The 259,098-nt window shown below is 42.6% G+C and overlaps 2 protein-coding genes and 1 pseudogene across 3 annotated transcripts; 1 reads left to right on the forward strand and 2 right to left on the reverse strand.

Moving 5' to 3' along the window:
• Positions 1-974: 974 nt before the first annotated feature.
• TMDD1 (transmembrane and death domain 1) lies at positions 975-1,970 on the forward strand. The gene has a single exon (XM_037030975.1). The coding sequence runs from the start codon at positions 975-977 to the stop codon at positions 1,968-1,970; it is 996 nt and encodes a 331-aa protein (XP_036886870.1).
• A 714-nt stretch (positions 1,971-2,684) lies between these two features.
• SCN8A (sodium voltage-gated channel alpha subunit 8) lies at positions 2,685-222,297 on the reverse strand. 2 transcript variants are annotated; one of them, XM_037031019.1, is made up of 27 exons: positions 222,183-222,297; positions 141,384-141,713; positions 107,741-107,859; positions 105,805-105,894; positions 105,045-105,173; positions 103,165-103,256; positions 93,507-93,728; positions 92,349-92,412; positions 91,853-91,994; positions 90,118-90,324; positions 88,906-89,199; positions 73,970-74,332; positions 61,471-61,603; positions 50,895-51,133; positions 43,288-43,461; positions 40,920-41,276; positions 36,356-36,826; positions 35,756-35,873; positions 35,101-35,255; positions 32,063-32,236; positions 26,564-26,686; positions 20,339-20,623; positions 18,266-18,319; positions 17,662-17,799; positions 16,632-16,736; positions 13,455-13,725; positions 2,685-9,194 (listed from the first exon to the last, which is right to left on the reverse strand). In XM_037031019.1, exons 2-27 carry the CDS (start codon positions 141,657-141,659, stop codon positions 8,047-8,049), a joined length of 5,943 nt encoding a protein of 1,980 aa, XP_036886914.1. In that variant the 5' UTR covers positions 141,660-141,713; positions 222,183-222,297; the 3' UTR covers positions 2,685-8,046. The 2 variants fall into 2 exon arrangements, with proteins under 2 accessions (XP_036886914.1, XP_036886913.1); XM_037031018.1 differs by lacking the exons at positions 26,564-26,686; positions 103,165-103,256; positions 105,045-105,173; ... (2 more) ...; positions 141,384-141,713; positions 222,183-222,297 and adding an exon at positions 96,654-97,152.
• LOC118976466 (60S ribosomal protein L31-like) lies at positions 187,551-187,961 on the reverse strand (annotated as a pseudogene).
• Positions 222,298-259,098: the final 36,801 nt, after the last annotated feature.

The raw sequence follows: 259,098 nt of genomic DNA on the forward strand, positions 1-259,098 counted from the left end.
AATATGGGGACGATAGATGGACCCTCCAGCTGTGGCTGGTGTGGCTCAGTGGATTCAGTGCAGGCCTGTGAACCAAGGGGTCGCTGGTTTGATTCCCAGGCAGGGCACATCACATGCCTGGGGTGCAGGCCAGGTTCCCAATAGAGGGTGTGCGATAGGTAGCCACACACTGATGTTTCTCTCAAAAACTAACTAACTAACTAACTAACTAACTAAGATGGACCAATATGGACCCTCCAGTCTAATGAGGGAGAGTCTAATGAGGGAGACAGTAAAAAGGCTATGGGAGAAGGCTATGGGAGCAGATTGGATAGAGTCAGTCAGGGAGAGCTTTCCAGAAGAGATCTGACCGCGGAGGAGTGACTGAGCCAGAGCGAAGAGTGCAGGCTGAGAACGGCAAGAGGGCCAGCACCAAGCGGAAAGGAACCAAGGATGGTGCGTGGAGCCCCAGCGTGTGGAGGCAGGTGGGGACTGGAGGAGTTTACCTTAGCCAGACAAGGGAGGACAGGAAATGACGGCCTGTATATATTTGGTATTTAGCTGGTAAGAAGAGAATTGAGATGTTGAGTAGCTATCAGAGATAACGGACAGCCAGGGCTCTAGGGCGGAGGATGAGAGGCAGTGAATGGTTGGGAGGGATGCTGGAGACCTGCTGAATCGGAGGCGTTTGTGGGACAGCCCGGCCACCAGCCAGCCCCTCCCAGACTTGGGAAACTCCCAATTCCTGGGTTTTGTGACACCCCTCCTCTTAACTTCTGGGTGTTGGGAGATGATCCTCCAATCAGCCGCGTGCGTTAGAGAGCCCTTTCCACCTTCCGGGGTGCTAGGGTCCCTAGGGGCCTCCTCGCCCCCGTAGCTGAACGTGGGAAGCCCCTTCCGCCCCCCCATCCGTGGGCGCCAGGGCCCCTCTCCCGCCCGCGGGCATTCCGAACAGCCCCTCCCCCCACAATCCGGGGTCAGGTCGCGGCCCAGCCATGGCGGGGCGGGCTCCAGCTGGGCCCCTTGTCCTGGCCCTGGAGCTCTGGGGCTGGGTGTTGGTTCTGGCGGGGGCCATGGACGCCATGGGTCCTCACACGGCTGTCCGTCTAGCCGAGCTGCTGACCCCGGAGGAGTGCAGCCATTTCCAGTCGCTCCTGAAGGCGCCGGAGCCGGACGTCGAGGCCGAGCTGGCCAGACTTTCTGAGGATCGGTTGGCCCGGGCCGAACCGCCAGGGACCAGGTCGGGGTCTCCAGGCCGGCGGCGACGGGAGGCGACGGGCCCGGTGGCTGACCCCGAGGAGGTATCCGACGGCTGCCGTGAGGGGCTGGCGGCTTGGCTGGCAGCCGAGGCCCTGACGCTGCCCTGGGACCGTGTGGCCCGGGCCCTGCGGCGCTGCGGCCGCCCCGACGTGGCCCGGGAGCTGGGCAAGAACCTCCACCAGCAGGCGACGCTGCAGCTGCGCAAGTTTGGGCAGGGCTACCTGCCGCCGGGTGCGGCCCCGGGCCCCGCCCCGGCCCCAGCCCTCGGCCCCGCCCAGGCCCCAGCCCCCGGCCCCGGCCCCGGCCCCGCCCCGCGCTCCCGCCGCGCCTCGGTCTCGGAGCCCAACTGGGAAGAACTGGAGCTGGTCGTGGAGCGACTGCCGCAGGCACCATACGAGCGCAGCCCTCTGGGCTGGGCCGGGCCGCTGGCGCTGGGCCTCTTCACCGGCTTCGTGGGGACACTGGGCGCCGGGGCGCTGTTCATCTTGCTGACACTGTGGATCACGGGTGGCGATGGCGACGGGGTGCGGCCCGGCAGCCCCGGCCCGCACGCCCCTGCCCAGCTCAAGCCGGATGAGGCGCACGGCTGGTGGGAGGCGAAGCGGCTCGTGACTGAAGAGCAGCTACTGTCGCCGGGGACCTGGCCGGAGCTACAGATGGGTCGGATCCTCCCTCACCCCGGTGCCCCGGGCTGTAAAGCAGGGCACAATCCTGGTGGAGTGCGCCTTTGACGTATGATAAAAGTCACAAAACTCGCCAAGCATGGAGCAGTCGGTTTGTTAGTTCGTTGGAAACGACGGGCACGGTCAAGAGTGCTGTTGTTAACAGAACAGAGAAGGAGGGCTCCCGTGCCTGTCTGCGGGCGGGGGTAGCAGGCAGGCCCTCCCCCCAGTTCTCGTCAGCGTTAGTTTCTTATTTCGAAATTATTCTTCCACCAGGAGCTACCATTTGTTGAGCACTAACTGTGTGCCAGGGCCTACGCTAAGCACTTATATACATATTTGACCTAATTTTTAAAAGCCAAGGCATAGTTCAGTTTTTGAACCTAGAGCTGCCTGACCTGCAAATATTAGCTCCAGAAGAAATAATCTGCCAGCAGTAAGGGAGCTTGGGAAACGTAAAGGGGACCAGAACAAATTGCCGGCTTCTGTTCACTCAGACCCTGCCGGAGAATGTAGGGGGTGACACAGCTAGAGATGAGCCCACTTCCAGAGGCTGCTGCCCCCAAGCTTTCCTCCCCACTCTGGCAAGGCCTCCCAAAGTTGTGCCTAGAGCCCCAAACCTTTCCCACCCACTGCTCAGACTGTGTCCCTTGTCACAGGGGAAGGCAAGAGGACAGCTGTGGGGTCCTGCTGGGTGGGAGTACTCGACTTCCCACCCACCCTTGGCTAAGGGACGCTGGTGTGAGAGCAATGACAAAATGACAAGCCAGTCCAAGAGGAGAGTTGAAAACAAGATTGACGTAACCTTTTATTGCAAATTCTAAAGTAAAAAGATGTACAGTACAAAGTAAAATTGAAATTTCAGACTATAAACTTCCAATCCACTTATACATTCTCATTTCTCAAGCATTTCCGCCATTTCCGCATAAACGGAACAGGGAACAAGTCGAGGGGGTGAGGGAAGGAGATACAGCAAGGGAAAAAATTGAGTGTCTACAATAATCATAAACCCCAGAAGCAAGTGAAAGGAAAGATATTTTTTCGACCTGCTGTCCTGGTGATGAGAAGCGGGGGTGGTTGGAGCAGTGCAGTTTAAAATGGCTCTCAGAATAGCAGCATTTATGGTACCATTTCATCTTCCTTAAGTCCAAATAATACTTTGCCCTTCCCTAGTGCCTTTGCCTCTGTATCTCAAAACACTTTACAAAACATTTAGTTAAAGCCTCACAACACCCCTGTGAGGTAGGTCAGTATTATTACCCCCATTTTACAGATGGGGAACTGAGGCACAGAGAGGTTAAGTGACTTGCCCAAGGCCACACAGCGAGCCAGCGGTCGAGCTGGGGATGGAACACAGGAGTTCTGTCCCTTTTCTGGAACCACTGGACCCCGCTCCCCTTTACCTATATACATTCTTCACACACATACAGCACATGTGCACACCTGCCCACCCGCCCCACTTGGCCTCTATGTACAGCAAACAGCAGTGGGGGACAGGGGCAGGGGGTACCTCAGGAGCGTTTTAACAGAGGAAATCTTGGTAATCCTAGAAAGGGAATCCAAGAAAGCATAGAGCTGAGTCACCACACAGACTCTGTGCAAACCCTAGGGCCCCTCCCAATCCAGACTTCCTCTTCTCTCCTAATTTTCCCCCTGACCGGCTAGTTGCAGCCAATTCTTTGCAGGGTGGGGGTACCTGAAAATGAACGAAGCTTTTTGCAAAACTTTGGGCAACATCTGAGGAAAGAAAGGGGCATCATAACAAAAGATGCCCTGGACTCAAGTCACAAAGTCATAACCCATGGCGATCTCACCTCCACAGTAGGCCTGGAGGCTGGGGGCCGGGGGAGGATGGGAACTGACCTACCAGCCATCTCTCTCCAGAGTGGAGCTACTGGAGTGGACTAGAGTGGGCACTTCAGAATCCTCCTGAGAGTGTTTCCAGACCGGGAGACATGGCCTAGAGAGGGATGTCCCCAAAGCAGGGCAGGGAGAAGGAAGGGGAGAGGTGCCCCTCACCCTGCACAGTTGTGAATGAGACCAGCCCTAGTCTGCTGGTTTATCTGTGGGGTGATGGAGGGCAAGGCCCAGCATTAGCTAGTGAAGTGGAGGCTGTTGGGCATCGTGCCCGAAGCTTTGGGGCATTGGGACAGGGTTTTTTTTTTTTCACTGTGGTGGAAAAGGAGGAAGTAAGGCCAGCTCAGCTGGGTTGGCTGATGTCATCTCCAGGAGCTTTGCCAGGTGACCTGGTGAGGAAGGGGTTTCATGGGCCTTTAAGCACCGGCCCAGTAGGGGGAGGAATGCCACATGCAATGGGTGGGTGGGGATAGGGGGTGGGGGTCAGGACCTTGCTTTTCTCTCCAAGCTCTGCTTCTCAGCCAGAATTTGGCCAGAGACCCTACGCTCTCTCTCCCATTCCCCTTTCACCACAGGTACTAAGGTCCCAATTCCCAGACCCCTCCCAGGACTCAAGAATTGGGACAGATAAGCAACAAACACACACCAAGACAGGCTTCCCTTGTATAGTAAAAAGGGTCATTTTTATTTTGTTTCCTTTTTGGCTTATAGTTGTGATGTGCACTTTGTCATGTCTCATTCAGAGCAGTGTTGGCCTCCATGCATTCACTAGTACACTAATCTTCACTATTGGTCTGTTACAAGTTTACATTGGTTGCGGCGAAAAATAAAAGAACTCTGGGCACTGTTGTTCCAGGAGCTTTGACTGGGAGTTTCTCTTCATCTCTCCCAGGTCAGCGTCTCGTGCCCAAAGAGGCTCATTTGGAGAGGGGCGGGAGTGGGTCGTGCTGACTCGGAGTCTTCCCTGCTCTTGCCCGCTGCTCTACATTGCGGAGCTCCTCATCCTAAGCAACAAGGAGGTTAAGGAAAGAGGGAAAGTGTTTCCCACACAAACCAGCAACGTGTCAGCTGCTGCTCAGTGGCTTTGGCTCTGCATTTTAAATTAACAGCATCACATGTGACTTTTTGCTTTTTGTCCTTTTTTTTAAAGGTGGATTGTGGAATATAAATACTGCACCAAGGACCTGGCTACAAAAAATAAATATATTTATATTCTATTTATAGATCTATATATATATATATGTGCAGTGACACTGTGGCTGCTGCTGCTGTTTGATTGGCTTCGTTAATATTTGGCAAAGCGCTGCCACTTACCCACTCAGGGAGGACGCAGAGCAACGCGTCGCTGATTCTCTCAGTCCAATGCCTGTTAACTGCGGCGTAAACTGCTGGTGATGGTGTAGTTTACTACCAAAGAAGCGCGGAGCGGGGCGGGTAAGAGTGAGCGAGAGGTGGTGGGCAGGAAAAAGAAGGTGGGAAATGTTAAAAGAAATAGAAGTGAAACTTCAAATACAGCAGAAGGAGGCTTCTTCCCTGGGAAGCTGGCGGGTGGGTGTCAGATACCCAGGCCCACGTGTGTGCGACTGAGGGGGTGGCCGGCTGGGCAGGGATCAGGGTCTGGGGGAGGAGAGGGGCAGATCTCAGAAACACCTCATCAGTAGCAGCTGGATGCCACTGAGAGCACTCGGGCTGCCGGGTAGGACCTCCTAGCTCTGTTGCCGTCTTGAGACCTAAGAACGATTATGAAGTTTAGCCAAATCTTGCATAGAAGTGGTTAGAATTTATTGCACATTGGAACAAAAATATATATATTTGTTGTCGTTTTGGAAAAGACCGTTAGCAATACAAAATTTTTTGTCTGTCTGTCTGGTTTGGGGATGTACATTGGCTGACAGCATCTAAGTTCTAAGAAGAAAGAAAAGTATAAAAAATAAAAATAAACATGACAATGGCAGAAGCCAGAAGCCATTTCCTATTTAATAAGTTAATTTGTATTTACAAAAAGGCATGCCAATAAAATAAAATGATATATTACAGTATTTATAATTCTCTTAAAAAGAATACCACACGTGTCAGCTTCTGTTTTGTGCTGTTTACGATGTAGCCTGTTACTCTACATTCGTCCTAGCAGTTAGCAGCGTCACTGAGAGAGATGCCTTCCCACCCGGGATCGCGTGTAGTACAAAAGTCCTACGGGTGATGCCACAGAAGCAGGCTTATGATGGCTGGACAGCGTCTATTGGTCCAACAAGACAGAGCTCCGCTTACTGACTTGCTGTGGTTTGTTCTACACAAAACTAGTCAGGTGGAAGGTGAAAATGCATCCAAAGTGCTTCTACTGCAAGGCAGATTGGTGTGTCTGATTATGGGCTGGTTTTCCCCCCTCTATTGTATGGTTCAAGAAGAATTTATTTTGATTTGGTTTGCAAGCTAAAATCTCTCCTTGGTCTTTGTATAGACTTCCTGACACATTCAACTACAGCATCTTGGCTTTGAAATCTAGTCATCAGATGAGAAACCCCTGGACTAAAAACTGCCTTCCCTGAAGCAGGAGATGGAATGGAAGATAGGACGCTCCCCCCAGAGCCACCCTTCAATGACAATGGGCAGGTCGCTAAGCAGACAGCAAAACCGGCTGAAAGGAAACACGCTGGGGGAAGCTGGAACATCTAAGAATTAATAGTAAATCACTTTCTCATGAGAACCAACCAGTGCAATAAAGAAACCAAGTGGGCTTGGTTCAGAGGCGGCTCCATCTCTACCTCAGGTCCCACCAGTGACAGCTTATTCTAATGATAAATGAAAGAAAGCATAGCCCCAGCCCCAGTGCCACTGCCCTCACCCACCTCTGTGGGTCAGGGAAGCCCTGCCTGGTGGAAATGTGATGGAGGCAAGAGGGACCATGCAGCGTGTGAGCTTGTGACAGCCCCTCTGTAGGAGAGAGGCCCGTTCACAGCATCTGAACCCCTCTATGTGTGGACCTGAGCCCAGAGAAAGCCACAATGCAAAAGGACGTGGTACTAAATGAAATGAGCACCCCTTAACCCCCAGCAAAAGGTGCTTTCAAGTTCCCTAAATCACCCCTGGAGATAACATGCTACTTTGAATAGCATTTTACCTCTACCCCAAAATTAGTGTCAGTTCTCCAGTATGAAGGCTAAACAATCATCATCCATATTGCAAAATACAAATGAGCTTTTTTTTGATTTTTGTTTTTAGCCCTAGGATTTGGTTTTACAGTGACATTAATACAAGCCATTTGAGATCAAAGTTTCCCCACGTACGGAACACAGAGCAGCATTAAACAGTTCGTCTTTTGAAATGTGCAACAATGGCTGTATGTGAGAGATGTCTGTTAAACATAGACACGCGACGGATCCATCTGCTTGTCAGACGGGGTCGTGTTTGTTGGTTGTGGTCAATTGGTTGGCCGTGTCTCCTACCAGAGGTGTATGACAGGCTTCTATGGATTCATAAAGAGTTGCAGCGGGTGTGGGACTCTTACCGTTTTTTCTCCAAATACAGTGGACAGTGCAGGGCTGGGTCCTGGCCCAAGGCTGACCCAGGGCAGGGGAGAGGGTCAGCAGTGTCCTGTGGTGTATGGTTCTCATGCATGACTTCTGATCACGGCATGCCATCATGCAAATCATTTCTATGCATTGAACAAACACAATGTTTGGAATCGGCCTGAGCAAGTCCTCCTCAGCCTGAAGAAACCTGATTGTTTTCCCCCACCCATCTCCAAACCATGTGAAGCCCATGTGGAGAAGATGCGGTTTATGTCAAAGAAACTGACAATTAAATGACATGGGCTAAATGTGAGTATGTGTGTGTTTTCTTTTTGCTGCTTAGCTTAACTAATGTACGAATGCAAATATAGTTTGCATGAACAAACAAACTTTTAAAGTGATGCTTTCTGCTTCTGAGAATCAACGAAATGAAAAAAAATCCATGTGGCTGCAACGGAAATATGCTGGTTCCGGCAGCCGCCCCTCTGTGTTTGTATCCTGTTTAGTTTTGTCCTAAGTTGCACTGACTGATGTGGAACATGCAGTAACCACCTGCCCAAGCATTAGAAAATCTGAGTCCAGGGAGCAGGGTCCTTTGCCCTGGGCAGGTCACTGCTCAAGATGCAACCGTGGGACGTGGTGAGCAGACTACGTTTGGTATAGATCTTCAGGGGGAAGTGTCTCCACAGCTGTTCTGCATTGATAATATTCAGGAAGTGTGTAAACAATCTTTCACTTGCAAGTTTTAAATCTGTACAATATTTAATTTTTGCTTTCTTCTAACACTTGGATTCTCTGACCTCTTTTTGTCTTTTGGCTCTTTCCCTTCTTCCTTCCTCTGCCCGCTGCTGCTTCTCCTTCTCGGGTTTAGTCACACTGTCATAGGATGGGAGGGAGGCTGTCGACGGAGTGCTCTCCTTTTTCTCCCGGTGCGTGCCTCCATTCTCCAGCTTATTGGAAGCTGTCTTTTTGCAAATGAAGCCCCGCCTTGCTAAATGTCCCCGGTAGGCACGCTGCAGGACCACTGCCGACACCTCTTCCTGCTTGCGCCGCAGCGTGGTTGTGATCGGCTCGTAAGACACTTTGGAAGGGTTAGACGCCACGAACCGCTCCTCCATCTGCTGCCGGAGGATGTCCAGCTCCCCACTGTCTCCCAGGACCCGCTTGGTGAAGGCAAAAAGGATGTCCAAGCAGTGGATACGATCCCCGCTGACCATGGGCAGATCCATGGCAATGAGCTCTATGGTGTTAGGCTTGGGCACTCGGAGAGGATGCTCCAACGCATCTGCAAAGTCTGCCAGCTTACAGTACTCGATGAACTGGGTGGCATCAGGGTCAAACTTCTCCCAGATCTCATAGAAGGTCTCAAAGTCGTCCTCACTCAGAGGGTCTGCACTTTCCTCTGTGGCTACACTGAAGTTCTCCAAGATGATGGCAATGTACATGTTCACAACAATTAGGAAGGAGATGATGATGTAGCTTACAAAGAAGAAGATGCCCACTGAGGGGTTCCCACAGTCCCCCTTGAAGTTGCTCCCTGGGTGTTCTTTTTCCAGGCTGCAGTCAGGGGGGCGGTTTAGGATGGGCAACAGCAAGCCATCCCACCCAGCCGAGGTCGTGATCTGAAAGAGGCAGATCATACTGTTGCCAAAGGTCTCAAAGTTGAACATGTCGTCAATGCCAGCCTCGTGCTTCACATATGCAAAGTTGGACATCCCAAAGATGGAGAAGATGAACATGACCAGGAAGAGCAGAAGGCCGATGTTGAACAGAGCAGGCAAGGACATCATTAAGGCAAAGAGCAGGGTACGAATCCCTTTGGCACCTTTGATCAGACGCAAGATGCGCCCAATACGGGCCAATCGGATGACTCGGAATAGGGTTGGGGAGACAAAGTATTTCTCAATTATATCAGCCAGGAACATTCCTAAGAAGAGGAGTAGAAGAAGATATGTTACTGATATTGGAGACATCCTTTCTCTTTACTTATGTCAACTAGCATTATGGAATCCTTAAGTTCAAAGGACTATAGAATGAGTCCCTCACTATTCAATCTGAACTCTGATGTTAAAAAAAATCATGTTTTAAACATATAAAAAGAAGAGAAAACAATAAAACAGACACTTATGTCCGTGACGCCCAGATTTAAGAGCTGACAGCATTTACCAAATTTGCTTTCTTTTCATCTCCAGAAGCAGGGTACGCTGTGGTGTCTCTATGGTTTTGTTATGTGTGAGCCCATGAATAACATACAGGTAGCATCTTCCCATGCTAAAGGAATGAAAGTATACCCATCTTTTGAGATTATTTTTTTAGATCTCTAACTTGCTTTTGAGACTTAACATTGTGCAATTGGTCTCTGGTGTTAAAATAATTTTAGATTATTCATGATAATGGTTGAATTTCATGAACAGGTAGGTCCTCATTTGTCTGTTTTCCCACTCAAGGATAATCCATTTTTCTCACATTTGTGCATGCAGGGCTTCCTGAGGTGCTATGGGTTCCTTTCCAAAACACTATCAAATCTCCACACCCACAGACAACGAATGAAAGGGCCTCACTCCACCCTATGTGCTCACTGCCCTTTGGCTGTGATGTTTTAGTCATTCTGATAATACTATCGATTTTCAAAGTATCTTCTTCCTGGATCTGAACAGACATTAAAAAAAATTTTGGGGCCCTGGCTAGTGTAGCTCAGCGGATTGAGCGTGGGCCTGCAAACCAGAGGATCGAGGTTCGATTCCCAGTCAGGACACATGCCTGGGTTGCAGGCCAGTTCCCAGCAGGGGATGCACGAGAGGCAACCACACATTGATATTTCTCTCCCTCCTTCCCTTCCGCTCTAAAGATAAATTACAAAAATTTTTTTTTTGCCCTGACCCGAGTGGCTCAGTGATTGGGTGTCATCTCCTAAAGCAAAAGGTCACCACCGGTTTGATTCCTGGTGAGGGCATGTGCCTGGGTTGTGTGTTCATCCCTGGTGGGGGTGCGTATGAGAGGTGACTAATCGATGTTTCTTTCTCACATTGATGTTTTTCTCCCTCTGTTCCTCCTTCCCTTCCCCCTCTCTAAAAAAACCAATGAATAAAATCTTTAAAAAATTTTTTATTGATTTTTTTAGAGAGAGGAAGAGGGAGGGGGAGAGGGAGGAGAGAAGAGAGAGAGAGAGGGAAGTATTGATTTGCTGTTCCATGAGGGCACTCACTGGTAGACTGGGGATCAAACTGGCAACCCTGGCTTATGGAGATGATGCTCTAACCAGCTGAGCTTCCTGGCCGGGGCCATAAAGCCTTTTTGGTTTCTCACTGCTCCATGTCACTACCCCACCAAATGAATCCACAACACTGAAGAGACCGATCATGAATGTCTTTTAACCCAGAGATTCTAACTTTTAAAATCTCTATCAGCCAATAAAAATGTCAAGGCACTAGCAGGAAATAAAGGTAGATGGTGAAACTGTACAACTCAGGGGGCTCTTTTTCTGTTCACATTCAGCCAGGGGGCCACCTCTACCAGACCACTCGCCTGTAAAGGACAGAGCAATAATGGGACCCCAACGAGGGGCTGCAGCAGGGAGAGGGGATAAAAAGGTTGGGGAATGACAGCCGCAGGGAAGGCAATGACACGGCCTCTCCCTTCAGGGCCCTGTCCTGCTGGTGAGGCAACATGAGTTTCAACTGACATGAGGGATTTACTGTAAACAAGAAGAAAATCTTTCAATCATAGGGATTCATAAATATTGGGGTAATGAACTGCAGAAGGCCACGGAATCCCATTATTTGAAGGTTTTAAGCTAGGGAAGAGTGCTCAAAGGGAGGCACAAGATGCAGCAAGTTCAAAGGAGACCAGACAGCCTCCTGGGGCTTTGTCTGGAGCTAGAATTCCACTGGGTGTTTGAGCGTTCAGGGAAATCTCTCCCACAGCCAGGACCCAAGATCACTTCTCGGCTCTTCTTTTCAGTTGTCCATTAAGCCCTAACCAGTGACCATAAGAAGTCAGGTGATACATTTCAATATGTAATACTTGCATTCCATGTGTGATGGGCAAGAAAGGCTTCAGAGAGCAGACGCCCAAGTGAGGTTTCGTAGGATGAGTGTGCGTGGGTCCCCAGAGAAAAGGAGGGAGAATGGGGCAGACCGCAGCCCAGGCTGTAGGAATATAATTTAAGGGGTCCCTCTGGAGGTTCCAGGGCTAGTTTTACCCCAGATTCCCCTAATTTAATAAGATAATTTCTGTTCTTTTGTTTCTGAACACATTAATGATATTTAATAAAAGTTCTAACCATTGCCCTGGCCAGTGTGGCTCAGTTAGTTGGAGCACTGTCCTGTACACCGAGGGGTTGTGGGTTCGATCCCTCGTCTGGTGTGTATGGGAGGCAAACAATCAATGTTTCTCTCACATTGAAGTTTCTTTCTCTCTCCTCCCCCGCCCCCTTCAGCTCTCTGAAGCAATAAAAAAGTATATCCTCGGGTGAGGGTTAATAAAAACTGCAGTCATTAAAATCTTCGTTTGCGAGTACACTCCGAGGATAGGGCCGTGGTTTGGTCTGCAGGGTTCACACTCCACTCGGTGGTCGGTGGGCAGACCAAGGTCAGGCACGGTGGGTAAGGGCAGTACTGCCCGACGCGTGCTTTGTGGGAGGTCAGGAGTGTGGATCTGAGAACTGGGGCTGGGCTGGGCCCCCACTTGCTCACTCATTAGTCCCATTTCTTGGGAACTGCTCTGTGCTTACTGAGGCTTACAGGGTTATTGGGCGGGATACCTAATATAAATTAAAACATGTAAGGCGCTTAGAATGGTGACCAGCACATGGTGTATTCCATTAAAATGTAAGATACTATTACTATAATTTGAAAAGGGGTGCTGTGATCAAAAAAAGGAGGGATGGTATATTAAACAATTCTTTTTAAAAATTATTTATTTATTTTTAGAGAGGGGAAGGGAGGGAGAAAAAGAGGGAGAGAAACATCAGTGTGTGGTTGCCTTTAGCACACCCCCTACTGAGGATCTGGCCCGCAACTCAGGCATGTACCCTGACTGGAAATCAAATCGGTGACCCTCTGGTTTGTAGGTGGGTGCTCAATCCACTCAGCCACACCAGCCAGGGCTGTATGAAACAATTCTTTACTGCAGGACTCCCAAGAGCCTTCTCTAGGCTACTGTGCTCTGTGACCCTCCCAAGGAAGTCTAAGGTACAGGGTTGCCCAGAGTAATTCCATCATGGGATTCTTTCCTTGGGGAGAGATAGGTGGGATCAGTGTTCCATGTGTCGACACACCTTTGGACATGCTGCTCCTGAGGACGGAACTAGAAAGCAGCACAGGCCAAGGGGAACGCCAGCTGCATTCTGCTGCCCACAGCCACCACCTCGCTAACCCGGCCTGGCCACCAGAGCTCTGGAGCTGGTGACCAGGGGTCTCGCGCACTCTCTCTCTGCAGCCTGAGTCATTGCACCTGCCGAGGCAGCGCTTCACCATTCAGGATGCCTTTTGAGAAGGCACAGAAACCTCCTGGGAGGGCAATCGGTACGACAGCATTTCTTCTGCCTGCCAGGACATCACCCCTTTCATGCCTTTAGGTTGAAGCAAAATGCCATACAGCTGCTGCTAAAAAGCCAACTTGAGTTCTGCTTTTGCCACGTCTGAACTGAGTGACCTTAACGTCTTTACAGTGAAGTGAACAAAAGCCAGCTTCCAGGGCTGTCATGAGGATCAAACGAGATAATGCGAGTGAGGAATCTCTCAGACTGTACCGGGCGCACGGAAAAATCCCAGGGAAATGAGCACTGCCGCCGTCATCACCACTAGCAATTTCCCCAGGCCGTTTCCTTAATATTCAGCTTAACAATCTCTTACCTTTCCTTTTTCCCATTTTACACTGCTATTGTGACCATACTTTTAAAAACAGTTTTTTTTAATCCTCACCAGAGGACTTTTTTTTTTCACTGCCTTTTCTAATCATTCCCTGCCCTGCTCCCTGCAACCAGAATTTATAGTCCAAGACTATTACCAACACTCAACAGAGAGGCACTGACCACGCAATGGGCCGGGCAGGCCCATGAGATGGCACAGGCTCAGGCTACGAGAGCGATCAGCCTGCACTTCAGACTCGTGACACTCCTCTCCCAGGAATCTCGTCCTCAAGGCCATGCAGGGCCCGTCCTCCCTTCCCCACCTGCCCCACTCACCCACAATGGAGAGGATGACTACCACGAAGTCGAAGATGTTCCAGCCAATGGTGAAGTAGTAGTGCCTCAAGGCAAACATTTTGAGCACACACTCACAAGTGAAGAAGATGACGAAGACCAGGTTAATCCAGTAGAGGATGTTCTCCATCTGCTTGCTCTGAGTATCTGTCTCCACCATCATTGTCACCATGTTAAGGCAGATGAGCATCATGATAACAATGTCAAAGGCTTGTTGAGTGACAAAATCAAAGACGATACCTTGGATTTTGTTCTGAGAGGGGGTAGAGGAGGACAAAAGATATAACAGCATTTATGAAAGCCTTTCCAAGTAGACTGGACGTTGCCATCTGTTGACTAGAGCGCTCTGCTTTCTTTTCTCTAACACCAGCCAGCTTGATCCTGCCGCTCTGTCAGGACACCAGGGGAATGGACAGACCCTGGCGTCAATATCACCACACCGAGCCCTGGCTGGTATAGCTCAGTGGATTGGCTCGGGCTGTGAACCAAAGGGTCACTGGTTTGATTCCCAGTCAGGGCATATCCCTGGGTTGCAGGCCAGGTCCCCAGTAGGGCGCACAGGAGAGGCAACCACGCATTGATGTTTCTCTCCCACTCTTTCTCCTTCCCTTCCCCTTTCTCTTAAAAATAAATAAATAAATAAATAAAAAACCTAAAACAACAACAACAAAAACATCACCACACCGAGAGTTTTCTAAAATCGCCACTCTTCTCTTCTGCGTCTGTGCCGCCACCACCTCTAGATGTCTCCCCACCTGTCCAGCTGCTGCTTTTGAGTCTCATTTGCCAGCCATTTCTTCTGTTACTTAGTCTCTTCTTTCTCTATGCTTTCTCCCTACGAGAACACACACATTCCTACTGCTTACGTAATATACTTTCTCATGGTCCTTCTTCTCAGCCCTTATCTTCCCTCTGAATTCCTGTCTTGCTTACTTGACATCTTTCCTTGATGACTCATGCATCTCAAACTTAACAAGTCCAAAGCAGAACTAAGTCCTTTCCCTGCCCCTCACCCAACTTGTTCCTCCCTCATCTCAATTATTCATCCAGTCTCTTCAGCCGGAAACTGGGGGGTCATCCTTGTTTCCTTCCTCTCCCTCATCTTCCTGTCTTCCGTCTAATCCACTGCAGGTCTTACTGATTCTTTTTCCAAAAATATAAACTGAATCCATCCACTTCATCCCACTTCAGTTGGTCCTACTGTAGCCTTAGCCACTGCCTTAGCCAGAGTCCCTACCCTGCTTCCTCCCTTGCCCTCTTCCAGTGCAATCGCCAAACAGCAGCAGGTGTGATCATTTAAAAACATAAATGAATCACATCATTCTTCTACTTACAACCCTTCAGTATTTCTCACTGGGCTTGCAACACAACTCATATTAACCTGGGTTACAAAATGCTTCTCACAGGCTGATCCTGCTCATCACGTGTGCCTTCCTCTGGCTCACCCCACTGGCCACACGAACGCTTCCTGCTTTTAGGGCCTCATTTGCTTTTCTAGGATCTCCTTCTCCAAATTTCAGATGCTTCTCATCCACTCAAGTAGACCCTCCTTAGTGAGGCTTTCTCTGACTGCTTTTTGGACATAGATTCCCCCACCCTAAGCCTCCACTGTCCCCTGTCACGGCCCTCCAGTTAACTTTTTCTCACAACACTGCACATTTTATAACGGCCACTTGCTCACTTGTTTATCTCTATCCCCACTGTATATTATAAGCTCCATGATAGCAGCGTCCAAATTTTGTTCACCACTTTATGTTTAGTGCCCGATACACAGTAGGAGATCTGTAACTACAGTAAGTCCTCACTTAATGTCAATGGGTTCTGTGACTTTAAGTGAGGTGATGTATAACAAAACCAATTTCACCATCGGCTAATTGATATAAACAAGAGTTAAGCTTCTACGCGGCACATCACCAATGTTCTAGAAACCAGTGTTGAACAAAAGAATGTCATTGGAGAACCTCCTATATTTGCTGAATCAGCACTGATCACTATTACTGTTTACTACCACACCAAGTTTTTATATTTTAGTGTTGAAGAAAATATACTCAGGTTCCCTCGTGCAAAGTACTGAACAGAACTTTAGAAATGGAAATCCTCCTCCATTCCTTTTGGTCCCATTTCTACCCTAGAATGGAAATGAACAACAAGGAAAGAAAAAATCATTCATTTCCTTGGATCTCCCCAATTTTTTAAAAAGTACCTAAGGCACTTGAGCTGGTGCTTATTTTCAGAATTACTTTAACGTGGTGGTTTTCAAACACCAAGTTCTGCAAAGCCCTAGGGCTTCCCTTGCCTTGGAATTTGGTGAGGTGAGTATGCCAGGTGTTGGGGTGAGTAGGGAAAGTCACCCCCACACCTGATTCAAACCCCAACTCTTGATTCAAACAAAGTAGCTCCACTTTTAGTTTTACAAAATAGATTGCCAGGAAAGCTTTTATTTTAAGAGTTGTGCTCTTCTGTTCTGTTTTTTTTAAAAGTTACTTTAAATGCAAGTTACAGAAGAAGAAACTGGGTGCCTGGTCTGTGGGCTGTGCCCCACCCAGCTGGCTACAGGGCTTCAGGAGCATCTCCTTCTCTGAAGCAAGGAGACCACCTCTGACAGAAGGGTGGGGCAGAATCCCAGTCCCCACTTCTGGTTCACAAAAGGCTCTGCTCAAGGAGGCAATCAGGACTTCAGATGCCCCTAGTTTCACTGTCTTCTGCTCCCACAAATAGCCAGAAGCATGATTTTAGCTTCTAGGCACATCCGTGCAAAGACTGACCTGTTGGGTAGAGAGCTGAAAAAACAGTGACCAAACCTATCTCATGCTGGCAGGAAAGAGATCAGCTTTCATTTTCACTTTTCCCTGTGAGTGTTTAGCTACCTCTTAAAACACCTCTCTGCCAGGGCCACGGCTGGTGTGGTTAAGATGCCAATTCTCTGCTGCTGCCCAAGAAAGGCTCAAAGGCAAGGTCAAACACAAATGTATAAGCCATCCCCTACCTTAATCCCTGTTCTGCTGCTGTTCTCAGATCTTCTGGACGGGGCGGCTAGCCGAGGATTAGAGGGCACAGGCAGCCCGTGACTTACCCAGTTCCTTCCTTTGCAGTAACCCTATCAGTATCTTTGTCCATAAGGGGTCTCTCTCTGCCCTTGGACTGCACAAATGCACTCACCACGGGGCGGGGAATGGGTTTCTGCGGTTTCTTGGAGCCCAGCTTTTTCATGGCATTGTAGTACTTCTTCTGTTCTTCAGTCATGAAGATGTCCTGACCTCCAAAGTGCAGGGGGAAAAGAAGAACGAGCAGTTACAACGGGCTCTCAGGCACCACAGGTCTGGAGCCCTGGGCGGGACTCAGCCCCTCTCTTTTCCCAAGGTCACGTCAGTTAGCAGTGGCTCCAGGACAAGGCAGACCTGGGACCACCACTGCAAGTCAAAGAGACACCTGTCTTTGTTTTCAGCTCAGGTTTTCTGAGATCTGCTAGGAGGGAAGGAGATGGACCACCCAACAGCCACAGACTCTTGGGGAAGGGTTAGACCAGGCGCGAGAGCTTTGAAGACAGTCACATATCACTGGCTCCTAAACTTTTTTTGGCTTGCTTTCTTGACAAAATTCTAGGAAAAAATCCACTTTAAAATAAAAGGATTTTCAACTCTTGGTTAATGGTCCATTTATTTCTGACATTAAAAATTTTAGAAATTCTGGTGCAAGAAAACAATTTGGGGAGTTCCCTGGAGTTTGTTGGGACAGACTCAATTTATAAGATGAATAGTAAGAGTAACCTTTTGAATTTGCTTTGGAAAATTGTTAACTATCTGGGACAAGTATGGAAGTGAACTTTTTCAGGATGGTCTCTCACAGACAGTTACAAGTCTAGACAAGTCCTACGGCCACTACAGCTACTCATTTGCTTTCCTTTCACCTCTGTCACTAGACCCTCTCCTACCCGACCTCCCTCTGGTAGGAGGCCAAAACCAGTAAAACCAATAAGACTGCGAGGAAACGTGGTAAACCACATACCGTGAAATCCAGCCCTCAACAGAAAGAGTCGGCTGGGGCTAATGCACAGTGGGGCAGGTGCCACAGTGGGGTGATCATGTGGGTTTTAGAGGAAGAAAGGCGTGGCCTCTCTACAGAGGCACAGAGAGCCATGCCCCTCGGGGGGTTGACCTCTGACCACTGGCAATGAGGGGAGGAGACCTATCTTTTTCTTTTGTTGATTGAAGTTATCAATGATGACACCAATGAACAGGTTCAGGGTGAAGAAGGAGCCGAAGATGATGAAGATGACAAAGTAGATGTACATGTAGATGTTGTCCTCATACTTAGGCTGCTCCTCAGGCTGTCAAAGGGCAGGAGAAAAAGGAAGAGAGTCAGCTCCTAGCCTGGGGGTCAGGTGGGCATTTCTGACCTTGCCCAGGCTGTCAGCTGGGGGCAGGGAGCCTTAGATTCTCTCTACCTGCCTCCTTCACACTGGAGGGCCCTGTGCTCAGAAGACATTATTCCTGCCATGACTTAGGTGGAGAATATGCAAATCATGAAGTGAGGAGGAGGGGAGGCTGCTAGGAGCCACTCTTATTTCAAAGCAGCATGGAAAAGTAGTCAGCGCCCCTGGGCTAGGCTCAGTGCAGCAGCCTGATCACCTGCAGTCAGTGTGAGAGTGATGACGTGCTGAGAGAGGAAGTGCCCTACGGTCAACAGACAAGTGCAAATGTTCTAAGCCTCCCTCTTTTTCCTGATGAGATCCACCACGCTGCTTGCTTTCTAGCCATCTAAGAAGGTTGTGATTTCATCAGGCATAGCCTTACCTTTCGGGAATCTACAGCTGCATACATGATGTCCATCCAGCCTTTGAAGGTTGCCTGGCAAACAGAGTCAGTAATTAGACGGTGCCTGTTAGGGTAGGTGGGAGTCTAAGGAAGGGTCCAAGAAGCCAGGCTTGGGTCCAGTGAGAACACAAGACAGGGAGTTTGGGTGCAGCCTCACACGGACAGACAATTTTCTGTTTACTAGTACAGGTCCCAAGGGAGCTTTATCTGAGTCCCTGGAAACAACACCAGAGAAACATGTTGGCAGTGGTGAATGGACCAACACTTTCACCAAAGGTCATTAAAACGGGCCTGAGAAGGTTGCCTAAAACTGGGGCGGGCACACTGTATTTATGAACGAGTACCAGGAATCCCCTGAGCATACTTAGAACTTAGAGGAACCACTTTTTAAAGAGGTGTTGGGCCCTGGCTAGTGTATAGCTCAGTGGATTGAGCGTGGGCCGTGAACCAAAGCATTACTGGTTTGATGCCCAGTCAGGGCACATGCCTGGGTTGTGGGCCAGGTCCCCAGTGGGGGGCATGTAAAAGGCAACCACACACTGATATTTCTCTCCCCTTCTTTCTCCTTCCCTTCCCCTCTCTCTAAAAATAAACAAATAAAATCTTAAACAAAAAGGTGTTGGCACTGGGGTCTGGAAAATTCATAGCTGCATTTAAAAAAAAGACAACAAACAAACAAACAAAAAAAGGCCAGAACTTTTCCCTTACTAATACGTGTTTAGCCTATGATGGAGGGAATACTGGCTTTAGCCTAGGCAGCTCCTTCCCAATTTTACTCCTTGATCTGGTATACCTAACCTGATTTTGAAACACATATAGGTGATCAATTAAAATTTTCCATGTTTTATTTACATCCTGTTTGTTTTATTTGCTCAACTAGATTCTAGTTGAGCCCGAGCAGTTCTTTATTCATCTGATGGCTCTCGTTGTGCCACACACAGCACCTTGCATACAGTGCGGGGAGGTCTGACTACCCTGTCTGACGGGCTGGCTGATGTGCACTGGTCTCCTGGAGATGCTCCAGTTCAAATTCAACTTGCGGGTTCAATTTCTTGAACTGGGATAGAACAACAAAGTCCTTGGCAGTGAAATGAACCACTGCCCATTCTATTAGCTTTGCCTGCTACTACCAGCTAACAGTAAGTGCTTAATATGTGAGGCCGAGTTGAGCGCTTCACCTGCATTATCGCATCTAATTCGCCCAACAATGATATGATATAGACACATTTGTAATAGTAATAAAAACACATAGTCGCAAATGCCATTAATTAAGCACTGCTATATGCCAGCACCGTGCGAAGAAATTTTAGTAAATTTCTTCACGAATCCTCTTTAGAATTGTGCAAGATATTGTTACCCACATTTAATGGATGAAGAAACAGACTCAGACAGGCTGAGAAATTTGTCTAAGCTTACATATCCAATAAATATGTGTGGCTCAAACCTACATCTGTCTCATTCCAACATCTGATGCCTAGGAACCTTCACTGCACGACAGAGTCTTGTAAAACAGTCCCAAAAATTGGCAAGAGAGGAAGAGAAAACCAGGCACGACAGAAGGTCACTTGATGAAAGCAACCGTTTCTCACTGTGACACACAGAGACTTCTCTCTGGGGCCGGCCTGGGCGGCAGCACCACGCACTGCCATGTGTATCCCTTTAACTCCAGTGCAGCTGTTTTATAGAACTGTTCTGCTCCATCAAAACTGCCATCACTTTGTGTGGTCTATGCACTTATCTCCATTTTTTCCTTTTTTCTTTAACTACATACTCCGTCCTGGAGAGAGAAAGCGACTGCTCTGCAACTTCATTATGCTGCAGGAATCTCGATTTGTTGCTCAGCTTCAGAGCAGTGAGAAGTTCCCTTTGAGGTCGTGGAGGAGTCAGAGTGCTCAGGGAAGGCGTCTCCCTGGAACTAGTTTGGGAGGTGACACGGTTCCGTATGACCTATCAGGAATCACCTTGATTCTGGAAGCAGGGCCGAGAAGGAACCAGGTAAGATTTCTGCTACCCACCTGAACTTCATGGGACAGAAGAAATAACCACACTCACCACTTGAAGCAACGCCAAATATCCTGCCCCAACGTTATCGAAGTTGATTTTCACGTTCTTCCATCTGATTTCCGTATTGTTCCCCTCCATGAGCTTTTCACAATCAGTTTTGTTGTTGACAATGTCAATTTCAAATCGCTCTTCAGCCGTCTCGTTAAAGCAGTAGTGGTACTTCCCCGCAAACAGGTTAACTCCCATGATGCTGAAAATCAGCCAGAAGATGAGACACACCAGCAGCACATTCATGATGGAGGGGATGGCGCCCACCAAGGCATTCACCACCACCTGCATTGGAAGGGGAGGTTGCTGAGTGTTGGGAGGAAGTGTGGGCTAGCACGCTGTTTTGATTTCCAAAAGGGGAATGACATTGTGTGGCTTGTTCTGACTACAGAAACATTATGTTCCTTTTGAAATTAGGGTAACTGGAGAGATCCAGAAGTAGGACCAAAATTTTCTAAATCTATCAAATATATTTTGAGGAATTCTAATAAATTACACATTTATTTAACATAAATCTCTTGCCCAAGTTGACTTAGGTCTTCTCGCCTAGGCATCACCCTGGACCAAAAACAATTATTTCAGTCCAATCTCCCTCTTTACCAACTCATAAAATGCGCCCCATGGGGAAACCTGAGGGACCTCAGGCTCACCCGTTGCCTTTCAACAGACATTCCCCCTCTGTAAAACAAGGTACCATTGTTCAAAACCGCAGAGAATCACCCTTTGCAGTTAGCAGTGAATCAGTCAACAGTACTTAAAGTTCTCTTAAGACTATGCAAGGCCAGTGATCTCATTTCAGGCAATAGCTGAGCATGCATATTTTGCAAGCTCAAGAAAGAAAAAGCTATATTCCCTCTACCAAATGGTATAAAATAAAATCTGAACAGATGTGTTTGTCATACATGATTTATTATTCTTCTTCAGCCTTTTTTTTCTTACTTTGTAGGCTTCTAATCTAAGAGGCACCCCTTGCTCGACCAATCCTGATGTCTCCATTCAATCCAAAGCTTGATCGACTCTTCACATAGGAATGACGAGTTTGGGGAAAAGTTCTGGGGTAGATCACTGCTCTTAAAATCCAAAATTGGCATATTGTTAAAAATCACTGACTACAGCCCTGGCTGGTGTAGCTCAGTGGACTGAGCATGGGCCTGTGAACCACACGATCGCGGTTTGATTCCCAATCAGGGCACATGCCTGGGTTGCAGGCCAGTTCCCAGCAGGGGACTCACGAGAGGCAACCATACATTGATATTCCTCTCCTTCTCTTCTTCCCTTCCTCTCTAAAGATAAATAAATAAAATCTTTAAAAAAATCACTGACTACAGTAATCTGAGGAGTGAAAAAAAGAGCAAAAGGAAAAAAAGGAATCAAAGTTTCTGGGTTGTTTTAACTTTGATTTTGCTTCACACTACAGGTGAGAGTAGCTAGACAGCACTTCCCCTGTGGCAGCAGTTTTCAGCAGAGTTCAAAGTGCTTATAAAAATAGCATTTCAGGTGGTGAGACAAAGGCAAGGCTGGTGTTCATTCCTGCCCTGATTCTTACTTGCTGTTGTCTTAAGTGGGACTGCCAAGGGCCAAAAAGGCGGCCCTCAAATGGGAAGAATGCTTCTTCCTTTTTCTGGTATTCTAGGATTACTGGAGTTAAAACAACGGGATAAATGAAGTCTTCCAATATTTTGTTAGAAGGAGGTGACAAGCATCATCATGTCCCTGCATTTTTTTAGTGTAGCGAAGACAGGACAGGCTGCCAACTAGCACATGGCCCAAAGGGCCAAAGGACGACGCTGAAGAAGGAACACCAGGGGGCAGCTCTGGGCCTGGATTCCCGCCTGCCGGGGTCAGGTTTTCCTTGCGCTGTTTTTGTCTCAGATTGCACTGTCACTCATCGCCACACTGGACTCAGAAGAGCCGTCTGTTCTGTCCTATAAAAAGCAGGCAATAACATTCTGCTAAGGAGTCGCTCTTCCTTAGATTAAAATAGTAGTTTTGTGTTTCTCCAATTCATTTATTTATGAAGGCCTTTAGACTGAGAGGCAGTTATTTCTTAATTCTTAGACCAAGAAATCTCTTCTAGATCTAATACCTCTGCCATTAGTATAAAATTAGTGTATTTCAACTGCTCATTACTTTGAGTAAAGAAAGCCAGAATATCTGAAATCTGAAAAATCTTCAATGCCATTTTGGAGAATGATGCTCACTTTTATTTACTTGTTACCAAATTTGTCAGGTGATCAGATGTGAGTTTTACCTCCTCATTCTACAGTGGCTCGCCCTTTAGTGGGAGCACCAGAAAGCAATGAAATGTGCTAAATAGGCAAGAGAGGGTGACCCACAAAAAGAATAATCATTTCTCAAACGGTAAGAGCAGATTATGTAAAGATTCAAAAGCGCAGGTCTATGCGACAGCATTTCACAGCACAGCTTGCAGGGAGAGCGTGACCTTCTACTGGACCCTCTCAAGGATGCCAGGCAGAAGAAGGCCCCAAAAGATTTGAAATCTGTACGTGTCGTTTGTAAAATCTCAGTTCAGAATGTACCTCCTCTAGGAAGTCTTCTGTCTTAACCCAGGCTGGCCTGCCCTACACAGGGTCTCTGTGTGGCAGCTCTGTGTGGGGCAGTATTTACACCAGGAAAGAGCAGTTAGGTCAGTGACTGAGTGATCTCTTCACACTCTTAGCCTCATAGACTGATCAAAGGACTCAATGGATATACAGAAGTATTTACTGAGCCTGGGTATTTACGTATAACACAAACCTTATAAAGGCCGATGCACTCAGAGGACAAAAACACACTTTCATTTATTAGTCGTAAGCAAAGAAAAACTTCTCACCTTGGTTTTACGGATAAAACAGTAAACAGAGTTGATGAAATTTACTAACCATTCTTCCCTGTCATAAATAGCTGCTGATATTTAAGTGGCAGCACGTCAGACAGGAATGGTCGGCCTCTGCTCCGTGGACAACTGTGTGGACGCGAGCAGCAAACGAGGAGCAGAAACCCTGCTTTGCTTTTCTGAACTCTCACACTGCCGCTGTGTTACAAACGCTAACTCAAGTGTCCACGGACAGTCGTTTAATAAATCGAATCACCTCTTCTGCTCTCTAATTAAATTCTCATGTTATTCTATATTACCTTTAATTATGATGAAATTCATTATCTTAAAAAACTAAATATAGAACTATTACTCAAAGCTAGGTTCTAGCAATCTATAAAAAGTTGCTGTTTGCAATGAAGGTTTATACTTAGCAATTGATATAAATTTCATTGAATTGATGAGAAAATGCTGATGAATACTAAATCTTACAGAATTTTGTCTTCTCTATAATGCCTAGAATATTATTGCTCATTAAATACTGTAAAATCAAATAGCTTTTAATATCTGGCAGAGGGAACATGGCTTTAACGGACAACTAGGTACTGACAACAAAAATGCATGCATGGTTCATAGCATCACTATTACAGATCCTCAAAAGTTTAATAGCACGGCAACGTGTGAAATGAAGAGTACTATGGAGGAGAGAAAAGCAAAGAACCTCATTAAGCATTCCTTTGCCAATAGCATGAGTGTTTCAAGTTTCTGGTCTTTGGTTTGAGGAAGAAGAAAGGAAGAGACTGGAGTCAGTGTCCCAGGACAGGCTAGGGGCATGTGTCCCCTCCCAAGTGAAGCCCTGAGCCTGTCATCGGAGCAGCACAGTGACAGTTGAGCCTGTCTGCATCGACAGTATTCAGTTCTTGGAGATTTCTTATTTAACATTCCCTAAGGATAATTTCTCAAGCGATGGCATACAAAAGAACCCAAACCAAGGAAGTAAAAAACATACCCCCATAGAAACGTGATGTTCAAACAGAACGAGAAACACAGGCAAATTCAATCTTTTTTTCTCAGGGTTACTCCTCCACAGTACGGGAGTGGGTCCTGAGCCCTCTCCACCTGCCCAACCAGAAGCAGTGAACGCTCTGGGTTGGAGTCAATCACATCAGGTGGCGCTTCTACATCAGAGCTTCCCTTGCTGACCATTTATTTATTGTTTGAAATCCTGGCTTTGGGTTCACACTTGTTCCTGCCCACATTATCTTATTTGAGAAAAACTTGATATAGAAGTTTTACTTTCCAATGTTTTTCAAATGAAAATTTCTTCTGTTTTGATCACCCATTTTGGACCTCTGGCCTCTTAAACTACTTGAAAATTGACAAGGAAAAGTTCTGGGGTGGTGGAAACTGAGTCCAGGAAGAGTGAGGAAGGAGGAACTAAGAGGAGGAGGCGTGGCCACCAAAAGGGCTCCTGGGTCCAGATTATTGAAATAACTGCCTCATGGGCAAGCTGGCACCAGCGGGTCAGGGAGGCTGGTTTCTGACCCGGGGCAGAAGTGGCAGTAATGACACTCAGACCGAGAAAGTTAGTAGCAAGTACCACTTGATCGTATTTTCTTAGGCTCCTTCAGGTCTCACTTTAGGAGATCCAGGGTCCTATCTGGGGAATGTGGAGGGTCACGGGCACCCAGCTTGGGTACAATGCTGCAAATATTGTCTTCTACAGGCTTTTTTAAATGCTCAGTTCTTCATCACCAAAACGAATTACCAACCTTGTAACAAAACTAGTACTATGTATTAAAAAAATGTAACAAACCCCTCCTGATAGAAGTGGGAAGGTGGGGTGGGGGGGATGGCGCAAGGGCCACCAAAAAGCTGGAGTCTCTGCGGAGCTCTGCTCCCTGCCGTTCGCCTGAGCATGACAATGACCTCCCTGCACATTGGGAAATCTCGCTGAACTATGGGAGAGAGACTAGACTCCCACGTCTTGCTTTGCTTTTTAAATTAAATAAATTTATGCTGCTGTGGAACTGACCTTCCTGCAGACGGCTTTGGGTGGGTCGCAGAAAGCCTGCATTGAGTGAATCAAACTGTGACTGTGCTACAGATGAAACACAAATTTGTTGCAGAAAAGTATTTGTGTGAATCAACTAAAACAGTAAGATAAAATTCCAAAGTCCCAGTGAAATTTCATCTTTCTATACAACGGTGGGTCTCACCATAGACTATGACCAGGGGTCACAGATGAGGAATGAATGAAGCCCTGGGGTCTAGCTTCTCCAATTAGTCTTGCCCATGTGGACTACTGCAGTGGTGCAATTTTTATTCCTACATTATGATATTTGCACAGTTAAAAACATATCCTCTGGTTTGCTCTCCTGCATGTATTCAACATCTGAATTGAAATGAGTTTTCTTAGTCTCGTTAAGTGTAACTGACCTCTCTGATTGCCACAGGACAACTATTACCACCAAAAGCCAGCTGCCCACTTGATTTTAGGAAATTGACTTTTTAGTGTGTGTGTGCACATGCGTACACACCCACACCATTTTAATTTTTTTTTAAATCAAGAGAGATGGCAAAAGGCACCAAAAGAGGGAGCCTCATTTCTAGTTGGTAGGGTGACAACACCTTGTACCTTTTGTATTTGGGTGGAGTGTCACCAGAGCAGGAATAGCAGGTGTCAAGAAATTTCAAGAAAACTAGCTAATATACATCTAGTATCATACCTGGTTGTTACTTCAGCAATGTTAGGACAGGGGACCATACAGCATGGGCAGAGCGGTAGGGGGTGAGGAGGAAAGCTTTACTATCAGACAGTGGCTGCCAGTCCTTACGGGACTGGGCTGAGAACAACAAGGTGCAATAAGAGGAATCGGAATAAAAAGAAAAGCATGTCTTTTCCCAGGGCCACGCCAAATTCAGCTCCATCCCAACCCCAGGCCTGCTGTCATGTCTTCAAGCCCCTTCTTGGCTGCTTTCTCAGTGACTCCAAGGTCACAGTCCCCACCTGGCTGATGGCCCTACACAGGACTCTCCCTGCCTGCGGCCTCTGCTTTTCAGTGGGTTTCTGGGTTATAATTCCCCTTCTTTGCACCTGGTGATTCTCCCTATTAAGTTAACAGCCCAGAAAGCTGCCCCAAGTGCTACAGGTAAGCCAGGCCAAATGAGAATAGCCAATGTTAACATGTTCTGCGATGGCATGTTGCTGGGGGGGCCGATATTCATGTGATGAGGCAGCTTAAGGCAACTCCCCTCGCACGGGGCGGGTGTGGGGAGAGTGGAGGATCAAACGGCAGCTGTGTCACAGAGTTTGGGCTTGAATGATCTCTCCACCATGTGATCAGTTCTAGCATGCTTAAACAGTTTCCACTGGCATGCAGAAGGATCAGTGGCTCTTAGTATCTTACCCTCATCCCTTCAAATCGTGATAAGGCTCTTAAGGGTCTCAAAGCTCTTAGGGTCCTAAGGGACTTTATGGCACCTAGTTCCGAGTAGCCCAGGGCATTAGCTATAAGGCTGACTAAAGAGACCTACACGGAAACAAAAGAGAAAAACAAACAAACAAAAAAGAAACAAAAAAAAAAAAGAAAAGAAAACAGAGGTTCCAGAGTGTTAGAACAAAGCCCCTAGCCCTGATCGTACAGGATGGGCCCCCCAGGTACAGGAAGTGGGTAACACCAGCTGCCTACTTCAACTTGGACTCAAACGACCTGGAAGGAAAGGAGGTTGAGAGAGGCAGAAGAAAAAACACAACGGGAAGAGAAAATTGCGAGGGGGCGGTAGACATACACACAAGTTGGAAAAGGGAAAAGGTTGAAGGGAGCAGGAGAGAATGAGGAAGTTCCATTGGAAGAAGAGGAGCCTGAACAGATGACAAAAACCTTACCCTCGACCTTTACAGTCTCTGCAGGTCCCAGAAGTTCCCATTAAATTAAGCCAGACAAATTTAATGGTACCTATGGAAAAGAATACAGATAAATACACATACTCCACCAAGCTGCCCCCTCCTCAGCTCATTCACCAGGGATTTCCAACAGGGACAAGCTCTCTTACTCCTGGGCGACAAGAAGCCATTTGTTTGAGAATGTGATGAGTCACTACATCAACAAAGGACACATTCAGTAAGTACCACAGCTGACTTCACAGTTCCCACACAGAAAAGAACCAAAATGAAGAAACGAGACAAATTTTGACTCTATGAGGACTCATTTAAATAATTCTTCTATTTCTCTCTTTTAACTATAATAATCCTTCCATCTTTTAGCTATGCCTACGATTCTGTGATGGCTGTGAGAACTTGGGTGGGTCTGGACAACTGCTTCCATGCCTTTCCTTATAATCCTCAGAACATCCCCAAATAACCTGTCTTCAGGCCTGTCCTTTCCAGGCCAATCTTCTTTTTTCTCTTTATTAAAATAACAGCTGGAAAGTTTCTTGGAAGAATTAAAAAATTTTTATTTTATAGGTGAGGAAACTAAGACCCATATATAAGCCCATATACCTAACACACAAGAATCCGCCCAGTATCGCATTGGTAGGCCTGAAGCTAGGATTAGACCCACACTTCGGATTCCCAGGCCAGAGCTCTTTCTTCTACCGACAGAGGGCCTTCCCCCCACTGGCAGGTTAGATTCCAGTATCCCAAAAGAGGATTGTAGGTATCGGGACAAGCCAGACTGGACTATATTGGAACACTCAGGAGAAGTATGCAGGCCTCTAGGCCTAGAGTCAGGGTCAAATGCTTTCCTGCTCTTCCAGAGCCCTCAGAGCAGTTACCATGAAGATCCCTTAACATTGGGCACTGACCACCTACACCTGCAGCTGTGCCTGACTGGAGACTTGAAAATACCTTTAGCTGATCAAACCCTAGAATGGTCGGGGCCTGGGCTTCTCTCCTTGATCCCGGCACAGGTTAAGATGTTCCCACCAAGTTCCCTCTACTAGGAGGTGGTGGTTGCAGATCTGCTCAGCATGACTTGATATTTTAAAACAAATTTAGAGAAAAAAAATAACTCACAACTTAAGTTTCGTTTGTTGTTTTTCATCTCTATCTTTAATTCTGTATCTCTGAACTGCACAAAAAAGTGTTTTTACATGAAGATATTTCTAATTGAGCAGCAGGACTGGTAGCAGGTAGAAGCAGAAAGTCAGTGACCTCGGAGGGTCAGAAATGAGGAGGCTTAAAAGGTTTCAATCTAAAAGGAGGTGTGAACCTGTATCTACGCATGTACCCACAATCCATCAACACAGGTATCTTTTCTGGAATCCTAGGCAGTGTTCAAAACAGACATGGAATTAAATGCTGCCCTATTAGGTTACTCAGACTCTTTAAAGGGTACATGGTTCAGAGCTGAATTTCTGCCTAAAACTAGGGCCTCAAAAGCCTTATCCAGAATACAGTAGCAGAAGCCAATCATTTTGCTTCCATCTATCATTGCCGCTAAGGCAAGGAGGTATCTTTTGCCCACTATTGCTAAATATAGCCAACTCTTAAACACAAATAAGCTAAAATTGCCAGATTCTTTGTAAGATATTAATAGGTACCTCTGAAGGTAAGTTATCCCATCCCAGGAAAGTCCCTGAGTTCTAAATACCCCTTATTAGCTCTGTCCTATGAGACTGTGCCAGAGAGACTGCAAAAAACTTAGCTTTCTATGACTGTTGGCCCCTTCAAAGCAGGAAGACCCACAGCTCTTTTTTGGGGTGGGAGTGGGGGGTGAACATGATTTATCTAATGACAAATAGGCCTGAAGTGGGGACAAGGCACAAATGCTGGTCCAAGGTTGGCTCTAAACATTGTTGAGTGATAATCTGCACTTGACTGGTCAATCTGGCCATGAGCGCCCCGGACAAGGTCAATGAGGATCTTCTTTGGGTTACTCCTTAGTAGTTGAGGAGTTTCCTACAGCCCTCTGAGCCTCTACGCTAAACTCTCATTGGAGACAATCAGAACATTGCTTAAAGTATACTTTGAGGAAAGATTCAAACCTGGAAAAAAAAAGGAGTTGAGAAGTGAAAATTCAGGGTATCTATGGCTGAAGGCATGGAAAAAAATGGGAAGACAGTGGGTGACTTTTTCACAACGACGTGATCATTTCAAATAGAGATTATTTCAGCAGTCTGAATTCAGGATGAGGTGAGTGGTCTCTGAAAGTTCCCATCCCTGGAAATGGTATGCCGGCTGATGATGGGACAAATTCCCTGGAGAAAAGATAACAAAATTCTTTTATAGAACAAGACTTCCAGTGCAGCCAAGAACCTGAGCAAAATAAAATGTTGTCTATCTGGTGGGAACCTGCATGGCTTATAAATAAAGAGAATTAACCTTGTAAATTACCTGGGTTGTTCCATGATTCTAAGAAGTGCTCATAACACTTTAAAGGGCAATAAGGAAAAACAAAACTTCATTAGGGAAACAAACGTGGTGATGAATGAGATTCCGATAGTGCCCACCGGTGGGTGAAATGGAAGTCTCTCAGAAGTGGTGCTAAATTAGGACCTAAAAATTTACACTGCTTGATCATCTAAAATGCCAAGGGCACTAGACAGTGTACCCAAAGGGCGGTGAAAACTCTCCTTTTAGATCCGGGGGCCTAGCTGTCAGTCTACGCCTTACTCTCCAGCCACAGTTCAAAAGTGGTTCAGACTGGGCCTGCCCCTACTTCGTACTCTCGCCTTCTGCTATGGTTGCTTGTGTCAGTGTCTCATCGCTTCAGGCCTCCAGAAGTGCCCATGTCTTCTCCTCTCTGCATCCCCCACAACTCGTGGCAGCAGGTTTGCATGTTGTGGGTGCTCAATAAACATTTGATGTGTGAAGAGTAAATGCCCTGTTCTGAGAGAAGTCAGCAGAAGGGAGGGTCCCGGAAGGGTCTTCCAGAATGCTACATTACCACGAGCCTAAATCAGGCCACAGAGGCCCTGCAAGGTAGTGTAAGCTCCCAGCTCCCCTGGGATTCCCTATGGCTCCTGGGACAATTGTATGCGGAGAATGCTATTTGTTTACTAATAACTGGTACAGAGGTGTCCTCAGGAGCCAGGGTCAGGCCCCACAACAATGTAAGAATGCTGCAACTCCCCAAAGCTGGAGGGATTTATGGGTTATTGTAAGTTGGCTACATACCTGTCTCATGCTTTTTACTTCCCTGCCACCTAGTATAAAAAGTGGTAAAAATGCTTGCTAAATGAATGGTGATGTGCAGAATTGTCCATGCTTTTAGCAGCTTATTTGGGTACCAGAGGGATGTGAGACACCTGATCGATATCCTCAAACTTTGGGGTTTTGCAGCCCAGAAAGATGATGAAGAGAGTGGTGGTTCGGGTTAGGGTGAGCAGTGGAGGCAGCCAAGGTCATGGTGGGGAGATCTGTTCCAAATCACACCTTCCCCAGGGTTGTTGGGTGTGTGGTGGTGGATGTATCTATCTCAGTTCTTGGAATGTCAGGAAGGTGAAGGACTTTCAGGACTCCCATAGCTGCGCCACCTGACTCTTAGCAGTCCCGAGCAATTAGAGTGAAATGAAGACTCTATGGCCCTTCCCCGTGCTTTAGAAAGAGAGCTGGCCCAGTTACTCTAGTTCTCTTGGCCTTATCCCCAGCTCATTCCTTAATTCTTAGAACTCAAATTTTCATCTGTGGGAGGCAGAGGCCCTTCTATCACAACGGGCTAGCAGCAGTTGCCGCAGAGAGCGCTGAAACTTCCTGCTAGGAGGGTCTCAGGCTGGCACCACCCATTTTGTTCACTTTAAAGCAAAGGGTGATCTCCTCACCTAGTTAGTTATCTCCCCAAAGCTGGCTTTCTGAAATGGGGAATGCAAATGGGAGCACAGTGACAGCCCTTGGAAGGAGTGCAGACATGGAGGGTAGACACAATGTAGAGAAAGGAATGCATTTGGAGCAGAGCTCACTGCTGCTGCAGGGAGCGGGGCTCCTCTTATCCGAGGAAGAGGTCTCCGTGCTGCTCTGGTCTAGAACCTGGAAGCATTCTACAGGCAGCCTGCCATCTAGTCAACAAAACCTAGATTCCAAAAGTACCAACGCAGCCTCCGGACGTTCTAGTTTCTTAGCACTTCTCAGCTGTCAGCAGGAACTGAATTCTCCACAGACCCTTGTCCTGCAAGTCCCATTCACCCTTTCTCCCAAATGCTGATTTGGCTGGGGGGAAAAGAGCTTTGGTTATACACAGAATAAGAGACAATCATCATGGTTAGGACAGTGAACAGGGAACAAGTGCTGGTGGGGCGAGAAACAGCCACAGACGATGCAGCTGCCATCCTGAAAAATAACATGGGGTGGCCTTGGAGATGGTCCTGGAACCTGGAGGGAAAAAGAACTTTCTTAACATTTGATTGCCACTGTGGACATGGCCACGTGTGGGAAGAAGGGGCTTTATTTCAGTGTGAGCTCCCCCCTCCCTGAGAGACAGGTTCGGATTAGACTGGTATGAAGACCTGGGTTGGATGGAAGCATCCATGGGAACAGTCAGCAGGAGAGTCGACCTAGGTGTCCCCTCAACCTGCATCCCAGCAGCACCCATCCCATTCTCTCGCCCCCTCCTGGCAGCAGAAAGAGGACATCCTGCTGTCTAGGGACAAGGGCCTTCCTGTTCCCAGGCTAAAAACAAGGGTCTTTGATGCCAGTGATTTCACTTCCCATCCCTAATCTCTGAAATTTACAAGCTGATCCACCAGGACGAAGAGCTGGTTGGTCAGTCCCTGGAGCAAAAGCAGGGACGTCAGAGTTTTCTTCCCAAAGATCTGTTTGCTCTGAGGGCAACTTTACACAAACCTGCGTCTATCTACATTTTGTCTTACGCCCTGGGCCCCAGGCAACTCCAGCCGTTAGAGGAAGAAAAAACCCTGTTTTTGTTTTCCTGCTAGGAAGGGTGGGAAGCAGAAAGCAGGACACGTACAGCCACAATGAGGAAGTCCAGCCAGCACCAGGCATTGGTGAAAAACTTGACGAAGCCATAGGCTGTCCACTTGAGCAACATCTCCAGGATGAAGATGTAGGTGAAGACTTTGTCAGCGTACTCCAGGATGGTACGAATGGTCTTCCTCTGCTCAATGTAGATGTCCTCAAAGGCCTGAAAGAGAGGCAGCAGCTACTTAGAGTGTCCAAAGGTAAACGAGCAACACTGGAAGTACTGCCCTCCCGGTGGCTCCTCCCACCTGGGGCAGGCCTATCATCAGCTTCCTGTCTCTCCCACTTTACTCCCCAGCTGTCTGTGGCTTAAAAAAAAGAAAAACCCTCACAGTTTTATTGAGATCTACCATACAATTCAGCTATTTAAAGTGTATAATTCAATAGCTTTTAGCATACTCATAGTTGTGCATTCATCACCACAATCAATTTTACAATATTTCCCTTGCTCCAATAAGAAAGCCCACACCCACTAGCTATGGCCCTCTAGTCGGCTCCTGGTCCTAGGCAACCAGTCCTTTCTACTTCTACAGATTTGCCTGTTCTGCACATTTGACAGAAATGAAATCACATAATTTGTGGACCTCTGTGACTGGCTTCTTTAACTTAGTATAATGTGTGCAAAGATCCATACTGCAGCATGCATCAGTATTTCATTTCCTTTTATTGATGAATAGCATTCCAGTATATAGCTATACACATTCTGTTTATCTTTCATCAGCTGATGGACGCCTGTGCTGTTTCTCATTTTTGGCTATTGTGAAAAATGCTGCTCTGAACATCTGTGTACAGTTTTTTATGTGGACATGTTTCATTTTCCCAGGATATAAACCTAGAAGTGGAATTGCTAGGTCATATGGTGACTCTATGTTTAATATTTTGAAGAACTGCCAAACTATTCCAAAGTGGTCATGCCATTTTTTTTAATATTCCCATCAGCATTGTGTGAAGGTTCCAGTTTCTTCACATCCCTGCCAATACTCTGTGTTTATATGACAGAATCTTTTCTCCTGTCAGCCCCTGACATCACAGACACAGGTGGAGGGTCACAGGGCAGGGAGACACTCAAGTGAAAAAATCTTAGTACTACTTTTGGTCTCTGGAGTTCCTGAATGAGGTAATTCCTTGACACGAAAGCGCGAGCATTTCCACATGTGGACTGGTGGACTGTCTGCACGTGGGGCTAAGAGGAGAGGATGCCTACAGTGTGGGGAAAAAATCCCGTTGTGCAATGGGCGGTGCTGGCTCTGAATAGCTCCTGAAGGACAGAACTGGGCTGCCTGCGGACTCATCTTCCGGAGAGGAGGTGCATGAACATCAGCTGCTCCAGTTCATTCACTGGCAGCGGTCACAGAGGACACAGGTTCACAGGCCTCAGGGTCTTGGTGCAAATAAATCCCCACTGAAAACAGCAACAGCTTCCATGTTGTTTCCCCTTGGCTCCATTTGTAGAAATCCATTGTATAACCCAGCATATGTGAGATACCTAAGACCAATTTTCATGTTGCTGGAGGCTCAAATCCCCTCTCTCTGAGGCCTTATCACAACCACATCTAGTCTTTTCTTGGACATTTTAGCTGTGGCTTCATTTTCCTATTCCTAAGTCTCATGCTTACTATTTCAGAGGGTCTCAAGTACTGAGCCAAGTATCCCATTTTATGGAATTAAGATAAATAAAAAATGTCAAAGGTGAGTAGTAAACAAAGTTTAAAACATTTATTTCATTACTGCTTTTTCTGTGGGGATGAGAAAGAGAAGAATCAAAGGATGGGGAATGTTCCCTGTTCTTTTTGGCTCCTGTTTACTAGATTTGAAGAAGGATGACAATAATAACACAACGCCTTTCTCCAACCACGGGCCCTAGTCTGATCCTGCCTTTCCCCGGGCAGGGCCCAGGCTGTCTGCTGTCCTGCTGCCCCACAGTGCCCCAGGACACGCTGAGTGAGCGCCTGCTGATGCAGGAAATGACTCGGACAGGCAGGGCGGTGGCGTCCCTTCACTCAGACCAAGGACACCAAGCCATCTTTTCTGGCCTCCTGCTTTTGTGCTGGCACTTTCTGACACAAACCTGGTCCTCGGCACCCTTGGGCTCTCCTTTACCGCATATTACTGCCTGCTTCACCTTCTCTTAGTCTCCTGCCTCACACACCAGCGAACTTCTCAAGTCAGTGGCAGGATCTTTAACACTGAATTTGGGGTTTCTCTTGTTATCTCTTTTGCTTCCAGATTAAGCTTTGATTCCACACCTACATGAATGTGCCCACACTCTTTAAAAACATTTAAAAATTCTGCATTCACCTTTCCCTTAATTAAAAGAAGAGAACTATGTGGCATCTCTAGTCCCTGATGCCCTCAAATCTCCTCAACTAGGAAAGGAGCTCCCTCATCCCAGACCCTGTCCAGGTCTCCTCAGCCCAATCCAGCTAAAAGTGAAAGCAAGTGCCAAGGTAATGAGTTCCAGCAAGGGAGGCACCTGTGTGTTCAGCGCCCTGTAAGCGGCACTGATTAGTGAGCACTTACAACCACAAGATCGTAAGTGACCCGTGTACCAGGGATCTAACTCTCTAACTATCTGTTGATGCCACAGGTTCTCCAAATCCAGTAGGGTGTGAGGAGGCAGAGGCGGAGGAACACAACCTCCTCTTTACCTTGGGCAACTGAAAAGTAAAGAGCAAGAGATTTGGGGTCTTAGGTGGGATAGTGAAGCTCCTTTCAGGAAGTTACTTAGATTGGTGCAAACCAAGCAGTGAAGACACTTGGTAATTTGTATTCTCATTCTGATGAAAAGGAGGTCTTAGGGTTGAGAGTAACGTGCTGAGTCTAAAGATCGGCATGTGGATAAGTGTGGATTCTGATCTCAACGGCTCAAAAACCAGCCCAAAGCACGTCAGTAGACCATTATCTTTGGGTCCACAGCCATTCTATGTTCTCAGAGAAATTGGTCTTAGGCCCCATGCAGTCTTTCCCATTAGTTCCTATAAACCCTTCCCCAGCCAATCCCTCATCATATTCTCCCCTGGACCTCACCAGGGCACCACTGCTGAGCAGAATCATGAAGATGATGAAGGTCTCAAACCAATTGTGCTCCACAATGAGGAAGCAGGTTTTCCGCAGGATCCACCAAGACTTGCCCAGCCCTTCTTCAATGTTGACCTGGCAGCACTTGAATCGCTGGACACAACCTGGCACCAGCGGGAGAGGCAGGTCAGACCGTGGGTGCATGTCCCACCCAGCCCTGCCCTCTCCTCCATCTCCCAGGCCCCACCAGGTGCTGTCCCAGCACACAGTCTGGAGCACAGCGGGTGAACCAGAACGTCTGATTCAGACATTGAGAGGGTTGCAGGGCCAAGGCTATGCTGCAAGGCTACCAGGGCCACCTGGAGTTGGGAGGATGTGCTATGAAGAAGCAGTGAGGGAGGAGAAAAGGGTAGTCAGAAGCCAGACAGATCCGTGACACGAAAGGCCTTTCTAATGGAAGTTTCTGGACTGATGCCAAGAGAAAGTGGACAAAGAGAAGTTAGAGAACAGTCTGAACAGGGAAAAGAGCATCAACTGCCCTCAAAATGATGAGGTGGGGTGCAAAGGTCTTGAAGACAGCCCTGAGTCCTGTCCTCTCGTCCAACCTCTGTCCCTAGGTAACACAGTCTGTAAGCAGCACAGGTGGCCCTCGCCCTCCCCTCACCTTCTGTGAAGCAAGCGTCTGGATCCAAGTATTCCTCAGGCTGTTCCACAGGGACTTCTTCTACTTCTGGTTTGATATCGATGGTGCTTCCTTCAGAAGAGCTAGTATCATCTAGTTTCTAGATATGCAAGGAAAAGAGAGGTCAAGAGACTGTGCATAGCATGTCCATTCTACACTGACTACTCCACCTCTGGTATGGATGGTGTACTAGCTGTAATTCTTCTCTACAATTCTTACTGGAAAACTCATACGGGCAAACAATTACCACAGGGCTTCAGTGGGATGTAACACTGAGGCCCACTCACAGATGGCAGGGACCCTAAACGAATGTGCCTATAGGCTGGTCTCAGGGATACAGCTCAGACAGATTGATGGCACAAAGTTCCTGAGGGTTTACTCTGACCTAGATGATCTAGAAGCCACGGAGATAGATCTAGGAGCATCTAGGTCGTCTAGGAAAGGCCTAGAATAACTACAGGGGATGAGTTGGCTATTCCAGAATCTCTCTGCTAAGCCCATAGCTGAACCAATCTCTGAAGCTGACAGAGTCCTTTTTGTTCTCGCACTGGATTGAGGTTGGTTTCTAGGCTGGGACCTTACATCTTTGCTGCCTTCAGGATCCGATTCGCTGCTAACGTCCTCTGTGTTGACATTCTCAAAATCGGACTCTCCTACAGCAATGGGCACCCGCACAGTCAAGTTGGGGTTGTTGATAAAGGACATGTGGTCCTCATCAATGATGTACTTCTCCACACTGCTGCCAATGCCACTGGTGGTGCCATTGCCATTCTTCTGGAAGTCACCATTCCGGTGGATGTCTGCACCAGTGTGGTTGGCAATGCAGTTGGCCTTCTTTTCGTATAGCTCATCCAGTGGTTTCACCTCATCAGCCTCACGCTGCTTGAAGTGGGCCTGCATGAAGGCACGCACTTTCACTTTGGTCCAAGCCACACCCTTCTTGATACGTATCACTGAGATCTGCAGGTTGTTCATTTCCCCATCGTCATCCGTGGCTGCCAGATTGTCTGCACTGAAGGAGCTCAGGAGCAAGGCCAGAAACAGGTTCAGCACCTTAACAGTAGTGTTAGAAAGGAGGAGAGTGAACGTAGAACGGTATTAGGTAAGTTACCCATTAAACTAGGAAACCGGAAGCCTACAGACTTAAGTGACAAACTCAAGAATTTCTATTGTGTTTCGTTTGGCCCACATACTGTTTTAAATGCTCATGTTACTAGGGGAGCATTTTGTTTGATTTTTGGTTGTAATATAAGGCAGTTAGCACCTCTTTCCTTGGTTCTTTTATAGCTTTACATATACATATATTCCAAAATGTGTTACCACATTTGTAATCAGAAAAAGCAAAGGCTGTATCCATTTTGGAAAAAAATCCCCCCAAATAAAACCAAAAAGGTGGTTACAGATTATTGGGGAACATTAAGGAATGCATAGATGCCATGAGCTCACGAGCAGTTAGATGGCTTAGAGTGCCCATGTTAGAAAAACACTAGGCTTGAAGAACCATACTTTCATACAACAAGAATGTAGAACTGAAATATACAAGGTCTGTCCCGAAAGTCTAGCTATCATTAATATAGTGAGACCAGTTTGCACAATATCAATGTAACCTGACAGTCAAGGAGAGTGAATTGGATGTGCATGTGTGAACAATAACAATTTCACTGTACTAGTCAGTGGGGGCAGTAGACGCCATTGAGGGAATGTGTGCACTGTGTGGCTGTTGCATTCAAAATGACTGAGAGAGTGGAGCAACAAATCTGCATCACATTGAGTATTAAGCTTGAGCATTCCTCTGTGGAAACTACTGGCATGACTCAGAAGGCTTTCAGGGATGATGCAATGACTAGTGCAAATAAGTGTGGCACAAACACTTCAAAGGTGGTCGAGAATCTATTGAAAGTGACTTACATTCTGGAAAGCTTGCAACAAGCAGAACACCTGAGAATGTTGAACATGTAGAGACTACAATCAACAAAGATCAGCAACGGACAGTACAAGAAATAGCAGCTGACCTGGATTCCAAAAACTACTGTGTCTGAGATGTTGATGCAGGATCCTGGCATAAAACGTGTCATGGCAAAATTCATTCCACAGCTTCTGTGCCAGAGCAGAAGGAACATCTTGCTGCAGTTGCTAATGACTTAATGCAAATTGTTACCAATGAACCAGATTTCCTCAAGAAGGTCATAATCGAAGATGAATCGTGGGTCTACAGCTATGATCTGGAAATGAAGGCCCAGTCATCCCAATGGAAATTGCCCGGTTCTCCACACCCGAAGAAGTCATGGCCAAGTTGCAGCAAGATCAAGACCATGCTAATTAACTGTGGGTTTTTTGATTGGGAAGGTGTTGTCCATCATGAGTATGTCCCTCCAGGCCAATTAATAAGGAGTACTACACCTCAATGTTCTTCACCAGTTGAGAGATGTAATATGACAAAAACAGCTGCAGCTATGAGCAACTGGTGATTGGCAGCTTCATCATGACAAGTGCCCACTCACGTGTCATGTCTTGTGCAGAGATTTTTGGTGAAACATCCAATCACCCAGGTGACTCAGTTCCCCTATAGCCCAGATTTGGTGCCCTGTGGCTTCTGGCTTTTCCGAAAACTAAAATCACCTTTGGAAGGGAAGAGATATCTGACTGTCGATGAGATTCAGGAAAATATGATGGGGCAGCTGATAGTGATTCCAACAAAGGGTTTTGCAGAGTGTTTTGAACAGTGGAAGAGACATTGTGAGAACCGTGTGAGGAACCAAGGTGCCTACTTTGAGGGTGATTGAGGTGTCATTGTTCTATGTATGATGTTTCTTGTACCTTCAATAAACATCTTTTCCATAGTGTATAACTGGATACTTTCTGGACGGACCTTGTATTTTATGCCATCTTGTTTTAAATTTTAATTTTGTTTTCCGAACATTTATCAAAATAAAACAGACTTTAGTTACTTTCATGTTTTGTCATACATTTAAGTGTTAAGCCATCAGATACAAGCTTTCTTTCATATTTTCTGTTTCCTATTTTATCACATTGGGCATTAAAATTAATTTACTTTTATTAAGACTTTTTGAAAAGTGGGAGAGGTGTTCAGTTTTTGATTTAAACTTGGCCCTTACTATGTTAAACTTCTGAAAAAGAGTAAGGCATTTATATTAAGTGGAGATAATAGTATGCACAGAGTGGGAGAGATGGAAACAATAAACTCTGTTTTTTTGATTACATGGGCCATTTGAAGAATTCAAAAAGAGTATGTTGGTAAAATGGGGTAAACTGTAGAGAGTTCTGAAGGCCAGGCTGAGGGATTTGAATTTTAACTGGATCACTATTGGTTCCTGAGTAAAGGAGTCATGGATGATTATGGAGATTTGAGAAAGCCATTCCTTAGGAAGTAGGAGTTTGGAGACTGTTATTTGTATGAATTGATAAGGGTCTGGATTAGGCTACAGTAATCTCAGACCTTAGAATATACAATAATCTCCCGGGGTGGGATGCTTGTTAAAAATACATAGTTCCTTAGCCTCACCTGAGAGATTCTGATTCAGTAGATCTGGTGTAGGACCTGGGACTTGGCCTTTTTAAATGAGTGAAACTTGAGTGATTGTGATGCTGGTGGTCTTCTAGAAATACTGGATGGGTTATAGAAATGGAAAGGAAGGGGCAGATCTTAGAAATACTATGAAGATGTATATACAGAAAAACTATGAAGAGAGATGTATGAAAAACACCAAACATTTACTGGGAGTGGAGAGAGAGTCAGAAGCAATTTACAGTTACAGATTCCTAGAGACTAGATGAGCAGAAGGGCTAAGCAAAGGGGAATCTGGAAAGGTGTCATCAGAAGCAGAATAATGGGTGCCTTTGTCATGTGCTCAGGGATCTGTAAACAGTCACAGTGAGCTGTCTCCGAGACCATTGAGAATGGAAGACTAGAGAGAGGGCGGTGAGTCAGGGCTGGTAAATGTTGATCCTACTGCCTACTGATAGGCAATAGCTATATTCATGGAAGGAGTAGAAAGACTAGAGGGCTTAGGACTGAGGGCAAGGTGGCTGGGAATGGAGAAAAAGAGAAATTAAAATAAAAAAAGATTATAGAGTCTATTTTTATAGGTCAAGTGAAAGAAGAGGGTGGCCATAGTTGTTTCCAAAGCTGGTGAGTAGGAACCCTCTACTGTATGCTTCTCTACAGCAAATCAGGGAAGAGAACTAGTATGAATGAGTTTACAAGGGATCATCTGAGTGTGCCTTTCCCCAGTCCTCCTTGCTACACTTGTAAGTGGGATTTGGCCTGATCGGAAAGATGGGAACCTCCCTGCAGTTTAGTGTGCATGTTAATCATCTGGGACCTTGTTAAAAATGCAGATTCCGATTCAGTAGTTCTGGGTGGGGAGGCCTAAGCAATCTCATTGCTGTGGTCCTCAGATCACGCTCTGAGAAACAAGGTGTTAAAATGTTTGTGGATGTTCTTCGATATACAAAGGCAGAAAATAGTAGGTGGACAGACTGAAGTAAAGCAAGAGATTTATCATTTATACAAATTAAATAAAACCCTAAGATAGTTTAGGTCAGTGGTTCTCAACGAAGGGCAATTTTCTCCCCCTAGGGGACAATTAGCAATGTCTGGACACATTTTTGGCTGTCACAGTTGGGGCGGGGAGGGGGGAGGGGAGGTCGGTCACTACTGGCAGGGAAGGATAGAAGCCAGGGATGCTGCTAAATACCCTACAATACACAGGACAGTCCCACAACAAAAAAGTATCTAGCCCAGACTGTCAGTAGTGTCAAGGTTGAGAGATTCTGGTTTAGCAGAAGGAAACTTTTGTTGCAGAAAAAGCCTAGGGTTTGAAATCTAGAATCTAATACAAACCCTGACATTTATCAGTAGTGTGGCTTTAAGAAAAGTCACTTTGCTGAGTTTGTTTCCATAACTACGAAAAACTGTTGGCAGGCTGTGGGGCATATGACTCAGTAGGCCTCTGTGAGCAGCAGTCTCCTTTCTTTCATCTGTACCTTAAGGTTCTTGGGCCAAGAAAGAATAAAAACCAGCACAGACATGGAAGATAACAGAAGGACTAAGCGAACTGGGCCTCTGGGCCAAGGGTCAAAGGCCCAGTTCAGAGAACAAAAAGATCTCCAAGTTAGTACTAACCACCAAGTTGCCAATGACCATGACCATCATGAAGACAATGAGGCACATGGCTTGGCCGGCCACCTCCATGCAGTCCCACATGGTCTCGATCCACTCCCCGCACAATACTCGAAAGACAATGAGGAAGGAATGAAAAAAGTCATTCATGTGCCAGCGAGGGAGGTCACAGTCCTGGTTGATCTTGCAGACACACTCTTTGTAGCTCTTCCCAAAGAGCTGCATCCCCACCACAGCAAAGATGAAGACAATAATGGCCAGCACCAGGGTCAGGTTGCCCAGGGCACCCACTGAATTTCCAATAATCTTAATCAGCATGTTCAGGGTGGGCCAAGACTTGGCCAATTTGAAGACTCGGAGCTAAGAGAAAACAAACAAACACCAAATGACACTCCATTTATTTTCTTACTACGTGGATAAAATAAAAACATATAAAATTAATAAGATCAGGTTAAATATATTGAGCATGCTTGGGAAATCCTCAGGACTTTCTAACAGTCTTAGACTAAAATGGGAGAAACTGAGGCACAAACAAGGGAAACATTAATTTCACAGCAAGTGACAGATTTAGAACTAAGAACCATGCACACTGCCTCTAGTCCCCCGTATTAGTTCCTGGGTCAATCAACTTTTTCAAAGAGCCATATAAGAACATATCCTTTTCCTATTAATTTTTCCTCAACTTCTCAAAAGACATATCAAGGAAAATGTGATTTGTAGCAAACTGAAAGATCAATGTGGTAAGGACAGTGACAGTAAATCATCTGTCTCCTTAAAAAAGCATCTAAAACTTCTAAAGCAATGGACAACGTGGAACTTGGTGATATGCTTGGAATAACTTGGAAGGAAAACACAGTTCCCCAGAGAGGGCAGTTCTACATATGTCAAACATCTTCTTGAAAGGGGACTATATAGAGTAGGGAAAAATTAGGTTCATACTAGTTCATATGGAAAATAATACAATAATTAATAAATAATAAATAATTCAAGAATAAACCATGTTTTGTGTACTCCAACTGTAAATCCACTTTTGCCCCACCCTGCATTGATATTAATTCAGAGGACAGAACTTATAGTATCTGTCAATCACGATATTTCTATATTCTATAATCATTCATATGAATAGATCACAAGGTCTTGGCTAAGGCCCGAGAATGCAGAAATCCTGTGAATGGAATGATGATGATGAGATTATCATCGGATGTCCTAAATTAACAGATAATAGGTAACAGAAATTCTGGTAGAAGCAACAGCATTGATTTGAACATTTTTTTTCTTACTGAAAACATTAGTCTCATCTAAGAGTTCAAGATTTACCAGCTGTTGCTCTGCATGTGTATCTATCTGGGTCACTCATATTTTTCCCCTTTCTGACTGGCTTTTAATTTACTAAGGAAATTAGCACTAAGGTTTCTATCTCTTAATCTTTCCTCTCACTTTCTAGATAATAAGAACTATTCCCAAAAAGTCTACTATGAAAAAAGTCTGCTGTGGGCTGGATCGTAACCAAAAACTAGTACACAGAGGTTCCAGAAACCTGGCAGATGTTAAATTCATGACTTGGACTGAATGATCTCTTTTACAAATATTTTCACTCTGTTCCAATCCTCTTAGATATGCCGAATATCCTGATGAAAAAGCCTTAAATTCTTGCAGTTGCAAGCACTTAGGTATTCTCCCAACAGGAAGAGAAAAACCGAAGCCAGCTCTGATGCTCTGTCCGGGGTGGGTGTCCCCTTGGCTGCCCAAGGGGTGTAAGCAGCACACCACCTGTGCTTATGCCCATGGGAAGCTATTTGGAAGATACTGTTCACTATTTCTTCAGAATCATTTTAGTAATTTACACATTAACTTCTCCAAATACATTAATTTAAAAAATCCTTCTTAGCTAATGGTATGAAAACAGGGCCAATGTTCAACAATGAATTTCAACATAATATTTTAAAAGATTATTTTTACTTTCATTTTCTGCAAGGATTCAGCAAAAGAGAAGAAATGAGGAGAGTCATTTTTGAACAAGGAGGAATTTCTGCCATTTCAGGGAGATGTTTGAATAAAGAAATAGGTTCACTAGCAAATTCAAATCAGACCCCAGAATAGTCCCTTCAATTTTTAGATTAACCATTATTTTAGGAGGAACTTCCTAAAACTGATGTCTGTGATTGTCATTAAAAACTAACTTATATATCAGGTGTGTAGCAGGAAAGCTTTTAAGACCTCAGTAGCTAAGTCACTGAATAGCCACCTGGCATTGAATATAATATAGCTAAGGACTTTTAAAAATGTAATTTGCATAATTAACTTATGCAGAACTCTTTCTAGTAGTTGCAAGACAGGAAATATGAGAAGAAATTGGAGAAATATGGAATACCAATCGGAAAGATCGCAGCACCGAAAGCCCCTCCACATCTGCTAGACTCAGTTCCATTAAACTGAGGGAGACAATAAATCCGTCAAAAATGTTCCAACCTTCTTGAAAATAATAGTAGGGATCCATGGCTATGAGCTTCAGGAACATTTCTGCTGTGAAAATTCCAGTGAAAACCTAAAGAGGGGAATGCAGGGGTTAAGAAAAAGAAATAACAGAAGGAGAGTTCCTTTATCATCACCTCTGATACGACATGTCCGAGAAGGCACAAGGGCCAGCCCCCGTGAACTCCCACGTCTGAGGACACCGATCCCTGGGTGTCCCATGACCACAAGGCACACGAGGCAGGAGAGTCTTATTCTCCTCTTGAATGAAGTGCTTGGCCCCAGTGTTCCCATCTTTATTGCCACAACCACCAAACTCACACTTTTAAGAGTGTAGTTGAAAAGTTATTCTAAGCAATGGGAATTCTCAAGGGTCAGCAGTCATTTGAATATGTATGCTTGGGATGTTTGCCTAAAAAAGAAATCACTTGTTGTGCTATAGTTTTATTAGAAAGATACAGCATTATTTCTGATATGATATTATGTGTCTTGTCAAACTTAAAGCATATGCTGCAGGGTTTCTTATTTTAAATCGTAAGGCAATAGAACATTGCTAAGTGTGCAAAACACAGAAAAAAACATCTATAGTCTTACCACCTTGCATACGACTATCACTTATATATATTCCCCTTCTGCTTTTTTCCAATTGCACAGATATTTTGACAAAGTTGTAAAGTCATAGAATACCCAGTATTCATCGTGACTTTATTCACACTGCTACATGGTCTTCCTGTCTCACTTTTACTACCTGTATAAAAATAGTGAAAAGTACTTAGATTACAGATGCTGTTTGGAAATATACTGAATTGCTGTATAGAAATAACAAAACAGAAAGACTTGAAGGATAAAGACCCAAATGGATAAGCAAGCATATACTATTCTGTGGTTCCCTATTTTTCTAAATTGAAGATGCAGTATTCTAAAACCAAAAGAATATTCCCTGAAGAGATCCAATTAAGCAAAATCAAAGTTCACGGGGCAAGCTAAGTATAACAGATAAAACATCCCACTAAGTGAGGTCAGAGGAAGTGGGGGCAGCTAATCAATTCATGACATACATTTTAACCCTTTGTGTAAACCCATCAAAGGCTCATCTACAGGGAAATGTTAGCCTGCTTAGTGCACACTAAGTAGAGGCTAAATCTGTGGTCCCATTGGTTCCTGGTGGGCACACGAGAAGTGCTCAGTCATGAGCACTGGCTGACTGACTACTGAAAGGCCATACTGTGGGAGCCCTGGCTCCTAAGTAAAAGCCAACAATGGCACAGTTATGGGGTGCTGCCTTCCAATGGGATGAATGTCCCCCAGATGCCTGGTAGGACTGCCTTTGACAGAGGTCAGCAACCACGTTGTTTCAACACATAGTGTGCTCCAATTATTTGGGGTTTGGGTGAAAATAAATCTGTAACTATTGGTTGCATGATGAAATGACTTAAAAAAAACAGAGAAGAGTAGATTCATGGTTATCTCTATGATGCCACTCATTTGCACTGAGATATGCTTCCTGAAGAAGAAAAAAGGAATTTTAACCAGTGTAGCAACAACTGTACATAAATGTCATTCTTGTGAATGTCAGCAAATATTCATCTAGGAATTTACGTTCTAATGCAGCAGTTCTCAAAGCAAGTTGAGGATCCCCAGGGTCCCTAAGACCCTGTCAGAGAGCCAGGGCCCTCCTTTTCCCAACTCCGTATCCGTGCGAGGCCAGGTTTTCTCCCTGCACTGCAGCCCAAACAATCTATCACACGGGTTGGACACATAAGCAGATAAGAGAATTGAACTCTCTTCTATTAAACCAGACATAAAAGAGATTTGCAAAGATGTCAAACAATGCTGTTTTTCTTTGTAGGAAATACAGTTTTGCCCCATGTTATTTATGTAATTATGTGATGAATACATTATTGTGTACATTATTGTGATTTTTAAAGACATACTTAAGATTTTTTGTGGTTTTAAATTCAAATATGATATATATCAAAAGATACAACTCTCATAAACAAAAGCTTTTTAGCTCTTTTTAGGACTGTAAAGGGGTCCTAACACCAACGAAAGATTGAGAACTGCTATTCTAATAGAATGTTCTGAATTCGGGGTTGGCATATTTTTCTAGTTTGGACAAGCCCTAGGGCACAGGTCTCAGAACCTGTATCTCCGGGTCACCCAGTAGGGCCTACAATGCCCTCAGATTGGGGCATTGCATTTGAGGGTCACTCTGGGGTTGGGGGAGAGTCGGGAGAAGCGGCATGCTCCCTCTGCCATACCTGCACCTGTGAACAAACTTCAGGCTCACCTGGGAGTGAGTAGGGTTTGCACGCTCTTATCTATTCTCAGAAGGGGGCTAATTAGCTCCTGTTCTGTAGTGGACTTCCCTCAAAGTTAATGACATTCAATTTGATGAAAGCCTCATATGTACCACAATGGAGACATGAAAAAAACAACACATGAACAGGAAAATAATAAATAGCTTCTTAAGAACTCAATCACCAGGAAGCAGAGTGACCAATCCATCTCGGTTTGCCTGAGACTTTCCTAAACTGAAAGTCCTGCCTGCATCCTGGGTGTCCAGTCAGGAAGATCAACTTGCCCAGTTTGCCTAAGATGCCCCACTCTTGAAATGGAAGTTCCACAACCCAGGAGCTCCCTCAGAGCTGTCTGTGCAAACTGGAATGGTTGGTTACCCAACGTGGAGGAGACACAACACCTGAAACATGATGCAATGAGGATTTAAAAAGAGGTATGCCCAAGGAGCCACAAGGACATGGATGAAAGAAAAATTAAAATACAAAAGGAATCCCTTTTGGTTGAAAATTTGGTTAAGCTATGGTTAAGCTGTAGTTACAAAATGATAACATTTATATGTAGTTGGTAAAGTAGAAAAATAGCTTTCTATTTTTCCTTTTTTTGCTTAGAATCTCAGAGATCAAACTTACATGGCACATTAAGCCTTTGCCCTTCCTTCCATATCTCCAACCCCTCAAATGATTCAGCCCCAAATCCCCCCCCTCCCCGTGGGTGTCCACGCAGAGGGAAGCCTAGTGCCAGTTGCAGGAGCCCAAGCAGGAATGCGTGCAGGGGAGCAGCCTGGCGTGGGTTGCCATGGCCCATGCAGACCAAAGGGGGTGTCCACTTCGGGGGATAGTCCAGGACAAGCTGTCGGAGTCTGACTGGGATGCAGCGGGCATCTGTGCAGGATAGCCACCCAGCACAGGGTGTCAGAGTCTAGGCAGGATGAAGGGCTTCCACTCAGGGGAAGCCTGGGGTGGGGTGAAGAGGGGGGAGGCCCGCTGTGAAGCATTCAAGTCCAAGTGGGGTAAGGCAAGGAAGCGTGTGTGGGGTGGCCTGGCCTGGCCTGAGGCGTCGGGGCCTGTGAGGGATAAGGAGGGGTCCACGCAGAGGACACTGGTGTGGAAGCTGGAGAGCCTGGCACAGGGAGTCAGAGACCGGACAGTGTGGGAGGGCACCCCTGCTGTTAGAGTAAACGGTGGCTTTTCATCCTATCAGTTAATATATTAAAGACAGTGGCAACCAGGTTTCTGTTTGTTGGGCACAGAGTACAAACACAGAAAGGAGCAAACTAGAACGAGTCCCGTAGTGCTGGCCTGGAATTGGAAGTGACAGCACGAACTCCAGGTTTTCGGTTGGTACAGGTGGTCTGATACCGGCAGCTAGCCCTGTAGGGGGAGGACCTACGCCTGCCTATTGCCTCTCCAGATCCTCACTTCTAAATATCACTTTCCCTAAAGCAGGGATCCTTACAAAAGGCTGATTCCAGGCCTGAGGCAGGAAAAACCGAAAGTTAGCCTGGAGTATCTTGTGATAACAGAAAAAAGGAAGGCACTGAGGACATGATGAAAGGACGCAGAAGCCAGCCTGAAGGGCTCCCACTGGCCACACCCAGAATGGTTTATTAAACACCCAGGTAAATGATGGTAATGGGGTATAAACCACTGGATAAAACTGAAAACCGTGAGTTCATGCTGATATTAGTAAATAAAGGAACGAATCAAGAGTTTAATGAAGAATAGGTAATTCAGATAGTTTTAAAGTACCTTCCTCACAATACTTATTAATTATAAATGGCAAAAGAGTAACTTTATAGGGGAGAAGCCTGGCAGACACCTCCTTAGTCAAGTAATCGACAGCACCAGTAATGTGACGCATGGAAACTGTGTGCCACCCGGTAGGTACAGGGAGGAGACAGCCTCACTCGTGTGGTCTTCCTGCCAAACGCGTGGCTTGAGTCCCATCACAAGGAAGCAGCAGACAAACCCAAATGGAGGGAATTCTAAAAAATAACTGTGTAGTCTTCAAAAGTGTCAAGGTCATGAAAGTCAAAGGAAGACTGAGGAAGTCTCCCAGGCTGAAGAAGATGAAAGAGTCAGGAACTAAATGGAATATGTAACTCAAACCGAATTCTTTTGTTATAAGACATTACTGGTATTATTGGCAAAACTTGAGGGTCCCAAGAATCAGATGGCTGTAATGTGTCCGTGGTAACTTCCTGACTGTGGCAGTTACATTGAGGTTATGTAGGAGGATGCACTTGTTTATAAAAAACACACTAAATTAAACTATTCGGAGTGACAAGGCTGTGTCAGCAACTTACTCTCAGAGAAAGTATACTATACTCAAAACTTCTTGGTACAATTGTTTAAAAAACCACCTTATAAACCCACTGTTGTGTTCAACTGGTTGCAAAAAAGGCAAGACAATCACAACTAAACAATACAAAAGCTGTGTAAGTCACAGAGCCTCCCCGGGCTCTGACTTCTTTTATAAAACCTGTGGGTTGGACCAAATGATCTTTAGGAAGACTTCTCATCTTTCCTCAGAAACACCTACTGTACATCTACAAACACAACTTAGTCACCATCCTGAGTGTGGAAAAGCCCCCCATTCCAACTGTAAGACAAGGCCGCACTCATGAGCTAATCCATCTCATCTTTTTCCATCCGCTGTTTCCTAGGTTTCCTTCCGGCTCTACCCGGCTCTACCCGAATCCCCAAGCCTTCGGACACCCTCCCGCGGAGTTACACTAGCACCGGAGTTACACTAGCACCGCTCCAAGACTCACAGAGGACTTTCCACTCTTCCGAAAACTTTCGCACAGCTTCTCATTCTATCCTCCCAACTACTGAAGGATGACACGGTGCTAGTCTCAGTTTATAGATCTAAGACATTTCTGAGCAGAAATGAATGGCTTATTTAAGGTTAAACTACATCAAACAAGAACCCAAACCCAAATCTTCTGACTACTAATTCTGTGTTCTTTCTGCTCAACTTAATACTCGATTGGCAGAAAAGTGTATTTTCTAACTCCCACAGGCACAGTTCATTTCTTGCTCTTCACCCGCACGTGCAATCCAACAGCCAGGCCAGAGTAACCTGAACCATGTGCTGCTCTCCACGCCTGTTGCTAACTGTACATTTACTTTCCCCTTGAACCTCCCCCTCCCCCAGCCATGCTTTCTTATTTTAGAACTTGGTTCGGCTTGGCTGGCCTCATGGAATCCCTGAATATTAGCTGCCAACCTTCCCTACTCTCCACTTTCTTCATTAATGGTTCTCAGTAAAGTCTTTTGAATGCTCACAACTCTAATTTAGGTGTGACCCTAAATCTCTGTAGATTTTTAATAAAGGAAAATATAATGTTATTTGCTGGCCTGGCCTCAGGGCAATTACACTGGTGGTAGGTAAAAGGGCCTTTCAAAATCCCTTGGAAATTGAGAACCGATTTCATTAAAAAAAAAGTAAAAGTATAGACTTTGAGAAAAAAAATGCTATAGGGAAAACACCACCACCACTACCAACAACAAAATTGATCAAGTCATATTTCTTATTACTTAACCCGTGGCTAAACTAAAATAAAGCTTATATCTATGTGATATTGTTCATTGGCTCAAAATAATGCTGCTTGATGGCTAAGGCCCTGGGCCAGCCAGTCACACAGCAAGCCCACCTTCAGGCACCTTTCAGAGCCAGTGAGAGTTCCTGGACAGCTACTTCAGCACTATGGACATTTCCTGCGCATGAGAGCTCACATCACCACATCACCGCAGTGAGCCAACCGAGACATGGAGACTGGAAAGACCGGAGAATCCTCCTGGATGTGTACCAGGGAACACAGCAGGCACAAGGACTAGCCAGACAAAGGATCCCTTTTGCCCCATTTGTTTCCAGAATCAGAACTCAAAATGATATTATAACACTTAATAGTGTTTTATAGGGCAGAAGCTTGTGGGGTGTGTGTGTGTGTGTGTGTGTGTGTGTGAGAGAGAGAGAGAGAGAGAAAGAGAGAGAGAGGTGTGAAGAGAGGGAAGGAGAGGGAGGGAGGGAAAGGGGGAGGGAGAGGCAGGTGAGGGAGGCAGGTGAGGAAGGCAGGAGAGGAGGGAGGGAGGGGGAAAAAAACAAACACCAGGAAGAGATTATGCTCCGGTCCAATGAGAACAACTAGATTTGACGTGTCCCTGGTGGGACTCCTCAGGAACACCGAGGCTCAGGTGACCAAGAGGATTCTTTCCAGCTGATTCTTTACTATCTATCAGAATTCAACCAACTCCTGATTTTTAAACTAAAGAAGTAAAACAGGCCCTGGCTGGTGTAGCTCAGTGGATTGAGCCACGGGCCTGCGAACCACATGATCGCAGTTCGATTCGCAGTCAGGGCACATGCCTGGGTTGCAGGCCAGTTCCGAACAGGGGACTCACGAGAGGCAACCATACATTGATGTTTCTCTCCTTCTCTCCTTCCTTTCCTCTCTAAAGATAAATCAATAAAATCTTTAAAAAAAAAAGAAGTAAAACAGATAATCCCCAAATTACAACTACTTGATCTCAGGATATATCGAGTAATTTATCTTTTAAAAAGTGCCTACTTATCTTCTAATTAATATCATAAATGAAATATAGGACTTAAGCTAATATTGCAATAAATTTGGCACAGATCAACTACTGGTGGAAAGTGGATGACAGCCCAGAAGTTGGACTGGAGGGGAAACTAACCTAGAATTGAAAACTTCCCCTAGATAGTGCCCATATGGATACTTAGTATGACAGCACAGGGCAATTTATAGTTACATTGAATGCACTTAAAGAGCTCCCCTACTTTGTGGTGGCTGTCTCCGAAGGTGAAGGGGGAAGTGATTTGCTGGACCAATGCAGGAATTGATGTGAGAAACAGAATGAAAAAAAAAAAACAAAACCAGAAGTCCTTGGCTCAGGCTGTGAAACCAGCCCACTATACCATGGCTCCCATTCTGTCACCATGGTTGGTCTCCTGCCAACAGCTCCTAAATGACGTCTTCTAAGTTCTGCAGAAAGAGGAAACAGCCAGGGATCACAACAGTGAGCAGAAGCGGCTGAGCCCACAGCATATGTGGAAGCATTTGTCTCCCAATTAACTAGTACGTTCTCTTCACCTTGACTCCTGCTCTCAGTAGCAGGAAAACATGTCCTACAGGCAAAACATGTTCCGGTCACAAAATCAGGAAACGGCGCTCTGTCTTACCAGATTTCCTACAGACAAGACATGCTCAAACTGTGGTGTCATAGGATGGTGCTCCATGGCCATAAACAGTGTATTCAGGACAATGCAGATGGTGATGGCCAAGTCCACAAAAGGGTCCATAACAATCAAGTTCACAATCTCTTTCACTTTTATCCAGTAGGGGTGGCACTCCCAGATGAGGAAAGTATTGGCAAATTTATACCAGCACGGAGGGCACTTTCTCTGGGACTCTTCCAGCTCTGTAGGGAAGAAAGAACAAAGGTGGTCCCTCATCACAGTAAGAAAACAAAGGAGATGGTACAACACTTCTTTGGGGCATTATCACTGCTATTAACGCAAGAACAAAGACGGCTTAAGTGTGGACTTTCCTTACTGTTTCCGTGGGTATTCCTTCTCTCAAAGGGAGACAGGAGGCGTGAACAGTAATGAGCTCGTGATAAACAGAATTCAATCCATTCATTTTGGGAGCATGGCATAGTAATTGGGAGCTTAGCCTCTGGAGTCTCATTCCCTGTTCATCTGTCTTCAACCCTCACAAACTGTGTGATCTTGGGCAAGGTGCTCACTCCTCTATGCCTCAAAGACCTTATCTGAAATGGCACTTACTTTAAGGTTATATACAACTAAACCAGTCCTTAATCCTCATCCATTCACTAAGGATTAAATGATTTGATGTTTCTAAAGCAGAGCTCACAGGTCCTGGCACAAGGTAAACCCTCAATAAATAGTATTATATTATACATTCTATCATTCAATTATTATCAAAGAAGCAGTCAAAGGCATAGACTTTGAAGCAAGACATACCTTGGTGCAAATACCACCTGAGACTTGCTAACTGTGGGAACTTGAACAAGCAATTTCAATTTCTGAAGAGAATTAAATGAGCTAAAATAAAGCGCCTCAGAACACCCTGGCATATACTAAGTGCTGCAGAAATATCCACTATTGTTATTATCTTTACAGCAGAATCAGACTCGTCAACCAAGCCACCATGCAGTATACATCCTTTATGTTTCCCAAGAAGTCAAGGAGTTTCCAATTCACAATCCAGTTAGAAATGTAAGTCACATTTCTTTTCCCTTTTCTTTCTCACTGCTCCTCTTCCTTTCTCCTTCTCTTAGCCTTTCCTACTTTCAACCTTTTCATCTTTCTTTATCTTCTTTCCCTCTCCTTCCCTCATTATCTTTCTTCTTTCTTTTTTCTTCCTCTCCTTTTGTCTTATCCCCTCTTTCTGTTTCTTTTAGAAGCAGTACCTGATTTTTTAAAAACTATTTTATTTATTTATTTATTTTTAGAGAGAGGGGAAGGGAAGGAGAAAGAGTGGGAGAGAAACATCAATGTATGGTTGCCTCTCATGTGTCCCCTACTGGGGACCTGGCCTGCAACCCAGGCATGTGCCCTGACTGGGAATCGAACCAGCAACACTTTGCTTCATAGGCTTGTGCTCAATCCAGTGAGCTACACCAGCCAGGGCTGGTTTTTTTTTCTAACAAGATTTTATGTAAGCATTAACATGTAAGATAGATGAACTAGGAATTGATCTAGTTGAGACAAGAGGAGCTTGGTGCCAATCTAACCGACTTCTGCCTTTCCTGAGGTACTTCCCCAGAATCCTGGGACTCTGATAAACACAGACCAAAAATCACTGGACTAGATAATCTCTAAGGTCGTTTACCAAGCAAATATTAAAAAAGGCGATTAGAGCCCTGGCTGGTGTAGCACAGTGGATTGAGCGTGGGCCTGTGAACCAAAGGATTGTGGTTCGATTCCCAGTCAGGGCACATGCCTGAGTTGCAGGCCAGGTCCCCCAGTGGGGGACACATGAGAGGCAACCACACATTGATGTTTCTCTCCCTCTCTCCTTCCCTTCCCCTCTAAAAATAAATAAATACAATTAAAAAAAGAAAAGGGTGATTAGACACTAAAGGCAGAGGGCCACTCAGCTGGCAGCTACATCCACCTAGGCACGAGGCCCTAGGTAACAAAGCTCTCCACCAACTGGATATGAAATACAATAGCTAGGATCATAAAAGTCCAAGGACCTTGACTTAGGAGAATGTTAAGAGGTGTAACTTTGCAAACCTGTTAGCATCATAATCCTTATGGACAAGGTATTGGGTTCTGAGGGGATGGCTGTAACTGCATACCCCCTCTGCCCAATTCTTACAAAAACAAATTGTTCACAGAATAGAAGAAAGTTTCCCAACATTTCATCAAGAGCAAGATGGAAGCCTTCAATTAGTCTACTTCCCCCTTTCCCAACAGCTGGACGGTGCCCATGGTGATGGTTTTATTTTAGATGGGTGCTTTGGTTAGATTTCTGATTGGCTCCCTGGTTGCTAAGAAAATGGTTGCCTTGGTTTTTCAGATCTGAGGGCCACAGTAAGCGCCACGTGGGAGTCTGCGTGGGAAAGGAAGTCTGTGAAGAAAATTTGCTTTGGCTTCTTCCTTATAGAACTCCCTCCGTTCCCAAGGTAAATTTAGTTTCCCCCCCAAAAAAGAAAATGAAAAGGTTCTCTTATTTCCATAAATTCTTGTAGTACATATTTGGAAATCTGGTTCTGTTCCTTTTTTTATCTCCTTCCTTCTTCAAATGTCTGCTGCTCACCATCACGGTATGCACGTGGAGGCCGAAGCAGCTACTTACTGTTCACATTTCTGACAGCTGACACAGTTGTGATGTTTTATAATGAACTAGGATCTATGTCTTGGCCAGACAGCAAGGAGGGGCTTCTTTACTCTCTGGGGCACCAGGAAGATTCTTAGCGGGATACTAGATATCTCTCAACCACCTTTACTGAGAAGGGTAGATACTCAGGGCTTTTTTCATTCTACCAAATGTAAGGCAATGTAGAGTGTTAAATGCTAGAAAAGGTCAATTAAAAGTAAGGAAGTGTATAAAGTAACTCAACTCAGCAAACGTACTGGCCCCACGGGTCTGGAATGGGTTAACACAGAGAGGGTGAGAGGGCCAAAGGGTTACAGGGTTTCCCATACTTGAGCTGGACATTTTCAGAGAGGATGCTGTAGGTCTCAGCTTCTGGGGTACAGGGCATTGTTTTCAGAGAGGGCCTCACAATGTCACCGAGATGGTGGTGTGAGCAGACCACGAGGTTTTTGAAGGCAGGGGCTTCTCTCAATTCAATTCAATTCAACAACTTTTTAAGCACCTACCATTTGCCAGACACTGGGAAAACATTGAAAAACAAGTCTCCATCCTCATAGGGTCTATAGCTGCACTGGAAAGGCAGATAGATAACAGAAAAGTAACTGTACTGATACCTGATGCTTGTCAGTTGAATAAGAGAGTAAGTAATTTGTGGCAGCAACAGCTACAGCCGATTACCTCTATAGGGGAACTTTTAAAACTATTTAACCCAAGAATAAGTAATGCGAAGTACCATCACTACTCTCTCACTGCTACTTCACCAACTCTCCCCTTCTCCCAGGGCTTCACTGCTTCGAGGCCGAGTGAAATTACATTACTCTCTGCCTACACCCCACTTCCAGTCCTCTGAAACATCCCCAAAGCCGATGGCTCCACTGACTGAATTCTGCTGAGTTTTTTGAATGCTGGTGAGCATGTTTGCAACAGGATAGGGTGAGGCAGAGCAGGCAGGATTTTCCATTATTTATAGGATGCTGGAATTCTCCACTGTGGTAGGTACAAGCCTGCTTCTTTGGTTTTAAATAATAGTAATTTTAGTCTTTGGATGAAAATGTCAGAGTTTCTTAACTGAAGGTCTTGGAAGCAGTGACAATTATTCATTCAGTGCTGGCTTTTCATGCTGTAGCGATCATTAAATCTACAGGGAACAGTGGTTAAATAGGAATAAATCTTTCTTAATGTCCTTTAATTCCCTCTCACATTATTCAGCCCCAGCCATTCATCGTTCTTTGCTTACAGCAGTTGTCCCATCAGTTTAAACAAAGGGAGTCAAATACTAGGGGAGGGGACAGGAGGAATGTCTGAGCAGGAACAGGCAGGAAAGGATCAGGTGATGTGAACTTCAGGTCTTAGAAAAAGGAAAGAACTGGAATGACTTCCTTCTCAGGAACACAATGACAGTTGTCTCTTGCTCTCTCTCTCCCCTGAGCTACACTTGCATCTATTTTTTTTTTACTTATGTGCTGGTGTGTGGAGGGTGGAGAATGAGTACAGCAGGACAGAAGGAGAAAGAGGACAGGGAGAAGAGGAAAGAAAGGGACCACAGAAAAATAGTAATTCTCCAATGACTGAGGGTTAACTCAGTAGAATGATGAAAGTATGAGGCCTCCAGAGGAAACCCCACGGCACCAATACTCCCCACCATTCCACACACAGAAAAATTCAGTTCAACAGACATTTTCAGAGCATCGACTCTTGCCAGACCCTGTATAGGTCATTGAGGTAATCAAAAAATAATTGTTGCATTGCACTGATAGTTCCCTTGTTCTTATGTCTTTGCCAATAATAAAATATGGCTTCAGAGGATGTTAGTTTTCTTTTCTTTTTAAAGATTTTATTTATTTACTTACTGGACTTCCAGCCAAGATGGAGGTGTAGGTAGATGCACGTTGCCTCCTTGCACAACCAAGAGAAGGACAACAACAAATTTAAAAACAAAAAATAACCAGAACTGCCAGAAAATCAAACTGTATGGAAGTCTGACAACCAAGGAGTTAAAGAAGAAACATTCATCCAGACTTGTATGAGAGGTGGAGACGTGCAGCTGGGGTGAAGAGGACTTGCAGCAACGTGGTGGCTGGCAGATGAGGAAAGGCAGCAGCTGGTGGAGTGGGCAGTCCCACATTTGCATGATAAACCGGGAAGAACAACTGAGGAGCGAGACAAACCATGCAACCCAGGGTTCCAGCGTGGGGAGAGAAAGCCTCAAAACCTCTGACTGAAAACACCTGTGGGTGTTGAGGCAGTGGGAGAAATTCCCAGCCTCACAGGAGTCCATTGGAAAGACCCACAGGGTCCAAGAACATATACAAAACTACCCTCCCACCCCGGGATTCTGCACCAGAAGGGCCCAAGTTGCTTTGGGTAGTGGGGAAAGTGACTGAAAGCCTAGCAAGAGGCATTGTTCCCTCTTGGGCCCCTCCCCCACATACAGCACTACAACCTAAGTTGCCCCGCCCCGGCAAATACCTAAGGCTCCACCTCTTACTACATAAAAGATGTGTCAAGACAAAAAAAAAAAAAATGGCCTAAATGAAAGAACAAATCAAAGCTCCAGAAAAAATACAAGTAAACAATGAAGAGATAGTCAACCTATCAGATGCAGAGTTCAAAACACTGGTAATCAGGACGCTCAGAGAAACGGTTGAGTATGGTCGAAAAATAGAAGAATTGAAGGTTATGAAAAGTGAAATAAAGGAAAATGAAATAAATGAATGAAAATAAATAAATAAATAAATGAAAAGGAAAATAAATGTAAACGTCTAATCACTAGTAGGGAACCAACAGTGACAGAAAGGAAACAAGGACACAAGTCAATGATTTGGAGCAAAAGGAAGAAATAAACATTCAACCAGAACAGAATGAAGAAACAAGAATTCAGAAAAACAAGGAGAGGCTTAGGAACCTCTGGCAAACTTCAAATGTTCGAACATCTGAATCACAGGGGTGCCAGAAGGAGTAGAGGAAGGGCAAGAAATTGAAAACTTATTTGAAAAAATAATGAAGGAGAACTTCCCCAATCTGGCAAACGAAACAGATTTCCATGAAGTCCAGGAAGCTCAGTGAGTCCCAAAGAAGTTGGACCCAAGGAAGAACACACCAAGGCACATCATAATTATATTACCTAGGATCAAAGATAAGGAAAGAATCTTAAAAGCAGCAAGAGAAAAGATGACAGTTATCTACAAACGAGTCCTCATAAGACTATCAGCTGATTTTTCAAAAGAAAACTTGCAGGCAAGAAGGGGTTGGAAAGAAGTATTCAATGTTATGAAAAGCAAGGGCCAACATGTGAGATTACTCTATCCAGCAAAGCTATCATTTAGAATGGAAGGGCAGATAAAGTGCTTCCCCCATAAGGTCAAGTTAAAGGAGCTCATCATCACCCAGCCCTTGTTATATGAAATGTTAAAGGGACTTATCTGAGAAATAGAAGATGATAAAAAATATGAACAATAAAATGACAACAAATGCACAACTATCAACAACTGAACCTAAAAAAACAAACAAACAAAAACGAACTAAGCAGACACTAGAACAGGAACAGAATCACAGAAATGGAGACCACATGGAGGATTATCAGTGGGGAGGGAGGAGAATGGGGGGGGAAAGGAACAGGAAATAAGAAGCATAAATAGTAGGATCAAAACAGACAGGAGGTTAAGAACAGTAAGGGAAATGGAGAAGCCAAAGAACTTGTATGTATGACCCATGGACATGAACTAAGGTGGGGGAATAGGGCAGAAGGAAATAAAGGGGAGAAAAAATGGGACAATTGTAATAGCATAATCAATAAAATACATTAAAACAAAATTTTATTTATTTATTTTTAGAGAGGGGGAAGGGAGGGAGAAAGAGAGGGAGGAAACATCAATGTGTGGTTGGTTGTCTTTCATGCACTCCCTACTGGGGACCCGACCTGCAACCCAGGCATGTGCCCTGACTGGGAATCAAACTGGCAACCTTTCAATTCACAGGCCAGCACTCCATCCACTGGGCCACACCAGCCAAGGCACAGAGAGTGTTAGTTTTCTCTCTGAAGTGCCATAGACACTCAGAGAAATCTTGGTCTCCAACTGAAGAATAAAATTAGTCAAGATTCAATATAAGATGCAGACCTTAAATATGTTCTATCAGGCAAGGACCTTGATGGGATTGAAAGAAAACAGGATTAGTTCCGCCAAGATGGAGGCATAGGTGGAAACACTGTGCCTTCTCCCACAGCCAAGTTTGAATACAACAAAGGTTTGGAGAACAAAGACACACCCAAAGAACAGAAAATTGAATTATACGGAAGTTCAACAACTACGAACCGTTCAATGGGGACGGAAAGAGGGACAGAGCCAGCAGCGGAGCAAGGTCGGGCAGGACAGATCCCCCGACCTAGGTGAGCAGGCAGCCCGGAACCAGTCGGGGTGTGGGGCAGACTGACCACGGTCGCACATTTGCGCACAGTGAGACGGACTGTGCAGGCCGCAGGGGGCGAACCCAGTGGTGGAGGGCTGACAGCGGTGGCACACTCTCGTGCAGTGGAACGAAACACGTGGGCCCAGTGACGGTGGTGGCTGCGGTGCCGGTGGGGGTCGCAGCGGCAGGCGGCAGACGGGACGCCATAGTTCCTCGTTGACCCCGCCCCCACATACAACGTCACCACCCAGTGACTTAGTTGCCCTGCTCTGGTGAACACCTTAGGGCTCCGATCCTGATACGTAACAGGCACGAACAGCCCAAAAGATGGTGCAAGAACTCAAAGTCCCAGAGCCGATAACTCTCAGCGACCGAGAAATTGCCGGCCTCTCAGAAGCACAATTCAAGACACTGTTTATCAGGATGCTCACAGAACTGGTTGATTATAGTTACAAATTAGAGGAACATATGAAGGCTAAACTAATTGAAATGAAGGGAGATGTCCAGGAAACCAATAGCGATGGAAAGGAAACTGGGACTCAAATCAATGGAATGGACCAGAAGGAAGAACAAAACATCCAACCAGAAAGGAATGAAGAAATGAGAATTCAAAAAAATGAGGAGAGGCTTAGGAACCTCCAGGACATCATTAAACGTTCCAACATCCAGATTATAGGGGTACCAGACGGGGGAAAGAAACAGCCACGAGTGGAACACTTATTTGAACAAATAATAAAGGAGAACTTCCCCAGTCTGGCAAAGGAAATAGACTTCCAGGAAATCCAGGCAGCTCAGAGAGTCCCAAAGAAGTTGGACCCAAGAAGGAACACACCAAGGCACATCATAATTACATTAGCCAAGACCAAAATGAAGGAGAGAATCCTAGAAGCAGCAAGAGATAAGGGGACAGTCACCTACAAAGAACTTCCCATCAGACTGTCAGCTGATTTCTCAAAAGTGACCTTACAGGCAAGAAGGGGCTGGAAAGAAGTATTCCAAGTCATGAAATCCAAAGACCTACAGCCAAGATTGCTTTATCCAGCAAAACTTTCATTTAGAATGGAAGGGCAGATAAAGTGCTTCTCAGATAAGGTCAAGTTGAAAGAGTTCATCATCACCAAGCCCTTATTATATGAAATGCTAAAGGGACTTATATAAGAAAAAGAAGATGAAAAATATGAACAGTGAAAGGACAGCAAACTCACAGTTATTAACAACCAACCTAAAACAAAAGCAAACCAAGAGGACAGCTAGATCAGGAGTGGAACCATAGAAATGAAGAACACATGGAGGGTTAGAATCAGGGGGGTGGGAGGAGGAGAACGGGGGCAAGGCACAGAAAATAGCATAGATGGTAGGTAGAAAATAGATAGGGGGGAGGGTGAGAATAGTGGGGGAAATATAGAATCCAAAGAACTTGAGACACATGGTTATAAACTAAGGGGGGGAGAATGGTGGGGGAGGGAGTGTTCGGGTGGAGGGGAATGAAGGGGGGGAATAGAACAACTGTAATGGTATAATCAATAAAATATATTTAAAAAAAAGAAAAGAAAACAGGATTAACTGAAGTTGTTCAGGTGACTGAGAGCAAGTAGTTCCGTACTCCTGTAGTCCTTTCACTGACAACATCCTCCAGGTTAGTCGAGGTAAACTATAATTCCCTGCCTGTGTGCACAGAGGTAAACCCTCCAGGGGAGCTCCTTTCTAGGGATTCTCCCTTCACCACAGACACCCCTGCCCAGCACACACACACAGTGGTGTTGGGCTTAAATGATTCAATGACTCAAAAAATAACTTGTCCCGAGGACACTGGGATAATTTTGAGTCTCCCTATGTCAGGGACTCTAGTTATTGCTGGATCAGCCTGGGTGTCTAAACTCTGAAAAACAGTAATTTGAGGCTTCAAGAGTAGTATGGAACAGAATGGATAAAGAAGTGTGGTACATATATACAATGGAATATTACTCAGTCATAAAAAAGAACAAAATCTTGCTATTTGCAAGAACATGGATAGATCTTAAGGGTATTATGCCAAGTGAAATAAGTCAGAAAGAGAAAGGCAAATACTATATATTTTCACTTACATGTGGAATCTGAAAAACAAAAGAAATGAACAAATAAAACAGAAACTACAGATACAGAGAACAAACTGACAGTTGCCAAATGGGACTGGAGTTGGAAGACTGAGAAAAAAAGGGATTAAGACATACAAACTGCCAGTTATAAAAGCAGTCACGGGGATGTAAAATACAGCATAGGGAATATAATCAATAATACTGTAATAACTATGTATGGTCTAATGGGTACCAGACTTATTGGAGTGATCACTTAGTAAGGTAGGTAAATGTCTAATCGCTATGTAGTCCACCTGAAACTAATGTAATATTGTATGTCAACTGTAATTGAAAAAAAATAGTCTAGATCTATAATGGGGCAAGTCAGCTAAACCAACATGATGAAATGAAGAAGATTCATGCAGAATCAATCAGAAACTTGAGAGAGAAAACTTCACCACTGCATCTGGCTCCAGAGAAAGCAAGAGGAGCCTGGCATGCAGACCACAACTGGACAGAAAGCTATCACTTGCTGGGGACTAGGGGGAAATGGGAAACACTCAGATGTTCCTCAGCAAGCCCAGCGTCGTCATGGAGCCACCTGACCCTGAGTTCAGGCACGGACAACAGCTTTACCGCAGCCGAGCTGCGATGCAACAGTGCCTGCTCTTCGGGCGGCACAGAGTGCCGGAGGGAGAGGGGTTTCGGCTTACCCAGTCAACAGCAAATATATTGATGAGTACGCGAGGGTGTTCGAAGAGAGGCAGAACTAGGTGCAATCAAAATGCACAGTACAGCCCTGGCTGGTGTAGCTCAGTGGACTGAGCGCGGGCCTGCGAACCACAGTATCGCGGTTCGATTCCCAGTCAGGGCACATGCCTGCGTTGCAGGCCAGTTCCCAGCAGGGGACTCATGAGAAGCAACCATACATTGATATTTCTCTCCTTCTCTCCTCTCCTTCCCTTCCCCTCTAAAGATAAATAAATAAATTTTTTAAAAAAATGCACAGTACATTTGTCCTTACGGGAAAACCAAAAATATTGTTAGTAGCTAAAAAGGAAAAGAAGAAGATATGGTTTGGGGTAGAGGGTGTGAGGGGGACTCCATCATCCTATATCCTCACAGTTCTTCACTCCACACTCCTTTATGCCGCACGTCATCCCACGGGCTCCTCATGATGACGGTTACAAAAGCTTCTTCAGCTCCTCTGGCTCACACTCATGTCATCCCTTCATATGTATTTCCTACCTGTGTACAATGCTGGCAGCAGCTTTGAATTTGGATTCTCTATGTGCAGATTTGGGATGCTCGTTTCTATAATCAGTACACTATTCCTAAAGCTTAGACACAATTTTTACAAAACTCAGACCAAGGGACAGGGATTACATTTATCACGCACATGACATATTTGTATTTCAGCAGTTCAGACTGACCACAGGACACATACCTTCTACTAATGTATTTGTAACAACACTCAGGATACTGTTTATCCTGTCCTTCCGCCCATAGGAGGCCAGCTGGTCCATGGAAACTAAGAGAGATCCAGGACCTTTCTTCTTAATTTCCACTTCAGTTGTACCCTGGGGGGAAAAAAAGCAAATGGGGTGAGTAAAGTCTTATGAACATTAAGGCTGAGCCTTACCAGATTGACAGCCCAAGCTGTGAGCAAGGATATATGCTCTTCCTTCAACTTTTTACCTTGATCCTACAAGCCTATTAACCTCAAGAAGTAGCATGCAACAAGTTGGCCATGGGCCATCCTTACAGTTGTACAGATGACAAGACAAAGTCACTCCGGTTTGTACAAATCTACAGTGCACCCACGAGTCTGGCTGGGACCCAAATACCTCATCTGCTTAATTCCAAACATAAGATTAGAAAGACCAGCTCCCGGGGGCAATGCCATCACAGGGAACCCCTGAATTTTCCCGTCCTAGTCTCAGAGCTACAGCATTGGACTAGAATTGGACCGCATGATAAAATAAGTCAAATCCACCTCTGTCTGGAAATTCATTAAGGGCCAAGTCCCCGGTCGCACTGAGTGTTAATAAACACTGTTTGCTCCACTTGCAGGAACACTGTCACTCCGCCAAGCTGCTGCCTCCAGATGCCACACCTGGGCCTCACTGAGTGTGAGCAAGTTCTACCCCAAATTTCCTCCAAGCCACTGTAAAGAGTCTGGTAAGTTTTAGCTGTCCTAATTAAATATACTGCATCATATACATTTATCTTATCTTTTAAATTTTTATTTTGTGAGTTAAGCTGCCACATTCAAATTTCCAACCAGAGAAAAACAGCAGAAAATACCAGGAACTTGCAGTGGGCAATACTAGTATGTTAGATTACAGCATAATATCCCTTGCTTAATATCCCTTGCTTGTGTTTTCTGTGCCAACCTGATTATTCTACAGCAGATCAGGTTTAATGCGATGGCTCAAAACCTAGCTTTCTAGTAACCATGCTGTCCACTTTAACTTGTTATCCGTGGAAAGTTGCCTGACCCTTCCATGGTGAAGGTAACAGGCACAGACTGTCGCCATCACTCCTGTTTGTATGAAGCTAGAGTGGTACCCATCTGATCCATACCAGAATGATCCTACCAATTTTAAAAAGAAAATAAATATCTCTGGAGAGCTACATCAGAAAGCCTTTCTGTTCTTATATATGTTTAGGTTTTAAAAACCGTAGAATGAAAGTTCCTGGAAGATTATAATTTATCTCATCACAATGTTTCATCAAACTTTCAATGATCCAGCCACTCATTTGTCTCACCTGCGGGTTGGTTTGTTTGGCAGAGCTACAGAAGAGATGGAAAGGACAAAGCACCTCTTCCTTGGTAATTCCTGACTGCACTGCTATCCAAACACCTGAATATGCAAGAATGACTTATTAACCATGACCTCAGGCCACAGAAGGTATATTTCTTTGAGAAACCACTTTTGGTTATAATTCCCAGCCTGATATTCATGACATTTAATAAATCAGATAAATGGACACATTTAAAAAATTACAATCATCTAAAAATGGACACAGAAAGGCCCCATTCAATGGACACTCATATTTTTATGTGTAAAATGAAAGTAAACAGTAACAGGGATATGTGGAGATAATTTCTATAAAATTAAAATCTGTTCCATAATAAGATGTGTTATAGAATATATTTTAAGATTCAAAACAGAAATAAATGAAAGAAGATACCAAAAAAATGAAAATTTCAAAGCCCGTATTTAGGAACTTTTAGAAGGTAAGAAGAGAAATTCATTATGTTATCTTTTCATACAGGCAAGACATTTACCATAGATCCAAATAACTGGTTCTATCAAAAAGATATCCAAAACAGATGACTGTATATCTGTAAATTAAACAACAGACTTCTAAAAACCCATGGGTCAAAGATGAAATCACAAAGGAAATTGGAAAATGCACCCTGGCTGGTGTAGCTCAGTGGATTGAGCTCGGGCCTGCGAACCACATGGTCATGGTTCGATTCCCAGTCAGGGCACATGCCTGGGTTGCAGGCCAGTTCCCAGCAGGGAACTCATGAGAGGCAACCATACATTGATGCTTCTCTCCTTCTCTCCTTCCCTTCCTCTCCAAAGATAAATAAATAAAATCTTAAAAAAAAATTAGAAAATGCTTCTGACAATAATGAAAACACAATACATTAAGATTTATGGGATGCAGCTAAAGGAATGGTTAGTAAAAATTTTACAACTTAAAATGCTTATATTAGAAAATAAAGAAGATATAATCAATATAATGAATGCTCTAAGCTTCAACCTTAAGAAAAAAAGATCAAATTAAATTCTAGGTAAGCAGATGAAAAGAATAAAAATAGAAGTAGAGATTAATGAATTAGTAAATGGACAAGCAATATACAATCAAACCAGTCAAATGTTGTTTTAAAAAAAGTTAATAACCCCTGGCTGGCGTAGCTCAGTGAATTGAGCGCGGGCCTGCGAACCAGATGATGGCGGTTTGATTCCCAGTCAGGGCACATGTCTGGGTTGCATGCCAGTTCCCAGCAGGGGACGCACGAGAGGCAACCATACATTGATAGTTCTCTCCCTCTCTCCTTCCCTTTTTCTCTAAGATAAATAAATAAAATCTTTTTAAAAAAGTTAATAAAATCGATAATTCCCCTAGTAAGATTAATCAAGGAGAAACAAGAAAATACAAATTATAATTTTTCAGGAATAAAAAAGGGAACATTACTATAAGTCTTACAGACATTTTTAGGAGAAGAAGAATATATTGTGAACAACTTTATGTCATTTCATCTTGGATGAAAGGGACAAACTTATTGGAATATGACTTATCAAAACTGATAGAAAAAGAAACAAAATTAAAACAGGTCATATTCAAGAAATCATCCTTAAAAAGCCTTACTTCAAAGAGAACTCTAGGCCCAGATGGCTTCACAAGTGAATGCTATCAAACATTTGCAGAAGAGATAAAACCAATTTTACACAAATTCTTTCAGAAAACAGAGGATAAGGGAATACTTCTCAATTTGTTTTATAAAGCTAATCCTGATACTAAGCCTAACAAAGACATTACAAGAAAATAAAATTAGAGGCCAATATCCGTCATGAACAGACGTGAAATTTTTATCAAATATGAGCAAATAGAATCCAACAGTATATACAAAGATAACAAAGTATGACCAACAGTGTTTATACCAGGAAAGTAAGGATAGTTTAATATCATAAAAGAAGTCAATATTGTTCATCACACTAAGAGATCAAAGGAGAAAAACCACATGATTATATCACTGATGAAGAAAAAGAACGTTTAACAAAATTTGACACTTCTACATAATAAAGTTTCTCAAAATGCTGCAGCTTTGATCTGATAAAGAGTATCTATGAAATCGATAGCCAACATTAGACTTCTTGATGAAACACTAAATCTTCCATTAATACTGGAAATAAGAAAGGATGTCTGCTTTCACCACTTCTATTCAATTTTGTATCTGAAGTCCTAGCTAGTGCAAAAAAGCAAGAAAAAATTTTAAAAGTCATAAAGAATGAGGTTGCTGCTATTCACAGAAAATATTATTGTGCACGTAGAAAGCCCTATGGAATTTATATTTTTTAAAACCCCAAGTCTAAGAGAAGCAATGTTAATTTATCAAGGTCATGAGATACAAGTTCAACATATAAAAATCCATTTTATTTCTATATTCTAGGAACAAATACTTGAAAATAAAAATTATATTTTCACAATAGTATCAAAAGTATACCTGAAAGTAATACAAAATAATATTGAATATAATGGTAATTGAAAAATAAAAATTATTAAAAAATTTTAAATGCCAAGGAATAAATCTATGATGGGCAAAACCCCCACTACAAACTATGCAACTTTGCTGAGAGAAACTTGAGAAGATTTAAATAAGTGAAGAAATATACCATATTCATAGATTGGAAGGCTCAATATAATTGATGCTCCATCTTCCCCAGCTGACCTATAAATTCAGTGCAATTGGTATCAAAATTCTAGGCTTTTTTGAAGAAACTAACAAGATGATTCTAAAATATATGAGGATATGCAAAAGATCCAGAATAGAAAAATCTTTTTTAAAAGGTCTAGAATAGCAAAATAGTTTCTTAAAAGATTATTTAATAATATTTCAAAATATTTTTTATTTGGAGGGCTCACACTATCTCATTTCAAGACTTAAAAAGTTATAATAGTTAGCCCTGGCTGGTGTAGCTCAGTGGATTGAGTGCGGGCCTATGAACCAAAGGATGATGGTTCGATTCCCAGTCAGGGCACATGCCTGGGTTGCAGGCCAGTTCCCAGCAGGGGACCCACAAGAGGCAACCATACATTGATATTTCTCTCCTTCTCTCCTTCCCTTCCCCTCTAAAGATAAATAAAAACTTTTAAAAAAGTTATAATAGTTAAAACAAATATAGTATTGGTATAGATAGGCATAGACAAATAGATCAAAGGAGTAGAATAGAATCCAGAAACAGACCTACATATGTACAACATCAATTGGTTTTGACCAAAGTGTCATGTCAATTCAATGGAAAAAGAAGTCTTTTTAACAAATGGTGCTAAAAAACTGGATATCCACCCAGGTCCACTCCTATGTAGTTTTATACACAAAAGTTAATTTGAGTTGCATCAGGCACCTGACTGTAAAACCCAGAATTATAAAGCTTATAGAAGGAAAATATCTTCATAATCTCACAGACCAGCAAAGATTTCTCAGACAGATGCAAAGAAATAATAAAAGGGGGGAAAAACTGACATATTAGACTTAATCAAAATTAAAAATTTATGTATCTGATAAAGGGCTTATATCCACAGCATATAAAAACTAACAGATAAATAATAAAAAGAACAACTCAATTAAAATGGCAAAAGATTTGAATAAACAATGAACCAAAGAAGATACCAGAAGTCGATAAGCACATGAAAAAGAGCTAATCATTAATCATCGTGGAAATGCAATTAAAATTAAAAGCACAACAAGATCACGTTTTACACCCACTAAAATGCTGAAATCAAAGACACCACCAAACATTGGCTTGGATACAGAACAACTGGAACCCTAACACATTGTTATCGGGAGTATTAAAAAATGGTGGGACTCTTCTGGAGGGCTGTTTGGCAGTTTCTTATAAAGTTAAACATACATTTACCATATGGCCCAGAAATTCCACTGTGAGGTGGAATTTATCTCATATAAGTGAGAACATTTATCTTCAAAGAATTGTACAAGAATGCTCTTGACAAGTTTATTCGTGCTACTGAAAACTGGGAACAACCTGAATATCTATCAACAGGAAAATAAATTTAAAATTGGGATATATTTATACACAGTGAAATACCAGTCACCAATAACAAGTGAACTACTGATACATAAAACAACATGAATATATCTCCAAAACGTCTTGTTGAGTAAAAGAAGCCAAATAAAAAATACATATTACATGAGTCCACAAGAATGAAAGAAAACTAATCTAAGGAGACACAAGTCAGAAGTGGTTACCTGGAAGTGGGAGGAGACTGACTAGAAAGGAGTATTAGGGTACTTTTGGGGAGAATCTTGTGGTAAAGAGGGCTTAAGGGACAATCCTCAACTGGTTGGAGAGTTCCTTCTCTACCTTGGTTTTACCAACCTTGGTAACTCTCGGGTTACCCAATGTACTACTGCAATACTGATTACAGAGAATTCCACTGAAAAGGAACAGGTAATGCAGAGGGTGTAAATGTGTATAAGATGTACCGGTATTTTGGAAATAAACAAAGATCAACTAAACAAGAAAAGTAAAGGCTATTTATCCTGAGTCTGACATAGTGAGGGAGTCAGTCAACTCCACGCGTGTTTTAGCAGACTCAAAAGGCGGCAAGGGAGTGGGTAGTAAAGCTTTACAGTGGGAGACAGAGAGGCTTCTGTTTCCCCGACGAGAGGCAGTTGCCACCGGGCAGCTGTAGGCAGGTTCACTAGAAGCTGGGTATCCTGTGTGCTTTGTCAGGAGTGTATGTTGGCTTTCTTTGGTTGGTTCCAATTCAGTCGGAAGCAGGGACAAAAATCAGGGAAGTTGTCAGTTATTAACCAGGTCATGGCCATTTTGAGCTGATTGTTACAGAAGTTATTGTTTAGCTTGCTGGATTGTCACAAGATAGAAATTTGGCTTCCTCTAAGTTTGACCCAAAGCAGATTGGCTTTCTCTTGTTTATTATAGATCGGGGGGTTGGTTTCTTGAGCAGGTTGTGGGTGAAAGTTCTATTTTTATGCTGTGATCAGGTCATTGTCCATTTGTATATGCAATCTCTCAGGATTCATCAATCAGATTGATTAATGAAGAGGTAGAGGGCAAACACATTCACAATCGCTAATTGCTTATGAGGACAAAAACTAAAAGGGCTTAAAAGAACATTACATGAAAGTGCTAAGCAAGGGGGAGTGGTGGTTAAGGGAACATCCAGAGAAAAATATATCTACACTAAGAAAATCTAATCTGTTAAAATCAGGGTACACAGGATACCAAGGTGGGTGGTTATGTCCTGGAACTCCTTCTTAGATGGGTGAGGTTTTGAAAGTTAGGACTGAAAGTCCAGGTACTTGACTATTGTTTCTTTCTTTTTATTCTTTCTTTCAGTTTGAAAAAATTTGAGATAAAATGCACATAACATAAAATTCACCATTTTAACCACTTTGAGGTATACAATTCAGTGGCTTTTAGTGTATTTACAATGTTGTACAACCATCACTATAATCTAATTCTAGAATAGTTCCATCATACCAAAGAGAAATATGGTACCTGTTAGCAGTCAATCCCAAACCCTCTCTACCAGCCAGCCCCTCGCAACCAGTAATCTGCTTGCTGTCTCTGTGGATTTGCCTCTTCTAAACATGTCATATAAATTACATCATATTATATGTGGCCTTTCATTCCTGGCTTCTTTCATTTAGCATAATGTTTTTCAAGATTCACTCATGTTGTAGCACCTATCACTCTTTCTATGGCTAAGTCATATCCCATTGTAAAAATGTATCACATTTTGTTCATTCATCAGTCAGTGGGCACTTGGGTTGTTTCCACTTTTTGGCTATTATGAATAATAATTTTATAAATATTTGCCAACAAGTTTTTGTGTAAACACCTGTTTTCAATTTTCCTGGGTATATCTCTAAGAGTAGAATCGCTGGGTCATATGGTAACTCTATGTTTAATTTTTTTGGAGTAATTGCCAAACTGTTTTCCAAAGTGGCTGTAGCATTTTACATTCCCAAAAGTGAAGCTGGCTATGTTTCTTGCGACAGACTATAGCCAACTGACAGGAAGAAAACCTGCAGCAGACACTAGCCTGTATAAAGCAGCTTTGCAGCCACCTTCCACGGAGAAGCTGCTCAGGATCCTGCTACTGGCTCAGCTGCCTGGTTCTTTCACCTGGATGGGGCCCAAAAGGACCAGAGGAAAGATCACACACACTTTCCCATCCTCCCTTCCCTACCTTTTCAGGTTTTGTTTTTGGTAAATGGAGGTATCTACATATTTTTCTTCATTTTGTTTCATTTGCTGGGGAAGGAGGAGGAGAATGAATAACTTTTTAAAGGTCAGGGGATGCTGCCTTTTAAAAATTCAGCTTCTAAGGAAGCTTGGTACAAAACTATCAACAGAGGAAGAAATTGACAACTTTAATCCTGTTCTTTGAAAGTTAAACCTAGTGTATACTTGTTCCATTTCTCTTAACCCAAATGCAAGATTTATTAGAACATTTAGCCACTGATTTCCAACCTCCTAAATTGTAGCTGTCTTCAAAAGAGACATTCTGCAACCACTGCAGATGGCAGGTTCTACCCATGTTTCTACAGATCTGCCAAGAAAGCTAAAGCTCAACTTGCCATTGACTGTAAGTTGCTTTCACAAGGAAATGCGTAATGGGAATCTATCATCCAGTCCAGTCACCTTTCTTGAAGTTAAAATTTAGAGCACTTTGGAAGTGACCTTGGGATTTAGCCATTTATCTATGTTCAAGTTTTTTCCAATTTTTTGTACTGTTTTTCTTTAAAATAACTGTACAATATTTTCTCCTTTTTAAAGGGTCCTTAGAATCTCAGAAGCCCCACCCTCTCCAAGTCAAGCAATCCAGCTGAAATCCCACTGTCTGCTTCTCAGGGCTAAAAAGTCCAAAAAATTATAGGAAAAGGAATAGAAACTAAATACCAAAAATGTGAATACCTAGAATGGGCCCAATAACATGTTTCACATTTTATATATGTTATTACATTTAATTTTCATAATGGCCCTATAACAAAGGTCCTTTTATCTTTTTATTACAGATATGGAAATGGGCTTAGAAAGGTTAATTTCCTAGGATCACGTGTGTAAGTAAAGTAAAGCCCTGGCCAGTGTGCCTTAGTTGGTTGCAGCATCGTCCCATGGACCGAAAGGTCATGGGTTCCAACCCCACCAGGGCACATGCCTGGGTTGCAGGTTCGGTCCCCAGTCAGGGTATAAGCAAGAGGCAACCAATCAATGTTTCTCCCCCCCTCTCCCTCCCTGCCCCTTTAAGCATGTCCTCAGGTGAGGATAAGAAAAAAAAAAAAGTAAAGAACTCGGGCTTTAGAATCAGTATAGCATAATGGTTAATGGTTAATACTCTGCAGTTAGATCACCTGGATTCAAATCCTAACTCTACTGCTTACTGGAAAACCAACTATTGTCTAAGCCTTGTTTCCTCCACAGTAAAATGCAGACAACTGTAATATCTGTGCCACAGGGCTGGGGCTGTGAGCACTAAATGAGATAATGCTTGTACATCTGTAAGCTAATATGTCATACTTTCTGAGTTATGTGTGATCTTTGGGTTGTCAGTAGCATTTGCCTCTTAATGAATGAAGAGCTATGATTCTCACCTACTTTTCCAGCTAAGAGATGAAGACATGGGAAGTCTCCTCATCCTATGTTAAACCAAAAAGCAAAAGTAGAAATTCCCAAACTATCTCCTCAAAAAAATCACTACTTAATCACAAATGAATAGCTAATGAAGATGTGACACTATTTTTGATGAGACTCTGACGAAGTGAAGTCCAGATGTCTTTCATTATACTTCTTAATTTCTTAAAACACAGATGTGGCACTGCTTAATCATTAAGACTATGTGAGACCAGCTTGTAAACCAGCGGTGGCCACTGCACCAGCCCACAAAGCATGCGTGTGTAACTGGGAGTGCTCACCCAGTTCAGGCAAAGACAAGTCAGTCTGCAGCTGCAGACACACCCAGTGTTTCCACAGAAAGGATGGTGATACCCCAGCCCAAAGGGGCATCAGTGCCTCAACTGGCCTGGACTGTGTATAACATTATAGCATATCATGTCCTTCTAAGATAAATGACTGTTTTTCCCACATACAAAAAGGAGTTAATATTTAATCAGGAACTTTTCTTTGGCAAGTTTTCTTGGTTCAAGTTTCATCTCAAGTCACTAGGTCTCAGAGATGAGTCTCTGAGTCTCATCTGTTAATAGGATAAAACACCTACTGAATAGGGTGGCTATAAGAATTAAATGAGATCACGCACATAAAGTACTTAGTGAAGTGTATTAAGAACTCAATGTATGGTAGCTGTAATTATTATGTCCACCGTGGAAAACTAGAAAGAACAGAGAAGTGTAAGAAAAGAGTCAGCAAAAGTCCCCTCCCAAAGGCAACTACAGTTAACTTTAGTCGGTTATCTTTTTCCTACATGCAGTTTGTCTTCTTGGAGATGTGGTATACCATATAAACTACATGCATTCTGTTTTTGTTTTCTCAACTTGGCTTATTAATATAAATTAGATATTTCCTCACACTACTAACAACTAGGAAGTTGTCTATGTCTTCTAACAAAATAGTTTTTCCTAATTATGAAGTCCTTGGGAATGATATAGTACTGCCTACCCCATCTTCCTGTGCTTTGGGATCTGACCTCCTGGCCTTGGGAATCCTGAAATCTGTCACCATCAACACTTGGGACCACTGCAGAGAATTTCCTATATGCTTACAGGGTGTTGAGTGCGTAGGTTCAAAAAAACCAAAAATGCTCTGCAGTTTACAAGGCGGTGCAGAAAGCCTCACATTCCACAACCCCACAACCATCTGTTCAACTGCCTCTCAATTTTTCTCCCACACAGTACAATAGAGGCTGCTAAAAAACCAAAAACAAACCCCCAAACCTGCTCATCTGATGTAAGCTGCTGCTCAAGCTCCTTCCTGAATACCTTTTCTAATACCTTCTCTTCAAAGGAAAAACAAGATGCATTACTGAGCTTAAATATTTTTAAAAACTGACAGGATATTAACATTCAGTTTGGCTCTCAGCAGTTGAACTGCCCCAACTGTACTGAACATTCTGACCCACCCTCATTCTTCGTGATACCATTTTCCATTTCTTTCAGGGAATATAATGATCTAATTGTGAAGCTCAAAACTGACCTCTAGACATAGAATTAGTGAAAATCAAATACAAATTAAATTTAAAGATAATCATCTATAACATTTATTTTGACCAATTATCTGGTTTGGGGGGCACTGTGAAACCAGTTTGTTATTACTGTCCCTATTACTGTTGATCTTCCATAAACAGGTCTCCAGAAGAGCAAGGGCCATGTGACTATACAGAGAGAACACTAACAAGAACTGAAAAACAGAAGACTAAGGTTTCTGAAAGATCTAAGATTCTGGCTCCATCAGCGATGAGCTGACCTCGAGGAGCACCAATTCTCTGAGCCTGCTTCCCCATCTAAAAAAGAAGAATAATAATCTATACCCATTTTGTCAGCCTTATGGGATTTTTATTCAGAAAAAATTAAATTATACATGTAAAAGCAATTTGCAGCTTGTAAAGAGCTATACAAACGTAAGGGAGAAAGTATTTTGCTTTTAAATAAAAAGGCAGGGGCCCTAGCTGGTGTGGCTCACTGGACTGAATGCCGGCCTTTGAATCCAAGTGTGGCCAGTTCAATTCCCAGTCAGAGCACATGCCTAGGTTGCAAGCCAGGTCCCTAGCAGGGGGCGTGTAACAGGCAACCACACATTGATGTTTCTCTCCCTTACTTTCTATCTCCCTTCCCTTCTCTCTCAAAATAAATAAATAAAATCTTAAAAAAAAAAGAAAAGGCAGGGAAAGATGACCTCAAATACATCCTAATTGCCTTTTGAATTTATATATATATATAGTCAACAACTGCCCTAAAATGCTAAAAACAGGTGATTCTGAATAATTCCACCCTCGACTGTCCAGTTTTCCTCCACACATGCATCATGCTAATTAAAGGACTGGCTGTCTTCGTGCTGTTAGGGGAACCCGAAGCATTAGAACACAGCAGACTGACATGCTATCTCAAGGAACTTACACCAGCTAAAGAGGAACTGAGGAAAGTTAAGGAATTAGAGGTAGGAAGGATTAGGATCATTGAGATTATAAGAATTTAAAACCAGGAAAAAGGTATGAACAGCTTAGAATTTAAAGAAATGTTAGGAGATGGTTTTCCCAAAGAGGGAGGCCATTCTCCAAACCCCTAGACATTTTTCTGCAGCTACTACATCCAACTCCTTTAGAGCCTGACATTTGATTACATTTAAAATTCATCTTTTTCTCCCCTTTTCCTTCCTCCCCCATACACCACGTGTTCCCACCCCAACCTCCTATTCTCCCTCCTTTGATTTATTTCCATTTCGATCCCTTTGATGTCTAGGTCCAGTTTTGCAGGGTTTTCCTTAACCTCTCCTGGCCTGGCTCTCCCTGGTGTCCGCCACCCACCCTCAGCATCATGCACGCACATTCCTCTTTGGAAGAATCACACCTCATTCTTGCAGAGAAGCCTTGGAAAATTATTCAAAACTGTATTGCTTTCTAAAATAGAAAGATAAGAGCTTTAAATTCCAAGCTGTTTCCCCAGGAGAGAGGACATGGCCGGGAGAAGCAATGGGAGTTCCAAACCCGCTCAGACTTGGTCACTGGTGGTGGTGACAGGATGCTTCTCATTCCAGGTGGGCAGGATCCGCTGGCCAGAGGCATTCAGTCAATGCAGGTGGGGGAGGGGAGGCGGGAAACAGGCAGACAGAAATTCCAAAGTGGAAAGAGGAAGAGGTAAAATAAAAGGAGGGACCTAAAATACTGTAGGAAGGGGAATCATCAAAATCAAAGAAAGATGGGGAAAATGGAGCAAGGAATAAAGTAAAAGGGAAAAAGAAGAGTAAAGGGGGAGGGGCAAAGACTGAAGACAGAAATGAAAACAAACCTGGAGGGAAAAACAGAACCAGTCGGGGTAAGAAAGAAGATTGGGGCCGGTGGGGAGCCGGGGAAGCAGAGCACAGGAGAAAACACGTGGAATTAGAGGAACAGGGAGAGGAAGGGAGCAGGGAGACTGCCATGCCTAGCCTTGGTCTATATGTTTACTTCCTTACACTGTCACTGGTAGCTGCCTTATCTATTTTCACCTCTGGCAAGAGACGCCCGCCGATGTGGGTGCCGGGACCGCCGATGAGCGACACCACGCCGTTGCAGTCCACTGTGCTGTTGCGCTTCACACTGCGCCGCAGGCTGGGGAAGATGCGCGAGGAGCGGCTGCCCTGGCTGTAGCCGCTGTAGCCGCTGTAGCTGCTGCGGCGCTCGCGGGCCCGGATCGGGATGAACAGCGAGTCGCGGCGGCCCTCGCTCTCCTCCACTGTGCTGTGCTCGTCGTCTGCAAACTCGTTCTCCGAGCCCGGGTCCCGGAACCGCCCGGGCCCCCTGAAGCTGAAGATGCTGCTCTTGCTGTTGTGGCGGGATAGGAATGGGGAGCCTGGAATGCTGAGTAGTGACTGTAGAAAAAGAGAGAGAGAGATTGGCAGGTTATGAGACGGGAAGCTGACCCCTTGGAGCCTGAGCAAAGGCTGCAAACTTCCCTAGCCTGGTCCCATCCTTGCATTTGTTGTCAGAGCACAAGTGTTTCCAGAAAGCACTAGGGGTGCTGAATTGCTACTACTGTTCAACACCCATTATTACTCTCTTCTCTTTGTCCCATACCCGTGAGATATGCCTGTTTTTGAGCAGTTAACCACTCAAAAATTTTACTCATTGTTCACTCAAGCACCGAAACGATGCTTTGGTCTCATGCTCTATACAGCCAAAACCCTGGGAAACACATCTGTGTGCCTATTTTTCACACTATGGGCTCACATGCGGTGTGCCTTTAATGTACTCTATGCCACACTTGGCAAAAAGGAATTTAAAAGTGGATATCAGTTGCCATTCGTTCAACATAACATTTTTCACCAAAAGTTTAAATGTTTGTAAATTATATAATTCTCAGCACTGACATATTTAAATAAATCTCTTCTTTACTACTTAGAAATTTTTCCTTTCTTTCTCCTTCAACTTATACTGCCAGTACACATTCCCTAGAGAATTTTATGCTAACATATATCTTATACATCAGTGTATTTTATTGATTACCTCTGAATAGTTTTCTGCAAAAAAACAAACTGTGCTTTGAAAAATTTAAATCTTCCTGTGAGTGTCTAAGAAGTTTAAAAATATTCTGAATTGAGTTTTTATTATTCTTATTAACACAATTGACCAAGATATGCAAATACAGCCCTGGCTGGTATGGCTCAGTGGATTGAGCGCCAGCCTGCGAACCAAAGGGTCGCCAGTTCAATTCCCAGTCAGGGCACACACCTGGGTTTCAGGCCAGGTCCCCAGTGTGTGGGGCATGTGAGAGGCAACCACACATTGATGTTTCTCTCCCTCTCTTTCTTCCTCCCCTCCCCTCTGTCTAAAAACAAATAAATAACAGCTTAATAAAATAAAGTAAAATGTGAAATTAGAAAAAAAGAAATGACCTTTTTCATATTTATAAATATATTAATTTGTATCCCAGCGATAACCATCTAGCTCCTGAACTTAAAGCATCCCAATATCCTTGACTATAACTTCATTTCACACTTAACAGAAGAGTGTAAGAGTCAAGTCAGAATGTCTTACAATGGATTTACATTACCTGTATTTAAGGAAACTTTGTAGACATTAATATTCCCAATTGTCCAATGAACCCCAAAGATTTTTATTCCTTAGGGTAATGCACTATATAAGCAATGGGATGACAGAGAGGTACGTGCCTTCCTTCGGTAAAGTGGGAGAAGCTGACCGTGAAGAGAAAAGTAGAAAAGAACTGGTGTGATTTTGGGCCCCAGTGCTAATCTTGGGCATAGGAATAAATGAGTTAAACATCTAGGAATCAGGTTTCTTAAAGCTAACTGTGCTTGGGAAGCCTTCAAGTGTCCCAAGGAATTGCACCCCACTTTGAGGACTACTGCTTTAAGAGAAAGAAACTTGACAAACAACTGACTTTGGACAATCCTCCTTGGTTTCCTGAGATATTTGGTTTTGCCCAATTATGACTCTGAAGAAATGCTCAAAATAATTTTTAATTACATGAAATTTTTGCCTTAGACTTTAGACCTTCTCCTTCTTGTGAATGACTCCACTTTGAAAGTTCTCTGTGGGCTGGGACTCCACCAATACAGTGCATATAAGTGTTAAACAAACCTTTTAAAATAAACTTTTGATCTATGTGTCTGCTCTTATGCCATTCCAGACTGTTTCAATTACTGAAGCCTTGGTAATATCGTTTGATGTCAGGTATGGTGATCCACCCACTTTGTTCTTCTTTCTTAAAATTGCTGTGGCTATTTGGGGTTGTTTATGGTTCCACATAAATTTTTGAAATGTTTGTTCTATCTCTGTGAAATAAGTCATTGGTATTTTAAAAGGGATTGTGTTGAATCTATAAATTGCTTTGGGTAGTATGAACATTCTGATGATGTTAATTATTCCAATCCATGAACACGGTATATGTTTCCATCTATTTGCGTCTTCCTTAATTTTTTTCTTCAGTGTTGTGTAGTTTTCTGAATACAGCCATATGCAAAAAAATGAAAACGACCACCAACTTAAACCATACTCAAAAATAAACTCAAGATGGATTAAAGACTTAAATATAAGTTGTGATACCATAATAGTACTAGAAGAGCACATAGGCAGGAAAATCTCAGATATTCCACACAGCACTATTTTCATTGATATGTCCCCGAGAGCAAGGGACATAAAGGAAAGAATAAACAAGTGGGACCTCATCAAATTAAAAAGCCTCTGCATGGCTAAAAAAAACATCAGCAGCCCTGGCTGGTGTAGCTCAGTGGATTGAGCGCGGGCCTGCGAACCACATGGTAATGGTTCAATTCCCAGTCAGGGCACATGCCTGGGTTGCAGGCCAGTTCCCAGCAGGGAACTCATGAGAGGCAACCATACATTGATATTTCTCTCCTTCTCTCCTTCCCTTCCCCTCTAAAGATAAATAAATAAATCAAAAACAAAACAAAACAAAACATCAGCAAAATGAAAAGAGATCCAACTGTATGGGAAAACATATTTGCCAATGATATCTCAGACAAGGGTTTGATCTCCAAAATATTTAAAGAACTCACACCACCGCACGCTAGGAAAACAATTTAATTAACAAATGGGCAAAGGACCTGAACAGATACTTCTCCAAGAAAGACATATAGAGGACCCAGAGACATATGAAAGGGTGCTCAGCATCACTAGCCATCAGAGAGATGCAAATGAAAACCACAATGAGATACCACTTCACAACCGTCAGAATGGCCACTGCAAACAAATCAACAAACAACAGTACCAGAGAAGTTGTGGAGAAAAGGGAACTCTAGTGCACTGTTGGTGGGATTGCAGACCGGGGCAGCCACTGTGGAAAACAGTATGGAACTTCCTCAAAATACTAAAAATGGAATTGCCTTTTGATCCAGCAATTCCATTGCTAGGATTATACCCTAAGAATCCTGAAACACTAATTCAAAAGAACCTATGCACCCCAATGTTCATAGCAGCACAATTTACTATAGCCAAGTGCTAGAAGCAACCTAGTTGCCTGTCCATCAGTAAATGAGTGGATCAAAAAACTGTGGTACATTTACACAACGAAATTCTATGCAGCAGAAAGGAAGAAGGAGCTCCTACCCTTCACCACAGCATGGATGGAACTAGAGAGCATCATGCTATTGGAAGCATATACTGTGTTTATAGATTAGAAGAATTATCATCATCAAAATGGTCATACTACCCAAAGCAATTTATGGAGTCAATGCAATCTCTATTAAAATACCAATGACTTATTTCACAGAGATAGAACAAACATTTCAAAAATTTATGTGGAGCCATAAATGCACCCCAAATAGCTGCAGCAATTTTAAGAAAGAAGAACAAAGTGGGTGGATCACCATACCTGACATCAAACTATATTACCAAGGCTACAGTAATTGAAACAGTCTGGTAAGTGAAGTAAGTCAGGGGGTGAAAGACAAATACCATATGATCTCACCTATTAAGTGGAACCTATTCAACAAAACAAACAAGCAAGCAAAATACAACCAGAGACACTGAAATTAAGTAAAATCTGACAGTAACCAGAGGGGAGGGGAGAGGGAAATAACAGGGCAAAAGAAGGAAAAGGGTTGTCAAGGAACATGTATAAAGGACCCATGGGCAAAGCTAAAGAGGGAAGTGGCGGCAGGAAAATGGAGACAAATGTACTTGAAAAACAATGAAAAAAATTAAAAATATATAAAATAATACTCTTGATTGTTAGGGTGGGTGGGGATAGGAGGAAGCTCCGCCTGGACTTTGCCAAGACAGACATCCTCACAGTAACCTGAGTCTGAGGAAGAGACCACCAATGCTGTATTGCTGCTTTGTTCAGAGGGCACCAATTCCCAGCTCCCACGGAGAGCCAACAAAAATAAAATCCCACAACATTCCCTGCTTGGGTGCAACTTCCCCGGCCTCACTCTGCAGACCAGGGAACCTCGCCAGGGTGCACAAACCCCAACAAAGCTCTTTATTGCCTACTTTATGGCTGATTGGCATTTCTTTCTCGGTGGAGCCTAAGAAAACCTTTCACTGATGATAATCCTGGAGAGGCTGTAGGGCTCCTCTGTAATATTGCCACCCATTATCTTTTTGTTATCTGTTAACTCCATTTCTAGTTCTAGACTCAAAAATGCTCCCAGTTCTGATCTCCTTCTATAATGAAGGCCCTGTGGCTCGATGGGTACATTTTCTTTGGTTATTTCTAGTTCCATCATACTCTATTCTCATTTGTATTTCCCTTGTTACGCAGTCTTCTCCTGCCACAGCTCAAAGCAACTCACAAATCCCTGAGATGATAAATGAATTTGATCACTGGGGGCCACATCAAGAAAACTATAGATTATTTGATAACAAATGTCACTGTTAAATACACACCACATGCAACATTTCTGACAACTTTGCTAATCACTCTGATTTGCTCCTTTGCCCCAACCCTGAACCAGAGAAAAGAAGTTGCATTGGTCAGATTCTAGAATGTATGTTCACAAGGTCTCATTCATGAGTGGACAGTGTCACTGTGTGTTAAAAAGGACACACGCACGGGCCTGTTCTTACACTTCCTTCCTCTGTGTTGTTGGATTAGTAAAGGGATCAAGGCCTCCTCCAACTTACTGCTTGCTATTCCTCTTCTCCCATTTATTTTATTTTTTAAAAATTATTGTTATTATTATTAATTTTTTTTATTTTAGAGAGAAGGGAAGGGAGGGAGAAGGAGAGGGAAGGAAACATTGATGTGAGAGAGAAACGTCAATTGGCATACACGCCACAACTGGGGACAGAACCTGCAACCCAGGCACATGCTCTGACATGGAATTGAACCACTGACCTTTCACTCTGTGGACCAATGCCAACCAAGTGAGCCATGCCAGCTGGGACCCTCTTCTTACATTTATATTTGGACACCCTCACTGACTCACTCCTCTGAACCAGTTCTCCTAGTCTGATTCACAGAAGAGTGCTGAGTGAAGGACCTGCTACTGATATGCAACGAGACAAACAGAAAGGTGGGGAGAAGCATTTAGAAACTCTTACAAGTAGATGGCCACAATATCCAAGAATGTGATCGTTTTTCTAGAAATTCATTGTTATTTTATTTTACAATAGTATCTATCAGTTCATGAAAACCTGGGGAAAATAGAAACTGGTCCTTTACCACTAATAGTTTGAGAAACACTTTTCTAAACAATGTGGCTGGCCAGAAGGTAAGTGTCTTAAAATGTACCTGTGATTTTATTTTGATCAGGTAAGGTAAAGAGACAACAGATACAGTGACAACTGCCTTTGAAAGAAGAGTTTATCACTGATAGTTCCTAAGAGAAGAGGTCATGCAGGGCCTCGTGGGGAGGTTCCAGGACTGGTCCAGAGGCAGAAAGGGCAGTGGGGTGGGGAAGTGTGGCACAGAGTCTTGGCTGTGGTTTACTCCAGAAGGAACATGTGAGGCAGAGCTGGCACTTTTGAGCAAGTTTAGGATTGGATAGTTTAAGTAATTTCAGGTGGACCATCCAAGGGGTCCCAGCTGTCCAGTAGCTGGCCCTGGAGCGATTTAAGACAGGGGAAATAAAGACTTTGTGTGGGAGAGTTAGATAAAAGGAAGAGGTTGGAGAATAAGGCCTTTGAATTGGTTCATTTACATATGAAAGGCACACTTCCGAGCAAGCAGCCCACTAACTCCAGGAATTGAGTTCACCTTGGGAGGGGCAGTCCCTTCCCTGCAGTAAGGCTCCTAAAACGCCAAAGCACCCTAAAATACAGAGAACACAAACACGACTGAGAGAGTAAGACCCCAAGATTGGATTTAGGGGAGATAGGAAGTATCCTTGAGTTTCTACCCAGATGTTTAATTCAGTTTAACATAGAACACTGAGAGGTTCAAAGCATAAACTTACATGTTAATAATTGTGCTGTGGGCACATTTGGTGTATTTGCCTTGGCGGCCTCACTGGGGAGAAATATGACCAGGAAAAGATGGGACACAGACGCTCCTGGGCTCCTTAACCAAATCCCATGATCACCTTTAACGTCATCACTCCATGTCCTAAGAAAGGCAGTCAAGATAACTTCGAGCTTTGACCCACACTTACACTCACCACTTCTGTTCCCCAGTGTCCAGCAGCTTCTTCCTCTACAAACCTTCTTCATCTCCCCACACCACTGAGCCTCTCTTTCAGATTACTATGCTCTACTTTTTACTATAGTTCTTTAAATACATGCTTTATCTCTTCTTTTTAGCCAACATTGTGCACACATTTTTTCCTTAAGAGCACACTGTCTGATTCATCTTTATTTTTCCTAGAGTTCTTTGTGCATTGTAGGTACAGCATTTAATTTAATTAACATGTATTTAGACTTCTGGCCAAGATGGAGGCATAGGTGGAAACACTGTGCCTCCTCGTACAACCAAGTTTAAAGACAACAAAGTTTTAGTATCAAAAATGCAACCAAAACACAGAAAATTGAACTGTACGGAAGTCGGACAACAACGAACCATTCAGCCAGACCAGTAAGAGGGGCGGAGTCAGCGGGTTGCACAGGAAAAAGCAGCCAGACCGACCCCGGCGCACAGGCGGCAGTTGGCAGATCCCAGGTGCAGGGTGGCAACGGACAGACCTAGTGAGAGCGCAAGGCGGCTGGCTGACCGTGGTCACAGATTCATGCACAGATAAACCAGGCAAAGGAGTAAGCAGTGAGACAGACCGAGCAAACTAGGGCCCCAGCGATGGGAATTAAAGTATAAAAGTACCACTTGGGAAAACTTTCAGGGTCAAGGTGCCGGGAGAAGCTCACAGAGAATTTGTTGGAGAGATCCACTGGGTCCTGGAGGATGCACAAGCCCACACACCCGGGAACCAGCACCAGAGGGGCCCAATTTGCTTGTAGGAAGCAGCAGAGGGAACCGAAATCCGAGAGAGAGAGCATGGAACCCTCTCTGCTTGAGCGTGGAACCCTCAAGCACCATTGCCCCTCTCTGACCCCACCCCCTACACAGCGTCACAACCCAGCTACTGTGTCGCCCACCCTGGTGAACACTTAAGGCTCCACCCCTCATACATAATAGGCGCGACCTGACCAAAACATTATGGCTCAAGAAGAACAGCTCAAAGCCCCAGAGCCAATACTTCTAAGTGACCAAGAGACAGCCAAACTATCAGATGCACAGTTCAAAATACTGGTGATCAGGATGCTCACAGAACTGGTTGATTTTAGTCACAAATTAGAGGAACAAATGAAGGCTAAACTAATTGAAATGAAGGGAAATGCACAGGAAACCAATAGTGACGTAAAAAAAACCAGGACTCAAATCAAGGGAGTGAACCAGAAGGAAGAAAAAAATGACCAAACAGAAAAGTATGAAGAAACAAGAATTCAAAAAAATGAGGAGAGGCTTAGGAACTTCAGGACATCGTTAAACGTTCCAACATCTGAATTATAGGGGTACCAGAAGGGGAAGAGGAACAGCCACGAGTGGAAAATTTATTTGAACAAATAATAAAGGAGAACTTCCCCAGTCTGGCAAAGGAAATAGACTTCTAAGAAGTCCAGGAAGCTCAGAGAGTCCCAAAGAAGTTGGACCCAAGAAGGAACACACCAAGGAACATCATAATTACATTAGCCAAGATTAAAATGAAGGAGAGAATCCTAGAAGCAGCAAGAGATAAGGGGACAGTCACCTACAAAGAATTTCCCATCAGACTGTCAGCTGATTTCTCAAAAGTGACCTTACAGGCAAGAAGGGGCTGGAAAGAAGTATTCCAAGTCATGAAATCCAAAGACCTACAGCCAAGATTGCTTTATCCAGCAAAGCTTTCATTTAGAATGGAAGGGCAGATAAAGTGCTCCTCAGATAAGGTCAAGTTCAAGGAGTTCATCATCACCAAACCCTTATTATAGGAAATGTTAAAGGGACTTATCTAAGAAAAAGAAGATAAAAATATGAACAGGGAAAGGACAGCAAACTCACAGTTATTAACAACCACACCTAAAACACAAGCAAACTAAGAGGACAGCTAGATCAGGTACAGAACCATAGAAATGGAGATCACATGGAGGGTTAGCAACAGGGGAGTGGGAGGAGGAGAAGGGGGGAGAAGGTACAGAGAATAAGTACCATAGATGGTAGGTAGAAAATAGACAGGGGGGAGGGGGCAAGAATAGTATGGGAAATACAGAATCTAAGGAACTTATGACACATGGACATAAACTAAAGGGGGGGAATGGTGGGAGAGGGGTGTGCAGGGTGGAGGGGAGTAAAGGGGGAGAATGGGACCACTGTAATGGCATAATCAATAAAATATATTTAAAAAACAAAAAAAAACACAAAAAACATGTATTTAGATTATATACTGTAAATTAGCCACCCACTTCAGTACTGTTCCATACCTACATTTCATCACTACTTCACTTCTGATAACAACTTTCCCTGGTCTGAATGCTGGATGCTAACATGCTCTGATATATTAGGTCTCCATATTAGGAAAGAAGTATGATTTATTTGACAAATGATCATTAAATACCTATTGTGTGCTAAGTGATATGGATACAGTGATGAACAAGGCATACAATTGGGTCCCTAACCTCTTGAAACTTGTAGCCTCATAGGAAATACTACATACTATATGAGAGCTAATACACCAGACTACAAGGGGGGAGCCCCCCAAATAGAATTATCTTCAGAGGGCAGGGCCCCTTGTAGTACAGGCTTCTCCCACTAAGTGAGTGTTCTAGGAACCCATGTGTATCAGTGTACCAGCTGGTGGTGTTATGAGAGGCTGTGTTTCACTTCAGTGAATTATTTTTGAAGACTCTTTCAACACATTTGCCCATTTTGTGATGGGTGATTTATGAGTGCATCTGCCCACACTGTGCTGAGTATTCAGCAGTTTTTGACCAAAAAACGGTACAACCCTCCGTGCCTCACTCTCCCTATTCACCAGATCTTGCTCTGAGCAATGTTTTTTGTTTCCCTGATTTAAAAAAATCCTCAAAAGAAAATGTTTTGCTGATGTGGAAGAGGTGAAACAAGAAATGGCAGAAGCACTTAAATGCATCAAAATCAATGAATTCAGAAATGATTTTGAGCAGTGGAAAGTCTCAACAGATGTACTGCATCAAACGACGAACACTTTGAAGTTGACTTAAGTATAAATATGTGAGCATAAGTATGCAATTTTTAATAAATACTGGTTTTGGGGGGTCCCCCTCATATTCTTAACTGATAGGAAAGTGATAAGGAAGATGATCAAGTCAGTAATTTGGAACCACTTAGAAATCAGGATCCTGAGACAGCCCACACTGAAAGGAAATGCTTTATCTATCATTCTTAAATTCCTTATTCCATTATTGGCAACAGAGTTGACTGTGAAACATGCAGAAGGAAAAATGACGACTTGCTCTGCTGCTCCTTGTACCCTGCACACAGTATCTAGTCCGTTCCCCAGGGCGATGTGTCCTTAGGTGACCACCCCAGCCCCCACCCCACCCTCAGCTTCCCTGGACTGGAGGGGTCAGGTGACTCAGAACCCATGGCTTTACCACCCTGGCATCCACATGGTTTGTGAGATAGGTAGGCCTTACTCTCTGTTTCCAAAATCTTTCCTGTCAACCAACCAGGAGCTTCTGGTCCTTTTCAGGCCGTCACATAACAGCTAACTAAAAATACCACCTTAGGTCCAGGTGTTTGTTTGACAGATGGCTCTGAGGTGCTCTTACCAGCCTCACATTTCACAGAAAATGTAACTCAGGATCTCAGGGCATCTGCATGAGCTGTCTGTTGGCGTGAGGCTTAATAATGACTGAGATATTTAAACTGTGATAAATTGGAAATTTAAATGTTCTATTTCCATGCCATATTTCACTTTTTCTTTCCACTATAGCAGTGGTTCTTAAACTGTAGTCTGGGAACTCCCAGGGATCCCTGTGACCCTTTTAGGGGAGGGGCTCACAAAGTCAAAACTGTTTCATAATAATACTAATATATTTGCCTTTATCACTCTCATTTTCTCACAAGCATACAGTGGGCACTATGAGCCTTACAGTTTTTGCAACATTTAATACTCTTTTCTTGGTGAGATTGGTGGTGATAATAATATACATGATTTTTGAATATTGCATGTCAGTGCTCGGGAGACCTGTACCACTTAGTGAGCCAGCAGTTCCAATGTAGCCAATGCACGATGCTACAGATGACTAATGAGTTAGCGATCTGTGGCGAAAAACACCACCAGAGACTTTAATGTAACAGAGTAGCAAGTTACTGACACAGTTTCAGATTCTGCATTGTAACTAACCCTCAAACTGCCACTGCCCAGTTCAGGAACAGCAGCAAAGAATATTCACAATTATCTTAAAAGGTTATTAAAATATTCCTCCTTTCCTAACTACACCTGTAGAAAACCAGATTTTCTTCAAATACTTCAACAACAAAAAGTATCTCAACAGAGTGAATATAGAAGCATGCATGATATTTCAGCTTAAACCAGAGATTAAAGAGATTCGCAAAACTGCAAGTGGTACTACTTTTTCCCACTATTTTTGTTCTAAAAAAGTTAATTTTTACAAAAATATGTGTAATTTATATTAAACATATAATCAGTTTATCATATTTGTAAATAAATCAGTAGTTTTAAATTTCTTAATTTAACTTCTAATATGATGACAGCACATTTTAAAAAGCTTTCTAGGGTTCTCAATAATTTTTAAAAATACAAAGGGGTCCTAATACCAAAAAGGAGAGAAATGCAGCAATAAAGGAATTAAAATACTTTGCAAAGGTGGCCTCAACCTAATATTTATAAAGAGTCCTAAGCCCTAAAAACAACAGTAATTTTATAAGGAAATGGGCAGGAGACAGGCTGGGCAGATGTCTCGGGGGATGTCAGAACATCTGGCAGTAAAGGACACTGACATACACTTGAACTGTGCTGTGGGACAACTGAAGCCACATTCATTGATGAGCCCCCAGGAGGGATGACCACGCACATGTGGAGGTGAGTGGGGAGGGGATGGCTACAGGCTGTAGTGATCAGGGGCACAGGCTTGGCAGTCAGAAGAACCTGGTTCAAATCCTGACTCACATTTACCAGCAACATAATGTTAGACAAGTTAATTAATCTCTCCAGGCCTCAGTTTCCTCAGTCGTCTTCTAGATAAAATCAGAGACACTGCAGGAGAGTCCTGGAACAAAGACTATTACTGTGGGTAGGATTTCTAACCAAGTCCTGGCAGTCAGCCTCTAGAAACCTATTGACCCAATTTGTTTCAAATGGGGAAATAAGAGGAAGCGAATATTTTCATGCAAAGCAGGACATCTCAGAAGCCCAGATTTATGTTCCGAGCCATGGAGCCATCAGTGCAACTCTGGGCTAAAGTGTTTAGATGATCAGAGACCGTTCAGTGGCAATGTGTTAACTGTGCTAAAGTATTCATTAGCCAGGTCAGTAATGGTCCCAAAGACAAGGGCGGATTACAGCAAGGCTGCAGCCACACTTTTCCCCAAAAGAGGCTGAATGAGGAGGAAGGTGAGGTGAGGACAGGTGGGACAGGTGGGACAGGTGGCTCTGGGCCGTGAAGAAGTCCCAGACCGGTCCAGTCAGTTTTATAAAAGTTCTTATCTGTCTGTCCAACAAAAATCTGAATGCCAGCAATGTGCAAAGAAGCGGACCTTGACTTTAGGATTTTTGAGGATAGGAACAAAGGAAAAAACAATATCCCAGACAGTAAAGAGGTATGTATAAAATATGACAAAAAGATGAAACAATTTCCAGTTGGGTGTGGAATGGGGAGATCAGGGAAGGTTTCTTGAGAGAAGAATGTGAAGAGTAAGTATGATGTAGACATTCAGCAATGGAAAAACAGGACATTTTTGTTTCTGGAGCAAAACAGGGGATAGAAAACATCATATATGAGAAGCCTCTAAGAGGGCATTCAGTTTAATAGGGTGCTCAAGGAGACACAGTGACCAGACACTGAAAAGGCCGGCTGCGTCCGGGGCGGGGGGGGGGGGGGGGGGGAGGGGAAGTGCTATAAATTCCATGCTAAAGGGTTGGGACTTCACTAGCAAATAGAGTAAATCTGATTAGGGGAATTCTCCCTCCCATTTTTCTTAAAAACTATCCTAAACTGTCAACATTTTCTTTAAAATCCCTACTCAACCTCTCATTTCCTTCAATAAGATTTCAAATTTCCTACATTATTAAAAACTAGAGATGGTCAGGTATCACCTTCTTCAACTTCCTACTCTCTATCATAACCACGACCACCCTTCCCTATTTTTCTCCATGTTTTGGGGAACAAGATGCCCCTTTCCTGTCAGAGGCTACATCTTCCAAGACTGCGCTCTATTTTCTATTCTACCCCATATTCTACCTCCATCTCACCTTCTTCTGGGTTACCCCCCTACCCCCAGATTATAAAAATGCTTATTTTCATCCATATTTTTTAAATAAGCTTGAGTGAGAAGTCTACACTCATTGTTCCCACTTTCCAACCAATACGGCATCCATCCTTACCGGGTACAGAAACATGTCTTTAAAGGTCTCAATGACGTAGACTTTCAAAACCAACAAATATTTCCAATTCTGATCTCACAAAGCACCGCTGTTAAATTCCAGTCTAGGAATCACTCCCCAGCCTTCTCCGGCCCTTGTGTTCTCTCCTCGAATGACCACTCCTTTACTTTCCTTCATGAGTTCCATCTCCGATGCCTGCGAACACCAGTGGCTGTGTCCTTGGCCCACTGTTCTTTCGCTGGACACAATAACTTTGAGCCCTGGCTGGTGTAGCTCAGTGGATTGAGCAAGGGCCTGCGAACCACACGATTGCGGTTCGATTCCCAGTCAGGGCACATGCCTGGGTTGCAGGCCAGTTCCCGGTTCCTGGCAGGGGACGCATGACAGGCAACCATACATCGATCTCTCTCTCTCTCTCTCTCTCTCTCTCTCCCCTTCCTTTCCCCTCTAAGATAAATAAATAAAATCTTTAATAAATAAATAAATAAATAAATAACTTTGAGAAATCTCATCAAGTTTCATGATCTCAACAATCACCTCTCAGTTCAGGACCTCTTCTATGAGTATCACTTCTCTATACCTGTGTCAAAAAGACCTCTCTACTTGGTTATTCAACAAATAATCCAACTTGGTATATCTAAACTGGAATACGCTTTTCTTCAAGTGCTCTTTCTTCAGTCTAACTGCTCCCTCCCCAACACACACATACACGCACACACACATTATTCGACTAATTGCAATTTATCCTCTTTCTTCCCCAGAAAATCTTGGCTGAACCTATAGGTTGGCATAAATCTGTGCTCTCCAAAACAACCCAGTACATCTCAACTATGAAGTAATGCTGTCGATGCTATTATATAAGTAGTTTTTAAATGTATCTGGCCATCCCACTACACTATAAGCGTTCTAGGACAGTGACAGCATTTTAATCATCTTTTAATCTTTAGGACCTAGCAACCCTCCACCCATGGTAGGCACTCCATAACTACTTGGTGATGAATGATGACAGGAAGCAATCTGCTGATAGTTTATAAATAAACACAGAGGAGAGGGAGAGGGACCAGAGGAAATGCACTAACGTGGTAACAGCAGAAGAACAAAACAATACAAAAATCTGAACAAAGGCAGGATTAATAAGAACAGAAAAAAGGGGATGGACACAAGAGATTTTGCTATGATAAAATGAACAGGACTAGCAAAAGAAAGAACTGGGAAGCAAGAGGTATAAAACAGAGAAACGTGAATCATCCCTGGGAAATGGGAGAATACAATGGATACAGCGCCATAACCAATAACTGTGATCTAGTCTATACCTTACAAATTTGTCAGTGTTTCTTTAAAATGGGGAATTAAATGGCCTAAGAATTAGATTTTGGTGGTGTTCTTTAAAATACAAAAATATCTCTTATGTGATGATATTTATAGCAATAGAATTCTCAACAATTATCCATAAGTCCTCCCACTCTTTTTCTCTTAGTTTCTCCATTTATCAAAGTTGGGTAAATTTATCAGCATGACACTATATATCTAGAATAATTACTAGAACTTGCCACGCTCAAATAAGGAGATCTGAAGAGTTTTATCTATTTTTTAAAAATCTACAGTTGTTTGTGCTAAGTTCTGATGTTCAGATGCTAAGAGGAGAAAAGTTCTTGCTGATGTTTTAGAACATAGGCTTGCTGGTGAGACGGACTTTACTGTGGAAGCAAGTCTGCCACAGGTCATCACATCTACCTAGGGATGGCTTTAGAGTGGAGGATGGTCCTGATATTCGGGGCATACTTAGTTCTTTCTAGAGAAGAATGATATGGAACGTGGAAAGGCAGGTCTGAGGATGCAGGGATGGGTCTGGAAAATGGAAAGCTGAAGGGGAATAAGAGAATTGAGTGAGATTAGGCAAACCAGAATTTCTCAGGCTACTTAACCCAGGGCAAGGAGTTTACCTGATTCATGATGGAAAATTTCCTCCCTATTCTGTTGTCTGGCAGCCGAAAGCCTTTCCTCCTCATACCATCTTCCGACTCGGACTTAAACACCTTCTCAGGATCCCCTTTCTCCTCTCCTTCAGAGAGTTCCTTCTGCTTCCTCTTCTTTCTCCTGTTACGTCTTTCCTTAGCACTCTTGGAGCTGAGTTTAGAAATTTCAGATGAGCTGCGGGGGGAACCTCCCCCTTCTTCGCCCTCTTCCTCTATGGCATCTTCCGAGACAGTTCCTGCTGAGGTGGCCATCGCAGCAGCCTAGGAGAGGGGCCACAGAGCAACAGACCAGGTCAGAAGCAATTGCCCCAAGTCACTCAAAGTCAAGCAATTAGTGCTGATCAGTTCCTTCCCCTCAGATAGAGAAAGGGGGGAATAAAGGAGGAAGGAGAACCAGCCAGTCAGGAGACTGTGGCCAGGGCCTGGCCATCTCCATTTTCGAGCAGAATCTGCACTGTGGCATACAGCACGAAGTGATCAGAGCAGAACCCAGTGGTGAGAACTTTGGGGTTTATTCTCTTGAGTACCTCAGATAAGAACCTGGCTGCCTTCTCTGAACCGCACTAACTTTTCTGGACAACTCTGAAAATGAATGCTAAGAACTACTTAGGACAACAACAATTAAAATAAAAATTTTAAAAAAGAACTACTTAGGACATATATTACAGGAAATGAAACTATATTATACATGTGGGCCTGACAATGTGAAAATACATGTATATTTTAGATAAGGGTTAGAAAGTAAAGTATTAGGGTGGTAGAGTATAAATTTGTTTTTCAAACTTTAGTATTTTACCTATAACTTATGTTTAATTACAATCGGTACTTTTTAAGACCGCAGAGAACCTCTGAATGAGACCCGAATGTTTTCCTCAACAAAAAGGTTACGCTTACATGAAGCTGTATAAACCGCTCTGCCACTGTTTCTTCTCCCCAGACATCATGGCAGTTGAACACAGAACAGTTGAGAAATTCAATCAAAGAACATACTAACAGACAATTTGGCCATTAAGACAAATGGAATAATTGAACCAACCATACGCAGCTGCTAATTAGGTAGTTTGATCAGATCAGTAACTTCTAGTTTGCCTAGAAGAGAGCAACTGGAGTGGCAATTAGACGGGCGCTTGCTCACAGCGATCCGGCAGGCAGGACTGCTGCCAAGACCTAATCACCTACCTGTGCCTCTTCCTGTTGCTTCTTAAGTTGCTCCAACATTGCTTTGAATTCAGCCTCTTTTTGCTCTGCCTCTTCCAGTGTTGCCTGATTCTGCTCTTCATAAGCCATGGCCACCACAGCCAAGATCAAGTTCACCAGATAGAAGGAGCCCACAAAGATGACTAAGACAAAGAAGATCATGTACGTTTTCCCAGCTGCTCGTAAGGTCTGCAGAGATAAAACCATTACTGAGTCACCTGAATCAAATATGCCAGGCTGCAAATGACCTGTGGGCCAGTGTCCCCCCATAGGGGCTCTACTGCATTTTGAATGGGAAGTCTCTCATCCCATGGCACTCCTTCACATTGCAGAGCACTTCACACGCCCAAAGGCCGAGGGCTTCCCATATCCTTGACTCACAGGAAATGTCAGTAGTATTTCCCATTCGCTGTGGCAAAATAAGTCCTTTTCCATTTCCAAACACTCCTAATATATTCCTTTCATAGAAAAATGCTTGACTCTTTTAAAGGAAAAAATTCTCTGGGCTAAGAATTCTATTAGACTTTGTCAGTTGGTTCTAAAACAAGTATAAGAAAAGAATATAAGATTTTAGCTCATTTATCTACTGGTCCTTAACAATAATGAACAGATAAATTCCATTTCTGGGATCAGGTCCAAGTCATAGGAAGTCCCCAACTTGAGTGACAACCTTCCTTCTTCTTTTGTACTAGTATGTGCTGTTGAAGAGGGATATGACATAAAGGATAGTGGGAAAAAAGAAAAGGGCAGAGTATCCTAGAACTGTTCTTTCACTAGCAGTGAGCAAACAGATACCAAAAACCAGCTGGGCTTTAGGTTATGTGTATGTGACCCACTACCACTTAGTTTTCACCTTTAGCCTTTTCAACTACAAGTATTTAATGAAATTTTACATAAATTAGTCATAAATATTTCATAAGAAAGATTCAAACCTCAGGGAACTCTAGGCTGTCCAACAGAAAACAAGAACTCCTTAGGGGATCTCATTAGAAGCTTCCTTTAAAGAGGTTTCTTCATGCCTGAGGGGACATGTTTCTCATTCTCAAACTAAATGGCATCATCTAATGCCAAAGTGGAATAGAAAACAATGAATTAGGATAAAATTTCTAAGCTGGAAGACCCTCTGCAATCACCTACACCAACTTCTCCATCACAAGAAGCAAAGTTAAATGACTTGCCCAGAGTCACCGATGTAGCCCAATGGAATGGTATTGACCATTTAAAAAAATCGGTTACAACCTGTTTGAACAAGTCCAAACGTGTTACAAATCTCAAAAATGTTGATCTATTTAGACTCAAGGTCCTTGTGAATAGAAATCTAATTTTTATAATGTCTAGCATAATGCCTTTCACACTATGTTTAATTAATAGTTCTTAAAAAGATGCCCTAAGCCCCCAAACCCAAAAGTAGAAACACTGCAGATGGTTTGGTGAAACAATGGAGACCAGGTAGAGACAGCAGGTTCCCAGGCCAGGCAAGAGGCTGTGGACCTCTACAGCGACCTCTACAGCTACACATGACTGAGCATTAGAGAAACAGGAGCGAGAGACGAAAGAATCCACTTAATGTTGTAACCAGAGAACTGCCACCCTAAGGCCTGTATAACGTCTTCACAAAAAGTCTCATACACAGAAAAGTGCCCGACCACACATTTCCTCACGCAAATTCTATCACCAAAGAAAAAGAGGTAGCACTTGAAAAAGAGGTACTACTTACCAACTGATATAAGTTTTCCCAATAGTCCTGGGTCATAAGGCGAAATAATGCCAAGAAGGCCCAGCTGAAAGTGTCAAAGCTTGTGTAACCATAGTTGGGGTTCCTTCCTGCTTTCATACACTGGTATCCCTCTGGGCATTGCCTGAGGAAAGAAAGAGAAGCTCAGGGCTTTTCAACCCAATCCTACTGCATCAGCTGTAAGTCATCTCTATGACCTTAGAGATAATAAACAATCATCTATGGAGCCAGGCCAACAAATGAGAATGGAGAAGAAGAAGAAGAAGAAGGAAGAGGAGGAGGAGGAGGAAGAGAAGGAGAAGAGGAAAAAGAGGAAAGAAACAAAGTAGCCAAGTCAATTTTTAAAGAAAATACTTTAGGCCCAATATGTTAGATCCAACTAGTCTACTACAGTAGCACAAAGAAAAGTGAAAATATTGCCATCTTTATCTGAAACATTATTTTAAGGGAGAAGAATAAAATTAGGGGAGCTACTTACCCAGCATCAGAACTGTTCCCACAGAGTAGAGGTTCTAGCATGCCAGGAACTGTGTAAAAATTTGCTAGAAAAGTTTGAAGAGGCAGGAAATGAATAAGGCAGATTTAAGCGAATGAGAGAGTAAGGTTACATGGTTCCTAACTAGTCCCAGCAGAAACAGTTATTGATTTTAGTTCATATAAATCTTTTCTGACCGCCATGAATCCTGAACAAAAATTCTTTCCCATCATTTTGCTATACATATTTAAAAATTAAAAGTGCTACCGCAAAGTCCTTAATGCAATGTCCTTTTCACAGACATTTTCTACTGGTACTTCAGATCTGTAACGCCAGATTCTGGTACTTGAATCAAAGGGGCCTAAGAGAGTTTTCCGATTCTTTACCCCTTTATACAACTTTATCCTTCTACGTTATAACTTCTCTTAAACACAGGCAAACTAACTATCCTCACTGATAACTAGTTACCGTGTCCTATATTAAATCGGAAGGCATGTTTCCCTTAACTCTGTGTCCCTGAAACCCGCTTTGCAATATTTTCTTATGGCTACTTACCTGCCTTTATTTCCTCAAGAGTGACTAACAGTGATATTAACTCTTTCCCATTACTTTATAGAAGTACTACTACACCAACTGTTCCTTAGTGCAAGACCCAAGTGATTTGGTTCCTGAAATGAAATTATTAAAACTCCTTAACTGTAACAGGATAAAACAGTGCCTTAGAGATTACCTGACTCCCTAGACCAGACTGATCACTGAGGTCTCGTACAACAGAATTAGGAAAACTTGCGAGGTATATTCTGGACCAAATGTTTAAATATCTCCAGTAACCCAGCTAGGGGAAAAAAGGCTTTCTATCAAGCTACTAAGCCTGATTTTCAAAGCAAAAGTTTAGGGGTACATGTGACAAAGCTGTAACATTTCATTTTGGGTTTTAAAGCAAGAGAAGAGGGTGGGAAAGGGCTTCCCCTTTTCGAGGTATTTGAGAGCTTCTGAACACAGTCCTGCGTGGGAGAAAGGCAGTGACTCCCCGAGGCCACTCTCAGCAGCACTGGCACCCCTCTCTGGCCCAACTACTTTGTAAAGCCCAGTGACAGCTTCTGACCATGTATACTAGAGACAGATTTCTCTTTCTCCTCTTGCAGAGAAGGGGCCACCTACTTTTATTGTTGATATATTCTTCCCAATCAAAGCCTCTGGTGCCATTTTCAAGATAGCTCTCATTGAAGTTTATGGGCCAGACAACACACTTGTTTCGCAGGTTCCCCATGAACAGCTGCAGCCCGATCAAGGCGAAAACACTCAGGCAGAACACTGTCAGGATCATCACATCCGACAGCTTCTTCACGGACTGAATTAGGGCACCCACAATGGTCTTCAGGCCTGAGGAGATAGAACCCCCAGAATCAGAGTCACCCCACAGCCCTCCCCACCTCCCCCAGGCCCCTTTTAGCTACTGGTTTCTACTCCTCCCCATAGCAACACCCTTAAAACAAGGCCCCTTTATCTTTCACAGCATGGGAATAACAATGGGTCAGCAACATTATCAATTTTCCCAGAAGTATCCATTTTTAAGCCACCACTTTTTAAAAAGAAGAAAAAAGTTCCTTCTCCAACTTGTGGCTTTTCTTCCTGGACGTGCTTTCCTGTCTCTGACTGCTCCTCAGCCCCTGTGGGAGTCGAGCTTCTGCTTGCCTCTGCCCTTCATATTACGTGCTAGTCCCTCTGCCTGGAAGCTCCCTTCATGCCCCTTTTCCTCCAGGTCTAATTCTTATTTATCCTCTGGTCTCAGCTTAAATATCAACTCCCCCAGAAAGCCTTTCCTGACTCTACAACTCTTTTTCCTCTCCCATTATTATTACTATTTTAACAGCACCTCACACTTTCTTCCGTGGCATTTATCGTGGTTATTACTACGTGAGTCTTGCTCACAGCTGTACCTACAGTTCCTAGCCCACAGCAGGTACTCAGTAAATATTAGCGGAATAAACAAACGGAAAATGCAGGAACTGAGGAGGCTTCCAGGTTAGGAAAAGAACTACTGGAAGTTTAAAAGCCAAAAATAAGTGAGAAGGTACAATAATATTTTCCCAAGAGCTCTGGAAATGCCAATGTGTTGAAAGGGTTAATTATCATCAGTTGAGTATTTATGTTTTGTCCTTCCATTTAAAAATACACCTTTCTGCATCATGTATATTCTCTACAACTGACCTTCAGCTGTCCTAGATTAAAAACAAAATAAAAATACATAACCTCTTGGATTTGAGGTTTAAATGCAAGCCACTGGTTCAAATTAGAACCTGCAGGCAGGTTTCCTAGCTGTACTGGTCAGTGACAGGAGACACAGAAGAACATGGCTGTGGGTTCGTGATGTCTGGGTCAACACTGAGTCTACCTGGCTGTCCGGGGCGTTCCCAGACACCAAGGACCCAGAGGACATGGCCAGCACAGCGCTGAGCACTCCCAGGGGCCAATGCACCGGAACGGGCAGGAGGCGGACACGTAGCCTTGACACAGGAGCCTCGAGAGGGATCTCATGTCCCATCTACTTCTGAAGGCAAGAATATTGGGTGGAAATACAAGGGAAATCTCTATCCTGGCTTTGAAGTGTGAGGCTGGGTATATAATTACTAATTTTAACCAAATCATACCACTTACTTATATGACCTGAGCAATACATTTAACCTCCAGGAGTATCAGACTTTTCATTATTAAAATGGAGATAATTATTGTTGAATATCATAGAACTGATTTGAGGATTAAGCATGATTCATATAAGCACTTAACACAGCCCTTGGTACATAATACATGACTCAAACGTTAACCAGTTTTGTCTGAACCTTGGTTTATTCATCTATAAAAGTGTTTATACTACCAACCTCAATGGGTTGTTCTGAGGTTTAAATTAAGATAATAAGTGCACAATATCAATTATATTACCTGGTACTTAACACTTGTCAGCTCTCCCTGCTCAAAGAGATGTGATTGGACTAATGACAATGATGATCTAATGGGTGATATGAACACGACTCTGCTTTTACCAGCAACTACCTAGAATTTTCAAAGCTGAGTCAAATGGAATTTTCTATCTGAGTCCAACAGTAGTGACGGGCCCGGCACAAAGCAGGCACTTAATATATTTTCATCAAAACAGTAAATGAATGAGAAACTTCCTTTTCTCCCCCACAGACATCCTGAAAGGGGTCTAAGAGGAGTTAAGCCAAGAGTTAGACTGGGAGATGCACCATGCGCCAGGCCCTGTGCTTCTCACAGAGCGGGCCGTCCACATTACCACCAGAGAGGTTAGAAGGAGCTTGCCTGGGCTCCAGGGTACAGGGTATTTCTAACCAGATTCCTTTCTCCTCACAGGGCTGTGCAAAAGAGAACAGCAGCCAGGGGACCAGAAAGCAGGAATTCGGGCCCTGGCTCAGCCACAATTTGTGACCCATCATGTTTCAGAAGAAATTTAAAGTCGCCTTTCAGTCTCGTTTTCTCATGCACAGAGTGCGGTTAAACACAGGGATACATGGCAGTGGGCAGTGCAGGAGAAGCTGAAGAGTCTTTTCCAGAAGCTTTTAAAATAGGACAGATGCTTGTCTGAGATTAAGTAGTCAAAATTCCTAATAATCTTCTATCCCTACGGCCCTGGGAAATTGTGTCACACAACAGCACTAGGTTAGAAGGTCGGGGCGGTACAAAACAGAAGGCAGCCACGAGGAAGTAAAACTCGTCCCAGTGTTACAGAACTTATTTCCACACGCTTCTGAGGAACAGAAAGGTCCTTCATTACATTTGGCTGGGTTGGGGCAGGTTTATACAAAGTCAATAATTCAATTCTAGGCTCCTAAAATTATATGGTTTTCACAGTCAAAGGCTGATTTACAAGGAGTAACTGAACAGGTCAGTAAAGAGTGGTGGTAAGGTTTCTTTTCCCAGACTTCGTTATGAAGTGTTTATACAGCTGTTCCTCCGGAATGGTTCAGACAACCTCTCATCCGAACACCAGATGATCTTTTCTTTTTCTATTTTAAATAAATTGAGAAATAAGTTGTAAGCTGCCATTATACAGGTAACAAGTGTATAGTAATGCAAAATAGTCAAACCAAGCTGTTGTCATATAAATAGGTAAATTGGAAAAAACGTACACTTTTAGCTTAAGTCCACTCTGCTTTTCCCAGGTTGGGAGCACCCCCACCCCCACCGACAGTTCCGTCCCAGCCATGTCGTAGGAAATCGCTGGCTCAAACTAGCCCGTTACATAAGGGTGGACACCCAGCAGCCTTGTTGTAGGAAGTGAACGTCTCTTACTAGCTTACAGATGACAGAGCAGATGTCTGACTTAAATTCAGATCCTTTCCTCCAGGACAAGAGACAGTCCAGTAGTCTTTTCATATGGTAGGAATGGTAATATATAAATTTGGGAGCTAAGTGGTAGCCATATTCTGTCATTATAGCAGGGTACGTCTGAGAAGTAAAGGCAGTTAGTATGCTAAGAGATGGAATAAGGAAATAGACACATGGGGAGAAGAGAAAGGAAGACAAAGCACTTCCTGGGATCTGGGGCTTTCTGGATCTACATTCTGGTTTCACTGGCTTCTAAGAGCCCAAAACATTGCAGCCATTAGATTTCTTGATGTTCTCCTGTATCCTACAACCAGAGATGCTCAACTAACATACCGACCATACACAGAACTGTCCCTTCCCTGGGGATGGACCTGAACAGTTGCAGTCTGCTGGCTTAACAGCTCTTCTTCGCAAACCAGACGTCACTACTAAAGAAATCTGTAAACGTGAGTCCAAAAAGGTTAAAAAAAATTAAAATGTGTATTTGGAGATCTAAGACTTAGATCAACTCCTTGAGAGAGATCTTTCAGATTTCAAGAAGTTTAAAGTTGAAACTTAGGGCTGGAAATTATATTCAGCTACTTATACTTCAGAGGGGCTCAGAGTAACAAATCTTAATTAAGCATGAATAAGCACTAAATAACATTAACTATGGCCATCTATCAAGTTTACTCTCCAAGATTCTCATCCAGATCGTTAGGAGAAAACTAGAGGAAAATACAGGAAGAAAAAAGGTGATGTGGCTTAATGTTTGCAGGTCCAGGCTAACACTTGATTACTCAGCAAAAGTAAATATAAATGACCACTGGACTATACACAGCCCTCAGCTAAGACACGTCTTCCTTCCACTGGGGTTGACGGCTGTAAACAACCATGTGTGTAGCCATCAATGCCAGTTTATGGAGTCTACACCATCAATCCATTTCTTAAACTCAAGTCTTGTCAGCAGCTGCTGCCGCGTACCAGTAAATGCAACCAAGTAAAAGTGCTCCCTGCTACCACCAGCACCGGTCAGCCAATGAGGGCAAGAAGCTGCCGGTAGAATTCCCAACAGGATAACGTTCAGGAATGGAGAATGGCACCGCTCTGTCGGTGAAGACCAGCTGTCTTGCTTCTTCCACTGGCTCATAACATCACATACCAGACAGAACAAGCAAGAGACTGAAAACAGATTATCCCAAACAGAGCAGAATGCTCCTTCAAATGACTCCTACACAACAGAGTAGGCAACAGAAGCCACGGGGGGGGGGGGGGGTTGGACAGCAAGAACTCTTGAAAAAGGCTAACATTCACTAGCATGGGGATGTCTGAGCAGAGCCGTGAATACAATTACTATAGATTAAGGAAAGACAACTGGACCGAGGATACAGAAAGGTCAACTACCTGAGAGGAAGTCAGATATTTAATGAATTTTGAGAAGCAGGTGAAGGCCTACAATCTCTCGAGCAAATGAATAAAGTCTGATTATGTGCTACATCCAGGGAAATCAGCCCCGCACACTGGGATCAAAATCTTCCAACATGGTGGTGATGCCAGATTATATATAGATAAAGTAAATTTCTATTTCCTAGTATGTGGCTCAGGTTGAGGAATCTAACTGGTCTGAAGGAACATGAGCTAAAACTCCCACAAAATTAACATTGGAACAGGCCTCAAGAGCAGTGGCAAGCCACACTCACCCCAGAGGTAAGAAAAGTTCCCCAATTCCCAGAGTCTAGTTTGGTCCAGACAAACACTAGGAGTAAAGCCACACGGGTCAACTTTCCTGCTGCAGATTAAATCCCCACAAGGACAGTTCTGTCTTTTTAAAAAAAGACTTTACTTATTTATTTTTAGAGAGAGGGGAAGAGAAGGAGAAAGAGAGGGAGAGAAACATCAGTCAGTTGCCTCTCACATGCCCCGAAATGGGGACCTGGCCTGCAATCCAGGCATGTGCCTGGACCAGGAATTGAACCAGTGACCTTTTGGTTTGCAGGACAATGCCCAACCCACTGAGCCATATCAGTCAGAGCCACAGGATAGTTCTTGAAGATTCTTCAGAGCAACAGTAATTTGGGAGAGGCTTGGAGGCCATAGACTTACTTACTCAAGACTAGATTCAAGTTACAAAGTCTGACAAAAACTGAACCAGCTCTCAAAGGTAGGTCAAGCGGCATCCTGTGAATCTTAGGTTTTTCCACTTAGGACCACTATGTTAAACTTTGGTTAAATTTTAGTTATCTTTTCTGAGAAAGCAATGTGGACAAAGGAGAAATACAAAACCAAGTAGATTAATACGTAGAATATTTTTAAAGAAATAATGAACCTGAATATAGTTTTAAAACACTCTATCCCCCTTCACTAGAAACTGTTGTATTCATACTGCACACATTTAAAGAAAATGCTTTCTTAAGTGCAAATACTGGGGTGGGAAGGAAAAGGCCTGTCGTTCTCCTTGCTTCCTACCTGATCCCACGGGTAAAGAGAGAAAGTAACAGAAATGAAAGCAGAGAAATAAAACAACCCAAGGGAAAAATAATCAGGAAATCTCAACTCTAAAGAGAACAAAATGGTATTGAATCAATGCTGACAAACAGAAAAGACAGTGCTTTGGGGGAACCATTTAAATGATGGAAATGAAAAGGAATTGGTAAGTAAAGTCCTCCTGGCTGGTTTTATTCACACCATTAGGTGATACTACCTAAGAAAAACCCGAGACACCTGCTTTCAGACCAACACCCTACCCACAGCTGGGCCTGGCAGTCTGGTGGCACGCAGTCAAAGCATGCAGAAGATGAAGTTTCTAACCAAGTCACTTCATTTTTGTACCCAGGTTCTAGATAAATACAGAGTGAAAACTAACTTTTAAGACATACAAATTTCTATACAAAATACTTCAATGTCAAGTTGAATCTGGCAAATTACAAATTACAGACCAAAGAAAATTTAGAAGGTACAAAGAGCCAATTCACTCCTAAGCTGTTCCTTCAAGGTCCCCACACAAGGTGAATGCAACAGATCCATGGCTCTCAGAGCCAAAACACATTTCTAGTAAGATATGCTCCAGTCTTTGGTTCAAAGTGTTGATTTAGCCCTGCCTGGTGTGGCTTAGTAGACTGAGTGCCAGCCTGCTAACCACAAGGTCACTGGTTCGACTCCCAGTCAGGGCACATGCCTGGGTTGTGGGCCAGGTCCCCAGTTGGGGGCAGATGAGAGACAACCAATGTATCTCTTGCACATCAATGTTTCTCTCCGTCACTTTCTCTCTCCCTTCCCTTCTCTAAGAATAAATAAAATATTTTTTAAAGAAAATTTTAAAAGGATTTAAATTTCCTTCTGAAGTTTTAGCATAGAGTTTATGTGCACTGTTCTCCAAGTCAAGTCCTCTGAAGCCAAATGGGAACCATGAATGACACATATCCAGGTCTTGAGTTAGCAAGTAAAATGGGTGGGAAGGTGGATTTGACCTTTTCTAAGCTAAAAGGCAGCTCTAAATTACAGCTTCTCTAATACAAAAGGCTGGAGCTCACTGATGCACTGTACTCTCCATTCCTCTGGGAGTCCTAGCAGCCCTGAAACATTCAGAGTATCTACCGAAGATGCTAAGAGGGAGGACAGCATCAGCCTAGGTAAGCTAGGTGAGTGCTTCTAAGAAAGAGAAAACACTCATAAAGGAAGCTGAGGCCCAGGAGAGCTTTGTGAGATCTTATAGGCCCTATGTCTGTTCTGTTGTTGATCTCACTTCTGTTTGTGGCAGCTTTGGCAAGAACCCATATTCAAACTGAGAAGAGGAGACGGTAAAGAGAGCAACAATTTCACTGAAGTCATCCATGACAAAAGTTGGTATGGAAAACAACGGTTTTTACAAAGAGGGAACTGTATCTCAGCTCTGCAGCAGTGGAGCTGAAATGGCTTAGATTTCCGATCAAGAGATGGGCCAGGTCCACTGACTGATGCACTGGTGCCCCCGCCTTGGATGGAGACCTGGGTAACAGGCAGGTGGGAACAGGACCTCAGCCCTCTGTGGGGAAAGCACAATTGGCACGTTCAGATTTTATATGGGATGACAGAAGTCTCTCATGAGGGGGACATCACTTACCAAACAAGAGAGTACTCTGATTTCTCTTACTAACTCTAAGTAGAATGGGGGACAAAAGGAATTCAGAATTAAAAGTCATACTTTAATTCAAGTATTGGTTATGCCACTCACTGACAATGAACTGGTACTGGCTTTATTATTGCCTATAAGTTACTTTCCATCCCAGTTAATCCCCCAAAGCCAGCTCATCTGGGGTGCTTCTTGAAACAGGGATCCAAAATCTATTTCAAACTGTGCAGCTGATGTCTAAATCTTGATACAAACCCTTTCTTTGGGTTTAGGCTTCTTCTTCATAATAATAACTGCAACGACTACAATCACGTGTGGAGTGCGATGGGCCAGGACCTGTGTGTGTGAAGCACCGGAGTACTAAGGATGAACACAGTGACATCAGTCAAGAGCTATCTTGCAGTAGTGCTGTCGTCAGAAGTGAACCATATAGCACAGAGACAGAAGCTAAAAGCTAGACCATAGATAGCAGCTGCTGCCCTAGTTAGTGAATAGAACACAGCTTTCCAATTTAATTCTAGAAGAGAAGTTTTGAGATCACAAGAACATAAAGAGACAGATGCCTTGTGGAGTACACTGGGGGAAGTGAGTGGAAAACACAGCATCATATTTAAAAGGAGGCCAGAGGAGGAAAGAGACGAAAAGAAAAATAAAAGTAAAGACTCGGTGCTCCAGATGCCTTAAAAAACAAGACAAGGCCCCCGCCTAAGGAGTAGACGAGCTGTGTGAGGCTGTCTGGAGGGTGAGCTGGACTTTCTGTCAAATGGGCTTAAAATGACTAGGAACTAAACTTTGCTAAGTCAGAGTTGTAGTTTTTTGCCAAGAAGGACATACTCCAACTGATACCCAAACTCTGGTTGAAAAAGAGCAAGCTGCCATTGCCTAAAATAAAGGAATTCATTTTTAGGAGGGCTCATTACTAGACAAATTCACGGTCCAAATCTATAAATGGAGAAATTGGGGTTTACCTTCCTTGGGGTTCTTGTTAAGCCACATTCTAAGTCTGTCCTCTCTAGGAGTCAACGTTTGTGTTTCCTTCTGACACCTCCTATTTAGATAATGTTAAAAAGGGGGAAAGAGAAATGCTTCTGAGTCAGCCACAAGCGGAAGAACCATGTGCTACCAGGAATGAGATGCCTCTGTTCTTCATGTCCATGTTTTTAAAACGTGCAGTGGGAAGTCTGGTCTGTTCCGTGAAAACCCCCAAACACAACCAAAGTCCAGTCAGCAACAACACAGTCTCAGCTTCTGCCATTTTACTGCCAGTGTGTCCTAGGCCAAGACTAACGAAAATATCTTTCTGACTAGACATCAAGACTGGTCTTAATTAAAAAGACAGTTCAGTATTACCAGGTAGCAAACTGGTCTTTAAAAAGATAGTATCACTATCACTATAGTGATACTGATAGTTCAGTATCACTAGGTAGTAAGGATTTAAACTAAATTAAGGGATCTTAACCTGGGATCCACAGGTGGGCTTCAGGGGGGGTCTGTGAACTTTGATCCGATTCTCAAAAGGATCCAAAACCTTCAAAAGGTTAAGAACTACCTGGGCTAGGTCAACCAGGACCAAAAAAGAAAAAGGAAAACATTTTAAAGAGATTGTAAATCAACTACCTTTCAATCACCCACTGATTCCTTTTTTTCCCTTCTCAAATTTCGGTACGTTGTGTTTGCCCATACCTCAGACAAATTTCATCTTACCTTTGATTTTTTTAAAACAGCACCCGCATAAGCTTTCACTGGGATTATGTTTGAGAATGGTCTCTGAATATATGTATAGTAGATGTCTACTGGTTGTTATTAGTGAAACAGACAACAAAAGAATAATTACCGATAAACAGTAATTTTTCAGGTTCAGTTACCGAACTCAAAAGCTCTTAAATTTGTCTGTAATAATGAGTAGTTAACTGGGTAGGTTTCTGATGTGATTAAATAATTAACACAGTAACAATAAAAGTACAGTTCTTCAAGTAACATTCCATCAGTAAACCATGCAATAGGAAGCCTAGAAATCACAAGCAATGGAATGATGGCCAATGTTAATATTACTGTAATTCCATGAGGCCAGAAAGCAAATGACTTATATTCAAAGAGACACACAGCTTAGCTCTGTGACAATTTTTTCAGATACTGTAACATCCAAGTGATTCTTAAGCACGTGCTTTTTCAAAAGCGTGGATGGAATGGGGGCTGCATGCCTGGCAAGCACCGCCGGAGAAAGTGCCTGAGGACCAAAGGGCCCTCCCAGAGAATGGCTCCCAGTAAAAACATGCACAATGCAAGGCCACGTCATCTGTGCTGACACGGCTTGAGGATGTGGTGGACGAAATGAAAGGAAGGGGGAGAGAAGATGAGGCAGTCAGTCATGTGTTTAAATTTTCTCACCTGGAATTACAGAGATAGTTTTCAAAGCTCGGAGAACCCTGAATGTTCTCAGCGCTGAGACATTGCCCAGGTCCACAAACTCTGTCACATATCTGTAGTAAGGGAGGTCACACACAGACACAAATGACAAACACAGACACAAACACAAACACAAACACCAAAGGAAAAAAACAAAACCACAACAAAACAAAAAGTACAATACGTCACGTCAAGGCCCTAACCCAACACCTAACACCAAACCCGGGCCATCTTACCTGGGATTACCGAAATAGTTTTCAAAGCCCTCAGTACCCTGAAAGTGCGCAGAGCTGAAACATTGCCTAGGTTTACAAACTCTGTTATATACCTGCAGAATCAAACCAAAGTTAACTTGTAATGGTACCGTTGGGCGAGGGTTTGAGAATGGGGGGGAAGAAAGGGTCTTATACACAATTTATGATTTCATTTTTTCCTTGAAAAAAGAAAAGTTTCAAAATATAAACATTTAAGAAACACATTGTTAAAACCTAGGCAAGAAGAATTTAAAAGCATATTTGAAAGAACCGATACAACCAGGAGATTCCTGGGGCTTACTCTCAATCAGCATTGTGATGTGCAGGTTGAAGCAGAATGACTGCTCTTGGGCCATTCACTTTTTTTAATAAAAAGAAAGGCTGGGAAGTTTCGAGGCTTATGTCCCCAAGTTTTGTGAACAATTTCTTAGGAAAAAAAGACAAGTTTTTGTAGCAGGAGTCCCATAAAAACAAATATCCATTAAAATAACTCCTTAGCTGACAAAGGCAAGTGTTTAAATGCCTGTACACATGACTTAGCCAAAAGCTGTATGCATATCTTTGCAGTCACGCCTACGGATGAAGCTTTAGCCTGTGACACACAAAAGTGGGGCTCAGGAAAATCCAAATCATCAGAGCAAATATGACGCTAAATGCCCATTTTATCACCAGCTCTGTGCCAAGCAAGGACACTTAAATTTCAAATGAACACCAATATGTTCATTTTCTTAATGCTGGAAAGCTAGAAATTGCCTTAATATAACAGAAAGTCAAAGTTCCAGTTTCAAATATTCAATGCACATCATTCACTCACATTTTGTAGTTCAAATATGTCATTCTCTCTGATGCTCAGACCCATACGCACACTCAACTTCTTACACGCCTGCATGCAGACACCCAAACCCTTATACAGTCTATACAATACCCTTACCCCTACTGAACCTCCAAGTGCTCTCCCAGCTTGGAAATAAACATAAAAAAGTCTGCTACAACTTGTCTGTCATTAGCTTAGTTTCCCAGAGATCCACTTTCATCGTTACAACAACAGAAATTACCAAGAACAACTAGTATACCAATGAGGAGTTACACTGCTCTCTAGCAATAGTTTGAAGTACTGGTCAGTAATTCTTTAGAAGTAATCAGTTTGGAGACCTTCACTCATGTTTTGGTTCTAAAATGTGCTCTGAAGTCTGCAACAGCTGGCCAGACTCATAAAATTACAAGGAAATGGATTTTCAGTTTAAGGTATACGCCTATGAAATCTCCAGTCTTCACCAAGGCCCCCTAGTGATAAATGTGCAAACCTTGGTCAATGTTATGAGGAGGCAGGAAATATGAGAGCATGCCACTGAGAAATCACCTCCTACTTCCTCCCCAGCTGTAAAGCCTCTGCTTACCTCCTCCCACAGAACCCCACCGTCACCACCTGAACAAAAGGCCCTCACAAGCAAGAACCACAGTCATAAACCCATACAGCCTTACATGGTTACCCACCAGTCCCTCATGCAACTGGCTCACACTCACACTTTCACTGTCACACTAACACCTAGGAGTAAAACTGCCCATATCTGCACCCAGAACACCAACAAAAGTGAGCAGAGAACTTACGCCATCATGATGACGCTGAAATCTAACCAGTTCCATGGATCCCGTAAAAAGGTAAAGCCATCTATGCAGAAACCTCTTGCAATGATTTTCACTAGTGACTCAAACGTATAAATCCCTGTGAACGTGTACCTGGGAAAGAAATGGAGAGCTTAAGGTAACTTCTGAACAGACGAAAACTTTACGTGAATCTTCTAGGATAACACCCCCTGAAGTGTGGCTTCCACCAACAGAAAGGAGACAGAAGGGAAACGGAAAGGGCATGGCCGATGCAGGCAAGTGGAAGTAAGCAGGAGAAAGGGATGCTGCGGAAAGGACAGGCCGAGAACTCCGGAATACTGTTCTGGGTCCTGACAGGTGCTACAGAGAAGTGCCTCTGCACCGCCTTCTTCGAACCGGGGGAGGCAGCCCCAGAGTTGTTCTTAACTGTAGACAAGTCAAAATGAAGGGAACAGTAAGATGGAGAAGAAGGCAGTACTGTCAGGAACTGAGGGCCGAAGGCAGTGATGTGGCAACAAGTAAAAAGCACCGGCTAGCACAGGAAGAGGCGGGGGTGAGGGCAGGAACTTCCGGCGCCTACTCTCCCTTCAGAGTTGGAACTGGCAGTCCCCACACCCCATGTGCACGGACCTCCGCCCCACTCTGTGAAATAAAGAGTAGGCAGAACCGATCATTTCCCTTGACGGATAAACTGTGACAAAGTAAGGTTCAGTGACTAAAAGTGAACCAAACAAGCAGGCAAATAAGCAAACGAGTTACTTACTCCACATTCTTCGACCACTCAGGAGGGTTACTAAAGGTCATGAATACACAGTTGGTCAAAATAGTGCACATGATGATCATGCTAAACACTGTAGAGAAGAGTCAAGGGAGAATACACAAACTTACTTTTTCCCTCAGAAAACAAACATTTCACATTGGGTGCCGTGAGATCGAACTCCACAACCTGAAGGAGGCAAAGCACAGAAGAGGAGGCAAAGAAGAGGCGATGATGGAAACTGGTCGCCGCAGAGTTCCACCATGCGCATCCACACCCCACGGAGAGGTGTGGGTGAGGACAGCAGAAAGTCTCGCTTTCAGAAAGGCTGTCCTCATTCCCTTCCTTCGGGAAAAAACCTTTGCCCCTCTTGCAACTTCCACCTCAAGTGTGGAATAAGCCCCTGAATAAGTTACATTTTAATCAGTATTACTCAGTGCTCATTTATTAAGTTAATTATTTTACAGAACTAATTATTTGAAAAGCTACATGTAATTAATGGTTCACCCCTCCCCTGCCAGTCCTCCAAAGTGCTGAACTGCTCTTGGGGAGCAAGGAAGTAGCCAATGTGTGCTAAATTTACCCACTTTGGAAAACCTGCTGTGGCGTATTGGGTCAGGCTTTCAAAGATGTCCACACCACCATATTCCCGAGAGTTAGGTAATGGGGCAAATTCACGTGATCATTCTGACCATGCCCAGCAATGTTTATGGAGAGTAAACCGCTTTGTTGGCATTGCAGTTTCATCCGTGACCTTTCTTGACTCATTCTGCTCTTGTCTACTGAGAAAAATTAAACTGCTTTAGGTCAGTATGAGTTACTCAGACACAAACTGTCACTTTAACAAGCACAGAAGACATATCTCATTTATTGCTAACTCACTGTCTTTTGCTAATGGCATTCGCTATCTTCATTCTATGAGTGGAGTTTTAAAAAGAAAAAGTACTTCATATAGCTGGATTTTTCCTCAGGGAATAACATGCTCTGGTTAGAAGAGAAGAAACACTCCCTCTCCTGATCCAGTAAAAAGGGAAGACGTCCATTGTGAATTATTTATTTCCTGGTAAACCTTCAGATTTCATAACTTTGTTGCTTATAAGCCAAATTTCACAAATAGGTTGCTCAATTTTTAGAGTGAATAGAATGTGGTGAAAGCTTGGCAAACCAATTTACCAAGTTGCAATTGCTTGTTTCCTCATCCTACTTGGAGAGTACAATACACATCGAGGCATGGGACTAAGTATGTCAAATTAAATACCAACCACGAGAGTTTAAAGTCACCATGCAAAGATGCTACATCCATCACATAATTTTTCATCTATCATATGTTCTCCTATATTAAGAAGATGTGAAACTCAGGCCACGCGAGTGAATTGGGAGTTTTCTGTTTAATGGGAATAAAAATACCAGAAAAGGTTTATAGCCATCATGCAGTCTAAATCTAAACTTCTATACCAGGGAGGCCATTTGCCCCGAGAAACTACCTCAGATGCATTCTAAGCTCACTGTTCGAGAAATCAAAACTATTCAAGGAAGGTCTCTAATTCATTCAACAGCTTGTAATTGATGAAGCAGCTTTCAAAATATTCTGATATTGGACTTTAATACATTAAAAACCTGAATAATCTGCCTCAGGGTGAAATTACCAAAGTCCGAGCACTTTAAAAATAAGATTTTAGTAAAAGGTCACCACTTAATTTGTTCCTCTACATGATACTAACAAAATTTCAAACCCCCACAATATCATCCTAAGAAAAAAGAATTTGCTGATGCCCACAACTCAGGATTTGGTAGATGTTCACTCCTAAACCTCTGACCGGTGGGACAGTCAACTACACTATTGGTAAAATATTTAATATGCAACTCAGTTGTCACAATTTAGAAATATACATCAGTGATCATGCAATTGCCACACTCACTCCACATTTGCAGAAAAGGATATGAATGTATCAAAATTTTAATAGCAATTCTTCTTATCAGGTTAAAAGGACTTAAAATGTACAAGGCAGGCGTGGCACTAAATCTGAAGAGAGTTTTCCCTCTGTTTAATACTACAAAGGTCTGTGGAAAAAGAAAAAGAGAAATTATTAAAGCACTGGCATTAATCACACAAAACAACACTTTTCTAAGAAAAAAATAACTCAAATGTACTTATAAATTTTTACTTTCCACTTGGTTTCTAAGGCAAGAAACCTTGGGGCAATATACCTTTCTTTCCCTAACCTCCACCCACCCCAAGCCCTGTCCTAAATTACATCACAAATTGACGGCACTATTTTAGCAGTTTTACAGAATAAACTCAGTTCTCTAGAGTTCAAAGCAGTTGAACTCTACCTGAGCTATCTATGCTATCTTTGCTCTGGACAAGATACCTAAGTTCTTTAATTTAGGATTCCTTTACTCAACAAATGTTTACTGAGTGCCTACTATGTGACAGGCAATGCCCTAGGTGCTTGAGAAATATCAGTGAACAAGGCTAGCCTGGTTGGGAAGCTTTTATATTCCAAAGGGGAAGTCAGACAATAAATAAAAACATAACAAAATAGTAAATGACATCGAATGTGACATGTTCAATGGAAAAAGGAGGAAGGTCAAGGAAGGGAGATCAAGAACGCCGGGATAAGGAGGTGGGTGAGTGGGGAAGGGACAGGGTTTTTTTTTTAAAGATTTTATTTATTTATCTTTAGAGGGGAAGGGAAGGACAGAGGGAGAGAAATATCAATGTATGGTTGCCTCTTATGCGACCCCTGCTGGGAACTGGCCTGCAACCCAGGCATGTGCCCTGACTGGGAATCGAACTATGATCCTTTGGTACGCAAGCCCGTGCTCCATCCACTGAACTACACCAGCCAGGGCAGAAGTGACAGTTTTAAAGGAGGTGGTCAGGGTAAGCCTACTGAGAAGAGAGACTGGAGCAAAGACTTAAAGGAAGTGAGAAGAGTTCTTCATCTACCAACATTTACCTACCAAGTCTGCTCTGCCTGGCTTTTAAACAGCTTCCATCGTCAGCCTTGCCAAAACCACTCAACCATATTTCCCAGTACAAATCTTCCTGTCCTGCCAAACTGGTTCATGTTCCAGTAATTCATGACTTTGGCCTTTGCACACATACTCATCCTACCCAGAGTACCCTTTCTTGTCTCATGAATTCAATTCGATTAAAATGTTCTTCAGCATTGATTTTGTGTGAGGTATTGTGCTAGGCTCCAGGGTTACAAAATTGAGCAAAACTGTATTTTTAGGAAAGACATATGTGTAAACTAGTAGTTATGATGCAGGGTAAATAACAAAAATATGAATAATGTATGATAAGCAGCAGAAGAGACTTTTCCCCCTTGGGTGGGGAATAAAAGGGAGAAGACTGAGCTGAAGGATGTCCACAAAGGAAGGCAGATAATATTTGGGAGGGGTTTAAAAGGACAGGTAGAGATGAAGAAATATTAATTTGTCAGATGAAGGGGGAAGGAATGGCAAGGAAAGAGGACAGCAGAGTGGACAAAGGCAGGCAGCATACAACTGTGGGTGTTTTCAGGGAACTGACAGGTAAACCCGTGTTGACGGAAGACAAAATAGAGGAGGGAAGCACAGACTGGGAAGCTGAAGAGAGATGCAGGAACCCACTACACCGTGAGCTCCTAAGGAGACAGGCCGGGACACAGCCCTAGCATCTCACTGTGTGGGTGAAACAGCAAATGGTCAAATGCTAGCCATTTTAAATAGTTTAAAAAAATTTTAAGTATACATGAACATATTTTTAAAAAGAAACATAAAACTAAAAGTTCCATCTCATTACCTAAAGATAATCTTTGTTGCTTGTATATCTTTTCAGAAATTTTCTTTGTAAATATAAATGCACAGATATAGCTTTAAAGAGATTTCCTCTCTCTTTCAAATGGAATTGTACTGTAAATATCATTCTAAAACTTATATTAAAAAATGAACCTCCAGGACTTCCTGCCAAGAAGGAGGCATAGGTAGACACACTGTGCCTCCTCGAACAACCAAAAGAAGGACAACAACAAATTTAAAAACAAAAAACGACCAGAACTGACAGAAAATCAAACTGTATGAAAGTCTGACAACCAAGGAGTTAAAGAAGAAACATTCATCTAGACCAGTAGGAGGGGCAGAGTCGGGCGGCCGGGTGGAGAGGACTCGCAGCAAGGTGGCGGTTGGCCAACCGGGCAGTCCCACATTCACAAGCAGATAAACTTGGGGGAACAACTGAGGAGTGTGACAGACCATGCAACCCAGGTTCCAACCCTAGGGAAATAAAGCCTCAAAGCCTCTGACTGAAAACTCCTGTGGGGGTTGAGGTGGCAGCAGCAGCAGAAACTCCCAATCTCGCAGGAGAGTTTGTTGGAGAGACCCACAGTGTCCTAGAATGCACACAAACCCACCCACCCAGGAATCAGCACTAGAAGGGCCCAGTTTGCTTGTGGGTAGTGAAGGGACGGAAATCTAGCAGAGAGAGGAGCAAGCACCATTGTTCCCTCTCAGACCCCACCCCACATACAGCATCACAACCCAGCAACGGGGTTGTCCTGCCCTAGTGAGCACCTAAGGCTCTACCCCTACTAGTAACAGGTGTGTTGAGACACACAAACAATGGCCCAAATGAAAGAACAGATCAAATCTCTAGGAAAAATACTACTAAGCAACAAAGAGATAGCCAACCTATCAGATGCACAGTTCAAAACACTGGTGATCAGAATGCTCCAGGAACTCACTGGGTACTTCAACAGCATAAAAAAGACCAGGCACAATGAAGGTTGCATTGTGCGAAATAAAGAAAAATCTACAGGGAACCAAAAGGGACAAGAAGGGAACCAGTACTCAAATCAATGGTTTGGAGCAGAAGGAAGAAACATTCAATCAGAACAGAATGAAGAAACAAGAATTCAAAAAAATGAGGAGAGGCTTAGGAACCTCCAGGACATCTTTAAACGTTCCAACATCCGAATTATAGGCGCACTAGAAGAAGACGATGACCAAGAAACTGAAAACTTACTTAAAAAAATAACAAAGGACTTCCCCCAAGATGGAGGCATAGGTGGAAACACTGTGCCTTCTCCCACAACCAAGTTTGAATACAACAAAGGTTTGGAGAACAAAGACACAGCCAAAGAACAGAAAATTGAATTATACGGAAGTCCGACAACAACTAACCGTTCAACGGGGATGGTAAGAGGGACGGAGTCAGCAGCGGAGCAGGGTCGGGCAGGACAGATCCCCTAACCCAGACATGCAGGCAGACACACCTACACCTAGGGTGCGGGGCAGACTGACCGAGGTCACACATTCGCGCACTGTGAGACGGACCACGCAGGCCCCAGGGGGCGAGGGCTGACGGCGGTGGCACACTTGCGTGCAGTGGGACGAATTGCGTGGGCCCCAGTGACGGTGGCAGCTGCCGTCCCTGTGGGGGCCGTGGCGGGATGCAGCAGAAGGGACGCAATTGTTCCTCTCTGACCCCGCCCCCACATAAAACGTCACAACCCAGCGACTGAGTTGTCCTGCTCTGGTGAACACCTAGGGCTCCGATCCTGATATGTAACAGGCATGAACATCCCAAAAGATGGCGCAAGAAGAACTCAAAGTCCCAGAGCCAATAACTCTAAGTGACCAACAGATTGCCAGCCTCTCAGAAGCACAGTTCAAGACACTGTTTATCAGGATGCTCACAGAACTGGTTGATTATAGTCACAAATTAGAGGAACATATGAAGGCTAAACTAATTGAAATGAAGGGAGATGTCCAGGAAACCAATAGCGATGGAAAGGAAACTGGGACTCAAATCAATGGAATGGACCAGAAGGAAGAACAAAACATCCAACCAGAAAGGAATGAAGAAATGAGAATTCAAAAAAATGAGGAGAGGCTTAGGAACCTCCAGGACATCTTTAAACGTTCCAACATCCGGATTATAGGGGTACCAGAAGGGGGAAAGAAACAGCCACGAGTGGAAAACTTATTTGAACAAATAATAAAGGAGAACTTCCCCAGTCTGGCAAAGGAAATAGACTTCCAGGAAATCCAGGAAGCTCAGAGAGTCCCAAAGAAGTTGGACCCAAGAAGGAACACACCAAGGCACATCATAATTACATTAGCCAAGACTAAAATGAAGGAGAGAATCCTAGAAGCAGCAAGGGATAAGGGGACAGTCACCTACAAAGGAGTACCCATCAGACTGTCAGCGGATTTCTCAAAAGAGACCTTACAGGCAAGAAGGGGCTGGAAAGAAGTATTCCAAGTCATGAAATCCAAAGACCTACAGCCAAGATTGCTTTATCCAGCAAAACTTTCATTTAGAATGGAAGGACAGATAAAGTGCTTCTCAGATAAGGTCAAGTTCAAGGAGTTCATCATCACCAAGCCCTTATTATATGAAATGCTAAAGGGACTTATATAAGAAAAAGAAGATGAAAAATATGAACAGTGAAAGGACAGCAAACACACAGTTATTAACAACCACACCTAAAACAAAAGCAAACCAAGAGGACAGCTAGATCAGGAGTGGAACCATAGAAATGAAGATCACATGGAGGGTTAGCAACAGGGGAGAGGGAGGAGGAAAAGGGCGGAGAAGGTACAGAAAATAGCATAGACAGTAGGTAGAAAATAGATAGGGGGGAGGGCAAGAATAGTGGGCGAAATAGAGAATCTAAAGAACTTGAGACACATGGTTATAAACTAAGGGGGGGAGAATGGTGGGGGAGGGAGTGTTCGGGTGGAGGGGAATGAAGGGGGGAATAGAACAGCTGTAATGGTATAATCAATAAAATATATTTTTTAAAAAAGGAGAAGTTTCCCAATCTGGCAAAGAAAATAGACTTCCAGGAAGTCTAGGAAGCTCAGAGAGTCCCAAAGAAGCTGGACCCAAGGAGGAACACACCAAGGCATATCATATTTACATTAGCCAAAATTAAAGATAAGGAGAGAATCTTAAAAGCAGCAATGGAAAAGGAGCCACTTACCTACAAGGGGTTCCCATAAGACTATCAGCTGATTTCTCAGAAGAAATTTTACAGGCAAGAAGGGACTAGAAAGAAGTATTTAAAGTCATGAAAGGCAAGGACCTACATCCAAGATTATTCTATCCAGCAAAACTATCATTTAGAATGGAAGGGAAGATAAAGTGCTTCCCTGATAAGGTCAAGTTAAAGGAGTTCATCACCACCCAGCCCTTATTCTATGAAATGTTAAAGGGACTTATCTAAGAAAAAGAAGATAAAAAATACAAACAGTAAAATGACAACAAACTCACACCTATTAACAACCAAACCTAAAAAAAAAAAAAAACCAACTAGTGAACAACTAGAACAGGAACAGAATCACAGAAATGGAGATCACATGGAGAGTTATCAGTGGGCGAGGGGGGAAAAGGTATAGAGAATAAGTAGCATAAATAGTAGGTAGAAAATTGACAGGGGGAAGTTAAGAATGGTAAGGGAAAGGGAGAAGCCAAAAAACTTACATGTAATACCCATGGACATGAACTCTAGAGGGGGAATATGGGTCAAAGGGGTATGCAGGGTGGTGGGGAATAAAGGGGGCAAAATGGGACAACTGTAATGGCATAATCAATAAAAGACATTTTGTAAAAAGGTACTTATCAGTTTGGAGATTCCAAGGGTTTTAGGAGTTGTTTCCAGAAAGTGGGGGTGGGTTGGTGGTGAGGAGGGGAAAAGGTGGGAATGATGGGGGGCAGAGACCAAATATGTATTTCTTATTATGTCACAGCCATGTTTAAAGAGTTCTAATAGGAGTACTAAGGGGAGCTCATGGTGGAAACACCTAAGCAGCCTGAGTGTGTCAGCACCACTTGGAGCAAAGTAGGTATTCGCAAGATGAAGTAACACTGAGTAAAATGTACCAAGCATATGGAAAGGCATGTGCAAAGACTCAGAGGAAACAGAGAGAAAGCTGGATGCTGGTCCTAGAATTTAAAGCAGCTCAGCTTGGCTATAGCAGAATACGGAGGGAGCAGAAACAGATAATCTAAAAAAGGTGATAAGATCCAGATGATAGAAAGCCCAGAACACCTCTCAGGGATCTGCTCTTCATTCCATGAGCAACTGAATGACTTTTTAATGATTTTGCTTTAGATATTCTCTTTATAAAGACTGTCTTTTTATTAAATGTGAAAAATATTTAATAAATATTTATTAAATATTAAATTACATTTTATTAAATATTCAAAAACATCCACAAATCTTTATAGATATAGATAAAGCAAATATCTCTAAATATTAACAATTGTAAACACATGTTACTGAGCTTCTAAGTATACTAATGTTTATTATACTATTGTTTAGGTAACTTTTATGTATGATTTTTTTGTAATAAAAAAATTTAGGGGAAAAAAGAAATAATCCAATCTAAAAATGGGCAAAGGATTTGAATAAACATTTCTACAAAACAGATAATACAAAAAGCAAATAAACATATGAGAAGATGTTCAATATCATTAGTCATTTAGGAAATGCAAATAAAATCACAATGAAATAATACTTCATATCCACTAGGATGGTTATATTTCAAAAAGTGGACAATAACAAGTAATGTCAAGGATATGAAGCACTTACAACCATACACACTACTGATAGGAAAGTGAACTGGTGCAATCACTTTGGAAAAATAGTTTGGCAGTTCCTCAAAAGTTAAACATAGACTCTGGCTGGTGTGGCTCATTGGATTGAATGCCAGCTTGCAAACCAAAGGGTCACAGGTTGGATTCCCAGTCAGGGCACATGCCTGGGTTGCAGGCCAGGTCCCTGGTAGGTGATATGCTAGAGGCAACCACATATTGATGTTTCTGTCCCTCTCCTCCTTCCCTTCCCCTCTCTATAAATAAATAAATAAATAAATATTTTTTAAAGTTAAACATAGAGTTACATATAACTCAGCAGTTCTACTCCTAGCTATATACTGGGGAGAACTGAAAGCAGGTGTCATGAAAGCATTGTTCAGAATACCCCCAAAATGAAAATAACCCAAGTGTCTACCAACTGATAAATGGATAAACCAAATGCAGTATATCCATATAGTGGAATATCATTCAGTCTTAAAAAGGAATGAAATTCTGATGTATGCTACAATATACGCTAAATGAAATAAGCCAGACACCAAAGGACATATATTTTGTGATTCCATTTACCTGAGGTATGTAGAATACAAAAATTCATAGAAACAAAGTAAAAAACAGTTTTCCAGGGGCTAGAGGCAGGGTGAATGGAGTTAATGTTTAAAGGTACGGAGTTTCTTTTTGGGATAATGAAAAAGTTTTGGAAATGAATAGTAGTGATAATTGTACAACATTGTGAACATATTTAATACCAGTGAATTGTGCACCTAAAACGGTTACAATGGTAAGTTTTATGTTATGTGTACTTGTCCAATAGTTGGCCTAAGAAATAATGCCTTAGCAACTGTGCTCTTTTCAGTACTACTCTCCAACACTTCCCCTCTTCCCCACAGAGGAAAGCATTATTTTGAACTTGGACTGAGGTATACCACTTAAAATTTATTTTTTATTTTTTATTTTAAATTTTAATTAATTTATTTAAAGATTTTATTTATTTTTTAGAGAGGGAAAGGGAGGAAGAATGAGAGGGAGAGAAAATTGGTCAGTTGCCTTTCTCACACCCCCTACTGGGGACCCAGCCAACAACCCAGGCATACGGCCTGACCAGGAATTGAACAAGCAACCCTTCAGTTTTCAGACCAGCACTCAACCTACTCACTGAGCCATACCAGCTGGGGTATTTTATTTCCTGGCTGGGAATGTATTATTTCCATTACCCTTATAACCTCCTGAGGTCCCATTTTTCATATGATATATTTTCCAGTATTCTGAGCTCTCCCTTTTCTGAACTCATTATATGCAGAGTTTGTGTCTTTCATCACTCTTCCAGCTTTTATTTATTTTTTCACCTTCCCTCTGCTCCTGAAACTACATGTTAACTTCTCACAGGGTAGAAGCCTACCCCATATTTCATCCCACAGTCCCAACACAACACCCAACTCATGAGCTCCCAATAAACAGTTGCTGGCAGATTTTTAAAAAATTCCTTTCCTCTCATCTTCCATTCTCTCCTTTCTTAATCTGGCGGAGTCATGCCATTCTCTCCCTACCAGAAAAGCAGAGCTGGTATTCAGCCATACACATTCTGGAAACACTCAATGCACCATCCCTAGTTTACTGGTTCTGGTGGGATCTGCTGCTGGGAAAGCCTAATTCTAAAAGCAAAAGGAAAGAGTAGACCTGAGGTCAGGCTACAACAGGTCAAGGGTCAAGCTATGACTTCCATATTCTGGCTTCCCAAAGAAACATGGAACCCAGGACTCTCCCGAAACTCTCTCTCTCTGAAGTACTTGTACTTCTCTGTGTTTCTATAGTAACTCCTTCTATGAAAGGGCCGAGTCTTTTAAATAGCCTCCTCATCCAACCTCATTCTTGTGAAGTATGGGATTATTATCCTCTATACATTTACAAAAGCTCAGGAGAGGGACGCCACCTATCAAAGGTCATGCCGCAAAGAGCAGTGTATCACGCCGATTTTAGAGCCTCCTGACAGCTTCTACTGGGCCAGATTGAGAGGCTATTTACTGGCAATATGATGGAGAATAAAACTGGTGTGGAGGACAAATTCTCTGGTGAAAGAGAAATTTGAGCCCCGGGGATCCACTATAGAAAGCCCAACAATGAAAGAAGCACTGGCCTGTGTCCCTGGACCTAAGAACCACCGAACCTTTGCAAAATCATCAGCCTACCTTACAAGAAAACAGGCAACAAGATTTAAAAAAGTCATCTACTCCGCACCTTCTATTTCTCTTCTTTTTTAGTTTGGTCATGACAGAAAGATAGGTCTAGAAGTACAAATGAGGGTATTTCCTATCATAGAATCAGTGCCGGCATAGAGCAGGTGCTCAATAAGTGCTGCCTGGTTAATGAACAAATACATGCTTGTATGTCTAAGATGAAGAAGAAAGGGAAGACATTAGGAAATTAAAATTGTTGGGCCTTGCCTAAAGAAAAAAAAAACTAGGAGATACCAAGGATTCTGACTAGTACAGTAATAAGTTGGCAAGAAAAGGAACAATGACTTTTAGGGAAGCTAAGAATCTTTGGTGAATTACAAAAACTGTGCTTTTGAGTTCTGGACTTCGGGTCAAGATGGAGGTACAGGTAAACGTGCTTCACGCACCTCCACGGGGAACCACAGAAAAAATTACAACTAGACCTCAAAACAAATAACCCCCAGAACTGGCAGAAAATCAAGCTATATGGAAATCTGACAACCAAGGATTTAAAGAAGCCACATTCACCCAGACAGGTAAGGGCAGAGACGTGAGGAGAGGCCTGGAGGCCCAGTGGCAGAATGGGCAGTCCCACATTCATGTGTGGTAATTAAAAATTGGGAGGGATACCTTGGGAGCGAGCGATCCCAGTCCAGGTCTGACCACACAGCCCAGGGTTCCAGTGCCTGAAGATTTATCCCCATAGCTTCTGGCTGTAAAAACCAGTGGGGGTTGGGGTGGGGGAAGAAACTGCCAGATTTTCAGGAGACTCCTCTTAAAGGGCCCGAAAGGACTTAAAACATATGCAGACCCACCGGCATATGCAGACCCATATGCAGACCTGGTGCTCTGGGATTCAGCACCAGGGCAACAGCTGGAAGGGCACCGGTTGCATGGGGCAAGTGCCAGGCAAACCTCCAGAAGCCAGGCAGCAGCACTGTCCCCTCTCCAAGCCTTCCCCAGTGAAGTGGGTTACCCCAACCTGGTGATTAGCTAAGGGTCCCCCTTACACAATTTACATGAAATGTTAAAGAGACTTACTTAAGCAAAGAAGATCAAAACTATGAATCTTAAAATGGCAACAAATTAAAAACTATCAACAACCGAATCTAAAAAACAAACTAAGCAAACAACCAGAACAGGAACAGAAACATAGTTATGGAGATCATTTGGAGGAAATGGGGGGAAAGGTGTAGGGATTAAGAAGTATAAATTGGTAGGTACATAATAGACAGGGGGATATTAAGAACAGCATAGGAAATGGAAAAGCCAAAGAACTTATATGCATGACCCATGGACATAAACTAAGCGGGGGGGGGGGGGATTGCTGGAAGGAATGGGTACTAGGTGGAGGGGATGAAGAGGGGAAAAAAGTAGGACAACTGTAATAGCATAATTAATAAAATATATTTCTAAAAACTATGGTTTTGCTAGTATAAAGGCTTTATTAAGGACATTTTATGTGTAAAGCAGAAACTTCTTAATTAAGTTAGGTACTAAATACTGCATATGGAATATAAATAATTCACCATCACTCCTTTCTAAATCTTTACATCCAGTATCTTCATCAAGTATAAAAATAGAAGATTTCTTTTCTATTCACAGAAATAAACATCTAGTCCACACTAACCTTCCTAACCCTCTATACTTTAAGTGGCAAGTTGCATCACAATAAAACACACATTACTGTAAAATAATTCAATTTACATATACTTACTTATGTGCAGTTTTTTTCATAACCGAATCTTTTGCATAGAGCAAAATGGTGTTTGGACTGACACAAACACTCAAAGCCTAAGAATCTCCCTTTTAATGCCAAAGCTTGCTGTGATTGTGTGAGAGATAGACTGGTCTGTGTCAGGATCAGTGAACTTCTTTTGTAAAGGGCCAGATAGTAAATATTATAAGGCCCTGTAGGCCATATACTCAACAGTTTTCATTGCAACAACTCAACCTTGCTACTATAATGCAAAGGTAACCACAGACATGTAAACAAATAGGAGTGGCTGTGTTCCAATAAAATGTTTTTATGGACAAGAAAATTTAAATTTCATATACCTTTCACACATCAGAAAATATTATACTTTTGATTTTTTCCCAACCATTTAAAAATTCAAAAACCTTCTTAGTTCATGGGCCACACAAAACAAATGGCAAAGCTGATCTGGCCCATGGGTCAGCGTTGGCGGGTCCCTGGTTTACACTAATGTCAGTTCCTGACCTATGTCACACTAACTGCATTAAGAATGATCTGAGTAGCTTTTTAAAAAAATGCAGACTCACAAGTCCCACCCCAGAGATTCTGATTAAATAAGGTCCAGAGGAATCTGCTCACTAGGATTTAGGAACCACCAGCTCAACTCTCCCATCACATTGACCTAAACTCTTGGGCTCTCCTCCACCTGTTCCACCTAATTGTGTGGCCTGTGAGCCCCTGCATCTCTCTGGATCTCATTTTCCTCATTGATGAAACGAGACAGAGGGCTGCCTGATGGGCATGCCAAGGTCCTTTCCAGCTCTGACATCTATGATTCTACAATTCAGAAAATACACAGAAGCATTCAAGATTAAGTGCAGCAAAGCAGTAAACCATACTTCCAAGGAGAAGCCCTAATATTATATACTTTTTCATGTTACATCTTGGTAGAACTCTCCTAAACTGGTTATTTTGCTTGTTCAAGTGAATCTCTGTCAATTCCAGGGTCAACAGTGCTTGATACAATCATGACAACTGTACTTATGTGGGCGGGGGGTGGCACAGAGCAGTCCCATGGCAGAGCTACACCACAGGCTGCTTCTTCCCGCCCTACTTCCCCTGTTCTTATCTCAGCAGAACAGTGAATATAAGAGAGGGAATGAATAGGGATGATTGGTGATGGGCTGACTTTTAAAAAATAATACATACAAGAATTCTTAAGCCACACACATAACTGATTAATCTCAATTATCATTAAACTGCTGGTGAGAATCCAGAAAAGGAGATCCGTCCCTTTCAACACTGCTACAACTCCAGACCCTTTCAAGCCCAGGAGCGGGGAAGGACAGCAAGCTTTGGATTCTTACAGAATGCTTCTTAAGCAATAATCACGTGGTACCCATAAAGTCCAATAACATTTTACCTAATCTGTCTTAAATTAGATCTTTGTGAAGTAAATAAGTTAAAAGGGAAACTGAAATTGGATTGTGGCTTACTGCCCAAGGGGAAATATCAGTTTATGACAACAGACACTGAATGTGTTCGAGCACAGGGCCCATTAAGAGCAATGGAATGGCTCTTAATGAGTTACAGCATGGAATATTAATAAATGCGTCATGCCTGCATGAAGTGAACCTTCTGGAGAGCACAGGCTTTTCATTTCTAATTAGCAGTGTGGGCCTTGAAGCACACAATGGAGGAGCAGTGCCATTGTTGACTCAGGCTCAGACGCCTTCTCTTTGGGGTCCACGTGAGGGGAGGGGCATTGTACAAGTTACAAGCACATTCACATACACACCAGACAAATCCCAGCTTACTGCAAATGCAACACAATGAACAAATGCAGCTACCACAGTATCGCAGCATCTCCCACACTTACCCAGGATTGGATTAATTTTTTAAAACCATACAAAAGTATCAATTAAAATAATAAAGGGTACATAAATATGAAAAGATGTTACAGAGAAGAGTATTCAGTGCAGGGGTGGAATATATCACAGAGCAGAAAGCTTCTTAGAGAAATGTTTATTCTCCAGTCCCTGCTTTGCTGTGAGATACATGGTCCAGAGAGTGGCTCTCCACTCAAACAAGTTCGCCCTCTCCTGAGAGGTCATCATCTCAATCAGGGCACAGTTACCTGCAGGTATCTAATGCCACTATGGCTATAATGAAGACCTAGGGGCTCAGAGCTTTTGGTAATCTCAGACGCAGCTGGGAACTGATACCATCTGAGTTTATCTGGCTATAAATGTTATTGACACTGACTTATAACTGTCTCCCAGAGTTTGGAACCTAGATCTTTTTTTTAAAATATATTTTATTGATTATACCATTACACTTGTTCTATTGCCCCCCCTCATTCCCCTCCACCCGAACACTCTTTCCCCCACCATTCTCCCCCCTTAGTTTATAACCACGTGTCTCAAGTTCTTTAGATTCTATATTTCCCCCACTATTCTTGCCCTCCCCCCTGTCTATTTTCTACCTACTGTCTATGCTATTTTCTGTACCTTCTCCCCCCCTTCTCCTCCTCCCACTCCCCTGTTGCTAACCTTCAATGTGATCTTCATTTCTATGGTTCCACTCCTGATCTAGCTGTCCTCTTAGTTTGCTTTTGTTTTAGGTGTGGTTGTTAATAACTGTGAGTTTGCTGTCCTTTCCCTGTTCATATTTTTTATCCTGTTTTTCTTAGATAAGTCCCTTTAGCATTTCATATAATAAGGGCTTGGTGATGATGAACTCCTTGAACTTGACCTTATCTGAGAAGCACTTTATCTGTCCTTCCAGTCTAAATGAAAGTTTTGCTAGATAAAGCAATCTTGGCTGTAGGTCTTTGGATTTCATGACTTGGAATACTTCTTTCCAGCCCCTTCTTGCCTGTAAGGTCTCTTTGGAGAAATCAGTTGACAGTCTGATGGGTACTCCTTTGTAGGTGACTGTCCCCTTATCTCTTGCTGCTTCTAGGATTCTCTCCTTCATTTTCATCTTGGCTAATGTAATTATGATGTGCCTTGGTGTGTTCCTTCTAGGGTTCAACTTCTTTGGGACTCTCTGAGCTTCCTGGACTTCTTAGAAGTCTATTTCCTTTGACAGATTGGGGAAGTTCTCCTCTATTATTTGTTCAAATAAGTCTTCCACTTGCTCTTATGCTTCCCCTTCTGATACCCCTATAATTTGGATGTCGGAGTGTTTCAAGATGTCCTGGAGGTTCCTAACCCTCTCCTCATTTTTTTTTTGAATTCTTGTTTCTTCATATTTTTCTGTTTGGTCATTTTTTCCTTCCTTCTGGTCCACTCCCTTGATTTGAGTCCCAGTTTCCTTTCCATCACTATTGGCTTCTTGTGCATTTCTCTTTATTTCACTTAGTTTAGCCTTCATTTGTTCCTCTAATTTGTGAGTAAAATCGACTAGTTCTGTGAGCATCCTGATCACCAGTGTTTTGAACTGTGCATCTGATAGGTTGACTATTTCTTGGTTGCTTAGAGTTATCGGCTCGGAGGATTTGAGTTCTTCTTGAGCCATGTTTTGGTCTGTTCGCACCTGTTATGTATGAGGAGCGGAGCCCTAGGTGTTCACCAGAGCAGGGCAACTCAATTGCTGGGTTGTGATGCTGTATGTGGGGGCGGGGTTAAAGAGGGGCAATGGCGGTCCCCTCTGCTGCTTCCCACTGCTGGGGCCTGTGTGGTCTGTCTCACTGCTCGCTCCTTCGCTGGTTTATCTGCGCACGAATGTGTGAGCGAGGTCGGCCTGCCACCTTGTGCCCTCACTGGGTCCGTCTATTACTACCCCACACCTGGGATCTGCACACCGCTGCCTGCGCGCCTGGGTCGGGAAATCTTCCTGCCCGACCCCGCTTTGCTGCTGTCTCTGCCCCTCTTACTGGTGTGGCTGAACAGTTCATTGTTGTTGGACTTCCATACAGTTCAATTTTCTGTGTTTTTGCTGCATTTTTGTTACTGAAACTTTGTTGACTTTAAACTTGGTTGTGGGAGAAGGCACAGTGTTTCCACCTATGCCTCCATCTTGGCGGAAGTCTCCCTTGATCTTCTTAAAGAAGACTCTTTAACATTTCATGTAATACTGGCTTGGTGGTGATGAACTCCTTTAGCTTTTTCTTGTTTGAGAAGCACGTTATCTCTCCTTTGATCCTAAATGATAGCTTTGCTAGACAGAGTAATCTAGGTTGTAGATCTTTGCTTTTTATCACTTCAAAAACTTCTTGCCAGCACCTTCTTGCCTGCAAAGTTTCTTTTGAGAAATCAGCTGACAGTCTTTTGGGAATTCCCTTATAGGTAACTAACTGTTTGTCTCTTGCTGCTTTTAAGAGTCTCTTTTTGTCTTTAACCTTTGGCATTTTAATTATGATATGTCTTGATGTGGGCCTCTTTGGGTCTATCTTTTTGGGACTCTCTGCGCTTCCTGCTTTTGTATGTCTATTTCCTTTACTATGTTAGGGAAGTTTTCTATCATTATTTTTCCAAATAGGTTTCAAATTTCTTGTTCTCTCGCTTCTCCTTCCAGCACACACAGAATGCAAATGTTGGTACACCTGAAGTTTTATCCCAGAGGCTCCTTGCATTATTCTCATTTTGGGGGGTTCTTTTTTCTTCTTGCTGTTCTGATTGGTTGTTTTTTGCTTCCTCTTGTTCCAAATCGCTGATTTGATTTTCAACTTCATCCACTCTACTGTTGATTCCCTGTAAATTGTTCTTTATTTCAATTAGTGTATCCTTAATTTCTGATTGAATCTTCTTTATGCCACTGAGGTTCTCATTAAGTTCACTGAACATCCTTATAACCAGTGTTTTGAATTATGAATCCAGTAGATTGCTTGTCTCCATTTTGTTTAGTTCTTTCTCTGGAGTTTTGTTCTTTTTTTTCATTTGGGCCATATTTCTTTGTCTCCTTATTTCGCCAGCCTCCCTGTGTTTATTTCTACATATTAGGCTGAACTGCTACATCTTCCAGGCTTGGCAGGGTGACCTAATATAGTAAGTATCCTGCAGGGTCCAGTGGCACAGTTTCCCCTATTGGCCAAGTGAGTACTCAAGGTGTGCCCACTGTGTGGGCTGTGTACACCCTCCAGTTGTAGTTGAGCCTTGATTCTGTCCAGGGTCACACAGCATAAACCAGAAAGCAATCTGCAGATTGCTGCTACTGGTGCTGGGCTTGGAAGAGCCCAGGAAAGGCCAAACTGTGAACCAAGGCCAGCTGCTGCTAGTGCCATCCTGGGGCATCTTAGTGAGAGGCATGGGGCTTGCTGGAGCCAGATGGTGCTTGCTTAAGAGAGTTTAGGAAAAACTGAAACATAGGCCAAGACAAGCAGTGGTATGGAACAACCACTTGAAACAGTTCTGGTGTGCCCCAAAATTGGGTGGGGTGGGGCCTCAGGAAATCATCAGGGTGTGGCAAACAGTGTAAGCCAGGTTAGTGGAGTCTCACATATAGCACCTGCCTGCCAGCTCTGTGGGAGAGGATCTCCTCTCTGTGGGAGAGGTTGATGGAGGCTCAGAAAAGGAACAATGACCTCTGCCAGCACATCTGGGAGAAAGCTGCCCCCCACCTCTCACCCTGGTGCTAGATGATTCAGTTCCTCCCTGTATGTCTCTGGTGTCTTTCAATCTGCTGCCCCCCAACACTGAAACTCAGAGGGAGTGAGTCTGAGTAAGTCTGTGCACAGGATCTTTAAGAGGACCTGCCTGGGATTCCAGCAGTTTCTGTTTTCCACAGCCTCAATCCCCACTGGTTTTTACCACCATAAGTTATGGAGACTTGTTTTCCTAGCATTAGAACCCTTTGCTGGTGTAGCTAGACCACTCATTCTTCAGCTGTGAGATCCCTTCTGATTTTTATCTGCCACACATNGTGTCTTTCAATCTGCTGCCCCCCAACACTGAAACTCAGAGGGAGTGAGTCTGAGTAAGTCAGTGCACAGGATCTTTAAGAGGACCTGCCTGGGATTCCAGCAGTTTCTGTTTTCCACAGCCTCAATCCCCACTGGTTTTTACCACCATAAATTATGGAGACTTGTTTTCCTAGCATTAGAACCCTTTGCTGGTGTAGCTAGACCACTCATTCTTCAGCTGTGAGATCCCTTCTGATTTTTATCTGCCACACATGGGTTTGGGACCAAATCGTTCTGTGTCTCCACCCCTCCTACCAGTCTTGATGTGGTTTCTTCTTTAATTCCATAGTTGTGGGACTTCCACTCAGCTCAACTTCTGACAGTTCTGAATGATAGTTGATCTATAGTTTATTTGTATTTTAATGTGGTTGTGCAAGGAGGTGAGCCATGTTTACCTATGATGCCATCTGGGCCAGAAGTCCTGGTACCTTTCATAATGCTAATCTGCTTAGTGTGTCCCTGAAGCAAAATCAAAATGGCAGTCTCAGTGTGTCCCAGGAAAGAGTCCAACAAAGGCACAACTGGTCTGAACTTCCAGAGTGCCTGTGTTCCCAGCTATCCTCGGAATTACTGAGCTGGAGAAGGACCGATGGACACAGGCAATGTTTTCCCGTAGGCTTGTACTTCTATTTGAACTATAGGAAAATTTAGAGTACTCATCTTCCAGATCTCTATTCCACTACACTGAAGTTTGAGCAAGAGAGATCTCTAAATCCTATATTTATGTTTCATTTCTTTTAGTCCTTGATAATTGTACCTATGAGTCTATTTGGAGAAATAATAGCATTGAACACATATTAAGCATTTACTCAGTGGCAGATACCCTATCAGATATGTTATACAATAACCATCTCACAACCACTATTCTATGAATTAAGTACTATTTTACAGATGATGAAATTGAGGCAGGAAGGCTAAATAACTTGCCTAAAACTACAAATTTATTAAATGGTGTAACTTAGAACTGAACTGAGGCAACGTAATTCCAAAGCCTGAACTTTTAATTCATACCATATTGCAGTTTTAAAAAGCATTTATCAAATCTAAATCCTCACTTTACAGACAAGAAACCAATCAGAGAGTGCTATGCCCAAGCTAAGGACACAGCTGGTGAGCAGGAGTAGAAGAGTTACCAGGGTCTCTGTGACCTGGGGTCTAGCCCTGGGCTCTTCTCACCACACCAGGTGATCTGATCCTACCCACAGATCAATCTAGGAATCTCTTTTACTTAATCCCTTTAACTCAGGGAAAAACTAAAGTCCCTGCATATGCCTCAGAGATCACATAACCCTTTTCTGGTGTTTTCCCCTGATGTAAGCTCAGTGAAGAAAACGCTAGCGCCACACCTGTCTGTGGTGTTACAGTTTTCCAAGTGCTCCTGCACACACTTTCTCATTTGGTTTGACCTTGTAACCCCATGCCCTCCAACCCACATTTGAAGCACCTGACGCCCTTCCTGCCCACCTCCTGCTCACAGGAAGCCATACTTGGCAGAGCAGCAGCCCTGTGCACCTGCCTCAGTGCTGAGCCAGCATGATGCTACTCCCAAGGCAGGGCAGCTCTGAACCTCCTACACAGCCACTCTTCCTCACTGTCCTTCAATATGAGTTTGCCTTTGAACTTCCCCTTTATCCTCCTAGGGTGCAAAGACTGCAGCTGCTCTAGGGAAGAGCAAAATACAGAAATTATGTAAAGCATATTAACTACTTCATTCACTGTATTCCCATTCTAGAATCTAATGTCACTCTCCTCTCTTTTACAAAACAGCAGAGCAGGGTGGTTCAGAGGCCACAAGACCTGGACTCAAGACCCAACTCCCTTACTTATTAGCTATCATGACCTCAGGCAACTTATGTTGCTATGGTTCAGATATCTCAATGATAATACAGCAATAATGACCAGTAGATAGTACCTACTTTACCAGGCGGTTATGATAATTAAATAAACATTCACAAAAAGTCCTTAATACAGTGCCTGGCAAAGAATAAGCACTCAATAACTGATTATGATGACACTGCTGTTGTTATCACAAACTACTTCTGATCTTTGGCTCCAAATATAGGGTGCCCATTAGGAGACTCTAAGGCTAACATTCACATTGGCTAGTATGCACACACTTGATATAAGCCAGTAGAACACGTGTGCATAAGCTAGACCAAGAGTCCAGAGTCGATGGAAGGCACCTGTGGAGCTGCACTGGCTCAAAATGGGCCCTAGAGGTTTCTTAGACCTGAGAACTCTGAGGTGAGAGAACATAAAATCTGCTTACTATGCACATATTGGGATCCAACCTGCCTCTCTAGTCTCATCTCCTGTCTTACCAAACTACAACCCAGCTCCAGCCACAACTGGACTCACTATTTAAACAAGTCAATTTTTTTAAATTCTTACCGAAGGACATGCTTACTGATTTTAGAGGAAGGGAAAGAGAGGGAGAGATAGATGGAGAGAAACATCAATGTGAGAGAGAGAAATACCAATCGGTTGCCTTCTCATTCACGCCACCCCCCACCGGTCTAGGGACTGAACCCACAACCTAGGCACGTGCCCTGATCAGGAATCATACCCACGACCTTTCAGTGCATGGGACAACGCTCCACCCAACTGAGCCACACAGGCCAGGGCTAAACAACTCAACTTCTCATGTTTCTGTGCCTTTGCATGTACTGTTCTTTATACCTGAACTACTCTTTGTTCTCTTCTCCAACAAGTGAATATTTTTCTACCAGATTTTAAGACGTGAAGATCCAGCTCAAATATCACCTCCACTCTGAAAACAGCCCCATCAACTCTCTCAGACAGAATTACCCTCTTACTGTGTGCGTCCCCACAAAACTTTGTACTTACTTCTTCTGAAGTAGTACTGTCATTCTTTGTTCACATATCACTATCTCTTACTGGACCCTGGAGATAGTGATTTTATTTATTTATCTTTAGAGGGAAAGGGAAGGAGAGAGGGAGAGAAGTATCAATGTGTGGTTACCTCTTGTGAGTCCCCTACTGGGAACTGGCCCGCAACCCAGGCATGTGCCCTGAGTGGGAATCGAACCACGATCGTGTGGTTTGCAGGCCTGCGCTCAATCCACTGAGCTACGCCAGCCAGGGCTGGTATATCTTCTAACTATTGTGACTTTCTCAGCTTAACAAGCAGAGTACGTAATATGGTGTCCATCTGGCCCAAGGTAAATAGTTCATACATGTTTGTAGAATGTATAAATAACTCTCTTAGACATGAGGACATGAGATAGCTAAAATCAACCAACAACTCTATGCAACTTTCTGCTAGATGTATAATTAAAACTATATCATCACCTTCTTTATCCTCTAGCTCATTTGATAACTTGATAACTCTTTCCATAATAAAAACTCATTAATTTTAGGTCAAAAATCTAATTTTTTCTGTCTCAAATAACATACTGAAGATATGGTATCTCTTCAGTATGTTCTCTTCAGTACTCTGAATGAAGTAAATGAACTAAAAAAACAAAAACAAAAACAACCTCAACAAGCTAACTCATGTTGAGGCATTGTAAAACAACAGAAAATTATCTAAAAATGGCAGTAGAAAACAAAAAAAGTTATTCCGCAACAGACTCTAATGGAGACGATGTGGCAGAAAGGTCGTGAGTGTTGCACTTACACATCCTTGGAACTGAAACCTGCCTCTACCACACACTCGTTGAGGGAATTTGAATTAAGTAAATGAAACTTTCTGCGCCACAATTTTTTCCTACTTGTAAAAATGTGCAACATTCTACTGAGAGCTCTCTAATATTGGTGATCCTCAAGGACTGCAGAAAATTGGGGTGTCAATAATGATATCTAAATGTGGGTGGTATCATCAACTAAAATAGCAGACGAAAGAAGATAAGTAGGTTTGAGGAAAGAAAATGAGTTCCGTTTTGAACACGCTGAGTTACCTGCAGGAAATCCAGATAGAGATGCCAGACAAGGTGTTGAATAATTAAGGAGTATTCTAGGCTGACGATACAGACTCTAGAGTACTGAGAGAATGAATGAGATCCCCCAGGGAGAGAGCGTGTGCCAAATGAGAGGAACACAGACCAAGGAATGAAGCTGGGGGAACAGTAACATTTAAGGGAAAGGGGGAGAAATGAAGGAAAAGAGATGAACAGTCCAAAATATAGGGAGGACTAGGCCAAGGAAACAAAAAGCTACAAGAATCACAAATGCAGCACAGAGGTTCAGTGAGGTAAGAACTGAAAGTAAATGTCTGTTGGGTTTGAAAATCTGAAATCATACAGGGTCTAATCTTGAGAATGTTAGCAAAGAGGTAAGGATGCAGTCAGGCTGCAAGGATGGAGGCTTAGGTGGGAGATGTGTAGGTGGTGATGGTGAGTAAAGGCTGCTCTTTAATTAAAAGTTTCAGTGGCATGAAGAGAGATTATATTAGTTGAGGATCTAAGGTCAAATGGGGTTCATTAGGATGGGAGCAGTTTTGAGTATGTTTACAAGCTGAGGGGAAGAGCCAATATGAGAGGGAAAGATTAAAAATATAGACAAGAGAGGGCACAACTGAGAGAGTGGAGTTCTAGAGAAGAAAGGAAGGCATTAATGGGGTCAAAAGCACAGGGAGAGGGATTGACCTTGAACAGCAGATGGGACACCTCATCCTCTGAAACTGAAGGAATCTTTTATTCAAACTTGATTCAACAGACCAAACTTTGTGACCTCAACAAAATGTCTGGAATAGAAGTGCCTCTTCAGAGCTTGTATCAAATTCTACTGCAATTTAGAATCAGAGTTAGCAGAATTGCCATATAAAGGGGCAATCCTAATCTTAAATAGTGACAAACAGGGTTATATGTAAAGAATTTACAGCTCATGTGAATTTGGAAGCAATTAGTAAGAGAACATCCCTCTGTATTACAACAATACAATTTTAATTCTTCTTTACTAAAAAAGGAATTTAAAATATAGTTAATTTCAGATATGATCAGAACACTGCTCTTGGCAATATTTTTTCTGATATATCTTCTCAAACAATGGAAACAAAAAAATAAACAAATGGGACTACATCAAACTGAAAAGTTTTTGTGCAGCAAAGGGAGCCATCAACAAAATGAAAAGACAACCTACTGAATGGAAGGTGATATTTGCCAATGATACATCTGATCAGGCTTAATATTCAAAATTTATAAAGAACTCAGACAACTCAACACCAAAAAGCCAAACTATTCAATTAAAAAGTGGGCAGAGGCCCTGGCTGGGTGGCTCAGTTAGTTGGAGCATCATCCCATACCAAAAGGTTGCAGGCTCGGTCCCTGGTCAGGGCACATAAGGGAGATGACTGATTGATGTTTCTCTCTCATATTGATGTTTTTTCCCTCTTTCTCTCTCTCACTTTAAAATGAATAAGCATATCCTTGGATAAGGAATTTTTAAAAAGTGGGCAGAGGACCTGAATAGGCACTTCTTCAAAGAGGACATACGGATGGCCAATAGACATGTGAAAAAATGCTCAATGTCACTAATCATCAGAGAAATGCAAATTAAAACTTCAACAAGATATCACCTAACACCTGTCAGAATGGCTATCATCAATAAATCAACAAACAACGAGTGTTGGCAAAAATGTGGAAAAAAGAGAACCCTCATGCATTTTGGTGGGAATGCTGATTGGTGCAGCCACTGTGGAAAACAGTAAGGAAGTTCCTCAAAAAATGAACAAAGATACTGCCTTATGACCCAGAGATTCCACTTCTGGATGTATATCTGAAGAAACCCAAAACATTAATTTGAAAGAATATATCTACCCCTATCTCTATTGCAGCATCATTTATAATAACCAAGATATCAAAGCAACCCAAGTGTCCATCAATAGGTGGGTGAATAAAAAATCTGTGGTACATACATACAATGGAATATTAATTGACCACAAAAAAAGGGAATGAAATCTTACCATTTTGCAACAGTAGGAAATAACCTAGAGGGTATTATGCTAAGTGAAACTGGTCAGTCATAGAAAGACAACAACCATATGATTTCACTTATGTATGGAATCTAAAGAACAAAATAAACAAACAAAACAGAAATAGACTCATAGATACAGAGAACAGATTAATGGTTGCCAGAGGGGAGGAAGGTTGCAGGGTTGGGCAAAAAGGTCGAGGGATTAAGAAGTACAAACTGGGCCTTGCACAGTATGGCTCAGTTGGCTGAAGCATCTGTTGGCGAGTTTGATACCTGGTCCAGGCACATACAATCCCCAGTCCAGGTGCATACAGGGGGCAACCAATCAATGTTTCACATCGATGTTTCTCTCTCTCCCTTCCTCTCTCTAAAAGCAATGAAAAATGTCCCCAGGTGAGGATATAAAAAAAATACAAATTGGTACTTACAAAATAGTCACAGGGACATAAAGTACAGCAAGGGAATATAGTCAATAATATTGTAATAACTGTGTATGGTGCTAGGTGGATATTGGAAATACCAGGGGGACCACTTTGTAAAGTATATGATTGTCTAACCACTCTGCTGTACATCTGAAACTAATATAAAATAATACCAAATGTAAACTGTAATCAAAAAATAAAATTTAAATTAAAAAATGTCAGAAGATGATCATTATCATTGTAATCTTGAAACAACCTTCAACATTTAAATGTTATTATTAAATAATCCATTCAACAGGTCAGCTTTTAGAGTAAGATTTCATAACCCACAACCTGGAGAAACCATCAGAGACTAATTCCTAAAATTACCAGTTGGTGAAATGTTATGGCTGAGGTGATCAGTTAGTAACACACATCCTAGAATTCAAGTAAAAGTTGCCTCTTATACACTGTGGCTCACAAGTTTGGAATCACAACTTAGTACCTGCACAAAGACAAGAAGACCTAAGTTCTTTTCTGGAGAAAATTCAAGGCTTCTCCGCAGGTACCCGTATAGCTCACACTGATGGTAAAATGTACTGCACTCCTGCCTATCTAAATGGGCAGAAATCCAAATGGGCAAACTCTTAACAGTGACAATGTTGGCTTTTAAACACCTCAGAATATCTGCATCATAGGTCCTTTCAAAGCTTATAATTTAGTACTAGCTAGAAGCCTGATTAAGATACCAATATCTGGGTAGTCATAGAGCCTTTGGTCATATATCCTTACTCTGGATTCTCCCCAAGTTTAGTCTCTGTACTCAGAGCACCACACACCAAAGTAATTGAGCCATATTATCTTCATTAATGCACTTAGCATTCTTTGTAATGATTTTATTTCTTCTTTATTATCTACCCCCCCCCAAATTGTATAGAACTTGTCTGTTTTATTCTGAAGGACATGGAACAGAGGATTACAGAAAATGCTCAACAGCAGTCTATCAAACAAATGACTGAATGCTCAACTCTCCTGTATCCTCCACAGTAACAAAATCCTCGATGCTAATGCATGGCGTCCACTTCCACCGTTACGGTGCAACCCTTGTTCCTTCACAGCTGGTCTCTCTGTTCCACTTCTCTTTCCCGCTGGTCCACCCTCATATCCCGGCCACATTAACTACTCTAAAACACAGCTTTGATCACATGTCCTTACTCCCATTTGAAAATCTTCAGTAGTTCTCTATTGCTTATCAAGTAAACACCAAAGGTCTTAGTCTAACATTGTAAGTCCTCTGTGATTTGGCTCCATCTCTCCCTTCCCAGCCTCATCTCCCACTGCGCCTTAGTCATGTCCCACATTCCAATCAGATCACACTACTCAGCTTGTTCTTAGTTGTCCTATGTCCTTGTCTCTGAGCCTTTGTTCATGTTGTTCTTTCTGCTAGAATGTTCCAGTCTATCCCTCTTCTCTAAAGTCCAAGGAGTAATTCAAATACCACTCTTACTTAGGAGTAAGTAAGGCCCATTCTGGGCCCCCCGTTGGAAGTGGTATTGCATTATACACTAACTCGTTATAAGCTACTCAAGGGTAAAGAAAGGACTTTATTAATCTTCCTCCCCACTCCAAGAGAACCCAATGTCCTCAATGCCTCACACATAGGAAATACTCAAGAAGTATTTGTTGAGTAAATGGATCACAGTTTATTATGAGGCAACCCAAACTGGTGTATATTCCATGTCAGCTTCCCTCATTTCCTTTATAGTCAGTTAATTCAGCTCAGCTCACACAGCCAAGAAAAAAACCAAAATACTTAACACAGACAGACAGGACAGGACAACTTCAGATGTTTGGGGAGTGACGTCCTTTGTATAATATATCTGTGACACCAATAAGTCAAGAAGAGATTCAAGCACTAGAGGCTGTTAACTAACGACCTTTTATGAAGTCTCTTCTAGTTCTAAGGTTCTACAAGAGGAGTGATAAGACTGATAACACTTAATAATAGTCAGCTAGCCCTCTGAAAATATCTCTAAAACATTAGGAGAGCTAGTTCTTGATCTATTATACTTCTTCAGAACTTAAAGGAAACTAATTCTTTGGGAAAAGAAAAGATATATTGGTAATTAGTCCTTTTCCTTCCAGAGTTCAATCCATTTTTGTAGATGGAATCACTTTTCACTATAATGCCACTTTTTCTATTCAAAGAGTTTACAAAAGCAGAGTGTTTTCATAGGCATTATCTCTTAAGATTAATTCATTTGCTCAACAAATATTGATTGAGCACTTACTATAGGGCAGGCACTGCTCCAGCAGGTGAGTATATAAGAGGATGAATAATAAGCAAATAAATATATTATGTACCTACGGAGAAAAATGAGGCAGGACTGGGACAACAGGCTGTTCTTTGTTTATATAGAGTCATCAAGAAATGGTCTTCACCACAATCCAGTAAGATACGTGGGATATCAGCTGTAAGCATGACCTTAATTTTCCAGACTGGGGAAACTGGAACTCTGAATAGTTAAGTGACAAGTTCAAGATCACCTAGAATTAGATGTGGATGGGGTCAGAAACAAGATTTCCCAACTCTTGGACTATTTTGCCAAGGCTATAAAACAGGAATCTGACTTAGGAATGTTTAATTAAATTCCTTTCCCTCTAGACAACGACACTTGGAGAATGGAAAAGAACCCCAAACATGCACCTCAGTAATCCATCACCCTGAAAATGAGCTAACTTCCACTGGTTCACAAGTACTTGTGTGAATTTGGTGAATAAAATAATGAAAACACCATTTTATTTTCTTATATTGTTGGAAAATTTTTTAACAAAAATAAAACAGAATTTTAGAATATGAAATTTTTATTTAAAACAAAGCAGCATCTAAGTTTATCATGCAAAAGTAGGCAACACAACTCTGCACTAACAATACTTCAGATCACACCTGGTGAACATAAGCTCTCCTTTGATGGTCAGTCTCTGCTCTGCGTATCTGGTAAAAGTGTGTGAAAACAGATTCTGCAAGGATTTTCTGCTGGATCTCATGGGACTCTCTCTTTCTCACTTAGTTCTCCATTTGAGGAGGCTCTTAACACTAATATTAGTAGGGGAAGGAGAGAAATGGAAGCAATGCTGGGAACAGGAGGCCACAATCAACACTAAGTTAACCCACAGTTAAAGCTAAAATCCACTTCTTATCAGAGATAAGAACTTATCAGATAAGTTCTTAATGTATTATAGAAACTCCAAAGGAGAAGAAATTAGCTCTGGTATAGGAGAAACAATTTGGGCTACAAGGAAAAAAAAGGCCTCAGTCCTGGACCTAGAGGAATGGATGGTGTCCAAGGGTGGAGTTCAAGGACAGAGAACTTTCCAAGAGGAGCTGGAGAGCGCACAGCAGGGGACACCTACGGAAACTACTTAGTGGCTTGTCACTGCTAAAACATTGTATGTGGTAGGCATATGTGTGAAATACAATTAGAAAGATATAGATATAAGTCCAACTATATCTTGCATATATTATAGATGAGAAAGTTGAAGACCAGAGAATGTGAGTGATTTGGCTAAGGGCAAACAAGAAGCAAAGGTAGAAGGTTTTAATTTTCCTTGCTAAGTGCCCTTTTCACCAAACCATCCTGATGGTAGGCTGGGGATTGAGGCAGGTGGGGGGTAACCTTCCTTTAAAAAGTAAGAATATGTGAAGAGGTAAGTAAATTGCCTCCTGATTACAAGTCTAGCAGAAGAGTTGTAGCAGCATCGAGTCCAAGTCTCTGGACTGAGCCCAAGTCTCTGGAATAACTTATCTTCAGGAGCTCCTTCACTTCAGAGCATACAATACTGGAACTAAATCTAACACCATCCTTTCCTTCAGAAGCACTGTACTTCTTAGGACCCACCCTAAGAAGTGTTCATAAACCCAGGGATTATCAGGGATGTGAATAAAAAAGCAGGGATTTTTTTTTGTCTCTATATTTGCCTGCCTAGCTTCAGAAGAACAGAGCCAAGTGAAGCTGAGGATCAATTAATTAAAAAATTAGAAAAGTAGGGAACCAGAAATATGTTGTAATGGACTAGGAGTTAGGAGGTACAAGTTCTAGTGCTGGCTCTTGGACTACGGTACTTCACACCACGTTAAATATATATAATGTGGAGGCTAAACGAGGAAATCTCTAAGGCAACCATATTCTAATTTTCTATGATTTTAGGAAGCCTTCAATTTGCAGGAAAAGGTGGACATAAAAAGTTGAGGGCAAATTGAACTCTGGGAAACCATATATAATTTTTAATGCAACAGGAATGGGCTCTATTTAAAGGCTTAGTCAGTTCTGTAACTTGAATTTTTATCTGTGGGAGCTTCTGATAAGAGGGTGTACCGATGAAACAAAAAGAAGACACACATCAACGATCAGTTTGAAGAAATAGGATGAGGGGAAGGAGCCTTCTTTCCACTTAATCCACAGACTTTTTTGCTGCTGTAGACAGTTATTAAGAATATATGTGGCCATTTAAAATTCAACAAGTTGCTATTAGACATTGGAGAGTACTTTCTGTAGTGAAGATAGAGACACACTTCCAACAATTGAGGAAAAGTCCTTGATTTGATTTTCTTAAAAAGTGTGGGAAGGGAAGAAATGCATTGAGAATTCACATTGANGTAACTTGAATTTTTATCTGTGGGAGCTTCTGATAAGAGGGTGTACCGATGAAACAAAAAGAAGACACACATCAACGATCAGTTTGAAGAAATAGGATGAGGGGAAGGAGCCTTCTTTCCACTTAATCCACAGACTTTTTTGCTGCTGTAGACAGTTATTAAGAATATATGTGGCCATTTAAAATTCAACAAGTTGCTATTAGACATTGGAGAGTACTTTCTGTAGTGAAGATAGAGACACACTTCCAACAATTGAGGAAAAGTCCTTGATTTGATTTTCTTAAAAAGTGTGGGAAGGGAAGAAATGCATTGAGAATTCACATTGATAAAAACTTAAGATTCTATTATATATTATGAAAGAAGAGAAAACAAATAACAAAATTAAGACTTCAACAGATTTAAGAAAACAGTAAAAAGAAAACCAAAAAAAAGGGTACACAGGACAGTCCAATTTCCTTAAAATACCCACTTGTTTTTGCTTGTACACTTAGAGAAACTCTGGAAGATACTATGACAGCGGTTACCTGTGCAGGGAGACAGGAAGTGGGCAGATGAGGTGAGGTGTAAAAAGGAGACTTTTTACTGAACATCTTTTCATGAAGTATCTTTTTTACTGAATTTTTAACTATGTAAATATATTACCTATTTTTAAAATTAAATAAATAAAAAATTGTCATGGCCCTCCAATTCAATTATTTGCAGGTAACAGCTGAAAAACAAGAAAGTCTAAAAGGGGAGACAACGGAACAAAGTACCGAGAGGCAAAGACAATGGTGCGGCACTGGGAGGGCTGAGGAAACCCACAGAGAGATGAGCCAGGCCTTTCCAGTGAAATGCAACATGCACTGTTGCGGACCTTGAGAGTTTATTGCAATAACTCAAACCAGCATCAGCTGGTACAAGAATATCTTGAAAATGTGATGCACAAATTTTACCAGGCTCTGTGTGCCTGGATGAAATACACAATGTGATGAAACCAGAACCTGACTAGTAGGAAACTAGTTTTCTTTCACCCTCTAAAATAAAGAGGGAAGGAAATGAGAAACAAGTTTCTATGAGAGTAACAAAAATTATTAATCAATTAGAAAATGAGACCTATGAGAAAAAGATAAAGAAATCTACTTGCATCATTTAGCAAAGAAATCCTATTTTGCAAATTTATTTAAGGCAGCCCTTGAAAAACAAGAGAAGGGAATGTCCTCTTAAAGCCGTTTCTACCCTTAGAATATTATGATTGGTGGTTTAATTCCCAATGTGCTTCCTTGAAGGGGAGACCTTGCTAATTCGGCCTCATGAAAGGCCTAGTTAGTAAAAAGTAATGCCAGTGGAGATTTGCAAGTAAACTTGAACAACTTATTTTTAATCAACTGAAAAATCCCTTACTGAACAGTTTAATTAATAATTCTGAAGTGCTACTAATGCTCTTTCTTGTCATGGATGTTAGTTTGTTTGCTTTATAATAATCACTGTTATGTATTTATGACCTTTTTGTGTGGCGGTATAGTACGGTGGTATTTTTCATAATTTTTAAAAAGAATTATAAAAAACCCAACACAACAATTAAAGCTATTCTTTCCACGAATGGTAAAGCCAAAGGCTACAAAAAGTCAGACTGTATGTCATGAAAAGCCAGTCCCCTATGAAACAGCCATCAGTACCTGACCTACCTAAGGGATGATATACCAAGCAGGACCAGAAACCCATCCTCTGTGGGTCTTCACTCCCTAACCAGGGCCACTGAAATCTGAAACATCAGGGATTGTCTCCAGGGCAGGAACCATGGAAAATGAATGGAAAGGAACCCTGGGCTCTGACAACAAATAGCTCTATATATTTTTCATATATTAAGTCAGGTTTAAGAAAGAAAACTTAATTTGTATTTGAGTTAGAAAAGTAAACAATTCAAAATACTAAAGGGGTTTTAGCTACTTGAAAGGCAAGGGTGCAAAGGGCTTTACCCGTCTGCTTATTGCTATAAGAGTATTATACTTTCTGACGAAGTTACACCAACTGGCCAAATTTACCTAAATAGGCACAATCTGAACCCTGCAACTTGTCATTTCTTTATAGTTCTAATAAGACCAATGGATGCAAGGTAGGAAAGAGGGAAATATATTTCAAAATTTTACAGTGAATAAAATATTTTTCTAAAAACAGTCAAAGTTTCTATGTTCCCTTATTCATTCAACCATAAAGTTAAAGTTTGCCTCCTTCCTCACTCATCTAAGGCCCAGGTAAAAAAGACTTAAAAAAAGGTAAGGGTAAATGGGAAATCAATAACAGTTTATGAAAACTACTTAGCCTCAGAACTTGGTATCTGAAAAAAATCCTTAAAAATTCTATCCAACTTCTCAGTTTCTAGATGAGAAAATTTAGGCCTATAAAGGTAAAGTGACTTGCAAAAGGACATGAACTAGTTTTGGGAAGTTTTTCCCTTCATTTTTACTTTCTTTTCCCATACATTATTTGTTGTAGCTTAAAAAATACATAACTAGCCATGCAGAAGCTTTTTATTTTGATGAGATCCCATTTGTTTATTCTTTCCTTTATGTCCCTTGCTTTAGGGGACATACCAGTGAAAATATTGCTGTGTGGAATATCTCAGGACTGTATGGTGTTGTGATTTATATTGAAGTCTTTGATCCATCTTTAGTTTATTTTTGTGAACAGTGTTAAAGTGCTGGTCGAGTTTCTTTTTTTGGCAGGGGGCATGTAGCTGTCCAGATCTCCTAATACCATTTATTGAGGAGGCTATTTTTATTCCATTTTATGTCCCCTTTGTTGAATATTAATTGACCATAGACACTTGGGTTTATTTCGGGGTTCTCTATTCTGTTCCATTTATCCATGTGTCTGTTCTTATGCCAGTACCAGGCTGTTTTGATTACTGTGGCCTTATAATAGAATTTCATGTCAGGTATGGTGATTCCTCCTACTTTGTTCTTCTTTCTCAAAATTGCTGCAGCTATTTGGGGTCATTTATGGTTCCACATAAAGTTTTGAAATGTTTGTTCTATCTCTGTGAAATAAGTCATTGGTATTTTAATAGGGATTGCATTGAATCTATAAATTGCTTTGGGTAGTATGGACATTTTGATGATGTTAATTCTTCCAATCCATGAACACGGTATATGCTTCCATTTATTTGTGTCTTCCTTAATTTCTTTCTTGAATGTTGTGTAGTTTTCTGAGAATAGCTACAGGCTAAATAATGAAAACTCAACCACCGACTTACACCATACACAAAAATAAACTCAACATGGATACAAGACTTACATATAAGTCATGATACTATAATAGTCCTAGGGGAGAACATAGGCAGGAAAATCTCAGATATTCCACACAGCAATATTCTCAGCAGTATGTCCCTGAGAGCAAGGGACATAAAGGAAAGAATAAACAAATGGGACTTCATCAAATTAAAAAGCTTCTGCATGGCTAAAAAAACATCAGCAAAATGAAAAGAGATCTAATTGTATGGGAAAACATATTTGCCAATGATATCTCAGACGAGGGTTTGATCTCCAAAATATTTAAAGAACTCACACCACCCCACTCCAGGAAGACAAACAATCTAATTAACAAATGGGCAAAGGACCTGAACAAATACTTCTCCAAGGAAGACATACATAAGACCCAGAGACATATGAAAGGGTGCTCAGCATCACTAGCCATCAGAGAGATGCAAATGAAAACCACAGTGAGATACCACTTCACAACCGTCAGAATGGCCACTGCAAACAAATCAACAAACAACAGTACCAGAGAAGTTGTGGAGAAAAGGGAACCCTAGTGCACTGTTGGTGGGATTGCAGACCGGAGCAGCCACTGTAGAAAACAGTATGAGATTTCCTCAAAAAACTAAAAATGGAACTGCCTTTTGATCTAGCAATTCCAGTGCTTAGATTATACCCTAAGAATCCTGAAACACTAATTCAAAAGAACCTATGCATCCCTATGTTCATAGCAGCACAATTTACAATAGCCAAGTGTTGGAAGCTAAGTGCCCATCAGTTAATGAGCAAATAAAAAAACTGTGGTACATTTACACCATGGAATAGTACACAGCAGAAAGGAAGAAGGAGTTCCTACCCTACACCACAACATGGATGGAACTGGAGAGTGTTATGCTAAGTGAAATAAGCCAGGCGGTAAAAGACAAATATGATCTCACATGTAAGTGGAACCTACTCAGCAAAAGAAACAAGCAAGCAAAATATAACCAGAGACACTGAAATAAAGAACTAACAATAATTGGGGTGGGAATAAAGGGAGAAAGGAGGGAAAGGGTCCTTAAAGAACATGTATAAAGGACCCATCATGGACAAAGCTAAGGGGGGAAGGATAGAGGGGGTAGGTGAGGGAGGATGGTAGGTTGGGGTGGGTGGGGCAGGGGAAAGTGGTGGCAGAAAAATGGAGATGACTGTATTTAAACAATAATAAAAGGAAAAAAAAGAAATACATACACTAAAAAAGAAAAATACAGGGTCAGGCACGAATAACGCCCCTTTTTATTACAAAATCTTTTACTATAAAATCATAAGCATGTAATTCTGTAACATAACAATATCACACTCAAGCACACCATATGACATTTTAGGTGAAATGTTCAAATTAAAACTATAAATGATTACACCTACATTATTACCCTACCAACCACACTCACACAGGCTTTACTTCTGCCGGACCCTGTATAAATAATAAATATGGTGAATTATGGTAGAGTCAAAATTTCTTATTTCCAGCCTACTGTTTTTTATATTATATCATGTTTTGTTCCTTAAACTTTCTAAATTTCCCAGTGAAAGATATAAGGTACTGATTCCACTTTTTCCTATTGTGTAGCTGTTCTGCACTGTGACAGAAGTACATGGATAAAGACCCGTTTTGTACAGACAATGTCTTCACTGCTTGTGCCATCCTGAACTGAAAATGCCTCCACAACCCTGGATGGTGCAGCTCAGTGGATTGAGTGCCAACCTGTGAACCAAAAGGTCGTTGGTTTGATTCCTAGGCAGGGAACATGCCTGGGTTGCAGGCTGATTGATGTTTCTCTCATACATCAATGTTTGTCTCCCTCTGTTTCTCCCTCCCTTCTCCTCTCTCTAAAAATAAATGAATAAAATCTTTAAAAATTTTTTTAAATGCCTCCACAACTATAACTAAATCAAGACATCCACTGGCCTTGTCTTACTTCTGTCCAATTATTAAGCCAAAGAAACTGAAATTTCTTCTAAAATGTAAATAAAGGCAACTTAGTTAAGGGCAGTTTATAAGGCAGTTTGTTAAGCTTTATATTTACAAATATGTAATTACACAAAGCCTTCCCACCCCTTATTTGGAAATACCCATCAATTTAATTCTTTAAATGACATCTGCTAAATGAGGCATCCCTTAGGATGGTGTCCAGTGTCAGCCCTCACTGTTCAACAGCTAATTATTTGGCTGGTGGGTTATCCAGGGGACTTCACTTCTCCACTTGTTGCCTTGTTTCGTAATCATGAGAAAAAACCCAAGGTTTGGTCAAATATTTGTTAGGGAAGTTTGAAACTCAGTCAAATGAAGTTGGTATTTCTTTTACTTATGCTCCTTACTAGGCGGAATAACAAGACAGACTCTAATGCCAGCATCAGTGCTGGCTCACCCCAGATAACTGGAACAAGGCCAGAGACCCAGAGTCTCCTCACTGGCCCCGTTTGGCTTCCTCTATTCTCTTCCTGTGCCCAATAGTTATGCTCTAATGTCAAAAACAGGGCTGGACAGGAGCACAAATCCATCACCTCCACTGCATCAACAACAGGCTCTGTTAATGTCACAATACCAATACCATCTTTATATTTAAAGGTAGAATTTTGAATGAGTAAGATTTTACAGGACTATACCAACTTTTACTATGTCATCTCTCTTGGACCCTATTAAATAGTTCCATTTCATTTACGCCCTCTTTTTTTGATCTGGCCAGGAGCCAAAATCATAAGTCTCATTAATAGAGAGTTCAGAAGTACCACAACCCACGAATGACCCTTGGCAGCAATTAAACTGAAAAATAATTCCCATGAGTCAGAACTGAAACAAAAGGTTAACTACTCATCCAAACTTCAGCAAAGAGACAGTTCTTTCTCCCTCATCTCCCCTAAGTCTGTTAGGAAAGGGGCATCTGAAGCTGCTCCACCTCCTCCTGCAACTCACTTTCTGCGTCAAATAGTATGGGTCAAAGTCCTCCAGGGGAACCGCAACCAGGCCTTGTGGGATGTCCCCATAGATGAAAGGCAAACTCTTCCCTGCCTCCAGGTCACTGTTTGGCTTGGGCTTGCTGTCCTCATCGTCTTCCCGATGACTGCCATCGGCCTTTGGTGGTTTCTTAAGCTTGCTCTCGGCAATGCGCCTCTCGATGTTTGCCAGAGACTCAGGGGTGAAAGGCTTGAAACTATCGGGGCCTGGTGGTGCGAGCAGCCGCGCTGCCATCTTCTCATCCTGCAGCAGCTTCGTTAGTAATGCTGCGTGCAGGACAGGTCAGCTCTGAAAGGAAAAACAACACAGACAGCATTAATCAATCACTGCTCAAAAAAGAGGCCAGAATAAACCATCTCACTCAACCTTTATTCACAGCCTTTGCAACACATAGTTTCTTCCATGACACAGTTATTTTTCTCAACAGGAATATCTGTGGCATGAATGGAATAGGTCATGTTCATTACCACCCCTCAGGGGAATGAGCCGCCAGAAGATCAAAAGACAAGAGTCTCCTGAATGCTAGTATTTATTATTTACTTAGATGCAACTCACTGTTAGGAACCACATACAGCTACAAAGATAATTCTATACTCTCAACAAACTTCTATTCTAAACTGATAAGGCATATTTATCATTACCCAGTGGAGCATGTTAGCTTTGGGCTCCTTATATGCTCAAGTCACCTACCTCTCCTATAGCTCCACTCCCCAAAGAAATACTCTAACTTCCAAGGACAACACAAGGGTACACTGTCAGTCTTTTCAAATTTCTGCTTCTGAAAGCACTAAACCTTTCCAAACTTCAGAGGCACAAAATATAGATAAAATAGCTTACATCTGCTTTGGCTCTTCCATATCAAGATTTTTTTTTTCAATTCACCAAGTTGTGTAAAATCCATCCAGTATAAAAGCCCAGAAGTACCTTCTTTTATGACCAAGCTCCTGCCAGGGAGAAACGCAAAACACTTTCCTCTGTGGAGAGGGCAGACACTGCTCTACGTACCTCCCACTCAGCAGCAAGTTTGAAAAGCAAAGTGGGGGAAGAATTTTTGAGGACTTCCTCTGTGCAGCAGCCCTGCAGCCCTGCAGCCCTGCAGCCCTGCAGAGGGGACAGCGGAAAGGCCTGCATGCAACCTGAGAGGGGCTCAAACCAGGAAGGGCTAGAAGTGAAATGAGCCACAGACCACAATTCCCTTCTAAAAAGAAAAAATGAAGTAGTGCCATAACAGCAAATGATTTCTAAGCACAGTATTTGAAAGCCCATTTTCTTATGTTTAAACAGAGTCCTGGGTAATTTAAATCCATGCCTTGGGACAAAGGACCCCCTAATGTCAAAAGCAACAGCGTTCGGTTACTGTCACAAAAGAACCCTGGTGCATGAGTCTAACCATGAAAGCTTTAGGTGTCACTGGCAGTTCACCTGGTGCTCCTGGTGCTGCTCTTTCCTCTAGTTTGGTGAGTTCCACAAAGGCAATCTGGAAAATTTATTTTAAAAGGCTAGCAATTGTTCTTTCCCTCCTACTTAGCCCTCAGGGTCCACTTCAAGGCAAGTATCCATAAAACCCAGCTCCTCAAGAGAACAGTAGTAGTGTCAACTCTAAATAATTTGGGAGTGAAATACCCAAGGGCTCCTTTTATAAATACACCCGCAGAGATCCCAGATTTCTCTAGTGCTGGCGACTGTTAAGTGTTGCAAAGGCAGTAAGTAGGTCCACATGCAGGCCGCTCTGCTTACTCACAGCACAGGACTAATGAGGCCAGAGCCACAAGTGTGCCCCCACACAAACTTGTTGGCTTCATGCTGTGCCAAAAAAAACACTATCCTATATGCAGTATGGTCAAAAAAATCATTTTCACATATGAAGCATGAAATTTTAGAGCTGCAATGGATTTACAGATCCAGTCCATTTCAGTTTTCAGATTAGGAAGCCTGGGGTCCTAAGAGATTGGACAAAGTCACAGAGCCAGGATCAAAAGCACAACCAAAGAGCTCTGACCCCTCAACATGCACTCCTCTTACTGGGACAACTATCAGTTCTCCTACCCTACTCTAACTCCCAGTACTCCCCACCGAATCATCTGCGTCACTGAAAAAAAATCACATGAAAGGACAGTGGCTTTACTGATCTAAGGCTTTACTCAGAATGTTTTACCCAACCAGAGTGTCTTCTTCCTCATTCCTTTCCTTCTATCTATCCCTGAGTTACCCCCCACGAATCCCCATTCCTCCACAGAGCCTTCCCACTGGCTCCAGCCTTTACTAACTTTTCCCCTTGTGAAGTCCTACAGATTTATCCTGATCTTAGCTAACATTTGTCATGTACTTACTATGTTTCAGGCTTTGTTCCAAGCACCTTGCTTGTATTAGCTCATTTAATCTCCTCAACAAGTTATGAGCTAGATATTATTAAATTATCCCCATTTAATAGATGAGGAAATAGAGGCACAGAGAGCTAACGTAGCCAAAAGTTACAAATTAGAAAATGACATAGGATTCAAAACATCCTCTTCATATTTCTTTTGACTCTTGATTATTGTTGAATTGCACCATATAAATTCCCAGACGTCATGGATTGTGGCTTAAACTTCTGTATCCCTTCCACAGAGAAAAGGACTATGCTTGGAACCAAAAGTCCAAATCCCTAAGACTCCATAGTTCCCATAGCCACACTCATTCTCAACTGAGACTCCCTCAGTTCCTACTTAGAGGACAAAGAATACTGCAAGAGGAAGTCACTGAAGATGCTGACAAACTCCTGTGACCTGATTATACACACCTGAGTTCTTCACAGGTAAAGCTGTCCAAGGCTAAGTCCTCTGCCTGTGCTTCAAGATCCCATTTCTTCCCTTTGCCAAGACCACAATTACACCTGCTCTCCTTGACATTCTCAGTCTTTCCTTTTCCTCTCCTATTTCGGTATCCTTCTCCCTTTACATCCTCATTCCCTGCTCCCACTCTGTCTTGGTTTGGCTTACGTGATCCTGATTCTGTTCTGTTATCCCGGTTCCGTCCACAACCACAGTCTTCTCTTCCTCACCACCTCTTTCCTTTCCAAGGGCTGACCTCCTGCAATCCCTCTATTACACTCTCTTTCAGGGATCTCATCTACTCAAAATAATCTGTACGTGGGTGACTCTCAGATTTGTATCTGAAGAGCCCTGGCTGCTCTTCCCAGCCACACAATTGCTGTCACCACTTCAGAATTAAGCACCAAAAGCCACACATGTTTTTACTTATCAAGCTGATTCCTCCCCCTGGCTTTCTTAATTCTGTTATTGGGACCATCGTTTTCCTAGCCATGTAAGCATGTAAACTCAGTCATCTTTGCCCCGTCATCCCTTTGCTGTCCTTGCCCAGTCACCAGCCTTACTAATTCTTCCCTCCGAGTTTCCATTTAAAATAGCGTCATCCAATAAGTCAATTAGAGAAAGACAAAGACCATACAAGTTCACTTATATGTGGACTCTAAAGAACAAAATAAATGAACAAACAAAACCGAAACAGACTCACAGATACAGAGAACAGACTGATGGCTGCCAGAGGGGAGGGGGTTGGGGGCTGGATGAAAAAGGTGAAGGGATTAAGAAATACAACTGGCAGTTACAAAGCAGTCACGGAGATGTAAAGCACAGGAAATGCAGTCCGTAATATTGCAGTAACTGTGTGTGGTGCCAGGTGGGCCCTGGAAACATCAGGGAGATCTCTCTGGAAAGTATATGATTGCCTAACCACTATGCTGTACACCTGAAACTAACATAACACGACACTGAATGTCAACTGTAATTTAAAACAATTTTAAAAGACATTAGTCAAAAGAAAAAAAAACAGGCATTACCCTAATTCAGGTCACATACGATAGTCACCCACCTGCAGACCAGTCCTCAGTCCACCAGGCACCTCTCCAAAGATCTGTTTCCCTAACGCTCTGCTTCCATCATGTCAAGACTGCTTCCCTCCCTCAAGCCTACTAGAGTTGGATCACTGAATTCCAACGTTTTCCACTTCGCTGCTACTCAAGGCCTTTTACTTAAACATTCTTTTCTTATTGCCTCCCTGCAAGAACAGATACTCTAGTTACAGTAACTGTTTTGGTTTTGGTGTTCGAGATTGCTGTTTGTTTAAGGTAGAACATAAGTGAGCGGGTCTCCAGTGCACAGACTGGGTATTTTGTACACATGTATACACACCTGGGTAACCACTACTCAACTCCAACTCCACTTACTGCCAGCACTCCAGAGGCTCTCTTGAGCTCCCCTGTCAACTACCAACCCTCCTACTCTCTCAGCAAAGGTTAGCAGTTTGCCTGCTCTTGAACTTCATATAAGTAGACTATAAGTATACTCTTCAGGGTCTGGCTTCTTTCACTCAACATTATTTCTGTGAGACTGATCTTTGTTGTGTGTATAGCATGGACCACATTTTTTAATTGCTGTATAGTATTCCATGTATGAATACAGCACAATTCATCCATCCTACCTGATGAGACATTTAGGATGTTTATCATTGAAGGCTGTGATGAATAAAGCTGCTAAGAACCTTTTGTACATGTCTTTTGGTGGCCATGTGTGTTCATTTCTCTTCAGCAGATGGGCGGGAGCAGAATGCTAGGGTCAGAAGAGGGCACGTGTTTAGTGTCAGTGACACTCAGCAGTGCAAAGGGTTCCACTTGCCCTGCATCCTCACCAACACTGGGAAATGCTAGTCTTCCTGCATCCCCAGCTCCTGGCAGCCAACAGTTTGTGTTCTGTTTCTACTGATTTATCTGTTCCGGATCGTCACATAAAAGGAATCATACTTTATGTAACATTTTGTGTCTGGCTTCTTTCACTTAGTATGTGAGGTCTGTCCAGGAAGTATCCAGCCATGTACTATGAAACACAGAGACACTAATTGAAGAAGATACAAGAAACATTGTGCACAGAATAATGACGCCTCAGTCCCCTTCAAAGTAGGTACCTTGGGACCTCACACAGTTCTCCCAATTGCCATTAGCTGTCCCATTGTATTTTCCTGAATCTTATCAACAGTCAGAAATCTCTTCCCTCTCAAAGGTGATTTTAGTTTTGGGAAAAGCCAGAAGTCACAGGGTGCCAAATCTGGACTATAGAGGGGTGAGTCGCCTGGGTGATTTGATGTTTTGCCAAAAACTCTGCATGAGACAGGATGCATGAGTGGGAGTGCTGTCATGATGAATCTGCTAATCACCAGTTGCCCATAGCTGCGGCCTTCTGAATTATCCGGATAGTTTCCATGGAAGAATGTTCAAGCTTACTATAAAATTTGCTCTACTTGCTCAGTCATTTTGAACGTGATGGACAAACAGTACACTTGCTCACTCAACAGCATCTACTGCCCACTGACCAGTACAGTGAAGTCGTCATTGTTCACATGCATGTGCATTCCAGTCCACTCTTTTTGGCTGCCAGGTTACATCAAGGTCATGCAAAACGTTCTCATTATTAACAATGGCTGGACTTTTTCCACTCAGATTTTGTAATATTTTTGAAGTTCATCTACATTGCAGGATATATCTGTACTTCACTCCTTCCTATGGAAGAATAAGGTTTTCTTATAATATGTGTATATCACAATTTGTTTATTCATTCATCTATTGATGGACATTGCAAGTATTTCACTATTTGGCTATTGTCAACTGTGTGTGAACATATACTTATTTCAGTCCTTGTTTTCCATTCTTTTGAATATACACCTAGGAGTAGAATTGCAGAGTCATATGGTAACTGTATGTTTAACTATGTGAAGAACTGCCAGACTATTTTCCACAGTAGCTGAACCATTTTCCCATTCTCACCAATTTCTTTACACCCTAGCCAACACCTGTTATTTCCTTTTGTTTTTTAAATTACAGCCATCTTAGTGGATGTGAAGTGTGAACTAGTATTTCATTGTGGTTTTGATTTGCATTCTTCTAATGACAATAATGCTAAGGAATTTTTCAAGTATTTGTTGGCTAACTATAGTTTTAATTTGCTTTTCTCTGACAATACTGAGCACCTCTCATATCTTTATTGGACATTTAGATATTTCTCCTTGTGAAATGCCAGTTTAAGTCTTTGCCCACTTTTTTATTTGGCCATCTGCATTTTCTTCTTGATTTGTGGGACTTCTTTGTATATTCTTCATACAGTCATCTGTTAAATATATTTCAAATATTTTCTCCTTTCTACTTTCTTAATGGTGTCTTTTGATAAACCATAGTTCTTAGTTGTATTTAACCCAATCTATCAACCTTCATTTTCTCTTCTTCTTCTTTTTTTTTTTGTTCTAGAAATCTTTGCCTATTCTAAGGTCATGCAGCTATTAGACTATGTTTTCTTCCAGAGCTTTATTGTGTTACTTTTTTTATTTAGGTTTCAAGTCATTTGGAATTGATCTTTATATATCCTGTGAGATAGAGGTCAAGGTTAATTCTTTTTCTATGGGGATATCCAATTGACTCAGCCTCACTTAATAAAAAGTCTAGTCACTGTTATTTTCATTGACTCCTAAATATACTTTCATTTTCTTGTTTTAAATCTCCTGAAGTCTTTCTTTCTTACCTAAATTCTATTCATCCATTAAAACCAGCTTAAATTCCTCTTCCTTCTAAGGAAATGGTCTTTCAAAAAGTAAAAATAAATTTTTCAGAACTTAAAGACAATCTAGTCCAACTATCATTAGTGTACAGTTAAGTAAACTTATCAGTAAATTAAGTAAGAGAGGCTATGTTGCCTCACTACTAATTAGTGGCAGATGCAGAGATAGGGCACACAGTTCTTGGCCTCCAATATAATGCTCTTTTCACTATACCACAGTCTCTTAGGTAATTGATCTCGTCCATCATTCCACTACTGTCTCAGCTTTCTTCTTACTGATGTGCAGAGATGAGACAGCCAGCCTAAGTAATGAGATAACAGTAAAAGACACTTTTAGTCCTGAAAGTTCCAAAAGAGACTGTACTAGACTCAAAGCTGGGGACAAAAGATGATCAAAGCTCTCTCTCTTTGGTCATTCAGGAGGGTTAAGCCCTTCAAATGCCATCTGTGGCCTGGACATACACAAATAAAAATGAATCTAAATTAAGGGGAAACAGAGGAAGAGGGAAAGAAAACCGGCCCTGAAGTAAGGTTACAACAGAGATGAAGAAAGAAAGACATCTAGGTAGAACTGTTAAAGGAAATGCTTTAGACAAGGGTACATGAGAAGGAATGTGAGGAAGGGGATCAAATAGCAAGGAGTATTAAAACTTGTCTCAGACTTTAATATGAACAAAATTAAAAAACTTAATTTCTGACATCAAAAGTTACTACAAAGATATAGTAACCAAAGCAGTGTGGTCAGACAGAAAGACAGATATATAGAGCAGTGGAATAGATTAGAGAGCCCAGAAACACACCCTCACTCAGAGATACAGTCAAATGATTTTCGACAAGGGTGCCAAGACCATTCAATGCGGGGAAGGGCAATCTTTCCCACATTTGGTGCTGGGAAAACTGGTTATCTACATGCAAAAGAATGAAGTTGGAGATCCAAGATGGCAGAGAAGCGGAAGCTACACTAACCTCTTCCCAAGACCAATCTGGAATTACAATTAAATTGTAGAGAAATCATCCTGAATAACCAACTGAACAATAGCTGGAGAGAAGCCTTATAACCAGGGACAGAAGGAACCACTTCACCACAATGTGTCTGGTAGAAAGAGCGGAAGAGACACAAGAGGACTGGCTGGGCTTCCATAGGTGGCAGTTGAAGTGCTGGAGGAATATTTCAGCAGCCAGGGGGGTTCCCCCTGAGAAGTGTGGGGTCTAAACCACAACCTGGGCTTCCTTACCTACAGCACCAGATCTGGAAAGGAACCCAGATAACACCCAGATGTGAAAAGCAGGGGGGTTTCTGTCTGCTAAGGAGAAACAGCTAGAGACATAGAGAGCCTCTTAAACGGCCAATGCACAAAATTTCGCTGGGCTGTGGCAAAGAGGGAGCAGAGTGGACTAGAGACACTTCAGGAGAGGCTAGAGGTGGCTTTGGGGAGAGAACTGAGGTAACAGCCACCAGGATCCTGGTGCTGACTCCTCCCCCATACTGCAAAAGCGATCTGGCTCAGGCTGAGCACTCCTCTCCAAGTGGCATCAGCCCGAGGGGAAGCAACAGCCCTGCGCACAGGAGTTACTCTGCTTCACCCTGTGGTGGTTAAGTCTGACTGCTGATTACAGAGTAGATTAACAACTGAAGGAGACAGCCACAGACTATGAATGCCTGGTGGTCTCAAATAGGCTGCCTAAGGCCAAGCTGGGACACCATATGACATCTCCAGGGGCGGATCCAGAAACAGAAGACAGTGGTAAACACTAGATTCTATTAAAATGAATCCTACCACTGTCTTCTCCATGATTTACCTCATTTCCTCTGTTGCATAGCTTTTTAACATTCATTTCTTGTACTTCAAGTTTGTGCCTATTAGGTCACTAGTTGTTCCACTATGGTTTATTTTGAATCTCATGTTTTATCTCCTCCCTTCTCTTACTCAATTTTACCTTCTTTTTCCTCTTTTTTATTTTCATTTTAAACTTTACTTTCTCTCTTGCTATGATTTGTTTCCATTCCACACTCTATTTCTCCCTCCTCCAGACTCTCAAAAACATTTTTCTTGTCATTAGTCATCTCACACTCTTTTTTCTACTATTAAAATTCCCTTATTGTCTCTCCACCTTTATCAGTCTTTGCTCATTGGTTATTGTTGCAGTTCTTCAATTTTATTTCTTTAAAATACACTATTTTTATATTTGAAATCTCAAGCTTTACTCTTCCCCTTTCCCACTCCATTTTTCTTTCATCTTGTCCTTTCTTTATTTTCTTTTAAATTTTAATTTTCCCCAGTCTTAGCCTGGCCTTCATTCCTTACTCTTAGTATTCCTTCTCCCTCTCTCCTCTCAAAATCACTTCTCTTTCCAACAGACATCTCTTAAGCGTTTCTCTCTTTCTTTTTCCCTCTTATTCCCATCCCACCTGCATTAATCTTTGCTCATTTGTTGTTGATAGTGTGGTGGTGAATCTTTTTCTCCAATGTGGTTTCTACTTTTTTCTCTCTCTTACTACATATTTTTTAAATTTCTATTTAAACTTAATACTAGATGCTTCCTTCACTTACCCATTTCCACTTCCTTCCCTCCCCTTTTTATTTATGATATAAATTTTACTTTCTTCACTTTGTCTCTATTCTCTACTCTTATTTTTGTTCCCCCCTCTACCCTCTCAAAATCATTTTCCTTTCAGTACTCATTTTATATTCACTTTTCCTTTCTTATAGCAGTCTTAATCTCTTTACACTTTATTAATATTGGCTCACTGGCTGTCGATATTGTGACTGTCGGGAGGGGTTATTTTTGCAGGCATGGGTTTGTTTCCAGGGCATTCCAGTAGCACCTATACAACAGCACACAAGATGTGGTGGGCGGAATGACCCTCAGCCAGCCAGAGGGAAGGACCCACCAAAGAATGATCCAACAACAACCAAAACCCAGTTACAACCAGAGAGCCCACATAAACAGCATAAAGGGCATCCCAAGAGCATCAACTTCAGGAGAACAAAAAGACTGCACCACTGAGTCCCACAGGTGTCCTACCACAGAAGGTCACACCACGAAGACAGGGAGTCAAAGCAGATCAATCTAAGAAGCAGAAAACAAACAAGAATAGTCACCTAAAATGGGGAGATGGAGAATCTAGACTTCTGGCCAAGAAGAAGGCATAGGGTAGGTTCACTTTGTCTCCTCGCACAAGCAAAAGAAGGACAACAATAAATTTAACAACAAAAAAGTGACCAGAACTGCCAGAAAATCAGACTGTATGGAAGTCCAACAGCCAAGTAGTTAAAGAAGAAACATTCATTCAGACTGGTAGGAGGGGTGGAGATGGGCAGCTGGGGCAGAGAGGGCCTGTGGGCAAGGCGGCAGCTGTAGGACCGGGTGAGTGAGGTGACAGCTGGTGGACCAGAATGGGCAAAGTGCAGGTGGTGGACTAAGTAGTCCCACATTTGTGTGTGAATAACCAGAAAAAACCACTGGGGGGCAAGTCAGACCACACAAAGCAGGGTTCCAGGGAAGGGAAATAAAGCCTCAAACCTCCTGGCAATAAAAATCTGGGGAGAGGGGGTGGCAGCAGCTGGATGAACTCCCAGCCTCACAGGAGAGTTCATTGGAGGGACCCAACAGATCCTACCCACACACCCAGGAATCAGCATCAGAAGGGCCCAATTTGCTTATGGGTAAAGGGGGAAATGACTGAAAGCTGGCCAAGAGCCAAGCAAGTGGCCTTGTTCCATTTCAGACCCCTCCCTAACATACAGCACCATAATACAGCAATATGGGTTGCCCTACCATGTGGAATAACTAAGGCTCCGCCCCTTAGAATGTAACAGGTGCTCGGAGACAAAAAATATGGCCCAAGTAAAAGAATAGATCAAAGCTCCAAAAACAGAACTAAGTGATGAAGAGACAGCCAACCTATCAAATGCAGAGTTCAACACACTGGTAATCAGGATGCTCACACTAATGGTTGAGTATGGTTACAAAATACAGGAAAAAAGTGAAGGCTATGCAAAGTGCAATAAAGAAATATAGACAGGCGGACTTCCGCCAAGATGGAGGCATAGGTGGAAACACTGTGCCTTCTCCCACAACCAAGTTTGACTACAACAAAGGTTTGGAGAACTAGGACACACCCAAAGACCAGAAAACGGAATTATACGGAAGTCCGACAACTACGAACTGTTCAACGGGGACGGTAAGAGAGGCGGAGCCAGCAGCAGAGCAGGGTCCAGCAGGACAGATTCCCCGACCTAGGCGCGCAGGCAGCCCGGAACCAGTCAGGGTGTGGGGCAGACTGACCGTGGTCGCACATTCGCACACAGTGAGACAGACCACACAGGCCCCAGGGGGCGAACCCAGTGGTGGAGGGCTGACGGCAGTGGCACACTCGCGTGCAGTGGAACGAAACGCGTGGGCCTGGTGACAGTGGTGGCTGCGGCGGCGCCGGGGCCGTGGCGGCAGGCGGCAGACGAGAAGCCATTGTCCCTCTTTGACCCCGCCCCCACATACAACATCACAACCCAGCAACTTAGTTGCCCTGTTCTAGTGAACACTTTAGGGCTCTGATCCTGCTACGGAACAGGCACGAACAGCCCAAAAGATGGTGCAAGAAGAACTCAAAGTCCCAGAGCCAATAACTCTCAGCGACCGAGAAATTGCCAGCCTCACAGAAGCACAATTCAAGACACTATTTATCAGGATGCTCACAGAACTGGTAGATTATAGTCACAAATTAGAGGAACAAAGTCACAAATTAGAGGAACATATGGAGGCTAAACTAATTGAAATGAAGGGAGATGCACAGGAAACCAGTAGTGATGGAAAGGAAACGGGGACACAAATCAATGGAATGGACCAGAAGTAAGAACGAAACATCCAACCAGAAAGGAATGAAGAAATGAGAATTCAAAACAATGAGGAGAGGCTTAGGAACCTCCAAGACATCTTGAAACGTTCCAACATCCAGATTATAGGGGTACCAGAAGGGGGAAAGAAACAGCCACGAGTGGAACACTTATTTGAACAAATAATAAAGGAGAACTTCCCCAGTCTGGCAAAGGAAATAGACTTCCAGGAAATCCAGGAAGCTCAGAGAGTGCCAAAGAAGTTGGACCCAAGAAGGAACACACCAAGGCACATCATAATTACATTAGCCAAGACTAAAATGAAGGAGAGAATCCTAGAAGCAGCAAGGGATAAGGGGACAGTCACCTACAAAGGAGTACCCATCAGACTGTCAGCGGATTTCTCAAAAGAGACCTTACAGGCAAGAAGGGGCTGGAAAGAAGTATTCCAAGTCATGAAATCCAAAGACCTACAGCCAAGATTGCTTTATCCAGCAAAACTTTCATTTAGAATGGAAGGACAGATAAAGTGCTTCTCAGATAAGGTCAAGTTCAAGGAGTTCATCATCACCAAGCCCTTAGTATATGAAATGCTAAAGGGACTTATATAAGAAAAAGAAGACGAAAAATATGAACAGTGAAAGGACAGCAAACTCACAGTTATTAACAACCACACCTAAAACAAAAGCAAACCAAGAAGACAGCTAGATCAGGAGTGGAACCATAGAAATGAAGAACACATGGAGGGTTAGCAACAGGGGGGTGGGAGGGGGAGAAGGGGGGAGAAGGCACAGAAAATAGAATAGATGGTAGGTAGAAAATAGACAGGGGGGAGGGCGAGAATAGTGGGGGAAATATAGAATCTAAAGAACTTGAGACATGTGGTTATAAATTATAAACTAAGGGGGGGAGAATGGTGGGGGAGGGGGTGTTCGGGTGGAGGGGAATGAAGGGGGGGAATAGAACAACTGTAATGGTATAATCAATAAAATATATTTAAAAAAAAGAAAAAGAAAAATAGACAGGCAACCAACAGTGAAGAGAAGTAACCTGGAACTCAAATCAACAATTTGGAGAAGGAAGAAAAAAATGTTCGAACAGAACAGAATGAAGAAACAAGATTTCAGAAAAATGAAAGAGAGGCTTAGGAACCTGTGGGACAACCTGAAATGTTCCAACATCTGAATCACAGGGATGCCAGAAGAAGAAGAGAAAGAGCAAGAAATTGAAAAATTATTTGAAAACATAATGAAGGAGAACTTCCCCAATCTGGCAAAGGAAATAGATTTCCAGGAAGTCCAGAAAGCTCAGAGAGTCCCAGAGAAGTTGGACCCAAGAAGGAACACACCAAGTCACATCATAATTACATTACCCAAGATTAAAGATAAGGAGAGAATCTTAAAAGCAGTAAGAGAAAAGGAGAGTTACCTACAAAGGAGTGCCCATAAGGTTATCAGCTGATTTCTCAAAAGAAACCTTGCAGGCAAGAAGGAGCTGGGAAGAAGTATTCAAAGTCATGAAAGACAAGGACCTACATTCAAGATTGCTCTATTCAGCAAAGCTATCATTTAGAATGGAAGAGCAGATAAAGTGCTTCCCAGATAAGGTCAAGTTAAAGGAGTTCATCATCACTAAGCCCTCATTAGGAGATGTTAAAGGGACTTTTTTTTAGATAAGTTTTTTTATCTAAAAAAAGCAAGAAGGTCAAAAATATGGACAGTAAAATGACAACAAACTTACAACTATCAACAGCAGAACCTAGAAAAATAAAAACAAAAACAAACTAAGCAAGCCACTAGAACAGGAACAGAATCACAGAAATGGAGGTCACATGGAGGGTTATCAGCAGGGAGGTGGAGGGGGGGAAATGGCAGAAAAGATTCAGGGAATAAGAAGATAAATGGCAGATTATCTTCTTAACACAGGGATGGTTAGACAGGGGTAGTTAAGAATAGTATAGGAAATAGAAAACTCAAAGAACTTATACATACATGAACTAAGATGCAAGGGAATGCAAGTGAGTGGTGGTGTGCAGGTCAGAAGGGAATAAAGGGCAGGGAAATGGGAAACTGTAATAGCATAATCAATAACAGATATTTTTAAATAATAAAATAATAAAATAAAATGGAGAGGCAAAGAAATAATCCCCAATTGGAATGAAAGGAGAAATTCCCAGAAAGAGTCCTAAATGAAATAGAGGCAAGTAAACATTAGACAATGAGTTCAAAATAATAGTTATAAGGATGCTCAAGGAGCTCAATGATAACTACAAAGAACATCAGGAAAGCTACAAAAAAACTATGAACTACATCAGCATGACAAAGGACACAGAAACTATCGATAAGAGACAGAGGAATTGAATAATACAGTAGATGAAAGGAAGAACACATTACCTGAAATGAAGAATACAGTAGAAGAAATTAAAAACAGGCTAAATGAAGCAGAGGATGAAATCAGCAAGCTGGAGGACAAGACAGAAAAAAATCCCCAGACAGAGAAACAACACAAAAAAAGATTTAAAAAGAATGAAGAGGCTTTAAGAGAGCTGCAGGACATGACATGTAATAATATCTGTATCACAGGGATACCAGAAAGAGAAGAGGAGGAGCAAGGGATGAAAATCCTGTTTGAAACAGTAATGATGAAAATTTCCCTAACTTGATGAAAGAAAAAGTCACACAAGTCCAGGAAGCAAAGAGGGTCCCAATCAAGATGAACCCAAAGAAGCCTACTTCAAGACACATCATAATTAAAACACCAAATTTAAAGACAAAGAGAGAATTTTAAAGGCAGCAAGGGGGATACAATAAGTAACATACAACAGAGCTCCAATAAGGCTATCAACCTATTACTCAACAACAACACTACAAGCCAGAAGGGAATGGCCAGAAATATTCCAAGTAATGAAAAGCAAAGACCTGCAAACAGCTACTCTACCCAGCAAGGCTCTCATTTAAAATTGAAGGCTAAATAAGGAGTTTCCCAGAAAAAAAAAATGGCAGAGAGAATACATTTCCACCAAACCAGCATTACAAGAGATGCTAAAGGGACTGCTTTAAGAAGATGAAGAGGGAGAGAGAGAAACACAGATACAAAGGGAATAAATGCCAATGAATATGTATCTGTCAATAACAACAATAAATGTAAATGGATTAAATGTTCCAATCAAAAGACATAGGGTAGCTGAATGGATAAGAAAACATGACCAACATATATGCTGTCTACAAGATACCCACTTCAGAAGAAAAGATCTAAACAGAGTGCAAATAAAGGGATGGAAAAAATATTCCAAGCAAATGGACAAGAAAAAAAAAAGCTGGGGTAGCAATACTTATATCAGACAAAACAGATTTTAAAACAAGGGCCATAAAAAGAGGCAAAGAAAAACACTACATAAAACTTAAGGGAATAATCCATCAAGAAGATATAACCCTTGTAAACATTTATGCACTCAACACAAGGAGCACCCAAATATATAAGAAAAATCTTGGAGGATTTCAAGAAAGATAATGACAGCAACACACTCAGAGTAGGGAATTTTAACACCCTGTTGTCAACAACGGACAGATCTCATAAGCAATGAATCAACAAGGATGTTGTGGGTTGTGGCACTGAACAACACTCTAAATCAAATGGACTTAATTGACATATACAGAACCTTTCACCCCAAAGAAGGAAAATACACATTCTTTTCTAATTCACGTGGCACATTTTCAAAGACAGACCACATGGTAGGACATAAAACAAGCCCTGACAAATTCAAGAGTATTGAAATCATACCAAGCATCTCCATGGACCACAATGGCTTAAAACCAGATACCAACCTCAAAGGAAAAATCTCAAAACATTGAAATTCAAAGAGTCTGAATAACATGCTATTAAATAATAAATGAGTTAACAATGAGATCAAGGAAGAAATCAAAAAGTTTTGGGAAACAAATGAAAATGAACACATTACAGCCCAAAATCTATGAGACACAGCAAAGGAGTCCTCAGAGGGAAGTTTATAGCAATACAGGCCTACCTAAAAAAGACAGAAAAATCTCAAATAGCCCTGGCTGGTGTGGCTCAGTAGACTGAGTGCTATCCTGCAAACCAAAGGGTTGCCAGTTCAATTCCCAAACAGGGCACATGCTTGGGTTGCAGGCCAGGTTCCCGTACAGGGCGCACCAGAGGCAACCACATACTGATGCTTTTCTCCCTCTCTTCCTTCCTCTCTTCCCCTCCATCTAAAAATAAATAAAATATTTAAAAAGAAAAATCTCAAATAAACAACCTAACCCCACATGTACAAGAACTAAAGGAACAACAACAAACAAAGCTGAAAGCAAGTAGAAGAAATTGAAAAATCAAGATCAGAGCAAAATTAAATGACATAGAGATTAAAAGAACAATTCAAAGAATTAATAAATCCAGGAACTGGTTCTTTGGAGAGATAAACAAAACCGACAAGCCTTTATCCAGACTCATCAAGAAAAAGAGAGAGAGAACTGAAATAAATAAAATAAAAAATGAAAGAGGCCCTGGCTGGTATAGCTCAGTGGATTGAGCATGGGCCTGTGAAGCAAAGAGTTGCCAGTTTGATTATTGGTCGGGGTGCATGCCTGGGTTGCAGGCTGGGTCCCTGGTGGGGGACCCATGAGAGGCAACCACATGTTGATGTTTCTCTCCCACTCTTTCTCCTTCCCTTCCCCTCTCTCTAAAAATAAATAAATAAAATATTTTTTATAAAAGAAATGAAAGAGGAAAAATTACAACTGATACCACAGAAATACAAAGGATTGTAAGAAATTAATAAGAGCAATTATATGCCAAGAAATTTGACAATCTGAGTGAAATGGACAAATTTCTAGAAACATATAATCTTCCAAAACTCAAGCAAGAAGCACAGAGCCTAAATAGACTGATAAAAACTAGTGAAGTTGAAGCAGTAATGAAAAAACTCCTAGCACACAAAAGTTCTGGAGGACACCTTCACAGGCGAATTTTACCAAACATTTTGGGTAAAGCTAACTCCTATCTTTCTCAAACTATTCCAAAAAGTTCAAGAAGAAGGGGGACTTCCAAACTCTTTTTATGAGGCCAGTATTATCCTAATTCCAAAACCAGGTAAAGACACAACAAACAAAGAAACTAACAGGCCAGTATCTCTTATAAACATACGTGCTAAAATCCTCAACAAAATATTGGCAAACCATATCCAGCAATACACTGAAAAAAATCATACACTATCTTGGCTGGTGTAGCTCAGTGCATTGAGTGTGGCCTTCAAACCAAAGGGTCGCTGGTTTGATTCCCAGGCAGGGCATATGCATGATCGAGTGGAATTAAGCACAGAGATGCAAGGATGGTATAATATTTGCAAAACGATAAACATAATACACTATACAAACAAAATGAACATCAAAAATCACACGATCTTATATTAAATGGTAAAAATGTATTTGATAAAGTACAACACCCATTTATGATTAAAACACCCAGCAAAGTGGGAATAGAGGGAGCATTCTTCAACATAATAAAGGACATATATGAAAAACCTGCAGGCAACATCATATTCAACAGGTGAAAACAATAATGTTTCCCTTTAAGATTAGGAATGAGACAAGGGTCTGCTCTATCACCTTTATTAAACATAGTATAAGAAGTTCTAGCCATAGCGATCAGACAAGAAAAAGAAATAAAACGCATCCAAATTGGAAAGGAGGAAGTAAAACTGTCATTATTTGCAGATGACATGATAGTATACATAGAAAATGCTACAGGCCCCACCAAAAAACTACTCAACCTAGTAAATAAATTCGGCAAAATAGTGGGATACAAAGTCAATATTCAAAAATGGAAGGCATTTTTGTACAGCAACAACAAAATATCAGAAACAGGAAGTGGGGGGGGAATGCCATTTACTACACAAACAAGAAAAATAAAGTACCTAGGAATAAACTTGACCAAAGAAGTAAAAGACCTGTACTCAGAAAATATATAGAACACTGAAGAAAGAAATTAAGGAAGATACAAATAAATGGAAGCATATATGATGTTCATGGATTGGAAGAATTGACATCATTAAAATGTCCGTTTACCCAAAGCAATCTATAGATTCAACGTAATCCCTATTAAAAATACCAATGACATTTTTCATAGATTTAGAACAAATATTTCAAAAATTTATATGGAACCATAAATGATCCCAAATAGCTTCAGCAATTTTGTGAAAGAAAAAAGTAGGTGCTGCAGAAAGGAAGAAGGAGCTCCTACCTTTTGCAACATCATGGACGGAACTGGAGAGCATTATGCTGAGCGAAATAAGCCAGGTGGTGAAAGACAAATACCATATGATCTCACCTTTAACAGGAATCTAAACAACAAAACAAACAAGCAAGCAAAATATGACCAATGACACTGAAATACAGAACAGGCTGACAGGGACCAGAGGGGAGAGGGGAGATAATCATAGGGGAAAAGGGGAGGGACTCACATGAATAAGTATATAGGACACATGGACAATAATTAAGGTGGGGTGGAAATGGGAGGGAGGTGGGGAGCACTGGGGGGGGGCAGGGCAGGGAATATAAAACAGAAAACTGTACTTGAATAAGAATTTTTAAAAAAAGAACAAAATAGGAGGAATCACAATACCCATATATCAAACTATATTGCAAATCCACTATAATCAAATACAGATTGGTTCTGGCATGAGAACAGACACATAGATCAATGGAACACAATAGAGAGCCCTGAAACAAACCCATGTCTTTATGGTCAACTAATATTTGACAAAGGGGGCAGGAGCATAAAATGGAGTAAATATAGCCTCTTCAACAAATGGTGCTGGGAGAACTGCAATGGTACATGCAAAAAAATGCAATAAGACCACCAACTTAAACCATACACCAGAATAAACTCAAAATGTATAAAAAACTTAAACATAAGCCATGACACCATAAAAGTTCTAGAGGAAAACATAGGCAGTTAAATTTCAGATATCCCACACAGCAATATTTTTGCTGATATATCCTCTAGTACAAAGGACATAAAGAAAGAATAAATAAATGGAACTACATCAAATTAAAAGGCTTCTACAGAGCTAAAGAAAACATCATTAAGATGAAAAGGGAACCGATCGTATGGGAAAACATATTTGCCAATGATATCTAGGACAATGATAACTTTATATATTTTATATTTATATATTTTGATCTACAAAATATATAAAGAACTCATACAACTCAAGACCAGGAAGACAGACAACCCAATTAAAAAGTGGGCAAAGGACCTGAATAGACACTTCTCTAAGAAGGACACATGAAAAAACGCTCAACATCACTTGTTATCAGAGAGCTGCAAATGAAAACCACAATGAGATACCACTTCACACTTGACAGAATGGCCATTGCAAACAATTCAACAAACAATAAGTGCTGGCAAGGATATGGAAAAAAGGGAATCCTAGTGCATGCACTGGTGGTAGGAATCCAGACTAGTGCAGCCACTATGGAAAACAGTATGAAATTTTCTCAAAAAACTAGAAATGGAACTGCCTTTTGATCCAGCCATTCCACTTATGGGATTATACCCTAAGAATCTTTAATCACCAATTCAAAAGAACATATGCACTCCAGTGTTCATAGCAGCACAATTTATAATTGCCAAGTGCTGGAAACTCCGTGAATACCCATCAGTTAATGAGTGGATCAAAAAACTGTGGTACATTTACACAATGGAACATCATGCAGCAGAAAGAAAGAAGGAACTCCCACCTTTTGCAACAGCATGGATGGAACTGGAGAGTCTTATACCAAGTGAAATAAGCCAGGCAGTGAAAGACAAATACCATATGATCTCACCTATAAAATGAACCTAATGAACAAAACAAACAAATGAGAAAAACAGAACCAGAGTAATGGAAACAGGGAACAGACTGACAGCAACCAGAGGGGAAAGGGGAAAGGGGAGAGGGATAAGGAAGGAAGGAAGAAAGAAAGGGGAAGGGTCTAGTCAAGGAACAGGTATAAATGACAAATAGACATGGTGGGGATTGACTGTGGGTGTGAGGGGAGGGTGGGGAAGGGGTGAGCAAAAGAGGAAAATTGGGACAATTGTAATGGAATTTAAAAAAAAGAATTAAGTTGAATTCTTACCTCTACCATACAAAAATTAACTCAAAATGGGTAAAATATCTTAATGTAAAAGCTAAAACTATATAACTCTTAGAAGAAAACATAGGGGAAAAAGTGCAAGACATTGAATTTGGCAATGATTTATTGTATTTGGTACCAAAAGCACAGCAACAAAGAAAAAAATAAATATATTCGACTTCATCAAAATTAAAAACCTTTGTGCATCAAGGGACACTATCAAGAGAGTGAAAAGGCAACCCACAGAATGGGAGAAATATTTGCAAATCATGTATCACCCAACAATATAAAAAACAACCTAATTAAAAATTAATAAAGAACATGACTAGACTATAGTCACTAGACTATCTTTTTTCTCAAAAAAAATATACAAATGGGGAATAACCAAATAAAAAATGCTCAACATCATTAACTATTAGGGAAATGCAAATCAAATCCACAATGAGATACTACTTAACACTTATTAGGATGGCTATTATAAAGCAAACAAACAAACAAAGAACACCAGAGTGAGTGTAGGCCAAGATGGAGGCTAGGTAAAAACCCTCCACTTCCTTGCACAACAAAAAGGAGGACAACAACCAATCTAAAATCAATAAACAACCAGAAGTCTCAGGAAATCAAACTGCATGGCACTACAACAACTAAAAAATTAAAGAAACGGCCAACCAGGACAATCAGACCAGTAAGAACCCAAGGCGAGGTGGTGGAGCAGGGATGGGGCAGGCTGAGAGAAACCACAGTGAGGCAGGGGGTGTGGACTAAGGTGGTGGGGAGTGCTGTGTTGAAAGAAACTCCCAGCCTCACACAGAGTCCCATTGTCAAGTGACCTAGAAACCAGCAGGTGAGCTGCACTGTTCCCTCTCTGGCCCCTTCCCCACAGGCAGCACAGCAAGGAGGGTTGCCCTGCCCTAGTGAATACTTAAGTCCCCACCCCCTTACAACAAAACAGGGCACAAAGACAAAGAAATATGGCCCAAATGAAAGAACAGAGCAAAACTTCAGAAAGAGAGAAGCAACGAGGAGATAGCCAACCTATCTGTTGGAGAATTTAAAGCCCTGGTAATCAAAATGCTCACAGAACTGATTGAGTTTGGTCAAAAAATAAAAGAACAAATGAAAGACACCCAAAATGAAATAAAGCAAAATATTCAGGGAACCAATAGTGACAGGAAGGAAACCAGGACTCAAAGAAACAATTTGGAACAAAAGGAAGAAATAAACATCCAACCAGAACAGAATGAAGAGACGAGAATTCAAAAAAGTGAACAGAGTCTTACAAACCTATGGGAAAACCTGAAACGTTACAATATCTGAATTATAGGGATGCCAGAAGAACAAAAACAACAGCAAGAAATTGAAAACTTATTTGAACAAATAATGAAGGAAAACTTCCCCAATCTGGCAGAGGAAATAGACTTCCAGGAAGTCTAGGAAGCTCAGAGAGTCCCAAAGAAGTTGACCCAAGGAAGCACACACCAAGGTACATCATAATCACATTATCCAAGATTAAAGATAGAGAATCTTAGAAGCAGTAAGAAGAAAGGGGAGAGTTACCTACAAAGGAGTCCCATAAGACTGTCAGCTGATTTCTCAAAAGAAACCTTGCAGGCAAGAAGGAGCTGGAAAGAAGTATTCAAAGTCATGAAAGGCAAGGACCTACATCCAAGATTACTCTGTCCAGCAAAGCTATCATTTAGAATAGAAGGGCAGATAAAGTGCTTCCCCAATAAGGTCAAGTTAAAGGAGTTCATCATCACCCAGCCGTTATTCCATGAAATGTTAAAGGGACTTATGTTAAAGGGACTAAGAAAAAGATTAAAAAATATGAACAGTGAAATGACAACAAGCTCACAACTATCAACAAATGAACCTGAAAGAAAAGAAAAATAATGAAAACAAAAACTAAGCAAAAATAGAACAGGAACAGAATCAGAGAAAGGGAAGTCACATGGAGAGATTTCAGTGAGGATGGGGAAGGGAGAGGGAAATAAGAGGGAAAGGTACAGAGAAGAAGAAGCACAATTAGTAGTCATAAAATAGATGGGGAAAGATAAAAATGGTGTAGGAAACAGAGAACTAGAAGAACTTATATGTATTACCCATGGACATGAACTAAGTGGGGGGAATGCTGGAGGGTTGAGGGGTGCAGAGCAGAGGGATACAGGGGAAAAATTGGGAAAACTGTAATAGCATAATCAATAAAATATACTTTAAAATTAAAATTAAAAAATAAAACACACTGAGCACTTAAAAAAAACACAAAAATAACACGGTTGGCAAGAATGTGCCAAAACTGGAACCTCTGTGCTGCTGTGGAAAACAGTGTGATGGTTCCCCAACAATTAGAGAATCACCCTAAGATTAAGCAATTCCACTTCTAGGTATACACCCCCCAAAATTTAAAGCAGAGACTCCACCAGATATTTGTATCCCCATGCTCATGGCAACATTATTCACAATAGCCAAAATGTGAAAACCACCCAATGTCCGTGGACATATAAATGGATAAAGAAGATGTGCTATATACATACAATGGAATATTATTCGGCCTTGAAAAGGAGGGAAATTCTGACACATGCTACACGGATGAACTTTGAAGACATTACACTAAGTGATTAAACTAGGTACAAAAGTTCAAATATTGTATGATTCCATTTACATGAAGTACCTATAGTCAAAAAGTAGAATTGTGGTTACCAAAGGTCAGGCGCAGGGAGTGATGTTTAATGGTCAGTTTAGGGTGATGAAAAACTTCTGGTGATGCACAGTGGTGATGGCTGCACAATGTGAATGTACTATTGATACTACTGCATTGTACACTTAAAATGGTTAAAATGATCATTTTAATATTATGTATATATTCCCACAGCTTTCTTAAAAAGAGAGGAAAAAAACATGCCACAGACTGTACTGATAATATAACTCCCTGCCTTCGGGGACCTTTAAAGTCTTCTGGGGGTGGCAGACAAGTAAGCAGACAAAGCACAGTATGGTAAATCCAATAAAGCAAAATAGGTTTTACAGACACATGCAAGCAAGACACCTAATCTAGTTTGTAAAGATCACGAAAGGCTTCTTAGAGAAAGTGACATCTTAGCTAAAGCCTGAAGGACAACTGGTGGAGCAGGGATGGCAGGAAGAAGAAAGGGCATATGCAAGAGACCACACACAAGGGAGATCAAACTGCTTGGGGACTGCAAACAGTTCAGCGTGAGTGGGCTTGCGGCGATTAACTAACAGGGAAGCAGGTGCCACGCCAAGGAGGCAAAGTCATTACCCTGGGAAGGAGTTTTGATTTCTATTCTGAAGGCAATAAGACTTAATCAAAGTTTTATTTCAGGAAGATCATTTTGAATAGAATGAGAGCAGGGGGTGATAATGACGTAGGAGAAGAGCTCCATCCGAGTGAGGAAGTGCTTCAGTTGAGAGATAATGAAGGCCTGAACCAAACAGCAGCAGTAGGGATGATGTACCAAAGAGTCTGGTCAACTTTTGAACATACTAAGACTGAGTTGCTTTGGTATATGCAAATGGAGACACAACTTGGGCAATGGGTATGCAGTTCTGATGTTCAAGGAAAAGACTTTAAAAACTGAGAGAAGAAGCTTGGTATATAGAACTATAGCTAGACTCGGAGGACTGCCAGCCAGCTCTCTGCATGTTGATACATAGCTCATTTGGAATCAGCCACAGGAGCGGCTCTGCACTGGGAGGAAGGTGGGCGGCTCTTACTGCAGAAGAAGGGAGAAATGCAGCCAGATGGATAAGTTTACACTGTCCCCACTCCCTGGGCCTCTCCTTCCTCCAGTGACAACTACATGCCAGGCTGCCAATTTTCTACTTTGTCATTTACAGATTTCATTTTGGAAAATCATATAACAAACAGTTCTAGAAATTGAAATTAAAACAATTTTATCAAAACTTAATTTTAGTCTTTTGAAACATAAAAATTGCCATCCTATATCTCTCTTCATAACATCAAAATCTAGCTCTCCCTCCTACAAATTCTTAAGGCCCAGCCTAACCCTGGTAAATGTCATTCTTCCTCTCATTGGCTTTCTACTTCATGAGGCCACTTTGAAGTTTTTTCTTCCTAAGATTCGCACCCACCAGATTTCCCCAAAACTGAGCTATTTGCTTATGATTTCCAACACCTGATCTCTTTCTAATCCTTCTGAGATAGATACTCTTGGTTGATTTACATTTGTCTTCCCTCAGAAACACTCTGAAGGGTCTGTTCATAGAATATTTTGAAAGATGCCTAATATGGATATAAACATAAGATTAACATTAATAACTCCGATGAATAACTATCAGAAGGTACTTGTGAAGCACACTTTTGAGTACTTGAATATTTTTATCTAAAAATTCTTTTATTTTTATTTTTTCAGATTTTATTTATTTTTAGAGAAAGGGGAAGGAGGGAGGGAAGAAAGAGAGCGAAACATTGATGTGCAAGAGACACATTGATTGGTTGCTTCTCGCACACCCCTCAGCTGGGGACCTGGCCCACAACCCAGGTATGTGCCCTGACTGGGAACTGAACCAGCAACCATTTGGTTGACAAGCCAGCATTTGATTCACTGAGCCACATCAGCCAGGGCTAAAAATGCTTTTAAATGAAGTCAAAACCAATGGTTATTGTTATTTTAAATAGATCCAAAAGTGTCCCTGAGCAAGTCCCATCAGCCCCAAACAAAGATAGGTTTCCACCTGGTCTATATTATAGCCATACAACTATCAAGCCTACTCGTCTGCTTCTGAACATATCACCCAATCAAGACGCTGTCAGACTGCCATCTCCCCGGCCCTGCAGACACTGTAAGTCAACATTTTCCTCTATTTTATCACCTAGCCCCCATCACCAGTTTTCTTTGTTCGAACTTAACTGGCTTTCCATGTTTCTTTTATTTCTTCCACAAGGCACAGGAGACTTTCCCCATTATATCCTATATATTAAATTCTTTGTAGACACCAGCTGTCACCCCATATCCATTATCAGTTTTTTTTTAAAAAAAGATTTATTTATTTATTAGAGAGGGGAAGAAAGGAAGAAAGAGAGGGAGCGAAACATCAATGTGTGATTGCCTCTCATGCACCCCCTACAGGGGACCTGGCCTGCAAACCAGGCATGTGCCCTGACTGGGAATCGAACCGGCAACCCTTTGTTTCACAGGCTACTACGCAATCCACTGAGCCACACCAGCCAGGGCCCATTGTCTTTTTCTTTATTAGTCTCATTCCAGTTATGTTATAATTTTTCTTGCTTTATAATTAAAAAGGGTTTCATTTTTGTCATATGTAGTTTTCTACTTCGCTTTACCTCAATTTGAACATTCACATTAGATTTTATCCTTAATTTCCTGTAGGAATTATAATATTCACAGTAATGTTGAGACTCTCTTCTCCATCTATTTGGTTCCCTCTCCTCCTATCCCCATGCTATGGTCTACAGAAAGAGCAGATATTGCCTTATTTTCTACTAGGTTGTTTCCATGTTTCCCAGAGAACTAAATAGATCCTCATATATAGGAAGGAGGACTAAAATATTTAGAAAGCTGTATTTTATCTAAAGCCCCTAAGACTGCCTCCTAGGTACCACTCTAGAAGCCTGGATGAGAAACTCTCACTTTGTACTTTCTCCCACATGCATTTAGTGGACATGGTGGGAACACTAAAAATCCCTCCGTGTGAAGGACTGTGGTTGGGGTGGAGGAAGGAAGTAGCTGTACAAAGTGAAAAAAAAAAAAACAAAAACAAAGTTTAATTACTAACTATAACAGAGAAAAAATCAACACATCTTATATTTCATGTTGTTCTGTTCCTTCACAATTGAATATAGTTAATTAGCTTACGTTCACTGCTTCTGAACAAAAATCCAATGTTTTTGGTTTTAAGCTCTGCCACTCTACTATATNTGGTTGGGGTGGAGGAAGGAAGTAGCTGTACAAAGTAAAAAAAAAAACAAAAACAAAGTTTAATTACTAACTATAACAGAGAAAAAATCAACACATCTTATATTTCATGTTGTTCTGTTCCTTCACAATTGAATATAGTTAATTAGCTTACGTTCACTGCTTCTGAACAAAAATCCAATGTTTTTGGTTTTAAGCTCTGCCACTCTACTATATAATGACTATGAGGCCTATTTAAATGGCAAATGCAGGAGTTAATACAATGTCTTAACATACAGAATGGGCACAGTAAATATTAGCTCTTAACACCACTTGTATCATCAGTTTAATTTTTTCTATTCCACTCAATCTTCATAAAATAACCAAAAATCCCAAATAATTCCTACAAATTATTGTATAAATCCTGCTGAACAAAAAATGAGATTATTATAGAAATAAATTTTTACTGGGCAGTTTATGATACTAAACACTATAAATGTTCATTTTTTAATTGATAAAAAAGTCAAAGTGAGGTATAACAGGTAGTTAAGGGGTATCAATATATCATATGTACAAAAGCAAGTTGGGGAAAGTTACATATAATCTCTGTTACATTACAGATTAGATACAGCCAGAACATGCTTGCCAACTAGAACTGAGAAATGTATCAATATATCATATGTACAAAGGCAAGTTGGGGAAAGTTACATATAATCTCTGTTACATTACAGACTAGATACAGCTAGAACATACTTGCCAACTTGAACTGAGAAATGAAGATGATTTCACTCTTACTAGAGAAAGAGAAGGTGGAAATGCTTCCTGGACTTATAACCTATTTCACAATTGAGGATGAAAGTAACATCACAGGGTCATATTACTTTGGACTGCATTTACTTTTTTATAGCATACAGAAATTGGAAGTTAAGTTACAACATTTCATAGTTGGCCTTATCTTTGTCATCTTCAAAAATATAGCATTTGACTATAATGAGGATTATAAAATTTCTGCTCTCCATGATTGATAAGACCCTAGTCCATATGCTTCTATAAAGCCTGAAAATTTCCAACCAGAACAATAGTTTTGGACAGCTGACATCACCTTGGCATAGAGTTTTTTAAAAATCAAGACATCAGATCAAGCCCTGGCTGGAATGGCTCAGTGGATTGAGTGCCAGCCTGTGAACCAAAGGGTCTCTGGTTCTATTCCCAGGTAGGGCACATGCTTGGGTTGCGGGCCTGGTCCCTGATGGGGGGTGCTCAAGAGGAAGCCACACATTGATGTTTAAAGGGAAAAAAAGACATCAGATCAAGATCTCTACTGTACGCCCCAGAGAAATAATTCTAGGCCAAGATTGAGAGACTGATATTATAGTTCAGGTATTGTCACTAACCAGCAGTAGGGCCCTTAATAAGTCAATTCACCTACCCGAGCCTTGGTCTTATTTCTAAAAGAAGGGCCCTTATTTCTGTAAGTGACATGATTTATAGAGCCAGCTCTACAATTTATCAGTTAGTTGACCTAGCAAATTATCTATGGCACCTCCATTTCCTCGTTTGAGGGCTAAACAAGATTATATAGAAACAGACCTCAATAAATAATGATAATCATAATACTACCAATGCAATAGTTAATATAGAACATTTACTACATGCAAAATACAGTTCTAAGAGCTTTAATGTAATTATTTTGATCCTGCTAACAACCCAGTGAGGTAGTTATTGTTATTATTCCATATTATTGATGAGAAAACTGAAGCACAGAGAGGTTAAGCAAATTGCCCAAGATCACAGAGTGGGATTCAAGCTGTTTGCATCCAGAGTCTGTGTTCTGAACCTTTTCACTATACTACTGTTACCAGTACTCTGTCCCCTTCTCTACACACCTCTTCCAAGATTCCTTCTAGCTCTGATTCCATTGAAAATAAACTAATTAGCTGCTCTGAACTCTGACAGGCTAAGCAAAGTTTGCTTCTCTAAGAGAATTACCAAGGCTCTGAACATACAGAGACTTAAAAGAGAAAGAATTGTGTCCTGACTCAATACCTATCATCTAATAATTATGTGTTCAATAAAGGTATGAGCACAGAGGCTAAAAAGAGGTCCAGTACTATCTAGCTGATCCTTACCACAGCCATAACCAAGAATTCATTTGGTCAAAGTACTTCTTGAATGTCTACTATGTGCCAGGCACTAGAAAGCTCAGAATTTAGAAAACTGTTAAAAGAACACATTCTCCTAAGTCATTGTCTATCAGTCATATTATAAAGTAGATTCCTGCATTGGGTGGGAGAAAGCTAGATTAAAAATTTAAAGCTTTTTGTATTCAATTAGTGAAAGTTCAAATAAAATCTCAGATGAAATGTCAATACATAACACAGGTAAAACATCTCTGCCTGAAGTCTACCTTACTCCTCTCACATCACCCTTGAAGACATTTCTGCAAAGTGTCAGGACAGCTATAAACCTATTACACAAAATCATGGTTATATCTCCTTCAACTCCAGAATTCAATGAAAAAATTTTAAGTATATCTTATTATGTTATTATGGTTGTCCTAATTTTTCCTTGTTTGACCCCTCCCCTCTAGCAATCCCCACTTTGCCCCCACCGCTCAGTTCATATCCATGGGGCGTGCATGTAAGTTCTTTAACTTCTCTATTTCTTATACTGTTCTTAACATCCCCCTGTCTATTTTGCACTTACCAGTTATGCATTTTAATTCCTATACCTTTTCCCCCATTCTCCTTTCACCTCCCAACTGATAATCCTCCAAATGATCTCCATATCTATGATTCTGTTCCTGTTCTCGGTTTTGCCTCGTTTGTTTTATTAGATCCAGTTATTGATAGTTGTGAGTTTGTTGCCATTTTAATGTTCATAGTTTTGATCTTTTTCTTAAGTCCCTCTAACATTCCATGTAATAAGGGCTTAATGATGATAAACTGCTTTAGCTTTACCTTATCTGGGAAGTACTTCATCTAGCCTTCCATTCTAAATGATAACTTTGCTGGATAGAGTGATGTAGGTTGTAGATGTTTGCTTTTTCATCACTTTGAGTATTCCTTGCCAGTCCCTTCTTGCCTGCAAACTTTCTTTTGAGAAATCAGCTGACAGTCTTATGGGAACTCCTATGTAGGTAACTCTCTGCCTTTTTCTTGCTTCTTTTAAGACTTTCTCTTCATCTTTATCGTTTGGCGTTTTAATTATGATATGTCTTTGTATGGTCCTTTGTGCCCATCTTGTTTGGGACTCTCTGTGTTTCCTGGACTTGTATGTCTATTTCCTTCACCAAATTAGGGAACTTTTCTTTCATTATTTTTTCAAGTAAGTCTTCAATTTCTTGCTCTTTCTCTTCTCCTTGCAGCACCCCTATCATTCAAATGTTGGTAAGTTTGAGGTTGTCCTAGAGGCTCCTTAGCCTATTCTAGTTTTTTTTTTTAGTTCTTTTTTCTTCTTGCTGTTCTGATTGTTTTTTTTTAAGTTCTTATATTCCAAATCACTGATTTGACTCTCAGCTTCATCAACTCCACTGTTGATTCCCTGTAAATTTTCCTTTATTTCACTTAGTGTAACCTTCATTTCTGCCTAGGTCTTTTTATATGGTGAAGTACCCAATGAGTTCTTTTAGCATCCTAAATACCTGTGCTTGAACTCTGCATCTGATAGATTGCTTACCTCCATTTTGTTTAGTTCTTTTTCTGGAGTTTTGTTCTGCTCTTTCATTTGGGTCATGTTTCTTTGTCTCCTCATTTGGGCTGCCTCCCTCTGTTTGTTTCAATGTATTAGGTAAAGCTTCTTTGACTCCCATTTTAGTAGCATGGCCTATTGTAGAAAAGCACGCCAGGAAGCTGGATGGCGTAGACCCTTAGGTACACCAGGGTGGAGCAGCCTGTGTAAATCAGGCTGATGGAGTTTCAGGTAAGGTGGTATCTCCACTACGTGGCTCTGTGCAGGGGAGGGCTCAGAAAGGAACTATGGCCATTGCCTGGACTCTGACATTTCATCCAGGAGGAAGGTGTCCCTGGCACTTGCCCTGATGCCAGACACTTCAATTTCTCCTGTGTGCCCCTGGTGCTCCTCCAGCTGCTGCCTCAGTGCTGGAACCCAGAGGGACTGAGTCTGAGTATATCTTAAGTCCATTTTGGGCCCTTTAAGAGGAGATGCTGAGAATTCCACTTTTCTTCCTCCACCCCAACCTCTACTGGTTTTTAAAGCCAGAAGTTTGGGGGACTTAATCTTCCTTGAGCTGGAACCCTGGCTGGGTGATCTGGGGTGAGACTGGGATCCCTCACTTCTGAGGTGTCCCTCCTGATTTTTATCTACCACATGTAGGTGTAGGACCACCCACTTCATGTCTCTGCATCTCTGCCCCTCCTACCCGTCTGGGTGACTGTGACTCCTTTATTTCCTTGGTTGTCAGACTTCCATGCAGCTCGATTTTCTGGTGATTCTGGGTGACAGCTGTTTTATATTTTAGTTGTAATTTTTGCTATGGTTGTGCAAGGAGGTGAGCTGTGTTTACTGACACCTCCATTTTGACCAGAAGTCCCCTGTATTGCTCACACTTCTATGGAGGTGTATGGGAGAGAGGAAGATAGGCCACCCAAGCAGCTGCTGTGGTATTCAGACTATACGAGCAGGGAAATACACACAATTGAAAGGCCTGAGGTACAGCTTCACCCACGGGGGATAATAAAACCATCTTCCTCAGAGAATTACCATGGAGCAGACGGCAGAACATCGGTCAGCGCTCTCTAAGTGCTGTACAAACATAAATGCAATAACACACAGCAGCCTGGCTCTAAACTGCTAGGAAGCCATAGTGTGTTCAGCCATGATCAAAAACAGGGTAGGTCTCACATTAACGAAATGAAGAAAATCATATGATCATCTCAATAGAAGAAAAAAAAGCATTTGACAAAATTCAACATCTATTTATGATAAAAACACTTATTAAGTTGGATACATAGGAAACATACCCCAACATAATAAAGGCCAAACCAGGGTAGATATTTCCTGAACAAGATTTTAAACTTACTCAAAATCACACCCCTCACACAGGGACCAGAGGGGAGAGGGAGGGGAATTTCAGGGGAAAAGGGGAAGGATTCACAGGAACAAGTATAAAGGATGCATGGACAAAAACTAACAGAGGTGGAAATGGGAGGGAGGTAAGGAGCACTGTGGGGGTGGGCTGGGATGGGAGTAAAAGACAAAAAACTGTACTTGAACAATAAAGAAATAAATAAGTAAGTAAGTAAGTAAATAAANTCACACAGGGACCAGAGGGGAGAGGGAGGGGAATTTCAGGGGAAAAGGGGAAGGATTCACAGGAACAAGTATAAAGGATGCATGGACAAAAACTAACAGAGGTGGAAATCGGAGGGAGGTAAGGAGCACTGTGGGGGTGGGCTGGGATGGGAGTAAAAGACAAAAAACTGTACTTGAACAATAAAGAAATAAGTAAGTAAGTAAGTAAGTAAATAAATAAATAAATAGGAAAAAAATCACACCCCTGACTGGTATGGCTCAGTGGGTTGAGCATTGTCCCACAGACCAAATGATTGCTGGTTTCATTCCCAGTCAGGGCACATGCCTGGGTTGCAGGACAGGTCCCTGGTTGGGGGCATGTGAGAGGCAACTGATCAATGTTTCTCTCCATCTCTTTCTCCCTCCCTTCTATTTTCCCTAAAAATAAGTAAATAAAGTCATTTTAAAAAACTGCATTTCTCACTCTTTTGGAATTCAAGTGTGTTTTGTTCTGCTGTTTTTATTGCTGTCCTGTTTCGTTCTTATGGTACCTTAAGACAAAGGAGGTAGCTTACAAAAGCAGGTAGTTACATCTGAGTTACATTACACCAGCAAGTGGCAGAATGTAGGCTGGAATTCAGTGCTTCTGTTTTCTACTACAGTGCTTTTCTATGATAACACACTGCCTCTAAGCACTGTGGACATAGGTAGACAACGTGTTTTCAGAAGCATCCATAAATGCTGTCAGCAATGCCTGTATGAGACATCATCTCCAAACATAAAGCACAGCAATGTGTATCCCAATACTGTTAATAATGCTTACACAACTACTTTCCAACTGAATCTCACCACCACCCCATGACAGGGTCACAGAGGTTAAGTGACTTGCTCAGGGTCACAGATGGTAAGCAGCAGAGTCAGGAGTTAACTTCAGGGTGTGACTCTTCACCCATTGTGCTTTTCTACAGTATTATAACAGGGGGATCTGGCCAAATCACTGGGTAAGCAGAGAGGAGAAACTTCAAACCAGCGTGAGGGTGCCCCACCCTGTAGAAGGGAGCGGTCAGAGAAAATTTCAGGGAGGTAGATTGAAGCAGCAGCCCTGTGAAAAACCCTGCCTTCCCAGAGAAGGGTACTACCCCTGAGAGGGGTCGGGAAGTACCAGAGGCAGCCTGGCATTCAAACTGGAGCTGGTGCTTGATAGACTTCCACATCCCCATGGGGAAATAAAGAACAAACGCAGCTAGTGACACTGCTTGCCCTGACCCTACACAGACTATGGGAGCTGAAAAGGTTACCACACACATGTAACAAGGTGATGTCCGGCCCTGGGAAGAGATACGGTGCCCCTGTGCAGCTAAAAAACCCTCTTACCCACTTCTGGATCATGGAAGCCAGAGGAGGGGCACAGACAGTGCGGGCTAATGCTCCTGGTGAATGTTGGCCCTGAATTGGCCAGGAAGTTAGAGTCTCCCACAGTGTGTAGGATTTTGAGGGAAGGATTTTAAATGGAGGGCATACAAAAGTGCTTCCCCTTGCTTCCACAGCCAGGCCCCACTCACAATTCTTGCACAGCCCTGATTGAGCAGGCTTGTACAGGATACACATCTCACCAGTGGTGGGCCTGCAGGACACGGCCCCATGCCACACTGCAAGGTCCTGGACTGCTCCCATTCTCTTGCCCTGAGAACAGCACACAGATGCATGGGTTATGGAAGTTCGCTGGCTGCAAAGGCATGAGCAGCCTTGGTTGGACACTGGAGTCCAGCGACTTGAGCCCCTAGCACAACTGGCTGCAGGGATCTGGCAGTGCCCCCTGGCCCCAGGAGAGGGAGACAGCTGCGGTGACACTAGCCTCACAAGTGTGTGCTCCAGAGAGAAAGAGAGGGCCTGGAGTTGGGGAGATGGAGACACATCCTTGTAGCAGCCTTGGACTCCAAAAGGGCAGATAAGAATCTGTGAGGGGGAGTACAGGGGGCGTGGTCTCTGGGAATGGATTTGGATTTCAGTCTTTTTAGGAACAAGGGGATTTCTATGTTTTGAAGAAGAGAATGGCTTGGAGCAAGAGGGTCTCCACATTTCCAAACTGGGCACCCTGCTAATATAAACCTTTTCCCTTCCCCTCCAATCTCTGTTTTATGGTTGTGTATAGCGGCAGGCAGCCAAATCCCATTTTGCCCTTAACAGAATGATGTTCCTCATTCAGATAAAGAATATTATAATGGGACAAACACAGTGGTAGCAAGATGAGAAATATATTTCTAATCTCATTTGTACTGTATTAACAAAACTTAATCTTACATTTTTCCTTGTAATATCAAAGTTCTCTCTCTCATCCACTCAGAGAAGGGACTAGCAAAAGATACCAATTAAAGGAGAAAAGTGTTTATGATTGTTAGGGTGCCTTAACTATTGTTAGAACATCTCAGTGATAACAAATGAATCTGACTAGTCCTCAAAGCTGGCAAAACCCGTGCAACCTCGGGGGCAGTACAGTCTAAACTGGCAGATGAAACTGGAAACCGCTATGAAATTTATGTTTGATGGTCATGGCTCCCTTCTGCTCAAAAACCTTTAGACTCTCCACTGCTTTTTGATTAAATTTTCAGATCTGTAGATGAACACCCAGGGCCCTTTTCGGCCTACTAATAGACATTCTCAGTTTGTATTTTATGCTCCATAAAACCATTCCTGATGGACTTCTGGCCAAGATGGTGGCGGAGGTGAAAACACTGTGCCTCCTTGCACAACCAAGTTTAAAAACAACAAAGTTTTAGTAACAAAAACACAACCAAAACAGAGAAAATTGAACTATATGTAAGTCCGACAACAATGAACCATTCAACCAGACCGGTAAGAGGGGCGGAGTCATCGGCAGAGCAGGATCAGGCAGGAAAGACCCCCCGAACCAACCTAGGCCCACAGGCAGCTGTGGGCGGATCCCAGGTGTGGGGTGGCAACGGGCAGACCCAGTGAGGGTGCAAGACAGTAGGCTGACTGCGGTCACACATTTGCACACAGATAAACCACTGAAGCAGCGAGCAGTAAGGCAGACCACACAGGCCCCAGCAGCAAGAAGCAGCAGAGGGGACTGCCATTGCCCCTCTATGACCCCATCCCCACATACAGCATCACAACCCAGCAACTGGGTCGCCCCGCCCTGGTGAACACCTAGGGCTCCACTCCTCATACAGAACAGGTGCAAACAGACCAAAACATGGCTCAAGAAGAACTCACAGGCCGGGAGCCGATAACTCTAAGCAACCAAGAAATAGCCAACCTATCAGATGCACAGTTCAAAATACTGGTGATCGGGATGCTCACAGAACTGGTTGATTTTAGTCACAAATTAGAGGAACAAATGAAGGCTAAACTAACTGAAACGAAGGGAAATGCACAGGAAACCAATAGCGATGGAAAGGAAACTGGGACTCAAATCAAGGGAGTGAACCAGAAGGAAGAAAAAAATGACCAAACAGAAAAATATGAAGAAACAAGAATTCAAAAAACCGAGGAGAGGCTTAGGAACCTTCAGGACATCTTTAAATGTTCCAACATCTGAATTATAGGGGTACCAGAAGGGGAAGAGGAACAGCCATGAGTGGAAAACTTATTTGAAGAAATAATAAAGGAGAACTTCCCAATCTGGCAAAGGCAATGGACTTCCAGGAAATCCAGGAAGCTCAGAGAGTCCCAAAAATGTTGGACCCAAGAAGAAACACACCAAGGCACATCATAATTACATTAGCCAAGATTAAAATGAAGGGGAGAATCTTAGAAGCAGCAAGAGATAAGGGGACAGTCACCTACAAAGAACTTCCCATCAGACTGTCAGCCGATTTCTCAAAAGAGACCTTACAGGCAAGAAGGGGCTGGAAAGAAGTATTCCAAGTCATGAAATCCAAAGACCTACAGCCAAGATTGCTCTATCCAGCAAAGCTTTCATTTAGAATGGAAGGACAGATAAAGTGCTTCTCAGATAAGGTCAAGTTCAAGGAGTTCATCATCACCAAGCCCTTATTATAGGAAATGTTAAAGGGACTTATCTAAGAAAAAGAAGAGAAAAATATGAACAGGGAAAGGACAGCAAACTCAGTTATTAACAACCACACCTAAAACAAAGGCAAACTAAGAGGACAGCTAGATCAGGAGTGGAACCATAGAAATGGAGATCACATGGAGGGTTAGCAACAGGGGAGTGGGCAGAGGAGAAGGGGGAAGAAGGTACAGAGAATAAGTAGCATAGACAGTAGGTAGAAAATAGATGGGGGGGGCAAGAATAGTATGGGAAATATAGAATCTAAGGAACTTATGACACATGGACATGAACTAAAGGGGGGAATGGTGGGGGAGGGGTGTGCAGGGTGGAGAGGGAATGAGGGGGGGAATGGGACAACTGTAATGGCATAATCGATAAAATATATTTTTTAAAAAAACCATTCCTCACTCCTACTGTACTTTTCCATTCCTACACCTCTGGTTGTGCCATTCCTTTTGCCTCTTACTTCTCCTTGTTCGGGACAGCTATTCACATTCCCCCTAGTCAAAAACAAGCTCTCCCTCCCCTCAGTATTTTATATTACTCCTGAAACACTGCTTTAAATTATAGTTTTGTGTTGCTGTGTTTCATTTTCCCTACCTGATTTTAAGCACCTCAAGGGCAGAGGTCACCCGTATTACTCATTGCATCCTCTGAATGCCTTGCCCTGTTCACAGAGTGGGACACTGTATGCCACTGGACAATCATTTGTGGCATAAATAAAGAATAGTATTCAATTATGTCTTAAGTAAAACAACAAAAACAGCCATACTGGAAAACAAACTGACTCTAAATACCTGTTTGAGATCTTCAATATCCAAGGGAACCAGGGCTCAAGTCAACTACAGAACCAAGTTTCCATCTGTCACCTTTCCACACACCCACAATCTAAAATCTCTGTGATAAAATTAGTTAGGATTTTGGAATATGACATTTGTTATCAATAAAATGGAGCATCACCCTTGGAGTAAAGTTGCCATGCCTTCATTCAGACCATTAAGGGAAAGACAGTGATAATTTTAACAGTCAGGCCCAACAGGCTAGGCTGCCTTTCTCCTGATATGGGAGAATAGGTTGAAATAGTCTATAAAAACTGTATTATTAAAGAATGAATACTTGGGATAGCAGTTCCCTTGGGTGTACATAATGATTTCTATATTTTTCTATATGCATGTTATGGTTAAATAAGAAGATTTTATAAATTGAATACTGATAAAATAACTTATCTAAGAATTCATACCAATTAAAGCAAGATTTTAAAACACTTAAAATCAAATACAATGAAGGAGGAACCAATTTAAACTTTAAAAAATCATTATTTATCTCAATCCTAGGTTTACTTTCTTCATTTCCCTACTTCCTCATTTATTATCTCTAACAAAGCACTAGCATTTAAAACTCTGGCTTTCATTTCTCACTAGAAGTTTCAAAGAAAATTCTGGAATTCGTATTACTCTACCTAATTAGCTCTCTTATACCTATGAGCAGAAAACCTAGTTTAAAGTTTCCCAACAAATGGCTGTTTCCAGAAGGTCCCCTTCAGGAGTGACCTTTTCATTCATTCATTCATTCATTCAGAAATTATCTACCAGTGCTTTCTATGTACCAGACATTGTGCTAGAGCCTGGAGATTGATTCAGTTATGAACCAAATATTTGCATCTCATTCTTGCGGAGCTTGAACTCCAGCAGAAATAGGTAGATTATCAGTCAATTACAATGCGGTGACAGAAGAGCATTAAGGGTAAGCTATTAGAGACCCACGTAACCCAGACGAGGGGCATGGATATGAGAGCGGAGTGGAGGTAGGGTTTCCTATACAGTAATACATACGCTGAGAAGAAAATAAAGCTTCTTCTATAAACATGTGAAGTGTGTGAAGTCCTAGGGACCAGCCAGAAAATAATAATAAAATATTTTTAAATTAAGTTTACTTCTCTTCAGTTTGATGCAACCTGTCTCCAACCTCGTAAGAGTTTCTTCTAACCAGAAGAGGTTAGCTTGTTAGCCATCCTGTCAGTCTTTGAAAATTAGTATTTGTCTTAACCTGAATTTACATAATACTAAATAAAATGCTTTGGTTTTAAAAACCCTAGCAGTTTTCCCCCCTCTACACCTAATTATTTAAAAACAGATTCCGCCCCCCACCCCCACCAAGAAGAGAACAAGAAACCACTCATCAAGTTAAAGTGTTTGAAAATTACAGGCAGTACTCTCAGGTCCAGATTAGAGAAAAAACTCTGAGTGGCTGTCAGCATTACTTTACTGTGTTATTTTGCTATCCTGTGACTTCTTTAAAAAAATAACATTTATTACTATTTTTCCTGGTTATAAAAATAATATATCTTTTATGGAAGAAAACTTGGTAAAATATAAACACTAAAAACCATCTGTGAACCTAATACCCACAGAACTACTATTAAATCATTCCATGTTCTCTCACTTGCCTAAAATTTTACAAAACTGAAGGTCGTATTCTATATACATTACTACAGATGCTGTGTTCTTCCCTAAATGCCTATGACAAATTATAAAAGAGAAAGTCCCTTATGAAAAGAGACACCAGGGAGCTCCCTTGCCCCTTCCACCCTGGGAGGACACAGCAAAAGTGCCTTCTATGAACCAGGGAGAGGGACCTCACCAGACACTCAATCCATGTGCACCTTGACCTTAGACTTCCCAGCCCCAGGACTAAGATATAAATGACTATTGTTTATAAGCCACTCAGGCTATGGCATTCCTGTGATAGCAACTGAAACAGACTAAGATGAACATTTGGAATCCTTTTTATTACAGTCAATTTATTTTATGAAATATTTCAGGTAAAAAGAAAACAACCATACAGATAGTAAAAAGAACTTAACAGATATAACTGAAGCCCTCTGTCTATTCTTTTCCATATAATTCCTCTCTACCCTCCTCAAAGGCAACCACTATCCTGAATTAGGCTTCTTCAAATTCTTGCATGTTTGTATACGATAATCACACAAACCGTGTATCCACATACAATACAAAGGATTGTTCTGCATGTCCTGAAACTTTCTATAAATGCGAACTATTGATCATATCCTGAAACTTTCATTTTCCACCCCATACTATAGTTCATATTTATTCCCTTTGACACATTTTCCTCTAACTCATCCATTTTCATGGCTTCACAGCAGTAGTTCATTGTTTGACTATATTATAGTTTATCCACTCTCCTGATGAGGCACCTTGGTTGTCAACAAAACCAAGGACAGAAACATTCCTGTCCGGGTCCCATGTGCTCATGAGAGTTTTTCTAGGGCAATTACATACCCAGGAGTTCAATTACTGGGTTCTAGAGTATTACATAAGCATTTCCTATTTCTATACATTTTAAATAATAAAACTGAATAGTTCTTAAGAGGAATTATACAGGGATATCTTTACCCAAGTATCCCTTCTCTAGTTTGGGCCAGAGTACTGTAATTAAATAAAATCAAATAATTAAGTAAATGTGGAAGACTGAGACAATGACCAGCAACCAAGATCTGCACAGACAACCTACACACACTGGTACAGAAAGGACTAAACACTAATTACACCTGTGTTCAGTTTAATGTGCTATAAAGGAAATGCTGAGGCATCTTTAAATTAAGTCTTGCACAGCAGGAGAGCCTTCTTCAGACTACATTCACTAGGAGAGATAGAGCATAAAGAGAAAGCTCTGGGGTAATAAAGAATAGTGGGATCCCTGGCCAGTGTGGCTCAGTTGGTTGGATGTTGTTCCACAAAACAAAACATTGCCGGTTCGATTCCCAATCAGGGCACATGCCTGGGTTGCAGGTTCAGTCCCCATTCGGAGCAGGTTCAGTCCCCATTCGGAGCAGGTACAGGGAGACAACCAATCTCTCTCCCTCCCCTCCCATCTCTCTAAAAATAAACAAATAAAATCTTTAAAAGAATTAGCGGCAAGAATTTTGCAACACATATTGGTAAAAGCAAGCCTCCTTAGCCAAACAGTTGATGAAGATTCTTTTTTTTTTTTTTAACAATAGGGTCTTTTTTAAAATTTTTATTTATTTATTTATCTTTAGATGGGAAGGAGAGAGGGAGAGAGACATCAATGTATGGTTGCTTTTTGTGGGTCCCCTGCTGGGAGTTGGCCTGCGGGGGAACTGGCCTGGAACCCAGGCGTGTGCCCTGACTGGGAATTGAACCGCGATCCTCGGGTTCACAGACCTATGCTCAATCCACTGAGCTACACCAGCCAGGGCGGTTGATGAAGATTCTTATTGAAAATTTGAACTTTTAGCAAATAGAGACTAAGAAATTAATTTTTTAATGGCCATTCTAGTGTAAAACCATGTGGGAGGTAGGTAAGAAAATAAGAGGACCTTGAAAATGACAGAAGGGAATATAGATAGAGAAGATTTCCGTTGGCCTCTACCTTCCAAGTATTCCTAACTGTTATGCGTGTATATGCATGTGCATGGGTGTGTACACACACCAGTGTAGGGTAGATATGTCACTATTTAAAAAAGACCCTGGGGGTTCTGATCCACCACTTCCCTCAGCAATCTCCCTTCTCTCTGCACCCCTTTCTACAGCTCTGGAAAAAAAATGCTACAGGTTCTCTATATACATGAAAGAAGCCACACATAACATAGAGCTCTGTAAACTACCTCTACATATATTAGCATATTTGATTCTCAAAATAACCTGGAGAAGGCAGGTGATGCTATTATTCTCATTTTACAGATAAGAAATATAAAGCTCAGAGAGGTAAAGCAATTTGCCCAAGGTCTCAGTGAGGAGTGGGGAGGGGAGGGGAGGGGAGCTGTGAAAACTCTTGAGGAAACAGAATAATGAATATAGGTCATGCAAGGCAGACCTCCTACAGGGAGGCTAAGAGCACTCTGCAATGCGCTTTGGACAAAAAACAGCTTGTTCAAAAGAACTGGGGAGGCGGCAGACATAGTAGCTCTGAGCTTCAAATGTACCCACAATGATTTCCTTTAAAAAGAGAAAGACCTAAAACAAATACTATATTATTCTATACACTTAAAATATTTCATATTAAAGAATTCTTGGGCAAAGTTTAAAGATGCCACCACATTGAGGTTAGAATGCCAAAGTGTAGACAGTACCTGAGGCCTAGGTGGAAAAGATTTTACTTTTCAGGGATCAGAAGAGGTGAAAGGTAGAATCCTGTCTAGGACAGAGGTTAGACAAGAGCATATCAACCAGGCAAGGGAGAACAGTCATGCAAATGCTAGATTTGCAGGGAACTAAGGAAGCCCCAGAGAAACAAGCAGTCATTTACACTGGGTCAAGCTGATCTCAGTAACCTGAGGCCATGCGCCTAGGACTAACTTATTCAGTAAATTGTTCTGAAATAATTCCCCCAACTTAGCAGGGAAAAGATTGTTTTTGCTTTTAAAAACAGCTAAATGTACCCAAGTACAATGCAGTAAGTACTGTGGGAAAGAGGCATCACAGGTTTGAAAAAGAACAAGAACTAGGAATGCTAGAATTTATCTTTGGAGGGGAAATTCCTCTCTATTGTATAAGTGGAGGCTATGGTAGGTTACTTAATTGAGCAAGTGGTAATAAAACCTGGTTAACCAGGGAGCCATGGGTTTGGGACAAAATCTCTGTGGGAAAAACATGTTTTAAAAATTCTTCTATTCTTATCTGTCTTGTTGGCTTTACTTCTTTCCCTGATTTTTCCATATCAACACTGTGGGGTGGGGTCGGGGAATGTATCTTGCTGAAGGTGCATAGCTGGGCCAAGAATAGAACTCCAGCATCCTGTCTCTCAGCTCATTTCTGGACCATGCTACCTCGGGAAGGAACATTTGAAAATAGTAATTCTCTCCCACCTTGCAAACAAGCTGTGCACAAGCACATGATCAATGAATGAAGTTGGCTAAGTGACTCAGCACTGGGCTGGCCCTCCTTCGAGTCAGTCTTAGAATCCTGAGTGGCTGAAGAACAATCTCTTTAAAAAAGACTTTAAAACCAAGGTCTTTACTGCCCAAGACCATTGAAAGATTTCAGCGGTATTTTTTGTTTGAACAAGGATCAGGATGTCACCTCTAGCATCTTAGACATGAATCAGCTTAAATAATTATATCATCCATAATTTTCATGGATGTCACTTTCTTGGTAACTATGAACCAGGTAAAGGAGACAGAGTCAAGAGCAGTCAATGACCTGGAATTAACTAACACTTTATCTGTATCTCTTGCTCTTTAACACAAAAAAAGACCCCAATGTAAGGCCTTCTCTTCTTTCTCTGAAGGATAACAACTAGAGACACAGCTTGGGTGAGGAGGGGGTGCATATTGGTAATCTGCTCCAACCTGACCCTGTCAATAGCCCTTGGTTTTGACCACCTGCTCCCAGCAGGGAAAAAACTAGCCTCTGAGCAATGACCCCTGTGACAGATGGCACAGCACAGACAGAAAAGGGCCAGCCAAAAATAATCCTTCCCACCGAGGGAGGGAGCCTGGGTGTTTAAAGGCAGGAGTCAAAGGAACAAAGTAATGAAATTCACCAAGTGTATCTAAAACTTGCCCTCAGGATATCAATAGTCTTTTGAATGACAAATGAATCAAAACCCTTGATGAAGGGAAAAAGGGATCCTAGGCACAGCAAGCTGCCATTAGCAAGGTTTTGGAACAAATTATCTTAGAGAAAAGTGTGACTGACAATGAGATTTAAAAGAACCTGCACACTTAGGGCAATCTTGGAATCAACACAAATTTCCAAAGAGATTGACTAGTCTTAAAATAAAATAAACCATTCAGGGAACATTGATTATAAAATGTCAGTCCTGGAATGGACTTTAATTGGCAGGGGAAAACAAGATCCATTAGCCCCTGCTTTGGTTTGATAATAGTACTAGGCAGGAGACATAAAAGAAGCAAAAGTGAAGCTGGCACAAAAGAAAAGTGAAGAAAGAAAATGCCATTTATATACCAATGCCCAGCACTCCGCAAGGAGCCTTTTCAGACAGCCACATGATTCTATAAAGGCAGCATTACTTTTTTGGCCATTTTTAAATGAAAAACACCACAGCAGCATTATTCACAGTAGCCCAAAAGCGAAAGCAATCCAAGTGTCCCTCCACAGATGAATTGACAAATATAACGTGGCATATACATACAATGGAACATTGTTCAGCCTTAAAAAAGAAATTCTAACACATGCTGCAATATGGACAAAGCTTGAAAACATTATGCTAAGTGAAATAGGCCTATCACAAAGGGACAAATACTGTATGGCTCATTGTGCACACGACACACAGAGGGGTCAAATTCTTAGAAATGCAGAGTGAATGGCGGTTACCGGGGCTGGGGGAAGGGGAGAATGGGGAGCGTTCAGTGGGTAAGGAGTTTCGGTTTGGGAGGATAAAAGGTTCTGGAGATGGATGGTGGTTATATTCATACCACAATGTGAATTAATAAATTTTATGTTATTGTATATTTTATAACAACTTTTAAATGAAAAAATAAACAAAGTACAATGAGGTTAAGAAACTTGGCCATGTCAAACTCACAAATGGAGGCCATATGATTCAAGCCAAGATTAAAGCTTGCAGTTTCCTTGGGTACTCGCTCTTCCTCCACCACAGAACTGCGCAGGCTGTGGGAAAGTAAGACACAGAGAGCGGTCCAGCAGAGAACCTCGATGCTCTTTGTACCCACAGCTGACCTGGCTGTTATGAGTAAGTTACACATGTCCTCTTTCCCCTCACACTAGTCATTCCAGCTCGTCTAACCTTCTCATTTTCATCTCTTAGTCCTTTCCCCAAAACATGCCCTGTTTAGGGAACAGCCTGTATATTCCAAGTTCACCAATATCACTCAGCTTTGAAAACCTTCCACTCCCAGAAAGCCTCCCTAAATTGGAAAATAACAGAATACTACCACTCCGATTATGTAAGTCCTTTAACTGATTCTCACTTGCAAAATATATATACAGATATGCTGCAGAATTCACTTAAAAAAAAGAAAGTTTAAATTACCAGACTTCTGAGACACCGTAATCTCACCTAGCCCAGAGGCTCTACACAGGGCATTCCTGCCCCTCTGCAAACCCTTGCCAGAGTTCCCAGGCAGTTTCAAGCACCACAACTTGGGGGAAGGGGGGACTACTGGCATCTAGTGGTAGACCAGGGACGCTGCCAAACATCCGACAGTGTACAGCACAACCCCACCGACACGTACCTGGTCCAAAACATCAACAGTGACAAGGCTGAGATTCTCCAATAGACCAACCACACAAGAGGACACTTGCAATTCTTTTTAAAATTACCAAAGAACAACAGCCTCTGCTACAATACACATGGCAGACAGAGAACTGTGACCCAAGGCAGCCCACTTCATCTGTTAACAAATAAGTGTATTCCTCAAACTCTATCAGTCTTTCACCAAGCAGTCTTAATGCTAACTCTTTGAGGTCAAATGGTAGTCAAATCCCTGCTCTATATGGCAGCTCTTCAAACTCAGAAGATAGTCACCATATCTTATATACTGAACATAGTTGGTGGACATCTATACAATTGTCTATACATGTTTTTATATTTATCCAAGATTAAGAGTTCTCTACTAAAATTCTCAAGAGCAGATAACCTGTATATATTGCATTGCCCAGATTGCCAGTAAAAACATCATTCAAACTAGTACTTAAATGAATGTAATCAGTACTTACTAATATATAACTAGGATGATGGTGAACATGAAGGAGGTGGGTACCTGCCAAATGCTACAAAAAAGTACTCTTATTTTAAAGGAGACGTGCCCATACAAACATAAGCCTGTGGATACCCATGTTCAATTCTTCTTTCTAAACAGTCTCAACCAGCCATCTACACCTGGGGACCAGTATGCAGTCACACACTGTCCCACCCCCAACCCCAGCTTCTGAGAATCCCTACACAGCAAGAATCCTCTTCATCCACAGAAGGAAAGTAACCTAAACTGGCACATCTCCATAAAAGGCTGCAAATTCCTGGTTTATCTGCTTAGCTGGACTAAAAAATGTCTCAAAAACTTCTGACACTCTACCTGGATTATATTGTTCATGACACAGCAGCCTAAGAAGAGACTGGCTCTGCAAAAGCAAGAGGCTTTGTGAGCATTAAATCTCTACCTTAAAGAGCTATTCCACACAATGACAAGGACTGACTTCTGAAAAAAGTTTGAAGGTTGCTTGCTTGACTCTGATAGCTACAGTGAATAAATGCATTTTTAAAATTATTTTTGCCCTGGCTGGTGTGGCTCAGTAGATTGAGCACCAGACTGCAAACCAAAAGGTCGCTGGTTCAATTCTCCATTGGGGCACATGCCTGGGTTGCAGGCCAGGTCCCCATTTGGGGGCGTGTAAGAGGCAACCAATCAATGCATCACACACATTGGTGTTTCTCTCCCTCTCTTTCTCCCTCCCTTGCCTTTTCTCTAGAAATAAAGTCTTTCAAAATAATTATTCTTAAAGCCTTACCAATCTGACCTTTACTACTGTTCTACCACTCACCTTCTAGTACACCAGTCTCATTCCTACCCTAATCCTCCATCTGGCACGCCTTTCTTTTGTTTCCCAAACTAAACCTAAGTACCTTTAAGGTCTGTATCAGGATCTCCCTCAAACCTTCTATAAAATATTTTTTATTATCTCCATTCCATGATGATCTCTCTCAGTCTGCACACCAACTTCTCAGTTACTTGCATATATTCTGCTTTAGAATTAGTCCCCAAAGGTTTTTTTTTTTATTTTTTCTAGATTTTATTTATTTATCTTTAGAGGGGAAAGGAAGGAGAGAGAGAGAGAGAGAAATATCAATGTATGGTTACCTCTTGTGTGTCCCTTGCTAGGAACTGGCTTGCAACCCAGGCATGTGCCCTGACTGGGAATCGAACCGCGATCGTGTGGTTCGCAGGCCCGTGCTCAATCCACTGAGCTACACCAGCCAGGGCCCCCAAAGGTTTTATTTAGATATACTAAACCTTCAACAAGTATCAATCAATCAACAAATATTTACTGACTACCTATAATGTACCTTGTACCCTGGACCTATAACACAGAAAATATGTGTACACTTTAGTTACTGCCCTTGAAGTACCAAGATTAACTCATTCAAAACAGTCGCTAAATAGCCCTGGCTGGTGTAGCTCAGTGGATTGAGCCTGGGCCTGCAAACCAAAAGATCACAGTTCGATTCCCAGTCAGGGTACATGCCTGGGTTGCAAGCCAGTTCCTAGCAAGGGACACACAAGAGGCAACCATATATTGATATTTCTCTCCCACTCTCCTTCCCTTCCCCTCTAAAAATAAATAAAATCTTTTTAAAAAAGAAACAAACAAAAAAGGGAGATATACATCCATTCATTCCCTCAATATTTACTGAGGCTTTTTATGTATAAGGCATTATAATATACCTTATATTTGTATTGCACTTCAAGTCTTATGTTTATTATCTCATTTCACCTTCATCGACAAAATAAAATAGAGCAAGTTGTAATCATCAACCCCATTCTCTAAAAAAGGAAGACATCTGCCCAAAATGTACATGTTAACAACAGAACCAACACTAGAACCAACCCCCTGACCCCTACATTCAAGTTTTTCTCTCCTCACAGCCCCTAACATTCCCCCGCAGCCGCTCCTCCCCACAGTCCTTCAGCTACACACATGTAACTATGCTACTTCCCCCACTACTGCTCTTCAGGTGCAATGGTAAAAATGAGAGCTTTCTGAGTTAACATATCTTTTCCATATCCTTAAAATCTATCAATCATATGCATTTGCTTATCTTTTTAATGAATGTGAAAACTGGAATCCATAATCTAAGGTCCTCTAAATCTACATGTGTATCCAGAAAAAAAACTAAAGACTAGGGGGTGGAGGGAAACAGGAAACACAGTGAAATAAGAGGGTATGTTGGGTTGGCCAAAAAGTTCGCTTAGTTTTTTTCTATAAAATAAAAGACATATTTTCACCAATAATTTGGTTGGTTTGAATTACTTCAAGTATGCCGGCTACCACCCACGTGGTGTAACACTGATTGTCTTCAATTAATGTCTCAATTTGACTGCTATCATCTTTAGCTAGTTTACACGACCATGCAACAGCCTCCAGCGAGAAATCTCCAGCACAAAACTTCACAAATCACTTCTGACACATTCAATCAGTCACAGCACCTTCTCCATACATCGCACAAATCTTTTTGCATTTCAGTTGAGTTTTTACTTTTCTTGAAATAGTAAAGCACAATATGCTGAAAATGTTGCATATTCTGTCTTCAATACTAAAATAGCTACACAAAAACTCACCACTTTTGATACTTTTTTGTCAGTTTTATAACAATATTTGACAATCAGCAGTTAGTCCTCATTCACATTACTGTTTGTAGATTTTTGAAAGTGGTGACAGGTACTTCAGCAACCAGCATCCAGAGCTTGTTTGGTGAACCTTCATCCTCGTTATGTTTTCTAGACAACATGACCCGGGTACGGCAGGGACATTCCTCACTCCTTTGGCCCAGACAGCTTTGTCGAGCCTGGTGTCAATGCGCAGGCCTGAGTTCCCACCACCCTCATGGCAAACTGCTGGATCTGAGTGCTGGCGGGGGCGGGGGGGCGAATGCTCCTTGAAACCCACTCCACGGATGCGCTTGTGGGTGTGGGTGGTGTACTCTCCGGTCACTACCTCGTTTATGGCAGAATGGCCCTTCTTCTCACCACCCTTCTTTGCGGGAGCCATTATGCCAGGCCCAGGTTGGAAAGAAAGAGTGCAAGGTATTGTGGGAGAGGAAAAGTGATTTTTTTAATGCATGCTGATATGACAGCTGTCACAATACAATCTAACAAAATTATTTCAAATGAAGTTAAAGACAGCTAAGAGCTACTAGAGCCATCTTATGGAAAAAACAAATGAACTTTTTGACCAAACCAATATTTTTTATATTAAATATTAATGTTTGTACATTTGTACAATACAAATGTACCCTATTTGGTTAAGAACTTTCTACCTGCTAGATTAAACCCTGTATCTTCAGAGACTTGCAAGTGCCTAGAACATGGTAGATGTTCAATAAATGTTTACTTAGTAAATGAATCTGATTTTCTGACATATCATGAGCTCATTGAGGGCAAAGACCCCATCTCAGGCATTTTTATAGCCCTGTTCCAAAGTAGGCAGTCAACACTGCATTGAATTAAATTATTCAGCTGGTAAACAGAGCTCTTTTCAGGAAGTTTGTGTGACTATTCTGTGTTTTCTTAGATTATCCATTTGTCTATTTGGCATCCAGTTAATTACAAGTGGCCAGAACTATTTATACCACCCCTGCCATCCAGGGTCAAGCTCTGAATCACCACCTGCTCTAAATGAACCCAGGGCCAGCTTCCAGACAACCAGGAACAGCCCCTAACCCCCAAAGCCCACTGGAATTATTGAAACTAGCCAACCCTAAACCATATCCCCAGCCATGCCTTGCCTTTCCCATGGAAAGCACAATCAAGGCTCTGGGCCATACTTTCCCCTCAATCCTTCTTCCTCAAAACAGACTGGGTACTTCCCCTGTGGCCTGTGTGGCATGGCACGCAACCTCCTCCTGGGAAATGTAAGCAATCAATTCTTTCAATACTGGGTTGGCCAAAAAGTCTACATATTTAGTTCTTTTCTGGAGTAAAAGACAAACTTTCATTTTCATCAATAACTTTATCAATTTGGATATTTTGTATATGTTGGCTATCTACCATTACTGACTTCTAGTTGGCAGAGGCCAGGGGTGCTGCTAAACACCTTCCAATGCATAAGACAGCCCACAGCAAAGTTATTTGGCCAAAATGTCAATAGTAACAAGAAACTTCGCAAACCACTTCAGACACATTCAATCAGTCACAGCACCTTCTCCATACATTACACAAATCTTTTCTCGTGTTTCAGTTGTGTTTTCACCTTTCTTGAAATAATAAAGCACAATATGCTAAAAATGTTGCATCTTTTCTTCCATCTTCAATATTAAAATGGCTGCACAAAAATTTGCCAATTTTGATGTTTTTTTTAAATGCACAGTGATATGACAGCTGTCATAATACAATCTAAAAAAACTATTTGAATGAAGTTAAAGACAACTAGAGTCATCTTATGGTAAAAAAAAAAAGCTTTTTAGCCAACCCAATAGTAAATTTTTACTTTTGAATTTTTATTGATCAAATTTCTCTTTTCCTCTTAAGAATTAAAGTTTGACTCACAAATCTACTTGTAATAAGCACATTTCAACAATTATTTTTTAAGATTTTATTTTATTTATTTTTAGAGAAAGAGAAAGAGAGGGAGAGAAACATCAATGTGTGGTTGCCTCTCCCATGGCCCCCACTGGGGACCTGGCCTGCAGCCCAGGCACATGCCCTGACTGGGAATCAAACCAGAGACCTTCCGTTTCACAGGCCAGCACGCAAGCCACTAAACCATACCAGCCAAAGCTCAAGAATTATTTTTAAGGGGGGTTTCACAAATTGTACTCTCTAAATGTTTTAAATTGCATTCACAAATTTTCAATGATTCATTCTTTCTCAAGTACTTTAATTGTCTAACAACTTAACCCTCAGAAGTTTAATTTAAAATACCAGTATGATTAGTTCTTAATGTCTCATGTTCCCATACTTATAAGTCTAAACCTTTTACTCAATTATGTATTTTAAATTTAAGCACAAGGGTATTTTTCTCTCATAGGTAACATTTTATTAAGTTAAGTATTACTAATATTTAAAATAAAAAATTAACAGAGATTGATCTTCAACCAAAAAAATAATACATGCTTGATTTACTTTATCATTTTTTATGAAGTTTCACAACCTCACCATGTTGTCACTCAGTCACCTCTATAAATGAAGGCCCCAGTCACAAATCAATGGGATTCTACCACTACCAGTGCCACCAGATACAAAGAACCAGAACCAGCTCAGCCTCATCCTAACTGCTGGCTTCCACCACTGCTTACAAAATCTCACCTTCCCCATGAGACGGCAAACTCCAAAGACTTATGAGCTCTTGTGTCCTCCACTCACCAAATTTAATGCTATATATACAGCAGTCACTCAACAAGCTGAATTGTACATAAATTAGTTGAATTATTTTGAAGATTTTATTTACTTATTTTTACAGAGAGAGGAAGGGAAGGAGAAAGAGAGGGAGAGAAACATGAATGTATGGTTGCCTCTCACATGCACCCTGCTACTGAGAGCCTGGCCCACAACCCAGGCGTGTGCCCTGACTGGGAATCAAACCAGTGACCTTCTGGTTCACAGGCCAGTGCTCAAACCACTGAGCTACACCAGCCAGATCAATTAGTTGAATTTTTACAAGCCTGAATCTTATCAGTTATTAATTTTTCTCTCTGCCCCCCCAAAACAAAACAAAACCCCAAATGGGTGATTAAACTCTAATGCTGCACAATCTGTCAGTTTTCTGTAGAGTTAGATATAAACTACAATATTACCCAGCAATTGCTAAATAGACAAGCACACTGAAAACTATATTTTTAAAAAACCTGTACACAAATGTTTATAGTAGCTTTACCTACAAATATACTAAATTGGAAGCAACCAAGACGTCTGTCAACAGGTGAACGGATAAACAAACTGGTATATCCATAGAATGTGACAAAGGGGAAGAAGCTACTGGTTCATATAACAATATAGATGGATCTGAAATACATTTGGGTAAATGAAGGACTACACGCTGTATGATTCCATTTATGTAACATTCTGGAAAAGGCAAAGTTATAGGTACGGAAAACAGATTGGTGGTGTCTAAAGACAGTGTGGTGGGAGGTGGCTGACTACAACGAAATGCACAGGGAAATTTTTATGGTGCTGGAACTGTTCCATACAGTACCAGGGTGGTAAGTAGATGACTCTATGTATTTGTCCACACTGACAAAAATTAATGATGTTAAATAAAAACGGGTAGAAGGAGTAAAATCCTGCTTTACAGAATTCCAAGTAATACATATAAGATACTTCTCCAGGAGGTGGAGTTTAATCCTCACCCCTCCTCCCCAAAGTGTGGGCTGCACTTACTGACTCATTTCCAAAGAATACAATATGGAGAAGGGGAAAACAGTCACTACAGTGAAGAAATCTGGCAAATACTACCTTAACCTCTAAGGTGTTCTTCCTCAAAATCATAACCCTGTCTAACCATGAGAAAGTCTCCAACAAACCCAATTGAGGGATACACAATGCCTCACCAGCACTCCTCAAAACTGCCAAGGTTACAAAATAAAACAGAGACACTTGAGAAATTATCATAGCCTGGAGGAGACTAAGGAAACGTGATGACTAAGTGCAATGTGGTACACTGCATTTGAGCCTGGAACAGAAAAAGGACATTAGTGTAAAAAAAAGTTACATCCAAATGAAGTCTGGAATTTAATAGTAATGTGCCGACATGGGTTTCTCAGTTTTGACAAACATACCATGGTTGTGTAAGATGCTAGCTAGCATTAGGGGAAACTGGGTCTTTGCAACCTCCTGTAAATCTAAAATTATTCCAAACTAGAGAGTTGATTTTTTTAATTATCTAATGCTCGTCTAAGGTCAAATAACTGAGAAAAATTAACTAATTAAATTTTTATTTGCAAGATTTGTCTGTGACAGAAGTATAGGATCCTATTATTTTTTACAAAGAGTAAATAATGTGCAGTTGACACACTATACTGTAAAATGAATTCATTGTATGGATACTTTTATTGATAAAGAGACTAGCTTTCCATGGCACACTCATGGTCAGATGCTCCTTTACTAAAGGTAGAAATAATCCCAAACATAGGACTATATATTCTTTCCTTGAGGACTCCTTCCTTCCACCCCACAGCTCCAGGTAAGATTAGGTGGGTGTCCTTGGTTATTCTGCCCATGGAGCAGAACTCCAGCCTCTCTTGGGACTCACCTTGTCTGGTCTGAACCCTGGCCTGGCAATGAGAGGCCTCGGGCTGTTGATGAAACTCTGCCCCTTCCTTCCTTGAATTTGCTATTGCCTCTGACACAAAACTAAAGAAATCTGAACTATCCCAGTTTCTCCGTGTCCATATTAAATTACCCTGAGAAGCATCACTGTGTACATAAACTGAAAATAGCAATGTCCTAGTCTGTAGCCAAATAATCGCACAGGTTCTGCATAAGAAATCAAACTGAGGAGTAACGCCTGATACCCACACCTACCATTAAGATTTTTTGAGCCCTGGCTGGTGTAGCTCAATGGACTGAGTGTAGGCTGTGAACTGAAGGGTCACTAGTTCAATTCCAAGTCAGGGTACATGCCTGGGTTGTGGGCCAGGTCCCTAATGGAGGCCACATGAGAGGCAACCACACACTGATGTTTCTCTCCCTCTCTTTTTCCCTCCCTTCCCCTCTCTCTAAAAATAAATAAAATCTTAAAAAATAAAGATTTTTGAGAGCACACTATTTGAAAGGGGTCATCAGTACAATGCACTTTGTATTCATAAATAAAACGTAGTACTATTTTTTAAGATAATGATTTAAAATTCTAAGAATTCATTGGCTGCCCTCTAGGAAATATGTGTAATGACAGCATAGACTCTGATATCTGAATCCAAGTCCATTAAACAGCATTCAAAAGGGAATTTCTAGACCCAAAGGGACAGATAAGTCTAGACAGACAATATGGGAGACATGATAAGTTTATGGTTGGCAAGGGCCACCTTCACTTCATATGCTTTATTAGCTAAGCACAGGTGGTCACAAAACTTTATGAAGACAAAAAGTTAGAGATACAGCATTTAAGCAATAACAAATTTCCTGACAGTCTTTCAGCTAATGAATTCCTCTATAAAGCCACTATCTGAGGAAGAAGCCCAGGGACACACTGTGAGCCCTATTTCAGTATCTTTGGTAACAAGCCTGCTCCACTGAAGTCATTAGAAGGGTCATGCTTCTCCTTCCCAGTCTGCCCCGTAATGTTGTCTCACTCTATGGGGCCTTCTGTAAAATCTGACTGACGTGAAACAGGTTCACAAGGCAAATTCAAACAAGAAACTCCAAGAATGTTTTGTATAATGATTGGTTTGCTGTACTAAGTGCACAGCCTTCTAAGACAATGACTTTTCTTTGTTTTGTATTTTCTACAGTACTGTATTTCTTTAAAAAAACTAATGTATCATCATACTAATTTTTGAAATAACATCGGGTTAAATATAAACAATTAAAACAAGATGGCTACTTGAAAAGCCACAAAAATCAGCTTTATTACTTAATAATTTATCCAAATAAGATCCTGTTTGGAAAAATACACCATTCACATTTAAAATAGTCACTTTAGATTAAGTTTACACCTAATTTTATTTATTAAAATTACTTGAAGCAGGAACCAACACAATCAAAGCCAAGTAAACATGAAAAATTTTAAGCACCTCACTGATCTGATTTCTGGTTTCAGAAGTGATGTAATAAGAACTATTATTAGGCCCTGGCTGGTGTAGCTCAGTGGACTGAGCACAGGCCTGTGAACCAAAGGATCACAGTTCAATTCCCAGTCAGGGGACATGCCTGGGTTGCAGGCCAGTTCCCAGCAGAGGACACACTAGAGGCAACCATACATTGATATTTCTCTCCCTCTGTCCTTCCCTTCCCCTCTAAAGATAAATAAATATTTTTTTAAAAAAGAACTATTATGAGGCAGACTTCCGCCAAGATGGAGGCATAGGTGGAAATACTGTGCCTTCTCCCACAACCAAGTTTGACTACAACAAAAGTTTTGGAGAACTAGGACACATCCAAAGACCAGAAAACGGAATTCTACGGAAGTCCAACAGCTACGAACCGTTCAACGGGGACTGTAAGAGAGGCGGAGCCAGCAGCGGAGCTGGGTCGGGCAGGACAGACCCCCCGACCTAGGTGCTAGGCGCACGGGCAGCCCAAAGCCAGTCGGGGTTCGGGGCAGACTGACCAAGGTCGCACATTCGCGCACAGTGAGACGGACCGCGCAGGCCCCAGGGGACGAACCCAATGGTGGAGGGCTGACAGCGGTGGCACACTCGCGTGCAGTGGAACGAAACGCGTGGGCCTGGTGACAGTGGTGGCTGCGGTGCCAGTGGGGGTCACAGCAGCGGGCGGCGGAGGGAAGCCATTGTACCTCTTTGACCCCGCCCCCACATACAACGTCACAACCCAGCGACTGAGTTGCCCTGCTCTGGTGAAAACCTAGGGCTCCGATCCTGCTACTTAACAGGCACGAACAGCCCAAAAGATGGCGCAAGAGGAACTCAAAGTCCCAGAGCCAATAACTCTAAGCGACCAACAGATTGCCAGCCTCTCAGAAGCCCAATTTAAGACACTATTTATCAGGATGCTCACAGAATTGGTAGAGTACAGTCACAAATTAGAGGAACATATGAAGGCTAAACTAATTGAAATGAAGGGAGATGTCCAGGAAACCAATAGCAATGGAAAGGAAACTGGGACTCAAATCAATGGAATGGACCAGAAGGAAGAACGAAACATCCGACCAGAAAGGAATGAAGAAATGAGAATTCAAAAAAATGAGGAGAGGCTTAGGAACCTCCAGGACATCTTTAAACGTTCCAACATCCGGATTATAGGGGTACCAGAAGGGGGAAAGAAACAGCCACGAGTGGAAAACGTATTTGAACAAATAATAAAGGAGAACTTCCCCAGTCTGGCAAAGGAAATAGACTTCCAGGAAATCCAGGAAGCTCAGAGAGTGCCAAAGAAGTTGGACCCAAGAAGGAACACACCAAGGCACATCATAATTACATTAGCCAAGACCAAAATGAAGGAGAGAATCCTAGAAGCAGCAAGGGATAAGGGGACAGTCACCTACAAAGGAGTACCCATCAGACTGTCAGCGGATTTCTCAAAAGAGACCTTACAGGCAAGAAGGGGCTGGAAAGAAGTATTCCAAGTCATGAAATCCAAAGACCTACAGCCAAGATTGCTTTATCCAGCAAAACTTTCATTTAGAATGGAAGGACAGATAAAGTGCTTCTCAGATAAGGTCAAGTTCAAGGAGTTCATCATCACCAAGCCCTTATTATATGAAATGCTAAAGGGACTTATATAAGAAAAAGATGATGAAAAATATTAACAGTGAAAGGACAGCAAACACATAGTTATTAACAACCACACCTAAAACAAAAGCAAACCAAGAGGACAGCTAGATCAGGAGTGGATCCATAGAAATGAAGAACACATGGAGGGTTAGAAACAGGGGGGTGGGAGGAGGAGAAGGGGGGAGAAGGCACAGAAAATAGCATAGATGGTAGGTAGAAAATAGATAGGGGGAGGGCGAGAATAGTGGGGGAAATATAGAATCTAAAGAAATTGAGACATGTGGTTATAAATTAAGGGGGGGAGAATGGTGGGGGAGGGAGTGTGGGGGTGGAGGGGAATGAAGGGGGGGAATAGAACAACTGTAATGGTATAATCAATAAAATATATTTTTTAAAAAAAGAACTATTATTAGGAAAATGTCCTACTATATTGAAAAATCCATATCTCACATTTTCCAGGAACACTTTAATTTCTAACAACCCACCAAGAATACCCTAAATGACAAGTCATTGGTCTCCATAATACTACATATGTCTCCAAGACTGCTTCTTACACAAAACTTTTTTACATCATGTGCTGATTCAGGCAGGGATCAGGAAAAAAAAAGAGATCATTACACAGGGAGGGTCTGGCAGAAGTAAGACCTGCTGAGTGTGCTTGGCAGGGTAATAATGTGAGTGTAATCATTTATAGTTCAAATTTGAACATTTCACCTAAAATGTCATATGGTGTGCTTGAGTGTGATGTTGTTATGTTACAGAATGACATGCTTATGATTTTGTAATAAAAAAGGGGTGTTTTTGTGCTGGACCCTATATTTGCAGGGTCCACATCAGCTTGCACCTGCCCCTTTTACTTACACGAGCACGGTGGCACAGGTGAGAACACAGACCAAATGTTCCTCAGAGGAAAGGCTTTAATCCGAACCAACATTCGTTGTTTAAGAACTGACTGTCCCACAGTTCATCCAAATCCTCATGACTGTCATATCCTTCCTTTTCTGTTTACTATTTAGTCATTTTACAATGTTTTTTCACAGCTTGCTGGCATGTCTCTTACTGGAATTAGAAGGGGGAGGACAGGAAAATGCCAATTAATTAATTTTCTTTTATTTCATATAATTGTGGTAAAGGACTTGGCAGAACCAGAGTTAGAAAAAGATTTAAGCCCTGGCTGGTGTGGCTCAGTGGACTGAGTGCCAGCCAGCGAACCAAGGGGTTGCCAGTTCGATTCCCAGTCAGGGCACATGCCTGGGTTGCAAGGCCAGGTCCCCAGAAGGGAGCATGTGAGAAACACCACACATTGATGCTTCTCTCCCTCTCTTTCTCCCTCCCTTTCCCTCTGTCTAAAAATAAATAAATAATTTTTTAAAAGGAAGAAAAAAATTAAAGATTATATGAATTAGAATTCATTCTAATTTTCTCACTTTACCAAAGCTTAAAAACTTGATGGATTATTTACAGTTGTATGAAATATCAATATGCTATTAAAAATCAAGAAATTTTATTACTTTTTAAAAAGATTTTATTTATTTATCTTTAGAGGGGAAGGGAAGGAGAGAAGGACAGAAATATCAATGTATGGTTGCCTCTTGTGAGTCCCCTGCTGGGAACTGGCCTGCAACCCAGGCATGTGCCCTGACTGGGAATTGAACCGCGATCGTGTGCTCTGCAGGCCCGTGCTCAATACACTGAGCTACACCAGCCAAGGCAATTACTTTTTTAAAAGATTTTATTTATTTATTTTTAATGAGAGGGGGAAGGGAGGGAGAAAAACATCGATCAGCTGCCTCTTGCATGTCCCCAACTGGGGACCTGGCCCACAACCCAGACATTTGTCCAAACCAGGAGCCAAACTGGCAAAATTCCAGTTCTCAGGCCAGTGCTCAATCCACTGGGTCATACCAGCAAAGGCCAATCTGGTCATTTTAAATGAACATACAAACCTGTTAGCCCAGCAATTTCACTTCCAGGTATTTATTCTACAGAAATTGCCTTACCTATGCAAAATATATATACAATTATATTCACTGTAACTTTCCTGTAATAACAAAGGACTGAAATCAATGGAGTAAATGCTTGTTTATTTATTTACTGAATAAATATACATTTATTGATGAAATAACACCCATCAATAAAGGATTTATTAACTAAATCACGGTACATTCATTTAATGGCATTATTAATAGCTAACAAGTATGAGGCCTCTATAGATACTGATATGGAAAGGTGTCCACAGCATATTAGTGAGAAAACAAGTAATAGGCTAGTATGTTCAGTACCCTACCATTTTTATTCACAGATGCACACCCATTATTGTGACAATATATGGAACATCTCCGTAAAAATAAACAAGAAACTGGCAAGTGGCTGCCCACAGGGGAAAGGATGGGTGGCCTGAGAACAGGTCAGTAAGGGAGACTATTTCGTTTGTATTTCCTTCAAATTTGGTACTAAGTGAAATTATTATCTATCAAAAAAACTTTATATTTAAATTCAAAAATTAAAAGGGTGGAAGATGGAGTGTCCTGCACCAAAAATACAGGAGTCCTTCTTTAGGGTGTCTCCTTCCATAGGGACCTTGAGGCCGATCGGTCCAGTCACTCGATCTTTCAGAATTGATTACCTGCCACCCTTGGTCCTCTCTCAGCATGTGTTTACTAAATAACCGAAGTTTCTGGTTCCAGTTATGACAGAATAAGTCCACTCCACCCTGTCTCTCCCACCAAAGTCAATTAAAAACCAAAACAAAATATCGTAAAACCAGCAGGAAAGGGAGCCCCTAAAGGTCAAAGGGGGTAGAGGAGATCCCTTGATTTTATTTTCTCTTTCTGTTCTCTCCCATCCTACCCCAAGGCAATTAGGCAGCAGTGGCAACGACATCCGCAGCTTGATGGAAAAACCTTTTCTCTGATCAGAGGAACTGAAAATCCCAAGCCACAGAGGGAATCTTCACTGCTTTGTTTTCTCTCCCTATCCTCTCGAGTTTGGTTCCCAAGGGAAACCTCAGCACGGAGAGTGCAAGCCAAAGCAAAGAAATTAGTCTCAGCCTTCTAGCAAGAGGAACAGAAAGGAGAACCCTATTGATCTGAAAAGCTGGAAGAAAAGAAAGAGGAAGCTCACAAAGCTGTATGTGAAATACAGGGCTCATCCCTAAGCTGCACACACAAGTATCTGACTCTAAACAGCATACCAAAGGTTTTGACAACTGATCTATGGGGTATGCCACTGTCCAGGTCTGAGGCTGGCCACTGGTTTGTACATACATGGGACAAACTAAATGGTACAAACCAAATGATACTAAATGGCCACTGGCTGATACATAACATAGTACAAACTAAATGTGTATGCACTGAAAATACTTTGAAAACCAAACATACTGAATCTCAGACCACTGAAGGCAGGTAGGTACTTGCAACCTAAACCTAGCTGAATGGACTGTCTACTTTAAAATACATATACAATCTATTACATACTTATACATATATGTATGTGCATATATATATATACATACGCACACACACACATATAAGATTTAAACAAGACCCAAAGTCTCATAACATAATATTCAAAATGTCCAAGATACAAATCTAAGATGTATACAAAGAAACTGAAATCTCAACATCTCACAAGGGAAAAGACAACCAATGGACACCAACCCCAAGATATGTGTTATCAGACAAAGACTTTAAAGCAGCTATTACAAACATGCTTCAAGGGCAAGGGAAGGAGAAAGAGAGGGAGAGAAACACTGATGGGCCAGAACATCAACTGGTTGCCTCTCACCTACATGTCCCTACCATGAACTGGTCCACAGCTGAGGCATGTGCCCTGACTGACAATTAAACCATCGACCTTTCACTTTGCCAGATAATGCCCGACTGAGCTTCACTGATCATGGTAAGGCAAATACTTTTGAAATAAATGGAAAAACAGAAAGTCTTAACAAAGAAATAGAACATTTTTAAAAAGAACAATTTAAACTAGAAAATTAATCATAATACAAAATAGAATATAAAATATAATAAATTTTAAAATTCACTAAATAGCCCTGGCTGGTGTGGCTCAGGGAATTGAGCACTGGCCTGGGAAGCAAGAGTCGCTGGTTTGATTCCTAGTCAGGGCCCCTGCCTGGGTTGCAAGCCAGGTCCCCAGCAGGGGGAGCATGAGAGGCAACCACACATTGATGTTTCTCTCCCTCTCTTTCTCCTTCCTTTCCCCTCTCTCTAAAAAATAAATAAAATCTTTACAAAAGTAAATAAAATTCACTGAATAGGCTCAGTAAATGATAGAAGAGTTAGTGAGTTTGAAAATGGAAAAACTAAGCTGCACAAATGAGAGAAAACAATTTAAAAAAAGAAATGAGCTTCAAGGACCCCTGGACAATACCAAAAGTCTGATACTTATATTATCAAATACCCATTAGGAAAAAAGAAGGAGATGGTTCAGGAAAAAAATATATATCTGAAGAAATAATAGCTGAAAACTCCCCAAATTTGGTTAAAAAAATTAACAAAATGAGTGAACAAAAAAGGATAAACTCAAAGAAATTCTTTTTTAAAAAACATATTTTATTGATTATGCTATCACAGTTGTCCCAATTTTCTACTTTCACACCCCTCTGCCTGGTATACCCCTTCTCTCCAGTGATCCCCTCCCCTTAGTTCATGTCCATGGGTCGTGCATATAAGTTCTTTGGCTTCTCCAGTTCCTATTGTACTCTTAACATCCTGCTATTTTGTACCTACCAATTATGCTTCTTAATCCCTGTACGTCTTACCTCCACTTTCCCCCTCCCCCTCTGATAAACCTCGAAATAAGCTCCATATCTATGATTCTGTTCTGTTCTGCTTATTTGCTTAGTTTATTTTGTTTTTTGTTTTCAAGATTCAGTTGTTGACACTTGTGAGTTTGTTGTCATTTGTGAGTTTGATCTCCTACTTTTTCTTAAATAGTAAGTCTCTTAAATATTTCATGTAATACTGGCTTGCTGATGATAAACTCCTTTAGCTTTACCATGTCTGGGAAGCACTTTATCTGTCCTTCTATTCTAAATGATAGTTTTGCTGGATAGAATAATCTAGGTTGTAGATCCTTGCTTTTCATGATTTTGAATATTTCTTGCTAGTCCCTTCTTGCCTGCAAACTTTCTTTTGAGAAATGAGGTGACAGTCTTATGGGAACTCCTTTGTATGTAACTAATTGCTTTTCTCTTGATGCTTTTAAGATTCTCTTTATCTTTAACCTTTGGCATTTTAATTATGATGCGTCTTGGTGTGGTTCTCTTTGAATCCAACTTGTTTGGACTCTGTGTTCCTTGGACCTGTATGGCTATTTCCTTCACCAAATCAGGGTAGTTTTCTTTCATTATTCTTTCAAATAAGATTTCAATTTCTTGCTCTTCCTCTTCTCCTAGCACCCCAAATGATTTGGATATTGGTACACTTGGAGATGTCCAAGAGGCTTCTTACATTACCTCATTTTTCTGAAATCTTGTTTCTTCTTGCTATTCTCATTGAATGCTTACTTATTTCTTCCTCATGTTCCAAATCGTTGATTTGAATCCCAACTTCATCCCCCCACTGTTGGTTTCCTACAGATTTTTCTTTATTTCATATAATGTAACCTTCATTTCTTCCTGGGTCTTTTTTATTTTGTTGCTGCTCTCAGTGAGTTCTTTGAGCACCTAATCAACAGTATTTTGAACTCTGCATCTGATAGGCTACTCATCTCAGTTTTGTTTAGTTCTTTTTCTGGGATTTTGCTCTGCTCTTTCATCTGGGCCACGTTTCTTTGTTTCCTGAATTCGGCAGTCTCCCTGTGTTTGTTTCTGTGTATTAGGTAAGCGCTTTGACTCCGTGTGTTAGCATGGCCTGTCTGGATGAATGTGGCTTCTTTAAATCCTTGATTGTTGGGCCTCCATACAGCTTGATTTTCTAATGGTTCTGGGCATTATTTGTTTTGAGGTCTAGCTGTAATATTTTTGTGGTCTGACAAGGAGGCAAAGCATGTTTACCTACATATCCATCTTGACCGAAGTCCTAATTCATAAGTTTTAAATTGCATGCCATTCTGAGTAGCTTGATGAAATCCCCTCGGTCCGGTCTGGTACATGAATCATCTCTTTGTCCAGCTGTATATGCTCCCCACCCATGAGTGACTTAGTAGCCCTCTTGGTTATATGATCTACTGTCACAGTATCACAGCTCTTATGTTTAAGTATCCCTTATTTTACTTAATAACAGCCCCCAAATGCAAGAGTAGCAATACTGGCAATTCAGAGATGCCAAAGAAAAGCTATAAGGTGCTTCCTTTAATGAATAGACAATAATTCTCAACTTAATAAGGCATTTTCTCATCTTACATCATCACAAGAATGGTGAACAATACAATAAAATATTGACCCTTATGACAGCATTATTATAATTATCCTTTATTATTATTAATCTCTTACTGTGCCTTATTTATAAATTAAACTTTACCTATCATAGGTACGCACTCTTAAGAAAAAACAGTATACATACGTAGAGTTCATTACTGCCCACAGTTTCAGGCACCCACTGGGGCATTTTATAATATCTCCCCACAGATAACGGGGGACTACTGTACACAAATTATCAATATTGGGAATGAAAGAAGCATTATCACTATATACCCACAGACATTACAAGGATATATATAGTCTATGGATATATATTATATTATATATTATATCCATAATATATATATTATACCCATAAACAAGTCTATGGATATATATATTCAAACTTAGATGAAATGGACCAATTCCTTAAAAGCCTGTTACCAAAACTTACCTGAAAAAGAAACAGACAACCTGAATAACATATATGTATTAAAGAAATAGAATTTCTTTAGTAGATATATGTTTTATAATTAAAAACCTTCACACAAAGAAAACTCTTTCTACCAAGTACTTAAAGAAGTTTTACATATCTTTTCATATTAAAAGAAACATTTTCTAACTGTTTTCACAAAACCAGCATTATCCTGATACTAAAACTAGACAAAGATAGCACAAGAAAAAAACAAAACTAGACCAATATCCACATGAACATAAACGCAAATTTCCTCAACAAAATATTTTTAAAGAAACTTGACCTAAATTTCATAATTCATACAAAAATTAACTAAAATGGATCACAGATGTAAATGTACAATGTGCAACTATAAAAAACTTTCATTTCATTTCATTTCATTTATTTTCAGAGAGAGGGGAAGGGAGGGGGAAAGAGAAGGAGAGAAACAGCAAGTGACTATCTCATACACCCCCAACTGGGGGCCTGGCCTGCAACCCAGGTGTGTGCCCTGGCCAGGAGTTGAACTGACAACCTTTTGGTTCACAGTTGGCAGTGCTCAATTCACTAAACCACACCAACCAAGTCTATAAAAAATTCTTAGGAAAAAAAAAACAAAGAAGAACATGTTTGAGTTCTTGGACAAAGAATTCTTATACCAAAACATGATCCCTAAATATTACACAATTTAGTCTTAAAATTTAAAATGTTGGCTCTACAAAAAACACTGTTAAAAGATGAAAAAGAAAAGCTACACCTTAGGAGAAAATATGTCCAATAAATTTATCTGATAAAAGACTTGTATACATATATATTAAGAAGAAAAAATAACTCTCAAAACTCACAGTATAAAAACAAATAACCTGCCCTGATTGGCGTGGCTCAGTGCATTGAGCATTATCTCGCAAAGCAAAAGGTTACTGGTTCGATTCCTAGTCAGGGCACACGCTGGGGTTGTGAGACTGGTCCGCAGTTGGGGCACAAGCAAGAGGCAATGGATGGATGTTTCTTTTACATATCAACTTTTCTCTCCCTGTCTTTCTCCCTGCCTTCCCCTCTTTCTAAATATGAATAAATAAAAGCATTTAAAAATACACACACATAGTTTTAAAAACAGGCAAAAGATTTGAACAGAAATTTCATCAAATATATGAATGGCAATAAATATGTGCAAAGACACTCAATATCATGAAAGATAGGGATATACAAATTGAAACCACAATGAAATAACACTACTCACTTATTAAAACAGCTAGAGTTAAAAATCTGGGACTTCAGTCAAGTAAGAGGCATAGGTAAATATGGCTCTCTTCCTTGCACAACCATATCAAAATTACAATAAACTACAGAACAACTATCACTCAGAACTGTCAGAAATCGAGTTGAATGGAAGTCTGACAACTACAGAACTAAAAAACCACATCATCCAGACACAGAGATGCAGAGACATGGAACAGGCTGGTCCAATTCACACATGTGTGGTGAATAAAAATTCGGGGGCATATTTCAGTAGTAAGGGGTCCCAGTCCCACACCAGGTCAACCAGCCCAGAGTTCCAGTGCCAGGAAGATAACCTCCTATAACTTCTGGCTGTAAAAACCAGCAGGGTTTGAGTTGGTTAAAAGAGCTAATGAGTCCCAAGCAGTTCCTCTTAAAGATCAAACACAAGAACTTACTCTGACTCAATACCTCTGAGCTCCAGCACTAGGGTAGGAGCTTGAAAGGCATCAGTGGCATACAGGGAGCAACTGAAGTCTCTGGCATCAAGGCAAGAGCCAGGGGACAGCTTTCTCCCAGATAGAAAAGCAGGCAGAGGTCATGTTCCTTTTCTGAGCCCTCCCCTCACTGAGCCACAGAACTGGCAGGCTGGTGCCATATCTGAGACTCCAACAATCTGGTTCACACAGTTTGCTCTGCCCCAGGAATCCCTGAGGCTCTGCTTCACCCAATTTACAGCCCACCCAAGCTGTTAACAACGGCTTTTCCATATGAATGGCTGGTCTGGGCTCAGGCTTAACATCTTCCTAAATTCTCTCACACAAGCAACAACCAGCCTCAGTAAGCCTCCAGACCTCCTACCTCTGACTAAGCAGCCCCAGGCCCAGCACTAGCAGCAGCCAGTTTTGGATCATGGTTTGGCTTCATGTGGGAACCTCCAAGTCCAGCACAAGTAGCAGCCATCTGCAGACTGCTCTGTAGCTCATGCTGGGTGTCCCTGGGGTAGAACAGAGTGGGTGGCTGATACTGGCTTGCACCACATGGAAAACCCCAGAGCCTGTGCACCCAGTGGACAGCTACACACCACGTCACAACACCATCACCCTGCACCTGCATAGCTTATGCTCCACAAAGGGTGGAGGTTGGTGGTCAGTAGTCACAGCCTGGATAAATCCCTCCCATTGACCAGCTAATGGCAATCAAGGCTCAACTACAAGAGGAGAGTGTACTCAGCCCACAGGGAGGGTGCACCTCAAGTACACATCTTGGGTTGATCTGAGAGGCTGTGCCACTGGAGCCTACAGGACACTTAATACATTAGGCTACATAACTAAGACAGGGAGTGATAGCAGCTCCACATAATACATAGAAATAAACACAGGGAGGCTACTAAAATGAGGAAACAAAGAAACCAAATGAATGAATAGATCGAAACTCAAAAAAAAGAACTAAGCACAATAGAGATGAACAATTTATCAGATGCTCAAATCAAAACACTAGTTATAAGGATGCTCAAGGAACTTAGTACCATAACAGCATAAAAAAGACCCAGGCAGAAATGAAGGATATACTAATGGAAATAAAGATCAATTTACATAGAATCAACAGTAGGATGGAAGAAGCTGAGAATCCATTCAATGATATGGAACATAAAGAAGCAAAAACCAACCAATCACAACAAGAAGAAAAAAGAATTCAAAAGAACAAGGATAGTGTAAGGAGCCTCTGGGACAACTTTGAGTATACCAACATTCACATCATAGGGTTGCCAGAAGGAGAAGAGGAAGAACAAGAAATTGGAAATCTGTTTGAAAAAATAATGAAAGAAAACTTCCCTAATTTGGTGAAGGAAATAGACATGCAAGTGGAGGAAGCTCAGAGACTCCCAAATAAGTTGGACCCAAAGAGGACCACACCAAGGCACATCATAATTAAAATGCCAAAGGTTAAAGATAAAGAGAGAATTTTAAAAGCAGCAAAAGAAAAGCAATTAGTCACCTACAGGGAAGTTCCCATAAGACAGTCAGCTGATTTCTCAAAAGAAAGTTTACAGGTTAGAAGGAATTGGCAAGAAATCTTCAAACTCATGAAAAGCAGGGAGCTACAGCCAAGATTGCTCTACCCAGGAAAGCTACCTTTAGAATCAAAGGGTAGATAAAGAGCTTCCCAGACAAAAAAAAAACTAAAGTAGTTCATTATCACCATACCATTATTATAGGAAATGTTTCAGGGATTTATTTAAGAAAAAGAAGGTCAAAACTATGAACAATAAAATGGCAATAAACAATACCTATCAACAACTGAATCTAAAAAACAAACTAAGCAAACAGGAACAGAGTCAAATCACGGATATGGAGAACATTTTGATTGTTGCCAGATGGGAGGGAAGATTTGAGGGAATGGATGAAGAGGTAAAGAGATTAGGAAGTACAATTTGGTAGCCACAGAATAGAGATGGGGATGTAAAGTGAAATACAGGAAATAAAGTAGTCAAAGAACTTAAAGAATGACCCATGGATGTGAACAAAGGGGTGGCGATTGCCTGAAGGATTTGGTGGAGGGGAGGGTGCTGAGTGCAGAGGCAAAGGGGAAAAAACTGGGACAACTGTAATAGCATAATCAATAAAATATAATTTAAAAGGAACAAATCAGTATGCTCAATGTCACTAATCATCAGGAAAATGTAAATCAAAACTACAATGAGATATCACCTCACGTCTGTTAGATGGGTATTACCAAAAAATGTGTTTTGTGAGGATGTAAAGAAATTTGGAACCCTTGCACACCTGCTGGGAATTCAAAAGGGTGCAGCTGTTATGGAAAAACAGTATGGACTTTCCTCAAAAATGTAAAAATAGAACTACCATATGATTTAGCAATCCTGTTTCTGTGTATGTAGCCAAAGAAATTGGAATCAAGATCTCAGAGAGATACTAGCATTCCCATGTTCATCACAGCGCTATTCACAACAGTTAAGACTGTACACAACACGACTGTCCATCAGTAGATGAACTGATTTTTAAAATGTGGCACACACAAACACACACACAATGAATACTATTCAGCCTTTAAAAATAAGGACATTTTGACACAGGCTACAACATAGATGAATTTTGGCAACATTATGCTAAGTGTAATAAGCCAGTCACAAAAACAGAAATACTACATGATTCTGCTTATATAAGTTTTCTAAAATAGTCAAATTCATAGAATCCAAGTGCAATGATTGTTGCCAAGGGCTGGGGGACGGACAAAATGGGGGTTACTCTAATCAATGGACATAAAGTTTCAGTTGAGTAAGATGAATAACTCTAGAAATCCACTCTACAACCTTGTACCTATAATCAACAATGATGTATTGCACATCTAAAATTTTGCTAAGGGTAGATCTCACATTAAGTGTTCTTACCACAATAAAATAAACTTAAAAAAATTGACAATACCAAGTACAAATGAGTATATGGAGCAACAGAACTTTCATACATTGCTGATGGGAATGTGAAATGGTACAACCAGTCTGAAAAATTGTTTGGCAGTTTCTTATAAAGGTAAAATAAACTTACTATTGGATTGGCCAAAAAATTCATTTGTTTTTTCCATAAGATGGCTCTAGGAGCTCTTAGTTGTCTTTAACATCATTCAAAACAATTTTGTTTGATGACTGCTATCATACCAGTGTGCATTTTAAAAAAAACTTATCAAAATGTGTGAATTTTTGTGTAGCCATTTTATTAAAGATGGACAAAAATATGCAACATTTCAGGCATATGATGCTCTTTATTTCAAGAAAGATAAAAACACAACTGAATGGCAAAAAAAGATTTGTGCAGTGTATGGAGAAGGTGCTGTGACTGATCAAACATGTCAAAAGAGGTTTGCAAAGTTCTGAGCTGGCGATTTCTCACTGGACACTGCTCCACAGTTGGGTAGACCAGTTGCAGTTGATAGCAATCAAATCAAGACATTAATTGAGAAAAATCAACATTATACTATATGGGAGATAGCTGACATACTCAAAATACCCAAACCAATAAAGTTTTTGGTGAAAATGAAAAATATGTCTTTTTTTATGGAAAAAACCATACATACTTTTTGGCCAGCCCAATATTACTACCAGCAATCTAACTCATGGACATATGTTTAAGAAATGAAATTTAGGTTCAGACAGAAACCTACACATGAGTGTTTATAGCAGCACTATTCATAATCACTTGAAACTGGACACATCTCAAATATCCTTCCACAGATGAATGGATAAACAATCTGTTATGTAACCATACAATGGAATACTACTCAGCAATAAAAAAGAACTACCGATAAATATAACAACCAGGGTTAAATCTCTAAGGTATTGTGTTGAATGAAAGCCAATCTCAAAAAGTTATATGCTGTAGTATGATTCTATTTATATGATATTCTAGAAAAGGCAAAACCATAAGAATGGAGAACTGAGCAGGGACTTCTGGGGTTTAGGGGTTAGAATGACTCTAACTGCAAAGGGGCAGCAGCAGAGAGCTTTTTGAGGTGAAGGAATTGTTCTATATCCTGATTTTCATGGGGATCACATGAATCTATACCTGCGTTAAAATTCATGGAACTCTACACCAAAATTTTTTCAACTGCACTATTTGTAAATTTTAAAAAATAGTAATAATAAAAAAATAACCAGCCCTGGCTGGTATAGCTTAGTGGATTGAGCATGGGCCTGCAAACCAAAGGATCGAAGTTCAATTCCCAGTCAGGGCACATGCCTGGGTTGCAGACCAGTTCCCAGCAGGGGACACACGAGAGGCAACCATACATTGATATTTCTCTCCCTCTCTTCTTCCCTTCCCCTCTAAAGATAAATAAATAAAATGTTTTAAAAAATAGCCAAAGCTGTTAAAAATGTTAAGAGGGAAAACTATAGTTGCCATATGTGAGCTAGAACTTTAAAAGCTTTTCAAATATTAATTCTGTTGGACACGATCTTGTGAAGGAAAGAGCATTCTCTTTGATTATAGTTCTCTAACAGGAATAAGTTTCCAAATAGGAAAATGGACCCTGTTCCCCCTAGGGGCATTGTGCATTGGCCTAATGCCACAACTAGACTACAGGGGTTCTGATGCCTAAATTCTGGCCAAAATAACACTGATACCCTCTTGCCCAAAATGCAGACTAGGACCCATACTTTGAACTCTATATTCCACACTAGATTTTTGTAATACTCACAAATGTCAACATTCAGTTGCCACAGTAAGAGTTCTTACTAGGTTCTGTGTTAAACTATAGAAGAAAAAACAGCTGGAAAGGCCTTGACAACTCAACATCTATAAACAGAAGCAGTCCTATAAGGAGCTGATGGTGCTGGAATCCTAGCTAGAAAAGGGACACTGATTTCTGGGAATGAATTTTTTTCTTGAGATTTTGCAACATATTGCACTGAGTGATAAATACATTGCTTTTTTAAAAAGGATTTTATTTATTTATCTTTAGAGGGTAAGGGAAGAAGAGAGGGAGAGAAATAACAATGTATGGTTGCCTCTAGTGTGTCCTCTGTTGGGAACTGGCCTGCAACCCAGGCATGTGCCCTGACTGGGAATTGAACTTCGATCCTTTGGTTTGCAGGCCCGTGCTCAATCCACTGAGCTACACCAGCCAGGGCTTGCTCTTTTTTTTTTTCTCTCCGAGCACTACCCTGGACAAAGGCAGGGCTCCAGAACAAACCCAAGCAGTGCAAGTAAGTCACAGTGCCCTGTATGACTCCTATGCCTCATTACCAGAAACCGGCAAGACAGCCTGCTGAGGAGTGAGAAGAGAAAGATGTGGCAACTCACACACCCTACAGGGACAATATAAATCAAAGACTTACTAATGGTCAGGAAGAGGCACATGGCTAGAAACAAAGCACATCAGCCCCCCAAGGGTCAGGCTGGGTACAATCTGATTAAAATAAAAGGTGAAAAACAAATCTAATTAATAACAAGTCTCTGATAGCCACGTATCACACCTAATGGATTTATTTTCTTTGACCTATAAAGCTTTCAAGCAATTTCTAATGCCAAGAGTCTACATTAAGTTTCCAAAATAAAGGAAGTCTTGCCCTGGCCGAGCAGCTCAACTGATTAGAGCACCATCCCTACACACCAAGGTTGCGGGTTCAGTCCCCAGACAGGGCACATATAAAATTCAACCACTGAATGCATAAGTAAGTGGAACAACAAATTGATATCACTCTATCTCTCTCCTCACCTCTGTCTCTCTCTCCTTCCATCCCTCCTTTCCTCTCTCTCTCTAAAATCATTAAATAAAAAGAGGACTTCCGCCAAGATGGAGGCGTAGGTGGAAACACTGTGCCTCTTCCCACAACCAAGTTTAAAGTCAGCAAAGTTTCAGTAACAAAAACTCAGCCAAAACACAGAAAATTGAACTGTACGGAAGTCCAACAACAAACCATTCAACCGGACTGGTAAGAGGGGTGGAGCCAGCAGAGGAGCAGGTCAACCAGATCTCCTGACTCAGGCACGCAGGCAGCTGTGGGCAGATCCATGGTGTGAGGTAGCAACAGACGGACCCAGTGAGGGCGCAAGGCAGTAGGCTGTCTGCGGTTACACATTTGCGCACAGATAAACCATCGAAGCAACGAGCAGTAAGGCAGACCACACAGGCCCCAGCAGCAAGAAGCAGCAGAGGGGACTGCCATTGCCCCTCTATGACCCCATCCCCACATACAGCATCACATCCCAGCAACTGGGTTGCCCTGCCCTGGTGAACACCTAGGGCTCCACTCCTCATACAGAACAGGTGCAAACGGACCAAAACATGGCTCAAGAAGAACTCACAGGCCGGGAGCCGATAACTCTAAGCAACCAATAGCCAACCTATCAGATGCACAGTTCAAAATACTGGTGATCAGGATGCTCACAGAACTGGTTGATTTTAGTCACAAATTAGAGAAACAAATGAAGGCTAAACTAACTGAAACGAAGGGAAATGCACAGGAAACCAATAGCGATGGAAAGGAAACTGGGACTCAAATCAAGGGAGTGAACCAGAAGGAAGAAAAAAATGACCAAGCAGAAAAGAATGAAGAAACAAGAATTCAAAAAAAATGAGGAAAGGCTTAGGAACCTCCAGGACATCTTGAAACATTCCAACATCTGAATTATTGGGGTATCAGAAGGGGAAGAGGATGAGCAACAAATGGAAAACTTATTTGAACAAATAATAAAGGAGAACTTCCCCAATCTGGCAAAGGAAATAGACTTCCAGGAAGTCCAGGAAGCTCAGAGAGTCCCAAAGAAGTTGAACCCAAGAAGGAACACACCGAGGCACATCATAATTACATTATCCAAGATGAAAATGAAGGAGAGAATCCTAGAAGCAGCAAGAGGTAAGGGAACAGTCACCTACAAAGGAGTTCCCATCAGACTGTCAGTAGATTTCTCAAAAGAGACCTTATAGGCAAGAAGGGGCTGGAAAAAAGTATTCCAAGTCATGAAATACAAGGACCTATAACCAAGATTGCTCTATCCAGCAAAGCTCTCATTTAGAATGGAAGGACAGATCGCTTCTCCACCTTTTGGCTAAGATCAAGTATAGAATGGAAGGACAGACAAAGTGCTTCTCAGATAAGATCAAATTCAAGGAGTTCATCATCACCAAGCCCTTATTATAGGAAAGGTTAAAGGGACTTATCTAAGAAAAAGAAGAGAAAAATATGAACAATGAAAGGACAGCAAACTCACAGTTATTAACAACCACACCTAAAACAAAGGCAAACTAAGAGGACAGCTAGATCAGGAGTGGAACCATAGAAATGAAGATCACATGGAGGGTTAGCAACAGGGGAGTGGGAGGAGGAGAAGGGGGAAGAAGATACAGAGAATAAATAGCATAGACAGTAGGTAGAAAATAGACAGAGGGGAGGGCAGGAATAGTATGGGAAATGTAGAAGCTAAAGAACTTGAGACACGTGGACATAAACTAAAGGGGGGAATGGTTGGGGAGGGGTGTGCAGGGTGGAGGGGAATGAAAGGGGGAATTAGAACAACTGTAATGGCATAATCAATAAAATATATTTAATAAATAAATAAAGATAAAGAAAAAGAAAAAGAAGGCTTACCCCCTTGGCCATCATGTCTGAAATTTCCAGTCTGAATCAGAAAAAAAAGCCTTGAGAGGTAAGTGAAATACTCACATGATCATTCTACCTTGTTTCCCCTATGCAGTTAATCACTCAGTCTGTGCCTTTCTTTTTTTTAAACAATTCACTTTTTTTTAATCCTCACCTTAGGATATTTGGTTATTGATTTTAGAAAGAGAGGAAGGAGGACAGAGAGAGAAATACATCAATGTGAGGGAGAAACATCAACTGGTTGCCTCCCACATGTGCACCAAATGGGATCAAACTGCCACCTAGGTACATGCCCTGACCAGGGATCGAACCTGCAACCCTTTGGTGTATGGGACAACACTCCAACCAACTGAACCACTCAGCCAGGGTACTCTGTGCCTTTCTTGAGTCTCATACCTACCCCATCCCTTTTCTGAAGAAAGGAAGAAGAAATACTACAAAAAGAAGGAAAGTAAAAAAATAAAAATCTATAAATATTACTTGCCCTAGAGTATCTACATTAATAAAACAAATGGCCATCACTCAGTTAAGTGGTGTTTATGAATTTTCCTCATCCGATGGTATCTGAAGAATGCCTTCCCAAGGGGACTATGGTTTAACTGTTTTTAATGCTACTTTGAGCACACACACTAGGAAGCAGGTACAAACTTACACTGTGACTGCACAGAGAACCTCCTCATGGGATTACTGTGAGGATGCCGTGCACCCCTAAATCAAGTGCTAAATTTACTGACATCTTGTACATGAACTCTGCCCGTTCTACCGGTTCCACACAAACCATGGGGACTTCTGCTAAATATCTAAACACAAACTGTGGCAAATGTTCATGGAATTTGTAAGAACCTTCTATTTAGTTGAAAATATCAAGAAAAAAGATGAGTTAAGTGTCTATAAGTAGATAGAATAAAAGACTCCAAAATAAAAGGATTGAGACCACAAAGATTAAGTAATCTTTATCAATGAGAGGGAAAGGAGAATAAAGAACTTGGAAGATTTAGGTTTTCCTTAAAGACATAACACTAGAAGCTCAAGGGGAAAAACCCCTCAGCAGAGAAAAGATTGAAAATTAGACATAAAGGAGACTTCTAACCAAGACCCTCTGGACTAGACTGCCAACATGTATTACAGCACACACTTCCCAGATTTCTAAATAGAATATTCTCTGTCTCTAAACTTTAAAGTAGCAAAATAATCTTTAACTATTCCTCCTCCGTCTTCCCCCTTGTAAAGTCATTCACCAAGTCCTATTGAGTCTTCCTATAAACTATTTTTACATTAGAAAACTGTTACTTAAATACACACATATACGAAGTTATATCATTTTCTTTCCTTCCCATCTTCATCCTTGTTATCCTAGTCCAAGTCTTTGTCACCACACAGCTAGGCCAAATGAAAGAGACCATTAACTGGGTGTCCACCCCTTGTTCTGGTTCGTGCTATTATACACCACTGCCCAGTCCTCCCAAAACATTACAGCACAGCCCCCAGAAATCTTCTATGCTCCCCACTGTCTCTAAGGATAAATGCAACTTCTAAAAATCCTTAGCGCCCTGGCTGATGTAGCTCAGTGGACTGAGCGTGGGCCTGCGAACCAGAGGATCGAGGTTCGATTCCCAGTCAGGGTACATGCCTGGGTTGCAGGCCGGTTCCCTGCAGGCCAACTCCCAGCAGGGGATGCACGAAAGGCAACCATACATTGATGTTTCTCTCCCTCTCTCCTTCCCCTCTAAAGATAAATAAATAAATAAAATATTTTTAAAAAAATAAAAAATAAATCCTTAGCGTTTGGCTAACTCTACCCTCTCTATTTCTGCAGGCTTATCTGCTACTGGGGCGGGGAGGGGGGAGTTCTACCCCAGCCCAGCTGCTTTGCTCACTGCTCCCTGAAAACACTTTGTACAATACATTCTCACCTCCTCACTTTGGCTCACACTGTTCTACCCAAGCATTCTGTAAAGCCCAGCTCAAATCATACTTTGTCCATCAATCATATCAGCTTGAACCTCTCTCCTTTCTGAAAAACTCAGTGCATTTATTTTTCATACCACTTATATGGCAATTAAACCCTTTTCAATTGCTATCATGAATCATTACAAAAACTTCTACTTAGTAAACATGTTGTGTTTATAATTTATTTCACCAAATAAATAAGTTCCTAAAACATAAGGTCTATCTTTTCTATATCTTTCAATGTTTGTCATATTGCCTCACCCTTAGTTGCTACTCACTAAATAATTGTTATTTGGTGTGGTCAGGATAGGCGATTTATAGTTTCCCACAGAAAACAACAATTCTATATATGTATTGAGACTAAAAGTTCTCAAGGCCATGTTTCCTCTATACTTTTATTTTTCATAGATAATTCTCAAATGGAAACCCTAAAAACTGCCATAGTTAGTAGAAAAGGGCTCCTTTGGATGAAACTAACTTCTTACTTTTAATAAGCCAAGAAATTAGAATATGTATTTCACTAAGAAAAATAAAACATACAGGGATTACCTATGTCTAAAGGAAAAGGGGGTATTAATTGATCTAAAATGATCTAGAATTACAGTTCAAGTCCTCAAACTATTTTAAGTTTTCCTCAAAAGACAACAAAAATAATTGTGTCTGGGGTTAGACACATGAAGAAAAGGATACAAGAGCCCCTAGCCAGTGTGGCTCAGTTGGTTGAAGTGTCTTCCTATAAACTGAAAGGTCACGGGTTCGATTATCACCCAGGGCACATGCCTGGGTTGCAGTCTGGTCCGGGTGGGGGCAGGTGGGGTGTGTGGGAGAGGCAACTGACTGATGTACCTCTCCCATGTTGATGTTTCCATCCCTTCCTCCCTTCCCCACTCTCTAAAATCAATAAGCATGTCCTCAGATGAGGATTTTTTAAAGGGGGGGGGGGGCGGGATTGGAGCTGCAGGGAGAATAAGAGAAAATGGTAACAGTAGATGCCTTCATGGAATATGTACTGGGTGACCGGGAGACAGTATAAGAAGACCTAGCTTTTAACTCTCCTATTTTTGAACTCTATTAACTACTCAAACAAATGTAAGTGTAAAAGATATACTTTACCACATAAAATGGAAGAGATGCCTTCAAAGGTGCCTTTTCGCAAAATGTTTTTTGTATTAAATGACTTAAAGTCCTAACAGGTGAGGGAGGGAGTGGTTAAAAAACCTTTAGGAATGTCACTATATTTTTTGCTATAAAGCAAGAAAATATTCTCCAGCTTTTCCAATGCAGAGATCATATAAAGAAACCAGTTTGCAGATAAGTTCTAGCAGACTTAGGGATAAATTAACATTTTAAAAACAAAAACACCTTCCTAAAGTTCTGTGCACAATGGAGGTCACTCTAGTACAGAAGTGCACAGAGATGTCTGCAGAGGGGAGAAATGGTCTCCTCTTGAAATCTGAATGGTTGTCCCAACCCCCACCTCGTTCACTGCTGTCATCCTTTCATTTTCTCTCATTCTCCATTCTGATGGCTCCTCACTCGCCCAATACTTTCTTCCTTATCACACTGCAAATCTTTTTAAATGCTTTGTTTTCTTAAAGACATCTTTTCTAGAAACAAGGCGTTTTCTCCTCTTTAGTCTGTCTTCACCAAAATCTTAGGAAATTCAACTGAGAATTCCACAGCAAATTCTGGATATTATGACCTCTGAGAAAGCTCTACTATTCTCATTTGCAACCCTCCCACTTTTTCTCCACAATTCAATGATAATTTTGTTTTCATTTAAAAGCATTTTACTAGGCTTCTTATTAAGACAAAAAGACACTAGTGAATGTGAAGTGAAAGCCTTTTGCATTATCCTTAATTGAAAAAGAATTCCTCTAAAACAAAAAACTAACTGTGTAATAAATTAAGCCCTATTTATTTCCAGGGCTGTCGTGCACGAGAAACAAAGGAAAAATGTTATTTCACACTGGTTTCCAGTGAACATTAAGGTTCTAGAGTCTCAGCCTTCAACTGTCCATACTCTTAAAATAAGGAGAGAGCAAGAATAGATAAAAATGAATTGCTTTTTCTTTAGTAAAGTAGTTGTGATCTCTTCCTTCATCAATTGTTATCTAAAAAATTTGAAGTAACATTTTAATTTTGATTTTTTTCCTCACTTCCCCAAGTTCACTCTGGTGGAAATACTAATAATTAAATATCCAAAATGTAGAAAAGAGGAAGGAAAATAAATGGCATGCATAATTCACAGCCTAGATAATCCACCTTTGGGTAAATAAGCACTCACTGTATTTCTCTAATGTTCTTATTCCCGAGGAACTCGAAAAAGATTTTACAGAATAAGAACCGCACTAATTAACTAAACATGAAAGGAGTCCGTTAATATGTCTTTTGAGGGACTTCAGTGCTTTCCGTTTGCAGACCTTGGTGCAACCCCAATGAATATAATAGTGCATATGAAGGCGCTCCAAACCTCTCCAGCTGACATTTTCATCATTCTCACCCAGTGGACCCTCAGGAAAAAGAGAGCTTTAGTCCCAAATGAAGAGCACCTCTTAGACCAGGGGTGTCTCATTTTCACTGGGGGCTACATCAGCCTCGTGGTTGCCTTCAAAGGGACGAATGTAATTTTAGGACTGTATAAATGTAACTACTCCTTCACTAGGGACAAGAAGGTCGGTGCTGCTGCTGGGCAGATACAAGGTGCTGCCAGATAAAACAAGGTGAAGGGCCAATTCAGCCCGTGGGCCTTGTGTTTGCCACCTGTGTCTTGGACTCTCGGGCTCCCAGTTTTTGTTGCTGTTCTTACACTCTCCTCAACATGACACGCCTCCACATACCTCAGGAAAACCTTAACTGTCATCCTCTTTCACCTCTGCTCTTTAGACTAAGGGCCTCCCAGAACTTGCTCTGCTTCGACGCACACATCCCTCCTAGCACAGACCCCAGTGTGCTCTGTCCTTCTCTCAGTCCTGCACCAGTTTCAGCCCTGCAAAAGCAAAGAAGTCCAGGTGGCGGCGGTCATAGCTCCCCTCTGATCCTGGTTATAACTTATGTTGGCAATGTAAGAGCATTTTTTAGTAACCAAATGTATACATTTAAGGGCAAGAGAAAGAAAAAAGACACTGAGACACAACAACCTTTTAAAAAGTAGCTTGGATAGCTGCAGAAACAAAAAAAAGTATGTTACTTCAATGCCTTCTATTTTCACCCATATTCTATTTGCTTATACATCTCCTGTTCATTTTTCCTCATCCTCCCTGCTTCCAAAACACTCTCCTTCAAAGACGCTTTTGCCCTCCCTCTGCCTATCCCAGAATCTTTCACTAGGCCCACTCGCTAAGATTTGTTTAGCTACCTAGGATAATAATAATTTCTTAAAATAAGGCCAAAGTTTTTCACACTATCTGGTTATTTGAACATCAGAATATAACACCATTTAATGGAAAAAGAATCTTTCAGCATGAGTCAACCAACGTAGGTACCCACCTCCATTCCGCCACTTAGTTGTCCTATAGCTCTGGACAACTCACTTACGCACTGGAATGCTTACTCAGTTTCCTCCGCTATAAAATGGGTAGAATAATATTTGCCTTACCTAACTCAAACAATCAACTGATAGAAAGATTTCTAAGTTTTTATAAACACACAAACATAGAGCAATATTTAACAAAGGTAGGTAGATAGTCAGTCATGAGACTTAAATGTATGAGACCCATTCAAATAAGGCAGATTATGAAGCAGTATGTAACGGGAAAACCTGAATGGTGCTGAAGACAAAAGCAACTCCAAACTTGTAAAATCGAGTCCCAAATTAAAATATCTGGCTCAAGGAAGAATAAAGGGGAGCTTTAAGCCTCTGGGCCCACTCCACCTTCAGGTCCCAGGCTGTAGCCAAAAACAGCCAGTTGCCTGCCAGGTGGTGAGTGCCAGAGTTTTCTTTTTTGGTAAAGAGTCCTATTCTAGAATAGTATGGGAATGAGTGAGGAGAGAGCTACTCCAGTAACTGCATTTGCACTGCAGTGGTGGAGAGCAGCACTACAATTCACTGCACAGTAAAACTTTTCTCCATTTAGACCAGCAGTGTCCACCCAGGTAGGGGTACCTGCTGTTCTACCCTCCGAGCCAGACTGAAGGCGAAGCAATCGTCTGCTTTTTAGACTGCTGAAATTTAGTACAGTACATAAATACTAGATCAAATACACATACAAATACACACTAAGCTGCTAAATCCCTAGAGGGGAAGGAGCTAATATATATTGAGCTCTCTGTGTCAGAAACCATAAGAAAACAGAGATTTCATTTAATCCTCACAAACACCCTGCCATGAAGGCATCAGTATTCCCACTTTTATAGATGAGAACACGGAAGCTCAGACAGATTAAATAGCTTGCCCAAGGTCACAAAGCTAATAAGCAGCAGAATCAAGACTTGAACTTGGTTTTGCTTAACTCCAAAGCCCATATTGCTTCTAGCATTTTCTTTTTTTTATTTTTTTTATTTTAGCATTTTCTTAATAGTGTAAGAATGGCAACCCTCTTGGGTCTTCACTTCACCTTAATTCCTGACATGGTACTTAACCACATGTCCTGGTTGTATCTTTACAACTTCACAAAGGGACAGAGAAAAATTACCCAGAATACTGTTTCTTTGTGTTTTCTTTTCCTGCATTTATGTTCTAATCCTGCACAGACTAGTCTTTTTCAGACTGAATGAATGGGATAGACATAGTAGTCTGCCACACAACATTTCAGCAATCAATATACCTAAAAGGTGAAAGTTCTCGTTCCTTCCTTCAGCACTTTGTCAGCCATAATTTTCGAGCACAGTGTCATTTTCTGAGCTGGTTCCTGCCATTTAAAGAGTGGCAGTGCCTAGCCAGTACAATGCCTCACAAGCAGTAGGTACAGAGGGAAAATATCTGTTGATCCATTGATTAAGAAAGGCTTCTAGTCCTCTAGTGAACCTGCTATACTTAAATCAAGAGTCTTTAGAAGAGCCCAATCTTAAAAATGAAGTCTGTCACATTAAAGATAATTTTCTGGAAAATTTAAAAATGATTCAGGAAAAAGGGTAAATTGAAATATAACAATCTAGTGTCTAAGTCCCTAAATAACTAACTAATGGACTTGGAACATAAGAGTTTAAGAGGCTCAGTTTAAAAATACCGTTATTCTCAAAATAACTAAACCAACAAAACAGAAGCAAACTCACAGATACAGAGAACGATGGCTGCCTGATGGGAGGAGGGTTAGGGGACTGGGTGGCAAAGGTGAAGGGACTGAGAAGTACAAGCTGGTGGTTATAAAACAGTCACGGGTTTGTAAAGTGCAGCCTAGGGAGCGTAGTCAATAATACTGTAACATTGTGCCAGATGGGACCTAGACTAATCGGGGTGATCATTTTTAAGTTATATAAATGTCTGATCACTATGTTGTAACACCTGAAACTAATATAATATTGTATGTCAACTGTAATTGATACAATAAAACAGACAACTGTTTTGCTTATGGTGATAAGACTGACTTTTTTCATTTTTTACATATGCTAAAATTTTTCTGCAATAAGTATGTTATTTTTATGATTAAGGAAACTGATCTCACTCTTTATAAACTATGCATTTTTAACACTTTCTATACAGCATGGGTTTATTTTCTCAGATACAATCTATAGGAATTAAGTATTCATTAATTCATACATAGTCTCTAGAACTACTTATTACATAATATCAGATTAAAGATAAATTTTCATTCATAGAGCATTTCTTCCTTTAGGTGGATTGTCTCTAGCTCTGTATTCTCTTCCAGCAGGTGCAGGTTTCTTGTATACTCTCCACAGAACCCTGAATATCAATCTTTTCTTGGTAACAAGCACAGGTATAACAACATTTTCCCCTGATACTGGCCCAGTTTACACGGCTTTTAACTTTATGTATGTAACCTTTCCAATGGCGTTAAAGTACTTCAACCACAATGAAGTCCAGATGGAATGAGCTGCTTTGTGTGGTAGTAAGTGCCCTACCAATGGAAGTATTCAAAGCAGAGATCTCTCATAAGGGCTTCCTGTGCTGGGTTATACATGGTAAATTTTATGGCCTCTTCGGTTTTGAAGTAATTTCCTGACAAGTCTAGCTTAGTGACACAATGGATCACATGCAAGCCTCCAGTGTCTTGAGGCCTTCCCCCCACCCCTCACAATGTAAATCAACCAGAGAAGACGCCCTTCCGATGAAGCTTAACTTAGTGAGTTTTCTGATTGCTCCCTGTGGAGACCTATTCCCTTAATATTAACAGTTTCTTGCTATTTGAAATAACTGAAATGTGCTAAAAAAATGCAGTCAGCCAAATGTCACTGTATTCCTTACATGCGGATCCACTGCCGCTTGTAAAGCACTGTCTCCACGAGGGACAGCCAAAATGAAGAATTATGTGGGAGTAATAAAATATGATAACCAGGCCTGTAACCTCAAGTATAAACCCAGCTGCGCATGCACACACACACACACCTACAGAAAAGCCTGCTGACAATAAAAAAAGGGCCTAAATCATGTTCAGCATGGGTACTCTTATTTCACGGGCAGGGCTGGTCAGGGAACTGTCCTTTCAGCACCACGGCAAGAGAGCGTGGCGCAAGCCTGAACACGAGCAACAGAAGCTGGCTGGCGAGAAAAATGTGTTCCTACAAACCTCCTACAAAGACAGCAACAAGCAACCGTATGGTTGCTTATTTTTGAGTATGTTATATCCTACTCCATACTCCCTTATAAATTGAAAATAAAATCCTTCAAATATTTTGATGAAAGTTCACAAAACCTCAAGGGAAAACCAAAGGTATAGTAAGTCAGCTTCTCAAACTCAGAGAAACCAGTAACTGGCCTGAACTATCAAGAACTGCTTTGCATTGCCCACGACCAGCCCTACTAAGAAACACAACACATTCACACGTCCCTTATCATATTCAAGGAACATGCTTGCAGCCCTCTCCAGGGACAGCCTCAATTTCTAGGACAGAGAATGCCTGCTGAATACCAAACCATCACCACCACCACCCCCCCTTTCCAAGCAATCAAATTCTCTTTCAGGGAGAACTGAAGGCCTTATGGGTCATGAGTTCCAAAGAAAAAAATGCTGCAGTATTTCAAGAACCAGGTTACAGGCAATGTGCTACAAAGCTTACAGCATTTTAAGTCTGATTCCCCTGAGATTCATACAGGGTGGTAATGTAATCCAGCCATTTGCATTACACATCAAAAAAAAATTTTGAGAGGAAAACAAAAAGCTCTCCCATCCCCAATATCTTCTAATGCACGTGGAGAAAAGAGATGTATGGAGAGATTGTGAAATAGTGCAAACCTACCACGCCCGAAACCTCCTTTGAAAAGCTAAAACATCCCCCATCCCTAACACACACTGCTACCTCTCTAAAGGCTCTCCAGGTTCAAACTTGAGAAACTGTTATAAAAAGCACTCTCCCACTTTGCCCTCAAAGCCCTCACCCACACTTCCTGCTTCCATCCCTGCTTCTCTGGTGCCCACTGTGCATTAAAAGCAGTTTTCCCTGTAGGTAGAGTTCGCTCCATGCTAATTATTTCTCCCTCCCCCTGAATTAGCCAGATGCAATGCAAAGTTTCTTCTATCCATCCCCCCCAACAGATGACATCCTCTTATTATGAACACTGATGCCGAATCCTGGGATCTCCGGATATAAAATGTATTCCCCCATGTTTCAAAAACTGCAGTGTAAGTGAGGAAGAGGGCACAGGGTGGAGTAGTTGGAAGGAATGCATCTTATTTATTGAGCTGAAAAAGGATTCTCACTCCACCCCACCTCGATGCTGGGGCCACTGAAGGGGTCTGAAAACCTTGGCTGACCCCTGTGGAAAGTTAGCTGCCGAGTCTCCACCGGTGGTTGCTACGGGAACGGAGGGGATGGAGCTGAGTGCTCAGGAAAAAATGCAGAGGCTTTGCAGTCCCCCAAGTATCAAGAGAGAACTAGAGAGGAAGGGTCCAAGCCTGTCGAGCTGGGCAATCCCATAAGGCCCACGCTAACAAAAAGCCCAGGGTGCTGATGGTGGTGGTAAGGTGGGGGAGGGAAGGGAGAGGGGACAGGAACAAGCTCTGCATAGGGTGGTGTGAGTGGCGGGGGAGGGGATATTCTGAAAGTGATGTACTCCCTAATGCAGAATCCTAGCCTCCCGAGGAAGGTCCCGGGGGCCCCCATCACAATCCCAGAGCACCCTGTCGCGAGGGAGACAGTCGCATCTGAGTAAAGGACGTGGGGGAAGTCCTGACTGTCCTAAGAACCCAGGAACCCCTGGTTTCTGCAGTTGGTGACAATCTGGAGCCGGATGGGGGAGAAGGATGCAGTATGACATGGGGGAGGGGGTAGAACTCAGGGGCCACTGTAGGAAGATCCCGACAGCGTTGCCCTTCCCAGTACAATCCGGCGAGGGGCCCCGACTCTGCCCAAGCCCAGGGAGGCTGGGGTTTAGGGGGGCTGCACTACGAAAGGGGCGCCGAGGACAGGTCAGTGTCCCCCAAAGCAGCCAAGAGACGAGGAGAGTGAGGGTGTGAGGGGTCAGGGGTAGGTGATCCTCAATTCTCCTTAGGGACCCCCCGAAAACACCGAAGAAGGAAGCAAGACTTCCAGACACCTGTCCAAAACAGGGAGGGCAGTAACCCAGCTCCACGGCCCCACGAGCCCCGTCGCGCACTCTGCGGCAAAGCCCGTGACTGGAGATGAGCGAGCCCCGCTCCATGGTCCCGAGGCGAGAGGGGGAACCCATCAGGCGAGGAACGGCGCTGGGGCGGGGGCTCTGGGGCGACTTACGGCAGCGGCGGCGAGAGAGGCAGCGGCGGCCCTAGCGCGGGGCCCGGGAGGCGCGGCCGGACTGCAGAGGCGCCGAGCCTGCGGCGGGCGGGACTGCGGTGGGCGCCATCTTGGAGCGCTCCCCGCGCCCGCCCCCCGCGCCGCCCGAGTCCTTGCATAATTGATGACTCGCGCCCGCCGCGCGACGCCGCGCGCGCCCCCGCTGCCAGGCCCCCCGCCCGCCCCGCCCCCGCGTCGACCACCGGCGCGCGCCCCCCGCCCGCCCTCCGCCCCNCCCTCCGCGCGGCCCACCTACTCCTGTGAGGCGCGCCCGCTGGTCCGCAGGGCACCGCGCTGCCCGTGCGCCCGCTAGCTGGCTGTCAGGCCGGCGTCCCCGCGCCACCCGGACCGGATCCGGGGCGAGGGAGCAGGGCGCCGGCAGGGGGCGCCTCACTGGAGCGCCTCGCGAGCGTCCCCGGGCCCGCCTCCCCGACGCCCCCGCGGAGCCGCGCTGGAGAAGCCGCTCCCCATCCCGCCCCTCCTTCCCGGCCCCCACCCCCACCCCAGGCGCTGCGGGACTCCGGCTGAGTGTCCGCCAGGACCTGGGTGTTGAAACCCAAAAGGTGCTATGTTGCCTCAAGTGCCCCTTGGCCCTTGTAAGTACCAAACCTTACCTTTTTCCTGAACGGCAGTCACAGAAGGAAATACCCGGTAATGCTGCCATGTTCATTTCGTGGAGTTTCTGGCATCTATAAACGCAAGGAAGTCAATTCACATGATCTGTTGGTCAAATGAGAACAAAACAGAGAAGTCCGTCAACAGTAGTTGAAGTCTTGTGATTCCGTGAACATGGTCCTGGTATGAGGAGTGCGGAAATATCACTTCCCTGAAAGCCACCGGGTCTCAAACTGTGTAGAGATCACTAATATTTGAATTGCTTACTCCACACTTTCTTACAAGGATCTAGATAATGAGTATGAGAACTCCTAGCATTTTATTGTGCCTCCCTTCTACATGTTTCTCCCACAAGTTCACAGTGAAGAGTGAGAAAGTATGGTCAGGCTGCCACTTACTAACTGGGTAAACTTGGACGTGAAAACCTAAGTTCCAGTGTTCTTGTCTGTGAAACGGAACGGTCATAGTAACAACCTGACAGGTTTATTGTGAGGATTAAAGAATAGAGTACATTTCACACATGTACAACACAGCTTGGCACACAGTATGCCTACCACGTAGTGTGCCTGCTACATACGTTTTAAAATAGCTTTACTGAAATATAATTGTCATAGGATAAACTATACATGTTTAGAGTGAACGGTTTTGCCATGTGAGTACACGCAGGAAACTATCACTGCCATCAGGTTCACGAACATACCCATCACCTCCAAAAGTTTTCCCGTGCCTCCTTATGATTCCTCCATGCATCACTCCCACACTGACTCCCTTTCCAGGCAACCACTAATCTTTCTATTACTGTACATTGGTTTACATTTTCCAGAACTGCAAACAAATGGAATCATACATTATGTACTCTTTTTTGTGTGTGTGTCTTCTTCCACTCAACATAATTATTTTGAAGTAATTCCATTGTCGATTATTCAGTTGTCTATCAGTTCATTCCCTTTTATTGCTGAGTAGTATTCATTAGGAGGATATACCACAATTGTTTATCCATTCATCTGATGATGGTATTTAGGCTATTTCCAGTTTTTACCTAATACAGGTAAAGCTGTTATGCATACTTGTGTGCAAGTCTTTGTATAAACATATACTTTCATTTCTTTTGGGCATAAATATCTAGGGACAGAATGACTGAGTCCTATTCTAGGTGCATATTTAACATTCTAGGAAAGGACCAAACTGCCTTCCAAAGTGGTGGAGTCATTTTACATTCATACTAGCAGTGCATGGGAGTTTTAGTCGTTCTACATCAGTGATTTGCAGCTTTATTCATCTAATGGCACACATAAGCTAATTACTAAAATTCTTCAGGACTCCAAAAAATACAGTTTTTGCTGATCCAACAAAAAATAGGTATAATTTTGATTTGTTCACACTGGACAGCTATTGTTGTGTTGGCTGTTGTCATTTTTTCAATTTGACAATCTAAGAGAAAAGAGATCAGTGCCCCTTACTAAATAGTCAGGTATTGCATGTTTTAAAAATTCTTTTGGCACCCCAGTTGAAAATTGCTGCTCTACATCCTTGACAACATTAGGTATGCTCACTCTTTTCATTTAAACCATTCTCACAGGCAAGTCGGTTATCTTACTGCGGTTTGCATTGGAATTTCCTTAACGACCAATGATATTGAGCATCTTTTCATGGTCTTACTCGTCATCAGTAAATCTTCTTGGGTGACTGTTCAAATCTTTTGCCTTAAGTTGGATTGCTTGTTATCTTATTGAGTTTTGAGAGATGTTTATATGTTCTGACTATAAGTCTTTTCTCAAATTTTTGACTTGTAAATTTTGTCTCCCAGTCAGAGCATAACTTTTTATTCTCTTAAAGGTGCCTTTCATAGAGCAGAAATTCATAATTTTATGAAGTCTGATGTATATTATCTCTTCTATGGATCATGCTTTTGGACTCATATCTAAGTTTTTAACATAAATATCTAGTTATTCCTGTACTATCTGATTATCCTTGGTATGTTAATTAATCAGGCATGTTAAGGGTCTATTTCTGCATTCTATATTCTATTTCATCTATCTATTTGTTTATCTTTTTTTAAAATATATTTTATTGATTATACCATTACAGTTGTTCTATTCCCCCCCTTCATTCCCCTCCACCCGCACCCTCCCTCTCCCACCATTCTCCCCCCCTCTTAGTTTATAACCACGTGTCTTAAGTTCTTTGGATTCTATATTTCCCCCACTATTCTCGCCCTCCCCCCTATCTATTTTCTACCTACCATCTATGCTATTTTCTGTGCCTTCTCCCCTCTTCTCCCCCTCCCACCCCCCTGTTTCTAACCCTCCATGTGTTCTTCATTTCTATGGTTGCACTCCTGATCTAGCTGTCCTCTTGGTTTGCTTTTGTTTTAGGTGTGGTTGTTAATAACTGTGTGTTTGCTGTCCTTTCACTGTTAATATTTTTCATCATCTCTTTCTTATATAAGTCCCTTTAGCATTTCATATACTAAGGGCTTGGTGATGATGAACTCCTTGAACTTGACCTTATCTGAGAAGCACTTTATCTGTCCTTCCATTCTAAATGAAAGTTTTGCTGGATAAAGCAATCTTGGCTGTAGGTCTTTGGATTTCATGACTTGGAATACTTCTTTCCAGCCCCTTCTTGCCTGTAAGGTCTCTTTTGAGAAATCCGCTGACAGTCTGATGGGTACTCCTTTGTAGGTGACTGTCCCCTTATCTCTTGCTGCTTCTAGGATTCTCTCCTTCATTTTGGTCTTGGCTAATGTAATTATGATGTGCCTTGGTGTGTTCCTTCTTGGGTCCAAATTCTTTGGGACTCTCTGAGCTTCCTGGATTTCCTGGAAGTCTATTTCCTTTGCCAGACTGGGGAAGTTCTCCTTTATTATTTGTTCAAATAAGTTTTCCACTTGTGGCTGTTTCTTTCCCCCTTCTGGTACCCCTATAATTTGGATGTTGGAACGTTTCAAGATGTCCTGGAGGTTCCTAAGCCTCTCCTCATTGTTTTGAATTCTCATTTCTTCATTCCTTTCTGGTGGGATGTTTTGTCCTTCCTTCTGGTCCATTCCCTTGATTCGAGTCCCAGTTTCCTTTCCATCACTATTGGTTTCCTGTGCATCTCCCTTCATTTCAATTAGTTTAGCCTTCATATGTTCCTCTAATTTATGACTATGTTCCTCTAATTTGTGACTGTACTCTACCAGTTCTGTGAGCATCCTGATAAATAGTGCCTTGAATTGTGCTTCTGAGAGGCTGGCAATTTCTCGGTCGCTTAGAGTATTGGCTCTGGGACTTTGAGTTCTTCTTGCACCATCTTTTGGACTGTTCGTGCCTGTTCCATAGCAGGATCAGAGCCCTAAAGTGTTCACTAGAACAGGGCAACTAAGTTGCTGGGTTGTGATGTTGTATGTGGGGGCGGGGTCAAAGACGGACTGTGGCGACCCATCTGCCGCCTGCCGCCTGCCGCCACAGCCCTCACGGGTGCCACAGCTGCTGCCGTCACCGGGCCCACGCGTTTCGTCCCACTGCACGCGAGTGTGCCACCGCCGTCAGCCTTCGCCCCCTGGGGCCTGCGTGGTCTGTCTCACTGTGCGCGAATGTGCGATTGTGGTCAGTCTGCCCCACACCCCAACTGGTTCCAGGCTGCCTTCGCGCCTGGGTCGGTGGACCTGTCCTGCCCGACCCTGCTCACTGCTGGCTCCGCCCCTCTTACCATCCCGTTGAACGGTTAGATGTAGTCGGACTTCCATATAATTCAATTTTCTGTCCTTTGGTTGTGTCTTTGTTTCTCCAAACCTTTGTTGTATTCAAACTTGGTTGTGGGAGAAGGCACAGTGTTTCCACCTATGCTTCCATCTTGGCAAAAGTCCCTCTATTTGTTTATCTTGACATTAATACAATATTGTCTCAATTGCTCTTGCTTCATAATAAATCTTGAAATCAGACAGTATAAGCCCTCTGACTTTGCTCTTTTTTAAAAATATTGATGTTGCTATTCTAGGTCATTTGCATTTCCATATAAATTTTAGAATCAGCTTATCAAATTCTGCAAAAAAAAAAACCTCTCTGGGTTTTTTATCAAGACTGCATTGACTCTACAGGTCAATTCGGAGACCACAGACATCATAACACAGTGTATATCACTCCATTTGTTTCAGTTTTCTTGAATTTCTCTCAACAGTGTTTCGTAGTTTTCAGATACAGGTTTTGCTCACCTTTCTTGGACTTATTCCTAAATATTTCATATTTTTGATGTTATTGAATACCATTTTTACCTTTTAATTTCTGATTGTTTATTGTTAGTATATATAAGTACAATTAAATTTTGTATATTGATTTTATGTGCTACAACTTTGCTAAAGTCAGATGTTAGCTCTAGTAGATTTTCCTGTAGATTCCAAGAGGTTTTCTACAGAGAAAGTAGTGTCACTGCATATAAATACAGTTTTGTTTCTCCCTTTCTAATCGGAATGCCTTTTATTTATTTATTTTTCTTGCCTTATTACACTGGCTAGGACCTCTAGTTTAATTATTTTTTGTTTTTGTTATATTTTTTTAATTTATTGATTTGATAGAGAGAAACATCAATTTGCTCTTCCTTCTACTTACGTATTCATTGGTTGACCTTTGTATGTGCCCTGAATTGTGATTGAACCGACAACCTCAACTTATTAGGACAATGTTTCATCCAACTGAGCTACCTGATCAAGGCTCTAGTACTATGTTGAATAGAAGTGGAAAGAGCAAACATCTTTGCTTTGTTCCTTATATTAGACAGGAAACATTCAATCTTTTGTCATTGTACAATGCTAGCTATGGGTTCTTCCTAGCTACCCTTTATCCAGTGGAGCAAGGTCTCTTCTATCCCTGTTTTCCTGAGACTTTTTATGAGCTTTATGTAGCATAATGTATAAGAAAGTCAGTGTTTTTTAAAGAGAAATTTGAGGTCACAGATTTTTTTTAAAACTCCAAACCCATGAAATACAGACACTCCTTCACAATAGACTTGCCTTTCTAAATAGTTTTTATTTTGCATTTTCCGAAGCTGTATGGTTATTACAATCAGGATCTGTGCCCTCCTTTTTTAAAGCTGTTTTTTTTCCTGAAAATCAGACTCTTTAGAGCTATTATTAGACATTATTTGCCAAACAGTAAGAGAGGACAAACTTCTTTATCCTTTCTCCAATATTTTAAGGAACATGGAAATTCATCCTCGTGGGATTACAAGGGTTTAAAGTAAGAATCTGCTACTTTTAAGCTCCAGGTTGCTATACTTACAAACTTTTTAAAATAATGAGAATATTTGCCGACTCCATGAGAATCTTTGAGGGGGCATCAAAAATGTCAAGGATTTCCTTTTACAACTAAGCTTATATCAGGAAAAAACTCAATACACTGAGAAATGAGTTTACATTTAGAAAGATGAAAGGATTAGACTTACCCACTGTTGCTCCAGAGGGCAAAACCAAGACTAATGGTAGGAGTTCCTAGAAGATAGATGCCACTTTGGTATGAGGAAAGATGGTCTAATAGAGCAAATCAGCAACAAAACTGAGGGCCCCTGAGTAAGGAGCCAAAAGTGTTTGTTCAAGGAGAAACTGTAAGCTAGGTTGTTCTAGACATTTTTAGGACCAGGGACCACTTTGAAAATCTGATGAGAACTGAGGATCGTTTTTCTTCCCAGATAAACATGCAGATCCATGCATATACATGCACATATAGTAAAACACAGCTTTATATTCAATTTGAAACTCATCCTTGAATTCCAAGTGAAGAACGCCCAGTGTACACAGATGTTTAAATCACAAAGTGGGACTCTGCCCTTTCCATTCTGACAGCCTATGACCCCCTGGTTCTATCCCCATCCTTACCACTGCTTTTAGAGGTCATCTAGGGTTTTCCAATGGAAATCCAGCAGCAGTACTTCTCTTCTTTTAATGTTCTGCCTCACTACTTCTGCACAGTAAAAATTTACTTAATTTTCTATCCCTCATTCCAGACATTACTGCTTCCTCTAAATTTACCATTCCCTTCAACAGAAACAGGATTTAATCCGTTAGCTTTCTGTGATGCCAGCAGACTCCAGTCTGAAGATTTTTATCTCTGAGATTACTCCTAATCTTCTCCCACACTGGCAAGCCCTGCAAAAATATTGTTGGCATGGAAGATACCACTCTAGTCTTCCCTTTCACTGCAATCAGTGTGAAATCCTCTACAACATTGTACCTTGTGTATTAGCCTGTGGACTTTTGGTCTGTCCTGCTCTTGGTCTGTCTTACTTTCAGCTTATCCTGCTTTTTATTGTAGCCTTGCCAGTAATTTACCAACTGATTTGGTGAAACTGCATCTACAAGATCATACTGCGTGCCTCATGGTCAGCATCTAGAACCCCATCACTGGCACTGCTATGCATCCTATGTACTGAATACTCTCTTTGGTAGACAGAGTTGAGAGGCAGTATTCATAGTGGTCAGCCACATGGACTGTGCAGCAAGATGTCAGGAATTCAAATCCAAGCATCACCGTATTTTATAATCTTGGGCAAGTTATGTAACTACTGTACTTTGGTATCCTTATCTGTTAAATGGAATTAATGATAGCTCCCATCTCATAATGTCTTTATAACAAGATTGTATTAGTGTACAGAACTGCTTAGAATGATGCCGAGCACCTACCATGGACTCTGTAAGTATTGGTTTATTATTCATGTGCTCTAGATAGAAACTTCCATCTCTACTCACTTCACTTCTTTTTTTTTTCCAAAGATTTTATTTATATATTTACCTTTAAAGGGGAAGGAGAGAGAGAGAGAAACATCAATGTATGGTTGCCTTTTGTGTGTCCCCTGCTGGGAGTTGGCCTGCAGGGAACTGGCCTGCAACCCAGGCATGTGTCCTGACTGGGAATCGAACCGCGATCCTCTTGTTCGCAGGCCCATGCTCAATCCACTGAGCTATGCCAGCCAGGGCTCACTTCACTTCTAAGGACCCTAAGTCCTGGGAGCTCTTGCTCCCTTATGCCTTTTACTCTATACCCTCCTTTCTATTGTCATTGCCCTGATCATCTCTTACCTCTACTACAATGACAGGGGTATTGTTAATGGAGTATTGTTAATTTCTTGCTTCTCTCCCCAACCATGTGACTTGGAATTGAGCTGTGACCTGCTAAGCTCAATATTAACTTAGCAGACATAATTTAGGCAGAGGCTTTGCATGTGCCTGCACACCATTTGGTGTAGTCACTTGCAATGAGATCCATTATGAGAAGAGCACACCCCCAGGTATTCTCTGGTCCAGGCTTACTGTGGAGAATAAATCTGGACCTATAGCCTGCAGCCTGGAATCCAGCCTACCCTAGCTGAATTGCAGCCAACCCAGAAGTCCACAAGTGAGAAAGACTTACTTTGGGGTTGGTTTGTTATGCAGCATTAATGTAGCAAGAGCTGACTGACACAACCAACTTCTGGCCTAGTCTTCCTATTTAAGCTCATCTTCATGATGCCAGATTTGTCTCTCTAAAACATAAAACATATATGATAAAATTCATCATGTAACTTACTTTTTAAAAATATTTGAGGCCCCTTATACCTCTCAGAATAAAGTCTAAACTCTACTATATCACCTTCCAAGCTCTTCACAGTTAGGCCCCAGCCTACCTTTTCGTCCTCACTTCCTGTCATTTTCATGTATTGCCCTGGCCATGTGAGTCCTGTGCAGTTCATGAAAAAGCTGTGCACTGCCATGCCTGTGCATATGACCATTTTTCTTCCACTGGTCAACTATTCTTCATTTTTCAAGGAGCAACCTCATGTTTTATGCTTTATCACGTTTTCTCTAACTTCCTCCCAAATCAAAATCAATCATTTGGTATACATTTTTCTTAGAGGAATAATAACAATGTATTGCATTGAATATATATATACATTCTATCTTTCCAGCTCTAATTTGCATTTCCAGAGACTGACTATGCATTCCTGGTACTCCATTGAACCTGGACAAAATAAAATGTGACAGACAGTACTTTGCATATGTCCCCTGCTGCCTCACAGCTTAGCTTCATTTCCCCCCTCCCTCCTTGCACGAATGTGTTGTCTTCTAGAAGCACTGGAATGCTTTTAGTTAACCCCGAATGTGCGATGCCTGCAGTTTCCAAACTGTGTACCAAGGCAGCCCAGGACATTTAACTCAGGGGGGCTCTAGAAGATATTTTAATGTTTAAAGGGAAATACACTGATAAGTAACATCTGTCAGATGCCGCACAAACTACTAACTTGTAGTAGTAGTTCACTATTTCCACATTAGATGAAAAACATTCCTTTCAGGGATGTTATCTCTTTGCAGCGTTGGAATTTCAAGAGTTGCTATAACAAAAAGCACACCGTTGGTGGTGGTGTCCAATCTGATGCCAACATCCGAGAAACTGTACAGGGCCCAGAAGGTGCATACATCCCACTAGAATGACGTTGTGGTTACTTAGTAATAAAAATATTTTCTTTTTTTTAATATTTAATTCTTGTTCAAGTACAGTTTTCTGTCTTATATTCCCAGCCCTGCCCCCTCCCAGAAAAAATATTTTCTTTCAATTTATATTATTATTTGTTCAAGAAGCTACTTAGTTGTTAGGACATAATTACTATTAAGTTGTTTAGGCTACTTTGCCAGTAACGGAGCTAAATGTTAAGCATTACTGTTGGCTTGGGGATGCCAGGAAGAAGTCTCTAAGACATGAGGGTGTGGTAAACTGGGAAGGTTTGAAAGTCTGCCCCGTGCTGTTTCGCCTTCCAGGCCTTTACCCGTGCCATTTCTGTACTTGAAAGGCCCAGGGTTCATCTGGTAACTGCTCATTTGTCCTTCCAGAAAACCTGCTCATAGTCAACCTCCACGGAGTCAACCTCCATGGCGTCTCCTTTGACCTTTATTGATGGAGATGGTGGTGGAAGGGTTTGGCCCAGCACCTACATCGTACAGGAGTTCCTCGTCCCTGTTTGTCAGCATTCTTTGTCTAGTAATGCTCATCGAGTAACAAAAACTTTGTTCCTCTGTAGAAAATAACCCCAAGAAGAAATTCTGCTGTCGTCTTTGACTATTGTTTTTCTCTCAGATGTCCCATCTGACCCATCAGCAAACCCGGAATCTAATCTCTCTCACCATAGCTCCCAAGTCACCACTGTCTACCACCTGGCTCTTTTCAACAGCCTCTGGCTGGTCTCCCTGTTTCTGCCCTGGCCCCTTTTCAACCTCTTCTCAACTCAACACCCAAAAGGATCCTTTTCTTTTTCTTTTTATCCTCACCAGGGACATACTTATTGATTTTAGAGAGGGGGGAAGGGAGGGAGCAAGAGAGAGAAACATTAATCGGTTGCCTCTTGTACACACCCAACCTGGGGCCAAACACTCATCCTACATATGTGCCCTGACTGGGAATTGAAGCCCCAGCCTTTTGGCGTATAGCACATTTCTCCAGCCAACTGAGCCACACTGGCCAGGGCAAGAAGGATCCTTTCAAATAGAAGTTAGATCAAGTTACTCCATGCAAAACTGGCTGATAGCAGTAAAAACCAAACTTTGTACTGTGAATTACAAGCCCCACCCCCACCCTCACCTCCGATATTGGCTCCTATCGATTCCCTCACGACCTCTCCTTTTATGTTCTCTCTCTCTCTCACACACACACACACACACACATATTGGCTCACCCATTACTCAAACACACCAGGCACAGTCCTGTCTCAGGGCTTTGGCACTGCTGAGCCTTCTGCCTGCAACTCTCTTCCTCCAGGGAGCTACAATCTACTCCTTTATTTTCTTTATTTTTTTACATTTTATTTTATGTTTGATATTACAGAGAAGGGAAGAGAGGACAAGAAAAGTCTATATTAGAGAGAAACATCTATTGGTTGCCCACTACATACCCCAGGGGACCAAACCCGCAACCCAAGCATTTGCCCTGACCAGGAGTCAAACCAGCAGCCTTTTGGTTTGCGGGAAGGTGCCCAACCAACTGAGCCACACTGGCTGGAGTTCCATTATTCCCTTTAGATATAAACTCAGATATCTCCTTCTCATGATACCTTCCTTGGCCATCTTATTCAAAATTTCAGCCCCCACCCCCAATACTTCCTATTCTCCTTCCCACCTTTATTTTTCAACTTAGTGTGTACCATTATCTACCATACTGTGTATTTTATCTGTTTATCTTGTTTATTACCTGACTCTCCCACTAAAACATCAACTCTGGGAGGGCAGGGGTTTTTTGTTTGCTTTAGTCACTGCTTTACCCTCAGTTCCTAGAACAGTGTCTGTCAGGCCCTAGTAAGTGCACTGAATGGAGACAAAAGGAAGCTGAATGGGAACAATGTGTATGGTCTTGGGACAGGGCTAGACAAATCGATCAGAGGAACAGGATGGACATTCCCCAAACAGACCCCCACGCATATGAACCCTTGATGTGGGACCACAAATGGCCTCGCAGGTCAGTGGGAAATGGCAGACTCTTCAATAAATGGCCCTGGAACAGCTGGGTAACCACATGGAAAATAAGGATAAATCCAGACCTGATAAAATTGAGTGTCCATTTTCCAAGTTACCATAAAGAAAGTGAAAAGACAAGACGTTGGGTAGGGAAAGTATTTGAAACACAACAGCTAACACATCTAGGATTAAGGACTCCTGCAATCAAAAGAGTAAAACCATTAGAAACTGGGCACGAGACTTAAATCAGGCATTTCAAATAAAAGGGAATGCAAATGGTCAATAAACCCATAAAGAGGTATTTAACCTTATTAATAATCAAACAAAAATTCAAATTAAAACCACAGTGAAATGCCTACCAGATTGACAAAACAATTTAAAGTCTGACAATGCCAGATGCTGGCGTCGATGAGGAGCCGGGGGACCTCCATACACCACTGGTGGGCACACGACGCAGTACAGCCATTTCGCAGAACAGTGTGGCATTACCCCGTCAAACTGGGGACAGGCATGTTCCATGTCCTAGCAGGTTCACTCCCTGGCACACACTTAGGGAAATGCATGGTCACTTGCACCCGGGTACATGGAAAAGAGTGTTCATAAGAGCATGTTTATAGTCGTTCAGAGTGTCCTTTGTGGGTAGAATGAGTAACGGAAGTGCAGTGGCCTCGCAGAGGGGACTACTCTCTCGCAATGAAAGTGAGCTCACTGGAGCTACATGAGGCGACACGGAACACTCTCACAGACACATGGGGCACCGAAGCGGGACACAAAGCAGATGCAGCTGATTCCTCCCTTCATGTAAAGTTCAAGGACAGATCAACTACTTTACATAATTTAGGGATCAGACATAGTGAAAAGACAAAGGAAAGCAAGGAAATAATAATTACCAAGGTCAGGGTAGGGGTCACCTTTCTGGGGGAAGGAAGAGAAATTGTAACTGAGAAGGGACAAATGAAGACTTCCTGGGGCCTGGCAACGAATTGTTTCTGGCTTGGGTGGCATTTTACATGCCTTTGTATTCTAATTTTTCTTGAAAATGGTACTCTGCTTAATGCCCTCCACTGTATTATGTATCTCATAACAAAGTAAGATGTTAAAAGGGAAAAAAAGAAGAGGAAAGCTGGCAGCTGTTAACACTTAGACCTAAAAGGTCTGAGAAAATATAGTCTGGCCAAAAGAAAAAAAAAGGAAATAATTAGATTACTTAAAGGGTGAGATGTTACGTATGTTTGTGATAGAAGGATTTTACCATCGGTATTATGTAAAAATAAGAAAAATCAATTTGTGAAACAGTTTTGGCAAATGCTCCAGCCTGTTTACAAAAATATACTTATCAGGTAAGATAAATTAGTAAGAATCTCAAGGAGTCATTTAAAATTTTTAGTTACATTTTGTGAGGAAAATTGTATACTAGAGTGGTATATTAATGAAGGTAATACAAACTGCAACAACAAATAAGCACAATAACTTTACTGGCTAAACACAGTAGAATTTCATTTCTCACATGCAGCCCGGGCGTTCAGGTGTACAGCATAGTGTGCACAGTAAAGTAGCTTTGCTCCATGCAGTCATTCGGGAACTTCTCTGGTGTCAACCTCCAGCTGCAGACCCGCAGGCAGTTCTTATGGTTATGCTTAGAAGTGGGCACATTGCTTCTGCCCACATTCCATTGGCCAGAATTTAATCACATGGTCCCCTATGCAAGGCAGGTTGGGAAATATAGTCCTTTGCTAGAAGCCACTTCTCAGCAGAAGCTCTACATTCTGGAAGGGGAGTATGAGACTTTATTAAACAGCTGGTTTTCACTGCTTCAGTGGTATTTGTTATTTTAGGGCTCTGTGAAAGTTTCAGAATATAAGTTTTTTGAAGGTCAAGTTTCCACTGTACATCAATTATATAGTATCATTACAGTGCATTGTCTATACTGTGAAATTCATAATGATAAGGACTGTGTCTTTAAAAAAACTGGTAAAAACAGAAAAATTCTTAACCTCTCCTCATACTTTACACAAAAGAAGGCATAGTGCCCAAAGTGTTCTGCATCTTACCTTTTACTCACTTAACAGTGTATTTTGGAAATCATCCCGAGTCCTTACACAAAGAGCCTCCTCATTCTTTGTTTTTTTAAAAAAATATTTATTAATTTTCTTAGAGAGGGGAAGGGAGGGAGAAAGAGAGAGAAACGTCAATGTGTGGTTGCTTCTTGTGCATCCCCTACCGAGGACCTGGCCTGCAACCCAAGCATGTGCCTTGAACTGGGAATTGAACCAGCGACCCCTTGGTTCGCAGACCAGCACTCAGTCCACTGAACCACACCAGCCAGAGCTCATTCTTTGTTATAGCTGCATAGTTTTCTGCTCTATGGGTGTTTTGTCATTTCTTTAACCAAGGGCTGGTCTTATTTTCCCAGTGCCTAGGATAGGGCCAGATATATAGGTAGAGCACTTTTATGTTTGATAAATGAATACCTCTGCCCTCAAGATGGTGAAGCACATAAACTTAAGTATGCAAGCAGCCAAAAACATGATATGCCACGTTATTTTTGATAAGTTAATATTAAACAAACAGAGGTAACTTATTTTAAAAGGTAACTAATTATTCAGGCAGTTGAGTGAGACTTGATGTCTAAGGGCCCAAGTTCTGGAGTCAGACCACCTGAGCGGCAATCTCAGCCCCACCATTCACTAGGTGTATGACCTTGGGCAAAATAGTTATTCTTGTTTTTTCTATCTTTACATTGGACTAACTAAATGGCATAATGCACATAAAGTGCTTTGCACAATTCCTGGCTCTTCTCCAGCACTCAGTACAGGTTAGACATTATTATGAAATGGGGTTAAGAAGGGAAGCCTCGTGGAGATGCATTTTGATGGGGAAAGCAGCAGATAGCACGGACGGTCCAAAGATCTCATGGGAAGGAATGCCAGGAGCAGAGGTGTAGAGATGGGATCCTCGAGGATGGTGTGGCAGATGTCAACAGATTTGTAGCTGAGGCACAGACAGTCTCCTGAGAAGTAATGAAACAATGAGAGTGGTGAGATGTGGTTTTGACAGCAAGCTGAAGCTTGTGCTTAATACCAGTGTAAGTCACAGGGTTGACTTAGCAATACCTCTGTTCTTTTTTTCTTTTTAATATATTTTATTGATTATGGCGTTACAGTTGTCCCATTCCCCCCCTTCATTCCCCTCCACCCTGCACACCCCCTCTCCCACCATTCCCCCCCTTTAGTTTATGTCCATGTGTCACAAGTTCTTTAGATTCTGTATTTCCCATACTATTCTTGCCCTCCCCCCTGTCTATTTTCTACCTACCATCTATGCTACTTATTCTCTGTACCTTCTCCCCCTTTTCCCCCTTCCACTCCCCTGCTGCTAACCCTCCATGTGATCTCCATTTCTATGGTTCTGCTCCCGATCTAGCTGTCCTCTTAGTTTGCTTTTGTTTTAGGTGTGGTTGTTAATAACTGAGTTTGCTGTCCTTTCATTGNATTGGGGAAGTTCTTCTTTATTATTTGTTCAAATAAAGTTTTCCACTTGTTGCTCATCCTCTTCCCCTCCTGGTACCCCTATAATTCAGATGTTGGAATGTTTCAAGATGTCCTGGAGGTTCCTAAGCCTCTCCTTGGTTTTTTGAATTCTTGTTTCTTCATTCTTTTCTGCTTGGTCATTTTTTTCTTCCTTCTGGTCCACTCCCTTGATTTGAGTCCCAGTTTCCTTTCTATCACTATTGGTTTCCTGTGCGTTTCCCTTTATTTCAATTAGTTTAGTCTTCATTTGTTTCTCTAATTTGCGACTAAAATCAGCCAGTTCTGTGAGCATCCTGATCACCAGTATTTTGAACTATGCATCTAATAGGTTGGCTGTCTCTCGTTCGCTTAGAAGTAGTGGCTCTGGGGCTTTGAGCTGTTCTTGATCCATAATATTTTGGTCTGTTTGCACCTGTTCTGTATGAGGAGTGGAGCCCTAGGTGTTCACCAGGGCAGGGCAGCCCAGTTGCTGGGTTGTGATGCTGTATGTGGGGGCATGGTCAGAGAGGAGCAATGACGTTGTTCCACTCTCTCTCGGATTTCGGTCCCTTCTGCTTCCCACAAGCAAACTGGGCCCCCCTGGTGCCAGCTCCCTGATGTGTGGGCCTGTGCACCCTCCAGGACCCTGTGGGTCTCTCCAACAAACTCTCTGTGAGCCTGGGAGCTTCTCCCGGCACCTCAACCCCGAAAGTTTTTCCAATTGGTGCTTTTAGGCTTTAATTCCTGTCACTGGGGCCCTAGCCTGCTCCGTCTGTCTCACTGCACGCTCCTTCGCCTGGTTTAGCTGAGTGTGAATGTGTGACCGCGGTCGGCCAGCCGCCCTGCGCCCTCACTGGGTCCACCTGTTGCTACCCCACACCTGGGGTCTGCCAACAGCCTCCTACGTGCCTGGGTCAGTCTGGCCGCTTTTTCCTGCGAGATCCTGCTCCACCAGCTGCTAACTCTGCCCCTCTTACCAGTCTGGCTGAAAGGTTCGTTGTTGTCAGACTTCTGTACAGTTCAATTTTCTGTGTTTTGGTTGCATTTTTGTACTAAAACTTTGTTGTCTTCAAACTTGGTTGTGCGGGGAGGCACAGTGTTTCCACCTACACCTCCATCTTGGCCGGAAGACTTCAGGAAGATAATTTTAATGAGCAGTGTGAGGATGAATGATATAAGAGTCAGACCATAGAGAAAAAATAGTAATACTGTGCTTCCAGTTTGTGTTGATTTTGGCCCTTCACAAACTTGATCTTGTTCCATCCTCACTCAACTCCATGATGGAGGTGGTGGTAACCCTGTTGTGGAAGTAACCCAGGCTTAAAGAGGCTAGGCATATTGTCGTGGCTGAAGAATAAGGAACTGGTCAAGTTAAATATAAACCTGAGTTTGTCTGACCCCAAAGCAGAGGAGTGTCAGAGCTGGCTCACACAAGCTTGCAAAAGCTGGTAGTCAGAATTTCAGGGATTTTGTGAGCATTTGTTAAACACAGCCATTATTAAAAATTAAATGATGCAGCCCTGGCTAGTGTGGCTCAGTGGACTGAGTGCTGACCTGCAAACCAAAGGGTTGCTGGTTCAATTCCCAGTCAGGGCACATGCCAGGTTGCAGGCCAGGTCCTCAAGGAGGGGGCGTGTGAACCAAGTGATGTATCTCTTGCACATCAGTGTTACTCTCCCACTATTTCCCCCTCCCTCTCCCTCTAAAACAAATAAATAAGTAAAATTAAATGATGCAAACTTACAATTAAATAAATTAAAGTAATAAGTAATCAAAATTTATCACGACCTAATTATCATCATTACTTTTTACGAGTGTCTGTGCTTTTAAGGTTATCTCTTAATCTGCAGGGTGAAAACACTACCTAACAGAGTGCTATACACACATATCTTCCCATCTCCACGTTGATGGCTGGAAATTGGCCACAGTGTGGTTAATCGCAACGCAACAATTGGCACACACTGCCTACCACGGCTTTGCTTACCATTTTGTTGATTGTTCAGATGTAAGAAGGTGGTGGGAAAATGTTAATAATAGAGACTGAACGTAAATGTGCTGCGTCTGTGGCTGTCACATTTTTTGTAACCCAGAAACATTGGAGGTTGCTTCAGCATTAGAAGACTGTTATTGCAATTCAGCAAAAGTTCACTTATGTCATTGACAAATGAGTGAAATTCCAACGTATGTCTTTCTGCTCCACTTTGCTCTTACTCACTCACGTAAACAAAACTATCAACCGGCATTCACGTCAGAACTGTGCTCGTTTGTCCATGGCGACCCCAGCCTGGCTGTGGACACAGCATTAGGGAAAATCTACCGAAGCATTCTAGGGGGCTCAGTTGGCTGACTGGTCATTTACAACAAAGACTATAACATATTTAATACTAATTGTAAATCATGTGCTACACACCTTTTATATCAGTAAAATTTGTAACAAACACACAGGCACGTGCATTTTCTTTTTTCAGAGAAGCAGTTGCTCTGCGTTCACCAGTGCCCCACAGCTCTGGGCTGTCCTGTCCCCTGCCTCCGGAGGGGAGAGGGAGACCTGCCATGCTTCTCCACGTCAAGCTGATGAACGCCAGCTTTCGTCAAGCTTAGTATATTTATTTTAGGCAAACTATGTTATTTTCCAGTGACCTATTCCCTGATTTTCTTCTAGGTCCTTCAAATACATCACTGCTTGTTTTCAGCTCAAATTATGCAAGTATGTGAGACTTCCTCTAACTCTGTAAATAGTAATTTTCTGACTTTGCCTTTCCCTTCAACACACCGATTTATCAATTCAAAGACGCACATTTCCTCACATTGGAACATCTCGGGAAATCAAGAAGCCTGCTACGACTGGCTCAGCGGCAGCTGGTCGCTGCCTTCACACAGGTGAACTTGGCCGTGGCTTTTCCATTGGCATCACCACAGATGAGTTTAATTGATGTTTAAAATGTCTTTCCAAAGATTTCTCATTGAAATGAAAGGTTATTATGCTCACAAAAAGACAAGGAAACAGAGCAGCCAGGGCCAGTTGGTAGTAATAAAGCATTTCACTGGGAAGAATGGCCAAACTGCTAAATCCTCTTGTAGAGGCCCGAGGAAGGAAGAGACCCACAATTAGATGAAATTTTACTTCATTTTGTTCCTGAAATATATGCAAAAGCATGTCTATCATAACACTGCAAGCCAAGCAAATAAGACAGCCGAAGACGGGGACAGCTGTCATGTCTCTTGGAATAAATCAGAGAAGCCTCAAAGCAACAAGAAGGCACCATGATCAATTCCTGTGTCACCCAGACCCATTGTTAAAGCATGGTTGCATATTTAATTAGCAATGTGTTTCTCCCTGTACATGGTTTGTTAAATAATGGTACATTTTACAGTCCGCAGTATTTGACATTTACTGGAGTCTGACTACTAGTTTAATTTTTCTCTTACATCACCATTTTGTGTCAGATGTCATACATTGCTTTGCATATACATTAAAAACCTTGGATGTTTTGGTGCTTTACTAGAGAAATGCAACAGCTACTTTGAAACAAAAATAAGGCCGCCTTGCCCTGGCTGGTGTAGCTCAGTGGATTGAGTGCGGGCCTGTAAACCACACGATCGCGGTTTGATTCCCAGTCAGGGCACATGCCTGGGTTGTGGGCCATTTCCCAGCAGGGGACTCATGAGAGGCAACCATACCATACATTGATGTTTCTCTCCTTCTCTCTTTCCTTTCCTCTCTAAAGATAAATTTTAAAAAAAAAGGCCACCTTATGTATGATCTGTCCTGACTCTATTGTGCTTCTCTTCCATCTTCCTTCCTTTAATGTAAAATCCAACTTCTTTCTTTTGAAGATTTTACTTATTTATTCTTAGAAAAGAAGGGAGGGAGGAAGAGAGGGAGAGAAACATCAATGTGTGGTTGCCTCTCATGCGCCCCCTACTGGGGACCTGGCCCACAACCCAGGCATCTGCCCTGACTGGGAATCAAACCGGCAGCCCCCTGGTTCGCAGGCTGGTGCTCAATCCACTGAGCCACACCAGCCAGGGACCAACATCTTTCTTAAAATAACTTATAGATTGATGTATAATTCACATACAAAAAGTGCATATGTTATAAATGCACATTTAAAAGAATGATCACAAAGTGAATACCACCAGATGAAGAAGTAAACCATCAATAACACCTCAGAAACCCTCTGCAGGCCTCCCAGTTTCTGACTCCACTCTCCTCCCCACAGAGGACCTTCTGACACCATAGATCAGTTCTGTCCATTTTAAAACCCTACTTAAATTGAATGATATAGTTATATTACTTCACTTTTGTTTTTTTTCACTCAATAATATGGTTGTGAGATTTATCAAAGTTATTGTATGCAGCTTGGCTCACGTGTTTTCATGGCTGTGTAGTTTTTGCATGATTCCTTTACCTACTCTACTGCTGACCGACACTTGGGTTCTTTCTGTTTTAGGGCTCTTTTGAATAGTGCTGCTATCTGCATTCTCAAACCTGTCTTTTCATGCATCCGTGAACGCATGTCTGTTAGGTATGTGTTGGAGGGAATTTAGCCAATCAGAAGGTAGGCACGTGCTCAGTCTCAGCAGATACTGCCAAAGGCCTTTGCTTTACAACAAAATCACGGCTGTGGAGCCACAGGAAAAGAATGGTCTCTGAAACAGTTGAAGTTCCGTCTTTGCCTCATGCCATGCATAAAGCCCATTTCCAGGTGACTTCCAAATCTAACTGTGAGTCAAAGAACACTAAAGTTTCCATGAGAAAATTTAGGAGAATATGCAGAATGTATTTGAGAAAGCACGTTGCTGCCTCGGGCCTTCTGGCCATGGATGAAACACCCACATTCAGCTGGAGCAAACTGCTCCAGAGTGGGGTGGGGGTTGGTGCCTGTGCTTTTCCGAGTCACCGCACAGCCATCCGCAGAGGCTTGGGGCGCTTTAACTGCCCTCTCCTCTTCCTCCTCCAGTGTAAAGCTAGTGAGAACATTCACCTTGCCTGACACCTTTTCCATCTAAAACTTTCCTACATTCTTTGAATGGGATTCCCTGTACCACCATTTCCCAGCACCAAGGATACTGGATGCTTCAAGGGGACCCCAACAGCTCCACCATCAGTCAGATGACGTCCAGGACTGGTGTGGTGGCCGTAGGAGGATGAGACAAATGACCTGGTTTCTTCAACATATAAGTTGAAAGGAAAAAAGAGAGAATGAGAAGAAGCTGTATAGATAAAAAGGAACTCGAGAGACCTATCATTCAATTGCAATATTTGGCTCTTGAATAAACTAAAAATGAACAAACATGCAAGCCTGAGTGAATATTTGATATTAAGCAGTTATTGTTCATTTTTAAGTGGGGATAATGGAATTACGATTATGTCCTTATAGTTAGGAGTCCTTGTCTTTTGGCGACCTGTGCTGAACTAGTCACGAGCACACGGATGTGGGCCATGGGAAGTGGGGTGTGTGGTGTGCAGGTGAGAAAAAGTTGCCCTGGACACAAGACATCTGCATCTAGTGCCTGCTGGTCGAATTTAGGGAAACTGAACTTTAATGGGAAAAAGTATTTTCTCTGACTACTAATTGGAAATGAGCATTCTCTTCAATGATGAAAGCTGGCAACAAACTCAGCAGAATTTGTAGTACTGTGCCTTTGTCGCCAGTGGAGACCCAGATGTTGTCATGTCACATCACAGCAGCTGCAGATACTGTGCAGTTTGACACCCATGGCTACTTGTATCAATGCTTCTGCCCTTGAACAGCTCTGACCTGACCTCCTCGAGGGCAGGGGCATTGTCATCTACCCCTGCGTCCCCGCGCCCAGTGTGTGGCACTTCATAGGTGCTCAGAACTGCTTGTCGGAATAATCAATTGGTAGAATTCTATTAATGTCTTGCTATCTGGGAACCCAAAGGCCCAAAGAGGTATTTTTAAAAACTAAAGAAAAAAACAACTTTTTGGAGGTTATTTTGCTTCTGTCTTAACTCTACAGAGTGGCCAACACTGGGCCTCTGCCATCTGCCATTGTGTCTCCCTTCGGCTTACTGGCTTCCTCCCAGTATCGGATAGTAAGATACCAGCCACCAGGGAGCTCACTATTCTTTTTCTTTTTTTAAAGATTTTATTTATTTATTTTTAGAGAGAGGGGAAGAGAGGGAGAAAAACATCAGTGTGTGGTTGCCTCTCATGGGCCCCTTTTTGGGTATTTGGCCTACAATCCACGCATGCGCCCTGACTGGGAATTGAACTGGAGACCCTTTGGTTAGCAGGTAGCACTCAATCCACTGGGCCACACCAGCCAGAGCAGAACACACTATTCTTTGATGTCAGTTTCAAAGATTTTGTTTTTCTATGGCAATTCTCATTTCAAACAGGGGTGTACTTTCCTGGCTTGGGCAATTCCTTCCCATGCCTGGCACACATTCCTAAGTTGTGATGTAGGTGATTGGACATAGCTGTAGTCTCTCCCCCCATGGCAGGGTCCCTGGGTTGGGGACACCTAAGGAGAGAGGGTCAGTAAATAAATATTTTACTGTTGCAAGGGGAAAAACCCTTTGGGTAAGTATAGAGGAAAAGCATGCTATACAGTGACTTCTCCTGTACATGTGTCACTGTACCTATTGCCACTTCATAAACCACTCAAAATTTAGTAGCAGAAAACATCAACAACTTATTATTTCTTACCGTTCTGTGGGTTGAAAGGGCAGTTATGTTGACCTCTCCTGGTCCCACTCCTGCACCTGCATTCTAGGCTGAATGGTACAGAGTGGCCTCACTTGTGTCTGGGGCCTTGGCTGGGTTGGCAGGGATGTTTGAGGTTGATGTATATCTCAATATACATCACTGGCTCTCTCCACTGGCTCTCCTATCCTGGCCTTCTCAGCATAGTAGTTACAGGGCAAAATCTTGGGAGGGCCAAATTGGGAGCTTCGAGGTCTCTCCGGCCTTGTTGGAAGTCATACATCACAACCACCATGTTCTGCTGGCCAAAGCAAATCAATAGGCCAGCCGAGATTCAAGAGGTGGAGAGCCAAGCTCCCTCTCTTGATAGGAAGAACAGCAAAGAATTTGTGACTTTTTTTGTTTTAGGGAGAGAGGGGAAGGGAAAAAGGGAGGATTGGTTGCCTTTTGCACACGCCCTGACCAGTGATAGAAACTGCAACCCAAGCATGTGCCCTGACCTACTATTTGAACCAGTGACCTTTCACTTTGCAGCACAATACCCAACCAACTGAGCCATAACACTGGTCAGGGCAGTGGCCATTTTTAATCTACCACATGATGTGGAAAAAAGTAGCGTTTCCAGATGACAGGGCTGCTATGCTGTGTCAACAAATAACCCCTCCAGAAAGAACAGGGCCAAGTAGCAAAATAAAAAAATATGGAGAAGGCCCTGAGCATCCCCAGAAACACAGAAATGAGGTGGTAAGAGTGGCTGGGAAGAGGCAGTCTTGAGTCCAAGCCGAGTTCTGCTGATTTCCTGCTGTGCAACCTTGGAAAAGTTGCTTAACCTTTCTGAGCACCTCCCTTTTTTTTAAAGATTTTATTTATTTATTTATCTTTAGATGGGAAGGAGAGAGGGAGAGAAACATCAATGTAGGGTTGCCTTTCGTGCATCCCCTGCTGGGAGTTGGCTTGCAGGGAACTGGCCTGCAACCCAGGCATGTGCCCTGGCTGGGAATCGAACTGAGATCCTCTGGTTCGCAGGCCCGTGCTCAATCCACTGAGCTACACCAGCCAGGGCTGAGCACCTCCCTTTTAACAGAGAGAAAATATTCATTTGCTGTTTGGCATATAGTAGGAACTCAATAGATGTTAGGTTCTGTTTCCCTTGATCCTTACCTGGGGATTCAGGAAGTCATGTAGTTCTTTTTATTTCTGACACATTTCATGATTTCTGACCATTTAGCATTTGTCAGGGTTAAAAGGGAGTTGGGAAGACAGGGAGAGAGAGGAAAGAAAAGTGAAGTCGGAACCACATCTCCTTTTTGCAACTAAACAGGGCAACTGCACTACCCACTGACAGTGAGAAGCTGGGCCTCCAGCCTTCAGCCGAGCCAGGCCTCTGAATCTGCCACCTGTGCCCAGCCCCCTTTTCAGTGTGGGGTGGGGCTCCGGCCGGGGCTCACAGGCATCTCATCTCTCCCTAAGCACATTTGCACTGGACCTGCTGTCAGCAGGCCACTCAACTGTGTGCTGTTTCTGTGTTGAGGTCCACTCTCCGGTGGTCTTGGTTGTTGTTTGTCCTGCCAGGGTGGTGGTATGAAGATCCTAGGGGTGGAGAACAGGTAGGGGGGCTCCCTCAGTTCAGCGGCCGGAAAACCACCTCGTCCCCTCCCCCGGGGATGAGATCTGGGATCGTGCTGCGGCAGCTAATAGGCTGTGAAGGCTGCGGACCTGGCCATCTGTCAGCCAGAGGGAGGAGGAGAGGGGCCCAGGGAGTTCATTCCTGCTCCGTCTAAGGGCAAGAACTCAGGAGTTCCTGGTGAGTGTGTGTGTGTAAAGTGACCCAGGTCCAGATTAAGTATCTCCACATCACTGGCCTCCACACTTTGCTGACCAGGACACCTCCCATGAGAAATGCTGTTGATGTCATGCACATATACATGTTGGAAACAAGTTTCCCGAACAACTGCATGTATCCCGCACAGTGCATTCGGATGCTTTCCTTTCTATCCTGTCCCATTTCACCTTTCAGATGCTGTCCTCAACCCTCGGTGCTCCTCCGCTGGTCCTCAACCCTCAGTGCTCCTCCGCAACCAGCTCTCCCAGCTCAGCTCCTGCCAGGCCCCGCTCCTCGCCAGGTGCTGTTGCGCCCACCTGGAACACTCACTGCATGGGCGCTGGGACACTTCATTCTCTGGATGCCTTCTGGTCTTTTCCCAGAGCCCATCCTACCAGGGAAGGCATTCCCCAACTACCCTGTCAAAAGTCACATCCCCCCCAATCCTGTCGTTTTCCACCCCCTGTCCCTGCTTTCTATGTCGTGTAGCACTGACACAACCTGAAACATGACACATATTTGCCACGTACTTGTGTGTTCTCTTTCTCCCCAACTAGAAAGTCAGTCCTGTGAAACATGAACTTGACCTATTTCGCTCACCACTGCGTCCTCCTGCCTGGGCCACAGCAGCCACCAAACAAATGCCAGTTTTTAAAATTCTGTCTGTTTCTAGATGCAAGAGGAGGTACTATGACTTAATTAAACCATGGCTTTTCTTCCTCTTCTCCTTTGAGTGCAGCTTCCAGCCTGACGTCGGTGGTCTCTGGCGCCCGTGTTGGGCTCTCAGCAGGTGCCCAGCTTCTACGGAATAACAGGCTTCTCTTTGCTTCCACGTGGCTGTTCCTCCAGACTGCTCAGCAAGCTTTTTTATTTCTTTCAAGAACAAGAGAGGAAAGAAAGGAAGAGGAGGGTGGCAAGCAGGGAGAGAAGAAACACGATGCTTCAGCCCTCTCCTTCACCATTTTTCTTGCAGTGAAGGATGCCACTCTCGGCCATCAGGCATCACAGGGCTCGCTCACTTCAAAGTCCCCACACTCTGGCGTCCTCCACTGATGTTTCGGTTGTTTCTGCGTAAAACAGCTTGAGAGTTCACTTTAACCACATTCTGTAGCTCATGTTTTCTGACTCGATAAAACTTGCTTCTCCCTCCTGACGGGCTGTAGGTGACTCCTCCTTCTGACTGTTCTGAGTGGGGTGGGTTACTAGTACTTTCTAATTAAGGGTTTAAAAGGGGGGATTTGATTATTAAGTAGAAAAGGCAAGGTACACAGTATATTCATGGCTATGTAAAAGGGGAAGGTGGAGAACATGTATCCGTTTTTGCTTGTAAATGCATAAGGTACTCAGAAAATACAGATAAGAAATGAACAACAGTGGGTACCCTGAAGGTCCCTTGGGAAAAAGACAACTTTTCAGTTATCTCATTCAAGCATTTAATCAATCAGTCAATCATGAGACAGTGGCCCAGGAGAGGGACAAGAAGGTAAATTTATGCTTTGGAGAAGGAAGCAGCTTATCTATGGGTGATGACTGTAATGTCTTCGAGAGTGCCACCGAAGGGGATAGGCGAGATCCATCCTGATAATCGCAGAAACCTCCAGAAGCCCCAGGGACTCCTACTGTTGTTACATCAAATACATGCATTCAAATGCACTCACATCCCACAATAAATATATTTTTGCCATGAAAACTTAAAAGAATTTTTATAATTTTGCTTTGGAAGTTATTCAGTTATGAGTAATATTTAATTTGCAATTGGCTGCAATTTCTCAGAAGTTACTGTCTCTACTCAGGGATTCTTGTGAGAAAACCTAACCCACAAATTCTTTACAAATGGAATGAATATTTATAAATGCTAAATTTTGTGATTAATGAAGCTGATATAATGTTCTGTTTTGCTGACCTTTCTTTCTTTTATTTGGTTTTCTGTTTTCTTTTTGTGTTTGGAGCCAACAATTCCTTTTTGGTTCTATACAAGGTAAAACGGCCCTGTGATCTGTGCACCCACTTTTCCTTTTGGAGTCTCGGGGTCAGGGGTCCCTAGTTCCCTCCTAATCTCCCTCCAATGCCCCAACCTCTCCCCAACCTTCTTCAGCCAACTGTCTTCAGAGTGCCTCACACTGAGCTCGCTCCTCTCTCCTTCACCCTTCTTCCATTTCTTGTCGTTTTTTGCCACCTCGGAAACTCCCCGTGACACCAGGTCTCCCTGACCTCTGGGCTCGGCTGATGTGCTAATGCTCCAGGTGGCCCACCACTCACAGACCAGGCAATGTGTTCACAGCGTTTCCTAGTCACATTTTAATTGGGCCTTTCTGGAGATACATTTGAATTCAAAGGACTCTTTAATGATGTAAATTTAGTGCTTAGGTGTAGGAGATATTTCCGGAGCAGGTGTAATATCTGGGAGTAAACTTCAAGAAGAAAAAAAGTTTTTCTTTTTGGGAGCTTCCCCTGGAAGTTCACAAATTAGTTACGGAGATAACATGTTTACTAACTACATAACTGCGACATAAGACAGACAACCCCATTGAGGAAGTGTAAATGAAGGGCTGTGCGTGCTCGCATTAAAGAACTTGCTTCTCGCTGCAAGAACCACAAAAGGAGGCTTCCTGGAGGAGGTGACATTTAAATTGGAGCCTGAAGGACGGGTAGGATTTGAGTGAGATTTTGGAAGCCTGCTGTGAGATTCGTCCCTCCTGACCCAGCTACAGTTCACGAGTCTCCAGCAGAGGGCAGGCTGAGCAAAGATGGAATGGGAAGTCTGTCCTTCCACCAAGTTTCACGTTGGTCTCGGCCTACTCTGAACTGTCTGGACAGCTTTCTAAGCTTGCTGAGAAGGGTGAGTCCCCTCAGAGTGAATTTTGAAGTTATTTGCTCCAAGTTTGGGCTACATATTTACACCTTTGACTTTGCCTAGAAGCGATATTGAGTTTACGTTTTCCATCAATGTCCGTGGTTCAGGGCGTTCTGGAGCCTCGTGCCTCCTCCGCTTGGACACCAGCAGTGCCCCATCTGGAGAACCGAGACCGGGCAGGTTGGGGCGGTCCAGGCTGAAGGAGGGGGGAGGTTCAGCTTTTCTACCTGCCCCTCACTTCATCCCTTCTCCCTAAAGAACTGTGACCCAGGACGCCTGTTGCTTTAGTGCTTGAGCTGCGTGTCTTAGGTCAGATGACACCAAGATTCATTTGTAAGTGGTTTCCTGAAGAAACAGTCCCACTCCTGTAAGTGCAGAGGGACAGCAGAATAGGGAAGAAGTCAGCATTTGATTTCATGTGCAGCCCCAGCCTCCGCCCGATCCTGCAGGGGCTCTGGAGTAAAATGTGCAGCTCACAGTCTGTCCACCAGGGGGCAAAGGGACTAACTTCTCTTTCATGTTCCTGCACCCGTGGGTCTGGCTCCCACTGCCCCAGAGGGATGCAAACTCACAGGCACCTCCAGATCTCGGTGCATCTGGGCGAAGCTGCTCTGGTAGCCCATGTTTTATCCTCTGAAGGCAGTTGCTGACAGGAGCCTTGAGGAGTTGAACACATGGAAGCTGCGGGACGGACGCAGAGCTGATGGCCAGGATCTGAGGGGATCAGGGAGAGCACCTACAGTGTTTGCCAGACTTTGCAAGGGCCCTTCCATTTGTCCAGTCTCCTCGCGACCAAAGATGTTGTCCCCGCCACGGGCACTGCACTGCTAGGTCAGGAGCTGCCAGGGAGTCCCATCCTCATGGGTGGAGTGTTCAGCCTCCCCAGGTGATGACCTGGGATCTAGCCATTACCAGACTCAGGTAGTGAAGAAAGAAAACAAAAGTTCTTGAGACTTAATGGGCAAAGGAGAGAAAACATACTGGTGGACTTGGTGTAGGAGATCACAGAGCGGTATCCCACTCTCAACAGAAGACAAGAAAATTAACGAAGAGCTGGAGGCTCAATATCAGCAAAGTGTGGCCAGTAAATTATCAGGACCACATGATGACCAGCATCACACAGGTGAGAGAAGAGGTCTGGGGAAGCCTAGGGGGATTCGGAGCGCTCTCGCCTGCCCATGGAGCTGCTTGCAGAGTCTGACACCTCCTCCTGAGAGCTCAGGTATTTGTTGCTCAGCTGCTCTTCTCTGTCCCCTGATGCCTCCTGCCCCAATGCCCCAAAATGCATCCTTTCAGACTTCTCTCAGCAACAGTCCAGAAAGCCCCATAGATGTAAAACGGTGGAGCAATGCTCTGAAATGCACTACATTTTACCCAGCTACCCCTCCCCCCGATTCACTGAAGAGCATGCTCTTTGAGGCGAGGGCTGTCGTGCCCACTTTGCAGGCCGCGCGACAGACTGTGTGCAGTTCGGACTGCCAGGGCAAACTAGCTGGCACGTGTGTTCAAAGTATCGGTTCTCTCTTTCACGAGCTCCCAAAAGGATTATGATGCTCACTAAGTATAAGAACCACTGCCCAGTGCTCCAGGGACAGGGCAGGTCCTCCAGAGAACTTCCCAAGCAGGGACCCTCAGGGTAACTCCCTCATCCCTGTCAAGCCACAGGCCGCCTTCTCAATGCCCCAGCCCCACCCCCACCTAGCACCCTGGGTCCCCACACTTGCTCCACTTTCTCTTTTTACTGTAACACTGATCACCTTATTTATCTGGTTGATTGCCTACAGCTGTCCCCTCCCTCCCCACTGGAAGCCAAGTGCCAGGAGGGTGGAGACCTTTGTGTCACTGAGTATACTCTAGTGCCTGGGGGCAGCTGCCACACATGCCACACATGACCACCCACCCACATGGGTGGGTGTCTGAGAAATACTGGTTATACAAATGAGTGAAGTATTTCTGTGGAAAGACATTGGTGCAGCTGAAGACAAAGATTATTCTGCTCCTAAGCCTCAATAGCACAGACATTGTGCTTGTAGTCCCCAAGGCCACCCTCGGTGCCGAGATTCAGTGGAAGGACTCACGGGACTCAGAAAAGCTCTTCTACTCACAGTTATAGTTTATGACCGCAGAAGGATACCGATTAAAGTCGGCGAAGGGAAAACACCATGACTGAAGTCCAGGAGAAATCAGGCTCAACCTCCCAGGTGTCCCCTCCCAGGACAGCTGCCCGAGGACGTGCTTACCTCCCCCCAAACCTGGGTGTGATGCCTCGGGCTGGGGATGCGGGCCAGAGAAGCACATCCAAGCCTCCTTGTTCAAGGTGTCTATTGGAGGCCAGTCACCCGGGTGTGTTATACTCCATGCCTGTGTGATCTCTATGCAGTCTTTAGCATTCTGCCCCCTGGAGGTCAGACTGAGATGGCCCAGGCCAGAGCCCCAGGCAACAAAGCCTGGCCCTTATCCAGAGTCACCTTGTTGTCATACACTGCCTGGTTAAACTGATACAACGTGTCCCAAGGCCTCAGCATAGAAAGAAATGCTTATCAAGCAGGCTCTTCTTGGTCTCAAGGGCTGTCTCCCAGAAGCCCAGTCCAGTGCTGGTCCTGAAGACGAGCCTCTCTTTGGAATGTGCAGTGTTTGAGCAACCCAGGCTGATGAGTTACCACTTTTCTGCACAAATAAGCAGACCCTCAGCAGGGACCCAACTGAGCCTGTTCTGCAATTAATCTATTTGATGTTCATCTGACTTCGCCTTAAATGTCATTGCTCATTCTATGGCGGCACATGTACTAATTCTGCCTCAGAATTAACATACACAGGTTAACATACACGTGTTAACAGAGTTAACCAGCGTTTACTATGTGCTAGGGGTGGGTGTTACTGGGGACACAGATGTGAGCACAACAGACCCAGGAAACAAGCTGCAGGTAAATGTCCACTTACAGTGTGATAACGTACAGACCTAGACAGGAGGCAGTGAGGGACAGCACTAACAGACTCTGAATGCTATCCGTAAAAATGAAATAAAAATATCTCCCTCAGCCCTGACCAGTGTGGCTCAGTGGGCTGAGCATTGTCACTCAAAGCAAAATTCGATGGTTCAACTCCAGTAAGGGCATGCACCTAGGTTGCAGGTTCAGTTCCCAGTCAGGGTGTATACTAGAGGCAACCGATCAATGTTTCTCTCTCTTTTTCCCTCTCTAAAAATAGATAAATAAAATCTTTAAGAAGAAAGAGGAGGGAGGGAGAAGAAGGAGGAGGAGGAGGGGGATGTGGAGGAAGACTGTCCTTAGGCAGTTGCAAGGACCACGTAAGATGCTATATGCACAAAGACTGCTGGGGAGAAAGCAGCCAGGCCCACTCCCTCCCCTTCAGTTTGGGACAAACTGAATGGAAGAGGAGCTGCTTCCTGGGGAACTTCAGTGCTTTCTGACCTGGGCAGTCCAGGCAGTGGAGAGGCAGGCCAGGCTCCTGTCCCACCCCCGAGGCCCCAAAGGTCTGCTCTCTCATGCTTGGCTTGCTCCCAGCACAAAGGCACTCGTGCTTCTTGTTCAGAGGCCCCGGCAGGGACCTTTGTTTCTGTGCACACTCTTCTGGCTGAGGACAGGAGACTTCTGGCCTCTCCCCGTGTGGAATCACACCACGCTCAGGCTCTCAGGAGCTGGGTTGGGGTGGCGAAAATACACCCTCTTTCTATCAAAGTGCACAGCAGGCTCTCTGGGGGGTAAGAAGGGAGTAGGGTATACAGTAGGAAAAAGCATATTTAGTATTAAGAAATAAATAATTTTATATTTGGATAGTGAGTGTCAGTTTAAAAGGCTTAAGAAAGCCTCCCCTGAAGTCTCTGGGAGGTAAATTAACGTCATTGAATGAGAAACGGACTTTGGAGTGAGTGATATATGCAACCTAACAGCCGTGTGATCTTGGAAAAATTGCTTAGCATCTGAGCCTGTTTCTTCATCTATAAAATAGGAATAATTTATACCTACAATATACTGCTCTACAGAAGGTACGTCTTATTTGAAACTATGTATAGCCCAACACCATCCTTATAGCTCATCCAGTTCCACTTTCCTGGGGAGGCTGAGAGCAGTAGAAGGGGAGAGGAGCTGGAGGTGGGAGAGGGCCTTGCTGAGCATGCTCTGTTGGGGGTTAGCTGGGAGGGAACCAGGGGTGCCCGGGAGCTGGAGTTGGAGAGAAGAAAGAGGTTCTGTAGTGTTTTCTGAGATGTGACACTCTTGGCATGTTTGTACTGTGCAGGGGGAAGGCAGATGGGAAGGAACCAGCAGGAAGAATGGGGGCTACAGGCGTGGGAGGGGCTGTGTGGGAGGAGTAGTATGCGGGCGGGATGAGGCCCGGATGCAGGGAGGTTGTTTGCTTTCATCACCTCCCCCGAAAAGTTGGAGAGAGAGCCAGGCACGAGCCATTTGTCACGAAGACAGTGGAAAGCTGACCTGGAGGTCCAGACAGGCCTCTCCTTCCTCTGTAGACGTTCGCTCTGCCCTTCCTAGTTGGGACATTGCAGTGGGAGGGACTCCGGCTCCAGGGATCTGATCCTCAAGGTCACAGCGCTGTCCGAGGGGTGTGACTCTCTCTCCAGTGACATAATGCAGGTTCCCTCTGGTTGGATTTTCCAATCGCTCATTAAAAGGCCATATGCGGCTGAGTCTGTGACCCAGTGATGATGTGAATGGATCTGTGTTCCCTTTTCCAGGCAGATCGAAGGCCACCAATCTCGGACTTGGGGCTTGCATCAATGTCAATATGTCTGGAGACCATGTGGACTTGGGCACTGGGCTGTTCCTAACAGGGTCCCTGAGAGCCTAGGTTCTGCGAGGGACTTCTCTCTCCTGCTGCCACTGCCTTGGGCTTTCACCCACTGGATTCGAGCCCCCAACCTGCTTGGACCCTCCTAGCAGCCTCTGGTCCTCTCAGCATGCGTCCCTGGACACCTACGTGTCCAGTCCTCCAGGCCTGTCCTACCTCTGTGGCTCCCGGCTCGTCACACCTAAAGCCCAGGCACATCCTGCTAAGCAATTTCTGCCCTCACTGGGGGACATTGCACTTGAAAGTGAGCTAAGAAACTAAACATCACCTCATTGTTTATACTGTTGAAGAAACTGGAGCCCAGAGAAGCAAACTAAAGCTAGTAAAGGTCAGGCAGGACCAGAACTGTATCTCCTCCCGTCCCCCTGCCCAGGGCTGTGTAACGACCCGGAGGCTGGGGGGGCCCTTACAAAGGTCTTCCATCCTGTGGGTGAGGCCAGCCTCCTCCTTAATGTGATGTGCTCATTTATGTCACCTCCTTCTAGACCGGAGGCTCCATGAGTTTGTTCACCGCTGTGTCCCCTGCACTAGGGACAGTGCCTGGCACAGAGGTAAATGAACCATCATCACTCCCTATTGAATCGCTAAGGAAGTCAGCGCGGGTGTGGCCACACCATGTCACTCAGACCTGAGTGCCTTTGGGGCCCCAGAAAAAGGAGGAGCTGAGCCAGTGTGGACAGAGTCGCGCCCCACAATGTGTTATAGATGTGCTGGACACAGCCAATTGGACCAGGTGGGGAACTTGTAGTAGGGGCCAACCTGTCTGGTCCCCTTCTTTGTAAGACCTGTGCCTTCTAGGCAGTTGCCAGCTGGTATGGAACTCTCTTGCTTTGGCCTGTGGGAGGAAATGAGGCAAGTTAGCTTTGGGAACCCATTGGCAGAGGGTGCGTCGGTGCTGGGAGAAGAGGTTCCTCACCCCTGAATGGAGCGAGCTGCTCGGCGTTGCTTCCTGGAGGGCCCCAGTGAGCCAGTGCCGCCTGCAGCGCCCCAGGGTAGGGCCCAGGATGAGCGAACAGCCTGTCTCTAGTGAGTGATGGAGGCAGCGGGGGCAGGGTCTTGCCCAGCAGTGGGCAGGGCATGGGGAGCTGGGGCCTGGGATGGAAAGTTGTCATAAGCAGACATGAGTCAGCTCTGGGGGGCTTTCAAGAGGGCTTGGGCATCCTATAATAGCAGGTGGTGGGCAGGTGACAGTCAGGAAAATTACCCTCGTGCCCTTCATGGAACTCCATTTTTTTTTAACCTAGATCCATGTAACCTAGCACATAACCTCACACCCATGTTACCCAAAGACCAAGCCCTGAGCAGTGGGGGCTGAGTGCTGGGGCCCTCACCCACTCAGGGCCTTGGAGGCAGACAACCTCAGCCCCCTCACTGCTCCCGCACCATGTGCGCCCTCCTCCTCTCCACTCAGACATCTGCTCCCCACCCACTCCTCCATCACCACCCTCCCACCTCTCATCGCCGTCCCAGCCGATGCTGTCTGTCTGCACATCCTCCTCCCTACCCCTGTCACCGAGTCACGGGCCCTGGAGTCTGTCCACCCACCCCTGCAGCTTTCCTGGCAGACGGGCTCCCTGCACCCCAGTGGCCATTTCCAGCCTGGGCATTTTCTGCCTGCAGCAGCCAATTCCATTCTTGGACAGTTTCAGCGCTAAGTTCCCAAGACAAGCCCAGTCTGCCTCCTGAGAAGACTCGCTGGAGCACTGTACGTCCTCTGGAGCACTGTAAACCAGTCCACACTTTGTTTACATGGCAGCTTTTCTCTCAGTCGCCGGGCATTGAGTGATGTTCACTCCATGTGCACTTCCCCCATGACCAGTAACTTTTTTTGTCTCCCTCCTCTGCCCTCCCTCCCTGTCACCCTTGCCCTGGCCATGTACAGACCCCTCACTGCCTCGTGCATGCTCCACCCACTTTGGTTTCCCCCTCGTCCAAGTCTTCTGTCACAAAATGAACTTCCCCAAAACATCGACTAGCACACATCTCCTTATTGATAGTGGCTTGCGGAGCCCTTACTACTTAACCCGGCACTTTAAGGTCTTCTTTCCTCTGCCTCCAAATTGTGTACAATTGCTTCCTTACACAAACTCCCCAGCTACAAACTGTGAAATTCACCAGCATCAGAACTTCTCCCATCAGTGCCCCTGACTCTGGGACCCAGTCCACACCCTCTGCTCTCCCTCCTCCAACGCTGAGTTGGCTTTGGAGAGGTCTGACTGCCCGGGGCTCTGAAAGGAGCTCCCTGACACCCTGCAGGACCCAGTCCTCACCTCTGTGCTTTGCAAAGGCTATTTTTGATGAGTCCCCTGGTCAGTCCTCAGAGACCTGCCCCACACCCTTTCGTAAGTGGGTGCTCAAACCATGACTTTTGAGGACAAGGATGCGAGAGACCCAGCTGCCAGGACTCCCTAAGTCTCTTCCCCATTTCATTCAAGTGTCCCTCCCTGCTTTGGGCTTCTCTGTTTCCATCAGCCTCTGCAGACACTCAGAGAGCGCGGTCAGGTGCCGGGAAACCACCGCTCCCCTGAGCCAAAGGCGTGGAGAGGGAGGCACTGGGTTGTGAGGGAACCATCTGGCCACCGCAATTACTTACTCAGGTTCCCAACTAGTTGATCAGGGCTTGAGCTCTTCACATCTTAACAGAGTCCTCAAGTTCTTCCCAAGAAAACTTTTCCAGGATGGCTTGGGGAAACGGTCACTACCTCCTGGGCCATTCATTAAAAAGGAAAAGAAAGAAAAATGGTTGCATACCTGCCAATTCCTAGGCATTCTTTCTGAACACTGAATTCTTACTCATGTTCTCAGCTTCTCCTGCTGTTTTCAAGTGCTGTAACTGCTTTGTCTCCAATTTCATCTTTCTCCAGTGCTTTTATGTTTCAGGGCATCCTTTTGCTTTTCTGTGCACAGCGGGATGTTTTGGACACAGGCTCCATGGTCAGGAACCCAGGAGCCGGCAGAGTGTGGGAGCTGAGAGCCCAGGTCCACACACAAATCCAATCTCGCCCTGGGCTCTGCTGCCCATGCTGTGTGAGTTTCAGCAACTCATTTACCCTCTGTGCCAGTTTTCCTTGTGTCTGGGAGTGACAGCACCCATCCACGTGTTGTGAGGATCAGGCAACATACGTGTGACGTGCTTCACAGGTATATCTCACACACACACACGCACACGGGTGCTGCCAGTCGTCTGGGACTCTCTGACGAGGCGTGTCCACCCTGCACGGCAGGCTGTGAGATGCCCGAGAAGGGCCTTTGAAGGTCATGCTAGTGAGGACGCAGCTGTCAAGAGAGGACATGGAGGCCCTGATGACCGAACTTGGTCCTAGAGTCACATGACTCAGTTACTAGAAAACCTATAATACTATTCTGCCTGGTTAGTCAAGGCATTTTCTCTTTTATCTACAGTGTCTGTTAGGGAAACCAGGTGATGATCATCCATTTTGTAATTTCTGAGAAGAGGCAGGGTTTTGGGGACGATGATAACAGAGAGGTGGCATTACCCTATAGGGGCCTGGAAATCTGGTCACCACCTGTCCCCTCTGGACCTAGGGGGGCACACTCAAAGCTCAGTGGCTGAATAAGGACAGATGATTTGCCCTGGGCAAGCACCTCATAACCCATAATCCCAGATGAAAGGCTCTGGCGGAACGCCAATCAGCAGAACATGGCCTAGGTCAGGAAGCCCAAGCAAGGCCTCTTTATTCCCGCGTTAGTACTGTGGACCACGGGGACAGCGGTGACTGTGGCCGTGACTCCTTTCCCCTTGATGCTACCACAAGGCTGCAAATCAAGGACGGAAGGGCAAGGGAAGGGAGGGCCTGCTACCACAGGGGGCCCAGAGGGCACTCGGCGGAGCCTGCCTTACCAGGCTTAACCCATCGCCTCCCCCTCTGACTAGAGGGCAGGGGCATTACCAGTCCCTTTTCGCAGTGAACAAACTAAGGCACAGAGGAAGCAGGTTGCCCAAGGTCCCAGTGCGAAGGCAGAGCTGGGAACTTGAACTCAGGCAGGCTCGGTCCTTGCTTACCTGTGCTGGGTCGCCTGCCGGTTGCTGAGAGCCTTTCTCCATCACACCACAGAGCCTCCTGACAGGAGCCATTTACAGTGTGGAAAGTGGAAGAACATTTGTACCACGGCAGGGGAGAAGAAGCAGGTTGGAAGTGGAGCAGCACAGAAGAGCTGCTTCAGGCGAAGGTGAAGCACTACAGTGGGTGCCAGGCAACCTGCCTGCATGTCAGAATCACCTGGAGAGAGTGTAGCAAACACCGGGGCCTGCATTTTCCCTGGAGAGTCTATTTAGTTGGTGTAGAGTGGGAGCCAGACACTCGGAGGTTAAAAGCCTCCTCGAGTGAAGATCACATAAAGGTGAGTGGGAGAACCACCGACCTCAGCAAAGTCCCTGACTTCCTGAGGTTCAGTTTTTCCTGGGTTCTTTTTTTTTTTTTTAAAGATTTTATATATCTACTTTTGAGCCCTGGCTGGCGTAGCTCAGTGGATTGAGCGCGGGCCTGCGAGCCAGACGATCACAGTTCAATTCCCAGTCAGGGCACATGCCTGGGTTGCAGGCCAGTTCCCTGCAGGCCAACTCCCAGCAGGGGACACACAAAAGGCAACCACACATTGATGTCTCTCTCCCTCTCTCCTTCCCCTCTAAAGATAAGTAAATAAATTAAATCTTTAAAAAAAGATTTTATTTATCTACTTTTGGAGAGAGGGAAAGGGAGAGAGAAAAAGGAGGAGAGAAACATCAATGTGTGGTCGCCTCTTGTGTGCGCCCCCACTGGGGCCCTGGCCTACAACCCAGGCACATTCTCTAACTGGGAATCAAACTAGCGACCCTTTGGTTCCCAGGCCAGCGCTCAATCAATCTACTGAGCCACACCAGCCAGGGCTCTCCTGAGTTCTTTGTCAGACACATTTGGAGATTTAATTACTTACTGCTCCTTCTGCCTTACCCCTTGCTGACAGAATCCTAATTTTGTACAAGTATTGGAGTAGCACTGTGGTCATGGAAGACAGGCCCACTCCCCAGAGGAGGGAGCCTGATTGCTCTAGGTCCAATAAGGACCCACCCCCTACCCCCCTGCCCTTCACATCCAAGAGACAGGACTGTAGCCAGTTCTGACCAGTGATGTCAGAACCTCTTGGAGCAAACCTCTTGGAAAGATTTTCCTCTTTAAAAGGGAGAGAAGCCCTGGCCACGTGGCTTGGCTGGAGTATCCTTCTGTGAACAATAAAGGTCACAGGTTCAATTCCCAGTCAGGGCACACACCCAGTTGCAGGTTTGGTCCCCAGTTGGGGCATGTACAGGAGGAAACTAACCACTGTCTCTCGCATCAATGTTCTTCCCTCTCTCTTTCCTCCCTTCCCTTCTCTCTAAAATTAATAGATAAATACAAGGAGGGGACCCCAAAAACCCAGAGTTATCAATATATTTTTAAAAGATTTTATTTATTTTTAGAGAGAGGGGAAGGGAGGGAGAGAACGTCGATGTTCAAGAGAAACATGGATCAGTTGCCTCTCGCACACCCCCAACCAGCATGTCCCCTGACCGGGAATTGAACTGGTGACCTTTTGGTTTGTAGGATGATGTCAAACCCAATGAGCCACACCAGTCAGGGCAGGGAGTGACAGCAAATCTTAAAAATCTGAATTTCTAAGCACTGGAGAGTCCTTAAATACTAGCAATTACTGTCATCAGCCTGGTTGTACCTCCAAAATGAGCTTTCTTTTCCAGCTATTTTGTCCCCTGTAAGTCTATGGGGTCCAGAGTCAGCGCCCCTATAGCCTCCTTCTGCAGCTCCACCCCAAGGACCCAGGTGTTGGCCTCAGGGAGTCGTGCACACGGCCCTTGGGCCACACCCGGCAGACACCACGTTTCCCCCCACCCACCCCTCACTCTCCTTCACACGCTCTGAAGCCGGTCACCATTGTCTCAGTCCCTCGGTTTGAGCTCAAGGAACACCACAGGTGTGAGCCGTTTGCACAGACTTTATTTCTCACCCATTTAAGCACAGAGGTCACAGCCGCCAGCCCTGGCCCACAGACAGGCCTGAGGCTGGGCGGTGCGGGCGAGGGGTCCTACTCCTACTGCAGACGCTGTGGGTTTTGACGATGACGCTGTTCTCG

This window comes from Sturnira hondurensis, unplaced genomic scaffold (assembly GCF_014824575.4).
Source record: "Sturnira hondurensis isolate 20B ecotype Veracruz unplaced genomic scaffold, ASM1482457v3 Scaffold0020903, whole genome shotgun sequence".
NCBI lineage: Eukaryota > Metazoa > Chordata > Mammalia > Chiroptera > Phyllostomidae > Sturnira > Sturnira hondurensis.

Coding starts and splice junctions, on each gene's coding strand:
- SCN8A (XM_037031019.1), bottom strand. CDS start 141,659: ATGGCAGCGCGGCTGCTCGCACCACCAGGCCCCGATAGTTTCAAGCCT. Junction 89,200..90,117: donor AGCAACAGGAAGAGGCACAG/GTAGGTGATTAG, acceptor CCCCTCTCCTAG/GCTGCTGCGATGGCCACCTC. Junction 13,726..16,631: donor AACCCATTCCCCGCCCCGTG/GTGAGTGCATTT, acceptor ACCCCCTCTCAG/AACAAAATCCAAGGTATCGT.
- TMDD1 (XM_037030975.1), top strand. CDS start 975: ATGGCGGGGCGGGCTCCAGCTGGGCCCCTTGTCCTGGCCCTGGAGCTC.